This window comes from Megascapheus bottae, chromosome 22 (genome assembly GCF_031878675.1).
Source record: "Megascapheus bottae isolate mThoBot1 chromosome 22, mThoBot2.hap1, whole genome shotgun sequence".
Taxonomy (NCBI): domain Eukaryota; kingdom Metazoa; phylum Chordata; class Mammalia; order Rodentia; family Geomyidae; genus Megascapheus; species Megascapheus bottae.
The window spans coordinates 29869198-30157555 of NC_143530.1; the positions used below are offsets into that span (position 1 = coordinate 29869198).

The 288358-nt window shown below is 43.5% G+C and overlaps 2 protein-coding genes, 2 long non-coding RNA genes and 2 other non-coding genes across 8 annotated transcripts; 3 read left to right on the forward strand and 3 right to left on the reverse strand.

Annotated features, from left to right (window-relative positions):
- The first annotated feature begins 89677 nt into the window (after positions 1–89677).
- LOC150048450 (uncharacterized) lies at positions 89678–167976 on the forward strand. 2 transcript variants are annotated; one of them, XR_016539337.1, is made up of 4 exons: positions 89678–89983; positions 161824–161931; positions 164082–164190; positions 167843–167976. It is a non-coding gene; the product is annotated as an uncharacterized LOC150048450 (long non-coding RNA). The 2 variants fall into 2 exon arrangements; XR_016539338.1 differs by lacking the exon at positions 89678–89983 and adding an exon at positions 90605–90660.
- On the reverse strand, positions 162467–171453 carry LOC150048451 (uncharacterized). Its single transcript, XR_016539339.1, has 3 exons — positions 171206–171453; positions 169694–169968; positions 162467–162684 (listed from the first exon to the last, which is right to left on the reverse strand). It is a non-coding gene; the product is annotated as an uncharacterized LOC150048451 (long non-coding RNA).
- Positions 165186–165290, reverse strand: LOC150048452 (U6 spliceosomal RNA). Its single transcript, XR_016539358.1, has one exon. It is a non-coding gene; the product is annotated as a U6 spliceosomal RNA (small nuclear RNA).
- Positions 168050–168130, forward strand: LOC150048453 (small nucleolar RNA SNORD121A). Its single transcript, XR_016539364.1, has one exon. It is a non-coding gene; the product is annotated as a small nucleolar RNA SNORD121A (small nucleolar RNA).
- Positions 169125–242706, forward strand: Rreb1 (ras responsive element binding protein 1). 2 transcript variants are annotated; one of them, XM_090356425.1, is made up of 10 exons: positions 169125–169469; positions 172989–173078; positions 174678–174841; positions 199238–199382; positions 199836–199972; positions 212924–213113; positions 215008–217933; positions 233568–233729; positions 239473–240294; positions 241320–242706. In XM_090356425.1, exons 1-10 carry the CDS (start codon positions 169299–169301, stop codon positions 241808–241810), a joined length of 5298 nt encoding a protein of 1765 aa, XP_090212551.1. In that variant the 5' UTR covers positions 169125–169298; the 3' UTR covers positions 241811–242706. The 2 variants fall into 2 exon arrangements, with proteins under 2 accessions (XP_090212551.1, XP_090212552.1); XM_090356426.1 differs by lacking the exon at positions 233568–233729.
- A 25381-nt stretch (positions 242707–268087) lies between these two features.
- Ssr1 (signal sequence receptor subunit 1) lies at positions 268088–286836 on the reverse strand. Its single transcript, XM_090356427.1, has 8 exons — positions 286754–286836; positions 284064–284176; positions 281670–281757; positions 279388–279650; positions 277079–277155; positions 276195–276273; positions 273536–273629; positions 268088–270382 (listed from the first exon to the last, which is right to left on the reverse strand). The coding sequence occupies exons 1-8, from the start codon at positions 286830–286832 to the stop codon at positions 270315–270317; spliced, it is 861 nt and encodes a 286-aa protein (XP_090212553.1). The 5' UTR covers positions 286833–286836; the 3' UTR covers positions 268088–270314.
- Positions 286837–288358: the final 1522 nt, after the last annotated feature.

The window sequence follows — 288358 nt, forward strand, 5'->3', positions numbered from 1 at the left end:
CTCTCCTCACCAACACTCATTAACTTTGTTTTCCTTTTCCCATTCCCATAATTGTAGCTAAATACGGTGGCACAAGCCTGTAATCCCTGTACTCAGCAAGCTGAGGCAGGAGGATCATGAGTTTGAGGATAGCCTCGGCTACATAGTGAGACTTTCCCTCCAAATAAAATTACATTAAGGCCAGGAGTGTGGCCTAGTGGTAGAGTGCATGCCCAGAATGCACGAAGCCCTGGGTCCAATTCCTCAGTGCCACATACACAGAGAGAGCCAGAGTAGTAGAATGCTAGCCTTGAGGAAGCTTAAGGACAGTGCTCAGGCCCTGAGTTCAAGCCCCAGCACTGGAAGAAAAAAGAAGATACATTAAACACATTATCTTGATTTTTTAAAAAAAAGTTTAAGTCCTCTTTTCTTAGAGGGCCATTTGTCCCATTTTTTTTCTTTTTTTCAATCTTTTTTTTTTCTTTTACTGTTATAAAGGTATTGTACAGAAGGGTTACAGTTGCATAAGTCAGGTAAAGAGTACATTTCTTTTTGGATAATGCCACTTTTTCCCTTGCTGTCTCCTAGGTTTTCCCTTCCATCCCCACCTACAAGTTGTATAGTTCATTGTGTCCAGTGAGTAACCTCCCTAGATTTCTACACCCTTCTCCTTCCATTTCTGTGCCTCCCCTGACTGTCGCAAACAGAACAAAAAGAAAAAGGGAAAGAAAGAAAAAAAAAACTCTTGTTTTCATTTCTTGGAGTTTATTTTAATAAACATTATTTTGTATAATCAGATCCACATAGGTATTTTGCCTTTGTGTTCCTTTTCTAGGAGTATTTTTTCTCTCACTATGTGAGAATGTCTACTGCCCTGTATAATTTACTATGTTCTAGTGTATATTAGATCTAGCTTCCGCATATGAGAAAAAGCATGCACTATATGTGTCTCTGAGTTTGGCTTACCTCATCTAACATAATTTTTTTCTAGGTCCATCTATTTCCCTGAAAATGACATAATATTATTCTTTTCAATTGCTGTGTAAAATATATTTTTATTTTAAAAGACTGAGGAAGCAGGTATGTGTGCATATAGTCCCTGGTACTGGAAAATGTAAGGCAGAATTGAGGAGTTCAAGGTCAGCTTGGACACTATAGCCAGGTGCCATCTTGAAAAAAAATTGAGGGATGCATAGAATATTCTTCTTCTTATTTTATTTTATTTTATTGCCCATCCTGGTGCTTGAACTCAGGGCCTGGGCACTGTCCCTGAGCTTCTTTGTCCTCAAGGCTAGCACTCTACCACTTGAGCCACAGCACCACTTCCAACGTTTTCTGTTTATATGGTACTGAGGAATCAAACCCAGGGCTTCATGCATGCTAGCTAAGCACTCTACCACTAAGCCACCTCCCCAGACCCTTAGAATATCCTTTATATAAGTATAGCAATATGCTTCCACCTGTTCTAAGCATTTGCATACATGTCTTAAACAGATGGTTCACTTTAACTGTTGGACTTTTTCAATTGTTCAGTGGTACAAAAACATTCCCATACAACCATTCTGTTTTTCACATTTAGTACAGTGCTCCGTAAGTTATATAAGACATTTAATACTTGACTATAAAATAGGCCTTATGAGCCATTTGGGCACCTGTGGCTCACATCTGCAATCCTAACTACACAGGAAACTGAGATCTGAGAATTAAAGTTCAAACCTAACCTAGGCAGAAAAGTCCAAGATAGTTGTATTTCCAATTAACCACCAAAAAGCTGTGAATGTTGTTGTGGCTCAAATGATAGAGCACCACTCTTGATTGAAAAAGCCAAGTAGAACCATAATGCCCTCAGTTCAAGCTTGAGCACTGTTACCAAAACGACAACAACAATAATAATGTCAATTTAAATAGGCCTGGAATTGGGTAAATTTTGTCCAATTGAAGGATAAGTTAAAGTTCTAAGGCTGAGCTGGTGTGGGCAATACTTTGGATCTATTCAGTATTTTCAGCTTTCAATGGATTTTTTGTTGGTGGTGGTGGTGATGGGGCTTGAACTCTGGGCCTAGGTGTTGTCCCTGAGCTCTTCAGCTCAAGTCTAGTACTGTACCATTTGAGCCACCGCTCTACCTCTAGTTTTCTGGTGGTTAATTGGAGATAAGAGTTGCATATTGTTTACTGCTGGGTCTGGCTTTGAACTACAATCCTCAGATCTCAGCCTCCTGAGTAACTAGGATTACTAGTGTGAGCCACCAGTGCCATTTTTCAATACACTTATCAGGCTATAACTCCATTCAAATCAAGACAAATCCATAAATTGTTTTGCAACAAGTGCTTCTTCTTTAGTAATTAATACAATCATGCAGGAGAGTGAGGGAAGATAGCTGGAAGAAAGAATCCACAGGCAGGACCTGGCCCAGCAGGCTCTAGCAGGGACAACAATAGGATGTACTATGTTGTGACCCACCACATGACCCACCACAGGGAGAAGATGATGCAACTACAGGCCAGATGGATTGGTGGGATGGCGAACTTTTCCTCTGTTTTCTTTCTATGCTCAGATGCAATTTCTTCATCAAGGAAAGAGTTGTTTGTGTTCTCTAAGCACACTCTCCTCCTTCCTCTGCCTTTGCTTAGGTTGCCATCCTTGCTTGGATTTTCTCAACCTCTCCCCCTGGGTGTGATAACCCCGTGTCACTCTGTAGGGAATTTAGAGAGGATTTCAGCTTTGGAAAAATAACCAGTTCCATCATTCCTTCCCACATTAGGGTGTGCTACACTCACGGTCCTAATAGTAGAGACCCTGAGTCACCTAAGGGGCACACAGGCTTCAAATGCAGTGAAGCAAATCACAGATGCTGAAAGTATCTAGCAATGACCAGATAAGCAAAGAGTGCAATCTGCCCAGATGCCCCATTACCCTGGGCTAGAGAAAGGACAAGTAAATCAGACAGGAAAGATGGAAAAAAAGACAGAAATAGGAAATTCTGGGCTTTCATGGACAGCCTTTACAAAAATGCAGGTGGAGTTTATAACTAATTAAAGAACAGAAATCGCAAGTTCAGGGATATTGGAAACTACATAAAAATATCTAGAAACACCAGTCTCCTTTATTTATTTATTTACTTACTTACTTACTTATTTATTTTGCCAGTCCTACGCCTTGAGCTCAGGGCTTGAGCACTGTTCTTGGACTTTCTCAAGTCTAGAGCTCTACCACTTGAGCCACAGTACCACTTCCAGCTTTTTTCTATGTATGTGGTACCAAGGAATCAAACCTAGGTCTTGGGCATGGTAGGCAAGCACTCTACCACTAGGCCAAACTCCCAGCCCCACCTTTTTATTTTTTTTTTAACAATTGCCTGCTTTTGTAATTATTTCTCTAAAAGAACTATAGGTAATATAAGGCTTATCTTTTCTTTTCTTTTCTCTTCTTTTTTAAGGCAAGGGAGGTAAGTTTGAACTTAGGTCCTTGTGCTTGTTAGTCAGGCATTATACCATTTGAGCCATACCCCCTACTTCTCTCCAGGTTGATTGAGACTGTATTTTATTGTCTCTTACTAATTTAAAAATTCCCATTGTTGTTGGTAGTGGTGATGCTTTCACTTGTAGGGGAGAAGGATGAACAAATGAATTCATGGCATACAGTATGCAATATGTGGAAAATGAACTCTGCAACTCGTGAGCAGCAACAGGAAGGGAAAATTGGAGGAAAGCAAAAGTAGTGACATTGTCCAAAAAAGAAATTACTCATTGCCTGACATGAAATTGTAATCCTAATAATAACAATGAAATTATATTTTTAGAAGTCTTCGCTTTTTTTAATTTACTTTATTGTCAGAGTGATGTATAGATTATAATTACATTGACAATGTAGTAGGTACATTACTTCTTGAACATTGTCTTCCCTTCTTTGTATCCGTGCACACACACACACACACACTTTGGAATTTTACCCTACATATGTGAGCTGAATACTAAATATGCTGATTTATAACCTGTTGTGTTTTACTGTCCAAGACAGAAAGGAAAGATTTCCATGTATATGTGAAAGTTTTTCCAACTAAATTAAATCTGGAAAACAGATCAAAATCCCAACTCCTATGTGAGATGCTGGTAACGAGGAAACTACCTTAAACAAAGTGCCACCAGGTAATGAAAAGTAAAATGAAGCCTGATACCAGTGGTCACACCTATAATCCTAGCTACTCAGGAGGCTGCGATCTGAGGATCACAGTTCAAAGCCATCCCAGGCAGGAAAGTCCATGGGACTCATCTCACCAGAAAACTAGAAGTGGTACTATATCTCAAAGTGGTACAGCACTAGCCTTGAGCACAAAGAAGCTCAGGGACAGCACCCAGACCCTAAGTTCAAGACCTAGGCAGGAAAAAAAAAATACAAATTGTTCTAAAAAGTCAATAGATGAACATCATAGCAACAATGTCCTTTCTACTGCCTGTACTGTGGAAGTCCATTTAAGGAACAAGAGACTAAAAAAAGGGCCCTCCTGTGGTTTCACAGTACATGGGCCTCCGGACAGTCTCCCCAGAGTCACTCTCAGCACTTCTGCAAAGATTATAGTGGGAGAGCTTGTCATGTGCCAGGTCAGTGTCTCTGGACAGTGGAGGGGGCTCTGCACCAAATTATAGCCAGTATCCCTTGGTATCTAAGGAGACTTGGTTCTAGAGCCATGGATGCCAAAATTCATGGATGCTTGAAACTCTTACATACAATGGCATGGCATTTTCATAAAATCTCCATGCATCCTCTTAGATGTGGTCATCTCTAATACAGTGGGCGGTGGACAAAAAAAAAAAAAGAGTTGGAGAGACTTTTTTTTTTCTTTTTGTGGGTCATGGGGCTTGAAATTGGCCTGGGCACTATCCCTGAGCTCTTCAGCTCAAGGCTACCACCCTACCCTTGAGCCAAGCCCCACTTCCCATTTTCTCGTGATTAATTGGAGATAAGAGTCTCAGGTCCTAACCTTGAGCAGAAACCTAAGGAACAGTGTCCAGGACCTGAGTTCAAGACCTAATGCTGGCTCGTACACACACAAACACACACACACACACACACACACACACACACACACACACACACACACACCCATATACACATAATAAGCAATCTGTAAAGCAAAACTATTTTTGTTAACGTACTTTAATAATAGGAAGGTTCATTATGATAATTAGATGTGTAGAGGACACTTCAAACTATTTCACCCTAGCAACATGAATTCTTTTTTTTTTGCCAGTCCTGGGGCTTGAACTCAGGGCCTGAGCACTGTTGTTGGGCTTTTTCCTCAAAGGTAGCACTAAGCCACTTGAGCCACAACACCACATCTGCCTTTTTCTTTGTATGTGGTACCGAGGAATCGAACCCAGCTTTTTGTGCATGCTAGGCAAGCACTCTACCACTAGGCCAAATTCCCAGCCCCTAGCATCATGAATTCTTAATGTGTTTGGCACTTAAGTGAAAGCGTCTGATTTTTCAAGGTTTCATAATTGAGTGAAAATCTGGTTTGATCCACATCGGCTTCCCAGCCAGCGATTGTTGAACAACTGTATTGTTTTGTTTCACACTGTACAATTTCACTGAACGGCAGAGTGATAAAAATCAGCCAGGCCAGTTTCTGGATGTTACCCTCCCTCCCAAAGGGCAAGCTTCCAGGGCACTCTGTGCCTGCCTGCCTGTCCTTCAGGGGCACAGCAGATGAGCTGGCTCTCCTGAGGAGTCTGCAGCATGCAAACCCAACACACATTCAAGCAAGAGGCTGCCAGGACTGCAGCCTGGGGGTGGGGGAGGGCTTTGCTTTGGAAAAATGGCTGTTTCTTACTTCTGCCAGTTGGAGGGGTCAAGGAGACCTGCAGGAGGGGTCAAGGAGACCTGCAGGTTTTCCTGGGATTCTAGGAGAAGGACTCTTTTCTCTTGGTCACCAGAGTCTTCCCCCATCCTCACCATCATTCACTTTATAGCCAACAAACTTTGGATAAGGATTGTCCTGGGCAAAGAGCTTGGCCACTATACAGATATCTAGGTGAGTTGTCCTAGACCTCAAGACTCATGCTGTAACCAGAAGGTGGGCAGTGATTCAAGGAAAAGATTATAAGCTCTCAGAGCACAGTGAAGGGAGACTGAGTGGAAGAGGTGACTGTAGCATACACACTATGTCCATTCAACTGACATTAACCAAGCAATTACCATACCTGGCAGAGCTAGGAGAAAGTAATGAACTAGACTGCAAGGTTCTCCTCACTATATGCTTATATTTCAAGGGCAGGGGGGGGTGGGGGGGGAAGCCCAGCGATGGGCAGATGAACGTGATGGAATGATCAGGTTATGTTTAAGCTGAGATGATAATAAAGATGGGGAGGCAGAGGTTCTACCTAGAAGAAATGACCTGAGCCTGGGGTGAGCTTGATTTGCTACTGGAAGAGACTAGGGGAGAAGACTACTGTCGGAGAATTTAAGTCAACTGGGGCAGAAACAAGGGGCCAAAGTCAGAGACAGGACCAAATCAAGCAAGGCTTTAGAGATCATAGTTACAATTTTGGATTCTATTATCTGTATTTTGAAAACTCATCTAAGGGTTTGAAGCCAGATGGTGACAAGGTCAGATTCCTGTGTTAAAGATATCACCCCAACTGCTTCCTCAGACTAGGGTGTGAGGGTGAAGGGACAAAGCTTGAAGGAAGTAGCAAAAACACAAGGCTGTTTGTTCTTTGTGGAATGGTGCAGAGCACCTGATGTGCTAAGAGAGAGGTAAGGTTGGAGAAGCAAGCAGAAGAAGTCCAGAACAAGGAGATTCTCACATGTCATGCCAAGCACAGGTGACTGAGGGCTACACGCAGAATTAATGAGACTGTCATTGTCTACTCGGTCCCTGGCTTTTGGCTTGTGGGTAGAATTGAGACAATAGATTCTCTAGATAACAAGACCTAGTGGATGGAACATATGAGAGCTTCAAAGACTTGAAACCCCACACTGTGTTTCAGAGTCACTAAAACTGGATTGACATTTTTCACATTCTGATATGTGAAATGATGATATCCTCATTCTCCAAAGGAGGGAAGTTGGAAGTTGGTTATTCCAGAGTAGGACATACAAACTGACATCAGAAAGAAGAAAGAAAACATCTTCAGAAACAAAAATATTGTCTCTGGAATTCGCTCCTGGGCCAATGTGATGACATACCCAGCAGCTATATGAGGAGGGTCTTGTGCTTTGTCGTCATTATTTTGCTTCTGTAAAATTCAGGACAATATAGTACCTTCCTCAGAGGGTTGTAACATGGCTTAAATGAATTAATACAAAGAGAATGTCTACCCCAGAGTCATCAATTTAGGGCTGCGGTCTGTGTTTCTCCTGACTACTGTTGGCTCGCTTCCTTCTTTAAAATTCTCCTTCCTTTGGCTTTTGTGACTTAGGACTCCGCTGGCCTTCCTTTTCTTTTGGACTGTGTGACTACTTCCTCTTCATCTTCCCACCCACCAGTTCCTCAAAGTCCCGTCTTCCATCTGTTCCTCAGCGTCCCTCCCCAGATAGACGGCACCAGCTGGTTTTTCTCTGTGGACAAGTTCCCATTTCTAAGGTCTTGAGCATCCTGCCCACATTTCCCATTATATCACATGGGTATCTCAGACCAGGTGGGGTCCCCAATCTGTTTCTGTCCACGGAAGATCTCTGGTGGTACAGGCTCCCATTTACCAAGACTAAAGTCCTCAGTCATTCTCAATTCTTCTCCATACCTGGTTGGTCAATGAGTGCAGTCTGTTCCTTTTTTTGAGGTCTCCAGCACCTGTAATTCCTTCCTTCCCTATCCCTCCACCGCCATCCTGTATGTGCACCTTAGCTGGTGCAGCTGGCTCTCCATACTCTCACCAGCCTCTTGTAATTATATATCTCTTCTTTCTCTCAAGAGTCTCAATGGGCCTCTATGTTCAGTTCAAACATGTCCTGTCTGGGATGGGGATACTACTGGGAGGGGTGAGTGAATGGAGAGGGAGGAGGGTGAATATGCTCAAAATAACTTATGTACATATATGAAAATGCAACAAAAACAGCTTGCTGACCTTGGTTTGGGACATGGGAAGGAAGGAAACGGGTGAATGTGTGTGTGTGTGTGTGTGTGTGTGTGTGTGTGTGTGTGTGTCTGTGTGTGTGTCTGTGTGTCTGTGTGTAAATGGACCTACTAGAGAGAGACAGAAGGAAGGAAGGAGGGAAGGAGAGGGCAAAAAAGAGCACATAAGCATTAGGTATGTATTTTTGCCATTTCCCACCCCTACCAAGCCTACTCCCTTCTTTCCAAACCCACAGTCCTTCTCAATTCTTCTCGGGCCCACTGAAACCCTTCTTCTGAACCCCACATTATGGCCATTTCATCTCTAGCCCAGATACTATTTCATCAGCACTTCCCTCCTTCCCTGCATACTGAAAATGTTCGATTCCCATGACTAAGAGCCAGTTTTAATGCCTGTAGCAAAGGGTTCCTCAGTAGGGCTGAGAAAATATACACCAGCTACCAATACCAATCTCCATGCCTTCATTTGGCACATAAAGGATGATCCAGGATCACTACACCTTAGACAGAGCGAGAAGACAAATGACAAACACTAAACGTGATGCACTGAAGAAATCAGAGCCTGGGGAAATAAGAGCTTTAAATTAAGTATAATCAGTGTCCCAAGGGAGATGTGCAAGGATGCTAAATCCACAAATGACTGGCTTCTAAAAAAAAAGCCATGAGAGTTCTTAGAAATTGGAGACATAAGCCAGACAGCAGTGACTCATATCTGTAATCCCAGCTACTTAAGAGGCTGAGATGTGTAGACCAAGGTTTGAAGCCAGCCTGGGAAACTCTACCTCCAATTAACCAGAAAAATGCTGAGCTGAAAGTCTGGCTCAAGTGGTAGAACACCAGCCATGAACAAGAAAGCACAAGAGCAAAAGCACATTAGCAAAAGCAGAAGGTCTTGGGTTCAAGTTCCAAAAGAATGCAAGGAAGGAAGGAGAGAGGGAGGGAGGGAAAGAGAGAATGAAGGGAGATGGGAGGGAGGGAAAGAGGAAGGGAGGGAAGAAGGGAGAGAAGGAGGGAAGGAGGGAGGGAAGAAGGGAGGGAGGGGGAGATAATTGCTAAATGAAAATTCAGCTGATGGAACAAATCATAGAAAGTCATCCATCAGTGAAGAATCCAAGTAAGGACATAATGGTCTGCGTTCAAATCCCAGAACTAATACACACACAGTCACCTGTGAGAAAGGATTCATTAGTGGAAGACTGGGCTAATCCCTCCTTCCAACTAAAGTTCAAGAGATCAAAAGAAGGCGGTTGAGTGTGCTGACCGAACTGAGTTAGCAAATTCCTACCTACAAATAGCTAAAGCTAAAAAAGTGTGGCTCAAGTGGTAGAGAGCTTGCCTGGCAAGAAGGAGCTCTGAGTTCGAACCTCACTGCCACAAAAGAATAAGAGATGTAAATGTGAACTAAAAATTAAGACACAAAGCACATGATGTATGAGTTATATCCGCAACCTTGTAGGAATTCCAGGACACAGTAATAAGAAACCAAGAAATTCCAGGACCTGAAAGAAAAAATAAGTTATATGAAAGTATTTTCCAGAAAGATTCAAGTCTTGAAAAAGGTTAGTAAAACCAGACACTGGTGGTTCACACTTGTAACACTAGCTACTCAGGAAGATAAGTTCTGAGAATCACTGTTCTGAATCAGCCAGGGTAGAAAAATCGAGACTCTTGTCTCTAATTAACTATCTAAAAACCAGAAGTGCAGATGTAGCTTAAATGATAGAATGCCAGCCATAAGCAAAAAAGCCGAGAGAGGTGAGGTGCTGAATTCAAGCCTCAGTTCTACCCCAAAAAAACAAAATAGAGATTAGTAAATAATGTGCAAAAGTAATGGAGATACCATAAATAGCTATCATTTTCATCCTTGGAAAAGAGTTAACTAATGTATTTGCATCTTTCAATAAGCAAAATTTGATTTGTAACTAAGACATAAATTCATTTGCCAATCTTGACTAGTCTGCTCCCATCTGACATCTCCTCTTGCAGGCCTATGTGCAAGTCTCCTAGTGTTCAGCATCCTTTGCTGTCTGCTCCTAGCCCAGACTCCCTCCCACCCACCACGCTGGAGTTCTTCAATGGAAAGAGCCAGAATGTACTCAGAGAAGAGCTGGGAGAAAAGTGACCAGACCCGCCTGCCTCTCTCCCACACACCCCCCCATCCCATCTCTCCCACATCACCGCCCATCCCCCCCCCACTCCCCCGCTTCCTGTGTGTGTCCTGTTTGAGGGTGGAGGATGGCCCTGGGCTGGCCTCAGCCCAGCATGGAGGAGCAGAGCTGTGCAGTGGCAGGAGGGAGGGAGGGAAGGAGTCCCTCTTGGGAGGAAGTAGGGGTAAGTGGCAAGTGTGGCCTCAGAGGACAGGAAGCCAAGCATCACAAGTCAGCATCACAGAGGCCCAGTGCAGGGAACAGGGTGTCTCACCAGGAAGGAGGAGCCCCAAAGGGCCCTTGGGGCCCCTCCCAGCTCTAGTGAAAGAGCAGAGGGGAAGGGGGTTTCTCAGAATCTGAGAGCAATGCCCAACTGGGCCACAAGCCACATCCCAATTCCACTATATGGAACTCCTAAAATATCTCCAGTGCACAATCAAAATGGGGGGCCTTGAGGGATGAGTTGGGGGGTGGTCAAGTCTAAGCAGGACCTTTGTTTTCCAGAGATAATACGGGGGAGAAGCCAGAGCTGGCTGGAGTGAAGGTCGAGGTCAGTGCCACACAGGCGGAGCGTCCTGTCCCCACCATTAAGTGGCAATGCTCAATGTTCACAGAAAGAAAAGGGGCGGAGCCAGACTTGGCACAACAAACAGCTCAGAGAGTAGGCCCAAAACACTAGAGAGTACTGGGGATCACACACTTGGCACCCACCTCGAGGCCTGCCACACTGAGCAGCCAACCCTCCAGCAGGCCTTTGATGCCCTGCTAAGTGTCCAACTCCTGCCTCCTGCCACCAAGCTGAACTGTATAAAACCGTCAACAGTCTTTGTCCTACAAAACTGGCAATGTCGTGGGGCTTAATCTAATAGCCTCAGAAAATTTCAAGGATATAGTCTTTGTTTCCTTTACCCTTTTCTCTGCAGGTTTTGTCTTGTAATAGATAAAATTTGTATGGACCACAGAAATGAGTGGGTCTGAGAATTCATTTTCACTTTGCCAAATAACTCATCAGTAACTTCTTAGAACTTTTCACTAAAGTCCTTACATTAAAAAAAAAAAAAAATCAGGCTGGGCACCGATGCCTCATGCCTGTAATCCTAGCTATGCAGGAGACTGAGATCTCAGAATAGCAGTTTGAAGCCAGCCAGTGCAGAAAAGTCCCTATGAGACTCTTTTCTTCAATAAACCATTCAAAAAAGAAAGAAAGAAGGAAAGAAAGAAAGAAAGAAAGAAAGCAAGCAAGCAGCAGAAGTGGAACCTTGAGCAAAAGAGCTCAGGGATACAGCCCAAACCCTGAATCCAAGCCCCAGTGCAGCCAGGAAAAAAAAAAATGGTACATGTCTATAATCTTAACTATTCAGGAGGCTGAGCTCTGAAGATCATGATTCAAAGACATCCCAGGCAGGAAAGTCCATGACACTCTTATCTCTAATTAACAAACCAAAAAGCTGGAAGTGGCTCAAGTGGTAGAGCACCAATCCTGAGCAAAAAAAAAAAAAAAAGCTTAATCACAGTGACCAGTCTCCAGCCACAATATCAAAAAAAAAAAAGTTTGTGAACATTTTATTATTAAAACAAGACCTACCTTCAGTCTAGACATAAGAAATAAAGGGAACTGCTTAAGGCTAAGAATTTACTGGTTGCCACTCATCATATTTGTATTCACTCTTGATTCATCGTGCTGATTGCTAAAAAAGTATATGCTTGAAGCAGTTTCAAAAATCAGATAAGTCTACTAATAGACAAATGTTAAGTGCAATAAATCACACATTTAGGATTTTTTTTCATTAGAGACTTGAGACTCCCAGAAGTCAAGAAATATATTCAATATCATATAGCTGTGCATAGGAGAGGCTCAATTCAGGTCTATATGGTTCTAAGGCCAAAGACAGCTCAGCTCTACCACTAAGGAGATATTTTTGTAAAGCATTTTATTCATATCTAAAGAGGGAGGACTCCTGGGGGAAGAGGGGAGGAAGGGGAGAGAAGCATAGATACAAATGTAGAAAGAAGAAATTGACAAGTAGGCCAGGAACACTAGTATATGCCTCTGATCCCAGTTAATCAGGAGACAGAAGAAGGAAGATCTCAAATTTGAAGCCAATCCAGGCAAAGTTATTGAACCTACCACAAAACACAGATAAAAGGGCTAGGAGTATGGCTCAAGTGGTAGAACATTTTGTTTAGCATGCTCAAAGCCCTGGGTTTTAATCCCCAGTATCACAAAAATAAAATTGAGCTCTAAGTGTGGCTTAAGTGGTAGAGCACCTAGCTAGCAAGTACAATAGGCCCTGAGTTCAAATCCCAGTATTGCCAAGATGAAAATAAAAACAAATCAATTTTCCTGTATTGGAAGAGAGAGAAAGCAGGGGGGGGGGGAAAGGAAAAATAATAGATATATCTTCTTAAAGATCCTGATAATGGTGTAGTGCCTTTGCTTTTAAGAAATATCCCATTCTAGTATAAAATGACTCAGATGGCCTGGGTCAAGGACGCATTGCTCCATATTAGTTCTGGTTGCCATTCATTTTGTATAATTTTCCTTATCATTTTTTGGTCCTTGAGAAAGGCAGATATATTGAGCATTTCGTCTCTCTCTCCTTGCTCCCTCCCTGTCTTCTTTCCTTCCTTCTCTTTTTTCTTTTTTTAATTCCAGTATAAGGGTTTGAATTCAGGGTGCTCTTGCTAGCCTTTCTTGCTTATGAGCCATGCCTGCAGTCATACTTTTTTTTTTCTTTTGTGTCTTTTGTGAGGTCTGAATTCAGGCCTGAGTGCTGTTTCTGAGCTCTTTGAAGAAAGCTAGTACTCTACCACTTTAAGTCACACTGCCACTTCCAGTTTCCTTGTAGTTAATTGGAGACAAGTCTCATGGACTTCCCTTTCTGGGCTGGCTTTGAACCATGATCCTCAGACCTCAGCCTCTTGAGTAGCTAGGATTACAGGTGTGACCCACCAGTATTCATCCAGGCAGAGGTGTGTTGAACTAGGTAAATGAACCTCCCTATCAGGGCTCATGCATATGCGCAGTTCACACTTCTGTACCTAGTGACAGCAAATATTCCTGCTGCAGAGCCTTGCTGTTGCCTGTCAGTGGCAGACAGAAGTGGTACGATGACCCTGAATGCTAAGTGCTGCAGCCAATGTTTCCTGAGCTGTTTCCCCTACTCCCTTTGCCTATGGGCTTCTTCCTCTACAGCCAAGTTTGCAAACAGAAGCTGCAGCAGCAAAACAGGCAGGAAGTAAAAGAGGAGCTGCAATCAGGAATAGAGCAGGGAAGTCAACAAGTAAGACCCTTTTGAGGGGTGCAAGCTGAAGACATGCTTTGTAAACCATTGACGCTGGTGCCTTTGGATTAGGAGTGGGAAGTCACGGGCAAATATCCAAGCTGGTGTTTAGGAATACCTTTTCAGTCAAGTCACTTCCTGTATTTCTCGGACAAGACACTGAGGTCCTGTAGTTCAAGTGCAAGGCACCATTACACAGTGAGGGCTTAACATCCATTAGCTGCTGACACAGACCTGCCTTCTGGAATACAGATCCAGAATTTACAAAAATGAAAAGAAGACAAAACCTCAGAGCCCACAATGAAAGTGATAATCCAATAGAACTGTTCAAAGTAAACTCTCTTCTGGTGGTTCATATCTATAATCTCAGCACCAGGAAGGCAGGAGAATCACAAGTTCAAGTCCGGCCTTTAATACATATTGAGAGCTTGTCACAAACGAACAAAACAACAACAACAACAATGAAAAGTGTACCACTTTCAAACCGTATATTTAGGTTTAGGTTGTCAAAAATATCATCCTCTGACCAGGTGCTGTAGCTCGTGGCTGTAATCCTAGCTACTCAGGAGGCTGAGACCTGAGAATCACGTTTCAAAACCATCCCGGGCACTAAAGATCATGAGACTCTTATCTCCAATTAACCAGTGGAAAAGCAGAAGTGGTGCTGTGACTCAAGGGGTAAGGGGGTAGCCTTGAGCTGAAGAGCTCTCTGCCTTTACTGAGAGACATTCTCTGGACAGAAAAAAAAAATGTACAGTGCATCTGAACCATAATAGATAGTCCAAGGACATTCCAGTTTGCAAATTAAGAGTCATTGCCAAGTGATAAAGGGGAAGGAGCAGAAAAGAGCATCTCAGCATTTTAAAAGCAGAAACAAGCCAGGCATGGTAGCACACACACTTACATCCAGCTACTTGAAAGATAGAGCATGGGAATAATCACAATTTGGTCACAGCCTGCATTCTTGCAGCTAGCAAGAATCCATGTCCATGAACTAGCTTTACAGTACACACTTGTAACTATATGCAGGAGATACTCCCTGCACAAGTAGGAGGATCAATATCTTCCAACAGCCAAGGGAAAAACTTGAAAACCTATTTAAAAATAACTAAATAAAGCAAAAAGAAAGGGGGAGGGACAAGGCCGGTGTCTACAGCTCAAATAGCAGAGCAGCTACCTAACAAGAACAGGTCCTTATGGCAAATCCCAGCACTGCCAGAAAAAAAGAGGCAGAAATGAAAACAAGTTATAACACTTCTTATCTGGTTGATGCTGGGCGTCTGTCGAAGGAAAAGAGAAATTTAAAGAAAACTTTACGTCAGAAAGGTAGACCTTATTATTGCCAAATAAAGCAGCTACCAGGGTTTGTCTCAGGGAAAAGAGTCCCACTGAAAGAAGCTGAAGATTAAAAAAAAAAGTATCAATGCTTTCGGAAATGTATAGAAAATGATAATGTATAGAAAAAACATTAGGAAGGAGGGTCACCTCCAGAGAGAGACTTAGCAAAGTCATTCAGCAATTATTGGTCCTACACTAAATAAACCCATAACTTGCCTGCAATTCCAGCAATCTGAAGACTAAGGCCAAAGGATGAGAGGATGAAGCCAGCCTGGACTACTACTATCTCAAATAAACAAATAAAAACCATGATTTCAATCATCACCTTAGGGAACTGGGTTGCAGTTACATTCTTAAATAAAATAATTCCTGTTTTACTTTTTTATCTATGCCAGGGGTCAATATGGAGGCCTGATGCATGCTAAACAAATTCTTTACCACTGAGCTACACATCCCAATCCTAAAATTATTCTTAATTTTAGGATTCTTAATTGGTTTTCATTTAAAAATAATAATAATAGTAGCACCCTGGAGTTTGACCTAGAAGTAGAGTGCTTGCCTAGCATGCACGAAGGCCCAGGTTTGATTCCTCAGTACCACATACACAGAAAAAGCTGTGACTCAAGTGGTAGAGCTCTAGCCTTGAGAAAGCCCAAGGACAGTGCTCAGGCCCTGAGTTTAAGCCCCAGGACTCGCAAACAAGAAAAAAATAGTCAAGGTGGGAAGATATCAAGATCAACACGAAAAAGAAATGTCAAAAACATTGGGAGATGCCTGAAATTCTAGCTACTCTGGAGCCTGAGATCTGAGGATTGTGATTGGCCATCAGTCTAGACAATCTGAAATAGCCATGAGACTCTTATCTCCAATTAACTAGCAAAAAGCTGGAAATGGAGGTATGGATCAAGTGGTAGAATGCCATCCTTAAGTGAAAAAGCTCAGGGAGAGTGTCCAAGCCCACAATTCAAGCTCCACTATCAGCAGCAACAAGTCAGCAGCAAATGATGCTGAGAATGGAATGAAAGAGCTTCAATGTGCCTTTTAAAGATAGCAACAAGGACTTTGCTCAAGACCACAAAAGCACAGCAGTTTCAGGGATACTCACTTAGTGCCTGCAAGGCAATTTATTATTTTATTGTGTTTATTTTATTTTCCTTCCCTTTGTATCATTCTTTTTCTTTCAAGACAAAGTCTTGCTATATAGCACAGGCTATCTTCAGACTCACCATCCTTCTACCTCAGACTCTTAAGTGCTGGGATTACAGACATATATTATCATACCTGGTTATAAGATACTCTTAATCATTTTTGTTAGTTTTGCTTGAATTCAGGGCCTAGGCATTATCCTTGGGTTTTCTCAAGGCTAGCACTCTACCACTTGAGCCATAGCACCATGCCCACCTTTTTCTGTGTATGTGGTACCAAGGAATCAAACCCAGGGTTTCATGCGTGCTAGGCAAGCACTCTTTCACTAGGTCACACTCCTGACACCTCTTATTCAATTTTGGTGTATTAGAAAGATTTCTTTATAAATAGATGAAGAGAGAACTATTGAGCCACTGCTTAATCCCAAATCTCTTTCTAAATAAGATTCCCTTGTATCAACACAATGGTCCAAAGCTTTCCCTAAGAGTTATCAAAGAGTTCCCTAAAACAGTCCAGAGACAGAGTCACACTGACAGCCTGGCACTGAAGGCTCAAGAGCCAAAAGAGACACATCCAAGATGCTTCCAAACACAGCCAACTCCACCCAGCGTCCTTCTAGAACACATGAAACGTGTGTGTGTGTGTGTGTGTGTGTGTGTGTGTGTGTGTGTGTGTGTGCCCACGTTTACCAAACCTCTGCCCTCCTTGTTTTGTCTACAATTCTGCTTGTACACAGTAGGAACTGAGAATCCCCGTTTCTTAGAATGGTAGCTGCTAGGGGATGAGTTAATGGAGTCACCAAAGAGATACCAAAATGTACTTCTAGGAATTCAGAAAGTGACCTGGGAGCAGCCCAGGAACTGCGCAGCCCAGAGGTGAGGATCCTATTCTGGAAGAGAAGAACGGAGAGAGACTCTCCCTGGGTGACAAGAAGTTTGGCCAGATAACCCAGCCCAGCAACAGAGCAGCCAGACTTCGCAGCAGGAAGAAGAGATAACAGCCCTGTGGCTTTTGTTGGCCTTTGCGTCTTTGAAGGGGAATTCCCTGGCAGACAACAGAAACAAACGAGCAGTTAAAAAAAAAAAAGAACTGAACTCCTATCACTGTGGTCTCATAATAATCACTAAAGATGCCAAGTTTTTACCGTTCAGGAGAGTAGATATGGTAAGGGTCCTGGTGACCAGTGATGATTTGGGTACAACGAAAAACAACAACAAAAACAAACAACCCCTCCAAAGTAATCCAGCAAAAGACAACAAATTACAAGACATTTCAAACCCAGCAGGAGACAAAACACAGAGCCCCCCCCCCCCCAAAGAGGATGTGATGTTCACCCCAGCCAAACAAAGAAGTTGACACTTTGAAGGGAGCAGTGTCGGGGGAGCACAAAAGAGAGAGACAACCTACATTCTTTCAAAGAACACAGAATTGTGTTCTATCATTTAATCAGTCTTGTGACCAAGATTTATGGGATACCAGGTCATGGAAAGAGAGAACTAAAGGCTTCTCTCCCCTCAAGAAACAAAACGTTATGCAAATAACCTAACTTAAAGTCTTTGTGGAAAAGAAGAAAAGGAGAGGGAAGAGGCCTAGAGTTGATAAGAAAGATGCTATCTTGCAAGTAATGAAGCTTTGTAGGCATCCAAGGAACATAAATGTGAATTAGGAGCTCGTGGTACCTTCAAGGGAATTCCACGTTCCTCCTCCATTCTACTGAGAAACTGAGGTATGCAGAGAGGAAGGGAATGGCTGGGCTGCCTCCTTCTTCCTGATTTCCTCTCTAAATATTCAAGCTCATCCCCTTCCTTTCACACTGGGATTTGTGCCAGCAGTTCTGGAGCTTGAAGAGGTCGCTTTCCTGAAGAGATTTGGGTCACGCTAGTGAAGGACCAGGCACCAGATTTGTGTGACATCAGGCACACAAATCAACAGAAACTGAAATGTGTGCTGAGATTTCCCCTTCCTTCTGGAAAGCCCTTTTGCCTCTCCTTAAAGGAACATCCTCTCCCTTTCTCAGTCATAGGCCCTGGCTGCCTGACTTAGCAGCACTCGGTCCCTGAAGTGCCAAATCTCAATTGTGCTCCACCCAATAGTTCCCAAAAGATACCATGCATGATAAAAACAAACAAATAAAAAGAACATCCCCATCAAAGAGCACTGGATAGCTGATGCCTGTAATATTATCCTAGCTACAGAGGAAGCTGAGATCTGAGGGTTGTCATACAAAGCCAGCTTGGGAAGGAATGTCTGAGTTGCTCATCTCCAATTAACCACCAAAAAGCCAGAAGTGGCACTGTTCAAGTGATAAAGCATTAAGCAAAAAAGCTCAGGGATAGCACCCAGGTCCTGCTTTTAAGGGCCTGGACCCATGTGTGTAAACACACACACACACACACACACACACACACACACACACACACACACACACCAAGCATGTACTCTGAAAAGATAAATAAAAACAAATCATTCTGCTTAATGGTCACCGGAACATTTATTGGGTCATCATCCCTCTAAAGAAAAAAGAAAGGAGGATGAGAAGGAGGACAGAGAAGAAAGAAAGAAAGACTGCAAACTAATTATTCAATTATCCCAAAGCCAAGTAGAAATTTAACCAACTTCAAGGAGTCGGCACAGTCAACGTTTTATTATTTAGCGAACTTCTCCTTTTTCCTTTTCTTTCCTTCCTTCTTTCCCTGCTCTCCTCTTTCTTTCTCTCTTTCCCTTTCTTTCTTTCTTTCTTTCTCTTTCTTTCTTTCTTTCTTTCTTTCTTTCTTTCTTTCTTTCTTTCTTTCTTTCTTTCTTTCTTTCTTTCTTTCTTTTTGCCAGTGCTGTGGCTTGAACTCAGCTTAGCACGATTCCTGAGCCTCTTTGTGCTCAAGGCTAGTGCTCTACCATTTAAGTCAAAGTGCCACTTCTGGCCTTTTCTGTTTATGTGGTACTGAGGAATTTAACCCAGGGCTTCATGTATGCTAGGCAAGCACTTACCACTTAGCCACATTCCCAGCCCCCCCTTTCTTTCTTTCTTTCTTCCTTTCTTTCTTTCTTCCTTTCTTGTGTGTGTGCTATGTATTTCTGTGTGCCTGTGTTAGTGCCGGGGCTTGAGTTTGAGGCCTGGGTATTGGCTGAGCTTTTTCAGTCAAGGCTGGTACTCCACTACTTGAATCACAGCTCCAGGTTTCACTTCTTGACAGTTAACTGGAGATAACTACTTCATTAGACTATCCTGCTTTTGCTAGTTTCAAACCATGGGAGTTAGGATTTACAGGTGTGAGCCTTAGTGCCCAGCTTGACCTTCTGCTTTTTAATACACAGGTTCCAGATTCTGGAGGGAAGGACGCAACAATCATTCTAGAGGTTATATTGTAGATGGTGTAATGTTATCTTCTGCCTACTGGGCTCTTATCAGTTCTTTGTTCCTGGTCTATTTTGAGACCCATCCCAGCCCACTACCTGGGACCTGGGTAATATTAACAAATCAACAGTGTGGCTGACAAGCACTGAACCCTCCTCATCTGGGGAAGAGAATAGGCAGTTACCAACAGATGAGCCAAAATAGTGCTTCTTCTCTGGCATTAACTTTAAGGGTATAATGTAAATTTTGCCACTTGTGACCAAAATGAGCCAAGGGGAAGAAGGTGAGGAGAAGACAGGCAAAATTCCTTTGTTATTTAGGCTAACAGGACAGGTTTTAAAAGTCCAGTTCTTTCCAGGAGACAGAACTGTGAGCAAAAAGTTCATTAAGGCAGAGTGTGCAAAGTTCTCAGAGGCTCATATTGGCCCAGCCCCAGTGGCCCAAGCTTGGGAAAGGAAGGGAAGAGGAGGGGAGGGGAGGGGAGGGGAGGGAAGGGAGGGAAAAAAGAAAATCCAGAAGTAGAGCTGGCCCTACTGCCTAGACTTAGTTTTCATCTCCTAATAGGAGGGAGGAGGGGTTTGTTCTAAGCAGACAGTCCTTTGGATTTAATGTGGCTGTGAGTGGTTAGCTAGCCATCATCTTCATCTGACTCAAAATGAGAGGTAAAGGGAGGGGACATAGCTCAGTGGCAGAATACCTGCCCAGATATCTAAGATCCTGGATTCAATCCCTAGCACCCCAAAAAAGGAGGGGGAAGGAAGAGAGAAGCACATGGAAGAAAACAACCAGTTGAGGATATTTTCAGATGGTGAAATGTATCAAGACCACGAAAGCAGGCAAGAGGGGCTGGGATTTTGTCCTAGTGGTAGAGCACTTGCCTAGCATTCACAAAGACTAGGGTTTGATTCCTCGGTACCACACATAGAAAAGCCGGAAGTAGTGCTGTGGCTCCAGTGGAAGAGCACTAGCCTTGAGGAAAGCCCAAGGACAGTTCTCAGGCCCTGAGTTTGAGCCCCAGGACTTGCAAAAGAAAAAGAAAAGAAAAGCAAGCAAGCAAGCAAGCAGGCAGGCAAGATAATGGAGGTAGGAGACAGTCAAATAAAAAACTAAGTGAAAAGCTCCACATTTTAGCCACCATATGTGTCAGATAGTGGCAAATAATAGGTTCTTTCAGCTTCCACAGAGCGTTTATTGACCTAATAGTTACTTCCCACAATATCGTCATGATTGGTTTCTCCTTAAAGTTATATCTCTTTCCACAGGAAGGCAGGGACTTGCTCTAAAATGCTTTTTTGTTTTTTCTCCTCAGACCTGGGGCTTGAACTCAGGGTCTAGACACTGTCCTTGGACTTTTTCTAGCACTCTGCCATTTGAGCCATGGAGCCACTTCTGGCTTTTTCTGTGTATGTGGTACTGAGGAATCGAACCTAGTGCTTCATGCATGCTAGGCGAGCACTCTACCACTAAGCCATGTTGTTGCTGGTCCTGGAGCTTGAACTCAGAGTTGGGGCTCTTTTGCTCAAGGCTATAGCTTTAACCACGTTGAGCCACAGAATTACTTTTGGTTTTCTAGTGGATAATTGGAAATAAGAGTCATGGACGGCCGGGAGTTTGGCCTAGTAGTTAAAGTGCTTGCCTAGCATGCATGAAGACCCGGGTTCGATTCCTCAGTACCACATACATAGAAAAAAGCCGGAAGTGGTGCTGAGGCTCAAGTGGTAGAGCTCTAGCCTTGAGAAAGTCCAAGGACACTGCTCAGGCCCTGAGCTCAAGCTCAGGACTGGCAATAAATAAATAAATAAATAATAAACAAAAATTTCAATGGGTCCCATTGTTAAAAAAAAAAAAAAAAAAAGAGTCATGGACTTTTCTGCCCAGGCTGGCTTGGCTTCAAATCGCCATCCTCAGATCTCAGCCTCTTGAGTAGCTAGGATTATAGATATGAGTCACTGGCACCCAGCTGTTCTTCTTTTTTAAGACTCTAAAACCTAATTAAGACTTTCAACATCTCCCCCTTTTTGATAACAATTCCTAGAAGTAAAAAGGCAGAATAATTAGGGTAAGTCACTCAGCACCATCTGTGCACCAAACAGTGGATGATCTTACTAATGACTGCTCTCTGGAAGTGTTAGCAAAAAGCGACTAATGACAGTGAACTAAGGCAACAGCTGTTAGTATTTGGGGTCAGTTTTCAATTCTTGCCTTTCCAAAGATAAAAGTGAGCAAGTGATGAAGGTGTTAGATCTAAGAAATCTTTCTGCTGGAGAGGGGCTGGAGTAATTGTCCTGGGTTCAAGTTCTAATTCTGTCGTTTACTGGCTGGATGATTTTAGAAAAACCACTTAATCTGATGGGTCAAATATACCATCTATAAAATGGAAGAATACATTTGTAGGGTTGTTGGGAAGATGAACATAAAATGTCAAGTACATTGGAGGTGCTTAGTAAGTGGCAAAAAATTATTAGGGAGCAAATAAAATGAAAATTTGCTGCTAGACAAGTAATAGGCAAATGTCTTCCAACTAATCTTTTCTCCAATTGTAATCAATTGGGGATGTTTTGGTTTGTTTTTATATTGTTTGTTGTTGTTTTATTTTCTGGTTTTGGTAGTTAGAGGTGAGAGTTTCTTGAACTTTCCTCCCAGGCCAGCTTCAAACCTCAGTCCTCAGATCTCAATCTCTTGAGTAGCTAGGATTACAGGCTTGAGCCACTTACATTTCCTTCCCAATTGTGATTGATGAGCTCAGTGTAGCATATCCTTCCTATGGAAACTTGCTTAGCAACAATGCCATCGGTTTGCTTGTTTGTTATAATAATCCACGATTAATGTTTTCTTGAAAATAAAATGCCTAGCTGATAAATAACCATAAAGAATAAGAGGAAATTTATTAAATAAACATTTATTCATCCATTTTTTTTTTGCCAGTCCTAGGGCTTGAACTCAGTGCCTTGGGCTTTCTCAAGGCTAGCGCTCTACCACTTGAGCCACCGCACCACTTTTGGCTTTTTCTATGTATGTGGTACCAAGGAATCAGAGTGCTAGGCAAGCACTCTAGCACTAAGCCAAATTCCCAGCCCCAAATAAACATTTATTCTTAAATAAGTATCTTGAACAACACTTTGAAAAATATTTGATTTTAGCCAGGAGTTTGGCCTAGTGGTTAAAATGCTTGCCTAGCATGCATGAAGACCCGGGTTCGATTCCTTGGTACCACATACATAGAAAAAAGCCAGAAGTGGTGCTGAGGCTCAAGTGGTAGAGCTCTAGCCTTGAGAAAGTCCAAGGACATTGCTCAGGCCCTGAGCTCAAGCCCAGGACTGGCAAAAAAGAAAAATATTTGATTTTGTCAAGAACCACCCAACTTTTTTCTTTTACAGTAGCAAAGTCTAGCCCAGATCTTAAAGTATTTCAGGTCTGATAGTGTGAGACTATCTCTTAGTTTAGGGTCCTAGAGTACTGGTGTCTAGTTGTCTAGGGAGATTGGTTCTAGAACTTCCTATAAATACCAAAACCCTCAAATGTTCACCTTCTGTCTATTAAATGGTGTAGAATTTGCATATATCCTGTGCACATTAGTCATATGCTTTAAATCTCCACCAGATTACTTTTAACACCTAATACAGTATAAACACTATATGCACAATTCTAATACTGTGCCCTTTAGGAAATTATAACAAGAAAAATACATGCTCAATAAAGGTTTAGTTAATTATTTATTTTTGGTGCAGGTCCTAGGGCTTGAACTGAGGTCCTAGATGCTATCTCTGAGCATTTTTGCCCAACGTTGGCATTCTTCCACTCCATCCACAGCCTTACTTCCAGCTTTTTTTGAATAGTTAATTACAGGTAAGAGTCTTGCCAACCTTCCTGTCAAGGCTGGCTTCAAACCATGGTCCTCAGATCTCAGCCACTTAAATAGCTAGGATTGCAGGCACGCACCACTGGCACCTGATCATATATATATATATATATATATATATATTTTTTTTTTTTTTTTTTCCTAAGTCAAGTGCCGGTGGCTCACCCTTATAATCCTGGCTAGTCAGTCTGAGGATCCTAGTTTGAAGTCAGTCCTAGCAAGAAAGACTGTGAAATTCTTTTTTGTTTGTTTGTTTGTTTGTTTTCCTTTCCAGTTTTATTGAGTAGCTTAATACAATAGGATTTTGTTCTGCTGGGTAAATGTGCAATGTTTCTCAAACAGTTTTTTTTTCATATTTTTTATTGTAATTAATAGAAGGGTTACATGATATTTGCCAGATAAGAGGAGCATTCATTCACATACATTGATACCCTTTCACATGTCTTGATCCCCATTTCCCTCCCCCCCACCCCCAGACTGTGAAATTCTTATCTCCAACAAACTACTCAGAAAAAGCTGGAAGTGGAGCTGTGGCTCAAGTGGTAGGGTGCTAGCCTTGAACATAGAGAGGCTCAAGGGCAGAGCCTAGGCCTTAGGTTCAAGCTCCAGGACTAGAAAAAAATTTTTTTTTCTAAATATGTATAGAAAATAGTGGTGACTCATACCTGTAATCCTAGCAACTCAGCGGGCAGAGATCTGAGGACTGCAGTTTGAAGCCAAACTGGGTAGGAGAGTCCATAAGTTAGAGATATGCTGCTGAGCAATAGCCTTGAGTAAAAAAGCTAAAGTACAGTGCCCAGGCCCTGAGTTTAAGCCCAGGTACTAGCAGACTGTATATTACATAAGAAGAAAGAAGTGGCTAAGACAGATGCCTAGAGCTTCCAGTTTTGATGGCTGAATTCTAATATAACACTTACATAGAGAATTCTAAAATAATACCGTACATAGAATTGTGCTTTTGGAAGATGTTGGAGTTTTCAGCATGTGAGGCCTAGAGAGTGTCACTGTAGGGGTCGGGAGGGGGGAGTTTAATATCCTTAAAGAGGATATTTGGACCTCAGCCACTTTCTCTTTCTTTGCTTCCCAACCTCCACTTGGTGACCAAGTCTCCCTTGCCACACACTTCTGCCATGCTGTCCAACCTTACCACAGACCCAAAACAATAGGGCCGTGCAGCTATGAACTAAAGCCTCCAAATCTGTCAAACGAACCTCTTGTGCTTTCAAGTTGATTATCCCAGGCATTTTGTCCCAGTGAAGGAAAACTGATAAAAGTAATGAAATATCACACGCACACACATATATACACACGCACATATATACAAACACCATATATATGTGTACATTATATATAGTATATATACACACACATACACACAGGCATACATGGTATTTCATGCAATAAGGCTACAGAGAAAGGATTATCTCACCCAGAGAGCTGTTCCTCTTTTGTTGCTCTTCTTCTATAAAAATAGTTGTGCTGAGGGCTGGGAATGTGGCTTAGTGAGTGCTTGCCTCACATACATGAAGCTCTGGGTTCAATTCCTCAGTATCACATAAACAGAAAAAGCTTGAAGTGGCACTGTGGCTCAAGTGGTAAAGTGCTAGCCTTGAGCAAAAGAAGCTCAGAGACAGTTCCTAGGCCCTGAGTTCAAGCCCCAGGATTGGAAAAAAGAAATTTGTGCTGAGCAACAGTGACTTACTTTTATAATCTTAGCTATTCAGGAGCTGAAATCTGAGGATAACAATTCAAAGCCAATCTGGGCAAAAAAAAAGTCACCTATCTCCAATTAACCATTAAAAAAAAAAAAAAGCTGGCAGTAGTACTGTGACTTAAGTGGTAAACTCGAGTATAAAAGCTAAGAGACAGCACCCAGGCACAGTTTAAGCCGCATTACTGTTACAAAATAAAAATAGTGAATAAATAAAAAATAGTATCTATACTTTAGCATGTGTTGATCCTAATGATACACAATAACAGAAGTGTAGTATACATTTGGAAAAAGGATTAAATAATTTTGTAGTTTATTAATCAGTGACAAAGGTATGTGTGCTGGAGTGTTTTCTAAGTCAGTGCTGTCACTGTTTAGTGTAGAGGAGGTGCTGGATGTGCATTTGAAAGCACTGCCAACCCTTTGCCATAGCTCAGTGCCCCTGAGATAGTATTTAGCATCGTCTGGGGATCACTGACTTAGAGAAGAAGCATGGTGTGAAAGCAGGAAAAGGTGTACCACATCATTTAAGCAAGATGATGGTACTAGCCTGTCATCTCACTTACTCAGAAGGCGGAGACAGAAGACCTCCAATTCAAAGTCAACTTGAGCTACAACAGCAAGTGCCTGGTCTCAAAACAAAACAGAACAAAATCCCAAAACATTATTTTCCCCTATATAAATGAGTTAGTCTCATCTTGAATTCAGCTTCTTTTCTGTTTGTGTGGAAATCCTATTCCTGTCCTTGTTTTCTAGACTCTTATCAACCTGAAGCATTAGCAATCAAATATTTATAGAATGATGGCAACTTTGCTTATAATCTCAGTGGTGTCTAACCTTTAAATTAAGCACATTCATCATGCCGTCTTTGTGATATTTTGATGGTTTCCAGATGCAGATGTACCTTATATGAAGAGAAATGGAGGGGGAATCCAAAGTCCCTCAAAAATAGAATCAGAAATATAGCTACCACATGTGTTTTAAATATATTGCTCATACAATTAAGAATACAGCTTTATAAACCAGCTGTATAAATCTTAGAATAAGGAACAATAGTAGACCAGCTTTTCTAGGCCACACCGAGGCCTTTAGTAAGTCATACTATAGATTTGACAATAACAGGCCTTTGGAATCAACTTCAGAGCCAACAGGAAGAACACTAGCTTTCTGAAATAAACTCATCCCTTTCTTTCATGGAGACAAAAATAAAACTCCTTTAATTTTAGACTTATTTAAAGATACACAGAAGTAGAATACTACTACTCTAACTGGACCTTTAACTAATGCCAGAATATGACATCGCTTTTCATCTATCTTATTTTTCTATATCCATCAAAAAGAAAGAAAAGACACCCCACCTTGTCAGTGCAGATTTTACTATATATGTCAAAGACTAAGAATTCTCTTTTAAAATAGTGTAGTAGGGGCCAGGAGTTTGGCCTAGAGGTAGAGTGCTTGCCTAGCATGGAATACCCAGGTTCGATTCCTCGGTACCACATACATAGGAAAAAGCCGGAAGTGGTGCTGAGGCTCAAGTGGTAGAGCTCTAGCCTTGAGAAAGTCCAAGGACAGCGCTCAGGCCCTGAGCTCAAGCCCAGGACTGGCAAAAAAAAAAAAAAAAAAAAAAAAAGTGTAGTAACTTGTTACTTAAGCCAGTAATAATAACTCTTGATATGGTCTAATATGTAGTCAGTACTCAAACTTCCCCAAATGTCTTTCTTTTTTAAATCAAATACATTGTTTACTTCCTAAGGATAGTGGCTGGATTATTTCTGTTTGTGTGGGTACTAGAGCTTAAACTCAGGGTCTCATGCTCTCTCTCTTGGCTCTACCAGTGAAGCCACACTTCCCCTTCCAGCTTTTTGCTGGTTAATTGTAGGTAAGAGTCTCACAGACTTTCTTACCTCAGCTGCTTTAGAACCACAATCCTTAGATTATCTAGGATTACAAGCATGAGCTACCAGCACCCAGTAACAGTGGCTGTTTTTAAGGAACTAATGTAGCTGAAGCCCCCTTGTTTCTCTGTGAAATATTTCTTTAAATAATAAGTATTTAGTTACAGGGCACTTTTTCACAAATTTAACAATCACCCGGACCTTTACTAAGATAGGCCCACAGTGCCAGCAGTAGAAACAAATCTGGCAGAGGCTTTTTCTCACTACCTTTTACCATAGGGTAGCTCTCTATTGAGCACTGAGCATAGAGCTGGGAGCAGGGAAAGTGTGATTCTTATCTTGATCATTATATCACTCTACAATGTCAGTCCTATTTCTCAGTGCTCAGGCCTGTAAACTGAGTGGTTAGCACAGGTAATCTCTAAATTTCTTTCTGGCGTTTAAGATTCAACACGCTTCGTTTTACTCTTAATTCATTTCAAATACAGTCAGCCCTCTGTATCCAAGCGTTCCACATCAGCAGATTTAACTGACTTTGGATGGAAACTATCCAAGAACAATTCCATCTGTACTGAACATGTAGAGACCATTTTTCTTTTCACGAACAATACAGGATAACAAGTATTCACACAGCCTTTATATTGTGTCAGGTATTATAAGTCATCTAGAGATAATCAAAAGTATATGGTCAGGTGTACTTAGGCTTTATGCAAATACAATGCCATACAACATATGGTATTCGAGCATCTGTGGATTTGATGTGCAAGGAGTGGTCCTGGCACCAATCCCCTTCGAATATTGAGGGATATAGTGTTATTTGCAAAGATGAAAGCATATCTATTGTAGAAGACAGCTGGGCATATTGAAATCATAAGACCACTTGAATTCTGACTTTCTCTTAGACAAGTCCAAGCTTCAATATCACAATGTATTACAATTATTTATTTAACATATCATCTCTCCTATTGAACATAAACATCTACACAGCTTTGCTTATATTTGTCATTCTATCATCAAAGCCCAAGCCATGTCTGGAGTCTAGCAGGAGTCAGTGTGTGTTACATGAATGAATGGGTGAACATGCAATCTAAGGGGAAAATTGACTGCTTCATCTTTCATGCAGGATTACTGTGTTTTGATATGAGTTAACATATGTAAATGTGCATTATATTTTATAATAAAAGCATAGAATGTTGTCATTTGTATTTGAAATATTCCTAATGAATATTTATTTCTTTATTTTAGTGCTAATACTGGGGCTTGAAAACAGGATTTCCCATTCAAAGCTGGTGAGCTAGCACTTGAGCCACACCTCCCCCTTTTTTTTAAATGGTAATTGCAAATAAGGGTCTCACTGAGTTTTCTGCCCCTACTGGCTTGCAATTGCAATCCTCAGATATCAGCCTCCTGAGTAGTTAAGATCACAGGTTTGAGCCACCAGCCCCCAATTCCCAGTGAATATTTTATTCACTTATTAGTACTCTACTTCGATTCTAACCTTTGGCAAAATACAACAGGCATTTTTTTCTGTCCTATACCCAAGTTTCATTCTCTATGCACTATTACGTACAGCTCTCTCTTCCATGAACTCAAGACCATTTTAAAAGTTTTCTCTAACAACCTTTGGGTGGAATTTTTTTTTACTATAGTTTGACTTATGGTATTTTAATGGTGGGATGGAAGTAATACAAGGAAGTATATAGTAGGAACTGGGCCTTTTTCAAGGCTTGCCATAGTTTGTATGGTCCTCTCTTGTTTTTCTTTTTCTTGTTTGTTTTGTTTTTCCAAGGTCAGGACTTGAACTCGGCATCTGATGCTTTTGTTCATTGGCTGGTGTTCTATCACCTGAGCCTTACTTTAAACCTTGGTCCTCTTGTGATGTCCAGCTCCAGAATGAACAGAATTTCCCAGTCAATCTGGCAATCACCGGGGGAGGGAGAACACACTGTCAACTCTGTACAATGTCTACCAGTGAGAATTCATCAAATACTGAACACTATAAAATAGGCTTTGTGTTAGATGATTTTGCCCTACTCTCGGCTAATGTAAGGTTCTGAGCACATTTAAGGTATGTGAACCTAAGCTTTGATATTTGGCAGCTTTGTTATAAAGCATTGTTGAGGGTATAGGAAACGCTCAAGGTTAGGTAGGGTCTTTGCCCAGCACGAGTGAGGCCCTAGGTGTCAATATCCAGCTCTTTTGATTGATTGATTGATTGATTGATTTTTACTTTGAACAAAGTTGCAGAACCAGCTCAGGTCAATGTGTTATATACAGAATGGGTTTATTGGGAACTAAATGCATGTAATTATTTCTAATTTGTAATGAGTTAGGTGAATTTGTAATTAGTTAGTAGACTAGTGCCAGCTAAACTTTGGCTTTGATTTCCCCCCAATGTTAGAGATGGAACCCACAGCCTATACCTGCTAAGCAGCACTGTGATACTGAGATACATCCTTAAAAAGCCAGTCTAATTCAAATAAAGCTTTTTATTTTGGGTAGTATTTGGGTTTGAACCCAGAGCCTCACACTTACTAGACTTACCACTCAAACCACATCACCAGCCATCAAATAAAACATTTGAATTCCCTTTTGCAAATCACAATAATGAAGGTAGTATAACATTAAAATTAATGAATGTAAATATTCTAATTCACCTGTAGGTGAGCCATTCTTCCTTTGAATATTTCCCCAAAAGATCCCTTCTTTCCTTTGTAATGGCAATAAGTGTATTGCTTAATAATTCCTAATTAAAGCATTAGAAATGTGAATATTTCCCTTCACTTCCAATCTTGTGTATGCCCTAGAGTATTCCTGAAAGGTATAGCAGCCCTAAACAATGCTCTTTAACGGAAAGCGATGACATTTCTTATATGGAAAAAAGCATAGCACCTCTGCTTGGCGATTCACAGGCCCATAGCACACTGAAGACGGAAAGGCTTTAAGCTGTTGTGTTTATTGTACAACAAATCAACTTGCTTTAACTTGCTTAACTCGAGATTTCTCAAACTTCCTTATTTTCTGGACCACTAAGAAAGGAAACCATTGTCAGTAAAACTAGGACTCCATGCTAAGAGGTCATAAAATAGAACACTGCCAGTGATGTTACGATTCAAAACTACAGTGCATCTGGAGGGAGCCCTGAGAAATGATTGCTTCAGACTTTTTTTTAAAATATAGCCTATAGCCAGCCATACTGGGGATTCAGTTCTTTGGAACAACACTGGAAAACTCTGGCCTACAACTTTCGCAATTGTTGCAGGGAGAAAGGGTAAAAGGTTATAATTCCACTTATTGGGAACTAAATCTTACTACTATTATTATTTTGAATAGAGATGGTTTGCCTCTTTATTGTGACCTTGTCCAGTTTAAAAGTAATTCCCAGGCACACATCAGAACAAACTGCCACCTGTCCTCGGTGATCATACAAGTGTCTTTAAATAAAGATGGCATGTCTTTAACGCCCCCCCCCACTTGCCCCCAGCAGGTGCTCAGGCCTCTTCCCCACGCAGGCAGTCTACTTTCATTCGAAATGACCCCCTTTTTTGACAGATCTCCACACCCTAAGGTGACTCAACTTCAGAAAACCACCATTAAAATCTCAAGGTTTGCAGGAAACAGGCTGCAGTCGGTGTAAAGCCCCAGTAACAGACACAGTGAGTCGGATGAAGTATGCCAGCCCAGGGGAGAAGGGTGCAGGCTATGTTTGCTTCCAGGGCATGGGTGAGGCTTGGACTTCACAGCCTCCTCGTTCCAGTGCAAGAACCTCCAGTGCAAGCCCGGGGTGGGGGGGGGCTGACTTCAGGGTACCCTTCCTGCCCCTCTCCCGTACCCACAACTCCAGGGTTTAAACCCTTCAGGCTCCATCTTCCAGGACGCGCCCCTGGTCCCCTCCTCCCTCGCTCATGCTCTCCGGGTTGGTAGGATCAGCCAGGGCTCCGCGCTGTCCTCCGAACCCCGGAACAAACATCCGATGACCCTGGGGTCGCCTTGACGCTCGCCCCTGCCCCCCACACGTCGCGGCGCCGACGGACTCGGGCCTCGCCTCGGTAGGAGCCAGGCCTCCCGCAGCTCGGCAAGAACAACTGGTGTGAGTTGAGCCGCGCCTTCCCCGGGGCGCAGCATCCGCCGCGGGATGCAGGCGGCCGGGGGACGGGCCCCGCGCGGCCCTCTCCTTGTTATCCACCCTGCACGGTTTCCATGGCTCCGCCGCCAGCCTCCCGCGCGCGGAGCGCAGCTGCAGTGGCCCAGCTGGCCAGTGGGGGGCCGTGGGGGGCCCCGTGCGCGGCGCGGGGCCCCGGTGCTCTCTCCAAGGCCTCCCGGAGCAGGGGGTGCGACCCCCTCCCCAACTCCACCCCGCTCCCGGCAGCTGAGCCACGTTCCCCCACCCCTTCCCCACTCGCCCGCACCCGCGATCGGCGCCCCGCCACGCGCACACCCCCGTCGGAAGCCCCCCCCCCCGCCCCGCTCCCGCCCCGCCCGCCGTGCGCAGCCCCCGGCCCGGCGGGGGAGGGGCGCGCGGCGCAGGCAAAGTTGCTGACTTGCTGGGCGCGGGCTCCGAAGTTGCAGCTGCGACGGCCGCTGCCCGCCCCCTTCCCGGTCCCCGGGGCGGCTCGCCCAGCACACCCCACCGCCACCACCCGCTACCTGCCTCGCCCGGGCAGCCCCCGCCGGGACTCGGCAGCCTTCCCCACCCCGCGAGGCCCGCCAGGAACCCAGGTTTCCAGCGGGGGCGGGCGGCGGGCTCACCCCACCTCCCCGCGGCACCTCGGGTGGGAGGGCCGGAGGAAGGGCGGGAGGGAGGGACGGAGGGCTGGGGAACCCAACTGCCCCGACGCCGGGCGGCCAAGGTGGGGTTTGGTTTTTTTTTTTGTTTGCACTTTGCAAAACTGAGCCGCCGAGGGAGGCACGCGGGGAGGGGGTGGTTTGCTAGGACCCGGCCCCGCCGGGGCTCCCGTTCCCTTCCGCAAGGGGCTTTGCAAAGTGTGGGGGGGGGGGCAGGAGGGGCCGGCTGGGGGCGAAGTCGTCAACAGGTGCTCGGCAGCCCACGTGACCGGAAGGGCCCATGCGCAGGTGGTGGGGGCGGGGGCAGGCTGTCCGAGGGGTCCCCGGCTGTGCCAGACGCTGGGCGTGTACCCCGGGGGCGGGGGGTGGTGAGGTGGGGGGGGGCGCGGCCCGGGGAGCGATCGCTGGGTGGCTTCGGCGCCCCGAGCCGGGGGAGGAGGGGGAGGGGGAGAGGGAGGAGGGAGGGGATGCGAAAGTGGGTCAGGAATGTAACTGGACGCTACCCCCCCACGCCCCCCCTCCCACCCTGCGGCGCCCGCCCCTGCCTTGGAAAGCGAGTCCTTTGCTGTGGTGGTTCCCCGGGGTTCTCGGTGGACGGTTACCAGGGCATCCCCGAGGATGTGTTTCCCGGTGACCCTTTAGGAAGAAAAACTTTAGTTGCCTCCGTAACCGGGTTTGGCCGGGATGCAACGATCGCGGTGAATTCTAGGTGAGGGCTGGCGGCTGGAGGCCATGGCCAGTTACACCGGGGAGGGGGGAGGGGGAGGGGTGGCTTAACTTAAATTCGTGTGCATCTGAACCGAGAGGAGAAAGGAGAGCTGGGGAGGCGGCTCCTCGTTTTGTGTTTGCTTTACTGTCTCAGGATATAAATAAAAACTTTTTTTGTTGTTGTTTTTCCATTAGGATTTGAGTCTTCTAAATGCAGGCCCAAGCAGCCCTAAATGTACTAAAGTCCTTAACAGTTGCTGACTTAGTTGACACAGTGGTTAGAAGAAATAAGGGGAAAGCCTGAGAAACAAACATGAAAAGGCCCTTCTTAAAAGAAGATAAAAAGAACCCAGACTTCTCAAAGCAGAAGAAGCAGGAGTTTCTTTCCTGGACCCAGTAGCAGCTCACACCCAGGGCATATGATGCCAAGAAGGGAAGATCTGAGATTTTAAAGGGGTCAGGCACCATGGCTGAGGCCTGTTATCCTGGCTACTCAGGAGGCTGAGATCTGAGGATTGTGGTTCGAGACTGGCCCTGAGACAGGAACATCCATGAGGTTCTTCTCTCCAATTAATCACAGCCCCACAGTGGGGCTGTGGCTTAAGTGATAGAGCAAAAGGAGTTCAGGGACAGCACCCAGACACAGAGTTCAAGCCCCAGGACCAGAAAAAAAAAAATGAGAGGGCCCCAACATGGATAAGCTCATGCACTAGGTATGCCAGGGTACCCTGGATTCCAGAGGCTAAGATACAAGAATCAAGGTTCAAAGTTAGCCCATACAAATCTACCAGTTAACCACCCAAAAGCCAAAAGGGGAGCTGTGTCACATGGTGGAGCACTAGCCTTCAGGGGGAAAAAAAAAAAAGCTAAGGATAGTTAGTGTCTTACTGTGAGTTTAAGCCCCAATACTGGGGATGGGGGAGGGGGATGGTGGTGGGCTTTGAGTTTGGATGCTGGTGAGACAAGCAGAGAGGGGGAGAGGGGGTGTTGGTTTTGGGGACTGGAGGCCTGGCTCAGGTAGTAGGACACTGCCAGTGAGCCGAAAACATGTTCCAGTTAGTCTCATCTCAGACCACAAAGAAAAAAAAGGTTGGTTGATTGTTTTACATGATGAGATATGAAAAGAAAGTATTGTAGAGTTTGCAGTTCAAAGCAGGCACCTCCACATTTCCATCATCCTCTCCTAGGGGACCCCACTCACCAGGTATGGGGTAGAGTAGCCACAGCTAAGGCCCATGGTACAAAGAAGCTGCACCTCAGAAGAAAAGTTCCTTGCTGGAGGTTTCAGTCAGATGCCAAGAGGGTATACTATCTTGGAGCTTCTTAGGAGACTGACTAAAACGGAAATAGAATTTTGGTAAACTGAATTACATTCAAAATAAGTAAAAGGAGGTTATTTTGTTGTGAACATTTTGTAGAGATGTAGACAACAAAAATAATTATTATTAGCCAGATAGGGTTGGCTCATGACTGTATCTTAGGTACTTAGATGTTGAGATCTGATGATTTTTTATTGGAAGCTAGCCCAGGAAGACAAATCTGAGACTCCTTTCTCCAATTAGCCACTAAAAAAGCCGGAAGTAGAGGTGTGGCTGAAGTAATAGAGCACTAATGGAAAAGGCCAGAGAGCACATGAGGCTGTAAGTTCAAGCCTTAGAACTGGCACATAAAAAATAATTATTTTTATTATGTTATTGTAATTATTATTTTTATGCTACAAAAGCCTAGTCCTTGTACATCCTAAATATGTACACTCAGCCATGCCTCCAGTCCTAATAAAAGTAACAATTATTATTACTATTATTATTTATTAATGTTACTTAGATGACATTTGCTGGCTTGTCTCCCTAGTAGAATGAGGGTAAACCAAATTGTAATTATTGGGATAATTGTTCGTCTTTGGAGGTGTTTTGTGTGTGTGTGTGTGTGTGTGTGTGTGTGTGTGTGTTCAGACTAACTGACCAGGGTTGTTCTTTTCACCTGAGAATTTGCCTAACCTGTGGAAACACTATAGTTAGAAGATGATAAGCTCCATACATTGAATGCTCTTTCATTCTGAGTGAAAACAACAGTTACACAAAATTTTTCAGGAAAATTGGAAATAACACGAGGGTGACTTCCTTCCCTGTGAGGTAATTATCCTTTAGAATCTTGGTTCAACTTACAATTGTTGACATAGAAATGCACTGAAAATATAAGTACACCTGAGTGGCAAACTTCCTTTCTTTCCCATCCTTTCTCCAAAGTTCAGCTCTGAATTCATGAAATACTTATATAAATCACATTTAGAAAGCAAATTAGATTAAGGAATAAACATCTGTCAAAAAAGCATTAGCAACAGAGCTCTCCATATTGCATAATGCTCCTATATGTTTAAAATGCTTGATAGAAAATTCATCTACCAAGAAGAATAGGAGGAAGAAGAGGAGAAAGAAGGAGGAGCAGAAGGAGGAGCAGGAGGAGGTCATCCTGTGCATAATAGGCCTTCACATAGATTACTGTAGACAATGCATTTGGATCCATTTGCTCACAGACACCTCCAAAATATCTTTTGAATGAGCATATGTTTGAAGCATCTGAGCCACCTACACTGTGTACAGAACTATGTCAAGCATTGTGGGAATTGTTGAGAAGCTATGCACAGTTCTAAAATAGTCAAGTCAAATAAGGTGGCAGCTAGGTAACACAGGAAATTCAACTATTGAGATAAATAAAAACACCTCTTAAAATATGTACATAGATGATGCATTCATAAATAATACATTCATATATTAAAGTCACAGTTGAGAAAAAAAAATGAGAGATTTATTTTTCCCCCCCTCTCCTGATTCTATCTATTCTCTAAAATGTGGACAGCACCTTGACATTGTTTCTGTACACCAAGCAGTGTCTGAATGACTGTTCACGGGGATCCAACAGAGGAACTTCCGGAAGGGGCAGAGAGCTAAGTGGGCTAGACTAGGAGGGCTCGGAGAGGTACCAAGAACCAGGTTCAGCTCTGCGGGAGGTAGAATTTGGAAGGCACTGGGAAAGGAGAAGGATAAAAGAGAAACCCTTGCTTAGGACAGGTGTAGGGGTCAGACGCTACTGGGCCATCTTCCAGGATGACAGCCATCAGGAAGCGCTTTAGGGGGACTTCATAGGACTTGAACTCAGGCCTTAAAGGCTGGATTTGAATTTCTTAGCTAGAAAGGGAAAGCTATTCGCAGGATAATAGACCTAGTGACATAAGCTAAGAGGACCAAAAGTGGCAGAGCATGTTTGAGGACTTTCCATAGACCAGATTTGCTACTAGAAGGATAAAATTTATCATTTGAACTATGGGTTAGAGCCAGGCTAATTAGGAGACCAGAAATGCCTGGTCAAGCTTGGTGTTAGAACTTTATCTGCAGGTAATGGGGATAGAGAGATTTTTTCAGATGAGAACATAGGCATGCTTCCTTTGTCCTTTGCTTAAAATGATTTACTGGTGGTGCCTTGTTGCAAAGTTAAGGTCAGGAATGAGTGTAAGGTACCATTTTTCCAAGTGCTTAGGATGTTGCTAGCATTGTTAGCAGTAAAATATTTTTAATTAAGGTATGTACCTTAGACATGGTGCTATTACACACTTAAACTGTAGATATAACTTTGTTATACACTCTGAAGCCAAAAACATTTGTGTGATTCACTTGATTACAGTATATGTTATCTTATTGTAGTCTGGAATATCCCTGTGGTGGGCTGGATGGGGTCAAAGTTGGGTGTGGGAAAGGTCAAACCTGTAGTTTAGTTGCGATGGGAATTTAAGGACCCTGAATGGCTACTGAAAAAAACCTTAGGGAAAAGGGTGGGGGCCCTCTGGGCACTGATGACTCAAGTCTGTGCTGGAGACAGATAACTGAGGGTGAAAGCTACTAACAGAGGAAGTAGAGGTATGGCTCAAGTGGTAGAGTGGCAGCCTTGAGCAGAACAAGCTTGAGGCTCTGAGTTAAAGCTCTAGTATTGGCGCACGTGTTTATGTCCACAGACCCACAGAATCAGTCCACAAGGGCCTGGATAAGTGTCATGTCAATGGGATTTGTTTGGAAGACAGTGCTTTATGAGCTTGTATAAAAGAAAAGGACAGTTTGTGTTGTGTTGTTTTGTCTTCATAGCATTTGGATGGGGAGGGTAGTGGCCTTCAGTCAGAGATGACAGGATTTACAGATTCCTTTAGAGGTGTGACTCTCCAAGGAATCAGGAACAGGAAGCCAATGTCCAAGGGCAATTGAATGATTGATTTGAGAAACCAGAGTTGAGGCCAAGATGGAAGCCGACTTTAAGTAATTCATCCATCAGCAACGGACAGGTCAAAGATTGAGAGGCTCGTCCTCTACTCAAGGTGATGGCAGGTCACGGTATGAGAAGCTGAATTCAAATCTGTTGGAAAAGGACTTGTCTAGTGAGCATTCCCAGCTAGAATGCACCTCCAAATGCTTCACCAAAATGCTTTAACCCAGCAGCTGGTCCCCTAGCCTGGCATTGAAAATCTCTCAGACCAGCTGTCTATACTTTTACTCCCTTCCCTCCACCACTCTGATACAAATGAAGCAGTGGCCTTTGCCAGTTTGTGGTCTAGGCTGACATCTCCCCCAGGCTTCCTGTGTCTGTCCTAGGAAGAGCAAAAGAGTTCAAGCTTTTCATACATTCCTTTCTCCCCTGTTTTTTGCTTTGGGGTCTGATGGATAGCTCAAAGTTGTTTTTATCCCCATGACCTGATGCTTTCCAAATTTAGCCCTGGTCTGGAAGAGTGGATGGATGTGTCAAATGCTCTGCCTTGTTGGGCTGCAAGTGGGGGTGGGGGTTCAGAGCTCTGAGTAGTGGCCAGTGACTCAGACTGTGTACAGGGAAGCCTGCTGGACGATGCAGTAACCTGACTTTGGGCAGACCACTTCCTGTACCTTTGGTCACTCGGACCTAGGGTGTGGTATTTGGCAGGATTCTCAGGAGTGAACTGTTTGGCTGATCCTCTTCAAGGGAGTTAAGTTGCCCAAGATGAGTTGGGCAAGCTACAGATGGGTCTTCAAGTTTAAAGATACATCGTGTGTGTGTGTGTGTGTGTGTGTGTACAAGGGCTTGAACTCGGAAGCTGGCCATTATTCCTTAGCTTTTTTCCTGGAGCCTTACCACTTGAGGCACAGTTCCACTTCCAGCTCTTTGCTAGTTAATTGTAGGAAAGAGTCTCACAGACATACTTGTCCTGGCTAGCTCTGAACAGCCATTCTCAGAGTTCAGCCCCCTGAGTAGCTAGGATTACAGGTGTAAGCCACTTAGGGTTGTATTTCTTAAAGGTGATGATCATGAACATTTATGTTTATTTTTGCTTATTTGTTTTGTGTCATCCTATGGCTTGAATTCAGGGCCTGGGCACTGGCCTTTAGTGCTTTCATATTCTCTTTCTCTCTCTCTAGCTAGAATTCTACCATTTGAGGTATAGCTCTACTTTTGGCTTCTTGGTGGTTTGTTGAAGGTAAGAAACTCAAAGGGACTGGCTTTGAACTCAGATCTTCATATTTCAGCCCACTGAGTAGCTAGGATTATAGTTGTAAGCCACTGGCACTCAGCTTCTTTATTTCTTTATTGTCAGAAAAGAAATGTCTGTCCTGTTAAGTAGTAATCAGACATTTTGTCACAGCCTACTTTCAATTTGCCTGATGCTAATTATCCAGCTTCAAACTGAGCCCTGGTTCTTCCTTTTTGTATATAGGCTAGAGAAAGACAGATTCATGGGTCTGTATTGTTATTTGCTTGGTAAATGAGCCAGATCTAATGTTTACGATTGATCTGAAAGGCTGTATGGGAAGATTCTCACCCTCCACTCCATCCTTCCCTCCCACTGGGCTACCTCCCACACGGAACTTAAACTATCCATTAGACTAATCTCTGAAGCCCAGAGTGGGTTTCAACAATCTTTTTCCTCTATTTAGGAAGTGTGGAGGGCCCAAAGTTTGGCCTAGTGGTAAGAGTGTTTGCCTAGCATGCACGAAGACCAGGGTTCAATTCCTCATTACCACATATACAGAAAAGGCCTGAAATGGTACTGTGGCTCAAGTGGTAGAACACTAGCCTTGAGGAAATTCTGAGGACAGTGCTCAGGCCCTGAGTTCAGTTCCCAGGGCTGGCACAAAAAGTAGAAGAAGAAGGAGGAGGAGGAGAGGGAAGAGAAGGAGGAGGAGGAGGAGGAGGAGGAAGAGGAGGAGGAGGAAAGGAGGGAGGGAGGGAGGAAGAAAGGAAGGAAGGAAGGAAGGAAGGAAGGAAGGAAGGAAGGAAGGAAGGAAGGAAGGAAGGAAGGACAGACAGGAAAAAGGAGAAGGAGAATAATATAGAAAAGCCAGGTGCTGGTAGCTCATACCTGTAATCCTAGCTATTCAGGAATCTGAGATCTAAAGATCCTAGTTTGATGCCAGCCAGGATTGGAAAGACTGTGAGACGTATCTCTAACTAACTACTAGAAAACCAGAATGGTTCTGTGGCTCAAAGTGGTGGAGCACTAGCCTTGAGCTAAAAGAGCTTAGGGACAGCACCTAGGACTGGAGTTCAAGCCCCACAACTGACTAAAAAAAAAAAGTGACTCTGGGAGTTTGGCCTAGTGGTAGAGTGCTTGCCTAGAATGCACGAAGACCCGGGTTCGATGCCTCAGTACCACATATATAGAAAAAAGAATTGATGCTGAGGCTCAAGTGGTAGAGCTCTAGCCTTGAGAAAGTTCAAGGACAGTGTTCAGGCCCTGAGCTCAAGCCCAGGACTGGCAAAAAAGACTCATCATTTAAGGGTTCATTTTAAATTGTGATAAGATTTACATAATGTAAAACTTATCATTTAAACTTCTCCCACAGGACTGAGGATCAAACTTGAGTGTATTCTCTTATTATTCATTCAGTTATTAAAAAAAAAAAAGCCTTAAAGCTACAATTCTTTTTCTGTTACTTTATGTGTGTGTGTGTGTGTGTGTGTGTGTGTGTGTGTGTGTGTGTGTGTGTGTGTGTGTGTACGTGTACGTGCATGTGCCATTACTGGGACTTGAACTCAGGCCTAGTAAGTGCTGTGTCCTCAACTACACCCAGTCCATACTAGCCATTTTTTAAGTATATAGCTCAGGTGTGTATGTACATTCTTCATATTCACTAACAATATAAGGTGGTGTTCTTAAAAAAACAGTGTCAGAAAATAAAATCCAGGTTGTTCCAAAAATGACAACAAAAAAAGGAAAGAAAACGAATTGAATTATTGTAGGTGCACTCACGACATTCATAATCTCCTAAGAGAAGGTAAAAAGGTCGCTTTTTAATGGTCTTACCCTTGTATGATATCCTGGTACCCTAGCTACTGATATAGTCAGTCAGTCCAAAGGAAAAAGACAGTCTCTTTCTTCAAGATGCCAGAATAGCCCAGTACCAGTGGCTTATGCTGTAATCCCAATTCCTTGGGAGTCTGACATCTGAGGATCAAGGTTCAAGGCTAACCCAGGAAGGAAAGTCTATGACACACTTATCTTCAGTTAACCATCAAAAAGCTGAAAGTGGAGCTGTGGCTTATATGGTAGGGTATTAGCCTTGAGTGAAAAGCTAAGGAACTGCATCTAGGCCTTGAGTTCAAGTTCCAATACTGGCACACACACATACAGAGATAAAAGAAAAAGAATCATAGAACTTCAAGGTTTTCGGAAGTCCTGAGTATACAAGAAAAGAATGCACTCAAATGTGAATGTATATGTATATGTATATGTACATATAGTGGCACAGGATTTGAACTCAGGTCCTTGAATTTGCTTAAATGTGAATTTATAAAATTGACACACTTTCTTGAGTTTCCAGTATGCTTTTTTCTGAAAGCCATGATAGTGTTTTCTTAACTTCTGAAACAGTTTTTGCCATTATAACCCTGCTTTGCCTGGTAAAATGCTGCTTTTTATTATTTGTGATTGCATGAATAGCACAGTACAAAACCTGAAGGAGGGGGGACTCGAATTAATTATCATGCAAATGGCCCATTATGTGAAATGACTTATTTCTGTGTGTGTGTGTGTGTGTGTGTGTGTGTGTGTGTGTGTGTGTGTGTGTGTGTGTTGGACAGGATTGAATCCAGTTATTACATATTGAAACAGTTCTTTTTTTTTCTAATTGTATTTTATTGTGGGGATGATATATAGAAGGGTTACAGTAACATTCATCGGGTAGTGGGTACATTAATTCTTGAACATTGATACCTCTAGAAATAGTTCTTAAAGTAACACAAATCTCACTTAAAAAAAAAAAAAAAAAAGAGGGTCCAGGAGTTTGCCCTAGTGGTAGAGTGCTTGTCTAGCATGCACAGACCCGAAGTGGTGCTGTGGCTCAAGTGGTAGAGCTCTAGCCTTGAGCAGGCCCAGTGACAGTGCTCAGGCCCTGAGTTCAAGCCCCAGGACTGGCAAAAATAAATTAAAAAAAAAAAAAGATTGGAAACACCGTTGCTGGTTAACAAAGATTTTAGTCCACTCAAATATATTAACAGTACCTTTTTTTTTTAATGTTGTTTTTCCACTAGAAATTACTTTCACAACCACCCACTGTTTATAGGCCATGTTTCATAGTACATACAGAACAAGTTTGAAGGTAGTTAGTCCCATCAGAATATCAGCTTCCCAAACAAGTTGTGGGTTCGTGTTTTACCAAAGGAGAAATGCCTTTGCATAGTTTTTGTGACTCTGGATGTTGCTAGCGTATTCCATGACCCTTCCTCTAAATGTGCTACTGCATTTGTGAAAATGTTCCCACTCAAAACTGCATTTAAACTTTTGCTTATCAGGCTTGAAAAGATGTGTTAAAACCAGTTTGGCAACTTTTTTTTTAATATAACATGCTAAAAGGCCTTGGCAAGAGAGTTTTGAAACAAATACCAGTGTTGGAACTGAAACAGAACACTTTTTTTTTTTTAAGCAAAAATATTTGCTTGTGATACACATTTCCCTGTATTGAGGAAAACTTGTCTTTATTTATTTTTTTTTCACCTGTCTGTCATGGGGCTTGAACTCTGGGCCTGCGTGCTATCCCTGACCTCTTCAGCTCAAGACTAAGTACTCTACCACTTTGAGCCACAGCTCTACTTCCCATTCTCTGGTGGTTAATTGGAGATAAGAGTCTCACAGACTTCCAAGCCCAGTCTGGAAGTGGAATTGGAATTTTCAGATGTCAGCTTCCTAAGTAACTAGGATTATAGGTGTTAGCTACTTGCATCTGGCTGGAAAAGTCATCTTTTAAAAGCCAAGATTTCATAGTAGGATTTCATTACCAATGGAAGATTTGGCAGTGGCAGATCCACACCAGTCACACGTCATTGAGGGTTTCACCAAGATCATCCGATGACTGGTTTGGTGTACGTACTCATAATCCTTCCTCACCCCCATTTATTGGGATCTGTGTAGAAGCAGAATATTCCTTACATTTCTAAACACTTGGAAGTGGAATAGCATAGAAATACAATGTTGCAGGGGACCACTCTCTTAAAAGATCAATTTGGGAGTCCCAGTAATCTTTTACTTTTACTTGTTGCCTTTTCAGTTCTGGGATCTAACTCAGGGCCTCACATACTAGGTGTGTGTTGTACCACTGAGCTACATTCCCTAGCCCCAGTTGATTTTTTTAATAGGATATAGTTACTCTACCACTTTGAAAGGTAAACTAGCTTTTCCATACTTCAGAATGTGTCTTTCTTAATGTAAAACATTTCTGAGTTGGAATAAGATTGCTAAAGGAAAGGGGCAGTTAGCTCATATTGTCACTTTACAGACCTCTGGAAAGGCGAAAGAGATGGTCCTAGCTTTTTTTTTTTTTTCTTTTTTGATGCTAGCATTTTTACTCAAGGCTGGTGCTCTGCCATTTGAGCCACATTTCCTGCTTTTTGCCGGTTAATTGAATGACCCTGAGATCTCAGCCTCCTGAGTAGTTAAGAGTACAGGAGTGAGCCACCAATCCTCAGCATCACATTGTAACTTCTTTTTCTTTATAAGTGTTTCTTTTAATATGATTTCCTTTCCTGATCTGTTTTTACAATAGCTCTAGGAAATAAAAATTTAATCTTTTCTATTTTGGAGTGTAAGTAGAGCTAAAATCATTATATACCCATCCCTCCCCAAATAGTCTTTTAAAATTGTTGAATAAATGTGATATTAATCTTGCTTAGCAATTTAATGCAAATGCCTAAATACAAAAATATTGTTTAGTAAGTACTACACAGCAAAAAAAAAAGCCTAGTTTTTTTTACATAGTTTCTTGAAAATAAAACATTAGTAGCATTTGTTTGCACCTCCAAATATTTGCAAGCAAGACATTCTTAAGCAATGCTGTTGCACATACTCTACAATTAAATCAGAGCTTTACAAACATTTCTGCACAGTGTATATAACAATTTGTATTTTTGAAGCTGCCTTCTTTCATTTGGCTAGAAAAAAGAAAAACACTCCAGCATTTAACACCAAATTGCAGAAGTACCAATGTATCTATTTGCACAGAAAAGATTGGTGAGTAAAGACCACAGCAATACCAGGCTCGGTTGTGTGCCTCTTCCGTCTGCCCTCCTGTGTCTCATGGACAGGCTACTTCCTGAAATGTCAGCTCAGCCCTCAAGCTCCTGGGTGTTTTACTTTTAATTATGTTGGTCCTCAGCCAGCCTCAGAGTTGACACTCATAGCTTGGGCTGTGCAGGTGCTTCTTGATGTGGAACTGCTCATCTTTTTACCATTTCCCCCATGATTGATGCTGTTGACCTTGAGAGGTGGAGAGAGTGAGGAAAGTGACTTTGAGAATGACTTTGAAAGTTTGAGGCCAGGAGTTTGGTCTAGTGATAGAGTGCTTGCCTAGCATGCATGAAGACCCGGGTTCGATTCCTTGGAACCACATACATAGAAAAGTCGGAAATGGTGCTGCTGCTCAAGTGGTAGAGCACTAGCCTTGAGGAAAGCCGAGGACAGTGCTCAGGCCCTGAGTTCAAGACCTAGGACTCACAAAAAAATAAAAATGTTGAGAATGACTTTGAAAGTTTGAGGGGGTTTTGTTGTTGTTTTGCAGCTATAGGGGCTTGAACTTAGGGCCTAAGCACTGTCCCTTAGCTTTCTTGCTCAAGGAAAACATTTGACCACTTAAATTATAGCTCCACATTCAGCTTTTGCTGGGTAATTGGAGTTAATGACTCTCAAACTTTCCTTGCTGGGCTGGCTTCAAACCACAGTACCTAGCCTCCTCTGTACTTGGGTTACATGTATGAGCTACTGGTGCTCCTCTGTAAAAGGTGAAGGCGGGGGAAGGGGGGGCATAGCCTAGTGGTAGAGTGCTTGCCTAGCATTGGGTTCAAGTGCTTGCCTAGCACTTGCTTCAAGCCCTGGATTCAATTACTTGATACCACATACACAGAAAGGCCAAAGTGATTCTGTGGTTCAAGTGGTAGCATAATAACCTTGAGAAAGCCCAAAGATAGTGTTCAGGCCTTGAAATGAAGGTCTAGGACTGGCCAAAAAAAAAAATGTGTGGGTTATTGTTGTTGTTTTTTTGCCAGTCGTGGGGCTTGAACTCAGGACCTGAGCACTGTCCTTGGACTTCGTGCATGCTAGGCAAGCACTCCACCACTAGGCCAAATTCCCAGTCCTGTTGTTGTTTTAAGATAGAAAAATATACTTTGTAAAGGTTAAGAAATCATTACTGTTATTACTTAGCAGTAGTTTTGTTTGCTTGCTTTTTGTACCAGTGGTGGGGCTTGAACTAAGGGCCTCCAGCTTTCACTCAGTGTTCTTACAGCTGGCATCAGTATCATCTGAGTCTCTCTCTCTCTCTCTCTCTCTCTCTCTCTCTCTCTCTCTCTCTCTCTCTCTCTCTCTCTCTCTCTCTCTCTCTCTCGTCCCCCACCTCCTTTTCTGAGCTAGCACTGCGGCCTGAGCTCAGGGCTTGGGTAGAATTCCTAAGCTTCTTTTGTTCAAAGCTGGCACTCTACCACTTGAGCCATAGCTCCACTTCTGGCTTCTTTGCTAGTTAATTGGAGATAAGAGTCTCATGAACTTTCTTGCCCCAAATAGCTTCAAACCTCAGCTCTCAGCCTTGTAAATAGCTAGGAGCACAGGTATGAGCCACAGGTGCCCAGTGAGACTCATGCCCAGTGAGACACACTTTATAATCAACTTTTTTTCTGGGGAATTGGCAATGGAATATCTCAGACTTTCCTGCCTGGGTTGCTTCAAACTGCAGTTCCCTAGCCCTCAGTCTTCTGAGTAAGTGGGGTTACAGGGTGAGCCATTGGTACCCAGCTTGAGGAAAATTCAAGAAACTTTTCAGAGGGATCTTATTTGGCCAAATACTATGTGTTTACTGAAGCCTCCATATGCATTACCTTAGGACCCTGCTGTTCCTGGGAGATGTTTCCTTTTTAGTACAGAAGAATGTGAATCTGGTAGGCACTGGAAGCTCTTGCCTGTCATCCGAACAACTGGGGAGCCTGAGGCAGGAAGATCATGGATCCACATCAGCCCTGCACCAAGTCCCAGAGACTCCATCTCCAGGAAAGAAGCTAAATGTAATGGCACCTCTCTGTCATCCTAGCTCCTACAAGAACCCTAAAACAGACAAATCAAAGTCCAGGTATATTCCCAGGCAAGACACGAGACCCTATCTCAAAAACTAATTAGTGTAAAAAAAGCTGAGGGCATGGCTCACTGGTAGAGTACCTACCCAGTAAACATGAGAACCTAGTACTGCTAGGGAAAAGAAGAAAAAGCAGAAGAAGAAGGAGGAGGAGGAGGAGGAGGAAGAAAAAGAAGAAGAAGGAGGAGGAGGAAGAGGAGAAGGAGGAAGAGGAAGGGAAGGGGAAGGGGAAGAGGGAGAGAGAGAAGAAAGAGAAGAGGAGGAGATGAGGAAAAGGAGGAAGAGAAGGAGGAGGAGGGAAAGAAAGAATGGAAAATAGAAAACCTCATGCTTTTAGTTCCAGCACTTAGGAGGTTGAGGCAAGACAGCAGCCTATGCTTCACGGTGAGACCTTATCTCCTAAAAAAAAAAAAAAAAAGGAAAGAAAAAGATAGTAAATGTGTCTTCAGTTAGACTTGCCGTAACTTCAGTGTCACTGTTTAGGGAAGAGTAGACTATCTGACTGCTAATATATCCTATGAAGAGATAGAATGTGGGTTGGAGGTGTGGCTCTAAAATTCTTACTATTTGGTGATGTCATTTATAAAAGTCATATGACTTTATCCCCAGCTTGGGCTGGGGATAAAGTTGGTGTGTTTGAGAACCTAGTAAGAGCATTTTAGGCCTTAAGGGTTGGTTTGTAACACTTGGCTTTCTCCTTGTTGATCTGTCCTATGAAAGAAAACTTGGTGAGGTTGCCCTAAAATGCCAGCTTCTGTCGAGGGCGTGATATCATCACCCTGGGACATCCGGGTGTGTTTCTTGGAAAGAATCCACGTAGGCAGGCGTTTTCCAAATAAAACATTTGTTTCAGTACACAAGTGTTTTATTCAGCAGCCCAAGTGGAGAATTTTAAAACCAGTGTTTGTTTTGCCAGCAAACATTTTGTTTCAATCCTTGCAGCTAACCAAGTGGGTACGATTTAAGTGGCCTCCTCATACAAACAATGCTGAACCATTTTCAGAAAGCAGTGGCTGAGCAGAGATCTGTCAGAAAGTGAGTTCAGATAGACAGGCCTAGAACTGACTGGGCTTTCTGCATAGTTCCATACTTGTCTGCAGTCAGAGTGGAAGGTCTTAGGTTGAAGGAAGAGCTTTTCATTCTTCTTTTTTTTTAAGTCAGAAGATGAAAACACAGGAAAGAATTATTAAATTAAAAGTATTTTTATGATTGAGGTTGTAGTTCAGTGGTAGAAAGCTTACCTGGCATGCTTGAGAGCTTAGGTTTTTTTCCCTGTACTAACAAAACAAAAAAAGACCTTGGTGTATTACTATATTTAACTTCTGTAGATTTAATATCTAAATAAATAAATAAATAAAAGAGAACCTGGGCACAGTGCTACATGCCTATAATCCCAGCTACTTGTAAAATTGAATAAGAAGGTTTTCAAGTTGGAGGCCAGATTGGGCACCATAATTAGAATGTGTCTTACATAAACACACAAACAAATAAATGAAACACTTAAAACTTAAACTTCAATGTCTTCAGCTGTCTTTTCTGAATTAATTTATTTGTTTTGTGGTATTAGGGTTTGAAGTAAAGACCTTGCGCTTGCCAGACAGGGACATTTGGGCTACTCTACCAGTCACCTGCTCTTCATTTTTCTTACTTTGTATGGTCAGTGCTCTGATGTGTCATATTGGCTGCTATCTGTGTCCCCTGCTGATAGTCATCTTCTTTTGTAGAGATGGGTGAGATCACATGGTGACAAAAAAAAAAAAAAAAAAAAAAAAAAAAGCTGCTGTTAATCTTAAGATTCCTTGAGATTGAATATGGTTTAGTGGAGTGTCCTTTAACATTGACCTATGATGTGTGTGTCGGGGGTGGGGGTGGAATCCTTCTTTATCCCTGAAGAAACTCATAAAATTATCCCCTGTATTTCCTTATAGCTTTCTCTGTCACATCTTACTTTATTGTAGCTCACTCATTTGGAGCTGAGTGTGTGAGTGGGGTCCATTTTCAGTGCTTGTCTTGGTGGATGTTGGGTGCTCTCCATTCTGTCCCCTGCTGGCTCCATTAGCCCTGATCCTTCACTGCAGAGGTGTGGGGGAGGGGGTCTCTTGATCATTGCAGCTTTCCAGTGAGTCCTGCCTCCCAGAGATCATGTTCTTGCCCTAGTTGTTTCCCAGCGATGTCATGGTCTTCTCAGCATGGTGTCCTTCCACAGAAATTTTACAATGACTTTAATTCCCTAGCAGAACTGGTTAGAGTTCTTGAATTCAGGACCACCCTGCATCTGTAGGCCAATTTAGGAGAACTGGCATGTTTGCAGTAGGGTCTGCCACATCCAGGTGTATACCTGTCATTCCATCTTCCCAGGTGCTGGTGTCAGCCACCTGTAATCCTAAACTACTCCAGAGGCTGACATCTGAGGATCACAGTTCAAAGCTAGCCCATAACCCCCTTACCTCTGATTAACCACAAAAAGCTGAAGTGAAAGCTGTGGCTCAGGTGGTAGAGCCCTAGCTTGGAGCACAAAAGCCAGAGACAGTGCCCAGTCCTAGGACCACCAAAAAATATTTCAAAGAAGATTGGGAGGTTTGAGGTCAGCCCAATGAAAAAATTCAAGAGACCCTCCTCATTTAACAGAGAAGCTGGGTGTAGTATTGTATGTTTGTTATACAAATGATGGCAAGAAGTTTGAGTAAGAGGATCATACCCCAGGTTGGCCTTGACAGCAAGAAGACTATCTTAAAAATAATTAGAGCACATTGGGCACTGGTGACTCATGCCTGTAATCCTAGCTACACAGGAGGCTAAGATCAGAAGGATTGTAGTTCAGGGAAACCTGGATAGAGAAGTTCATTATACTCCATTTTCAAGAGAACCAGCAAAAGCAGACTAGATACATGGTTCACATGGCAGAGCTCCAGGAAAGGAAATGAAGAATCCTGATATAGCCAAAAAAGAAAATTCTCAAATTGTTGGTATATTACTATTTTATAGTATTTTAATGTTCACAGCAGTGTTATTAATTTAATTTATGAGTTGATTATAATCACCTTTGGTTAATACTTTGTCAAGTGTGTGTCACATGAGATGGTGCTTGAAACAAATGAGTTACACTCATCCAGTTACTACTCTCTTCTGAGGAGGTTGAACATTTTATTCATTTTGCATGATTGTATCCCATTGAGTTCTATTGTTAAAACTTGCCTGAAATTCTTGGCAACCTGGTCTCTCAGGTGGCTTTCAGTTCACTATTTGTCTTTGATTGATAAGATCATGACATTCCAGTATTTACTTATGGCCCAAAATGAGCTTGGGGCTCTTCTAAGGTTTTATTTCAGAGGCAATTGTGTCTCCCTGAATTTACTCCCACAAATATCACAATTAGAGTCACAACTCCATATGCTAACTAGCATCTGGCATAAGTGCACTCTCTCTAGATGAAAACATATGACATTCCTATGCTGTATGCCTATGTCATGAATACTACTTGGCAATAAGAAGGGATGGGGCACTGACTCCAGATACAGCATAGAAACATCATGCTAAGTGAAATATGCCAGACCAGAGGATAACGTGTTTATAGCTTTGTCTTAACCAATTAGAACATCATTATAAAATGGAAGAATTCATGGGGGGGGACAAATGGAGGAAGGAAAGGAAATCATATACAAGTCCCCCTTGTGCCTTGTGTCTTCCTCTGGCTCTAGTTCTTCAGCACCTGGGCTCTGCCCCATAGCTGTGCCTCACGTGGGAGAACAAGACCAAAGCTGTGAGGCTGTATATGATTTCACTTCGTGCTGCAGAAAACAGAAACTCAAACTGAAACCAATGCAGAAACCAATGTGTTCTTAATGGTTTTTACCCAAACCATAAATCCCTCTCTAGGAAGAAGAGGGGAATTACCCAATAATTGGGCCCTGTTCCTTCGGTATGTTCTGGATCAGTAATTTTTCCTCTCTCTCTCTCTCTCTCTCTCTCTCTCTCTCTCTCTCTCTCTCTCTTCCCCTCCTTCTCCCTCTTTTTTCCTCCTTCCCTCCCTCTCTCCCTCTCCCTCTCCCTCTTTCTCTTTTGATCTTCCTCCCTCCCTCTCTCCTTTCCTCTCCTCTCTTTCTTTCTCTCCTTCCCCCTCCCTGTCTCTGTCTCTTTCTCTCTTCCTCCTTCTCTCCCTTGTCTCCTTTACTACTCTCCTCTGTCCAACTCATTCACTGAAATTCCTTAAAATGCAGATTCCTGTGCCTGACCTAGACCCAGAGAATAAGATGGGGTGGGAGGAGAGGAGTCGGAGGCAGAGATTTGGGTTTTTATGGAAGAGTCTCTGCTGGGCATGCTGCCCATCACACAAGACTTGTTAAGGACAAGGAAGGTGTCCTGGACTTGCTTTCATTTTTATTAATGACCATATTGTTACCTAATGGGAACTTTCATTAGGTTTGACAATCCAGAACTGGTTTTGGAAGGACTGCGTAGTTTGACCCATATGTACTACATGTGTGTAGCAGTAGCATGGCTCCTGTACTTAGCTCTTTTATTTTCACAAGAGGATGTTCCACATTTTGAAAATTCAAATTCAGTAGGGTGATGATGATGATGTTGATAATGCAGAGAGAGAGAGAGAGAGAGACAGAGAGAGACAGAGAGAGAGAGAGACAGACAGAGAGAGAGACAGAGACAGACACAGAGAGAGAGAGAGAGAGAGAGAGAGAGAGAGAGAGAGAGAGAGAGAGAGAGAGAGAGAGAGAGAGAGAGAGAGAAAGAAAGTATGTATGCATGCACTGATCCTGAGGCTTGAACCTGGGACCTGATTGCTGTCCCTTAGCTTTTTTTCCTAAGGCTGGCACTCTGTCATTTGAGCCACACCTCCATTTTCTGCTTTTTGCTTCCAACCTCAGTCCTCAGATCTTGTCCTCCTGTGTAGTTAGGATTACAGACGTAAGCTACCAGTGCCTAGCTAGTAGGATAAGATTTGATAGATGGTTGTATGTATTAAAGATTGTGATGAAATCAGAAACATCATCTACCTGAACTTCTTCATTCTTCCCAGAAGGGAAATAAAAACCTATGTTTCAATGTCTTGTTCAAGGTGTCAGGAGTGGGCCTAGAACTCAATCAATGTCTAGAACCAGGCTGAGTTGTGATGTGAAGCAATGAGATTTTCTTCCTTTACTTTCCTTGTTCCTTTTTTTTTTTTTTTGATGGTACTGAAGTTTGAACTCGGGATTTCACACTTGCTAGGTAGGCACTATCCTGCCTCCAGCCCTGTTTTTCACTGGTTAGTTTTAGAGTCTTACTTCCTACCTGAGCCTCTGCCTGCTTTTTAGGTTTTCTATCGTTAGTGAACTGAGCCCAGCTTGCCCCTGTGACGATAATCTCTGTACTTTCCAGTCTCAAACCACCAGCCTCCCAACCTCGCCTCCCATGTAGCTTGGAATAACAGGCGTGCACCTTGTGCACAGCTATGGACTGAGAAAGGATCTTGTGAACTTCTCTTCCTGGGACTCTTCCTATCCTGAGCCTCCCAAGTAGCTAGGATTACAAGCATGACTGACAGAAACCATGCGAATTTTAACCTCAAAATTATTCCCATGGTAGGACTTCCTTTTTGGAAACAGTTTTGTCTTTCCAGTTGTGTTGCTCTTAAGATAATAATAAAATCACTTCACATTTCTGATATATTCTATAGCAGATAACACCAGAAGCTCTTCTAAAATATTACCGAGCCTACTGAAGAGTTGAACATCTAGTAAAATGTTAAGCCCACTTTTAGCTGTGCCCTTTGCTTTTCTGTATTTGTAACAGAGAAGAAATTCTAGCAAAAAAAAAGTTTATAAGAAGCACATACTGATACTACTACTATTATTATTACACTAATAGTGGGTTTGAACTCAGGGTCCATTATTCTTGCTTTGCTTTCTTACTCATGGCTGGTTCTCTACCACTTGAGCCATGCCTCTGAGCCTGCTTTTTGCTGGTGAATTGGAGATAGTCTCATGAACTTTCCTGCATAAGCTGGCTTCTAACCGTGATCTTCCAGGTCTGAGCCTCTTGCATAGCTAAGATTACAGGTATGAGACATTGGTTCCCTACCTGGTTATTATTTTTAAATCTAATCTTGTCAAGATGTTGAACACATAGCTATCCCTTCAACCTAGTGCCTTGGAGAAGGGCCTGTGAGTGGAGGAGATATAATTTCTTTTTTTAAAATCCATTCATTGGGTTGGGAACATGGCCTAGTGGTAGAGTGTTAGCCTAGCATGCACAAAGACCAGAGGTCCATTTCTTGGTATCATATACATAGAAAAAGCCAGAAGTCGTGCTGAGGCTCAACTGGTAGAGCTCTAGCCTTGAGAAAGCCCAAGGAAAAGTGCTCAGGTCCTGAGTTCAAGCCCCAGGACTGGCAAAAAAAAAAATCCATTCATTGCTAGGCACTAGTTGCTCACACCTGTAATCTTAGTTACTCAGGAGGCTGACATCTGAGGATTGCAGTTCAAGGCCAACCTGAGCACTAAAGTCTGTGAGATGCTTATCTCCAATGAACCACTAGAAAACCAGAAGAGGAAATGTGGCTCAACTGGTAGAATAATAGCTTTGAGCTGAAGAGCTTAGGGACAGCACCCAGGCCCAGAGGTCATGTCCCACAACCACCACCAACAACCAAAATCCATTCATTAAATTTACTATTTCATTCATTAAAACAATTCTGTCAGTATGAAAACTTAAGAGAGTAGCACCAGGTCCCTTGCCTCCAATTAATTACTTTGATCTTTTGTTCTAACTATGTTCTTTTTTGTTTCAGTACTGGGGTTTGAACTGAGGGACTGAGTACTGTCTCTGGGCTTTTTTTGATGGTTAATTGGAGATAAGAGTTTTACAGACTTTCCTGCCTAGGCTGGCTTCAAACTTTGGTCCTCAGATCTCAGCCTTTCGAGTAGCTAGGATTACAGATATGAGCCACTGGCCCCCAGCCCTATGTCCCCCCCCCTCTTTTTTTTTCTTTAAATTGTTATTATAAAGTTGATAAGGAGGGGTTACAGTTACATAGTCAGGAAATGAGTACATTTCTTTTTGAACAGTGTGACCTCTTCCCTTGTTTCTCCCATTTGTACCCCTCCCGATCTCCCTCCCCCACAAGTTGTATAGTTCATTTTCAACATAGTATCTACTCAGTATCACTGCTGCATTTGTTGGTCCTTTATCCCACCATTTCTATGCTTCCCTTCCCCTCCCTCAGACAGATAAACTTATATACAAGACAAAAGGTACATAAATCAAAAACAGCAACAAAGGAGGTGGGGAGGGGGAAACAAGAAGCAAAATAACGAAAATGAAACCTCTTGTTTCCATCTCTTGGAGTCCGTTTTGATAAACATAGTTTTGTATGATCATATACCCATAGTTATTGAACTTTTGTAAGTCTAAGTATCCTCCTTTGGTCTCCCTATGTAGATGGTAAAAGACAGAAAAATACACTTGGACATGATAAATTATACAAGACTCTACACATCCTGTGTTCTTAATTGTGTCATATTGACTAGTAGAAAAATCTTGTAGGATTATACCTCTTCCTTCATTGCTCCTCCTCTCTCTCCTCTTCCTTATTCCCTCCCTTCTCCTTCTCTTCTCCATTCTCTTCTCTTCTCTCTCTCTTTCCTTTCTTCACTTCCTTTCACTGGAATAGTCATCTAGAAAAGCGCATGTATCTGTTCCTTGAATTTTCACAAAGTGAACATATCCCTGTGAGCTTTTGCGTGCCCCACACAATGTCAAATTCTAGCTTCACATTTCTCATCTATTAAATAGCCTTGGGAAAATTATTTCACCTTTTTGGGCTTTAGTTTTCTTCCCTGTCTAATCAGGGATAAATAATGTCTTTTCACAGTATTTGTGAGATGTGAAAGGCAATACATATCATTTACCCAGCATTCTTCTTTCCTCTAATTCCAGGTGAGCTTTTGCAAACAGACACCTTCATGGTGTTTTGTGTGTGTGGCTGAATGCTTGTAATGTTAAGTAACACCTCATTTGTATCTAGAAACATTAATAACATAGGTTATATATAGTTAGTCACATTAATTATACTATGATGATATTTAATAACAGAATATACACAGCAAAAGGAGTCCCTACTTCTATTTTGATTTTTCACCCATTCATCTCTGGGGTATGCACGAGATGTCTTAAAGATCAGATTCACTTTGCCTAGAGTATTTCCATATACCTTGCTTTATAGCAAAAAGGAATGACAGCTATACCAGGTGAAACAATATTTAAAATAAATATGTGTACACCAGGAAGAGGTGGCTTGCACCTATCTTCCTAGCTGTTCAGGAGGCTAAGAGCTGAAGATTTGGGTTTGAAACCAGCCTCAGAAAAAAACAAAAAAGTCTATGACACTGTTATCTCCAGTTAATCAGCAAAAATCTGCAAGTAGAGATATGGCTCAAGATGCAGATCACCAGACTTGGGGGTGGGGGGCCTGGGGGGATGCCAAGGGAGAGCTTGTGGCCCCAGTTTAAAGCCCATACCAGCACCAAAAATAAATAAACAGATTGATAGATAAAATAAATGAATGTCTTGGATGGGGCTTTAGCTCAGAGGTAGATTGTACTTAACATGCGTGAGGCTCTCTCTGGGTACCATCTCTACCCTCCCCCTCCTCCTCCCCCTCCCCCCAAAAGGAAAAAGAACAAGTAAACACAAACTTCCGAGCTGGCTTTGAGCTTCCCTGTTCAAAGTCAGTAGGGGAAGCAATTAGTCGATTAGTCATACAATTCCAAGGACCCTTATGATGTGAAAACAAAGCAGATGTGCAGGACAAACGCAGCTTGCTTGGTCCCAAGGTTTTCCTTCCATACATTCTCACAAAGTGGACTTAATGATAAATAAGTGATCCTCTGTAATCACTAGGAGACCTTGATTATGTTGTGTCTCAGTGCAGACAAACAACTATACTTTCCCTAGTAAGGATAGTTTTGTTGTTGTTGTTGTTTTGCCAGTCGAGCCTGGACACTGTCCCTGAGCTTCTTTTTCCTAGCACTCTACCACTCAAGCCACAGCACCACTTCCAGTTTTTTCTGTGTATGTGGGACTGAGGAATCCAACCCAGGGCTTCATGCATGCTAGGCAAGCACTCTACCACTAAGCCACATTGCCAGCTTATAAGGACAGGTTTTCTTCTTCTTTTTTTTTTTTTTTTTTTTTTTTTTTTTTGCCAGTCCTGGACTTGAGCTCAGGGCCTGAGCACTGTCCTTGGACTTTCTCAAGGCTAGAGCTCTACCACTTGAGCCTCAGCATCACTTCCGGCTTTTTTTTCCTACATGTGGTACCAAGGAATCGAACCCGGGTCTTCATGCATGCTAGGCAAGCACTTTAACCACTAGGCCAAACTCCCGGCCCAGGACAGGTTTTCTTTTCTTTTTTTTTTTTAAATGATAGATTATTTTTCTCCCCTTGGGTACTACAGTGATAGAAAGAAAATGAATATAGACTAGTTAGGTGAACTTGTGATAAATTTATGAAATTCTAATCCTGCTAAGCAGAGGCATGGCAAATGGGAATTCTGGGTCTTGGCCAAATAGGGAAAGAAGAATTTTGGTACAACTTTTCCCACAGATACCTTAAGGGGAGCAAACAAGTGCTCAGGAGATTGCTTTGAGATACGGACTCCTAGCTGTAAACTAGTTTAAAATACTAGAGCCATGAAAGAACACTACACATGACCTAAGGAGGAGATTTTTTTTTTTTTAATTTAACACATTCCAATAGTTCTATTACTGGAGAACAACTTTAGGGCTAGGAAAAGGAGGAGATCAGTTTTAGACTTTTGGATTTCTAAGACCCTTTGGCATATATACATACACACACACACACACACACACACACACACAAATATACCTTGTATTCAATGATGTTAACGTAGCTGAAATACCTGGGAACTTCTAGAGTCAAATTAATTTAAAAAGTAGGGTTCCGTTTTTACAATTTTAAATCAAAGCATTTGAAAAATAAAGCCCACCTGAGTATTCAGAACCAATGTTATTTTTATTGTCATTCTTGGTAAAGCAGCTATTCTTGAAGTCTGGTTTAAGGATCCTGAGAATCTCTGAGATTTTTTTTTTTTTCAGCAGGTACATGGGGTCAAGACTGTTTTTATTGCAATGTTATATATTGTTTGCTTTTACTCTCTCTTTCTCTCTTGTCTCTCTCAGAGGATACCTAGTCTGTGATATTGCAACAATCTGAACACAGAGAAAGGATCCAGTGACCTATAGATTTGTGGGGGGGGTGGAAATCATACATACACATTCAGACATGTACACATACATACATATATACACACACATACATTATGCTACTCTTATTTTGGGAAACTTTTTTTTTTTGTTTTTTGTTTGTTTGTTTTGTCTGTTGTTGGGCTTGGACTCTGGACCTGGGCACTCTCCCTGAGCTCTTCAGCTCAAGGCTACTGCTCTACCCCTTGAGCCACAGTGCCACTTCCGGCTTCCTAGGGGTTAATTGGAGATAAGAGTCTCACAGTCTTTAGTGCCAGGGCTGGCTTTGAACCAAGATTCTTAGAGCTCAGCCTCCTGAGTAGTTAGGATTACAGGCATGAGCCATTGGCTCCCAGCAGGGAAAGTTATTTTAAATAAAAATGCAATGAACATCAATATAAGATAAGTTTTTTATTGTTGTTTTTGTTTTTGCCAGTCCTGGGGCTTGAACTTAGAGCCTGGGCACTGTCCCTGAGCTCCTTTTGCTTACCACTCTACCACTTGAGCCAAAAGGCTATTCCTGGCTTTTTCTGCTTATTTGGAACTGAGGAATTGAGCCCAGGGCTTCATGCATGCTAGGCAAGCACTCACTCTACCACTAAGCCACATTCCCTGCCCAAGACAGGTTTATATTGTTACTTGAGATGCTCTTAGTTTTTTTCTCTTAAAGCTGATGCTCTAGGGGCCGAGAGTTTGGCCTAGTGGTAGAGTGCTTGCCTAGCATGCACAAAGACCGGGGTTCCATTTCTCGGTACCACATACATAGAAAAAAGCCAGAAATGGTGCTGAGGCTCAAGTGGTAGAGCTCTAACCTTGAGAAAGTCCAAGGACAGTGCTCAGGCCCTGAGCTCAAGCCCATGACTGGCAAAAAAAAAAAAAGCTGATGTTCCACTGCTTGAGCCACAGCTCCACTCCCAGCTCTTTGGGGAAGTGATTAATTGGCAATAAGGCTTTTTTGCCCTGGCTAGCTTTGAGCAAAAATCCTCAGATCTCAGCCTCCTGGGTAGCTAGGATTACAGTCTTGAGTCACCAGTGCCCAGCAAAAAATATTTTTTAATATAAGAAATTTATTAAAATCTGAGGGTACAACATGATTTCAAAAGGTTTAGACCTATGTTAGGAGTGATAAAAAAAAATGGATGCCTTCTTTTTTTTTTTTGCCAGTCAGTCCTGGGCTTGAGCTCAGGGCCTGAGCACTGTCCTTGGACTTTCTCAAGGTTAGAGCTCTACCACTTGCGCCTCAGCACTATTTCCGGCTTTTTTCTATGTATGTGGTACCGAGGAATCGAACCCGGGTCTTCGTGCATGCTAGGCAAGCACTCTACCACTAGGCCAAACTCCCAGCCCGAAAGTGGATGCCTTCTTCAAGTTCGAAATCATATCTAAGAGTATCACTTTCAGAATGTAATTCCTCAACTTTTCTTTTTTTCTTTTTATTTTTTGTCAGTCATGGGGCTTGAACTCAGGGCTTGGGTGCCATCCCTGAGCTCTTTTGTTCAAGGCTAGCACTTTATCACTTTGAGCCATAGTACCACTTCCTTAATATTACTTTTTAATATGCCAAGTACTTTAGATATGACCTACAAAAAATGAAAGCTTTGGGGATAATACTTTTAAGTGTATAAAGGAGTCTTGAGCTCTGAATGTTTGAGAAAACATGCATTAAGCATATTAATTTTGTTGGTTTGTTAATTCTAATGCACCAGCTGTCTATGACTCCTAGATTATATGCCAAAGGTGATGGCTACTGAAGGAACCCAAAGTTGCAGAAAAGTGTGCAGAATTATTTCTAACTGCTCACACCATTGTGCTATCTACTATTATATTCATATAACAGGCATTTATTTATTTCTGGAATTACCTACAGCAATGAATTAAACAGACAAGGACTCTGCCCTCGTGGAGTTTATTTCAAAGTAAAGCTGGTTGAGAAATCAGAGTTGTCAAGCATTTCCGGTGTTAAAGGATCAATACATCCAGTTGGAATTGACTCCAATTGACAGAGCAGCTCTGAGCAACTCACCATGGAGCGGCTATCAAGAGACTACTCATGGATATTATTCAATTGGCATAGCAAGCCTAGGTGTCAGAAAGGACTGCATGTGTTTCTCCATGAAGAGATGGACACTAGAGCAGTTGGGTCATTTGAGTTGTCAGCTAATTGATAAAACCAAGGCTGGGGGGTATAGAGCTTGATGTTAGGGCACTTGCCTAGTATTCTTGTGGCCTTCAGTTCTACCCAGCAACAGAGAGGGGGGAGGGGAAGAGGAGAAGGGGTGGAAGAGAAAGAGAGAGAGAGAGAAAGAGAGAGAGAGAGAAAGAGAGAGAAACAGAAACAGAAGCAAAGGGCATTTTTATAACATCTTTGCCTTAAGTAGTCTATTACACTTCTCTCTCTCCTTCTCTCTCTCTCTATCTCTCTTTATCTCTCTCTCTGTCTCTCTGTCTCTCTGGCCAGTCCTGGGCTTGAGCTCAGAGCCTGAGCACTGTCCTTGGACTTTCTCAAGGCTAGAGCTCTACCACTTGAGCCTCGGCACCACTTCCGGCTTTTTTTCTATGTATGTGGTACCGAGGAATGGAACCAGGGTCTTCGGGCATGCTAGGCAAGCACTTTAACCACTAGGCCAAACTCCCGGTCCACTATTACACTTCTCTTTCAACAATACCCACATACATTTTAGAGAAAGCAGAGAGCCATGCCAGGTTCATCTATTGCGATGTATATTTTGGACCATCTTCCCACACAGACAGAGAACGATAATGAAGAAACCTCAGCCACAACCAGGTTGGGAATCTTCCAGAGCAAAAGCAGACTGGTGAATCTGAGTAACGTTATCTAGAAAAGAGTTGCCCAGAGTGAGTGCAGGAAAGGACTGGGAACCCTGAGGAAGTTGGCTAACCAGAAGAGATCCCAACAGAGGTGTTGAATGCAAGATACTAGACTCCCTCCAGGGGAATCCACCCCCCCCCACACCACCCCAAAACAAGGTCTGCATCTTGCACCATCTTTTCTGCCACAGCCAGTTCAGATTTCAAATCATGGCTTTCTTTGCCAAGACTATCATTGTGAAGTGCCCGTGAGAGGTGACCTTTCTGGATTGGTGACTGAGTTTTATTTGGACACAACTTTAGGAGTGCCATGGGATTCAAAGCTAGTAGGTTTGGGTGACTCTATTTTGCGGCACCTGTCACTACAGATATTTCTGATGCCGTAGGAGCTTCCTTTGACCTTTTTCTATATTACTTCCCCCCGCCCTCCCTCCTGGAGAACTTTGTCAGTCATGGAAAGATTCACTGACTTATCCTCATGCTTCAGAACAGTGACTGCTTTGTGTATTAACTCCTAGCTACTCAGGAGGATTGTAGTTCAAAACCAGCTAAGGGGGAAAAAAATTATATGAGATTTATTTCCAATTAACTACCAAAAGCTGGAAGAAGGGTGGGCTTAAGTGGTAGAGAACCAGCCTTGAGTGAAAAAGCTAAGAACAATGCCCAGGAACTGAGTTTAAGCCCCAGTATGCAGGCAAAAAAAAAAAAAAAGCTTCTTTCTCATCCTAGTTAGTTTGCCAACTAAACTTTCACCATGGACATGAAATGCTCAGCTCATCTTTTTTTCCTAAGGCTTCTCTTCAGGGCACTAAGTAGCTTCACCTTCCCTCTCCCTTGGAGTCTGTGGGCCTGCTTATCAGCTTCTCCCTGACTTTTATCCAGTTAGCTTGATGAAGTTTAGGTGTGTTGAAGGAGAAGGCAGGAAAACAATAATACCTCCTTGCTCAGGGCCTTCCTCCCTCATTTTTTCCATTTTGCTCCTTACCACTTTGTCTAGCCCAGTTTATGCAAAGGACCACTGTTTCTGAATCTGGTGTCCTGTTGTGCTGTTGCAAATAAAAGAAATGGAAATCCCAGCCAGGTACTGATAGCTAAATGTGTTTTCTGCTGGCAAGAGGTCACCAGGAACTGATCTCTTTCTACCCTCTCAGCAAAGTCTGCTGGCCTCTCTCTTTCAGCCTTGAATTTCAACAGCCTTCTTCCTTCCCATCTTCAAAATAAAGCACTCAGGCAAGGGAGGGTGGCATTCACCTGGCCTGTGTGGTTCAAGATTGTCTGAATTAAAGGAAAGTTAGATTTGGTAGCTTGTTTTCATGACAACCCCCTGTAAGGGGGTCAGGAATCACTATTTAAATAGGGGCCACATTGAGGACAGGACTCCCTTACTGGTGTAATTTCTGGACATCCGTGCTGTGTCATTGCACAGTCTACAATAGCATGATAAGAGCAGGGACTTTGGAGTGACACAGGCTCACACTGTGACCTTGGTGATTTCGCCTCCCTAATCTTCTCTTTCATAAGTGGGGCACGCTGTCCTCGAAGGCCAGTGGCAAGTGCTAAATGAGATCATGCAGACTAGCTAGAGCTCTGGATGCACATGACCTTCCCGAGCTACATGGGTTAATGGTGTCAAATTTTGTTTCGCTGACACCTCCAGCAGTGAGCCTTGGGCTGGGTGTGGCTGCGTAGCTGAGTGTTGGCCTTGCTTGCAGTTGGTTCTGAGTTCTAGCCCCTAGAGTGTGGAGAAAGAAAAAATAAAAGCAGTGCCTCTAGAAACCGGAGAACTCGCAGGCCTGAGGCTGAAGAAAAGAAATGCAAGCTGGAAGGCCATCTGTGTGCTTTGTACTTAGTCTGTTGGTGACCCTGATGGGGCTGTGCCCCATTCTTTTTCTGTTTCTTTTAATTGCTGAACTGTAAAGAGTGAGGCCCAGGGCAGACTTCCGGGAATCTGTCCCAAGCCACACCTCCTGATGACAGGGAAGGCCCTTGATGCTAGCACACAGCCACGTGGCCTTGTCAAGTCACTTTCTGACCCAGGCTAATGCCAGTGGATGCTTTCAGATTCCATTTAGTGAAGGGACTTAACTCTTCCCTCTCAGGTCAAGGATTTCTCCATCCCAGTCTCAGCTTTTTTAAATAAGTTTATTGTTTTAGTTGTTTCTTTTCTTTTTTTTTTTTTGCCAGTCCTGGGCTTGAGCTCAGGATTTGAGCACTGTCCTTGGACTTTCTCAAGGCTAGCACTCTACCACTTGAGCCTCAGCACCACTTCCAGCTTTTTGCTATGTATGTGGGATACCGAGGAATCAAACCGGGGTCTTCGTGCATGCTAGGCAAGCACTCTACCACTAGGCCAAACTCCCGGCCCCTGTTTCTTTTCTTTTTAAAACAATTATCCTTTAAGTAATTAGACGAAAGGGTCACTTTGTGAATATGATGCATCCTAGTTCTCCCCCATTTCTCCCAAACCCTACCCATTCCCTCAATTTTATCTGTTTTTGCATATGTACGTACTATACTATGCTGAGTCCCAGCTTCAGCCAGCACTAAGAGACCCGGTTCCTACATTATTCCACACTGGCACACCTAGGTGTGACATTACCTCTGCAAGCCTCCTTCTTTGGGGGAGAAGTGCTGGGGATGCAAGCTAGGGCCTCAAGCAGTCTAGGCAAGGGCTTACTCAGCCCCTTTCCAAGCCTCACATCTTTTGTTGTGAGGTCCAGTACTGGAGACCAGCACTTCTCAGACCATGGATCCATTTTTGAAAGATGATAATCTTGGGGTCCTGTTATGCGCAGCCATGTTGCTCAACCATCCACCTGTAGGTTCCTGAATATGGTTTCCATTCCAGCTGCAGCTACCCCTAGTCTGACCTTCCCAGATGTTATCCTTGCCTCTCTTCCCAGTTTCAGGATAAGAAACTGATCATGCTTTCTGCTCTTCTATTTTTCTCCCTAACCCCTCTTTCTCATCTCAAGGGCCACAAACAACTTTGGTTTAAAATACCTTACTCAGAACTCATTTGGAAGACTGGAGCTATTCATTAGAAAGAGAAAGTAGCTGCTAATCCTTTTTTATGTATGAAAGAGGGGAGGGGGTGGCAAAAAAACAGCCGTAGAAAACCTTAGCTAGACATTTAAACTCTTTTTTTTTCCCCTGGCAACTTAGGCCAAATATGCAAAGGTACTTCATGGTGTTACCTTTTCTTTTTCCTTCTCCTTTCCTCTGCCAGGATAAAGATGTCATAGAAGCTTTGACTCTTGCTAAACTCCTTAGGTCGAAGAAATAATTGGCTTTCTTTTTGAAGGAAGAGTAGTCACCGAGTGAGTCTGAGCTATTCTCTTGCAAATCCCCAGGGTACTGAATAATAAAGTCTGTCTAGCTCGAGTCTGCAACTCTTCTCACTTTCCTTTGAACAAGGGCAGTTAAGTTGCTCTTTTCCTGCCCAGCTCTGGCTCTGAAAAAATCCAGTAGGTGGCCAAAGAGCCTTTAAAGGACTAAAAAGGAGCTTCGGAGAGCCTTTGGATCAAGTTTTCAAAAGAAAAATGTGCCTGTCTCTTTGTATGGTAAACAATGCTGGACAAGTTGAATGGGTGCTTCAAGATGCCGGCTTAGGGACAGGTGACTTCTTCAGGCACCTTTCAAATGGACATGTTTGGCTATTGCTAAATTAAGTCCTCAAAATAATCCCTGCAAGTGGGGCTGTGACTATTGAAACGAATACTCAAGTCAGACCTCAGTGCCATACTTCATTTTAACCTTTTATTTATAACGTGGTGTCATCCTTTACAGCCCAGCAGAAAGCCCCTGAGCCTGTGCTCTGCACTGAGCACTGAGAACTTTGCCCTTTGTGAATGACTATGGTAAAGAAGTCTTAAGTTGAGGAGCTGGCGATAAGGAAATTGCTTCTGCTTTATTTTATAGTTCCTCATTGGGTTTCTTCTGTGTCCTGTGTTCTTTGATTTGTGTCATAGAGGAAACCTAAACCCTGCTCCAGTGGCTCAGGCCTGTAATCCTAGCTACTCTGAGGATGAGATCTGAGGATCACAGTTCATAGTCACCGGGTTAGGAGTCTGTGAGACTCTCAGAATGTCTGAGAGCGAAGGATTTCAGTTTGAAGCCAGCCTGAGCAGAAAAATTCACGAGTCTTATCTCTACTTACACACACACACACACACACACACCCTTAAGAAGCAAGTAAGACCATCTACTTTGTGAATGGAATGGATGTTCCCAAGAAACAGATCTCCAACTTTGAGTAAAAGACGCATTGGATCTGCTTTTAACATTCACATGAAAATGGTCTTATTTGGATTTTTATGATGATAAGAGATAAATTATCTAAATGTAACATGTTAGCTATTTCTAAGCCTATAGTGATACAGTGGCAGACACTCACACTGTTGTGAACTCATTCCTGTCATCCAGAGCCCTTTGTTCTTGTCCCCAGTCATCAAATATGGGTATTCTTCCCCCTTTCCCAGCCTGGAAGCCTGGCTCCACTTTCTCGCTGATGACATTGGCTGCACTAGGAATCTTAGTAATGAAAGCAGACAGTATCTATCCTTTAATGGTTGGCATAGTTCACTTAGCCAAAAGTCCTCTAGGTTTGTCTACATGTATGCGCATGTGTGAGAATACCTTTCCTTTGGAAAGCTGAATTTTCATCCATCCTTCTATGGCTGAACTCTTGAGTTCTTCCTATCTTTGCGTTGTTGTGACTGTACTGTTGTGAACACAGGTGTCCAGATGTCTTTTAAGGACTCTGCTCTCAATTCTTTAGGATTACTATCCAGTAGCATTACTAGAACACATGACAACTCTATTTTTTAATTATCAAGAAGTGCCATTCTGTTTTTCATAGAGTCTGTACCATTTTACATTCCAGCTAGCAATGTGCAGGGGTACTGTGTCTTCACTTTCTCTCCATCACTTGTTATGTTCTGGGTTTGGGGTTTTTTTTTTTTGAGAGTGGGGGGGTTAGTCTTAGAGCTTGAACTCTGGGCCTGAGTGCTGTCCCTGAGCTCTTCAGCTCAAAGCTAGGGCTTTACCACTTTGAGCCACAGTGCTTCTTCTGGTTTTCTGGTGGTTAATTGGAGATAAGAGTCTCAGGGACTTTGGTGCCCTGCGTGTGTGTGTGTGTGTGTGTGTGTGTGTGTGTGTGTGTGTGTTTAAATATAATAAGTATTATAGTAGGTAATAACTGGTATATCTTTTTTTGTGTGATTTTCTTTTTTTAAAAAATTATAGATTTAACCACTTTTACTATCTACCTCCTTTTATTCCCATAATTCTTTTATTTTGATATAGAGCCTGAAGATATAGCCTCTATCGTGGAGGATCACCTCTAATTTCCCATCATCCTGAGCCTCTCAGCAGCTGGGATAGCGGGGGCCCCACCTTGCTTGATGACTCATCACAATTTTTTGTTTATTTATTTATTTTGTGGATCATGGAGCTTAAACTCAGCCTGGCGCTGTCCCCAAGTTCTTCAGTTCAAGGCTACTGCCCTACCCTTGAGCCAAGCCCCACTTCCCATTTTCTAGAGGTTAATTGGAGATAAGAGTTTCAGGTCCTTTTGTGCCCAGGCTGGCTTTGTACCATGGTCCTCAGATCTCAGCCTCCTGAGTAGCTAGAATTACAGGTGTGAGCCAGTGGGCCTGGCCATAATTTTATTTATTATTTGCAGTTGTTTGTTTCTTTCAGGTACATTTGGAAATTATTTTGTTTCATTCTTCCTTATTAAACAGTTTATCCCATTGGTGTTTTGATTAGAGTTGTATTTAACATACAAATTAATTTAGAATGTACATTAGAAAAATAATCTGGGCAGGCTCATGCTGTCATACACAGCTTCTTCCATTGAGTTGGAGTCTCAAGGAATTTTCTACTCAAGCTGTCCTGGAATTCCATTTCCTGCACAGCTCCATTGCACCCAGCTATCAGTTAAGAAGGGGTCTTACAAACTTTTCTACCCAGGCTGGAATCCAACCAGGAAGTGGGGCTGTGAATCTTGGGGTAGGCTGGTAGCCTTGAGCTGAAGAGCTCAGGACAGCATCTAGGTCCAGAGTTCAAGCCCCAAGACTAACAAAACAAAAACAAACCCTCAAAGACAGTGACCAGGCTCTGAGTTCAATCTCCAGCTGATGGAGGTTTGGTAGAGTGTTTGCCCCTAGGCTCCATACTCACCACTGGGGGCAGGGGGAGGGTAGGAAAAGAAAGAAAGAAAGAAAGAAAGAAAGAAAGAAAGAAAGAAAGAAAGAAAGAAAGAAAGAAAGAAAGAAAGGCAAGATAACATAAGGAATCTCACTGAAAGCCTTTGGACAATAGGGGGGGTTGATGGAGATGAGGAAAGAGAGAGCAGTGGGTGAGATTAATCTGATTAAATTACAATATAGATACATATCAATTTTTTTTTTTGCCAGTACTGGAGCTTGAACTCAGGGCCTGAGCACTGTCCATGGACTTCCTCAAAGCTTACCATTTGAGGAGCATCACCACTTGCAGCTTTATCTATGTAAGTGGTACCAAGGAATCTAACCCAGGTCTTTGCATGCTAGGCAATCACTTTATCAGTAGGTCCCATACATATCAATTATCATGGTGAAAATCCTTCAATTAATTAACACCAATGAAAGAGAAAATTTGAGTTAATTGTGTCTCCCTTATAGAGCTATGATAAAATTTTGTATACAAAGTGCTTAGCATATTTTAAACCCAGTAAGGACTCAATAAAATGTAGTGTTTACCACAGTGAGGATCTTAACAAACCCTATTTCCATATGTACATTTTTCCTAGCATGTAGTTTTCATTTCAATTTAGCCTAAAGTGTATTTTTTTGCCAGTCCTGGGGCTTGAACATAGCACTGTCCTTGGGCTTTCTCAAGGCTAGAACCCTACCTTTTGAGCCACAGCACCACTTCTGGATTGTTCTTTTTTCTTTTTTTTTTTTTTTTTTGGTTGGTCTTGAGACTTGAACTCTGGGCCTGAGCACTGTCCCTGAGCTCTTCAGCTCAAGGCTACTGCCCTACCCCTTGAGCCACCGTACCACTTCTGGTTTTCTGGTGGTTAAGTGGAGATAAAAGTCACATGGACTGTAGTGCCTGCACTGGCTTTGAACCAAGATCCTCAGATCTCAGCCTCTTGAACAGCTAGGATTACTGGCATGAGCCACCGTGTCTGGCTACTTCTGGCTTTTCTATGTATGAGGTACCGAGGAATTGAACCCCCTTCTTTGTGCATGCTAGGCAAGCACTCTACCGCTAATCCAAACTCCCAGCCCTAGAGAGTATTTTTTCATTGATATATAGTGATATATTTTATGGAGCACAATTTTATAGAGATATGTATGTAATGTGTAATTGTAGAAGAGTTCTTTTTTTTTTTTCCAGTAATGGTGTTTGAACTCAGGACCTGTATTCACTAGGCAATCACTCTACCCTTGAGCCACACCTCAGCCCTTTTGCCCTAGTTATTTTTGAGTTAGAGTCTGGCTTCCTACTTCAGCTCAAACCTGTAGCAAAGTACACCTATCTTAGGTTTCCTGTTGTAGTTGAGATGACAAGTGTATACCACCACACCTAACTTCATGCACTAAGAAGGAATGTCACTAACTTTTCTATCCTGGCTTGTCAGGAACCATCATCCTCTCCATCTCACCTTCCCACAGAGCTGGGGTAACGAGCGAACAGCATGTAAGTCACCTATTGGTTGGAAGGGAGTCTCTTGTTTAGATTGGCCTCAAACTGTGCCCTTCTTAATCTCAGCCTCCAAAGTGCCTAGGGTTACAGACATGGCCCATCAGTACTCACCTTGAATGTGATTTTTAACCAATGAATGGACTCTAACTATACCATAATGTGTATATAGTTTATGTACCATATCCATTCTAGCTTTATTGCATGGCTAGTATCTAGAAAGATGCATCCTTCCTACCCCCAACCCATATTTTGCTTTCAAACTACAGGTTTGTTTCTGCATGATACTACATATTTAGATTACAGCCAGAGCAAGATGCAAATCCCTCTGTTCTTCTACACCGTCCAGTAGAAGGACCTTCGATTGTTGGCTTAGGTGCTCATCTTGCCTTTACTCTGTAGTTATATAACTTGATCCTTGAGTTCTCCATTGAAATAATCATGGAAAAATATCAACTTACCCCAAATTCGCTTACTGTTCCTATAAAATAATTAGCCATTGGCTCGATCATGGTGTTACCCTCTCTCTCTCTCTCTCTCTCTCTCTCTCTCTCTCTCTCTCTCTCTCTCTGTCTCTCTCTGTCTCTCTCTGTCTCTCTCGCCAGTCCTGGGCTTGAGCTCAGGGCCTGAGCACTGTCCTCAGACTTTCTCAAGGCTAAAGCTCCACCACTTGAGCCTCAGTACCACTTCTGGCTTTTTTGTCTGTATGTGGTACTGAGGAATTCAACCCAGGTCTTCGTGCATGCTAGGCAAGCACTCTACCACTGGGCCAAACTCCCGGCCCCTATGGTGTTATATCTGTTAATCCCAGCTACATGAGACATAAAGGTAGGGAGATTATAAATCATGGCTGGCCCTGGGCCAAAAAAGAAAACCACATGAGATCTTATCTAAAAAGTAAGGAGAATAAAAAATGGCTGGGGTGGTGATGGTGGTGGAATGGTAGAATGAATGCCTAGCAAGTGTGAGCCCTTAGTTCAAACCCCAGGACCACTACAGAAGTGAAAAGAAAATAATTCATGGGTTCAGTCAAAACAAAACAAAACAAAAATCAAAGTCAGCCAGGCACTGATGGTTCATGCCTGAAATCCTGACTACTCAGGAGACTGAGATCTGAGGATCATCATTCAAAGCCAGCCCAGGAAGAAAGCCCATGAGACTCCAATTAACCACTGGAAAACTGAAAGTAGAGCCATGGCTCAGAGTGGTAGAGCACTATGTTCAGGCTCTAAGTTTAAGTCCCACAACCAACAAAAAGAAAAAAAAAACCATAACCAGTATTTTCATTATAACTTTGTTGTCTGATTATGAGCAACTTTATTCTATAGGTAGCTTATTTGCATACTTATATGCCTGCCTATAAACCAAGCTATATAGAAATACTCATAAATGAAAAATTATTATGAGGCAATTTAGAAATATAATGGCTTTGATGTGGCACTATTCAGGTTTTTTGGGGGTTTTTTTGTTTTTTTGCTTGAGCTCAGGATCTGAGCACTGTCCCTGGACTTTCTCAAGGCTAGAGCTCTACCACTTGAGCCTCAACACCATTTCTAGCTTTTTTCTATGTATGTGGTACTGAGGAATCAAACCCAGGTCTTTGTGCATGCTAGGCAAGCACTCTACCACTAGGCCAAACTCCCGGCCCACTATTCAGTTTTTTAAGAAAAGATTACATAAGGCATTTGATATAATTGTAATGCTTTTATTAGATTAAGCTATACGTGTTTGATTGTGAAGTGTAACTGTTAAGTATTTAATCTAAGAATGTATAAGAACTATTGTTTAGCTGTCGGTGGCTTGGGTCTGTAATCCTAGCTACTCAGGAGGCTGAGATCTGAGGATCAAGGTTCAAAGCCAGCTCAGCACAAAAGAACCTGAGACTCTTCTCTCCAGTTAACCTCTAGAAAAACAGGAAGTGGGGCTTGGCTCAAGGGTAGGGTGGTAGCCTTGAGCTGAAGAGCTCAGGGACAGTGCCCAGGCCAAATTCAAGCCCCATGACCCACAAAAAAAAAAAGAAAAAGAAAAAAAGAACTACTGTTTAGCCAGATGCTGGTGGCTCCCCGGAAGTAGCCCTGTGGCTCAAGGAGCACTAGCCTTGTGCTCAAGAGATTAGGGACAAAGTCCAGGCCCAGAATTCATGGCCCAGTATGGAGGGGGAAAAAAAAGGAACTAATATTTGTTGAGCACCTATTATAGGCCAGCATGCTCTCTGCATGTGCAGGCAGGCTTTTTTTTTTTTTTTTTGTGAGTCCTGGGCTTGAGCTCAGGGCCTGAGCACTGTCCTTGGACTTTCTCAAGGCTAGAGTTCTACCATTTGAGCCTCAGCACCACTTCCAGCTTTCTTCTATGTATGTGGTACCGAGGAATTGAACCCAGGTCTTCATGCATGCTAGGCAAGCACTTTAACCACTAGGCCAAACTCCCGGCCCCATGTGCAGGCTTTTAATCCCTGTGATGATGCTGAGTTCTTTACTGTGACTGGAGTCCGATGCCCAGGCTGGCAAGGCAGGGCCAAGGCTGTGTACATGGCTGTTTCTGCCCCTGCTGCTGCTGCCAAGTGTCTCTCTGCTTTTGTTTTGTACAACACTATTTCTAAGGAATTGGAGAGGGAAAAACTTAGCTGAACCCTAAAAATAGAATTCCAATGCTAGAAGAAAATGCAACCTAACATATGAGATTCCATGCCCAAAATGGGAAGAGCTGATAAATAATAATAATAATGATAATAATAACAACAATAATAAAACCATAGTCCAAGGCCAAGGCAGTGGCTCTGATGGCAAGCTAGAAGCCCCAGGTTCAATCCTCATTGTCAACAACAAAGGAATTAAAAAGTGAAGGTAATCCGAGGGGATAGGGAAGGATTTGCATGTTAGATAGTTTGTATGAGCAATGTTGTCTGTCCTATTCACATAACATCCTTGACTTGGATAAAGACAATCTCTGACTTTAAGATAGTCACTGGGTGTAGCTCAAGTGGTAGAGTGATTGCCTAATAAGTCATCAGAAGAGAATAAAAAGATAGTCACTTCAGACTGCAAGTATGGACGAGTGGTAGAGAATGGGGTAGGTAGTAGGCTGCAGGTTTTGTGTTCAATCTCTGCACAAGAAGAGGCAGTAAGAGAAACACAATTACTTCATGAAAAAAAAAAGCTGAATGAACTTTCTCCTTAGAGCACATTTTTGAATGTTTGTTGTAGAAGAATCAGAAAATAGAGATAAGCAAAATGACAGAATGTACAGCCCTTTATAATCCCATTACTCAGAAATAAACACTGTTAAACAATGTGATGTTCACTCCTCTGTCTTCTTACATGTATATGTTAAAGTAACTTTATTTGTTGGTTTACAAAAACAGGGTTATGTAACTGTGGGCTCCACCCCTACCCCTAACCATTATGAACACACACACACACACACACACACACACACACACACACACACACACACTATATTGGATTAAAGTTGACTCATATATGCACATTTTTCCTTAGTTGCTATTTTCAAGGCCCTATATTCAAATAGAGCCACATTCAGAAAATGAGGATTATAACATCAACATGTAAGTTGGGCCAGGGTCTGAGATAACAGCCACATGCCAGCTTTACCTATTTATGTGTATGTGTCAATGTGTTTAGCCTGTACTGGAGTTTGAACCCAGTGGCTCTGCACTGCTTCTTCTGCTTGCTTGTTTGGCTGGCCCTCTACTACTTGAGACACATTTTCAAGCCCTGCTTGTTGTGAGATAGTTACTTTAGAGGTGGAGCCTCACAGACTTTTCTGCCTGAGCTGACATTGAACCATAGTCTTCCAGATTTCAGTCTCCTAAGGAGCTAGGATTGATTACAAGTATGAGTCACTGGTATCTGGCTCTGGCTTTATTTTTAAGATATTTTACTTTATTTTCTTTCTCTGTCCTTCCTTACCTCTCTCCCTCTCTCTCATCCTTCTTCTTTTTTTTCCATTCTGAAATTGAAATTAAGGGGTGTTTACATGTTTAAGCAAGTTTTCTACCACTAAGCTCTACCCTTAGGCCCTTCCCCCTTTTTATTTTGGTGCTGAGGGTGGAACACAAGGCCTTGTAGGTACTCACCAATATACACTTCTGCTTCTTGGCTTTACTGAGAAAGAGCTATGGAGGAGGCAACTGGCTATATGGTTTGGGGAGTTTTCATGATATTCATTGTTTAAAATAGATAAGCCTTGAGCCTTTAAAAATCTCTGGCACCCCTGGGCCCTAAGTTTCCTGTCCTATGCAGAGACCAGAAGAGCATCCATGCCCATTAATTGCTGGTTTAGTGAATGAACAAATGGACTTAGAATTTCTTTAATTTTTGTTGGTCATAGGGCTTGAACTCAGGGCCTGGGCACTGACCTTGAGCTTTTCAAATCAAGGCTAATATGCTACCACTCTGAGCTATAGCACCACATCTAGTTTTCTGGGAGTTAATTAGAGATTGAGTCTTCTGGACTTTCCTTCCCCGGGCTGGCTTCAAACTCAGACCGTAGCCTCCTGAGTAGCTAACATTACATACCTGAGCCAGGCACTCAGCTCTGAATTTCTTTAGTAATGTGAAACTTTATTTTCAGTTTGTGGCACTTGCCAGAGTTTAGTTTATTGAGCCAGTTGCTCAGAAAGCTAAGATCTGAGGATGGTTGTTTGGAAAGCCTATGAGGCTGTTATCTCCATTTAACCATCCAAAAGCCAGAAATGAAGTTGTGGCTCAAATTTTAGAACACTAGCTTTGAGCACAAAAGCTCAGGAATAGCACCCAGTCTCTGAGTTTAAGTCCCAAAACAGTCCCATGAGCACGTGCACGCGCGCACACATGTGCACGCACACACACACACACACACACACACATCCCATTAAGACACCATTATTCCCTGAGATGGGCAGAGAGCAAGCCCTATCTAGGAGAAGTGAGAGGTTGTAAGTGACACCTTTTTAACTCTCTGATATTTCATGTGACATGACACGGAGCCTCTAGCTGTCTAATACTGTGATTTCCTGCATCTTGTCCAGTATTTCTTTGAATTAAAACTTTGATTTGATCTTTTGACTTGGGAATATGATGAGCTGTTCTGTGACCAGTGGCCATGTAAGAGGGACAGAGATACTATATAGTAAAGTGCTACCTGTAATAATAAAGTAGTCTTATTTGCTGGGCGCTGTGGCTCACACCTGCAATCCTAGCTACTCAGGAGGATGAGATTCAAGGATCGTGGTTCAAGGCCAGCCCAGGCATTAACGAACATGAGCCTCTTATTTCCAATTAATCACTAGAAAACAGGAAGTGGGGCTGTAGCTCCAAGGGTAGCCAGGTAGCCTTGAGGTGAAGAGCTCAAGGACAGTGCCCAGGCCCAGAGTTCAAGCCCCATGACCGACAAAGAAAAAAAATCATCTTAGTTACAGGCTCCAGAAGCTGGGGGTCTACTTAACCAAAGCTGCAGAAACTTCAATTTGGTCCTGCATATCTTTTGCATGAACACAAAATGATAAATATGTACACTGCTCAGTGGGAGATACTGGCCAGACTTGCCTTCTAAGGCTGCGGGTTTGCTCCCAAACAACAACAAAAAAGATACACATGCATGCTGTTTATTGAAGAAGTTGTTTATTTTATTTATCTGTTTGCTGGCTTCTGAATGAGGAGCTATAACCCTACAACTAAATACACTTCTAAGTGCAAGTCCTTTAGGCAATGAAATCATCTTCATTTGAAATGTACTTACTACAGGGCTGGGAGTTCGGCCTAGAGGTAGAGTGTTTGCCTAGCATACATGAAGACCCGGGTTCGATTCCTCAGTACCACATACATAGAATAAAAAAAGCTGGAAGTGGTACTGTGGCTCAAGTGGTAGAGCTCTAGCCTTGAGAAAGCCCAACAACAGTGCTCAGGCCCTGAGTTCAAGGCCCAGGACTGGCAAAAAGAAAAAAAAAAGAAATATAATCACTACATTGCATATGTAAATAAAATCCCTCTGTATATCACCCTGATAATAAAATTAAATAAAAAAAAATCTTCCTCCAACAAGAGTAGGGTAAGGTTTTTTTTCTTATTTCTTTCATATTGTCAGAAAAGAAGTGTGACCTTTTCTATATTCCCTGAAGTAATATAATTAACCAATGAATATTTTTTTCTTTTTTTTGGTTGGCCATAGGGCTTGAATTTAGGGCCTAGGCATTATCCCTGAGCTTATTCTATCACTTTTAACCACAGTGGCATGTCCAGTTTTTTTGTTTTGTTTTTATTTTTGTTTTCAGGTCCTGAGGACTGAACTCAGGGCCTTGCACTTGCCCTGAGCTAAATCCCCAATCTTCCACTTTCAGTTTTCTAGTGGTTAACTGGAAATAAGAGTCTCATGGGCTTTGAACTACAATCCTCCGATCTCAGCTTCTTGAGTAGCTAGGATTATGCAAGTGAACCATCAGAGCTGGGGCTAAAACAAACATTTTCTAATGAACAGTGAACTTGGATTATGGAAGGAGAGTTGACTTAGATGAGCTACAGATTAGATAGATAGATTACATAGATATCATATAGATATATATGTATCAGAAACACCACTTGTAGTTTAGAAGTATGCTAGCAACTCATCTAAACCCCTCTGGGAGGCTGTGGGTAGCACATAATAGGAAAGCACTTGGTTGCTGTCTTGAGTTCTATACCTAGAACTGCAAAATAAAATAAAATAAAATAAAAGCCAGGCCCTGGTGGTTCACATCTTTAATCCTAGGTACTCAGGAGGCTGAGATCTGAGGACTGAGCTTTGAAGCCAACTAGAGCAGGAAAGTCCATGAGATTCTGATCTCTAATTAAGTAGCAAAAAGCTGAAAGTAGAGCTCTAGTTCAAGTACTAGGGAGATATCCTTGAGAGAAAAAAGTCAAAGAATAATGCCCAGGCCCTGAATTCAAACCCTAGTAGGTAACAGCACTAAAATAAACATAAAATCAACCAGGCATCAGTGGCTCACACCTCCAAGTCTAGTTATTTGGGAGGCTGAAATCTGAGAATCACTGTGTGTAGCCAGCCTAAACAGGAGAGTCTGTGAGAATCTTCTCTCCAATTAACCTCTCACAAGGCTCCAGCTCCAGCTCAAGTGGTAGAGTGCTAGTTTTGAGTGAAAAAAGCTAAAGGTCCACACATAGCCCTGAGTTCAAGCCCCACGAACAGAAACAAACAAACAACTAAATCAAACCCAATTTGGAAAGAAATGAGCAGAGCTTGGCTCTTGGGCAGCAAAGGGGATGCATGTCTTCCAGCTCACTTTTGACACATTTCTAACCTTAGTTATCCCATTTCCTAACGTTGGAGATTAGAACGGATCAATTTGAAGGGGAAGAGCAGGTTGCTATTGGCAAATACACAGAGTTCAGAAAGAAGTGACAAGGGTCAGCCAGATAATGAGAGAGGAGAAAACAGAATCAGACAAACACACTCCAGTTGAAACTTACTGTGGAATCAGTCTTAGGCAATGCTTGTAGATAGTCCTAGGCACCCCAAAATGAACTGTTTCTTGAAGATGTGACCATCTGTTGCCTGGTATAAATACTGTTTCTAAAAGTTAGTTCTGAGAGTTGGCTCCATGGCTCATACTTGAATCCCAGTAGGTTAGGTCGGATGATAGTGGGCCAGTTCCAGTCTGGACCAGAGAGAGAGAGAGAGAGAGAGAGAGAGAGAGAGAGAGAGAGAGAGAGAGAGAGAGAGAGAGAGAGAGAGAGAGAGAGAGAGAGAGAGAATTGACTCCAAAAGAAAGGTGTGGGGGAGGGGGAGGGTGGGAGGAACTGGAGTATTGCTCAAGTAGTAGGATGTAAAAAATAAAAAGATAAATTGGGCCAAGAGGTACAGCGTGTGCCTTGCACACACAAACCACTGGGCTCAATCCTGGCATCAAAACCAAGCGACCAAACAAACAAAACCCAATGAAAGTTTATGATCATAGCATTTTGCTCACATATTAACTGCCTGATTTTATGTCATCCAGGTAGCTGGAGTACTCACATTGTGAGGATGTGGGAAGCAGTCTGTGTGCTCTCTAGCCTATCCCTCAGAGACGGCAGTTTCATTGGCTACACTACTAAGGAGATTCTGAAATTCGAAACAACACCTGTTCACCTGCCTCTCAGCTTTCTGCTACACTTGTCACTCCTAAGCAAACCTCTCCTCCTGCTACCCACTCCGTGTCCCTATCCCTTTCCATGTCATTCCTACCTTACTTCCTGGCCCATTCCACCTCCTCACACTTAGCAAAATGTGTTTAGTAAGAGTTGCAATAGGCCATATTCTCCAGCCCTATGCTAGAAGAGTCGTTAGCTGAGATGAATTCCTGCTTTTAAGAGAAATCTCATTCATGGATGCGGGTAGAACCTCTTGTCAGAGGACCTTAATTTTTAGCTTTGTCCACTTCCATTTCCCCTACAGAAAACTTACGTGGCTCCTGTTTAGAGAGTTCACTGTGCTTTCAACGCCTTTCCTCAAGAAGACTGGTTCTTCCAGGTCACAAGAAGAACACTGCGTCTGTGAATGTCATTCCTTTCTGTTGCTTCCTTCCGTATGGAGCTTCATCATTCTCCTGCAACACTCCCTTTCCTCAGAGCTATGGCTGCTGAAACAAATACCACATACCGAGTAGCTGAAGTAACAAATGTACTGTCACTCGGTTCTGGAAAGTAGAAATTCAAGACCAAGGTATTGCAGGTTTGGTCTCTCCTCTGGTGGCTAGCTTAGTCTGTTTACTGTTGCTGTAACTGAGTACCACAAATGTGGTGATGAGTAAGGAAAAGAGGTTTACTTATCTCACATGTGGCAGTCCAAGGGCACGGCGCAGGCATAGGGAGAGCCTTTGTGATGGATCATAACATGGCGAGGCACTATACAGAGCACCCGTGTTAGTTCAAATCTTGCTGCCACTGCTGCTGATGCTTTTATTTTGATGCTGGTTCTGGGCTTGAACTCAGGGCCTGAGTGCTGTCCTTGAGCTATTGTGCTGTAGGTAAGCCCTCTACCACTAGAGCTGCAGCTCCTCTGCCAGCTTTGTGTTGATTATTTGGAGATAAGAGTTTCATGAACTTCCCTGCCTTAGCCTCTTGAGGAACTAGGATTACAGGTGTGAATTTCTCCTCCTCCTTTCTTCTGTCTTCCTCCTTCTCTTTCTTCTCCCGCTCCCTTTTCTCATGCTCCTCCTCCTTTTCTTCCACTAACCCATTATGATGGCCTCACCTTGTGGTTTGTCTAATCCTAATTATCTCCCAGAGGTTCCACTTGTGATTCCTAACAACATATGACTCTGAGGATGGATGTTAGCCTGAGTTTGGAAGGTTACAAATGCCTAGATCATAGCAGCTTCTCCCAGTCTTTTCTGTGTGTCCCTGTGTCTTGATCTCTTCCTGTAAGGTAAGGACACCAGCCAGATTGAGTTAGAACTTGCCCTAAGTACTTCATTTTACTTTAGTTCTACTTTTCATTATCTGGTCACTGATAATGTCACATTCTGAGTACTAGTAGTTTAGGCTTCAACATGTAAATATTGGGGGACACCGTGAAGCCCACTGCGCTTTCTCTGAAGTTGGCACCATCTGTCTGTCTTTGCTTCCTCTCATCTGATTTCAATGGCACACTGTCTTCCAGATTAGCCTAAGCCACCACTTTATACTGTTCCTCTCAGCCCCACCCCCTTCCTCATGTTGGATGACAGGGCAGTGCCTGTGAGGCGCCATGCTTGATTCTTTTTTCAGATTTGCTCCAGTTCCTCAGTGTATTGGTGAAGATTTCTGCCTCATCTCACCAGCAACCTTGAGGTCTCCTCCTCTGTGCCTTTGACCCTTGGTTTCCTGCTTTCCCTAGCACAGTAAGCCTGACCTTAACCCCTCCCTCATCTCTCCCAACATGCCTCATGTCAGCCCCTTCTCCCAGAATTCTTGTATGTTTGGATCTGGGCATGTTGAATCAACAACCAATCGAATCCACAGCCCCAGAAGTTTCTGGACCCTATCATTACTTCTTTGTTTGCCTTGCTCTTTTGAATGTCCCTGTGCTGGCCAGCTCCCCGCTCAGTTTTCTCTTCCCCTGAGGTTCTGTGGCATTGAAGGAAAGCTAAGAAGTTCCCTACCTACCACCCAGGCTTGCCTTTCCTGCCTGAGCATCTCCCCTGCTCTTCTGCACCATTGCTTTACATGTTCAGGGCCAAAAGGTATCAACTCCCACATCTTGCCTTTTTCACACTAACATTTCTCAGTATGTTCCTACAATTTTCCCCTCTTCGCTCCCTTAGAATAGGAAGAGTTCTTTTCCTTCAAAGGGTGATATCTCTCCCTCCCTCCCTCCTTCTCTCTTTTTTTTCTCTCCTTCCCTCCCTCCCTCACACCTTCTTTCTGCTTTATATACCTGGTATATCTACGTCTATGTTCGCTCTCTGTGTATCTCTGTCCCTTTTCTGTCGACGTAAATTATTTGGACGGGCTTATCCATTCTACAAGCTTTCCACTTGTCTCTGATGCTCCTGGAAGTAATTTGTGAGGGATTATTGAGCAGAGCTCAACTACCTCAGCACTCTCCACATTTGAGGCCAGATAATCCTTTGCAGAGAGGCCTGTGCTATGCAGTGTACTGTGTGAAGCACATCCCTGGTGTCTACTCACTACATGCCAGGAATACCTCTTCCTAACTGTAACAGTCCGAAACATCCCCATGCCTTCTGCAGATCACAATTGCCCCATGAAAATGCACTGGCGCAGGCATATAAGAATGTGCATCCTCAACACCAGCAACCACTGATGCTTTTGCCTATAACCCTAGGGACAAGAGGCTGAAATCTGAGAGTGTGGTTCAAAGCCAACCTGCTCAGGAAAAGTCCTTGACTCTTTTTTTTTTTTTTTTTTTTGCCAGTCCTGGGCTTGAGCTCAGGGCCTGAGCACTGTCCTTGGACTTTCTCAAGGCTAGAGCTCTACCACTTGAGCCTCAGCACCACTTCCGGCTTTTTTCTATGTATGTGGTACTGAGGAATCGAACCCGGGTCCTCATGCATGCTAGGCAAGCACTTTAACCACTAGGCCAAACTCCCAGCCAGTCCTTGACTCTTATCTCTAATTAATCACAGAAAAGGCTGGAATACTCATCCTGAGCATACACAAAACAAAAGCTCATACACAGTGACCAGGTCCTGAGTTCAAGTTCCAGTATCAGAACCAAAGTTATTAGTATCAATAATAAGAACAAAAACAATAATGAGTGTGCATTCTGTCCATTCACTATCTAAAATCTTGTTGTGCTAGATGTATTTGAATTTACAAATTATCCCACTAAGGGTTTAGCATTTTTTCTGTACACTTAAAACACCAGGCTTGGGTAACATAGAGAAATTGGTACCTATGTTTATTTGAAACAGGGATGATTATAAACCAACTTGACAATATTTAAAAATGTGCATTTACTTCCTAGTTAAATCCTGTTAAACAACACTATGTTAAACATACAATAATGTCTCTTCTGAGATGGACACTGGTGGCTCAAACTTGTAATCCTAGCTACTCAGGAGGCTGAGATCAAAACCAGGCTGGTCAGAAAATTATTTGAGACTTTTATGTCCAATTAACTAGCTGAAGCTGGAATTGGAGCTGTGACTCAAGGGTAAAGTTCCATATGTGAGTGAAAAAGCTAAGGGATAGAGACCAGGTCCCTGAATTCAAGTCTCAGTACTGGCATTAACAAAAAAAAAAAAAAAAAAAGGCATGGGGAGGTGCTTTTCTGCAAAACTCCACTTAACAGCATTTTTTTTTTTTTTGCCAGTCCTAGGCTTGAGCTCAGGGCCTGAGCACTGTCCTTGGACTTTCAGAAGGCTAGAGCTCTACCATTTGAGCCTTAGCACCACTTCCGACTTTTTTTTTTTTTTCTGTGAATGTAGTACTGAGGAATCGAACCCGGATCTTTGTGTATGCTAGGCAAGCACTCTACCACTAGGCCAAACTCCCAGCCCCACTCAACAGCATTTTATTGAGATTAGTCAAGCCAAGCAAGGAGACTTGTTTAAAAAAAAAATGAGTAAGCTATTCAATTCACTCAGTTAAGAAGAATGATAGAGCAACAATCAAGAGTGGGAGTCCATGTGGTCCAATGCCTGGTTTACATCCTGCCCTTAACATTTACCTGTTGGGTAATGTTGAGAGGTTGAGAGACTTCTCTGCCTCAGGCTGGTCATGTGACCAGCGGGTAAAAGAAATGAAGCAAGATCTTACCCAGGATTCTCTTATTGCCCTCCCTGGCACATAGCAAATGACAGCTGCTATTATCATTGCCATTGATACTTTCCTTTCGCTCCCCTTTCCACAAAGCACTCTCCTTTCACTTCCTTTTCTAGACACTCTTCAATCCCTGGATCATTGGGCCTTGCCTTTCATTCTCACTCTTTTTCTTTCTTTCTTTCTTTCTTTCTTTCTTTCTTTCTTTCTTTCTTTCTTTCTTTCTTTCTTTCTGCTACTTGCCTTCATTCCTGTGTTTTTACCATGCTCAACCACTTTTTGGCCTTCACTTCCTTGGCTGACCTGCTTCTTTAGAGGAAACAGAGAGAACTCTTGACACTCCCTCTTCCTTATCCACCTAGTTGGCAGGCATTTCCTTGGACTCAGCCTGCTGGTTTTCATTGTTCACTGTCTCTCTAGTCACCCTCCCCCTTCTTCAGTCCTTCCCAGGGATTCATACCAGGCATCTAGGGAGTGGATCCACCATCTACCAGTTACTTCAGGCTATGGTGATGGAATCGCCCTTCTTTCTTCCTAGCGTGTGTATGTGAGTGTGCACACGTGTAAGTAATGGAGCTTGAACTTATGTTTTCACACTCTTGCTTGGCTTTTCTGCTCAAGGCTGGCTCTCTACCACTTGAACCACAGCTCCATTTCTGGTTGTTTGTTAACTATTTAGAGGTAAGTGTCTTTTGGGTTTGTCTGCTTAGGCAGCCTTTAAATCAGAATCCTCAGATCCTAACCTCCTGAGTAGCTAGTATTACAGGTGTTGGCTACCAGAATTATTATTATTATTATTATTATTATTATTATTATTATTTCCCAGTTCTGGGGCTTGAACTCAGGGCCTGGGTGCTGTCCCTGGGCCTCTTTGTGCTCCAGGCTGGTACTTTCTTTTTTTTCTTTGTGCATCATGGGACTTGAATTCTGGGCCTGGGCACTGTCCCTGAGCTCTTCAGCTCAAGGTTACCACCCTACCCCTTGAGCCACAACATCACTTCCAGTTTTCTACTGATTAATTGGTGATAAGAGTCTCATGGACTTCCGGATAGGGAAGGGAGGAAAACAAGATGAGGGGCGGGGTGTGTGGAGGGAAATGACCAACACATGAGAAAGGGTATCAATGTATGTGAAATAATTCACCTTCTATCTGGTGAATATAATGTAAGCCTTCTATTAATTACAATAAAAATATGTGAAAAAAAAAGAGTCTCATGGACTTTATAGTGCTTGGGCTGGCTTTGAACCTTGATCCTCAGATCTTAGCCTCCTGTGTAGCTGGGATTATAGGCATAAGCCACCACGCCTGGCTCTCTAGGCTAGTACTTTACCCCTTGACCCACAACACCACTTCCAGCCTTTTCTGAATAGATTATTAGAGATAAGAGTCATTGTCTTTTCTGCCTGGGAGGGCAATAAGAGAATCAGCCTCTTGAGTAGCTAGGATTTTAGGTATGAGCCACCACAGGTGCCCAGCTAGAACCACCCTTCTTAACCCCCCTATCTGTTTACTCCACAGGACTAGGCCTGGTGGACTCCATCTTCTCTTCTCTCATCCTTCAGGTCTCTTCTTTTTAGTGTCCTGCTGTTTCTGTGACATCCTTGTACTGCCATCCGTCACTCTAATGCGTGACTATGGAATATGGCTTGCCATCCTTCTGTGCCACATCCCTTGGCCCATGCTCTATGGAAACTTGTTCCCCTTTCTCCCATATGTAGTCCGTCAAGTTCTGTAGATACTCTGACCTAAGTAATGTCTGGAATCGATTAGTCCCTTTCATCTTTACAGTCAGTACCTACTTGGGTTTTTCCTCTTAGGTGAACTGTTCTATTCATTCCTGATGATATCTTGTCATCTTCCAGACCATTCTCTACCATACCACAAGGGAGGTCATTTATCTTCTTCCTCCTCCCTATAAGCTCTTCCTTGGGTATAGTACAATTTCACTTTAAGGTTTGCAGAGTTCTTTGCTGCCATCTCTTTCTGCTTTCTTTCCTCCTCTTGCTGCTGTCTTTGGATGAGGTATTTGAAGTTCAGGAACTGACCTTGTCTTTGAACTCTATGCCCTATCTCCCCAGGGATACCTATTCATCCTTTTCTGGGGGCCAGTCCTGAGGCCTTAACTTAAGGCCTGAGCACTGTCCCAGAGCCTCTCTTTGCTCAAGGCTAGGACTCTATCACTTGAACCAAGGCACCATTTTTGGCTTTTTTGTGTATGTAGTACTGAATTGAACCCAGGGCTTTTTGCATGCTAAGCAAGTACTCTACCACTAAGCTACATTCCCAGCCCTGGTCTTGTCACCTGACTCAGAAAGAGGTGTCATTGTAGCCCTGACCTCTGTTTTTTTTTTTTTTAGGGGCCAGGAGGGTGGCCTAGTCATAGAGTGCTTGCCTAGCATGCATGAAACCCTGGGTTTGATTCCTTGGTACCACATACACAGAAAAAGCTGGAAGTGGTGCTATAGCTCAAGTGGCAGAATGCTAGCCTTGAGAAAACTCAAGGATACAGCCCAGGCCCTGAGTTCAAGACCCACAACTGGAGAAAAAAATTTTGAATTGTTATTTTAAAGGTGATGGGCAAGGGGTTACAATCACATAAGTCAAGTAATGAGAACATTTCTTTTTGGACAGTGTCACCCTTTCCCTCACTCTCTCCCAGTTTTTACCTCCCATTCCCCTACCCACAGTGATATAGTTCATTTTCAACAGACCCTGACCTCTTTATCCCTCCCTACTCCTGGTCTACCAGTTGCCTTCTTTAAAAGTTCTTTCTTTATGGGGCCAGGAGTTTGGCCTAGTGGTAGAGTGCTTGCCTAGCATGAATGAAGACCTAGGTTCGATTCCTCGGTACCACATACATAGGAAAGAAAAAAAAAAAAGCTGGAAGTGGTGCTGAGGCTCAAGTGGTAGAGCTCTAGCCTTGAGAAAGTCCAAGGACAGTGCGCAGGCCCTGAGCCCAAGCCCAGAACTGGCAAAAAAAAAAAAAAAAAAAATGTTCTTTCTTTAAAGTGGTTCTTTGTCTTTCCTTCTCCATTCTCTCTTCCTCTAAATACATTGATTTTCCATGGCTAGTGTTAAAAAAATTGACTGTGGTATAGTCCAGTTCATTTACATTGCAGTATCACCACCTGTATGTTATAATCCAACCATGCAAAAATATCCTTTTTTAATTTACTTTATTGTCATTATAAAGATGATATATAGAGGGATTATAATTACCTGACTCAAGTAATGAGTATATTTCCTTTCATATGGTGACATCGGTTACCTTATTCACTTGCAATCCATCTTTTTATTTTTAAAAATTACACATAAACCAGGCACGGTGGCTCACACGTATAATCCTAGCTACTCAGGAGGCTGAGATCTGAGGATCAAGGTTCAAAGCCAGGCCCAGGCACAAAAGAACCTGAGACTCTTATCTCCAATTAACTTCTAGAAAATGGGAAGTGGGGCATGGCTCAAGGGTAGGGCAGTAGCTGAGCTGAAGAGCTCAAGGACAGCCACCAGGCCTAGCTCAAGCCCCTTGATCCACACACAAAAAAAGTTACACAAAATAGGCTGGAATGTGACTTAGTGTTAGAGTGCTTGCCTGGGTTTGATTCCTCTGTGCCACATAAGCAGAAAAGCTGGAAGTAGGGCTCAGGTTCAAGTGGTAGAGCTCTAGCCTTGAGCACAAAGAAGCTCAGAAACAGCACCCAGCCCCTGAGTTTAAGCCTTGGAACTTGCAAAAAAAAAAAAATACATATAGACTGGATGCAGATGGCTCAAGCCTATAATCCTAGCTACTAAGAGCCTGAGAATCATGGTTTGAAGAGGAAAGTTTATGAGACTTTTATAAGAAGTTCAACACCAAAAGCCAGAAATGGAGCTACTGCTCACGTAGTAGGGTATTAGCCTTGAGCACTAGTCTTGAGAGCCCAGGCCCTGAGTTCAAGCCCTAGGACTGGTGCATACACATAGAGAGAAAAAAAAATTTTTTTTTGACAGTCCTAGGTCTTGAACTCAGGGGCTAAGCACTGTCCTGGGGCTTTCCTCAAAATTAGAGGTCTACTACTTGAGCCACAGAACCACTTGCAGCTTTTTTCATGTATGTGGTACCAAAGAATCGAACCTGGGTCTTCCTGCATGCACTCTACCACTGGGCCAAACTCTTGACCCAAAAGATCTTTTATTAATATCAATGACTTGTAGCAGGAGACAAGTTCATGTGACATTTCCATACATCTATCCAATATATGATGAAAGTCACCCCTTCTATCTCTGTCTTGTTCCTTCTTTCTCCCTCTTAAACCTCTATCAACCGATTTTGTTTTTATACATATAAAAATTAGTTTGGTCATATTCAACCTCATTTACCCTCTCCGTTGGCCCTCCCTGATTGCAGGGGTGCTCTCCCCAACATAGCTTGTTTTCCTTTCCTGTGATTTAGTTTTTATGATATATTAATTGTACGGAGGAGTCTCACCATGGTAACATGTACATATAATGTATACATATGAATATGTATAATATAATATGAACACACATATTTAGTAAGATCAACCTTATCTATTATTTTCTTTCCCTGTTTCCCCTATTCCTTATTGTCCAATAGCTTTTAGTAAATTCTCTTATGCTATCTTTACACATAGACACAATTTATATATGTATTGCAATATTGTCCTCTCTCCACTTTCCCTCTCCCTCATCCTCCCTCCCCAATGATATTAGAATATTCGCTGATCACAGAACAGGACCTGTCTTTTGCTATTATCCAACGTTTGCATCAGCTGTTTTAAAAACATATATATATATATATATATATATGTATGTATGTATGTATGTATATTGCCAGTCCTGGGCCTTGAACTCAGGGCCTGAGTCCTTAGGATTTCTGAGGGCTAGAGCTCTACCAGTTGAACTACAGCACCACTTCTGGCTTTTTTCTATGTATATGGTACCGAGGAATTGAACCCAGGACCCAGGTCTTTGTGCATGCTAGGCAAGCACTCTCCCAACTAGGCCAAACTCCGGGCCCCAAAACATATTTATTTTTATCTTTTTTTTTTGCCAGTCATGGGGCTTGAACTCAGGACCAGAGCACTGTCCTTGGGCTTTCTCAAGGTTAGAGCTCTGCCACTTGAGCCACAGCACCACTTCCAGCTTTTTTGGTGTGTGTGTGTGGGGGGGGGGTTCCATGGAGTTTGAACTCTGGGCCTTGGCATTGTCCCTGAGCTCTTCAGCTCAAGGCTACCGCCCTACCCCCTTGAGTCACAGCCCCACTTCCTGTTTTCTAGAGGTCAATTGAAGATAAGAGTCTCATGTTCTTTAGTGCCCTGGCTGGCTTTGAACCACGATTCTCAGATCTCAGCCTCCTGAGTAGCTAGGATTACAGGCATGAGCCGGCATCCTTCCAGCTTTTTATATGTATGTGGTACCAAGGAATCGAACCCAGGTCTTCAAGCATGCTAGGCAAGCACTCTACCACTAGGCCAAACTCCCAGTCCCATATTTATTTTTATAAAGTAGGTATATGAAGTCAGGTTAAGGTCACCTCTTCCATCGGTCTCCCCCATCTTTACCCGATCCTATTCCTAACCTCAAATTAAAGGGATTACTGTGTAGTATACATTGACTATAATGACTGCAGCTGCTTATCCTTCCTCCCTTCCTCCCTGTGCCACCCTCCCATTTCATTTCCTCCACCCCAGAATGTGTTTGCTCTTCCTAGTGTTCATTTTGTTAAGTGGTTTGTTAGTTGTTTAAAGGAGTTAAACCCTTGGCCTCCTCCCCTAAATGTACCATTCATCTCTTTAATGGTGCAAATCACTTTCAGCAACCATGCCCTTCTTGTCTACACCTTTAAACTTTCTTCTAGCTGGTCAGATTATGTTTTTCCAATTTTTCTCCCCCACTCTACTTTTTGCTCCTTATTCTCACTAGGAAAATAAGAACAGCATACAGTAACCGTGCCTGAATGCTAGATTGCTTTATTATTCATGCACTAAATTAATCAATTGATTATTATTATGGCTATTATCATTACTATCACTATTATTTTGTTGTTGTTGTACTGAGGCTTAAACTTACAGCTTGCATTTGTTTGTTTGCTTGGCTGATGCCTTACTACTTGAAGTAAGCCTCCAGCCCAGCTTTTAAAAAATTATGATTAAGCTGGATATTGGTGGCTCATGCCTGTAGTCCTAGTTACTCAAAAGGCTAGAATCTAACTGAGGATTGAGATTCAAAGCCAGCCCAGGCAGAAAATTCCATGAGACTTTTATTTTTCTAATTAATCACAAAGACAGAAGCTGGAAGGCTCAAGTGGTAGAGCACTAGCCTTGAGCAAAAGCAGCCTAGGGGCAATACACACACACACACACACACACACACACACACACACACACACACACACACGGGTGCTTTAATTGTCTCTGCCATTTTAAATTCCAGTTTGTAGCTCCTAAATTGCTAGCTGTTCTTGCTATTTTCTATCACCCAATACAATTTCCTTCTCAACACCCCCTCACATATTTTTTAGTAGTAGTCTGGGATTAAACTCAGGGCCTCAAACTTAATAGGCAAGTAATTGAAAGCATATCAGTCCTTTAGCTGTTTTTCTAGATAATTTCATCTAGACTAACGCCAGACTATGATCCTCCTACCTCTGTCTCTTGATTAGCTAGGACACCAAGTGTGGACCACCACAATGGGTGTGTTTTTGAGATAGGATTTTGTTAGCTTCTGTTCAGGCTGGCTTGAATTGCCGGCTTTCTATATCTGCCTTGTTCTCAAATAGCAGGGATAACAGGTATGTACCACCATGGCTGGCTCTTTGACAGCTTTTTCCCCCTTAGTCCTGGGGCTTGAATTCAGGGCCTGTCCTTGGGCTTTCTCAAGGCTAGAGCTCAACCACTTGAGCCATAACACCACTTTCAGCTTTGTCTATGTATGTGGTACTGAGGGATTTGTGCATGCTACGCAAGCACTCTTACCACTCTGTCAAATTCCCTGCCCTTGAAGAGATCATTTTTAAAAAGTTGTCAGAGAGGGCTGGGAGTTTGGTCTAGTGGTAGAGTGCATGCGCGAAGACCTGCGTTCAGTTCTTTGGTACCACAAACGTAGAAAAAGCTGGAAGTGGTACTGTGGCTCAAGCAGTGGACCTCTAGCCTTGAGGAAAGCCCAAGGACAATGCTCAGGCCCTGAATTCAACCCTTAGGACTGGCCAAACAAAACAAAACAAAACAAAACAAAAACAACTCTCTTCATTCAATAGAAATTCATTCTTTTCATTTTTCTTCTTTCCCTTCTCTTTCTTTCTTTTTCTTTTGATGTAGTGTCTTCCTTTGTAGAACAGTCAGCCTTCAATTCACAATTCTGTTTCAGCTTTTAGGTGCTACAATTACAGGCATATACCATCATGCTTGACATTAAACTCCAGAATTTCATACCTGTTTAATGCTAAGTGATTTGCATTCCTTGATTACTTCATGTGGATGCAGAATTTCAATTAATTTTTCCTTCCTTCTTTCATTCTTTCCTTCCTTCTTTCCTTCCTCCCACCCTTTCTCTCTCTCTCTCTCTTTTTCTGTGTGTGTCAGTGCTGAGGCTGGAATCCAGGGCTTCAGGCTCTCGTTTTTTTGCCCAAGGTTGGCACTCTGTTACTTCAGCCAGAGCCCCACTTTCAGCTGTCTGCTGGTTTACTGGAGACCAAACTCTTTCAGATTATGTGCTTATGCTAGTTTTAAACCATAATCCACAAATATCAACCTCCCGAGTGTCTAGGATTACAGAAGTAACCCACTGGTGCCTGGCCCAATTATTAATTAATTAATTTTTATTTATTTACTTTTTTTGTTGGTTGTGGGTCTTGAACTTAGGGCCTGGGCACTGTCCCTGAGCTTTTTCACTCAAAGCTAGTGCTCTACACTTTGAGCCACAGCTGTACTTCTGGTTTTCTGGTCGTCAGTTGGAGATAAGAATCTCAGGACTTTGCTACAGTGGCTGGGCACAGTGGCTCACGCCTGTAATCCTAGCTACTCAGGAGGCTGAGACCTGATGATTGAGGTTTGAAACCAGCATCACCAGGAAGGTCTGTGAGACTGAAGTGGTGGAGTCTTGTGAAGAAGAATTGCAGAGGCAATGCCCAGGCCCTGAGTTCAAGCACCAGGAACAGCACCAAAAAAAAAAAAAAAAAAGTTATCATTTGTTTTACCGTTCCACTCTAGAAGCTAGCATATGTTTATATATGCACATACATGTCAATTGCATTTATTGATTCATGCATCTTATAATTTACCCATTTAAACCATATACAATTCAGTTTTCAGTATTTTTAAGTTTGTACAACCATAACCACAATTTTATTTTATTTTTTTGTGGGGCATGGGGCTTGAACTTAGCCTGGGCATTGTCCCTGAGCTCTTCAAGGCTACCACCCTTCCCTTGTGCCAAGCCACATTTCCCATTTTCTATAGGTTAAGTGGAGGTAAGAGTCTCAGGTCCTTTTGTGCTTGGGCTAGCTTTGAACCATGATCCTCAGATCTCAGCCTCCTGAGTAGTTAGGATTACAGGCATGAGCCACCGCGCCCGGCTTTAAAATGTTTTTATCACCCCTTCAAAGTACCTATCCTGTGCATTTGCAGTTGATACTCTTCACACTTTTGGCTCTAGGTAACCATGAACCAATATCTGTCTTTATAGATTTGCCTGCTGTGAGCATAGAACACTTTGTTTCTTTCTGCTAATGGATATTAGTTGTTTCTACTTTTTAGTTCTTATGAATGCTGCTGCTAGGTACATCTATGTATAAATTTTTGGGGTGAAAATATATTTATTTTTCCTTCCTGTGTATGTACCTAGGGGTAGAATTGCTGGGACATAGAGTAGAACCTTTTAATGAACTGCCAAACTATTTTTCAAAATAGTTTCACCAATTTACACTCTCACCAGGAGTGCAGCAGGGCTCTCACGTCTCCACATCCTTGCTAATACTGTTGTCCAGCTTTCTGACTTACATTTTAATGGGTTTGAAATTGCCATCTCACCATTGGTTTTATACTGGGATTCTTTTTACCTACTAGGTGTTCAGTAAATATTTGTTGGATTTATATGAAATACAAACAAACCTTTGTATAGATGTTTGATTTCCACATTTAATAATTCACTATCAATGGAGAATAAACAGCCCCAGTATAATTACAATCAAATTTTTAATGACATTTAATAAAACTGCTTTCTTTCCTTTGTGTGTGTGTGTGTGTGAGAGAGAGAGAGAGAAAGAGAGAGACAGAGTGAAAGAGTAAGTGTGAGAGAGAGCACACTAGTCTTGGGGTTTGAACTCATGACTGAGTGCTGTTCTTTTAAGTTTTTTCCACTCAAAGCTGGCCCTCTACCACTTAAGCCACAGCTCCCTTTTGACTTTTTGATGGTAAATTGGAGATAAGAGTCTCACAAGCTTTTCCTGCCTGGGCTAGCTTTGAACCACAATCCTCAGATCTCAGCCTTCTGAGTAGCTAGGATGATAGGAACTTGGCCATTTTCTCTCCCTTTAAATGCTACTATTACCTAGTTTCAGAGATGAAGATTTGTCATGAGAATTCATGTCATTTTGTAGGTGTGATCCTCTAAGTAAAATTTCAACTCTAATATTATTCCTGTTACTGGCCAGGTGTGGTAGTCCATGCTAGTTATCCAGCATTTGAGAGGTGGAGCCAGAAGTACAGTAAGTGTCTAAAAAAAAAAAAAAGAGACAAAGAAAAGTCAAAACAAAACAAAGAAAACCCAGGAAAGTATCACTGAACTCCTAAATCAGTAAAGTAGTATTGCATTCATAACCTGTGCCCTCCCATCCGAACACACCAGAGAAGCACAAGACACCAGTGGAGCGGCTACGATGACTGTGTGAACTAGGGCTTCTGTTTAAAGACCTTCCAGTTTCCTCCACAGATGGCCACTCTTCCAAAAAGCATGTGATAATAATACTTGGGGACAGAGGTTTGGTGGAAGCTTGGGGTGGGAGAGCGAGGTGGATAACAAATACAACTGCCAATTTTTTTTTTTTTTCCAGATAGAGTTTTCCTCAATCAACATTACACCCTGGGAAACACAACAGGTTCTGAAAACTTAATTTTAATGACTGGAAGTCAGAGAAACAGCCAGCTGAATCCGTTCCTTCTTGAAGTGTGGTTTTTATCTGAAGATAGGAGTAATGATCCAACTGCTTTTCTTTAGTTCTAGAGAGTTCTGTCTTGGCTAGCGCCCATCCATTCAGTCCATCCGTAGACAGACAGTCCATTCCCTGTCTGCAGCCCTGAAAATGAAGCGTTCTTTTGAAGGAAAGCTCCAAATTAAGGTCCACCATAGGGCTTACAGGTTTGAAGGGTATTCAGGGGTTTTTCAGAGGAGTCCTTGAGGTGGAGCCAGGGGCAAAAGTCATAGTAAATGGTGACTAACCAGCTTTCTTGCATGTGTAACTTCAGGTTGCTTAAGTAATCTCAAACGCATAATTCTAGTCTAATCCTCTGCACTTTTTCCTCTTCAAATTTTGGGGGGTCGATTTTTCAACTAAGCTGACTCTTATCTATGGGATGATGTATCTATCCCCAAGCTTCCTTGGGAACCGAGGTAGGGATAGAATCCCCGGTTGAAAGCATGTCAGCTGCTTTATGGAGGAAGCTCAGCTCGGGCCTGGTGCGTCTGGGCTGGGTGATAACTGGGGCCGAGCCAGCCTGGGCGAAGTGCAGCGCGTGGTGGTGGCAGGAGCCTGCAGGGGATGGAGGGCCTCGGAGGAGGGCCTCTGTTTTGCAGAGTTGAAACAGGAGCCCTCTGAGAGAAAGAGATATTGCATGCGGCTTCCCTGACGCCTCAGAGGGAGACGTGGATGACACAGCATCAGCCGTTCCGTGGCGGGGTGGGGACACCGTGGCAGTAGGCGCCATCCTGGGGGGGGGGGCGACTGGCAGGCAGGCAGGCGGGCGGGCAGGCCGGCCGGCGGGCATCGTTATCGGTGTGGCGTGGGGAAGGGACGGGGACCCGAGGTGTTAGACGGCGGGGGGCCCCCCGGGGGGGCGGCCCGGGGGCCCAGGCGCGAGGGAGGCGGCGCGGAGCCGGGGGCGGGGTGCCGCGCCGGCCGCTCCGTCTCCAGCCCCATCCTCGACTCGCCGCACCTGGATGCCGGGCGAGGACCGCGTGCGGAGCGAGCGGCGCGGGTGGGGCGCCCACGCCGACGCCGAGAGGGGCGGCGCAGGGCCGGGGATCCCCAACTGCCACGCTAGTCCCCCCCCACCCCCGCCTCCGAGGCGCCCCTCTTGGCTCCTCCCTGGCATCGCAGTCTCACCCCCTTTCCTCCTTTTAAAAGAGTGAAACAAACCGTGCGGTGAAGTGATGGAAACCCGGAGGCCCGGGGGGAGCGGAGGGGAGGGGGCGCGGCGGCTCCCGGGGGGTCGGGACGGCGCGTCGCCGCCGTCGCCCAGCCCCTTCCCCTGAGGCTGTCTCCCCCCCACCACCCCCGCGCTGGGCGCCGCCGGAGGGCGTAGGAGGGGGGGCAACCTGGGCTTGCGGTGGGGGGGGGGTCGAGGGGCGGACGCCACCTCCATCCATCCCGGGATCGCGGCAGCTGCGGTCACCCCACTAAAATCGGGGCTGAGGTGGTGGAGACGAGCGGGTACCCCCCCCCCCGCCCGTCCGCGCCGCCGCCGCCGCCGCCGCCGCCGCTGCCGCTCAGTAACACGTCCCAGGAGACTCGCAGGAGCAACACGTGATGTGTCTACTTATCAGGGTGAGAGGGGGAGAGCGAGGCTCCGAGCGTGCGGCCGAGGAAGCGGGGCGGGGGGCCGAGGCGGGGGCCCGGAGCGCGCGGCTGGGGCGTCGGGGTCGCCAGCTCCTCGCCCACCTCCCTCCCTGTGGGAGAAGAGGAGGAGGGGAAGTGACTGCGAAGTTGATGAACTTTGCACATCCAGAAACGCCATTTTGATTCCTTTTCCGGAACAAGTTTGCATCTCTGCTCCTTCTCTCTCCCCGAAGCCCACCGGTCCCCACCCGCATCATGCCGAGGAGTCCAGCGCCCCGGCGGGCCGTAAGTACCGCGCCCGGGGGCTCCGGCCGGCCGCTCCTCGGGTGGCAAGTGAGATGTCTTGGGGGAGGGGGGGCGCCGCCGGAGCGACCTTCTAAAGAACTGCTTTTTGGGGATGGGGAGGGCGAACTCTGCAGAGCGCGTTGTACTTTGGAAACTTGGGCAAATGGCTCGAGCCCGGGGACCCGCGGCGCCCCCCCACGTCGCGCGGCGTGCGCTCGGGGCGGTGGGGCCGAGCCTGCTGGGGATGAGCGGGACAGCCCTCTCCCCTCGGGCTGCGTGCCGCTGCTCCTCCTCCTCCCCCCCCCCTTCCTCCGTTCCTTTCCCCTTCCCGAGCTGCCGGCTCTGCCAAGCAGCTCCCGGCGGCTCGCGCCGCAGCGCCCCGCCAGCAGGACCTGATGCGCATCCATATTAGCCGTCCGAGCGCAGGAATCCGGCCCGACCCGCGCCGCCGAGTTTATTTTTAACCAAGCACCGCGGGGACTCGGATGGTGCGCGCACCACCAGCCAGAAACATCTTCCCAGCGCTGCTCTCCATCTTCCGCCCTCTCTCCCCCGACATCCTCCCCCACCCCACCCCCCCATGTGGGAGGGGAAACTTTTCTCGTACATACTTTCGAGTCCCTCTCCGACTGGGAAGCACGGAGATGACGGCCCCCGCCCGCCGCCGCCGCCGCAAGGTACCCGGGATTGGTGTGTGTGTGGGGGGGGAGAGGGGGGTGCCCGTCTGGGGGGGAGGGGGTGCCAGCCTGGGGCTGGCTGCTCGCGCCGGGGGCGGCTCGTTCGGGGTTTGCTCGGTGGGAGCATCCGCCGCGCCCTACTCTGCGGACTTTGATCCTCCCGGGCGGACGGCGCCGGCCAGGAGGGGCCGCGAGCAGCCCCGAGCCCTCGCGAGTTCCTGGCTCGTGTGTGTGTGTGTGTGGTGGTGTGTAGGGGGGGGGATCGCGCAGACCACCGCCCCGGAGACGCCGGGGGCGCGCGGGGGGCCGAGCCGGCGCGTATTGTGTCTCGGAGTGGGGTTGCGGGGTACGTGTTTCCGTGGGAGCCCCCGGTGCGGAGCAGGGCTGCATCGCGGCGGGGTGGGGGGGTCGGCGCCGGGCGCCGTCACGAGCACAGGAAGGAGGCCGGGAGCATCCGAGGCGGGGCCGGCCCGCTCCGCCGCCCAGCTGTGGAGTGCGCTCGGAAACTTTTGTCCGCCGCCCGCTGGACCAATTTTTTTTTTTTTTCGCGAGTTCTGGGGCTTCACTTCCTCCTCCCATCCTGGCTCGCAGTGCTGGGGGGGGGGGAGTGCGGGGAAGGCTGGGATGGCCGACGGTGGACGGGGGGGGGTGACGAGGAACCCAGTGCGTCCCCCCCCCAACCCCCCAGCTCCGGTTCGGGCCCAGCTCCCCGCGCCCCCTCCGCGCTCGCGGTCTCTTAGGAAACTGCGACCTTAATGGTTGCTAAGGAGCAGGGGAGGTCCTTCCCGTCGCCGGCCCCCCCCTCCCTGGGAGGCGGCGTGTTTTCTGTTCGGGGGGCCAGGGTCGCGTCGGGGATGTGACCCGCTCCTCCTCGGCCGTGGGTGAGTTGCGAGGCGTGGCGGATCTCGACGGAGAGGGCAGGGGTGTTGTGCTGTGTGTGTGTGTGTTGGGGGTGGGGGGGATTGCGGGAGACCCCCCCCTCCCTCCCCGCGCTGGGGAAGGGGGGAGCCCGCCGGACGGCTTGACAGGCGCCGCGTGCAGCTCGCGTCCCCGGGTCCGCGGTGCAGCCCCTGGGTGATGGGTTCTGGAGGAGGAGGAGGAGGAGAAGTGTTTTCTCCTGGCTCAGCAGATCGGCCCTCCCTCGCCGCTGCCTGGAGAGGAGATAGAACGTGAGCCCGGATCCGGACGGGCCGTGCGCATTCCATTACGAAACTCTACACGGCTTCAGAGCCGGCGGCGGCACGCACCGGGCACCGGCCAGGCCAGCCTGCTTCTTGGGCGATTTTTTGTGTGTGTTTTCGGCTTCTTTGGGGGATGCTGAGTGGTGGTGGCCGAGCGTCGCGTGCGTTCAACAAGACGTAGAAACACTTTTTTTTTTTTTTGGTATGCTGAAAAACCTGTCCGGAGGTTTTCATCGGAACAGCTCACTCTCCCGTGCTTGTTCTAAGAGTTTAGATTGTGCTCAGCCCTTCGAAAGCCAAGGGAAAGAACTTTTTTTTTTGTTTTTTTTGCCTGTTGAATAGGGATGTTGGAAACGCCAAGTGTAATTCCTGCCTTGAGGAGACCTGAAAGGGCTTTCTGCAAAGGCTGAGGGATGTGCATCTCTTCCTTCTGAGACCTTAACCATATATATATTCATATATATTCATATATATATATATGAATGATACAACGTAGTGGCCTGTGCTTGTGTGTGCGCTTATTCTTCAAGTTAATTGAAGTGGAAGGTGTGGAAATGAAAACGGCCAAGGGGGGGTGGGGTGGGGAAAATTTTAGTTTTACTTCCCACCCTCCCCCCAACACCTGTGGAAAGCATCTTTTTAGACCTGATGCTTTTTCAAATAGGCAGGTAAGATTCCTAAGACATTATTGAACCCGGAAGTCTTTTTTTTTTTTTTAAATCCCATGCTTCCTTAAAGAATCAGCACAACTTTTGAAGGAACAGGTTCAAAATACTCCTCAAATAATATATGCAAGAGGTAACCACTGGTTTTACACTCTTAATTATTTTTGGCTTTTTTTTTTTTTAACCTCTGCCCTTTGGAGAGGGGCTTCTGGATACCCACTGATGGTTCCTACTTTTGATGTGTTTTGGGTTTTGGTTACAGGGATGAATTGAACATTTGAATACTTTTGTTAAAGTGTGTGTGTGTAAAAAAACTCCTTCACCTCCTCCCTCCCCTTTTTCTTTTTTTTTTAAACAGAAAGGGAGAGAAGAGTTCTTTGATTTAGTTGCTTCCTTTTCTCCACTTTAGGTTAATGAACTTGCACTGTCTTAGGATTCTTAAAATTTTGATACACTGGTTGTCTTTTTAAAGAAAGCTTGCGGAGTAGGTGATATTGTTGAGCAATGCTGCTAATGCTTACTGGTAGATGGAATACCATCTTTGTGTTTCACTACATCATTTCTCATCACAAACTCAAGGCTGTTTGTCCTTATAGCGGACAAGTGTGTGCTGTATGATGAGGTACATTTATCTGACTCAGCTGGTACAGGTGGTGCATCCATTCCTCTTTGCATCATCCAACACATGACCTTTGGATTGAAGGGGCTTTTATTTTAGATTGCTTCAGGTAAGCTGTTGAGGTCTTCACTATTCCACACAAATACAGAATGTTGAAGGAGGTAAATGAACCTATTGGCCCTGCAGCTGATCCACAGCTGTGTCTTGGTTATCTGCTGTAAGCCAGGCATTAACTAGCTGCTGTCACAATAACACTTCTACTTTTTGCTTTTCAATATTGAACTGCTGTGTTGGTCCCCTTCCTAGGTCAGCTTAAGAGCATTTGCTATCTAGCGTGTGCCTGCTTGCTTCCGTATATCAGCTTCAGCTAAGAAACTTTCCTGATTAATAAAGTGGAAAGAGTCTACCCTCCTAGTCTTTTGCATGGTATAATTGATATAGATTTCACTTCTACCAAAAAAGAAATGGTTAAGCAGGGCTTCTAAAAGCAACAGAAGTGGATTCTCTTGATGTTTCTATTCATTATCCTTCTCAAAAGTAGGTGGTGCTTAGAAGGTCATAGGATAAGCGTTGCTAGGCAGCTAAACAGAAGGATGCTAAAATTAACTGAAGCATTTTTGAAAGGGAGTCCTCTGTTTTGCATTATTTATTAGATTTAATTAATTTCTGAGTCCTCCATGCTCTTTGACCTAAGAAGGTGGGTTGTTAAAGTTGTTTTGTTTCTGTTATTTTTTTAAAATAATTTCTCTTGTAAGTGTGTTTAATTGAAGTTCAATATTCTCTGACCTAGCCCTTGTGGTGTCAAATGGCAGCTTGTCTGAGATGACTTCTTGTCTCCTACCCATGTACTCAGGTTAATCCATTCCCGGGGTTATATGTATATATACTTCACCTTCTTTCATATATCAATAATTATTTTTGGAAATTCTACATCATCCAAAAAGAGATGGTTTGCCATTGTTTAGTAAAGAGATTTCTTTAAATAGATAGAAGTGCAATATATTGATAGAAATGATGCAATATAATCTTATCTCTCCTGATGGAGGCAACATAGCTTTTCTCCCCTTAGATTAGGTTTCAGTATGACTCTTTGCTCCCTGTCAGTACACATCTCTCTGGTCGACTTCATAGATACTTTTTGTAAAAGAAGTATATGCAGTTCAAAGTGTCTTTGGAAAGATTGAATAAATGTTGTAAAGCAAAAAGAATTGTGATTTGCGTTACATTTCTTCCGTAAGTGTGTTGTAAGGATCTTGACGGTTTTGCTTTGAAGTGTGGTTGAAGCCATGGCTGGATCATCTAGACAGAATGGCAGGCTACTGCAGAGCCAGAAGCTTCATAGCCTCAAGTTTATTTGTGTACATCTGGCTTATGGAACGGCCACGGTTGTCATAGCTTTTATATCCAAATATAATGAAGAAATTGGTAAATAGAATTTCTCTCCCCACTCTTCCTTGAGTTAGAAAGTGATTCCTGGGTAGAAATACCTAGGGCCTTCTTTAAAAAAAAAAAAAAAAGCATGGGTTAGAGAGTTACGACCCCATAAATCAGAGGTAAAAGGTGTACCATCCGAGGCCCAGAGGGAGGCATACGATGTGCTTTCTGAAATGCATCACTTGCTTTAGATTTCCCCCACTCCCACATGGAAGGCAGACTACAGAAAGGAAACCCATCTGCTGGCCGGTGTTTTCTTCACTGCCGAGGTAGAAGAATGAGGAAGGTGGGGAGGAGCTTTTTCCTGGTCAGCGGTTAGTCTTGTTAGGCAGTGTCATCCACTCTTCAGCTTTTCTTGTCTCTTGTCACATTCCCTGGGTGTTCATTGTTGCCCTAGCGGGCCAGTGAGCCAGGCTGGAGATTGCACCTTGCTTGGAGATGGGAGGTGGGGGGAGGAGAGATAGGGCTTCATTAGCCCACTCCTGCACATCTTGCTTCTGACTTCACTGCAGGTTAGGGTAGCCAGTATGCCCATCAGAAAAGGTGGTTGCCAGTGAATAGGTACTTCAGACAAAGCTGTGCGAGAGGGTGGAGACTGTTCTGTGTGATTCAAGCAAGTAATGCTAAGAGAATTTGAAAATGTCTGTGAAGTCCCAGGAGTGGGGTCTGGCTTCTGGTGCTGGGATTCACCTGAGGCCTAGACTCCTTGAGGGCTGGTGGAACTGGAAGGGTGGAGAAAGAATGAAAAAAACCTCCATTGGCTTTGTCAGACAGCCAGACTGAAGAGAAAAAGTCTCAGTGGGGATAATTAGATAAAGCTTTTAAATGCTCTATTTGTTTTTCCCCTGAGCTTGCTCGGTATTTCACACACCCCCACCTCCTTTTTCTGAGAGAGACTGGTGGGATAGAATTGTTAAACAACAATGTTTGATACATCTGGTGGCTGAATTACTTTTAAGACTCCCCTTTTCATTTTGGACTGTTAGCTTCTGTCTGCTTTGCTAAGTAGGCCTCTGTAGAGAGTCTAAGTGTATGCTCACTGCTGTAGTGTTTGATAGGTATGAAATGGTCCAGGCTGAGCATGGGAAGAAATCAACCCTGTCTCAAACTTCTAACTTCAGCCTAGTTCTGTAGAACAATGGCTTTATAGAACCATTTTGGCTTTAGAGGATTTATTTAGCATTTACTCTGTGTTGATCTGTGTTGTTGTTTCAAAGTGAGACCAGATCATTTTGAAATTAAGTCTGTGGTTGAATTTGATGGTGTAAAGGAATTAAAGCAACTCTAGCCTTTGGCAGCTGTGATGAATGGAGTTGTAGGTATCTCTTCAGTAGCTTTTCTACCTCCTGGGATTGTTGGAAGGGTAAAATTAATGTTCCAGAAAGTTAAAATCTATATATGGAAGAAAGTGGTATATTTTGAGCTCAGGAAGCTTTGTGGGTATCCACTCTGGATTTCCTTTCCAGAACTTTGCACAACTCTATTCCCGTAGGCAGAGTTTGCCTAGGATTTTCTCCCAGTAGGGGAAATGCAGCACTAGCAAATTCTTCTTAATGAGGTTTACTTAGGGATGGGCTTTAAGGAAAAGGCAGCAGCAAGCACAGGACTCCCTCTTCAAAGGAGTAGTTGTCAAAGGTGGCTTTGCCCCCAGGAGACATTTAGCAGTGTCTGGAGACATTTCAAAGTGTCTTGCTCTCAGGAAAGGGGTACTCTTGCCTCCTGCCAGCAAAGCCCAGAGATACTGGTACACTTCCTGCAGTGCACAGGGCAGCCCTCGTAACGAAAGTCAGCTCTTTAGGCCCAGATGCCGTATTGGGGAAGCTTATTTTGAAAGTACAGTAGCTGGTCCCAGGGTGTAGGTCAGTAGTAGAATGCATACATAGGCACAAGACCCTGGGTTTGATTTAGCACTGGGGCGGGTGGGGCGGGAGCAGTGTCAGTGGCCTCTTGTATCTTCAGGTAGACTGGATGTGCTTCCTGTGTTGTTGGCCTTCTATCTGAGATATGAAATTCCATAAAGCAAGGAAGCTCTTATTACATGCCTGTGAGGTACCTTGGTTGGCAAGTTCCAGGTTTCACAGAAAATTTGGGTGCGGGGAAAACATTAAGTAGTGTTGGATGTATCTGAAAACCCCGATGGTAAATAAAACTTTGGGAACACATCTGCTTCTAAAATGAACCAGATTCATTGGCACTGCAAAATGGCTCTGGTAGGCCACCCAGCTGCCCAAGCCTCTTCTTCAGCTGTTTAAGAAAGTGCTCTGGTCTGGTTACCTGCCATCTCCTTCATGCTTTTAGTATTTGAACTAGCCCTTCTCACTTGATGCTTTTGCACTCTAGTCTTTATTTTCTCAAGTTCTTGCAAAATTCATACGTAACTGTGTGTGTGACCTCCGTACAGGGCAGTTTTTTTTTTTTTTTCTTGAGAAGGTGGATGGACAGTTGTTCTGTAGCTCTGAGGATGAGATGACCCTGAGGGCAAAGGGAAGATGGTTGTGATTATTTATATGGTCTTGGGATCCTGTTTAGCAGAGTGACAGTGGCACACAGGTGCCATTTGTTTGATCTTTGTGTTAGGATTCTCCTGCTACCTCTTCAGGCCTTAGACAAGCAGGAGGAAGGAAGAAACTGTGACACTGCGGGGAAAGGAAGGGTGGCCTGTGGTGGGCTGGCAGCTCCCTCCACAGTGGCCTGGCCTCCCCACTTACAGATAGCTCTGGATCAGAGCTGTTTTTCCCCCTCCCCTCTAAGGACAGACTGTCTATACCATAGCTCAGCAGCTACCTCTGGAGGGGCTCAGAATGAATCCTTCTGCTCTCTAATGCTTTTCTGCTCTCTCACTCTTTGCTTATAAACTGGCAACTCCCAACTTTCTCTCCTTTTACATCTTCTCTCAGGCTAGAACCCTTAGGCACCTCACCCTACAGGTATTTGTAAAAATGAAAGTTGTTTCCCTCCCTCCTGGAGAGCACTTTGTATTGTGCCATCCACCCAATCTGCTATGCTGGGAACCTCAGCGCCTTTTTTTTTTTTTTTTTTTACATTTTTTTGGCTTCTCTCTTGGGCTCCCAGAAACCTGCATCATTTCACAAAGGCTCCTAAGTTAATTTCCTGCCACTAGTTCCTCCCCACTGTAGCTCATCCTGCATGCTGTTGCCAGAGTCCTCATCCTCAAGAACTCGAGCTGAGCATGTTGTTTGCCTGCTTCAAAACATCTCCTGGCTCCCTGTTGTCTACAGGAAGAAATCCAAGCTCCTTCCCTTGGCATACCAGGACCTTCATCTCCTGCTTCCAGACTGGATTTCCAGCCTCAGCTTTCTCCCTACCTCCACCACTGTAACAGCTTCTCTGCTTTTCACATGGCCTGTCCGGACTGCTGTGTTCCATCCTCTTCCCTAGCAAAGGGCATTTCTTAATCTTCTTGCAAGACCTGGCTCAAATTCTACTGCTTCCACAAGAGTGTGTGGTCTTCTTCCTTCAGACACATTTACTCTCCTCTATCACATCTTTTCGGAGGTTCTTCTCCCTCTTGAACATGGTCCCATCCCCTGCACCTATGCTTGCTTGATACTATGCCGATGTGGCTCTTTTGCCAAATAGTTTGGTGTTCCATATTACCACATAGCCTGAGACATTCTGCAAAGGGAAGGGATGTGGAGGAACATTTTTGGCAAACACACTCATCATACAGCAGTTTGGTGCTTGGTGCAAGCGGCTGGGAAACCATGAAATAAAAGTTGGCTCATCAGGAGGCAAGGGGAAACTTGGTTAAAGCCCTGTTGCACTAAGACCTATCACTTTTCTTTTCTTTTTCCTTTTTTGGCTAGTCCTGGGACTTAAACTCAGTGCCTGGGCACTGTCATTGGACATTTTTTGCTTAAGGCTAGCGCTCTGTCACTTGAGCCATGGCACCACTTCTGGCTTTTTCTGAGTATGTGGTACCAAGGAATCGAAATCAGGGCTTCATGCATCCTAGGTGAGCACTCTACCACTAGGCTGCGTTCCGGGCCCAGACCCAGACCCCTCACTTTGCATGGCTTTTGGATTGAAGTTTACACAAAATAAGGGAGTGGAGCAACTAGATCAAAAACCAAAGCCCTTTCAGTGGGCTCATGTGTGGGCCTATTTTCTCTGCTTAGTTTGAGTCCTGTTCTATTAGTGGTATGAGTTAATAAGACTGTTGGTTTGTGTGTGTGTGTAATTTAGCTTCTGTTTTGTTTTTCTGGATTTAAAACAAAATGCCAAACTAGGAACCTATAAGGTCCCTCATTTGCATTGTAAGTAGGACTGTGTGCTATGTACATACTTGATAAAAGTAATGCATAAAAAAAATACCATTTTCCTTGTGTTGTAAAACAAACCACATCTCTGAATACACAGAATCTTCGCAGTCTTTTTTCATTGTTCCTTTGGAAGAGATGCTTGTGTTCTCAGGCATAGGGAAGGTACCAGAAGATGGAGTAGGAGTTTCAAAGTACTGTATGCACCACACCAATGCTTTCCTTTCTAAATAATGACTTAGAAAAGAAAAGGAGGGGGGAAGATACCAGTAACCCCATGTGTTGGGAATTCATGGTAGCCTTTAAATACAGGGTGAATCTTAGTTGATTAATGTGTGTGTGAAACAACCCCCCTCCAACCTTAACTCCAAGTATTCTTTAATAAGTACTTGCCTGATAGGTTAAGTGTTAGACCCAGCAGATATTTGTGTGTATGTGTGTGTGCTGGTCATGGGACTTGAATTCAGGGCCTGGGCACTGTCCCTGACCTATTTATTTATTTATTGTTGATCAGTCTTGGGACTTGCATACTCCAGGCCTGTGCTCTTCAGCTCAAGGCTAGTGCTCTACCACTTTGAGCCACAGTGCCATTTCTGGTTTTCTGGTGATTAATTGGAGATGAGTCTCACAGACTTTCATGTCTGGGATGGCTTTGAACTGAGATCCTCCACTCACAACCTTCTGAGTAACTAGGATTACAGGCGTGAGCCACTGGTGGTGCTCAGCTCCCTGAGCCTTTTTGCTCAAGGCTAGCAGCCTGCCACTTGAGCCACAGCTTTACTTCTGGCTTTTTTTGGAAGTTAGAGGAGTCTCATGAACTTTCCTGCCCTGGCTGACTTTGAACTGCTATCCTTCAAACTTAGCCTCCTAAGTAACTGGAATTACAGGTATGAGCCACCAGTAACTGGCTCTGACTTGGTTATTTTTGAAATAAGGTCTTACTTTTATTTGGGGTTGGCCTGGATCATGTGATCCTCCTGTTTGTGCTTGCTTTGTAACTGGGATGAGAGTTGTATATTACCATTCCCAGTTTGTTGTTGTTGTCGTTGTTATTGAAATGAGGTCTTACTAGTTTTTTGCCCAGGCTGGCTTCAAATGGAATTCCTCCTGATACCTGCCTCACTGGTAGCTGGCTAGTATTATAGACATGAGCCATCATGACTTGCTCATTTGAGGTCTTTTAGTTGTTATTTGAGGATGATTTTATGAAACTTTTCAGTGAACAACTCAAATAGCTTTCCTATGTCTTACTTAATTTACTTAAAAACTTAAATCAAATATAATTTACTCTGTGTATGTGTGTTGCGCTTTTGATCTAACGCAGGCTAGTACACATGCTGGTCAAGTCGGTTCTCTCTTAATTGTGTGTGTGTGTGTGTGTGTGTGTGTGTATGTATATATGTATACATATGTATTTTTGAGATAGTCATACTATGTAGCCCAACAAGATGGCTTTGAAGTCTTGATCTTGCCTCAGTCTCCAAATTCCTGGGATTACAGGTTTGTAACATGATGTCTGGCTCCAAGTATAATTTAAAGGAGGTTTAATTTTATGTCTCTATTTTTTTTTTAATTTTCTTAATTTTCTGGGGATGGAACTCAAGTGTTTTGCACATGGTAGGCAAGTGTGCTGCCATTGAACTATCCCCCAGCCATATAAATGTTCATGAAATTTTTGAGAGCCATTGGTTGGTTAGGAACATAGGCTTCATATTCTCTTAAATAATTTTATCAGAGGTGATTCAGTATTAGATTTACTCTACTTTTGGAAAGCAGGTGGTTACTTGTTTTAACATGTACAGGTTTTTATTTATTTAATAAATATTTGAATATGTACTTCAGGGAGACACTATGATAAGCACCAAGGCCATTTGTAAGGGAAGAAAAATGGTTGCTACTCTCGAAGAGGATAATATTGCATACACAGTGATGAGTCCAACAATTCATACTGCTGAAAATTAACATAAGAATTTAGGAATTGAAGTTTGTGTGTGGGAGGAGTGGAGGATGCTGGGAAGCAGGTCTAGGAAGGCATCTTAGGAGGCATAGGTGGCTCACACCAGCAATCCTGATTACTCAAGGGGCTGAAATCTGAGGATCAGGGTCAAAGTCAGGGCAAGAAAGTCCATGAGGCTCTCATCTCCAGTTAACTACCAAAAAACCCAAAGTGGCTCAAAGTGGTAGGATGGTAGCCTGGAGCAGAAGAGCTCAGGGTCAGTGCCCTGGCCCAGAGTTCAATCCCCACGACAGACACACAACCAAAAACTCAAAACATTGCTGCAGAGGATTGTGGGTGGCAGCTCAGAGAGCACCCGATGGGAATAATATCTGAGCTAATATCTAAAGGATGATGAGAGGAAGGAGAATGTTTCAAAGAATAGCTTGTACAAAGGCCTCATGGTTGGAAGAAGAAATGTGTTCATAGGGAGGAGAGACAAGAAGGCAAGAATGCATAGGTGGCAAACTGCAAGACAGGTAGCTTGGAGGTCTGAAGCACTCTTAGGAAACTATAAAATGTATTAGGCCAAGGAGTATAGTGTGCTGAGTTTTATATTTTTAAGCCTTTCCTACCTATAAAGGGGAATACCTAAGAGGAAGAAACTACTTCTGTTTTCCGGAAATTAAAAAACAGGTGACCTGGACCTGGGTGACAGGAGAAAAAGTCTGATGAGATTTCTGGGGGATAGAATGGATTTGAAGACTAGGTGGAGTAGGGTGGAAAAAAGGAAGAGATGCCTCCCAGGATCTAGCCTTTTATACTTACTGAGGTTGCAATGTAAGATTAGGTAAGTTTGTTCCTTAAAAGAGTTTTATATTTGTTTCCTTCCCTTCTTCCCTCTCCTTTTGTTTTGTTTTTAATGCTAGGGAATTGGAAGCAAGGCTTAGTCACTTAAGCCACTTGCGTAGTCCTTTGTTTATATTTTGTTTTTGAGATAGTGTCTCTCAAACTTTGCCTGGGGTATCTTTGAACTTAACTACTGTCCTACCTCTAAGCCTCCTGAGTAGCTGGGTCAGAGGCTTGTGTGCCCACTATTCAGTTGCTGCTGCTTCTTTTTCTTTTTCTACTGTGTTTGATTAGGTTAAAAATAATGTTTACCTGGCATGATTGGAGCATGGAAAATATGTCTATAGTAAGTAATAGAAGTTAATTCTTAGCCATGTAGCAAATGGTCCCTTTCCATCCTTTCCTTTAGTTTCTATCCTGTTAATTTCATGATGTTAAAGGGACCAGGAATGATTTCTGGAGGATGGGCTGAGCTATTTAATAGTTTTCACATGAGCCAGGCACCTAAGAGTTACGGAGCATTTAAGTTCCTGAACATTTTGATGACACTTTGTTTTTTGACTTGTGAGTGGGAAAACTCTCAGAAAGCGTCTTCAGGTGGGAACCAAACGGGAATGCACAATTGCTTGAGTCCTCTTACTTACTATCAAGACCTGATTTTCCAATGTACTTCTTTGCTGGAATTACGTAAAGGAGCTCAGTGGTCCTCTAATGCCCTTCATGACTTAAAGTTACACGCGTATTGTGCTTGACGAGTAATCTGTGTGAAAACAAAAGTTCATTCAGTAAAACAGTTGTATATCTTATGGTTTAGTGGGCTCTACCCTGCATCTGTGGATGCCAAAGACACAGGCTTAACTCCTTCAATGAGGGAAGGAACTTGTCCTCATGAGCATGGAGTGATTGCTTGTCCTATAATTTGACACCTCTGGTGATGGCAGACTTGTTCCTTACCCAGGCAGCCCTCAGACTTCCGTTGTATTAACTTTTCTTAGCAGACAGAATCATTTTGGAAGCCGATAGTAGCGTTTTCCACTGAATTTGTCTTCTGGGAAGTTGGAATGCAGGCCTGCGGTCCTGTGTGTTGGGCTCTGAGGAAGGATGTATGCAATCTGACCTTCCCATCAGGCTGTGCAGCCAGTGGCCTACTCTTAGTTAGGGGTTCTGCTTCCTAGAGAGGGGCCAGCTGCCTGATTTGCGTGCACTGCCACCCCTTCCTTTAAGATGGTTTCACAGGAAAATCTAACTAGAGCTCCTGGATTTGGGCAAAGCTTTTCTCTTGACGTCACTCAAATGATTCATCAAAACCTCAGGTAAGCTACAGCAGGCCCTAAAGACGTATCTTTGGTACCAATCATGATGGATGTAATGTGAGCTTCCCATAGGGCCCCAGGTAGCACACCGGGCCTTTTCCATTTCTTGTTTTGGAGCATGTGTGTTTTTACAACCTTAGGACCATAAATCTCATTAGAACTGACCACACAGTTTTATATTTGATAGGAAAACCAAAAACCTTACCTCTGCTTGCTTTTAAAAATCAACCTCCGTTGGTGAGGTGATGCTGGGAAGAAAACGTCTCTAATACTAGGTTATAGATCTTAAATTTTGGAATTTAGATTTTGAAAAAAAATGCATCTTATGGTACTCTGCAGCTCAGTACTCTGAGCAGATGCATGGATTTGGATGTCTATTAAGAAGTTTGTTGTGTTTCTTAGTGGATAATTGCTCAGTAATGAATAACCACAATTGCTGTCTGTAGTCCATTAGTGACAGACATCTGGAAGCTCACTTTTGGACAACTTGTTCCTAGTTGCTTATTTCAGAGGCTGTTGGATGGCAGGGACTACACTGTACGCTGTGATGTGTGTGGGTACCACTGTGCTGTTGCTTAACGACTGGGTGGATTAAATTCTCTGGGCCTTGAGACCTTGGCATATCTTGTGACTGTCTTCTTGACATGTTAAGCCATCTCTTGCCTTAAGAGGAAATGAATAAAGGTCGAGTTTATTTTATGTAGATCACCTGAGGGGGTGATCAAGCTAAACAAGAAGTAGATGCTGTAGAATTTTACCGAGCTTTCCTCAGGGAAGTTCTTAGTGCTATGTCCTGAGGGTGTCTGGAAACCCAAAGCCATTCTTATCTTGGGGGAATGTGGCACTGAGATACATTTTCTCTGGAAAGTGGTTAGGCTAGTACTGTGTGTTAGTCCTGTTGTAGCATTAAGGACTCACAATGGCATGGATACTCTCTTCTCAGTTTTGTTGTTTTCTTGTTTTTGTTTTTGGTACCAGGAATCAAACCCAGCAAAGTCTTTGCCTATGCTAGGCATTGAGCTACACTTATCCTTTAAAAAAAAATATTTTCATTTTTGCTAGTCCTAGGGCTTGAAGTAGGCCTGGGCACTGTGCCTGAGCATCTTTTTGCTCAAGACTAGGTAGCACTCTACCACTAGAGCCACAGCACCACTTCTGGCTTTTTCTGGTAGTTAATTGTAGATAAGAGAGTCTCACAGCCTTTCTTACCTGGACTGGCTTCCAGTCTTCACATCTCAGCCTCCTGAGTCGCTGTGATGACAGGCATGAGCCACCAGTGCCTGGCTTTTTCTTTTTTCTTTTTTTCTTTCAGAGTGCATAAAAAGCAAATTTATTTTTAGCACATATGCCCCAAGCACATTTGAAATACATAATGTGTCTGTGGTTCAGCACAGAGAGAAGCCCAGCTTGAATGTTAATACAGCCTTGACTTTAGTCCACCTCATACTGTGCCTCATAGTTTGTCTTAAAAGAAGAAAATTACAAATAATCAATGTATATTTTTGTTTTTTAAAGCATCTCATAAATGTGGGTGAAGAATGGTGACCTGTGTTTGTGCAGCTTGCTTTGTCTCTGTCACTCCATTACAAGCAAGTACTCTACCACTAGGCCAAACTCCCGGCCTCTATCACTCCGTTCTGTACTGGCAAATAGTTGGTATGTGATCTTCGGTTCATTTTGTACTATGCTGAAGAAAAAAAGGAAGGAGGATTACGTGTTGAGGCAGTAGTTAACACTGGCCATATTCTGGTTTAAGGCTGTGACTTACTCCATTGTTATGTTTACAGTAATTAGAATTTTGAATGGGCTATGGATCAACTCTCTGCAAAGTCTGATAGGAGCTAATTTGACATCTTGTTTCTTAGGAGAAAACACAGAAACTCAGACCTTCTTCCCCTCCACTCCTTGGTGTTTGAACTCAGAGTCTCAAGCTTTTAAGTAGTGACACTAACACAGCCTTTTTACTTTGGTGATTTCCCCCCCCCTTTTTTTCTTCCTTTTTTTTAAAAAAAAAAATTAGTTTAATTGTAAAAATTAGCTGTACAGAGAGGGATTTTACAGCTTCATTTCTACATGCTTTCATGAATTTTGAGATGAGGGTCTTACATATTTGTCCTGCCAGCCAGGACGGCAGTCCTACTTTAGAGCCCTGCAGAGGCCGGGAGTTTGGCCTAGTGGTTAAAGTGCTTGCCTAGCATGCATGAAGACCTGGGTTCGATTCCTCGGTACCACATACATAGAAAAGCCGGAAGTGGTGCTGAGGCTCAAGTGGTAGAGCTCTAGCCTTGAGAAAGTCCAAGGACAGGGCTCAGGCCCTGAGCTCAAGCCCAGGACTGGCAAAAAAAAAAAAAAAGAGCCCTGCAGAGATAGCTAGAATCACAAAATCAAAAGCATATGCCATTACCCCTCCTTTTTTTGTTGTTGTTGTTGTGTTGAGATGGGCTCTTGCTTACTTTTTGTGTGAACTCAAACTGTCATCCTGATGTATATCCCCTGACTAGCTGGGATTGTAACTTTGAGCCACTATGCCTGTCCTATTTTTCTTTTGGGGTGGGGGAGTTGTCAGTAGTCTTGCTGTGGCACCCAGGCTGCCCTCAAACTTTTTTGTATGTGTGCCAGTATCAAGGCTTGAACTCAGTGCCTGGGTGTATCTTTTCGCTTTTTCATTCAAGACTGGTGCTCTACCACTTGATCCACAACTCTACTTTTAGTGTTTACTTGGATATAAGAGTATCATGGAGGGCCGGGAGTTTGGCCTAGTGGTTAAAGTGCTTGCCTAGCAAGCATGAAGACCCGGGTTTGATTCCTCGGTACCACATACATAGAAAAAGGCCGGAAGTGGTGCTGAGGCTCAAGTGGTAGAGCTCTAGCCTTGAGAAAGTTCAAGGATAGTGCTCAGGCCATGAGCTCAAGCCCAGGACTGGCAAAAAAAAAAAAAAGAGTATCATGGAAGGCTGGTAGCATAGCCTAGTGGTAGCGTGCTCACCTAGCATGTATGAAGCCTTGGGTTGAATACCTCAGTACCACATACTTGGAAAAAGCCAGAAGTGTTGCTGTGGCAGAGCCCTAGCCTTGAGCAAACTGTGTCCAAGGATAGTGCCCAGGGCTTGAGTTCCAGCCGCAGGTCTGACAAAAAAAAAAAAAGTCTCATGGACTTTGCTGTCCATGCCAGCTTTGGACTGTGGTCTTCAAATCTCAGCCTCTTGAGTAGGTTGGATTACAGGCATGGCCACTAATGCCCAGCGGGATTAAGGGCATGTGCCACTATACATGGCTAGAAGTTCAGTGTAAAAAGGATGTATTACATGTGGTTATTGATACTGTACCCAAATCTGTCTAGAACGTATTCACACAAAGATGAGCAAACTGCATTTTAGTTCTTGGACCACCCTTGATGGAAACCATCACTGGGCAAGGCCCACTGTATTTCTCTTCATATCTGATAACGCAGAAGTCAAATAGTCCAGTTTCTCCTCTGTACTTACCACTGTGGCTCTACTCTGCCAAGTCAGCAATCTAAAGTTATTATACTTCACTTTTCACGTTACTTTATATTTATGGAGAAATAGCCCATCTTGGTAGTAGTATGGGCACAAGTACCATTACAATTTACTGAGCAGGTACTAGTTACCACTGCTTGCATGCTTTTTACATAAATCATTTCATTGATGCTTCAGGGCCATTTTTTGACCCAGTGATGTGGGTACAATTAGTATCCCCATGATTCAGAAATTTGAGACCCGGAGAGGCAGTCCCATAGCAGAATTCAAACTTCTGTCTGACTCTAGAACCTGTTTTTAAACCCTTCTGAACTAGCTGTCATACTCCCACAGCCTACTCACTGAAAGCTTTTCTTATTGGAGCCCTCCCTGTGATACATATCAAGGAGAAAGATGGACAAGGGCAAGTGTGTTGTGGCAGGCTTTCTGGCTCCTGGAAATAGATTAAAGCTGAGCCACATAACCGCTCACTCATTCCATCTGGCCTTGGGCACAGGGAGGCCATCTTTGCCGTGGTTGGGGGAGCCCAGTGTTCCCTGAGTGGCCAGTTTGCACAGGTGATGTCAGTACCAACCAGCTGGCTGGGACTTGGGTGTCCCTAGGAGGGGAGATCAGGGAGAGATGCTAAAGCAGAGAGGGAGAGACCCTGAGCAAAGCTCATTGTGAAGGGCATTTTTATTTTTGTTTATTTGCGTTAGATCTTGAGCTCAGGGCCTGAGCACTGCCCTTGTGCTTTCTCAAGGCTAGAGCTCTACAACTTGAGCCACATCAGTATTTCCGGCTTTTTTCCCCCTATATATATATATAGTACTGAGGAATCGAATCCGGGTCTTTGTGTATGCTAGGTGAGCACTCTACCACTAGGCCACACTCCAGGCACCGTGAAGGGCATTTTTACAAGTTCCCATGGGAAAAGTGAGCTAGTAGGGTGGAGACTCTTTTGGATGGGGTAGGAGATTCCTAGGAAGTAGAAGTTAGTTCTGTGTGGCAAGTGGTGGTAGGGTGCTCTCTCTTTTGTATGGACACTCATTTTAAACCCACCAAAAGTGCCAGAGCACTGCCCCTGGAAGAAGCTGCCTGTTCTGTGTTAGGGGAGTTTAGTTTTGCTTTGGGTTTCTTCTGGGGTAATGCCTTGAGAAACAGGTCCGTTGATTTATGTTGTAATAGGTTATTAGAGGTTTGCCCAGGAACCGGTATTGGAGTGATTCTGAGAGGCTTCTTGTCTGTGGTGCTAACAAAGTAAGGGCAGCAGTTGATCTAATTACCAGCTGTATCTTAAGATATGTCCAGATTCAAGTGAGATAGCTTCAAGGTGTTGTTACTTTGTGGTTTTTGCTCTTTAAGCAGGAGGAACCCTGGGGCTGGAAGACAGTGAGGGGTGAGCGGGCTGGAGGGGGGGGGACTCTCCTCACTCTTACTGTTTGGGGCTGAGAGGTCACCAGCATGCCTTGTTCCATTATAGGGGTGCCTGAGCTGAGTTACAGAACTGGCAGATCCTGAATTGTGATGAACACATGGTCTGTTTCCTGTTTCTGGTGGGTCTGTGGAGAAGGATTGTTTTGAAACTCCTAACTAATAGAAAATTTAAGCTGCAGGTGCTGCCAGCTTAATTAGACCAGACCTGTTTTCTCTGTTTACTGCTGTTATTATCACTGTTGCTTTGCTTGTGGCATTTTGGACATTTCAGCAAAATGTCTAGGAGTAATTTGAATTAGAAGAAATTCTGTGCTTCCCCATTCACCCTCCCCCCCTCAACACCTGTGAGCAACAACTATCACTCTGCCTTAACAGGTACTGGGCACAGTCCTACACGCTGGGAAAATTACATAAGCAAAATGTGGTCCTGTCTTGAAACTCAGCAAGACCTCACAACTGGCAAAGCCACACAGAGGAGCTGCAGTGGAAAGTGGCTGGCGAAAGAGGAAGTGAGGTCCTCAGTGGTGCTGGGGTTGCCACGTGGAGAAGGGTGTGGGGGAGAGACACAAAGAGGACTTCTAGGTGAAAAGAAGAGTTTGGGCAAGGCTTGGAGCAGGAAAATAGGGGACTTGTTTTGGGACAGGCTAGCCCAAGAAGTAGAGTCTCCTTGGGTTTGGAGGGGTTGTGTGGAGTTGGTAGGTAGAAGGTATTGACCCCAGGAGAACTGAGTAGATGGCTGTGTCCAGCCAATCCTTAGTGGGCAAGCAGTTCTGTGCTTCAGGGAGAGAACGCTGCTAATTCTCCCTGCAGGAGAAGAGAGGAGATACTATGTTCAGTAGAGGGCAACATAAATGGGAAATTTTGATGCTCTCTTCTCCTGCCCACTCACCCTTTCCCCCTCCCCCCAGCTTTTTTTTAAATTTTTTCTAGGAGATTTTCCAGCCCAGGGCTGTGGACTACCTTTTGAAGTGTTATTAGATGATAATTGAAGGGTTTTGAGGTGTAGTTCAATGGCAGAGTCCTTGCTTGCTGTGGTTCGTTTTCTAGCTGAAGAAGGAAGAAGAGTATAGGAGAGGCAGGGAGGGAAGAAGGAAAGATAATTGGAAGGTGGGGAGCATTTATTTGCAGCAAATAGAATTCAATTAGACAGTGTTTAAACTTCCTTAATTTTATTTTGCCAATTGGCACTTACTTAGGCTTATCAGAGAGCAGAAGTCTTTAAAGGAGGCTAATTTCTTTCCCCTCAAAAAACATGGTTAGGTGGACACCAAGAGTGGGATGAGAACATACTGTTCAGTGTAATCTTAACAGGCAGTTAAGCAGGAGGAGCAGGAAGGAGCTGAAGGTAGCTAATTTGCAGTCTTCCTGAACAAGAGAGGAAAAGGCCTAGCAGCCGAGGTCCAAGGAACCTGGTGAAAACAGTGTGTTTGTAAGAGGGAGTGACCTTGTTCAGAACACTTGTCAGCTCCCTGCTCACCTGCTTAATGGATGTCCTTGCTTCTATAACAGCTCTGCACCTCAGGTCCTTCCTTCTCTGCTTCACTGTACAGATTGAGGCAGCCAGGAAAAGGGAGCAGTGTGTACCCAAGGCTCAACAAATTGGGTTGGCTGTGAAAGGAGTCAGATAGCAAGCCTCATAGACAGTGAGTGGTTTAGTGGTTCTTTCTTTAAAAAAAAAATGTTGTTATTATAAAGGTGATGTACAGAGGGGTTATGGTTATATAAGCCAGGTGAAGGGTATGTTCCTTTTCAGGTATAACACCCCTTGAGTTTAGTGTATAGTCCAGACACAGTATTTTTCTGTATTCAGGTTTGTCCTCTACCCTCTAGGGAAGAAATGCTTTGTTCCCCCCCCCCCCCCGCCTCCCCCAAGGCCTGGGCTTGAGTTCAGGGCCTGAGCACTGTCCTTGGACTTTCTCAAGGCTAGAGCTCTACCACTTGAGCCTCAATAACCACTTCTAGCTTTTTTTTCTTCTTCTATGTATATGGTACCAAGGATCGAACCCAGGTCTTTGTGCATGCTAGGCAAGCACTCTACCATTAGGCCATACTCCCTGCCCAAGAACTGTGATTCATTTTATTTATTTCTTTTGTCATTGGATATGGGAATTGAACTCTGGGCCTGGGTGCTATCTCTGAGCTCTTCGGCTCAAGGCTACCGCCCTATCCCTTGGGCCACAGTGCCACTTTTGGTTTTCTAGTGGTTAATTGGAAATAAGAGTCTGCAGTTTTAGTGCTGGGCTGGTTTTGAACCACAATCCTCAGATCTCAGCCTCCTGAGCAGCTAGACTTATAGGTGTGAGCCACCGTGCCTAGCTAAGAAATGCTATGTAAAAATATTTTTTAAAAAATAGATGTCACTTTGTACATTTGAAAGCCCATACTCAGGGGCCAAAGGAGCCTGTTGAGAGGGCTGTGGAAAATGGCATAGGCCAACTAGATAGTCAAGGACTTTGACGGAATACAGACCTTAAAGTTAGCCATTGTCATCACCTGATACTGGTTGATATGTTTTATGATTTAATACATTGTTGCTTAGTTTTGTTTTTAGCGTATTCTTACATTTGAGCTGAAACTGTACAGGAGGAAGTGAGGTGTCTGGTAAGGTGGAGTGGTGTTTGGGGGAGCCAGTTGGGAAAGCATGGGCATCTGAAAGTGTTGTGGAGAAGGGATGTTCTTTCTTTTGTGTCACCAGCCAGGGCATATTGCTTAGGGGAAGTGAACCCCATCAATGTCCATATGTTATGGGCTCAGCTACCTGATGAGGTCAGATGTAGCTTGTTCTTAAAGTCAGGAAAGGGAGGCATGAAGTGTATTCCTATTCTGAGATCATGTATCTCTTTTAAGACAAGCCCTGTTTAATCTTTTCCCCTTCTTCCCCCCTGCCCCCCACCTTTTTTTGGTACCTTTCTTTTTTGCGATCAGACCCAGGGCCTTATATCTGCTAGGCAAGCTCTGTACTAGTAAATTCATCAGCTGTCCAAGTATCTTCCTTTTGGTTTTTGATTTATTATCAAACTCCACTTTGGTGTCTTGCTGCTTGACTTGATTCATTTGTCTTGATTTTTCTCCAACAGATTGAACATCACAACCAACAGATTACCTCCAACTTCATTTGAAATATCCTTAATTGAGCAATTGCTGTATTTAGGACACCGGTTTAGGCTTTGGCATGGTGGAACCTGGTGGTTCTTGCCTGTGGGCAGTTTATGTTGTGAAAGGAACTCTTCTTAGTGGGAGTGGACCCTGAGCCAAGTTCCCGTGAGAAGGTCAGGACTCATGGAAGCTCCCTGGGTTTGTGCTTCCAGGAAAAGCATAAGCAGGGGTTCTGAGGTTCCAGCAGAAAGGGCAGGTTGGTTTGGAGTTTAGGGTGTAATTTGTGTTGAAGATGATATACTAGAAGATGATAGGAATGAGGGTGATATGGCACCGGGCAAAGGCCAGCCTTTTCTTCTGTGAGTTGAGGCTCAACAGAGAAGAGACAGATCGGTCTGCCGAGGCCTTGGCAATATCTTCCAAAGGTAGAACATGGGTTGGGCATCTACACCTTGGTGGCTGCCCTGGCCCACTTCAGTTTGCTCTTGTTACGAGGCAGGGATGCATCTTATCGCAGGTACCAGATGCACTGAATTGCAGCACTCAGACTCTGTGACCTTGCCCAGAGCTTCTGCACTGATGTATATACACAAGGAAACTTCATTTCTTTATAACCATGGCTTTGTTGGCAAGCTGAATCACATCCTGTGGCTTAATATTTGACTTTGTGTCTGCTCCCCTCCAGGTGAGCCACTGTTGAGAAGTGATATCCTGTTGTAGCAAAAGTGTGGCTTAGGTACCATAGCACCTGGGTTCCAGTTTGGCCCAACTTGAAAAGTTTGGATTCAGATCCTCAAGGCCTAGGAGGCACTTTTGAGGTGCTTGTTTACTGGAGTGATGTGATATTTATAATGTGGGTTTGTATATTAGAACTTCTTAAGCAATAGGAGAACTTTTACTTCTTAAGCAATAGGAGAACTTTTACTAGGACCCAAAGTTTTTCTGCAAGTCTGTGTCCCTAAAGTGGGGTGTTGCTGATCAGTCAGGACACCAAACCTGAGCATTACTAACCTGCTCCAGGGGAGGTGGTCCTGGCCCATGAGCCCATCTGTGCCTCTCTAATCCAGTTTTGGAGATCTGCTTAGTCTTGGGCTGCTGCTGTTTCTCTATCTCCACCCAAGGAGAGTAGGATCCTTTGCCTTGTTCTATCTGGGTCAAGGTAAGACTGGATGTAAATTTTAAAGTTTTTTTTTTAATGGTTATTATAAAGGTGATACACAGAGGGGCTACATTTATGTAAGTCAGATAAAGAGTACATTTCTTTTCTTTTCTTTTTTTTTGCCAGTCCTGGGCTTGAGCTTAGGCTTGAGCACTGTCCTTGGATTTTCTCAAGGCTAGAGCTCTATCACTTGAGCCTCAGCACCACTTCTGGCTTTTTTCTATGTATGTGGTGCCAAGGAATCGAACCCGGGTCTTCATGCATGCTAGGCAAGCACTTTAACCAGTAGGCCAAACTCCCGGCCCAAGAGTACATTTCTTTTTTTTTTTTTTTTTTGCCAGTCCTGGGCTTGAGCTCAGGGCCTGAGCACTGTCCTTGGACTTTCTCAAGGCTAGAGCTCTACCACTTGAGCCTCAGCACCACTTCCGGCTTTTTTCTATGTATGTGGTACCGAGGAATCGAACCCGGGTATTCATGCATGCTAGGCAAGCACTTTAACCACTAGGCCAAACTCCCGGTCCCCAAGAGTACATTTCTTTTGGGACAGTGTCACCCCTTCCCTTGCTCTCTCCCAGTTTTTCCCCTCTCACCCCTACCCACAAGTTGTATAGTTCACTTTGAAAATAGTATTTAGTGAGTACCACTGCTGTACTTGTCCACCCGTTATCCCTTCCCCACCTTTGCATTCCCCAAAGTAGGTAAACAGACAAGGGAGAGGAAGGAAAAATAGCAACGAAGAAACCCTGTTTCCATTTCCTAGAATTCATTTCAATGAACATCTTCTATGATCAGATGCTTATGGGCATTGCGCCTTTTTTGTGCCTTTGTGTTCTAAGAGTATCCTCCTTTGGGGGGGGGGGGCAGAATGTCTCACATGGATGTCAGCTTTTACTGATGTTTCTCCCCTCTGCTGCCAACATGCCTTCCTCTGGAAACCTGCAAAGTAGTAGTAAATCCCTCTCCACTGTGTTCACTTTGCTTTCTCCGCCCTCTGATAAAGCTGGAAGTGCTTGAAACAGAGGCAGCCAGAGCGAGGGCCCACATAATCCACCGGCTCTGGAAGTCACCCCGGGTGACTCAGATTCCCTTGCTCTTGCCCTTTCACAGCCGCCTGCATCTGATCCCCCTCTGGGCAAACTGTTGCCTGGCCTGGTGCTGAGAGCACAGTGCTCTTCCGGAGATGGGAGTTTCCCAGTCCTTCTCTTCTGAGCTCTGGTGTGGGGACAGCTGGGGAAGGCTGATGGAGCTTGCTTACCTCTCCATCCACGATGATTAATAGACATTTTGTAGAAGCAAAGCAGATCAGTCTAGTTAGTCAAGTTGAGTATATTCTGTGCATTTTCTCTGCCACCCTCCCACCTCCCTGTCAGGTCACTGTACCCATGCTCATTTTGCAGGTATGGAAGGTGGGATTTGAAGAGATCACCTTAAGCATTCTATGGCTGCTTGATGTATAGGAGGCACTGAAAACCCCACTTCAGTACATCAGCACACTTCATCTTTACCTTTGCCTTATGAGGTTACTGTTACTTCTGCCTTACAGATGAGGAATCTGGAGCTTGGAAAGTTTACTTGTCCAAGGTCTTGCCAGTAAGTGAGTGTGGCTAAATTCAAACCCAGGCTCAGTATATTCCCACGCAAGCAGTCTTAATTTTGTTCTGCATTTATTTAGAAAGTAACAACCTTCCTCTTTTTGAGAATGACAAAACTAATTGCTTCTATTGTATTTTTTTTTAAGTATCCACCCTGATGATTTGGTGATAATTATTTAGTTATTTTTGCCAGCCCTAGGCTTGAGCTCAGGGCCTGGGCACTGTCCTTGGCTTTTTCTCAAGGCTAGAACCCTGCCATTTGAGCTACAGCACCACTTCAGGCTTTTTCTGTGTATGTGGTACCAAGGAATTGAACCTGGGACTTCATACATGCTAGGCAAGCACTCTACCACTAGGCTAAGCTCCTGGCCTTCTATTGGATTTTTAAAAAATATTTTTCCTTTTTGTTGAAAGGAAAGAAAGATAGTAGGTGTGTGTGTGTGTGTGTGTGTGTGTGTGTGTGTGTGTGTGTGTGTGTATGTGTGTATGTGTGTGTACACACACTCCTACTGGTATTGAAGTTTGAACTTGGGGCCTCAGTCTCTTGAATAGTTAGGATTATAGGCATGAACCACCAGTGTCCTACTGGTGTGCTTTTTATTTTTATTTTGTTGCCTTAAAATCCAGTGGAAACTATTTTATTTTCTTCTTCTTAGAGTGTAAGCTTCGTGCAGGCTTTTGGTCTTTTTAAGCATCGTGTATTCACTGGCACATACTGAGCCCCTGCTGTAGTTAGTACCTTGTACCTTGCACATGACTAACTGCTCGGTCAGTGTTCACTGAATGAGGTAGAGTTATTTTACCTGTTTGGCAGGTAGAAACATTGAGACAGAGCAGTTGGGTGACTTTGTAGGCACACAGCATGGTCTCAAACAGTTTTTGCTGTTCACACTGCTGGTCTTTTTCAAAAACAGATTTTTTTTTTTTAACTCTTGTGAAAGGGAGTAATCAGATCTATATCCTGGGATTAGAGAGTATGATATAGGACACTGTAAATACACAGCCAGTTTCCAGTTGGTATAAACATTCAACAGCAGCATCATATTTGTTGTATTTGGAGTCTTTTAAAGCATGCCATCTTCATTTGGGGGCCAGATCGCTCATGAATTAATATAGCTGGAAATATGTTAGCCACTGAAACTTTTAAAAGCATGTTCAAATTATCTGATGTCCTTGTTTTTGCTTTACTATCTCTATGAAGCAAAATGAGTAGTGAAATTGGTGGAATCAATTTAGATCTACTCTGCACAGCAGATGATGGCTAGTGAGATTTGATTCAACTCTGTTTTCATCTGTGTTTATAGTTGTGCTGGAATGGGCCCCAGAGATATAGCTGGTTCGTTTATTCTCCTTATATTTTCTTAATTTACAGGTAAGAAAAGTGAGGCCTATAAAGATGCAGGGTAGAGCTGGGTGTGGACTGTTGGGTGCTAAATTCTCTTCCGTGTCAGCATGCCCTGCCAAGTGCAAGAACCTGAGTCGTGTCCTCAGTGGGCTTGTCCAGACACTGGTGTGGTGAAGCCACAATTATCCTGTTTCCATGTTAGCAAGCAGATTGTATCAATAACCCACCTCAAGCTGGGAAATCAAAATCAGACTCTTTAAACATCCACAATATAAAATACTTGTATTTACTGTAAGCAGTAGGAAGGCGAACAAAAAGAGAAAATAAAACAACTTAGCATCTCAGTACTGAGAGATTGCAAAGGAAGTAGCTCTAAGAGTAAAACTTATCTTTTCCATTGGGTGTTTAAAATCAGTTGTGTTGTACATAGGATTTATTCACTGAAGAGAGAAACCTAAGTGAACTAAAAGATAAGGCCTTAATAATGCGAAATAGGCAACATTTTACTTTCTCATGAATTGAGGTGATGATTGCTGATACTTTATATCTCCTCTTAGGTGGCTTTCAATGGATATAGTCCCATTTGATAACAGATTTACTTGTTGATAATTAAAAGAAACATACATGTGTTAGACTTTATGTTTCCAAAAGTTAATGATATGACAAGTCTTTTCTTGTGTATTTAGATATTCTTGGACATGAAAGCCACTTTATTTGATGTGACACAGTTGTGTGTGGGGGGGTCATAGGTGAATATTTTACATTTCCTGAACAGTGAGGGGAGGAAAGGTTTTCTTAGATTAAATGAAACCAGCATGGTTTTTTCTTCCCTGTAAATTATGACTACATACATAGATAAGTATATTTATTTTAAATAAGACATTCTGAGCTAAAAATTGTATTTTGCTTTTTTTTTTTTTTTCCTTTTTGGCTAGCTTATGATCTGTCATCTTAGTATCCCAAACAAATGAGAGTCAACAGCGAAAAACAAACTGAGCAGTTCAAAAAGTCCTTCTGAAGGGTCAAACTTGGGGTCAGGGTGTCATGAGGCCCTGAGTTTGTGCTCTAGCATTGTAACAATTTTAAAAATGACCAAAAGAGTCAGACTCTTGAGAAAAGTGCTCTTTGTCTTACAAAAGGCATCATACTGTGGTTATGCTATGACATGTTCTTTACCTGAGGTGGTGTTTTTGTGGGATAATTAGCTTTTAGCAATGTCGTCAATTCTAGAGCAGCTAGTCCCAATATTTTCAATTGTAAGGACCTCTTTTATTTATTTATCCTTGCTTTTTTTTAAACCTACGCTGTGCTCTACCACTGAATTGTACCCTCAGCCCTAAGGACCTCTTTCAGTGTTTAAAAAGAAAAGAGAGAAAGGAGTGGAGGCATGGCTGAAGTGATAGAGCACCGACACAGGAAGCATGAGGCCCTGAGTTCACTTCCCAGCATCACCAAAACAAAGTTCAAGACTAAGTATGATTTTAATCATTTGTAGAATCTTTTGGGAAGCTGTAATGCCACAAAGCTCTCTATAGTAGCATTTGAGCAGAATTTGTCTTAATTATGGAACAGCATTTTCATATGCTTGCAAAAGGAGAGAACACATGTGTAAATTTGCTTGATTTGTAAATGCTTGCTGAACAGATTGGGGAGGGGGAGGTGATTCCCTTGAAATACTCCCTGGGGCCCCTGCCCTGGAGGAAGATCCTGCATGTCTAAGATCCTGCATTCTTTGAAGATCTAATGTCAGAAAAATTACAGTCAGCTCTGCAGTGCAAGTGGGATTCACTAACTCACTCAAAGAATAACCACAAGTCCTGGAGAAGCTAAGGGCCATATATGACAGATTAGGAAGATGTATTTTGTTTCTAGGCCATCAAGTTTCCAGTGCAGCCCTTGATGCTCCTGAAGTCTCCTGGTTTTAGAGGGAAGAATCGAATTGGAAAAGGGAATTGAATCAGTCAGCTTGTCAGAAACATTTCAACATACTTCATAACGTGTCTCCTTTTGTGCTTTTAATTATGTGCTATGATCTATTAGAGAGGGAGCTGGATATGTTGGTTAGGAGCCTAAGGTCCCAACCTTCATGACAGCTAGTGAAATGGTGTTGGTTGTTTTTCCATCTCTAAAATGGCCCGAACGCATTTCTTGAATTATGTTCTTAGGAGATGACATAATGGTGTCCCTAGGCAGTAGTTGTACAAGCAGATAGAAAGTAACCCTTTGTGAAGATAGAAGTTATTGTCCTTTCACATAAAGGACAAGTACTGGACATCTACAGAAACTTGAAGCATCCTGAGAACTGCCTTAAGGCAGGACAGCCATTGGAAGACTATCCAGTGGACTGAGACCTTCCTCAAAAACCTCATCCCCTTCTCCTGAGGGTGTGTTTTCTTCCTCTAAAGTGGGAGGCTAGTTGCATAGCTATGGATAGTCACCAGTAGAGCCTCTTGTATTGCTGCTCTTGGTTTCTGAGGACAACGTTGCACTGTGTGGCTTTTCCTAAAATGTAGGTAGTGGAGGCAGCCATCTCTTTCATTTCTGGTGACTTTGTGTTATCTGTAGGCAACGCTTCCAGTGTTCCACCTTTTTCTAAGAGTCTGCTAGGGGCAGGCATTGTGTTTACATTTTAGGTGTACCTGCATGTTTTCTAAAAGTATTCAGTGTAAACTGTGCATTGGTGCCTCTGTCTATAATCCTAGCTAAATTCGGAGGCTGAGATTTGAGGATCACATTTAAAAGTTAGAAGCCAGTGCAGGCAGGAAAGTCCCTGAGACTTTTATCTCCAAGTAAATACCAAAAAGTGGACCTGGACAATGGTTCAAGTAGTAGAGTTCTAGTCTTGAGCCATAGCTCAGAGACAGTGTCCAGGTTCTCAGTTCAAGCTCTAGTATGTGTGTGTGTGTGTATACACAAGTTAGTCTTTATTTCCCTTTTTATAGCTGTTCCAAATTGCTGTAGGGAAGCTACAGTAGTTCCTTAGCTCATGAGTGAAATGGGGAAAGTACAAGTTTAGGGAAGCGAGCTTTCCTAAAGGATTATTTGGTTGAAAATATTCTGCTAATAGTTAAGCTGGATTTTACAAGATAGGCAGAGAGAATTGCTGTCATGAAGTGAATCTAGTAAAAGAGGTGGCTGGGCTAGAGGCTTAGTTTGCCTTAGTTAAAAGTTGTAGTTATCTGTCTAATGGGACCAATACATCCTCTGCCAGACACACAAAGCTATGTGAAAGTTCCACTGTCCAGACAAGAGGCAGTGATTGCTCTTGATGGGCACAGACTTCACACAGGTCATGGGTTGGGAAAAATCCTCCACAACACAGTAGCCAGTGTAAAAAGAGCTGGCACAGTGGCTTCTGTGGTAGAGCACCTGTCTAGTAAATTCAAGGCCTTTAGTTCAAGACACCCAGTACTAGGTGGGGGAAAAAAAGTTCCTCTAGTAGAGGTTTGAGTTGAAAGGGACCAGAAAATGAACTATAAATGCTATCTTAAGGATGTTAGTTTCTTTTTTTTTTTTTTTTTTGCCAGTCCTGGGCTTGAGCTCAGGGCCTGAGCACTGACCTTGGACTTTCTCAAGGCTAGAGCTCTACCACTTGAGCCTCAGCACCATTTCCGGCTTTTTTTCTATGTATGTGGTACCAAGGAATCGAACCCGGGTCTTTGTGCATGCTAGGCAAGTACTTTAACCACTAGGCCAAACTCTTAGCCCCAGGATGTTAGTTTCTTTTGAAGTAATGTGTAATTGGCTAGGATTTTTGACCAGGAGGTAATGGGAAGTAAATAAGCTCTTTGTAAAATAGGTTATTTGAGGAAGGGGCTCAGACTATCAAGTTCAGGAATACATAAATAAAGTTATCTTTGAAGCTATCAACTTCCTTGAACCAGGAGAAAAATGCTTTTCAGGTATTGTAGTGCCAAATGTATTGAATTAATAGTCTTTAAAGACATTTAAGTCTACAAACAAAACATAGTGGTTCTTTTTGTTGTTGTTTTCCAAAGTAGATTTTCTGAAGCTTACTGCTTTCAAGAATGTAGCATGAAAAGGCCCGTCCTTAAACACTTGTTGCCCTCCGATTTTTATTAAGAAGGTATGCATGGGTTCACATCCTCCTTAAGTAAGAGGTCAGTGAAACAGAAACTGGATAGAAGTATTGACACCAAGGGAAGCATCGGCACACCTGGCCTCCTCCTTTCACTTCCTTTCCTAACTCTGTGCCTTTGCGACGTTCTTCCAGAAGATGGAGGAAGCTCTGCCTTTGGGGAACGGGAATGACCCAACATTCAGAGTTCCTTCCCCAAAGCCCTGAGCTGACTCTGCATATTTGGCCTGTCAGAGATGGGCAGTCCTGTGCTTAGCTTTTTGGAGAAAGTCTGGGACAACATGGAGGAGCAGAAAAGTGTCATCCTGTGGCTGCCTTCTCCGCCCCTGGGATACAGGAAGCTGATCTGGAGGTTTCCAGAGAGAGGGGTTAGGGGGCAGAGGGTTGTAGCTGTCATTGTCTGTACCGAAGCTGTGGTTCTTTCATAAGTTGTTGTTCTTTCATAAGTTGTTGTTCGGCTGTTGGCTTTCTCTCTTCAGATTTTGGTATTCAGGGAATGCATTTGATCAGTTTACAGTATGCTATCATGAAGAGATATGCATGCACATTTTTGTTACTGAATCTATAGACCCGACTAAAACCAATTGTTAAAATAGTTGATGTACTGACAAATTGAAACTAGCCTAACTGGTCCAACAGTTGGTGTGATTTGCTCAAAGTACTCCAGAACAGTAATTTTTGTTTGAAAATTTAGAAAAAAAGACTTAGAAAGGTACAGTATTACATTAAGCCATGGAGACCTTCACTTGAGCTTTCTTCTCCGTGGTACTGGAGGAGGAATTTGAAACAGAAGCAAGGCAGGAGCCTTTGGGTCTTGGCCTGCCTCCACTTCTTTCTCTCCTGCCCTGGAGCTACAGCCTCAGGGATTCACAGTGGCTGCCTAGGGCTTGGTGTAGCAGCTAGATTTTAAAGTATTTCTCAGTAGTTTTCAGTATCATCAGCCATCACTTCCAGGGTTCATTTTCATTTTCAAGGGTATCCAGTGTAACTGTGTAGCTTGTTTTCAATAGCTCTCCTCACTCGCTTATGCCCAGTCAGGAAGATTAATAATGTTAACTGATTTACTGTTGCAGCAAAAAAGCATTAGTTAATTGGACTTTTACACCTCAGTCAGATGGCATGAGACACCCTTTGTGCATTTTAGCTCAAGGATGTTAAAGACCTAAATCTTTGAGAAAAAAAGAAAAGAAAGAAAAAGGACAGGCACTTTTCCAGTTTAAGCTGCATGTTGGTCCATGTTAATTAGGCATTTGTCCCCCAGACTGGAGGTGATAGAAATTGCCAGTTACTGTGGTATTTAACTGCCATCAAACTCCTGTCCAAATAACTCAGTTGGGCTCAGCCTTCTCTTAATTGGTGGGAAGGAAAACCCTAACACCCAGAAAAAGAAGGAAACTTACTTTAGTAGGACATTTAAAAAATTTATTTTGTAGGGTTTGAAGAAAGAGATGAGAGAGTTAACTACCCATTTGAGCTGTGAAAACAATAACAGCTGAAATTTTTCCTAAAACTTGAGTTCCTCAAAATGATGAGCTTCTAAAATATTTCAGTAAATGAAAGTTATTCAAGGTCAAAAATTAGTTATTGGCTACTCAGGGTCCATCCATATAGATTTGCACATGTTGAAAAATTGAAGCTTAATTTTTTAGGTTACAGTCAATTTTTTTGGTCAGTATCAGAAATTCTAAAGTGGATTAAGGCATGAAGCAGTATATCTATATATCTATCTACAGGCATACAAGTAGACATTTTAAGCCATATGTTTATTTATGTGTATTTAAAAAATCATGTGGTTTGCTAGGAGTTATTAGATGAAACACACTTAAAAAAAAACTTAATGGAACGTCTTCCTAGAGTTGCTGGAGTTGACAGTAGTATAGTATACTTTATTCCTGATGTATTTAAAGCAGTTCCAAAAACCAAGTTATTTTTTTTGTTGTTGTTGTTGTTGTTGTTTAAATAATTTGGAGTAGCCTTATTTGACTTTAAACTTCACTATATGCTTGGTGTTTAGCCAGAGGCTCACATGTTAGAAAGCCCTTCATTTTTTTTTTTAAGCACTGGACTACTTTTTAATGCACTGAATGAATTTAATAATGTTAACACTCCTGTACAGCCCAGAATTGCTTGGCTGCCCCTTGCCCTGCCTGCCTGGTACTGGCTGAAAAGGTACCATTGTTTGTTCTGCAAACACTGGGTGATGTTTGTTTCCAAGGTGACTGATTCTATTGCTGCTCTTTAGTCAGGGGGGATGGGGAGGAGAGAAAGTTGGCTTTAAACACCTGAGAGCATCCCATGTTGGATATAGTCTGTATGTTTATGTATGTAAGCTGAAATTTTATTTTAACCAAGGTTAGTGGAGAGAAAGGGATAGTGTGGAAATAGGAGAATAAGGATCACTTAATGTCTGTAAGTTCAGACACTTCAGTTTGCTTAGAAGAAGGGTAATGGTAAGAAATGTTAGAATTTAAAATGTAATTAGACTGAAGTATCTCCATTTAGAAAACTGAAGAGCTAAGGGGAACTCTTCAGATGGTAACTGTGTAAACGTTAGGCTTCTTTTTTTTTTGTCATGAAATAGTTCTTCAGCTGTCACTGTTCAGATAAATACATGTTTGAGAGTAAAATTAAGCTGGGGTATTGATCAGGTTAGTGAACTTTGCAAACCTAATGTGGCACACACATAAGATGGAAAACATTTGTTTCACTTTTAAGTTCTGTAAGAAAATATTGGCAAAAGATCTGTGAAATTATTGAAGTCTATTTCTATCAAAAACATTCCAAAGATAATAAAAGATCTTTCCATAGGTGATGAAAATTAATAAAAGGTTGAGTATCTGTATTTTTATCACTGAGAAATTTTAGATTCAAACTAGGGAAAATGCCTTCTTGATTCCTCCTCCCTCCCTTTTTATAGTACATGGATGCTGGTAACAGAACTTTGCCTTTCAGTCCTATCAGGTTTAGTATAGTTCATGAGCAGGTTTCAGTAAACATTAACTACTTTTATCAGGACTTACAGGGTTCTGAATGCTTAGCAAAGTGAGTGTACTGCAACAGACAGATGAAAATGAGAGTCCAAGGTCACATGGATGTTGAACTTTATTTTTCTTAAATTTTTGAGAATTTCTGAGCAGTGCATGGCTTTCACACCGTAAATGTCTTTTTGTGTGGGCCTACCACAGTGCTATTTAGCCTAGTGTTTCTATATATTGACACAAACACAGATTTGATTGCATGCTGCTTCTGAGTGGCAAGACAAAGTGAGATTTTAAGATTGCCTTTCCTTCCTTGTTATTTAAAAAACATCTCCAATAAGAGAAAACAAACAAACAAAATTATTCAGGAAAGCAAAGCCTTTGGGATGAAAGGTTCTTAAAACGCCCTTGAATCAGTACCATGACCATTCTCAAGATCTCTTTTAGGGCTAAAGGGATTTCTTTTTTCCTTCCTCAGAGATAATTGTTTGGCCTTCTAATTATTTTTGCTTCTGCAGCAATTTGGAAGCTGGGTGACATAGAGAATAAGTAAGTTTTAGATGCCACGTGATGCACTCCAGAACTTTCACCTATCTTCAAAAACTAGGAACGTGATTTGTGATGTTTTAGTGAAAAGGACGTGTGAGTGTTGACGTATTAGGGACAGTGAGATGCCCTCCCATCCCTCCTGACCAAGTAGGTATTGGAGCACTGAACAGGGAGCAGCTGGCCACAACGTATACTTTTTAATCTGTGCCTCTGGGTGCCGGGTTCTGGGTTCCAGATCAGTGCCACGACGCTGGCCTCCAGGGGTGAAACTGGAAGAGAGCCAGCCCTTTCTTTTTGAAGGGTAGCCTCTAAACCCGAGGCTTCCTAAGTCCTGTGCCCTGGGGCCCGGGTGTGCCCGCATCTGGGACGGGTGTTGAGGACCACATTCGCGCGTGGCCCCCCGCAGCTCCAAGCCCTTGACCTGCGGGCGAGTCCTGACAATGATGGAGATGGCCCCAGCCTTCCCTCAGAGCCGGGCAGCCATTGTGCCCCGGGAGGCAGCCTGAGCAAATGCGTGAGCACAGTGGAAGGAGTCCAAGCAGAGCCTCCGTGCCCAGCCCTCAAGGGTCTGTCATTAGCTTCTGGACAGAGGGGCACCCCGCCGGGGAGCCTGAGGCCGCTGCTCCCCGAGCTGATTAGCTGGACTGGTCTCTTCTGCCGCCAGATCTGCTCTGCTTCTCCGTGGTACCTCGCCTCCTGCGGTGGACGCTCTGCGAGTGGGCCACGGAGACCGTCCGTCAAAGTAGCTGTCGCCGATTGGCCGGCTCTCCATTGAGGGCGGGGCGGAGGCGGGGCTTCTTTGCATGCTGTCTCTTCCCTGTCCTCAGCCCACAGCCGCGCTGCAGCCTCTGCCGGGGCAGCTGAATAACGACAAAGGGTGTCAGGATCCCGTTCTGCCAGGGCGCCTTAGATTAGAAAAAGTGTTTGTGTTGTCCGTCTTTTTTTTTTCAATTCTCAGTTGAGGACTCTTAGCTCGTCACCATTTTTAAGTTTTCATTACTTTTGCCCAGTGAGCTTGCCCTCTGGAATTTGGAATTTACTCACCACCACGAATCCCTGGGAGGACGTTTGCTTTCCTCGCGGTCCCCTTTTGCAATGAAACCAGCACGCTGCGCGCCACGCCAGCGACTGGCCGACCGACCAGGCCGAGCGCGGGCGGGAGCGGCTTCCGCGGGCAGGCCCGGCGGCGGCTGCAGCAGCAGCAGCTGCAGCCAGGTGGCTGGGCCTGCAGCTGGAGCCCGGCCGGTAGCCGCTCGCTCGCGCCTTCCGCACTTGACCCGCTTGCTGAGAATGGAGGCTGCGATCGGTCGTGGGGAAGCAGCCCCAGGGGCTCGACCGGCTGGTGTCCGCCGCCTGGCCCGAGCGCTCTGTTTCAAGTCTCCTTCTTGGGTCACTTAATTGTATATATATGAGCCCATCCGGCTGGAATGCCCCCCCATTGTATGCCAGTGTCTGTCTAAGGGGCTTGAACCACAGCTTCACTTTTGTCCCCCCCCCCCTTTTTTTTTTTTGCTGGTTAATTGGAGATAAAGAGTCTCAGGGATTTTCCTGCCAGGACTGGCTTCAAACCAGGATCCTCAGATCTTATCCTTCTTAATAGCTAGGATTACAGATGTGTGAGCCAACAGCACTTGTGTTGGGACGCAGTTATTTAATGTTCTCTACTTGAAGGCCAGTGCCGGTGGGGACACGTCAGCCCTTGTTCCCGTGGCCAAAGCTGACTGCTGTGAAGCCTCCTCGTTTTTCTTGAACTCAGGGCCTTGATTTGCTAGGCTAGCACTTGACCACTCTAGACGTATGCACTTCTAGCTGGAGGCACCTTGTTCACTTTGCTGGGCTATCTTTCCGGAGTCCGTTTCATGCGATTGGCCTTGGTCCTCCTGGTAGGTGCTTTTGAGGTGCCACCTCTCCACTCCTGTGACTTGAATCCAGGGATGCTGGCACCTGGGGCTCTGCCACTGTCCCCGAAGAAATCCCTTTTATTAGCAAGCCACCCACCCTTTCAGTGGCTTACATGATGCCTGACTTTTGTTTTGAAATATGGCTCCTTTGTGCTGTGATCAGTTTTCCCTAAATGAGAACTTTTCACTCCCCAAGGCAAAATTCTGTTCCAGGAAATTATAATTGAGCCTATGCAGATGAGGGCTAGGCTAAAAACAGGTAACTTACACCTTGCAAACCAAATGAGACAGATGAGCCCATTTAGTCATCAGGGTTTGGGGGACCAGTACTATTGTGAGAAGAGATTAGAAGAGGATCATAACTTCTGCATTATCCTATCTAATTTTGCAAACCTGTTTCCTAATAACTTGGTATTACAGTGCTGTGCTAGACCCAGGATGGGCCTGTAGCACTGGCAGGTGTAACTGCCGTGATGAATTTTTTAAGAAGTTGGAGCTGTGGCAGAATTATCAGGGTTGCTGAGTAGCTGGTTCCAGATGTTTCTTTTGTTAAAGGCTAGGCAGTGCCACAGGCTACAGACACTTAATCCCATGTTCTGAGGTTATGGTCTTTTTTTTTGGTTGAGGAGCCGTGGTTTGAGTATTTCCTCAGAGAAATAGAGGTTGTCCATTCTGGTTTTCTCCTGCCTTTAGTCTCTTTCAGGCTCTTGCAATATTATCTAAAATGGAGATGTTGACTCGATTATCATTGGGTCCAGCTCCTGGTAGAAAAAGGTAAATAGTACTCCTGGGCCTCTTTATCTGGTCTGTTTTGCATTGCAGCCTGTGCTTCTAACTGAATCTGTTCTTTTTTACCCAGTCACTATGTATCAACAGGAAAGTCAGCCGCTCCTCATGTCAGATGCAGACTTTACAACTCGGAACAGCCTTTGCTCTTGAGTTTATGAATGTACCATTTGTTATTTTGAGAACAACTGTTAGATACAACTGGCTTCAGCAGCCTGCTCTGCCTGGGATCAGTGAGCATCCATGTGGCCTTTTCTTCTTTTCTTTCCTCTTCTTATTTATTTATTTATTTTGCATAGGCTGTTTTTTTTTGCTTTTAATTCTACCATTTTGTCCACATTGGAATGTAACCCAGTTTACATTTTCCAAATGTTCAGAAATAATACTTTAATTTGCTCAACGTGTTGATCTAATGATATTGAATATCTGGAAATATTGTGGCTTATTAGAGGGAGAGCCTTTTATGGCTTACTTTTGCATACCCCCTTAAAAAAAATTTCAGAACAGAATGACTTTGAAATTTATATCTTAAAATTTCCTGAGGTTAGAAAGTTACTATCTCTAAGGTCATTGTATCTCTTTTGACCTTTACAAATCATTTCTTTTGTCAAACACTTGTCTTCAGTTTTGAATTTTAAGATATTGTGTGTGTGTGTGTGTGTGTGTGTGTGTGTGCGTTTATGTATGTTTGCAGTTGCACGCGTGTGCGCCAGTGTTGGGACTTGAACTCAGCCTGCACTTCTTTTGCTCAAGGCTAGTGCTTTACCACTTGAGCAACAGCTCCACTTTCAGCTTTTTTGTTACTTTCCTGGAGATAGTCTCATGGACTTTTCTGCCCAAGGTAGCTTACAACCACTATCCTCAGACCTCAGCCTCCTGATAGTTAGGATTATAGGCAGAAGCACTGGCATCCAGTCATAGTACAAAGTGAGGCGATACGAAAGCATCTTATGTATACTGTAAATATAGTATTCTGTTTTTCTTTGTTTCTTTTTCTGTGCAAGGATTGACTTTAGAGTCTCAAGAATGCTACTCAGTGGCTTTTCTACCACTGACGTATATATTTAGCCTAACAAGTTTGTTAACTATACCATAGTAAAACAATTACTAATTTTAAAATTATTGCCAGCACCAATGGCTCATGCCTATAATTTTATCCACTCTGGGCTGAGATCTGAGGATCCATGCCAGCTTAGGCAGGAAAGTTCATTTCACTTTATTTCCAATTAACCATCAGAAAGCCAAAAGTAGAGCTGTAGCTCAGGTAATAGAATGCTAGCTTTGGTGGGGATGGGGGGAGGAGCTAAGGGACAGCACCCACGCCCCCGAGTCCAGCCTTAGTACTAGCATTGGGTAAAAAAAATTTTTTTAAGAGGAGCTGTCAAAAAACCAAACTGCAGTGCAGTATTTGCATTTCTAGATAACTTTATCATTCATTTTTCTCTTGAAACAGGATCTCTCCTCCAAAAATGATGCCATAAATGTTAAAATGTTCATTTCTGGGGTTTTGTTTTTTGTTTTTGTTTTTGCTTTTTTGGTCGGTTGTGGGCCTTGAACTTTGGGTCTGAGCATTGTCCCCGAGCTCTTCAGCTCAAGTATACTGCTCTACCACTTGAGCCACAGCGCCACTTCCAATAATGTCCACTTCTGTAATGTTTCTCTCACATGTATATTTGACCTTTTGCAGTTATAATCGGCATTGTGTTCCGTAGTTGCATATATTGACATTATTGCTTTGTAATTTATTTTACAACGATTTGGTTAAAAGAACATCAACATCTTTTTCTTTCGGGCTTTGCAAACTCAACTGGGCTAAATACAAGTGCTACCGGGTCTTGATTTGTCTGAGGAGGTGAATTTTTGTTAAGAATTCAGTAAATATCCCATAGCAAGCAGTTTTCATGTGTCTTTATTACCTGAAACTTCCAAAAATGAAATAATCATTTCTGAAAATGAAGAAGCTTTTTGTAGTTAAAGTTGATATATTTATCATCTTTTAGAGGGTCTGCGTTAGAGGTGTGCTAGTTGACACATACTGATAATGTTTTAGGGGCGTGGGTCACTGTCAGTCACTGTATAGCGGAAGGTCTGTCTTTTTGTGAAGTTAAGTATCCCAGTACCTAAGGAATTTGTAAGGTTAATGTGAAGACTGTGCATCCATCACTAGCAAGTTAAGGGGAATGTCAGTTCCTGATTTAGTGCCTATGGCAGTTTTGTTCTACAGGAGCCCGAAGTTAGTTACTTGCATTTAGACAGGTTTTGTAATAGGTCCTGTCTGCTTTTTGATGCTTGGTTTTCATCTGTGCCTTTAAATTGCATAATGTGCAATTGGATTTTTTTTTTCTCTTTACCAGTTTCTTGAGTGATTATATATGTCTCTTAGAATGGCAACTGAAACCTCACCAGGTAGAAACTGCTTTTCCTGTGTCAGAACAACCAGTATGCTTAGTTGATGCTTGTGTTGCTAAGCAGGTACAATTCTGGTCTGGAGGCCATCCATTAACCCTATACATGCCTAGTGGCAAACAGAAAAGAAGAAGCAAAAGAAAAGAGTGTCATGCTTCTTTGTTACCTAGTGCTTTGTTCCAGGGCGTGAAAAGTGGATCTAGCTTTGCCTAACCCCGAATTACTCATTTCAGAAGGGAAGGAGGAGAACAGGGAGAAGGAAAGGGTTTGGGGGTTGGCACTTTCCACTGGAATGATGGCTCCAGTAGCTCATAATGAACGTCTCTGCGATACGATCAAAATTACAGGGAATGAGTTCAGTCTTTTTTCTTTTGAGACTTTTCTCTGTACTGCCTTTAATTGCCCACATGGTTATGGGGAAAGGAAGAGGGAAGAAAGGGGTTGCTGTTTGCATCCATTTGCCAGAAAGGAGTTAACAGAACATACCGCAGAACAGGTTGGACAAGACTGTTAAAGGCAGTGATGAAGCCTCCCCTTTTTCCCCCAGGACTTTAAAACATCTTTAGGCTATTCCTCTCCTCCCCAACTCCCCCCTCCCCCTTCCACTTCAGTATGCAGCTTCTCAGTCCTAGGCAGAACATTTGATGTGAATTAAATACTTTGTGCAGATGAGGAGCTTGTGGGAGAGATGCAGGCAGGCAAGCAGGCAGGCAGGCACGCAGCCTGGCCAGCTGTTTGTTGAGCCGTCGCTGGTGCCCTCTGTCATGTAACATAGGCCCCATTCAGCAGCGGCAGCAGCATTCTTGAGTGTGCATTTATGCCTCTGTGGGACTGCAGAGTGGATTGCCTGAGACTGGGAAAGTGGAGGCGGTAACAGAGAGGGAAGTGTGTAAATGCAGACAGACATGGAAGGCAGTGAGATGGAGTCATTGCCACTGGAGTTCCAGTAAGTCAGGAGACATTACTACTTGATGCTTTTTCATTTAGCTCTGACTTTTGGGACTTCCTGGGGCCCCGAATATGGAGTAACTGAGCTTTTTAAAAGCCACTTTGGGCCTCATATAAGTACTACCTAGGGTGTTTGCATCCATTTGCTCCATAAACATACCATATATAGTCATACTTGAGCTCACTGTAACATACTGCAAGGGAACCACTACTAATGCACACTCATTTGGCACTTAGAACCAGGCTCTCAAAGACCATTTCTGGTGTGTCCTAGCTGGCTTTCTTCTTTTTTTGCAGGGGGTAGGGGAGAGGAAAGGGGGCTCTTTCCATCGTCACACTGCTTAGAACATGTTTCAGATCCTAGTTTGCCTGGCACTCTGAAAAGAGAAGAACTGTAGTCATGGGACAAGAAACCAAATTCCCTTGGTTCATCTGTTTTAGGATAAAGGCCTTGTTTTTCTTAGTATTTTTAACATCACATGCATTTCGTATTTTATGGTCCCTGGTCTCCTACTGTCTGTTTTTAGAGTATCTTCTTTTTCACTTTGTGAGTGTGAGCTGTTCTCTGTAACATGTATTATTTATTGGTGGCTGTGAAGTTGCCTTTGTGTACCTTCTGTTTCCTCTTCCTGACCCTCCTTAAGCTGTTCCTAGGGTGTTTACCATGCATCACCTTCAGACGGCCAGGGCAGGGCAAACAGTTTTCTGTAAAACTGATGGTGGCTGTTTTCCACTTGACAGAGTGGAGTCATTAATGAGGGAAAAAAAATTGCAGCTTTTCACCCCCACTCCCACCCCAATACCTAGGGTATGTGTTTTAGTTCAGACTAAGCAAGGAGGCCTTCCTGATTCAGATAAGAGTCCCTCCCCCTTCTCTCCTTCTCTCCCTCCTCTCCCCCTCCCTCCTCTTTCCCCTGCCCCTCCTCCCCCTCCATCTTCACCCCACCCTCCCTTTCCTCCTACTGAGTGAGTTACTTGAGAAAAAGATGGTTCTGGTACTTATGGGTACTATGTAAGAAGACAAGAGACAAAATAGTCACTTTTCTTTGCCTTTTTTGTTTTGTTTTTGGCATCATCGGAGTGAATTGTATCTGACTGTGTGACAGTTAATTGTCCTTCCTCTTTCCTAAGCTGATAAGCCCCACTCTTGTCTGCTTCCACCAAGACTCTTTGTTTGAGAAGTTCCTAATGCAGCAGCAGAAAAGAGTGACACTTTTCTTATTTATTGAACCCTCTAGAGCACATTCATAATGCTCCTTGTCATAGTTTTATAGCTTTATTTCTTCAAGTTTTGTAATTGAATTTTTTCTAGTAGTGCAAGTGACTGATAACATTACTGAAAACCATAAGCTGAGATTTTCAGAATCTCTTACTAAACTGTGTACATTTATTTCTGAGTGGTTGCCAGCACTTGGTGGATACCAGACATCCTGCCAGATGACCAGTTACCAGTATGGATTGGTTGAATAGCTAATCAACCAATTGATTACCTAGTCAGTGGTTGACTCAAAAGTAGTACATTACATACTGTGGAGGTCACTTTAGTTCTTCTGGGGGAGGGGCGGGGAGGGGCAGAGGGTTGGTTGTGGGGCTTGAACTCTGGGCCTGGGCCCTGCCCTGTTCCTGGGCTCTTTGGCTCAAGGCTAGGGCTCTACCATCTGAGCCAAAGTGCCATTTGCAGTTTTCTGGTGTTTAGTTAGAGATAAGAGTCTCATGGCCTTTTGTTCCCCTGGTTGGCTTTGAACCATGATCCTCAATCTTAGCCTCCTGAGCAGCTAGGGTTACAGGCATAAGCCAGCAGCATCCAGCTTAGTTGAGATTTTTAAGACTAAAACATTCAGCTGATGTTCTTGTGAGAGCTAGCAAGGTAAATGTGGAGGTGGGTATTTAAAACAAAGCTTTCACAAGCCATAAAGATAATAAGAAAAGTCCTGATACTAACATGCCTAATCTTGATTTATATTAATGGGCTATCACTATTCTCACTGTAGATATCCCCCTGACTACCTTGTATTCCACATTTGCTATTCAAATCAAATCGAGACACCAGGCTTAGAGGTTGAGAATAGAGGAGAACCACCAAAATATACACCAGCCACAACCAGGGAGGATGTTGGGATGAAACAAGAATGGAGCAAACTTAACAAACTTAACAAAACTTGACAGAGGTGCCCTAGGTATTTCTTACAACTATATAAAAATTACACATGAAAATAAAATAATGGCTAATTAAGGTCATGGGGTATAGGGGCAAAACTGAAGTAGGAAAGATATTTGACTTTCCAAAGGCAGCCTGTGGAAGAAGAGTTGTTCATTGTGATGATTTTGAGTCATTCCCCCAAAGGTTAAATTAATCATACATTGATTCACTGTGCTCTGCTTAAGAGAACTGGGAAGTTTTGAAAGATACTTTAGAATGGTTTATACTCAAATGTTTTATGTGGAAAATTAATTTCTGAATAGTCTCCCTCACATACCTGCCTGTTGCTGTATGAGTTATCAGGAAGTCAATTGAATTAACCTTAAAGTATAATTACATTTACTAAAATACTTTTTGAATTTTTTTGCTAAAGAATTTATTAACATTGATTTTTATATCATATTTCAAATATCGTGTTTAGCAAACAAGTATTCAAGAAGGGAATCTCTATACAATCATTGGCACTTAAGTTTTAGAACATAATTAAAATACTAAAATATTTTTATTTTTTCCCAGACTTGAGTCTCCATCATTTGAAGAAACTCAAATGATATCTAAGTTTATCATTAGGTTATTTGCTTATATTCCTAATGTGAATTACATTTTGTATTTATAGCTAAAACAATATATTAGGTAACATGGTTTCCCCTTAGGAATCCATGGGGCTTGAACTCAGGATCTGAGCACTATCCTTGGGCTTTCTTTTTTATTTTTATTTTTTGCCAATTGTGGGTACTGTCTTGGACTTTTCTCAGGGCTAGAGCTCTACCACTAGAGCCACAGCACCACTTCTAGCTTTTTTCTATATATGTGGTACTGAGGAATCGAACCCGGGTCTTCATGCATGCTAGGCAAGCACTCAACCAGCAGGCCCAACTCCCAGCCTGTCCTTGGGCTTTCCCAAGGCTGCAGCTCTACCCCTTGAGCAACAGCACCACGACTGGCCTTTTCTGTGTATGTGCTACTAAGGAATGGAACCTGGGTCTTCATGCATGCTAGACAAGCTCTCTACCACCAGGCCAAACTGGTCAGTGACATGAATTTTTTTAAAAGTCAAATGATATAGAAAAAAGTTATCTAGGTACCTGAGAGCTCAAGTACCCAGGAAGACATTCTCTGTAGAAAAGAGATCCTGAATTAGTTTACTATGTATTTACATATTTGTATATTAGTATATTCTTATTTGTTAATAAACAGGATCTCACAATTTAGCTCAGAGTGGCTCTGAATTCTCAACCTCCTGCCTCACTCACCTGAGGGCTGGGATGGAATGGGCCAACATCAAGCCCAGTAGCATCTAAGTTTTAATAATCTTAATAATAATTTTAAAATTAAATAATTTAATAATTAAAATTTAATAATATTAAATTTCTTTAAGTTTTCTGGACATTTAGATTGGCTGCAAGACATTGCTAGCATGTGTACATTTGGTATAAATGTTTGTCTGCCTGATTCCAGTACCTATTTGATTTTCATAAGAGAAATTGCTTCTTTGAAAGTTTTATTCTATTTGAGATTTGGTCCATGGAAACAAATTTCTGATTTCTGTGCTGATGAGGAAAAGCATTGTTATAGTGCAGATATTTCAGATGAGCATAGGAAATGCATAGGAATTGTGTATAATAGGAATTAATTATTTGCTCAGAGCAGATGGAAAAGTAATAAAAACTAGGACTTCCCAAGAAGTAAGGAGCAGGATTTCAAGGTGACTATAATGGGAATAGCACATAGGGGACTTCCTCAAAGAATGTGGCCAAGAAAAGAAGAGCTTATTTTTTACACGTGATAGCCTGTACAAGTGACCTGCAGCTAGATGTGACAGTTAACCTCAGTTTGAGATGATGTATTTGTCCCACTGGCTGGATAGGTAAGCCTAAGGACCACTGGTAGGGGTAGATTGGTAAATGTAGTTGGTAGAGGGACCAACAGGGAAAAACAGCAGGAAGGTGCTTGTACCCAGTTAATACTTTTGATGCCCTGGAGCACTTTTAAAAGACAACACAGACAGAAATGTGTTGGGTAGTTATTAGCACCTCAGCACATCTGTTATTTATTTTAAAGTTTTTTTTCTCCTTCACTATATATATATATATTTTTTTAATTTAAAATAAATGCTATTGGTCTGCTTTCAGAGTTGACTAAAATTGCTTAGCCATGTTACTTATAAGAAAGGGGATGGAGACCCAAAGAGAAGAAATGGATCAATTGCTTTAAGATTTTGAAGTACAGAAATGTTTCTTGATTGCTGTTTTTTATTCAGTGTTTTGAAATTCCAAGGAAAAGTAGAAAATGCCTATTTTTATCTAAAGGATTTCAGTAGTCATGTGATGTACAAACCAGCCCAGGCAAAGAAAGGACTGATAGACTGTGCTCAGAGTCTACTTAGCAGAGGAACTTCAAAGTGGATGGGAATCATTTAGCCAAGAACTGGTTTGGGTCATGGGCTTAGCATTTGCATTAACGTTGCACATATCAAAACATGTCATGTGAATGGCCTGCGATTTGTTTGGATGCCAGTTGGTGGAGCCCAAGGAGGAGATGAAGAGAAGAAGGCCAATAGAGGGTACCGGCATCCTGATCCACCTTGGAGAAGCTGGCCCCAGAAGGATGGGTTAGGAATCATCTAAATGCTCAGAATTACTGATGTGGACAATGTGTAGAGATCTCTGAAAGCACAAACCTCTAGTTCTAAGTAAATGGAAAGAGAATAGAAAGGGTGCAATTAATAAATTCTTTAAAATTAACTTAAAGCTTGATTTTTTTTTCTCCTGTGAAGAAATGAAGTGAGCAAAGAACCACATGACAACACTTGATACGCCTTTCAGTTTTTGTGTACTGATGGTTCCAACTGTTTTTCTTGAAGATACATATACAAGGACTCTGATCTGAGGAGGCACAATGAGTGCTATTAAACCAGGTAGCTGCATAACAGGGAGCCTATGGGAGAGTACCAGCCAGATGAGACATTGACTTTCCTTCAGTTAGGTATTTAACAAAGTGCTTACCTAATTGTATATTCCTGTTATCACTGGTTTATTAAGAGGTTCACTCCTTTTGAAAAGAATAATCCTGTTTTAAGGTATATATATGGGAGTTTTACTGCTCTTCCTATAAGTGGAACGTTATGTGAAATTTTTTTTTTGAGTAGGCTCTCAAGACTAGAATTACATAACTCGCTGATAGAGTGCTTGCTCAGCAATTTGAGTCTCTGTGTCTTCACTCCAGCACAGGAATAGACATCCAAGAAATGTTATTTTCTCTCTCCCACTTCCTCCCTCCCCTCTGTTATTACTGTTATTTATTATTATTATTATTATTATTACTTGTGCAGGTCCTGGGGCTTAAACTCAAGGTGTGGGCACTGTCCCTGAGCTATTTTGCTCAAGGTAAGTGCTCTATCACTTGAACCAAAGCAACATTTCTAGCTTCTTGCTGGTTAATTGGAGATAAGAGTCTCATGGACTTTCCTTCCTTCGAATATTGGCCTGCCTTTGAATATTGATTTTCATATCCCAGTTTTCTGAGTAGCTGGGATTTCAGGCATAAGACGCTGGCACCCAGCTACTTTACAAAAATCCACTGTCTCACTTGTTATCCAGTCTTAAATACCCTGGACTTGGGTAATTCTCCTGCCTCTGCCTCACAATTTGCTGTATCCAGTTAAAGTTGGGGTTTTTGTTTGAAGAGATGATTTTAAGTGACTTTTTCATAGCTTCTGAAAGATACTTAATAAGAAAATACAGGGAAGTAGCTTAGCTCAGAGGCACAAAGTGGTAGAACACTACTTTGGAGCCGAGGAGCTCAGGGATCGCACCCAAGTCCAGAGTTCAAGCCCCAGGACCCACCAAAAACAAAGAAAATACAGCTGGGTACTAGTGGCTAGTCAGGATGTTGAAATCTAGAGGATAACGGTTTGAAGCCATCTTGGGCAGAAAACTCCATGAGACTCCTTCTCTAAAATCTGGCAAAAAGCAGTGCTGAAGGTGTCAAGTGCCAGAGTGTCAGTGAGCATGCAAGCTGAGTTAGAATGAGGCCCTGAATTTAAAGCCTAGTGGTAGAGTGCTTGCCTAGAATACATGAAGATCTGGGTTCAGTTCCTCGGTACCACATACATAGAAAGTGCCGGAAGTGATGCTGTGGCTCAAGTGGTAGAGCTCTAGCCTTGAGAAAGCTCAAGGACAGTACTCAGGCCCTAAGTTCAAGCCCCAGGACCAGGGCGAGGCAGGGGGAAGGGCAGGGGGGGGGTTGGAGGAAAAGAAAATACAAATAAACTTGGCAAAAATAATCCACTCAGTCTCTGAAAAACTATTAAAAATATTAGAGATCCTGCTTTTGCATTAGAGCCTTTTTATTTTCAACTTTGATTTTAAAACTGAGTTATAATATGTGACTATTTGCATCACATGAGTGTTGACCTTCCTAGGGGGAGCCAAATGGAAGTGCCTAAAGAGATGGAATGTAACACTCCCAGAGAATGAGTTGTTCAAGAGGCCTTGAGAAGTCCAGGCACAACAAGATCCCTTCATCCTGGGGCTTAGTGGGAAGCAGGCAGCCACCGAGCTCCTTAGTAAGAGTTCTTAATGTGTGTATGTGTGCGCGCACACACACATGCATACACACACACACACACACAGGAGTTGTTCTACTTGTGTAGAAGGAGCTAGGGAGGATTGTAGTAGGAAATTCTCACTATTTTAAGATAGTACATCCCAGTCGAAGTCTTCATGGATGACTCTGCAGAGAATTGCTTCTAGCTCAATAGACTGAAAGGTTTTATTGATCTTAAATATTCTCTAGTTATTTAAATTTTGTGTGTTAACTAAAATTTTCAGTTTTAAGATGGCTTTGTGTAGTACACATCTTTAATCCTAGAGTCTGAAGGCAGGAAGATGGAGAGTTCAAGGCCATTCTAGCCCCCCTCTAGAATGCCTGGGAAGGTGGTAGGGCATCACCTTCCGCAGTTTGGGCGATAATCCATGTATAAACAAAATAGACCTTGTACTCTTTGCCCTGCAGAAACTGAAAGTCAAAGGATTCTATTAGTAGGATATTGATTATTTTGTTATCCCTTTGTATCCACTGGGAATGGGTGACAGAACCTTTTGCTGTGGACACCAAACACATCTGAGTCTCATGGTTAAACTGGTATAGTAGTCACATAAACAGTATATATCTTCCTGGAGCTGCTAAATGGTCTCCAGATCACTGATTACAGGACTGATAAAATGTCACTTCATTCACGTGAATTTGGTATAATAGCATTGCACACATCCAGGTTCAAATTTGGCTTTTTTTTTTTTTTTAGAAGTTTCTGGAGTTCCTTGTTGTTGAATTCATGTATATGAAATCTGAAGATGAAGTAAACCCATTGTCTATGTTTTGTTTCCTAGGGCTCTTGTTCCAAATCCTTCAGTGCATTTATTTACTTTTAAACTTTTTTTTTTTTTTTTCCGGTCCTGAGGCTTAAACTCAGGGTCTGGGCACTGTCCTTGGACACTTTGTTCAAGGCTAGTGTTCTGCCACTTGAGCCACAGTGCCACTTCTAGCTTTTTCTGTGTATGTGGTACCAAGGAATTGAATCCAGGGCTTCATGCATGCTAGGCAAGCTCTCTACCACTAGGCCACACTCCTGGCCCACATTTAAAAAGTTTTAAGCATATTTATGTTTCTAAATTATTAGCAGTCATTGCAATGAGAAATGTAAATTTCTCATCAAATTTACATCTGGTGAGAAAGAGACCAAAAATGGTAACTGTAAAAAACTGTACACATAATCTATACTTATATGTCTATATTTTATATATGCAGATATATAGGGTAGAAATCTTGGCTGATTTTATAAAATACCCCCCCATGTATATTTGGAATTAATAAGACATAGTATAAGAATACTCACATTATCATATGTGCTAAATCAGGTTAAATTAAGCTATACTGAGGCATCCGATTTTGAAATCTAAGAGGCTCAGCCTGTAAAACCTCACTACTTGAATGTATGGTATCTTCAAGGGGAGTGCAGCTCTTTCCTTCCTGTTACTACTGCCAAGCATGCCATCACATGTGCTTTCAGGTGGCTCCAGTAAGGAGAGAACTAACAGAATATACATTCAGCTTTTATAAGCTTAGCACAGGTACAGTGTGTCACTTGAGCTCCATAGCCTGCTGGCCAGAATTAGTATTACCTGTTTGATTAATATGATAAAAGGACACGGGGAAATATGGAAAAACACAAGGATACTTATTGTCTGGGCAGAGAACCACTGCTTCACTCTCCTCATTTCATATTTCATAAATAAGCCAGGGAAGATGTAGGCCTAAAGCCTAGAATGTAATAGGTTAACAGTATCGTGGATCAAAGTGTGGCTTCTCCCAGATAAGGACATCAGCATCACTTGGAAAACAAAGCAACAACAACACCCCCCCCCCAAAAAAAAAAAAAAAAAAAAAACTGGAGATAGGGTCCAGAAATCTGTTATACAGGTTCTATATGTATATGCTAAAGTTGGAAAATGACTTCCTTAAGTGAATTAAATAAATGCTTGTTACCTGTTGGGTTCATGATTAGTGAATTAAGCATAAAATACTGAAAGGCATTTAAAATCACTAGGCATATATAGGGAAAAACGTGCTTGTGAAGACAAATTAGATAATAGCAAAGCACTTGTGGTGGGGGGGGGTGTTGTACCATATGTCTGAATGTCTACGTACCTTATAGATGTAACTTATCTATTTCTCACAACATATGAAATGGATATTGTTACTATCTATCCTATAGCTAAGGAAATGGAGGAACAGAGGTATTTCATGTTTAAAGACAGTACTGCCACAGCTGGCAAGAGGTTGAAGCAGGATTTGAGCCTGTGATTGGCTTCAGAGTTTACTCCATAACCATTATGTGATCCAGCTTGTTGATTTTCGAGTGGTAATTTGTTTGTTTTGTATTGTTTTTGCAGTGCTGGATGTGGGACTCAGCCTCCAGCCCCTCTTCTTATTAAAAAAATTAAACAGAAAACATGTTCTTTGGCTCACAGCTTTGGAAGCTAGAAGTCCAAAGTCAACCCCCACAGGGTGGTTCTTACTGAGGGCTCCAAGGAAGAATGCATTCCCTTCCCTCCTTCAGCTTCTAGTTATGCCTTGGCAATCTTGGTATTTTTGGCTGGTAGACACGCCATTGGAATCTCTGCTTCCCCTTCTTCATGGGTTTTCACTGACTCTGGATGGTAAATTTTCACTTTTTCTTGAATGAAAAGTCTGCAAGAATTAATGGAAAGTGTGGTGGTACCAGTGACTACATTTTAAGTTAAGCTCCTTCACCATGAGCTTCATTCGTTGGTGGTTAACTTGTGTGCTGGGCTAGTGACAGTGTTGGCCAATCATGAAGGTACATGTCCAGGCAACAGTTGCTCAGTCATTCAGAACTGAACAATAAGTACAACAAGTTGTTAGAAGTAGAACCAGAGAGCTGGTGGGAAGTGGTTTCTCAGGGAGGCAGGTCATACTTCAAGAACATTTTCTTCAGTTAACCTATGTGCAATCTTCCCACTGAGGAAAGAGGCCCAGTTCTCATAACCTCTTTTGATTCTTCTCTGGTCTTTCATTTTCCTCCATCTGTCTTCCCTCCCTGAGACCATCATCAGTGGCCAGGTTTCATCTTTAGATTTCTATAAACTCTTTATGAGCCAGACTTCAGTTGATAGGCAAGGTGTTTCTCCTTCCAAGAAACTGAAGAAATAGTTCTTAGCCACAGGAAGAATCCAGAAAAATTACAGTGGAGGTCATCTTATCATTGAAAATTTGAATTATTATTATTTTTGCCAGTCCTGGGCACTGACCTTCAGTTCACTCAAGGCTAGTGCTCTACCACTGGAGCCATAGTACCACTTCCAGCCTTTTCTGTGTATGTGGTACCAAGAAATCAAACCCAGGGCTTTATGCATGCTAGGCAAACACTCTACCAGTAGGCCACACTCCCAGCTCTGAAATGATTCTTAAAAGTTCCAAATATCATTGAAAACTGCTGTTTCTTACATTAAAAAAAACTTTATAGTATTTTAACTACATTTTCTTTCTTTACTAGTTGTTGTTGATTGGGAGTCTTACTGTGCATTTTCTTACCCACTTTGTCTGTCTCCTGTTCACCAGAATAGAGCTGAAACAGCTCCTTGTCAGTTCTGCCAGGGACAGTACCAGCTTTGACTCTAGGTGAAAGATAAAGATAGCATCTCCCCTTCGGGGTTTCATGTTGGCTGGGAACAGCTGCTGTGCTTCATATAGCCCTGTATATAATATTTCATTTTTAGGTTTCTACAAGCTAGGACTTAACTAGGGGTTTTAACATTCAGGATGCAGAATTATCCTTTCATACAGTTTTCCTGAGACAGTTGTCAGTCTTGGCATTTAGTAATTGAGAACAAAGATGATAGTGAACTGAAGGGGGCTGGGAGAAGAGTCTGTTTGCATATGTTGTTTTAAAGCATGATCCACCTCTTTTTCCTTCATCACTTTAAATAGCTAATATCTATCTCTCTGTCTGTCTGTCTGTCTGTCTGTCTGTCTGTCTATCTGTCTTAAAGAAAACCAAGTGACAAGTGAGAAAGTTTTGAGTTCAAGCCCTAGGACTGTTAGAAAAAATTAAGTTACTGTACTCATAATTAAATCAGGTTGGCCCAGACCAGACAAACCTGAAAGAACTGAGGAGATGGTGCTGTCGGTGGGCTTTATACCTCTTGGGAATGAACCTAGCTATTTCTTTGGAGGCCTCTAGGCTTCATCCTACACAGAACCACATCTGGGTTAGAGTTGTGAAGTTCAGCCCAAAAAGGAAATAGAAAGCCATTTTGAGTTGGACATTTGGAAAGCATTTTCTGTCTTGGGAAACCTAGTGCCTTTGGTATTTGTATATGGAATTCACTTGTTTATATTTAGGAAAATAGCTGCATGTGTGAATTGGGCATCAGCTGGAAGTAACAGTCTGCCTTCTACTAGCTGCACTGTAAGATGTAGGCAGTCATCTGGAGTAGAAAGCAGGGTGCCATAGATGCATTGAGGAGGACTGGCATCCATGATGCCACTTAACTGCTCTCTGGACCCTTGTTTCAGGGAGAGCACCTTGAAGTTACATGCATAAATACCCTGAGGGCTTCCCTGTGGTTCTTTTCATCTTTCCTGGGTCTTGCTGGTAGGGATTCTTTATATCTGAATGCCATTGAGCCCTTGCTGCCTGAGTCTTTTGGTTCTAAAAACATCAAACTCTTTGCCCCATTTCCTTATTACAAATACAACACAGGCAACTGCCTATGTTTTAGAGATTACTAATTAGTTTTTCCAGATTAAGACCATCTTGCAAAGGAACTTCCTTGGGCTCACTAGAGTTCCTTTTTGTGCTTCTAGACTCAGGCAACTCCCCACTAATGTAATTCTCACTCATCGGGACACTGCCTTCTCCTCCCTGTTGGGTCTCAAAATGTCAACCCTTTTTCATATCCTTGTAGTTTAATAGGGGTGTTCTTTGTGTCCTGTTCTTGATTCAGGGTCCATCTCAAAACATTCTTCAACTGATTCCACACTGCCATAACTTTCTAGGCCCCTCCTCATTTTTGTCACATACAGAATCTCTAGGAAGGAATTTAGTCCAACTTCCTTAGCCATGGTAACTTGTTTCCAGTCACCCTAATAGTGCTCCAAAGCCGCTTGCCTATGGCAAGAGAGACTTTTGTCCTTTTTTCCTTCTGTTTTCTTCCAAGCTTGCTCCCAGGATCCTGCATCACTTTGAAAGCTGGTTTGGTTTACCTTTACCTCTCCATTCCCTTTGTTCCCATTTCCAGCCAGGGCTCCTTTCTCTACACTACTAAATCCATGCCCAAACAAGTTCTCTGAGAACTCCTACGTCATCTTTCACAGCCTACACCAAGCCCACAACCGCCATTGTCCCAGACCCAAATCCAGCTTTCTCAGCTCCCGGTAATTTTCCCCCACACACCCTCTGTAATCATTCCTGCCCTTCAGCAGCACCTAGTTCTTTCTAGGTATTAGCTCCTGCTTTCCTATCTCCACACCCCTCCACACCCACCATGTGAGTCCATTCAGCTTCTGCTGGACCCATATTTGTTCTGTGGGCAACGCATAATTCTCTCCTCAGGCTTTGGTTGGTTGGTTGGTTTTGGTTTTCACCTTTCTGCTAGTTAGTGAGCTCATGAGTGGCCCCTCTGACCCCAATCTAGTAGTAGATCACTAATGAAATAAAACAGGCATTTTTACCATTAAAAAAGAAAAGAAAAAGAGAGAAATTGAGGACCTTAGAGTATCCCTAAGTTATTGGAAGGACATAGCAGGTCCCATTTATTTCTTCAAGCAGGTTTTGTTTGTTTTGTTTTTTGTTTTATTTTTTAAACCTCTTGACAGCTTGAAGGCAAGAAAAAAAATGTTTATTTTATTTATTTATTTTTGTCTGTCATGGAGTTTGAACTCAGCCTGGGTGCTGTCCCTGAGCTCTTCAGCTCAAGGCTAGCGCTCTACCACTTTAACCACAGTGCCACTTCCAATTTCCTGGTAGTTAATTGAAGATAAGAGTTTCACCGATTTTCATGCCTGGGCTGACATTGAACCATGATCCTCAGATCTCGGCCTCCTGAGTAGTTAGGATTAGAGGCATGAGCCACCAGCGCCCAGCTAACAGTTGTTTAGTTTCTATCTTAAAAGGATGCATGAGAAAACAAGGATCAAGTCAGCTCAACCCCCCCAGCACCTTTTAATCACAGTCCCTCCCCGTACCTCCTACCTCGATACCGTTGAATTTTATGGTGGATATATTTCCTCCTGTTCCAGACTCTGTATGCATTGCAGTTTAAGTAAAAAGAATTATTCTTAGTTTAAGGAAACACAGTTTTAATTCTTGGCTTCCATTTAAAAGACTCTCTTAAGCCCCATTACCTCTTGTTAATTGCAAAACAAACATCTTCCTGGAGAGTACCCTGTGACCTCTTTGAGATTATAAAAATCAACAGTGTAGGGACCATATTTACACCTATGCAATCCCATAGAGAAACCGTCTGCATTGCTAATGGTCTAGAGAAAGTTTTAATCTAATAATCCTCATTAAGAGCCAATGAGAAGTTTGAAATAATTGGAGTAAAGTCAAGACTACATACACAAAGGCAGTGACAGAGCTGAAACTTACTGTAATCTCTCACTTTTCATTTATGTTTTTTCCTTTCCTTTCCATGAAGATGTTCTGTTTTAAACTTAACTATATTTATGCCTCTCTTGCTGGGGGGTGGGGTGTTTGGAAACTGAATGGACTAGCATATATTAAATTATTAGTGTGTTTATTGTGTATTCCTAAGTTAATTCTATGGTTTGTTTCATATTATGTTCACAAGAAAAGGAAAGGTTAGGTTTGGTGCTGGTAGTATTGGCATTGATTGTTGGGGCCTTCCTGACACTAGAGATAATAGTAAAAAAGCCTTTGGAGGCTGGTTGTAGCTCAGTGGTAGAGCTCCCACTTAGCACTGTCCCTGAATTCCATATCCAGCACCAGAAAAAGCAGAGAACAAAACAAAAAGCCTTTGTGTCACCTTAGCTTTCTGAAGGTGGAATCCAATCTTGATGAGGCCAAGACTACGCTTGTCAATCTGACCTTTCTTGAAAATCACACACTTCTGGAAAATAAGATACAATTTATGACTTTTCCCCAACAAATGAATCTTTGTAAAACCATATAAAGCCTACAGGTTATGACACTTGTACTGTATTTTGACACATGTCTATATATCAATGATTATCAAGCTGAGAGTGTCAATTTACTTAGAAGGGGTTAAATACATGTAGAATAAGATAAAAACCAAGGTCTACTGTGTGTGTGTAGTGGTAGAGTGCCCGCCTAGCATGCACGAAGCCTTGGGTTTGATTCCTTAGTATCACATGTACAGAAAAAGCCAGAGATGGTACTGTGGCTCAAGTGGTAGAGTACTAGACTAGTCTTGAGAAATCTCAGGAACAGTGCTCAGGCCCTGAGTTCAAGTCCAGAAGGCAAAAAGAAAAGGCTTATTTTTTATTTATTTCTACAATACTTGGGATCAAGCCCAAGGCCTAGAGTTTCTAGGCAAGTGTGTGCTGTCATTGAACTACACCCTCAGACCCTTGTACATATGACCTAGCTTTATAAACATGTTTCCATGTTTTCACACACTAACCTTTATGTTTGATGTGAGGCCAGCTTTAAGAAAACTGAGCTTAGATGGGGCAGGGTAGGGAAGACTCATCTGGCAGAGGTCTGCCTGCTTAGCTGTCCTCCTCTACTTGATTACATGGGCTGTTTTCTTCTACATACTGAACCTCTTATGATAAGTATGGAGCAAAGTAAGACATTCCTAGGAACTACTAACTTCTCCTTCTCTGACTGCAGGTAAAACCATACTAGACTTTTTTTTCCTACCTCAGGGTTTTAAAAACCTTAGAGCATACAAGTTAAGAGATACAGTATAGTAATTTACTAAACAGAAAAGCATTATAGAATGTCTTATCCTGAGCTACAGATAATATTCATGTTTAGCTGTTTTAGATTTAAGTACACATACAAGGTTTTTAAAAAATTATTTTTCATTGTTATTATTAAGGTGTTTTACACAGGGCTTACCATTTCACAATTCCAGTATTGTGTACATTTCTGGATAGTGTCACCCATTCCTTTGGTCTTCTCTTGTTTCCCACTTCCATCCCTGCCCACAAGTTGCATACTTCATTTTCTACATAGTATATACTGAACACCATGGCCACATAAAAGTTTTAATTCCTAAACTGGGTGGTGGCACATGCCTGCAATCCCAGCACTCTGAAGTCTAGGGCAGGCGGATTGTGAGTGATGAAATTACTAGCAGGTAATAAACTTAATTCCTTAGTCACATTACCCACAGTTCACATGTGAATACCACAGCTAGAGGAGAGCATCTGTTCATCCACTGAACAATGCCATTGAGAGCATATCACTTTTATAAACTTTAATCTAGGAGTATAACCTGTTTATTGATGTGATAGGCTCTGAAAAAGAGAATGGGATTGGTTTTGTTTTTCTCCTAAGTTTCTAAAATTTTTAGTTACTTTCCTAGGTGATATAAAAACTGTGATTTGTTCACAAAATGAATTTTAAAAGACTTCAACCACAATGCTAATAAGCTGTGCTGTGATACTTTGTTGATTGTTGGAGAGCTATTGGGGAGAGCTTAGAGCTAGTGTGCTCTGGCTTTGTATGGGTTATTTTGTTGTAGTAAGTTTGTTTGTATAGAAAAGGTCTCTCTGAGTAGCCCAGGTTGGCCTTGAGCTTCCTAAGTTTATTGTATTTGGTGATGTTTTGGGTGGGCTTGTGACCTTGAGTAAGTTAAGTCTTTTTAGACATTCCCCAATGCCCACACATCAGTCACTCATGACAGTTTCTGTGGTTTTGTTTTGTTTTTGCCAGTCCTGGGGCTTGAACTTGGGGCCTAGGTACTGTACTGTCTCTGAGCTTCTTTAGCTGAAGGCTAACACTCTACCACTAGAGCCACAACACCACTTGAGGAATCGAATCCAGGGCTTCATGCATGCTAGGCGAGCACTCTGCCGCTAAACCACATTCCCAGCTTGCCTGTCATGTCTTGCAGTAGAGGGGAACAAGCCTAGGGCCTTGTTCATGGTAGGTAGGTAAGTTTTTACCATTGAGTTGCATCTCCAGCCCTCATAACATGTTTATATGACTTGTGTAAGTTTTGTGTTTTATATTTATTTGTTTGTTTATTTATTGCTGGTCCTGAGCTTGAACTCTGGGTCTGGATACTGTCCCAAAGCTTCTTTTGCTCAAGGGGAGCAGGGAGCACTCTACCACTTGAACCACAGTGCCACTTCTGTTTTTTTCTTTTTCTTTTTTCTTCCTTTTTTTTTTTTTTTTTGGAGTATTTTATTGGAGATAAGAGTCTCATGAAGTTTCCTGCCTGGGCTGGCTTCAAACTGCGAATAGCTAGGGTTACAGGTGTGAGCTACCAGTACCAGGCTTGCATATTAAATTTAACACCAACATTTTATCTTTCTGTAGTCCAGAGCCTGCTTGCCCTCTTTACCTACCTCCTCCCATCCCTGCTTTTCCCATCTGCTCTTTTCTCACTATGAATATTTATTTGTAGGTTTTCTTCAGAACAAAACTCATAATCATCCTACTCCAGAACAAATATCATTCTACCTTCTGGTCCACATTTACAGGGTGAGGAATCATTCCCACCTCCTTTAACTGTCTTAAGGCATCTGTATTGCCTAATGCAGACAGCCCAAGGTCATGGAGCTCACTGCTGGTTGTGAGGCACTCCTCTCTCCATCATGTTCCTCTCCTTCATGTCCCTCCCTTAAACTGTCTAGGTTATGTGTCTCTAAATGTCCAGTTTTTATACTGCCACTCAAAACTTTTTAAAATGTGGATATGGTTCTTTTGTTCAGGACTCAGATTTGAAAACAAAAGCTCTTCCATGGGTTTCTACAGTGGCAGGTAAAGTTTGTCCCTCTGAGGAACCTTGACCTTGGCGTCCTTCTGCCAGCCCTAGGTTTGCCATTTCCCCCATTCCCCTCTCACTCCTCTCTTATAGTGTGCTCGTATACTCTTACTGGCTCCCAGAGGGCTTGTTTTCATGGGCCAAAAACAAAGCAAAGCGTTTTCAGTTGTCATTTTCTTTCTTTTGCCAATAAAAGCATGAAGAAACAATTTCAGCCATCCTACTATCTTTATCACCTCATTTTAAAGAGGTCTTTTTAACCTAAACAAATTTATGAGAAACTCAGCAAATATCTGATGTTTCTCATTCTCTAGGAAAGGGTGAACGTGGAAGTGTTCAGGAATGCATGCTTTCTTTACGCTGTGTTCTCTGTGTGAGTATCTGGCTGTAAGTTAGCTGGGTCCTTTTTTCAAGCTCTGGCTTGCCTTTGCCCTACTGCCCTCATGTTCGATGACTCTTACCTCTGGTGAGCCTTACAGCTTTAAAGTGTTTGGCTCATGCTCCACTTTCCTTTGGATTGGAATTTCGCTCTTTGTGTCTACTCTCTCTTGCCCATCCTGTGAGCCAGGGGCTCTCTTACATCACTTGGTGGTTCTCACATCTGGAAGCTTTGTGGATTCTAGTGCCCGAGAATGACTGGCACCATATCTCAGTTTCCACACCCATACCCGATTGTGCCCTCCATCTATGGCACAAAACAGTAAAGGACATTTTAAGCAACTAATTTTATTTATTTATTATCTTATTTAACTTGTGATATCAGGGTTTGGACTTAGCATTAGCTTCATGCTTGTTAGTCACATGGTCTACTGCCTGAGCTGTGCTGCTAGCCCCTTTTGTTCTGGTTATATTTGAGATGTGGTCCTATTTTGTGCCTTGGCCAGATGGACTGAGCTTCTCCTATTTATGCTGCCTGTTATACCTAGATGATAGGTATTCCACTGCTACATACAGCCTTTTCTGTTGAGATGAGAGTTTTGTGAACTTTTTGCCTGGGCCAGATTAGAACTTTGATCTTCCCAGTTTCAGCCTCCAGTATAGCTGGAACAACAGGCACATGCTACCTTGTATAGCTGTTGGTTGAGTTGTGGGTGTCTCGTGAACTTTTTGCCCAAACTGGCCTTAGACCATATCCTTCTGATTTCTGTCCCCCAACTAGTTAGGATTATGGTTATAAACCCCTAATGCCCAGCCATTAAGCAACTAACTTCAGCACCTTGCATAGAAGGAACACTTTTCTGGTTCCCTCCCTTAGGCTTTGGATTGGACCAACTTCAAAAGCAGCAACAATAGGCCTGAAGCTCCAACTGCAGGAAACAGAAAAGATATCTACCCCTTTTTTTCTTTTCTAAAAATGAAATAAATGCTTGGTGTCTTAGACCATAAAGTCATGAGTGCAAAGAAACTGGAAGTTTAAAGGCCAGTGTTCCTTTGTTGTTGTTGTTTTTCTTAATAAAACAAATTAAGGAACCTTTGCCTAATGTGATAATATTAATAAGATTTGATTATAAATTTGGGGTGTGTAATTTGAATTCATGATTTAAATCAAAGATGCAGTACTTTTATAACTTCCACATGAGACAAGGATACAAAAAAAATCATGGCCACAACTAGTTGTTTTTTGTGGGGAGTCAAGAAAGGATTATTTGTGCTTTGGCCAGATCACAGAAGTAAAGATTAATTATAAGGAACAATAAACAAGATGATGATGTGTGTATGTTGTTGGTTTTAAATAGTCCTGCCATCCCCACAAATAACATTTTTACTGTGACTAGGGAGCTAATTATATAAGCTGTCAGACCTTTTGTTTTGTTTTTATTTATTTTGGTTAGATTTTCTTTTTGGAAACAGTTTCCCTGTGTTTCCTAGGATAGTCTTTAAATTGAAACTCTTGGTCCTCCTGTCTCAGCTTCCAGCTATAATGCACACCTGGCTTTGTTGGTCCACACCTGTCTGCACTCCTACACCTGGCTTTGATTGTGTCTTTGTGTGTGTGTTGTTTTCTTTTTCCCCTTAGGAAAACAAAATTCTCTTTTAAGATTTTGAACATGCTAGGAGGTCACTGGCTTCTTACATACTTTGTGGAAATGTAGTTACAATTCTACATCATTTAAATAATTTGAAGCCGTTCTCTTGAGAGATTTTGACTTATACGTTTCAGTTGTAGAGCAGGCAGAGCATGAAGTTGAGTTTGTGTGAGCATGGGTGCACCCAGGTGTAGTAGACTGTTTTCTTTCCAGAATTGTAATGAAGCATCTTCAAGGGTTTTGAAAAAGTTTTCCTCAGGCATATTCAGCAAGCATGGTAGATGCCATTGTTTCGCAAGTTTTCTATTTTCTTTGTCTGTACAGGTTGTTCCTGACTTCATGGCTGGGAGGAAATTAAGGATGCCGAAAAATGTGTGCTCTTGACTGGTGGCCTGAACTGGTTAGCTGATTCCCGATCTCCCACAGCCTCTGACTGCAGAAGAGGGCACGTAGTCAGTGTTCTAAGTTGGGGATGGAATGACATGTCTCCACTGCTGGCATTCTATCTTTCTATTTTTAGTCTGATATAAAAGAGACAGACCTACAGATTAGTATTGCATTTAGGAGTACAATAGAAACTGGGATTGTGGACCCAACCAGGAAGAAGCCTTGTTGGACACTTGTTCCCCACACTATGTCCTCACCAACTGTCCCTGCTGCCTTCAACCTCTCTTTTACCCAGTCTTCTCATCTATGAGCAGTTAAAGAGGCATTTGGGCAAAAATGATCCTCTTGTCCTTTAATTGATGTTAGAAGGAGTCCTTTTACCTTTGGAAAGAACTCTTACCTGGAGGAGCCATTCCAAACAATTAATTTTTTCCAATATTATCATCTTTCAAATGTATTAGCCCCGCTGAGCAGCAAGGAGCTGGAGGCTTAGGCCTGGAATCCCAGCTACTCAGGAGACTGAGACTTGAGGATCCCAGTTGGAAGCCAGCCTGGGCAGGAAAATCTACGAGACTCTTACCTTGATAAAGTGCTCAGAAAATGCCAGTGATGATGCTGTGGTTCAAGTGGTAGAGCATTAGCCTTGAGCCCAAGAGGCTCAGGGACAGGGCCCAGGCCCTGAGTTCAAGCCCCAGAAGCAGGGAAAAGGAAAGGAAAAAGGAAGAAAGTGTAACTCTTACCTTGTATGGCAATGAATTAGGGGCTTCTGATCCACTGATTGACCCATACACCCTAAGTGACATATACAACTTCAGACTACTTTCATTGGTATGTAAGAACTGGGTTTTGCTGTTATTCAGAATCTTGGATATTCACCAGAAAGTGATTAGCTGTAAGTAAATAGAAGTACTTTTGAGACTGGTACATAGAAAACCCTGGCACTCCAGCAGTCTTAGGTTCAGAGTGAGGGGAACGGACATCAATAGTCCCATCTGTGGCTCACACCTGCAATTCTAGATACTCAGGAGGCTGAGACATGGAAGATCATGATTCTAGTCCAGGCTAGCAGAAAAGTTTGCTAGTCTCTATGTCCACAATTACCAGAAAAAGCAAGGCTGGATGCATGGCTCAATGGTAGAAACCTGCTTAGCCCAGAGTAAGGCTGTGAGTTCAAAACACAGTACCACCATCAAAACAGACAGACAAAGGTCAGTCTGATCTCATGTGACAATCCAGAAGACCAGTGTATTCTGGGCTAATTGAATGTGCAAACAAGCGTATGGCAAGAATTATAATCTAGCCAGACATGAAAATGTTAGTTCAAACTGTATTCCCAATATTTTGGGAGGCTGAGTAAGAAGGATTGCAGGTTCAAAGCCATTCTGGACTGCATAGTGAAACCCTATGGGGGGGGGGAAAGAATAGCATTGTATTCTATACTTGACTTTAGCTACATGACTACTCGTGTTTCTGGACTTTGATGAGGATAACTCTTGTGTTTGCTATAAACAAAGAACAAATACATGAGTGAGCCTGGAAAGCAAGCTCTTTTCTTTGAAGTGTCATGCCGCTCTTTCATACACTGGAGCACAGGGAATGCTGGTTCATTTGACTGTGAGGCTGTTGGAGTTGAAGTGCATGCTGGGTAGTTGCTGCTCAGTCACTGTGTCATAGTTCTGGAGGCAAGCATTTGAAACAAGTCAAACAGCCCCTTGGATGAGCTACAGGAAGTCCAGCCCTTGGCTTCAAGTGGTCAGTGGGAGATAAAAGTGGACTGTTGGAGCTAGGCCTCTCCTATCACTGGATAGCAAACTGTTAAGGAACGATAAAAAGAAGGAGTAGGCATGTTCTTTCTGAACAACATGAGAATTCCTTTATCACAAGCATCCAAGTAAATTAAAGGGGGGTGAGCAAGAGATGGCGTGGCTTTATGATTGTGTCTTTGTCTTGTTTAGAAACTGTTATAAAAGAAAGATGATGTACAGAAGAATTACAGATACATAAGTCAGGTAGAGAGTACATTTTGAACAATTTCACCCCTTCTCTTGTGATTGTCTTTGAAGAACTCCACTTGAGAAGGAATATTTGGACTGAATTCCACAAATATGCTAAAGCATTTTCTTGCCGTGGAAATATCGGCAGAGGTCAGTTTCCTTCAGTTTTTTGTTTGTTTAATTAGAAATGCTCTCGGGTTGGGTATCCTAATCTATGTACCACAAAGATTGTGTGCTGTATGGCCTTTGGGGACCACTGTGTTAGTCACTCATGACACTCCTTGACCTGGGCAAATGAGCAGGCAGGTCTCAGGTGGTTAGGACTCCTGTGGCTCTCCTAGCAGTGGGAGGCCCTTCTTTTCTCTCAGATGTATTTTTGTTGCTTGCGCAGTCACTACTCCAGTATAAGAAGAGTCTTGAGATCTGGGCCACTGGGGTTGTCTTTCCTTTCTGTTTTATTCTTCTTATTCTTCATAACATTTGGGGGGAAGTTGAGGAGTCTGCAAAGTGGTTTGGGTGTCTGCTTTTGGCGAGCCCTATAAGATGTGAATCCACATTTAAGAGCCTGGGCATCCGAGGTGCTTGATGGGAGCCCATCCTAATGCAGATGAACCAGTGTGCTGCGAGAACTTGGAGTTGCTTTCAGACCTGGCTAGGGGAAGGGTCAACCTTCCCAGCAACGTGACTGGACCCCTGGCCCCAGGCAGTGCAGTTGTCCTGAACTAATCATCTTCCCCTCTTGTCAGGGCCTGAGCTTTGGACTTCCTCCAGGAAGTCTGGGCCTATACTAGTCCAGCTTGTTAGTACTCAAAACAAGCCACCCATTCCCCAGTCTGACACACAGCTGTCAGGAAGGTCCATCCTGCCTTAGTTGTCACGTTTACTTTGCTCAGTTTTAAGAAAAAACCTTTTTCTTGCTGGTGTTTTTGGTTTTGATTGGCTTGAGATACACACGTTAACACCCACCTCCATCTACCTCTACCTCAGAGTGTTTGTTTGCCTTCACAGCAACAGTGATGAGGAGTGCTTTTCTTAGAAGCAGAATCCCAGTGGCGGGCGAAGGAAAGACCATGAGTTCCATGCACAGAAGGTGGCCCATTAGGCCCTTGGGAGCTGGGCACGATGGTTCCTCAGCTCAGTCATTCTCAGCTGACAGTTGGTAATGTCTGATTACCCACTGTGAATATTTGACCACAGCCAACCACTTTTCCAATGGGTGAGGAAAGATGTTCTTTGCCTTTCTAAGCCGTCAAGGGAAGGGCACTGCATCCAACAGTTTTATCTTCCACAAAGTCATTTTGGTTTTCCAAGGAGTGTCATGCTGCAAATGCTTTGAATTCTGGGAATGTGCTGGCCCCCGTCTGATGAGAGGTTAACCACCTGGCCTGAGGTTGCTTAGCTTGCATTCAGCTTTCTCCTCGGGGAAGATTATAGAGATTCCGGCTTCAGCTGCACCCTTTCTCCAGCCTGTCAGAAAGGCCAGCCCTTGACCTTGAGGCCTATGAAAGAGTTGCAGGGTATTGCCCAAAACACTACAAACAGCTATTGAACTTTACCCCAGCTGCTTCCTAAAAACTATAAATGTGACACAAGATAACTTAGTGCTGCTTCTGATAGAATCTTCCAGAACAACCCAATGACTAGAATCTGGTTGCCTGAGAGTGCCAGGAAGGCAAAACCTTAGATCTTGTACTGCTGCTGAGAGAGTGGAACACAAGGAAGAGAGAGCCCTGCCCTTCTGGGAGCCAGTAGTGTGTACTTCCTTGATTAGGCAAATATGGAACTGACCAGGATTTGTTTCACCCCTACACCAAAGCCGGATGGGTTTTATTTCCTGCTCACACCAATGCAGCATGGCAAGTGTCAGCAGCTGCCTGCTCTTTACTGCCAGGGGTATTGCATCTGTGATAAACCAACTTTTATTTATTTTTAACTGCCGTATGGGCTCGGGTTTTATTTTTATTTTTACAAATATCATCTAGCTAGACTTACCCTTAAAGGTCTGGTATTCTAACAGAGGAAACTCCTAGGCGAGTCAAACACTTGGGGGGATTCATTATGGAGAGGAAATAGGATAACATCAATAGCTAGAAGGTACTATATATCCTATTTGCTAAGTATTTGAACTGAAGCCGAGGGGCATCAGTGGTGGTAAGCCATGCTTCTAGGCCAGGATTTAAGATTCCATGTCATGCTGGGCACAGATGGTTCATTGCCTGGAATTCTAGTTCCTCTGGAGGCTGATATCTAAGCATCCCGGTTGAAAGCTCAAGCAGGAGAGTTCATGAGATTTTGATCTCCATAATCACCAAAAGTCAGTAATAGAAGTGTGGCTCAAGTGTTGGAGCAAACAGCCTTGAGTGAAAAAAGTTGAAGGAAGGGCCTAGGTCCTGAGTTCAAGGCCTTCTACCAGCACGAGCGCACACACACACACACCTCCCCCCCCCCCCCTCTCTCTCTCTCTCTCTCTCTCTCTCTCTCTCTCTCTCTCTCTCTCTCCCTCTCTCCCTCTCTCCCTCTCTCTCCCTCTCTCTCCCCCCTCTCTCTCTCTCCCTCTCCATCTCTCCCTTTCTCCCTCTCCTTCTCTCCTTCTCCCTCTTTCCCTCTCCCTCTCTCTCTCTCCCTCCCTCCCTCCCTCTCTCCCTCTCCCTCTCCCTACCACCCTTGCCCTCTCTCCCTTTCCCTCCCCTCCTCGCTCTCCCCTCCCTTCCCTCTCACACACACAAAGCTTCTATACATTGGTTTATTCTCAAGCATGCTTATGAATTCGACAGTTTTATGGGAATGGCTTCGTCCTTTCAAGAGTATACAGCACAGCAGAAGAGTCATCTCACCTGGTTTCCACCTACTGAGAGAATGACTTTGTTGTTGTTTTTACATAACATGTGGCTAGTGGTTATCCCTTCTTTGTTAAATACACCCAGCGGCATAAGCTCATATCTTACTGGGCCTCATTTCACCTGAGGGCTGTACTTCAAACTCCTGGTTTAATGTTAGTCCATGGTCCCACCTATATGTCCTGTCTGCCTAGTGCATCCATGGGCTGAGTGTGCCCCTCTTCTACACCTGCAGCTTTTGTACCCACCTCTTATGTGTCTCCAGTTATTTCTCTTAGAGCATCTTTCATTTCTTCACCCATTTTTGCCCTCCACCCTTAGCTTAGTTTCTCAATCCTCTAACTTGCTTATTATCTTCCTTCTCTGAATGGTTTCTCATAAAACATTTTTGTGATGCAGCAGAAAGTACAAGAATTTTGAAATAGAATCCTGGCCATGCCAGGATCTGTAGTGTCCCACAGATAACATAGATATTACTTAAATATGTGTAAAGTGCCCAATACATTACTGGCAGAGTTTCTGTTCCATAGCTAATGCCCTCTTGTTATTTTTATGGAAGAAACAATTAGATTCACACTAGACTTCTGATGAAGTCTGACTTGTATCATGTTGGCCATTACAGCAATATCCTTATGTTGTGAAGCCCTCCTCCCCACATCTTGTACTTGTTATAAACCTAACAGACCAGCAAAGCAGATCTTAGGTAGGATGGGGCAGTAGCTTTAGATGTAACCCCTAGCCTAGGACTTTTCTGTGCTAGAGGAAGGTGAAGGCACCCTCCCCTGTCTCCCTCTGCTGCTTTTGTTCAGCATTGTCACTCCCCTGACAAGACAGAGACCACTTTAGCTGCTACTACAATGTCCCCTTTCCTTCCAGCTTTCTTGGGCATAGTGGAGCGTGATATAGGTCTCTGCTAAATTAGGCAAGAAAGTGATGAAAGAGCAGGTCCCCATGGCCAAGCAGAAAAAGCAATGTTTAAGAAACGTATGCCCTGCCTAGGGAAAGGGCCAGGGACTTAGTCTTCCCACAGCTGGACGTCAAGGGCAGCCTGCGTCTCCCTCCCAGGAGAGGAGGGCCCTGTGTGACAAATGGCTGCCAGGTGGCAGCTGCATGTTGGCCTCCCAAGTCTGGCAATAGTTAGATCCACTCCCTAGAGAAGGGATGCAAGCAGTGGAGTCAGCCCTTCCCATGTACCCTCAGAAAGGCTTGTGAGCAGGGCTTTGCCCCTCTGTCTCTGAAAAGGCAGGAGCTCTACAGAGAGGCGGCTGTTTGTGATGGTTGGGCCTAGCATATACCAGGAAAGCTCTCCACCTTTCCAGTATTCCCATTTTATCTTTGCTGTGATGAGGAGTTAAACCCAGTGCCTTGTGCTGCATACTTAGTAGACACGGTGTTACTGTTGTTGTTGTTGTTTTTTGGCCAGTTCTGAGCCTTGAGCTCAGGGTCTAAGCACTGTTCTTGGGCTTTCTCAAGGCTACAGGTCTACCACTTGAGCCATAGCACCATTTCTAGCTTTTTTTTTCTACATATGTGCTACTGAGGAATTGAACCCGGGTGCTTGTGCATGCCAGGCAAGCACTCTACCACTAGGCCAAACTCCCAGCCCTCAGCAAAATGTTTTGTAGTCCCTATCTTCCTAGCCAGAACCTTGCTAAAACTGAATTACGCGTAGCAGTTAAAATGACTGTACAGCCAGAAGCTAATGGCTCAAACCTGCAATCCTAGCTACTCAGGAGGCTGAGATCTAAGGATTGTTGTTTAAAGCTAGCTGGATCAGGAAAGTCCATGAAACTCTTACTTCCAGTGAACTTCTAAAAAAGCTGAAAGTGGAGCTTCGTGGCTCAAGTGGTAGAGCACTGGCCTTGAGCAAAAAGGAGCTCAGGCACAACACCCAAATCCCAGGACCATGTAGTTTTCACTTATTTGTGTTTATTTCAATGTGCTTTTTATTTTAAAAAGAATCTGTATTTAACTGTTCCTTTACCTAAGGACTATATACCCCCATTAGTATTATTCCTTTTCAAATACTTTGTCTGGGTCTAGACTGCTGGGTACTTTGAATGTAATGACCTTTATAAGTTACTCCAGAGGGTATGGTTGGTTTCCCTTCATACATTCTCCCTCTTTCCTTCCGTCCTTCCTCTTTAGGACCCATGAAGAGGCACTGCAGTACAGCTGAGGCTTTTTTTTGTTGTTTTTTTGCTAGTTGTGGGGTTTGAACTCAGGGTCTAAGCACTGTCCCTGGGCTTTTCTTAAGGCTAGAGCTCTACCACTTGAGCCATATCACCACTTCCAGCTTTTTCTATGTATGTGGTACCAAGGAATCGAACCTGGGTCTTTATGCATGCTAGGCAAGCACTCTACCACTAGGCCAAACTCCCGGCCACATTTTAATTATTTATTCTTCGGTGCCAGTTACTGGGGCTTGAGCTTTAGGACCAGGGCACTGTCTCTGAACTTACTTTATTCAAGGTCAGCACTCTGCCACTTGAGCCACAACGCCACTTCCAACATTTTTTGGACAGTTAGAGATAAAAACCTCATGGGTTTTCTGACCTGGGCAAGCTTTGGACCACAGTCCTCATCATTCAGTCACTAGAATTATTGGAGTGAGTTACCACCATCTGGCTAATGCCTTCCCTAAATCTCTCTTCTCTCTACCTGTGGTTGTACATTTCTTACTGTCTAGTAACAGCAAAAGAGAGACTCCATCAGAAATCCCACCAAAGAACTTTTCAGAGCTGGGAATGTGGTTGTGACTGGCAAAAAACAAATCAATCAATAAGAAAGAACTTTTAGCGGGGTATCATAGTCAATGCCATTTGCTGGAGAGATACCTTTTAGGATGCAAGGCTGCATGAAGGAACAGACCAAGAGAGTTCACTGCCTATGTTCACACTGATCCTATCCTGCCTGAAGCTCATATCCAACATACACTTACTCATGAAGAACCTAGAAATAGGCCTTCGTAGTTACTTATTTTGTAAATAAAGCCAAAGCTGGATTGAGATCTGAGTCTTCGCACTGTTGCCTTGGTTTTTGAACTTCCTTATAACCTTTTATAAGGAAACTTTTCAGGAACATTCTGGGGTTTTTGTTTTGTTTTTTGCCCTTCTCCATCAACTGGTTTTTAGGACTGGAGAGTCATGACTACAGATTGTTGAGCCTACCCTTAGAGGAGTTTCTGATTGTGTCGATTTTGGGGATAGGGGTTAAGAATCGGTATTTTTAATGATGGAGTTTGATGTTAATCCAGATGGTCCTCCTGTTCTAGTTCTCTCTGTTCTAGTTCAATTGTGATTTTTAAAAAAAAATGTTCTTGAACATGATACATTCAGTAGAAACCATATGTGTAATTTTGAATTTGGATCCTCTTCTTCACTAGCCATATGTGATCCTCTGGTCCTTTGGTGAGTGCAGGTCACAGTCAGCCCTGTGATCAGGAGAGGAAATAACTAATGCCCTAGTGTACTGTGCTCTTAACTTTGGCTATGCACTAGGTTTGGTACATTAGCTGCATTTTTGACTTACAGTGAGTTTGTTGGAGTGCCATCTCACATCGAAGGCACCTGTGCTGTGTGTGTTGGCTGTGTTTACAGGCCAGCTGCAATTACCTTTATCTGCTGACTAGCTAGGACTGTTGGTAAGATTCCTTCAGTTTGATTTTGCCTAGCTTTTCATCTATGCAGTCTAGCCACTTACCCTCTCTTCCTGTCCCATGCTTCTTCTGACACACACAGCTCATAGACTTGTCAGGCTTTGTTGCAACCCTCCATCCCCATACTCTGAGACCTGAAGTGCAGACACCTCTTGTTCAAAGTCTGCACATAATTTCCGTGGGGGCAGAAGTGACCAGGAGAGCTTGTCATGTTAGTGGATCAATTGGATGAATCACTGGAATGAATTGAGCTGCTAGAAATTTCAACACGAGCCCCCAGCCTGCCTCTTCTTTTGCCTACCTGCTTCTAAAATCTGAGGAAGTAGAATGTGAAGGCCCTCATCCTTTTGCACAGCAAAGGGAATGTTTTCCAACCTTTCCCAGCTGCAGTGAACCTTTTCCCCAATCGTGTAAGTCTGGGCCTCTTTCCAGAGCGATGGGTAGTGGGGAGGGGAAATGGAGTGGAGTGCTCGTTTGTCCATGGCCCTCTCCAGCCCAGGCGGCATGAGAGGGGAAACACTGAATATCTGGAAGAGCAGAAATGATTCAGGCCCAGATTGTGAGAAGTTAGAGAACGTGACTAAGAAAGCACATCTGTGCTCTCAAGCCCTGTGCCAGGAGTCACACATGTTGTCCAAAAGAATCTTAATGGAGTCCAGAAACAGGATTCACTCTGTGCTCCCGCATAATAGTCCTGAGATTTCATAGGCAAATGACTCGACCCCTCTAAACTTTAATTTTCTCATCTCTACAGTGACATGAATACTCAAATGGTTATTATCATGAAGATTAATTAAGATGGTACACTCGGTGTGTGGTACATAGTATTCAGAAATTGTTCACTGTGATTGTTAGCTCTAATGGAGGAATGAGAGGTATCTTGGGGATCAAAGTCAAAAGCCCTTGGTCTGTGGAATTACGTACACGTACACTTTGGCCGAGAGAACTGCGGTTGGGAGGTGAGAGAACAGCAGAGAGGTAATCATGGGAACTGGCGGGTGATGCGGATAGAAGTGAAATAGGGAACATAGGAGATAAACCAGAGGTTAACGGAGGCTTCTTACATTCCTGAGGTTCTCACCTACTTTCACTCTAGACTGCTCTTTTGAACATGGTCTGTGCCATCCTCAGCAGAGAAAGAAAAATGCAGAGCTGACTGGAGGAGTTTGTAGTGCCCAATTTTGCAGGCTCTGCTCAGATGCTAAAAGGTGCAACACACACTCTAGACCTCATTTTACCAAAGTCTGTGCCAGTTATGGGCAGAATGGGGTGGGTGGGTTACCACCCTATCCAAGGCATAGCCTGCACCTGAAGCCAAGAAACACATCAACTTCCTGGAACTCAGAGCTGTCATCCTAGCTGTCCCAGCCTTCTGAGCACGTGAAAGGCCATCTTGGTTAGAAAGGACAGCTTTTCCTACGGTATTTTTCAGGCAGAAGGAGACTAGGTCCAGGCTAGCCTTACTTTTGCTGCTTGTCAAGCATCCTAGCTCCACATATGCTAATATTGGAATTCCTCTTACCTTGCAGCTTGTTCTTGGTTCTGAACCTGGCAGTTGTGCTCTTACTTACAGCCAATGAACTAACCCAAGTATGGGAACATCACTGAGCCTCAGCATTCGTTGCAGTCACCCAGTAAAGTACTCTAAAGCCTAGGGCCTCTGCGGTCATCTCAAGCATCTCTGCTTACTCCATTTTTCCTAGGGGCCTACCAGAAGATTTTTAGATTTCACTTCAAAAACCCTGAGGTTTTGTTTTGTTTTGTTTTAGAAGCTGGGATACACCCTGGACTTCTAAACCATCTTCCTTTTATCTTTCATCTTTTCATTGCTATCTCACTGGACCTAGAGAATGCCTTCTTAATCTCTTTCTGGCTTTGTGTAGCTTTGTCCCTTATCTCCTCCTTGGCTGGGGGCTGGGCTTTCCCTACCCTATCTGCTCCTGGAGGGACCTCTGCTGCCCTCTCAAGACATCTTAACCCAGAAATTCATTATCTTAGACCCTTCCCAACTATCCCAGCCAGTCTTCAGCATGTTTCACCTACAGAAGTCATCTTCTGTGGCATAACAACCCCGCCCACCCCACCCCTTTCTAAGGTGCTTATGCTGTGGTAAGGGGTATCTTTTCTTTCAGAAACTGTTTTGTACTTTGAACCCTCCAAGTTCTATGTGTCCCTAAGGGAATCCAAAACAAACAAGATAGCTGTGACTTGTTACTTAACTTGCAGGACGTTTAGGATATTCAAATTATTTATACCTAAGGTCAGATGGTAAAATTTCAAGGTCAAGTCTCTGCCTGGCCCTTTTGCTTTAAAAGAATCCTTTTCCCCTTGATTCTCTGTGTTTTGGAGGAAGCTATTTGAACTTTTTTTAGTTAGATTCTGAAAACTTTAATCTCAGATATTTATGTGTTAAACATTATTTTTGTTGCTGTTATTTTCAATTATATGTAGAATTATAGTTCACTCTATTTATTCAGACCTTGACAGTTTCCAGACACATAAAAGTGATGGTTCTAGACACTTTCTTACTTACAAAATTGAGTAAAAGAATAAATTTTTAATTGTTTCTTAGAGGTTTTTTTTGTTTTGTTTTGTTTTGCTGATCATAGCGCTTGAACTCTGGGCCTGGGCGTTGTCCCTGAACTCTAAAGCTCAAGGCTAGAACTAGCTCTTGAGCCATAGCACCAGCCACTTCTGTTTTTCTGGTGGCTAATTGGAGATAAGAGTCTCAAGGACTTTACTGCCCAGCCCTCCATCCTCAGATCTCAGCCTTCTGAGTAGCTAGGATTATAGGCATGAGCCACCAGTGCCCAGCCACTTTTTTTTTTTTTTTGTCTTCTACCCCTCGTGATGGAAATTAAACCGAGGGTCTCAAGCATATTGGAAAAACACTTTAGATGGAGTCAGGGAAAACAACTTTAAATGGAGCCAGGGACAACATCCCCCCATACTTCCTATTTTAAAATGAATAACAACAAGGAAAGCTTGACTGTTGTATATTTCCCTCTTCCTATACTGGAGATAGATCTCAGGGTTGAGCATGTTAGGTAAGTAGTCAACCATGAGCTAGCTATATCCCAGCCCTCACACCTTGCATGTGCAAAGCCCCAAGTTCCATTCCCTGGTGCCAAATACACAGAAAAAGCCAGTACGTTGGCTCAAGTGGTAGAGCGCTAGTCTCAAGAAAGCTCAAGGACAGTGTCCAGGCCCTGAATTCAAGCCCCAGGACTGCTCAACAACAACAACAACAACAACAACAACAACAACAACAACAAAACCTTGCTTTCCTTGTATTTCCGTGCTTTAAAATAGTGGTAGATGATCTAATAAGGGATATTTTGTTTGAAGGGCAATTTCATTTCTGAAAATACGCGGGAATGTTCACCAGGTGGCTTGATGAATAGTTTAAAGGAAGGAGGGTCATGAATATCAAGGATACTTTAACCACTATCTCCTGGGTTTCTTGGAACCTTGATTCTCCTGATAACAAACTGTACGTAGTATGGAATGTGTGCATTTTTCTGTGGGATAAACTATAATTATTCTTAGGGATAGTCCCTCCCCAGGAAACATGGAGAAATACCAGGGTAGTATCAGCATACCTCTAGGTTTAGGGTCTCAGTGTCCTATTGACCATCTTTCCCTGTGGATTGCTCGCCACTCCTCCCCTCTCCTCCCTTCCCCTCCCCTTCACTTCCTTTTGCTCCTTCCTACCTTCCTCCCTCCCTTCTTGCCTCCTTTCCTTTCCTCCCTTCCTAGCTTCCTCCCTCCCTTCTTCCCTCCTTCCCTTCATTCCTTTCCTCTTTCTTTTCCTCATTCTTTCCTCCCCTCCCTCCCTTCCTCCCTCCCTCTCCCCTTCTTCCCTCCCTCCTTCTCTCCCTGCCTCCCTCTCTCCTTCCCTCCCTCCCTTTTTTGCTTCTTTCTTTCCTTCTTTCTGTGATGCTAGGGTTTGAACTTAGGATGTCTTGCTTGTTTAGCAGTCCTGCTTTCTTGCTATTTTTAAATCCAGAGAACCTTTCAGGAAAGAATCACCAAGGGAAAATATGGAGAATTGAAGCAGTGACGTAGGAAGAGAGGACGACTTCTGGGAGCATCATGGTGTCACTTGTGATAGAAAAGCCGGTCGAGCTCTTCCCCCAACAGTCCAGTCTAGCCAGGGGGTTTGCTGCCCAAGGTGCTAATAAACTCTGTGTGGAAAACTCAAGTAAGATGCAAGATGATAGTGGTATGACACACTTAGGCAGATTGTCTCTAGACCCTTCGAAAGAGCGTAAAAGTGAGAAAATAAGCCAGGTAATTGCTTCTTGATAAGTGTTACTCTCGTGGACTTGATTCTGCTTTTTTCTTCCTTTGTGGTTCTGAAGATGGACTGTAGAGTGTCATGGATGTAAGGTAGCTACTCTCCTGCCGGTCTTTACCATCAGCTTGCTTCTGAGTCTGCTCCCATTTTAAGCAGAGACATTGTATTCAGATCCAGAGACAAATATTGGGTGCTGTAGCACACACACACACACACACATACGCACACACACACGCACACACACACGGACTATGTTGAGGACCAGACTAAGTATTCTCCCAGACTGAACCTTGAAATCTTAGAACATAATTTCTCAGTTTCCTGAATGGCATATGTAATGAGAGATGCTTTCTGTGTCTCCCAATAGAAAGGGGAGAATATGTATTTGATCCCATTTGACGAGTGTTATAGATGCTCCAGATAAGATGTGACAATCTCTATTTTAAGGCACTGTTCATCTATTTTTCTCTTCCCTGTAAGAAAGACCATTAATATTTTCTGTTTAATTATATGTAATAAAATATATTTTTATATATTTATGATATGTGTGTATATATATGTGTGTGTGTATATATGTATATGTATATTGCCAGTCCTGGGGCTTGAACTCAGGGCCTGGGCACTCTCCTTAGGCTTTCTCAAGGCTAGTGTTCTACCACTTTAGCCACTGCCAGCCTTCTGTGTATGTGGTACTGGCGAACTGAACCCAGGGCTTCATGCATTGCTAGGCAGGCACTCTACCACTAGGCCATGCTCCAGGCCCTGAACTATGTTTTTGTTTTGGGGTTTTGCAAGTGCCCAGGTTTGAACCCTGGGCCCTGTGGGTGCTAAACAGATGCTCTACCATTGAACTATCCTCTTGCCTAGGTGAGCCCATGCTGTTTACATGTCGGTGGAGTGATTCAAGCTCACCTGGAACCAGTGGTCTGTGCCGTTCTTATGTGTCATTGCCGTTAGTGTTGATGGAACATACTTTGGTGGTAGTAGTGGTTGGGTTCATGTTTCTTCAGTCATATTCAGCTCAGCTACTCTCGCTTGGGCACTAAAGGGATACTTTGAGTGAAATCAATCTACACCCTGCTTATAATTAACAAACAGGGCACAGGGAGTGTCCTGGTGATATTGAGTAGAGAGAAAGTATTCAGAAGCAGGGATCAGTCTTACTCCTCTTTAATGTCACCTTCTCTCGATTTTTCAGGTTGTTCCAAATCTGTCCCAGAAGTGAAGTGTGACCCTTCCCACATTTGGAACTAGACGTTGTTAACTCCTCAGTAAGGAGGGAAGCTTGATAAGGCAAGGAAAACAGGTCAGTTAACCTTCGGAGACTTAACTTGAGTCACAATAATGCTGACTATTGAGACTTCCTGTACTCTCCTTCTCCTATCCTCCTCCCCTTCAATTGTCCTCCCTCTTTTCCAGGACCCTGTGTGGTATGGGCAAAATCAGCTTAAAATAGTAACTGTCTTGCTATTCTTCTTGATTTGATGAGCTTATGGCCTGAAATGAGAGGGGTTTGCCTCTCAACTAGCAACACCTTAAACATCTCTTCCTGACTTCTCCCTCTTCCCACTCCCACATCTCAACTGTGAATTCTGAATTGGAACAATACACTTGGTGATGTTGATTATATCTGTGAACTTCATAAGAGGTCCCAGAACTCTGATTGTATTAAATTGGGGCTAGCAACTTTTTTTTTTCAATTTTCAATTAGTTAACTAATTTATTTGCAGTATATGGGATGGTATCAGGAAGAAGAAATGGCAAAAGGAGAGAGTAAAATCTAGGGCTGTATCCTAAGGGAGAATATTGAGCAGTGAAGTGGTTTTCTTCCCCCCCCCACCCACCTTGTATCCTATCCTGTGCTTTCCAATGTGAGAGCAAGAACCAATATGAACAAGTCCATTATGATACCCAAGAACAAACTGCGGTGACATCTTGTCCCATTCCAAGGGAGAAGTTGTTGGTTGCTTTCAGATCAGAAATAGGGAAAAATAGTACCAGGGATACAGCTTAGTAGTGAGCACAAGGTTCCAAGTTCAAGTAGCAGGACCTTCTCCCTCTAAAAAAAGAACAAAAAAAGTATTGCTATTAGCATGCACAAAGACTTAGGTTCAATTCCTTGGTAGCACATACATAGAAAAAGCTGGAAGTGGTGCTGAGGCTCAAGTGGTAGAGCTCTAGCCTTGAGAAAGCCCAGGGACAGTGTTCAGGCCCTGAGTTCAAGCCCCAGGACTGGCAAAAAAAAAACCCAAAACCCTATATATGCACATATATACATATATATGTATATGTACACACACACATATATCTTGCTATTCACTTACATTTAAAATAGGAAAAGGAGGTCATGTGGAGAATCTTGGGTGGAGAGCATGCATGTTACACCTTATCCCAAGGAAGAAATAAATGTTGCCAATTTTTTCCTGTCCTAACACAGTAGGAAACATGTTAGTATGACTTTTCAAGTAGGATATTCTTTGAAACTTTCAGTCCATTTGCTAGTGGTGTTTACTTTTGCTAGGCATTCTTTATTTTAGATTCCTAGTCATAATGACTGAAAAAAATTCTTCCTGGCAGTTTGGTTATATTTCATAAACATTGTGTCTGTTGGGGGATGCACGAGGGGGCAAGTTCCAGGGATTGGACCCAAGTCTTAAGCACTGCCTCTGAGCTTTTGACTCTACCACTGGAGACCCAGAACCACTTGTGGCTTTTCTTCTTGCTTGCACTCACTCTCTCTCTCCCCCCCCTCCCTCTGTCCCTCCCTCCCTCTCTCTCTCCCTCTCCCTCCCTCTTTCCCTCTCTTTCTCTTTCTCTCCATCTCTTTCTTCCTCCCCTTTCTTCCTCCCTCCCTCTCTCTTTCTCTCTCCCTCGCCTTCCACCTCTTTTCCTTCCTTCCTCTTTCTCCTCTCTCTCTCTCCTTCTCATCTTTTTCTTTTCTTTTCTTTTCTTTTTCTTTTTGGCCTGGGCACTGTCCCTGTGCTCTTCAGCTCAAGACTAGGACTCTACCACTTTGAGCCACAGCACCACTTCCAGTTTTCTGGTGGTTTATTGAAAATAAAAATCCCACGGACTTTCCTGCCTGGACTAGCTTTGAACTGTGATCCTCAGATCCCAGCCGCCTGAGTAGCTAGGATTACAAGTGTGAGACACTGGTGCCATGCTCACTTCTGGCTTTTCAGTGGTTACTTAGAGATATGAGTCACATTGACTTTTCTGCCCAGGCTGGCTTCAAACCATGATCCTCAGATCTTAGTCTCCTGAGTAGCTAGGATTACCGGCATGAATCGTGCACAGGATCATGCCTAGTGAACGTATTTTTGTCAGTTTTTATATTGAAAGGAGCACTGTGGTATATATCTGTAATCCTGGCATACTAGATGCTAAGGCAGGAAGATCAAGAGTTTGAAACCAACCTGGTCCTGAGTAATAAGGCCTTCTTTTTTTTTTCAACAGAAAGAAAGGAGGAAGCAGAGGACAGACAAAACCAACAAACAACAACAACAACAACAAAAACATTCAAATATAGTAATAGAACACCAAGCAGGATCATTATAAACTTCTGGTAGGAAGGCTCGTTTTCTTTTGCTATCATAAAATAATTTTCAATAAATACAGATGTCTTGTCAAGTTGTTACAACTTTTTTTTTCTGTTAGGGTATCTGAGTCAAAGGATGATCCAAGTGTTTAAGATCCAACGATTTGTTTGAAAACAGAATGTGAATGCAAAAAGCAAGCAACAAACATAGCAACCTCAGGCAGAAAACCGCATTGGAAGGCCACTCAAAATTGATCAGAAGCCTACGTTTGAATATCAAAATCAAGTCCGAAAAATTCTCTATACCTCATTTTAGTGACTTGTTTACAAAATACATTCATTATATACAAATTAAATTTCCCTTGCAAACACAGAAATATCACCACCATGTTTTTGGTGTAGATTTCTCCATTATTACCCTGTAATTCCATTTTTTCAGTCCCTAAAACCAAATCAAATTTTCTGCTTGCCTGTGACCTAATATACACCTGTAGATATGTCAGCTCTTGAGCTGTAGTCAGTTATTTTATGCTTCGCTGTACATTAAATTTATAAGGAGATGCATTTAAAAGAATGAGAGAATTTAGTACTGAAGATTTCCATTTATGAGCCAAATACATAATTGTATTGAGTAGTTACAAAGATTCTGGAAACTGTTGATATTTCTGCCAGCAATCGATTAAGCAGGAAAAGCTGTATATGTGGACATTCTTCAAAATGCCTATTTTTTTTTTCCTTGAGAAATTGCCATTTCCCAAAATGATGGTTAAAAAAGAAATACCACCAGCCCCCGCCCCAGTCTTTGGGCTTGAGTATATAGCCTGAGCTTCTTTTGCTCAAAGCTAGCATTCTACCACTTAAACCATGGCTCTCCTTTTGGCTTTTTGGTAGTTTATTGGAGATCAAGTCTAATGGACTTCCTGCTCAGGCTGGCTTTGAACTGCGATCCTCAGATCTTAGCCTCTTGAATATCTAAGATTATAGGTGTGAATCACCAGCACCCGATAGGAAACACATTTTTTAAAACTGTGGAATTCTTCTTGAATTTGTATGTGAGCCTTGTATGGGAGTCATGCTAATCCTCTCTGTATTGTTGCAGTTTTAATATGTGTTGCAAAAGCAAGCACAATTTAAATAAATGTAAATGGTCCATTAGGATGAAGAAACCTCATAGAAAGACAATAAGTGATGATGGTGATAGTACATGCCTGCTGTTCTAGCATTTGGCAGTCTGGAGCAATAGGATCATGAGGTTATAGCCAGCCTGAGCTACTGAGTGTCTCAAAAAGAGAGAAGGAAAGGGGAAGTTTGGGTTTTCTCAATTTTACCTAAGCTTTTTTCCTCTTTATGAAGAAAGATGTGAGAGATGAAGCAGAATTAGAAGGCCTAAATTGTATTTGTGTGTGTGTGTGTGTGTGTGTGTGTGTGTGTGTGTGTGTGTGTGTGTGTGTGATGGTGCTTGAACTGGGCACTGCCTGGGCAATGTCCCTGAGCTCTTCAACCCAGAGCTACCACCCTACCCCTGGGCCTGGGCATTGTCCCTGTGCTCTTCAGCTCAAGGCTACCACCTTTGAGCCGAGCCCCTCTTTCTATTTTCTAGAGGCTAATTAGAGATGAGTCTCAGGTCTTTTTGTGCCTGTGCTGGCTTTGAGCCTTGATCCTCAGATCTCAGCCTCCTGACCAGCTAGGATTACAGGCATGAGCCACGCTTCTCTAAATTGTATTCTTATATACTTGTTCCTTTGTACTATTCACTAATGTTGCTATGGGGACCCCACTTTTCTCTACACAGCGTGATCCTAATTACTTTCTGAAGGCCCCACCCAAATATCATTAACCTATCAACTTTAGGGTTACATTTCCAACACATTAATTTTGGGGACACATTCAAAGTATTAAGAGTACAGCATATTTTATCCTTGGGGAGGGGGGGGAATGCTGGAAATTGAAACCAGAGCCTAGTGAACACTAGACACTGTTCTACCACTAAGCTATATCTCAGCCTCCAACATTTTAGTCTCTTGAGAAAGAAAATTCTGTTAAGATTCTCTTTGGCTCTTTTGGTGGGATTTATCTTCATGCTGCTTAGCTTGTTTAGAAGTGTCATTTACTAAAGTTCTAGTCCCAGCCTTTCTTTCCTTGCTTCTGTATCTACTCTAGGTAGAACTATTTGTTATGTCACATCCCCTATAAAGTTGGCAAAGGAAACCTTACCAAATCTTGTTTAAAAAAAAAATCCTCTTTAAAAAATGAGCTTGAAGGGCTGGGAGTGTGGCCTAGTGGTAGAGTGCTTGCCTAGCATGCAAAAAGCCCTGGGTTTGATACCTCAGTACCACATACACAGAAAAAGCTAGACGTGGTACTGTGGCTCAAGTGGTAGAGCACTAGCCTTGAGAAAGCTCAAGGACAGTGCCCAGGCCTTGAGTTCAAGCCCCAGGACTGACTGACCAAAAACTAGAGCTTGAAGATGGGCACTTGTGGCTTATTCCTATAATCCTAGCTGCTGGGGATGCTGAGGTCTAAGAATCTCTGAATGTCTGTGAGACTCTTACCTCCAACTAAATCACAGAATAGCCAGAAGTGGCACTGTGTTTGCAGTGGTAGAGTGCTATCCTTGAGCAAAAGGAACTTAGAGACAGCGCCCAGGACCCGAGTTCAAGCCTCAGGATTGGTTAAAAAAAAAAGTTTGATCTTGTGCTGCTTTTGTCGACTTTGGTTGGAGAATAGGACATTAATGTGATAATGCTTGTAGGGATTCAACTATAGAATATCTCCCCAGATAAAATAAGGGAATAAGAGAAATACTATTATCTATGTCCATGCCTGTAACCATAGACTTTCTAAGAAGTTTAAGGGGAATATAGGAAGGCCTGAAGTAAATTATGACATGAGTTATATATAGTTTGCACATGTTACCAGTTTCTTTTAGGTATAATCTAATTCCATCTGAACTTTGAGCCTTCAATGAATTTCTTAACTGTTTTGTCTTTATTCAGTTTTAGGGAGAGGCCTAGGGTGGGTCAAGTGGAGGAGTCTGATAGGAAATGGAGCATAGTAAGAAAATGTGGTTAAATTGAGAAAGTCAAGTGGTGCAGGTTTTCCTGGCTGTTAGGAGGGAGGGTGGCAGCTCTGTAGGGAACATTTGATAAGGTTGAAAAAAGAACAAACATACACAGATTATGGTTTTGGGGGGAAAAAAAGGAAAGAAAACACTTCAAATTGGGCTCACATTTGTGTTCCTTGGATTTTCATGAAAATATAGTAGTCTGACATTACAACAAGTAAGTGGTTTTCATTTCCTTCAAGTCTTTTTTTTTTTTTTTTTTTTTTTTTTGCGCCAGTGCTGGGGTTTGAACTCAGGGCCTGAGTACTGTCCTTGGGCTTTTTCAAGGCTAGAACTCTACCACTTGAGCCACAGAACCATTTCCAGCTTTTTTTTTTCCTGTGTATGTGGTACTGAGAAATCGAACCTGCATCTTCATGCATGCTAGGCAAGCACTCTACCACTAGGCCAAACTCCCAGCCCTTCAAGTCTTGCTATATGGCTCAGGTTGGCTTCAAACTCATAGTTTTCTTCTCTGCCTCTCCACTGCTACCACACCATACACCCAGCTACTGAATCTCTTGTTTTTCTACCTTGGTCAGTTCACTGAACCCGTTGACCCTGTTTCTCTTCCAGTATCAACAAGTGATAACAAGAGAAGGAAGTAAACAGCATCATCTCTTCTTCCATGTGGATGAGAGCCCTCAGACAGGGGAATTTCACAGTTAATCACCTGACACAGAAAATGGAGGTAATTAACAATGGTCGAAGACAAAATATTACCTGCTTACAATGTTAAGAAAAAAACTTTAAAAAAAAATTTAATTTCTGCAACAGGTCTCAGTCCAGAAAACAATGATGTGATAATTACCAAGCACATATCTGATGCTCTCATGTGGAATTTAACTACTGAGTTTCCTGGACCAAAGTAGAAATATTTCTTTATGATAAGTTGAATTCTTTTCAACTAGTTGTCATCCAGCTTGAAAACATCTTCCTTATTAATGATTGGTTTGAAAGTCTGGCTCTCTAAACTTAATATGTGACATTTTTATATTTAATATGATTAAGTTATCCCAAATGTGAATGTTCATCCATATTGACTTATGCAAAACCATACTGACTTATGCAAAACCAGAGTAATAGGCATTTTTTAAAATGTTGATTTGAAATTTGGTTGTAAGTTTGGCAGGATTGGCTTCTCTGTTATAGAATTTGGATTCCCTGTTAAAATCATAATAGCCAGGCGGAGGTAGGTGGCTTAGGCCTATTGTTTTAGCTATTAAAGAGGTTGAGATGTGAAGGTGGCAGTTTGAAGCCAGCTCAAGCACACAAATCTGTGGGACTTATCTCCAATTAGCAAACAAAAAACCAGAAGTGAATGTGTGGCAACAGAATACCAGCCCTGAGCAAAAAAAGCAATGGCTCATGCCTGTAATCCTAACCACTCGGGAGGCTGAGATCTGAGGATTGTAGTTCAAAGCCAGCCTGGGCACTAAAGAACAGAACGTGAGACTCTTATCTCCAATTAACCACTAGAAACCAGGAAGTGGGATCATGGCTCAAGGGGTAGAGCAGTAGCATTGAGCTTAAGATAACTCAGGGACAACACCCAGGCCCAGAGTTCAAGCCCCACAACCTCCTCCCCCCAACCCCCCCACACATACACACACAAAAAGCCTAGAGACCCAAGTTCAAGCCCAGTACTGACATAATAAAATAGAATCATTACATTGTAGCAGTGGAGTTAAGTGACACCTGAAGTTTCTTTCTTTTGTTCTTCTCTTCTTCCTACTCTTTTCCCCCACTCGCCCCCTCCCCAATCGCTCCTTCTTGACAAACAAAAAGGGAATAAAGTTAGTGGTTAGCCTTTGATATGCCAAGAGTTATTAGATGAAAGCTTTTGGTCACCATGCAGGCATGTGGGCTTAGACTAAAAGGAGAGTGATGGTCATTTTCTACTTTATTATAACAGCCATGGCCAACAATACCTGGCTATGACAGAAGTCTTCATTTCCCCATAATCGTATCAGCAATTTCTGGTTTTCAGTTTTATGGCAGAGGCTTCGTAGAAGCATAAACTCCTGTCCCAATGACGTCCAGTTCACCCATTGGCTTGGAAGGCTCAGACCTGTCTTCCATCAATACCATGATGTCAGCGGTAATGAGTCTAGGGAACGTAACTGAGAACGGTGGAAGCCCCCAGGGCATCAAGTCCCCCATGAAGCCTCCAGGACCAAATCGGATTGGCAGAAGGAACCAGGTAAGTATCTGTGTGCTGGATAGTAGAAGCACACTAGTGGGGTCTATAACAGAGAGCCTTCCTCATCCCTACCTCTCTAAAATAAAACCTTGAATGCACTCTGAATTAAACAGACCAGACCTATCCAGAAGCCTTAATCATTTTTTCAGGAAAAATTCCTTTCATGTAGGGAAAAAAAAAAAATCGGGGGTGGGGGATGGCCTGGGTTTTAATGTCTTTCTTACCTTTATTCTTTGTCCTGTGATTTGGTTTAAACAAACTTTTTCACATGGTGGTCAAGGTAGTGAGCTTGAAGAATCCTCTACTATGATGTGGTTTCTTCATTTTTAAAAGTGTCTTCAAATTCATTAACAAATAATTCTTCTTTGTATAGGAGCTATTGCTCAGATTTCCAGTTTGAAAGACACACAGAATTTGGTTCCAGAGAATTTCCTTTATTGTTTGTAGTTGTCTTGAATTTTCAGTGAGCATGGGATCAGACATGGGAAAGAAGAAGTGGCTAGGAAGAGAATGGGAGAGATTCGTAGTGTAAAGAAAGTCCCTGTGTCCTCCAGTGGCCTCCACTGGGAAATTAAGATATTAATTTTTTAAATTAATAAGCACATAGAACACTTTTGCAACGTTATTTCTGTTAGGATAGTAACATGTTGTTGATTATGAAGTAGATCAAGGAGGCAGACAGAGGATAGATATCACTCTTAAGTTTTGACTTCATTTAGACTTTTAGACACAAGACAGTCTTGAGCAGGTATAGCAACCAGTGATGAACAAAAAAGCAAACCTGTCAGGTTTAGGGGTTTTTTTTTTTTGTTTGTTTGGTTGGTTTTTTGGGGGGGTCAATAATCCTGCTGCAGTTGTCCTTATATGGAATTCCGTGAACACATATATGATCTTTTGTTGTTATTGTTCTCAAAACAATAATTAAGGCTTTCGCTTTCCCTCCAGGAAAAGTGGTTCAAGCCCCAAATCCCCGCAACAACGTGTAGAACTATACATTTCTCCACATCTTCCTCAAGACTGAATACTCAAAAGAACTCAGTGTTATTTTAGGGCTGGAGCAATGATACTTCTCTCTTTTTTTCTCCCTTGCCTCCGTGAGCCTCTCTTCCTATGGGTACCTGAGAAAATACTCAGTCTGTATGGCTGTGGCCTGAGTCAAGAAGGAGCCCTAGCTCTGGGAAGAAAAGGTTTATTTATACTTTCTTGTGCCTTTCCATCTATCTGTCCACATCTCTGTCCATCAATCCATTTATCAATTTTTATTTAGCCTCTACTTCTAGCTCGTGCCAAGAATCAAGCATTTGGGAACGAATAAAACAAAGTCATTGTACTCTTCATCCTTTTCTGGACTGCTAAAAAATGAGTAGAGTGTAGGGAAGTGCATTTCCTTAAATAGCACAGCATTGCCCCAGCACAAAGCAGAGCTGGCCTCAGTCCAGGCTCTATTTCTTTCCCAGTCATTCTGAGATAGTGGTTAAGGCCAGAAGACACCCTAGGCACCTCCCATCCCTGCATGCTAAGTGAAGGTTGAGCCCCTGGAGTAAGGAAGCAAGTGTGTGGGTGTAACTGGGCCACTTGTCATCTACCTCTTTTCTCCTCCTGGGATCTGGTTCACTCACTTTGTTTCTGAAAAGGAGATCTGGGCCAAAGGTAGCCTGTTAAATACAGCACCTCATTTGAGAAAGCAGAACTCAAGGAGAAAAGAGAGATGGTGAAGAATAAAGTGTCCTCCTTACCTGGGAACTGGATGGGGAGGGTGGACAGAGGGAGTCTAGGAAAAGGTCCAACCATCTGAGCACAGAGTTCCAGAACAGATTAACCCCGGTGTGATGCTGACAAGGGTGCCAGATTGTTTCATTATGGAATGGTTATCACTTGAGCTGCTAATTTTATCTTTCAGCTCTGGAAGCGTGCAGTTTCCCCCAGTACTGCTGCAATAACTGGGCTTACAATTCTCCGGTCCACCTCTTACAGCATCACATGTTCTCTCCTCTTAGTTTACTTTGAAAATTAGATCTGAATCCAGAAACTGCCTTTTCCCCACCACCATGGATTTTATGGACCTATCCTATGGTCTGCCAGGTACCAGTCTCAGCTTCAGGTTTGGCTACAGTTAATGATCAACCCTAGAGTCAATATCAGCCAGCCCTGTGAGCCTCTCTGCTCTGTGTATCTGGTGTCTCACTTCAAGGTGAACTCAAGCCTTTTCAAGAGCCTGACCACTTGAAGGCCTGGAACTTTTGCTGAGATGTAGTCTCTTATGTTGCCCAGGCTTTTGTAAACTCTGTGTTCAAGGGATCCTCTGGCATTAGCTTCCAAGTTTCTGGGGCTATGAGTATGAGCCACTATGCCCGCTGACTGTGGTTGGCTGGCTGGCTTGCTTGCTTTCTTCCTTCCTTCCTTCCTTCCTTCCTTTCTTTTCTTTTCTTTTCTTTTCTTTCTTTCTTTCTTTCTTTCTTTCTTTCTTTCTTTCTTTCTTTCTTTCTTTTTCTTTCTTTCTTTTCTTGTGTGTATTGAACTCTAATGAGTTGACAAAAATGCTCTAGAGATTGAACTTGACCTTAAGTTTTGTCCCAGCTGTGAAATATTCCTTATTATTATGGGAAGTACTCTTTCATTGCTTTTTGCTTTTCTTTGTGGGGGTTCTTGGCAAGCTTCATTCTGATTCACTGTAGATTTGAACTGAGAAAGTGTTAGTCCCCATTCCCTCCCACTCACCAAACACCAGCCACCACTTCTATAACTCTGAGAGAAGTAAAGAATTAATATATATATGTATATATATATAATTATAAAGATAATGTACAAAGGCCCTTTAAAAAATGTTTCTGGGAAGTGGTGCTGTGGCTCAAGTAGTAATGTGCTAGTCTTGAGCTGAAGAGCTCAGGACAATGCCCAGGCCCAGAGTTCCAGCCCCACGATCAACCAAAAAAAATGTTTCTAGGGTATTTAACCTCTTTAATATTTGAGAGTGAGAAAATATATGGCTGGCTAGCATTCTCAGACCCACTTCTACAGGTTAGAAAGAAAAATGGTTTATAGTGGTTAGAATGAGGACTTGTTAGTCTTGGGAGAGGAATGACAAAGATGGCAGCTGAGAGCTAGACATCACTGCACAATTTACTTCACCTGTTTGGTTTATATAGTACCATTTGTTTTTATAGTCTTTAATGTGACTTTTATTTTCACCATCTCTCATGAGCAACCACAAGGGTGTTTCCTTTCTGTGCCTTGGGGCTAATCCTTCCTTTGGTCAAATTTTATATAGTATCATCATTTAGGGCATGGGCTAGGAGTAGCTGGCCTGTGTTAACCCAGTTTTGTTTTGTTTTTCTTTTGGCTTTTTTTTTCTTTCTTTTTTTATGGTTTGAGACAAATTACTTGTCCCTCTGTACTTTGAGTTTTCTTACCCAGAAAATAGGATCCATAATGAGTTGCTGTATTAAATGCTTATGGAAAAATAAAATCCTGGTGTTGTATATTTTAGTACATACTCATCCATTTTAATTTTTCTTTTAGGAAATGAAAGAAGAAAAGTCTTCCTACAACTGCCCCCTATGTGAAAAGATTTGCACTACCCAGCACCAGTTGACCATGCACATTCGTCAGGTTGGCTGCTGCTTTTGTGTTTTGGCTTTAAATGCTTTTCATTAACAGAAGATAAGGTGATTTCATTTAAAGGGTGAATTGTGAGCTGTGTTTAACATGTAACATTTTATCAATCTTAGCATGTAGTTAGGACGCAATTTTTGTGTATTCATGTAACTCTAACTGAGCCAGATCAGCACAGAATACCTTTTCAGAATTTAGTAAACATCTCGTTAACTATTTATGGTACCAGAAGACATTTTATTATATGTTACCTGTTAGTATGAACTGAATCTTTATACTATAATGAGGTGGTAGATATTAATCCCCCTCTCCCTTCTTATTGTACTAAGAAGACACTGTCTCTCAATATACTTGAGTGGCCTCAAACCTGCGACCCTCCTGCCTCAGATGTGTACCAACATGCTTGGCCTTCCTATTCTTTTTTTTTTTTTTTTTAAGTAGATACATTAGTAGTTCAAGGAGCTTTCATCATGATGATTCTGTGAATGTGCATAGTACACTCTGAACAAGTTCAGCCCGTCTATTATATTCCTATAACTCACTTCCTCTTCCCCTACTCCATTTTGGTGGGCATTTTATGAGGCTTATTATTCTATTTCATATATATAGATATGTAAATATACAATGTACATCCCATATTACCTATAGATGTGTGTATATATATATGTGTATATATATACATATATATATATATGTTAAATCAGTCTTCTTCACTCCCCAATATCTTTTCCTCCCTCCCCTTCAACTGGGCCCCTCCAGACTGTCTTCCTTGTATACTCACCTCCCATTGTTATGAAATGCCCCCAAACACATAATATTTTGTGTGTTTTGAGTTTGGCTGGCTCAAATCCTGTCTCTCCCATTCTTCAAATATATTTAGATCACGTAGTAGAGAATTTCCTTGATTTGGTGTCTTTTTTTCCTTTAACATAAGATTTAGGAGCTGGGGGTTTGGCTTAATGGTAGAGTGCTTGCCTAGCATGCACAAAGACCAACGTACCACATACACAGAAAAAGCCAGAAGTGGTGCTGTGGCTCAGGTGGTAGGCTCTAGCCTTAAGAAAGCCCAAGGACAGTGCTCAGGCCCTGAGTTCAAGCTCCAGGAATGACCAAAAAAAATTTATCCTTCTACCATAGCTAATTAATGACAAACTATTGAATATAGAATAGTAGGGGATTAACAACCTGTTAAAGCCATAACATCAATTATAATAGCATATATAATTTAAAACATCAAATTACCAAAATAACTTGGGTTTGGAAAGAAATACCTCTTTTACTTTAGAAGCCAACACTACTCTGTACTCGCAGTATGAAAATAAAGTTTCAACTATTTGCCTTGTAGTTGAGTCCTTGTCCTTGTAGGAATACAAGTATTTAAGTGGTCAGCTAATCCACATTGTTTCTAATAAACAACTAACTTTCCAAGCTGGAATATGGAATGGAAGATCATACAGAACAGTGAATTGCCTGTGTTCCTGACACCTTTAACACTTTGGGAATATACTTTAAAAAACCAAATAGCCAAGAAACTTCACTGGTATTTATGAAGATCTAATCCTCTTAAGTGACGAGTGCACTGATTGCTTTCTGCAGCACAACACGGACACTGGAGGAGCTGACCACTCATGCAGCATCTGCGGGAAGTCGCTGAGCTCGGCCAGCTCCCTGGATCGCCACATGCTAGTGCATTCTGGCGAGAGGCCTTACAAGTGTACTGTGTGTGGCCAGTCTTTCACCACCAATGGGAACATGCACAGGTGGGTGAGGCACTTTTTCCTTGATCAGCTGATTCCTCTGAGCCATTGGACAATGTTCTTTCCCAGTAGAGAAAAACTTAGTGTGGTTTTGTTTGCCTATCCATAACCATCTCAAGAGCATCTGGTGGTGTGAAACGCATATTCTAGCCTAGGTCTGTGGCTCTGTAGAATAAACCAGTGTCAACCCTCTGCTGAGCCAGTTGGAGTTTCTGTAAGTGCAACTGGTGAGTGGGCAGCTTTATAACATAGAAAGGGACTTTCTGAAAGAATATCACAAAATCATGTATTTATTTTGTGTTATCCCTTAGCTGATTAGCTCAAGATTCTACCTTTTGAGCCAAACCTTTATTTCCAACTCTTCCCTTTAAATTACTTTCGTATACCTGTTACATTTTCTTCAAAGACCTTTTTCTTGCACAAAAAAATTTTTGCAACTTAAAAAATTAACATCTGAGTTTTATTTCCATGCACACATATTATATCCCAATCAAAGTTGCCAGCTGCTCATGCCTATAAACTAGCTACTCATGAGGCTGAGATCTGAGGGTCTCAGTTCAAAGTCAGTCTAGGCAGGACAGTCCTTGAGAATCTTATCTCCAGTTAACCACCAGAAAACCAGAAGTAGTACTGTGTCTCAAAGAGGGAGTGTGCTAGCCCTGAGCATAAGAGCTCTGGGACCACTCTACACCACTATTGTTCAAAAACTTCCAGTGATTTTTTTTTTTTCATATAAGACACCGTACATTTCAACATTACTTGTCTTCCATTTGGGACCTTTAAGTAGTTATGTGACCTAATTTGAAGCTTTAAGAAGATAGGGTGAAAAGAAAAAGAAAATCTATCAAGTGTCAGGAAATTACTTACTGAGCAGGACCAATGAGTACTTATTGGTGGGGCAAAGCTCCGTGATGGCATATTTACATAGAACAGAAAAAAAAAATCATTCTTTTTTTTTATTACATATAAGATTTTATTTTTTTTCTATTTTTTATTGTAATTAGTAAAAGGGTTATACGAAATTTGCCAGATAGAAGGTGCATTAATTTGCATACATTGATACCCTTTCACATGTCTTGGTACCCATTTCCCTCCCCCCCCCACACCCCCCAAATCATTCTTTTTTTATACACGCATTTTAGGACACCCTAGGAAAAAAATATAACTTTACCTCCCAACATCAAATTAAATTTTTCTATATTTCTTTCTAGTCAGCCTTCTTTAACGTTTTAGGGTTTGTGGTGGTTAGAGTACTTGGCATTGAATAATGCTGCAGTGATTATAAACCTGTAGATTTCTTCATCTGAATACGTACAAGTGAGATATTATTTGACTTCATAAAAAGAGTAAATAATTTAAATAGAGTTTTTTGTTGTTGTTGTTGTTGTTGTTTTTGCCAATCCTATGGCTTGAGCTCAGGGCCTGAGCACTGTCCTTGGACTTTCTCAAGGCTAGAGCTCTACCACTTAAGCCACAGCACCTCTTCTGGCTTTTTTCTATGTATGTGGTACCAAGGAATCCAACCTGGCCTTTGTGCATGCTAAGCAAGCACTCTTCTACTAGGCCAAACTGCTGTCCAGTTTAAATAATTTTTACCATGTATTTTTGCCTTTCTAAAATTTGGTTTCCTCTTAGCAATTTCTGGTTGGTCATATCTTTACCTCTTTTCTTTTGGGAAGAGGAGTGAAAACTGTCACCATTTCTTTAATATGCTATTTTACATTTTAAGTTTTTGCTATCTTACCACTCTTCACCATTGGAATTATTGTGTCCTCTGTTCCATTCAACCTCTTCCATTTGCCCTTTCTCCTCTCCCCACTCCAGTGTCTTTAGCCTACTTCATATTTTCCCTTCTCAGTCTGTTCCCAGAGGTATTAAGGGAGCTTTCTCCATTTGCTCTTACTGAGTGGAGCTTTCCAGGGGCATCTTTAAATTGACAGAGGGCAGTGGGTGCAGTGATGAAAAGGACCCCTCTGGTCCCGGTGACTGACTGCTTGTGATTCTCCGTGGGGCATCTTTGGCTCATCACTCTTGATTTGAAAAATTGCCCATTTTGAGATAATGTTTGTATTGGTTCTGGGTGCTGTCCTTGAGCTTTTGTGCCCAAGGTTAGCACTCTATCTACCACTTGAGCCACAATTGCACTTCAGACTTTTTAGTGTTTAATTGGAGGTTTAGTGTTTAATTGAAGGTAAGAGTCTCATAGACTTTTCTGCCCAGGCTGGCTTCAAATCACAGTCCTCAACTGACAGCCTCCTGAGTAGTTAAGATTACAAGTGGGAACTACCAACATCCTTTTTCTCTTCTTTCTTTCTTTTGACTTTTTATTATTGTTATTATTTTATTTTATTTTTTTGCCAGTCCTGGGGCTTGAACTGAGGGCCTGGGCACTGTTCTTGGGATTTCTCAAGGCTTGCACTCTACCACTTGAGCCACAGCCCCACTTCTGGCTTTTTCTCTGTATGTGGTACCTAGGAATTGAACCCAGGGTTTCGTGCATGTTAGGCAAGCACTCTATGACTAGGCCACACTCGCAGCCCTCTTTTATGAAACTTTTTTTTTTTATTCTTTGTGGTGATTATTATAAGTGAAATCATTTTTAATTTGATTTTTTATTGCTGTACGTAAAAACAGTTCAAATTTATAGGTTGGTATTATTTCTTGCAACTTTACAGCCCTCAATTCTTCATTCCTATAATTATTTAATGGGTTTATGCAGATTGTGGCATTTGTGAATACAGTTTTATACTTCCTTTCTAATCTGGAATTGTCCTGTTTTTTTTCTCTTTCTTTGCCTGAATTGTCTTCAGTGTAATATTAAATAGAAATGAAGAGTGTGATCATCTTTATGTTATTTCTGATTCCAGGAAGAAAGCATTTATGTCTTTCCTGGTTAAATGTTATGTTATTTGTGAGTTTTTCAAATGCTTTTTACCAGTTGAAAACAATCCTCTTTGTTTCATTTCAGACTATTCCCAAAATTTTGTATTCTCACTTGGACTTTACAATCAGTCATTTTACTACTTAACTGTGCCTCCATTTTTGGCCTTTTTGTGGCTTAATTAGAGATAAGAGTTTCTGGCATTTGTCTGCCCTGCTTCTTTCTCTCTTTCTCCCTCTCTCCCTCCCTCCCTTCCCCCCCTTTTTGTAGTTGAGAGGTTACAGTTACATGAGTCAGGTACAATCAGTACAATTCTTTTTGAAACCCAGGCTGCTTTTGAACTGTGATTCTCAGATCTGTTTCCTGAGGAGCTAGGACTGCAGGCAAGAGTCATCACCCAGCATTTCATTTCTCCTGAAACATTTATCTGTAGCCCATTCTATTTGGTACATATGCTTCTAATGATTGCAATCCTAGCATATGGTCTTTCTGGCTTGTTTTATTCTTTAGCTATTGTCTGTCCAGGGGAATGTTCTACACCTATCGAAGCCTGTGTTCTTGGATGGAGTATATAAGTGTTCTTTAAGAACAAGTGGGTTTATAGCACTGTTAAACTTGCATTTCCTTGTTGATCCCCATTTTCTCTTAAAAATTTGTATCATTACCACCATTTTACAGATGAAGAAAGAATGGAAGTAACATATAGTACAAAGATATGCATGTATGGGGCTGTGAGTTTGGCCTAGTGCAAGCATGAATACCTGGGTTCAATTCCTTGGTACTGCATACATAGAAAAAGCCAGAAATGGTGCTGTGACTCAAGTAGAGCTCTAGCCTTGAGAAAGTCCAAGGACAGCACTCAGGCCCTGAGCTCAGGCTCTAGGACTGGCGGGGGGGAGGGAGGGAAGCTAATGCATGTATGCTGTCTGCCTTAGAGACCAGTATGAGAAATAATTGGAGGGGGGAAAAGCAATGTCTCCCTTATTTTTAACACAATTCCATGTTTCATGATGTTATTTTCAACGTTAAACCGTCTTTTATTTTCATGGTAGCATAAATAGTTCCAGGTAGCAACTATTTGTGTGTATGAATGTGTATTTGTATGCACAGTACTAGACTAAACTCTGAGTCTCCATTTTTGGGGCTCATGACTAGGTACTCTTTATAATTCAGCTATACCTCCAAATCTGGCTTTTGCTGGCTATTTGGAGGAAAGAGTCTCAAGGTTTTGTCTTTGGGCTTCAAGCTTCTATCTTTAGAGCTCGCATCTTTAAATCATAGCTGCTCAAGAGCCTGAGATCTGAGGATTATGGTTCAAAGATGGTCTAGACAGAAAGTCCAGGAGACTCATCTCCAAATCTCCAAATAACTACCATAAACTTGGAAGTAAAACTGAATACACTGAAATGGTAGATCACTAGCCTGGAGCAAGAAAGCTTAGGTACAGCATCCAGTCCCCGAGTTCAAGCCCTAGAATGGGGGTAGGGGAACAGGAGAGATCCTATCTTTAAATGTCCTGAGTAGCTAGAATTTATAGGTTTGAGCCACCTATTAGGTGTTGCAGGGGGGCATGCCTGAACTAGATAGACTTTGAAATGGTTATGAGTCTTTAGGTATAGTTCTTCTGTATGAATATTGTTTATTAGAGTTGCTTGTGCTTATACATACATAGACATTTTGTTTGTTTTTCTTTGGTAGTTTTTGTTTGTTTTGTATTCAGAGCCTCACATTTACTAGACTGGCACTTTACCACTTCAGCCATACCCTGAACCCAAATAGGCCTTAGGGATGTTTTTATTTATTTTTTTGGTGTTACTGGTGTTTGAATTCACATCCTTGTGCTTGCTAAGAAGATGCTATATCGTGCCTTCCTCCCAACCCAAGGGAGTGTGTAATAATTTTGATGCTTATATTGATTTTATTACAAAGCATTTTAATTGGGAGAAGAGAACTAAATTATTGGGGGCCGAGTCCTAGTCCTAATTCTGCAGAATTTTTGAAAGATCTTGAATTTTTCAACAGTTTGACAGAATGGCTTAGTTATGTCCCATTTAGAACTTGAGGTCAAGTGAAAAAAAAAATGTTGGGAAAAGAGTTCTAAAGGCTTAAAGTATCAGATTGGATAGAAGTTGTTAGAACTCAAAACTCCATGTTGACAGTCTTCGTAAAAAAATGTTCCATTACTAACCCTTAAACATTTTGGTCATATGTTTTTCTATAAGTGGTAGTATTATTTGTACCTACTGCATGGACATGTTGTGATAATTAATAAATGTCATGCAAAGCACTTAGCATAATGCTTATTAAATAGTACATATAAATAACTGGCTGTTAATATTTCTGTTGAGTGAACATTATGTAATGTTGGAAAATGTTTTTGCTATACTAAATTTTTGACAATTTGAAGTTATCACACTACATTTATTTTGTCTTCTGCAGAAAATTGCTAGTTCTGGGTTAAAAGAACATTTGACTTTAGTTGATCACAATAAAGTCGTTACCTCCTTCCTTTGTTGGCAAAGCTGTACTTTTAAAAAAATATATAGAAATATGAAAACATGAGCTGGGAGTGTGGCCTAGTGGTAGAGTGCTTGCCTAGCATGCATGAAGCCCTGGGTTTGATTCCTTGGTACTACATACACAGAAAAGGCTGGAAGTGGTCTTCTGGCTTAAGTGGTAGAGTGCTAGCCTTGAACAAAAAGTGCCCAGGCCCTAAGTTCAAGCCCTAAGACTGGCAAAAAATAAAAATAAAAAAATAAGAAAACACTAAAAGAATGTACCACAGAGGGTAGAGTTAGATTTATTTGCTCTGGTGGATTGGTTCCAGTAGTGAGCTATAGTCTCTGGTAACCACTTACGTATGTTACATTAACTGGGAGCAAAACTGCCCTGTGTGTAGGAATTAAAGAGTTGAGAAAACCCAGGTTTTAAGGATTGTGGAAGGAAATCAGTCGACTGAGGATTTGATGCTCAAAACTGAAGTTCTTTTTTCTATCTCCCTTCTTCCCATGGTCCATCCACACCTGCTGGGGTTGCCTAGCAGCACCTTCTGCTCCCCTGCGGAGCTTCAGAGCTGCACTGAGCTGAGCAACTAGAAAACTTCTGCCTCAGCTTCCCTGGGCACCCAGGAGCCCAGACACAGGCATCTCCATTCCATTTTGTTTGTGACCTGTTGCAGACCTTCCCTTAATTGTATTAGCTTCTCTGTGACACTGCTCTCCTACCTTGCCTAGAACCTCTGCTGATTTCTCTGTGGTATAGATTTCTCATCTCTTAAACTTATGGTATATCTCAGTGGTAATTAATGTATGTCTTCAGCATTCTCCAGGGCCCCAAGTAACATTTTCTCTATTCTCTCCTGTCTGTCTGTCTGTCTGTCTGTCTCTCTCTCTCTCTGTCCCCCTCTCTCCCTCCTCTCCCCCTCCCCCCTCTCTCCCTCCTTTCCCTTTCCCTCTCCCCCTCCCCCTCTGCCTCTCCCTCCCCCCCTCTCTCTCTCCCTCCCCCCCCCCCCCCCCCCCCCGGCACACACACAGTGGATGTCTTTTTCTCTGGAGATTTGATTCCACAAAACTGGTCTGGACAGTGTCCTTAAGGACCACACAGCTTACCCTTCCCTTGAGTTCCCTTCAGTGGGGACATAATGATTCACACCTCCTGTCCTCCTGTGTGCACTTATTCATTGCTTACTAATTGTTCTTGGGTATAGTTTTTTGGTGGTTTGTATATTTGGAGGGGTTGTTTGTTTAAGCAGGGTGTACTGTGTAGCCCAGGATGTCCTTGAATTAATGGTGCTCTTGTGTCACCCATCTGATTGTTGGGACTAGAGGCATGAACCACCATACCCAGCTCTTTGCACTTGTTCTTTCAGACGAACTGGGCCCTCCAGTGGTTGCTGTGAGAGGTAGATCCAGGTTCTACCCCAGAATTTCTGTTGTAGAGATGGACACAGAAGGCCTAATAATGCATCTTGTAACCTAGGCTCCAAGTGCTACATCCTCTTCAGATTTCAGGGTCTACTTAGCTGACACTGAAGAGTTCAGAATAAAGTGCCTCAGTGTGTTTCCTTTGGACATTTGTCATTTTATGAATGAGTGAATGTTAGTTAACCATGTTCTTCCCCCCGCCCCTCCAGTACTTTATAGCCCAGGCTGGACTTCAGCTTCTATGTAGTGAAGGACCTCAGATTTGAGACGTTCCTTCTCAGTTTCCTGAGTACTAAGATTTACAGATGAATACAACCTTAACTAGGTAGTTATCCTTGTTTCTAAAGCTAGTTAATCTTTTGGTATAATTTCCTTTATCTTAGTTGGTTTTTTGTTTTTTGATTGGTTGGTTTTGAGTTGGGATCTTACTACATGGTTCAAGCTGGCCTTAAACTCACAAAATATACAGTCTGGCCTAGAAATTGTGATCGTTCTGCTTCATCCTTCCAAATGCAGAATTTACAGGTATTTGTTACCACATCTGTCTTCCTTTATTTTAGTTTTATAAGTGACTCCTCTGTAGAATTGTTTATAGGGGTAAAATAAAACAAATGTCACAATAGGATAGTATATATTATTTGGTAAATAGTCTTATCAACAGATACTTTGCAGCACTGATAAAGCTCATTAGCTTCTTATACTTTATAGTAAGTAAATGTACAGGACATTTTATGTGTCTCCATCTATTTGTCTATCTACATATCTCTCTGTCTGTCTGTCTGTCTGTCTGTCTGTCTTTCTGAGGCGTGGTCTTATTGGGTCCCAGACTAACTCCTCATCTTTCTTTCAGTGCTTACACAGTCATCCAGCTCAGCTTCCCACGTGCTAGAACTACAGGCATGTTATTGAACCACTTATGACATTGTTGTTTTAAATAAGAATATTTTGGTAAATAAGAGATAAGAATAATGTTAATTTTAATTTGTTTTGTGAACATTTGGGCCAGTGACCTTTTTTTAATGTGTTGTCTATCTGGTAGTTACCTACCAATCTATTACCATATCTGGTAGTTTTTCAAGTGGCTACTTTCCTGTTGGGATTCTCAGGTTTTTGAGGTTTGAAAATCCCTTATCCCAAGTCTTTTTACACACAATTAAGTTTCTAAGCAGAAAGAATTGGTTACCATCAGGTACAAAGCATGTTTTATAGAAACATCAGTGTGGCTACTGCTTCTAACTTCCCCAAAATCTCTTTATCAGCTGCTTCCACATTGAAAATTTGGATTGAGCAGTGCTTATCTTCCAAAACAAACTTGGGAAACTGAGCCAGAGAACACCCTGCATAGGAACTTGGTGTAGGAGAAAGGGCATTGAGGTTTATGGTTTTCAAACTTGTTCCAGAGTGCTGGGTTGCACAACTAACTATACAGAAAGAGATCTATGAAAAAAAAAAAAGAATGTAAACAAACTTCTTTAAAATGGGTTTGGATGGGATTTTTTTCCCCCCAGTGGTACTGAGGTTTGAGTTCAGGGTATCATGCATGGTGAGGCAGAAGCTCTACTACTGAGCCATCCCTCAAGCCTAAAATGGGTATTTTTTTAGAAGTTTATTTTGTAGACCATGAGTGCCTTGGACAATAGACAGTTACATTATACTTTGCTCCTCATTTTGTAGCATGTAGACATTAAGTTATAGAGAGAATTGTGAATGCCTGTTAGGCTTAAGGGTATGCTGAAGACTTAGCCGGGAAAAAGCCTTCATTGACAAACATTCCTTGTCAATTCATTCTGAAAGGAAAGGGACATGTTCTCATTTCAGCTGTCATTAGAAATGTGAAGATGAGGAAGGGAAATCCCTGGAACATCAACTAGTTGCTTTGTCACGAGCTTTGCTTCCTAATGCAATGGGCACAGTTTTTACTGTTACTAAGTATAGACGGCATCGGCCCTGCAGATGCCACTGGACTGCAGACCGTCTTCAGGAACAGAGGCTTATGTGTTCCTGTTATTCTTGAAGAAGATCTTAGTGAACAGTGACCTACTCCATGACAAACGAGACCACAGAGACTCTGAATTTAGCATGCTACTCTCAGATGCTTAGGCCAAGCCAACCCTTGGCATATACAACTGAACTTGGGTATCTGGAACAGGTGGCTAGCATTAAACGAGAGGGAGCAGAGGTAGGACAGTGTCTCCAAGAACAGGGGCAAGTCACTTCTTTACTCTCAGTGCCCAGCAAGAGGAAGAGCCCTGTGCACTTCTCTCTTGGTCATATTGAGTTTCTGAGGACACCCTGTGACTTGTTCTGGTACTTCCTACCTCTCAAGTGTAGAGGTCACCACTTAAAAGTTCAGCCAGTCCCATCTTGAAATGAGTCTCTTAATCACCTGGTTCAGCTCACTACCCTATTCCTCTGTGGGAGGGAAGGTAGTCCAGCTCACATGCAAGGAATCAATGATAAGATAAATCTACAGGTTAACCTGCCACACACTTCCTTTTGTTTGTTTGTTTCTCCCAGTCCCAAGACTTCAACTCAGGGCCTGGGCACTGCCCTTGGGCTTTCTCAAGGATAGTGCTCTACCATGTGAGCCACAGCACCACTTCCAGATTTTTCTGTGTTAGTACCAAGGAGTTGAACCCAGGATTTCATACATGCTAGGCCATACTGCCAGGCTATGATTTCCCTTTAAATATTTCTCTCCCCTCTTTTTAGTAACAGAGGTTTGTTATCTTGCCCAGGCAGACCTGGGACTCCTAAATTTAAGTGATCCTCTTGCCTCAACCTCCCAAGTAGCTATGACTATAAATTTATTGTTATTTGAAATTGTTCTTTGAAAACAGAGGTAAAAAAAATAAGTTATCATCTACAATAAAGGAATCTTACTATGAGGGGAAAAGGCCAGTCAGAAGCAAAAAGGCATCCAGGAGCATTTGGAGATCCTAACACATTTTATTTAGATCACAGGCGCACACCTGTAATCCTAGCTACACAGGAGGCTGAGATCTGAGGATCAAGGCTCAAAGCCAGCCCAGGCACAAAAGGACCTGAGACTCTTATCTCCAGTTAACCTCTAGAAAATGGGAAGTGGGGCTGGGGCTCAAGGGTAGGGCAGTAGCTTTGAGCTGAAGAGCTCAAGGACAGTGTCCAGGCCCAGGGGTAGGGTGGTAGCCTTGAGCTGAGGAGCTCAGGGACAGTGCCCAGGCTGAGTTCAAGCCCCATGACTCCCGTCCCCCCCCCCAAAAAAAAAAGTTCTATGGCTTCTTATATAGCTCTCTGTTAAGATTACTGAGGGGTAGCTGGGTGATGGGGCTCATGCCTGTAATCCTAGCTACTTAGGAGGCTGAGATCTGAGGATCATGGTTCAAAGCCAGCCTGAACACTAAAGACCATGAAACTCCAGTTAATTTCCAATTAATCACCAGTAAACCAGAAGGGACTGCTGTGGCTCATGTGGTAGGGTGGTAGCCTTGAGCTGAGGAGCACAGGGACAATGCCCAGGCCCCAAGGGTAGGGTAGTAGCCTTGAGCTGAAAAGCTCATGGACAGCCCCAGAGTTTATGCCCCATGACCTACCTCCCCCCCCCAAAAAAAAGAAACCCAAATTACTGAGGAGCATGTGTAAATAAGTTTAAGTAGTATATACACAGCAGGCATATAACTAGTGTATAACTAGTATGTGTATGTGTATACACACATATATATGTATATATTATACATGTTAGGTAAATGTTCTTGGTAGCTTGATGAAGATAGTACTTCAGTGTTCAGCAATTTTCAGCTTCTTTAGTACTCTATTTCTAAAATAAACATGCTTCTAGGGTGGTTTAGAAGGCTTTTCTTAAATAAACGTTGAAACTTTCCTTTTTAAACTGTAATAACCTATTCTTCAGTCATTCAGTTTGATATACTCTCCACCTTTTTTTTTTTTTTTTTTTTTTTTGGCCAGTCTTGGGGTTTGAGCTCAGGGTCTGAGCACTGTCCTTGGGCTTTCCTCAAGGCTATCACTCTAGCCACAGCACCACTTCTGGCTTTCTCTGTGTATGTGGTACTGAGGAATCGAACCAAGGGCTTCATGCATGTTAGGCAAGCCCTCTACCACTAGGCCACCCTCCCAGCACACTTTCCACTCTCTTGAGAGTCTTCATTACTGAATGACCATCAATGTCCTTGAAGAATGAACACATTTATTACAGTCATCTCCTTGCCTAATCTTTGCCTAGTAGCATTTTCAAGAAGTTTTTAACAAGTTTCTTATTTTACTATATTTAAACATAGTTTTTATTGACCCAATACCTATGTGCTTTTATTTTCATTTCAGTAATGGTTTAAATAAAGACGATGTTTTCTGTGATACTTTAGGGACCTTTGATCCTTTTCCTTTCTGTCTTTATCTGATGGAGTCCACCACAGAATAGTCAAAAGAGTCTCCTTCATATCTAGTCTGTCAGGAAAATTAAATATTAAGCTCCAAGCCCAAGAAATTGTTTTTCTAATTTTCCTTAAGGGACCTGACAGTCACTTCTACATGTTAGCTTGGTATGTAGATTTACAGAAACTATTTAACATGGGGATAACATAGACTGTTTTCTAAAAAATTGCATCTGACAATAGTGCTTTGTGGAATAGCTATGTGTCATATGCCTGGATTTCCATTTCTGAATTGTGCAAATCCTCATTATTATCTGAATATTCCTCCTGCTTTTTATTTTTTGATTGCTTGCTCTGTGACATTTAAAACTTTGGGTGTGGATTTGCATTAATACTATTCAGTGACATTCTCTGATCCTCTTCAGGATTATTGCTTTGCAATTTATAAAACTGCCTCTAAGAGAAAAAGTAGGCAAAAGTGACTGGCCACATATTTTTGTTATTCAAGTAACATTAAAAGCATAAGAAAGCTGGGTACCATTGGCTAACTCCTCTAATCCTAGCTAATCAGGAGGCTGAGATTTAAAGATTGCAGCTTAAAGTCAGCGTGGGCAGGAAAGTTTGAGACCTTTATCTTTAATCACCAAAAAGCCAGAATTAGAGGTGTGGCTCGAGTGGTAGAGTATCAGCCTTGAGTGAAAAAAACTAAGGGATAGCACTCAGGTTCTGAGTTCAAGCTTGAGTACTCATACCAAAAAACAAAGCAAAACAAAAAAATGCAGAAATATATAAGTACTTTGGTCAAATTCACTACCCCCATTACTACCTCTACCCCATTATTCTTCTTTATCTCCCCCCACCTTTTTTTTTGGTCAGTTGGGAGCTTGAACTCTGGGCCTGGGTGCTATCCCTAAGCTCTTTAGCTTTTGTGTTTTTAATTTGACCTTCTTTAATCTCCTGAAGAATCAGCTTTATTGTATAAGTTTCATTGCTATTTCCATACAAGCATGTAATGTACTTTATCATATTTATTCCTCATCACCTTCTCCTTTCCCCTGCCACAATCCTTGCTTTCTCCCAAACAGTCCCTTTCTTATGTTCCTTTCACATATACATGTATGTGCATGTGAACATGTAATATATATGTGAGAAAATACGTAAATCACATGTACATTCACATGAGGAGAAACATGATACTTGTCTTTCTGAGCCTACCTTATTTCACTTAATATGATCTCCCGTTTCATCCAGTGCCCTACAAATAACATAATTCATTTTTCTTAATGGCTGGATAATATTAGATAGATAGATAGATAGATAGATAGATAGATAGATAGATAGATAAAAGATATCTGGGTGCATGTAATCCAGATCCTAGCTACTTAGGAGGCTGAGATCTGAGGATCATAGTTCAAGGCTAGCCCAGCAGGAAAGTCTGTGAGACTCTTATGTTCAATTAACTACCAGAAAACCTGAAGTGGCACTGTGGCTCAAAGTAGTAGATTAGCAGCCTTGAGGAAAAAAGCTCAGAGATGGCACCCAGGCCCTAAGTTTAAACTCCATGACTGAGGGTGGGAAGAGACAGACAGAGAGCAAGCGAGTGAGGGAAGGAGGACGGGAGAGAGGTGATAGATCTCACTTTTTCTTTGTCCACTAACCAGTCGATGAGCACCTAGGCCAGCTCATTGCTTAGCTATAAATAAATTAAAGGCAATTATAGTAAATAAATTAATCAGCACAATGTATTTCATTTCATTTTGAAAGAATAGTTGAAAAATGTATTTGTGGCTAGCTCTTCTTTCCAAAAGACCTTAGTTATGTCAAAGTGCTCCCTCATAAAACTATTTATGCACAGGGACATGTTAAACAGCAACCAGGCTTTTCAGATTTATGATCTGGCTCATAATTAGTCTTCTATCATTTGGCTGACTGAATGCTCGTTTTGGTAACATAGGCTTTCTTCTGTTTTGGCAAAGGCAGTGTTTGTCTTTTTAGAAGCAAATACAAAAGAAAATTTTTTCTTGATTGCAAGCAGTGCAGTGGTTTTGACATATTTTGTTGAAATGTTTCAAAAGCTCAGTCTTCCCAAGTTAAAGGTAGTACCAGAATCTGGATCATCGTGCCTGCCCACACTTGAACAGCTGGGCAGTATGGGAGCTGGGAATTAGGTCACCGCAGGCTAGGGATAGGTATGCTGGAGGCAGAATGAGAGGAGAGCTTACAGCATATCTAGGTTCCTCTCCATCGTGCTATTTCCCCATGTCCCAGAACTTTGAACGGATCTTGGATAGGTGTCCAGTTTTGTTTAATAACACAAAAGTAGCAAAGTCAAGAGGAGGAGGAGGAGGAGCCTGGTTTCCAGCATTAGATCACACACTTGCGATCAGCAGCATGCTGGCTGCGTTTCTAGGGCAGTACTTTCTTGGGCTTTATACCTTGCATTTTTCCGCCTTTGTTTAATATCCAACCTGTCTAACTTGTTTGAGCTGAGCAAGCTGGTGCTAGCAAACACTGAAATCATGCCCACTCTTCCACATTTTTCTGATTTGCTAAGGAAGATGATTAGCAGCCTTCCACCCCTCCTTCCCTCCTGAGACGAGAACAGGAAGCACAGAAACTGTGTTTTTGATCTGGGGTCTCCATCTCCCCCTTTGAGGTGTGTGAGGAGTATCTATGTGTGTATGCGTATAGGCATATGTGTATGCCTGTGGTATAAGCTATGCTTTAGGGCTCTAGGGTCCTTCTTGGAGAGGTTAGTTGTCTTTATTAGAGAGATTTTGCATTTTCTTAACTCAACGATTCCTTTGCATAATAGGCTCCCTGGTATGTGATATCAGCACTTCATTATTTTTCATGCTTATAAAAGCCAGCTCACTGGGGCACAGGTAGTTCAGGCCTGTAATCCTAGCTCCTCTGGAGGCAGAGATCTGAGGATCACAGTTCCAAGCCAGCCTGGGCAGGAAAGTTCATGATTCTCTTACCTCCAGTTAAAAAAAACATAAGTCAAAGTGAAGAGCTCTAGCCTTGAGTGAAGAGCTAAGGGACAATGCCCCGGCTCTGAGTTTAAGCCTCACAACAACAGTAACAACAGAGACAGCACACACAGAAGGACTACTGTTCTAATTTCTCCTGGAAGAAAACTGAGGTCCACAATTTCCTCCCTTCCTGAGTTGCTGGTGGTAGAACAGAATGCTGCTCCTCCCTTGGCACCCATCATTTGATCTTGTCACCTCTGGAAGCAGAGGTGGCCTTGTCTGTCCCATTTGAGATAAAAGGTTGATATAAACGGCTACATTCTTAAAATGCAATCTGTCGCCTTGCTGATTTTGGCAGATGACCATTCTCTTTGGACTTACTTGTGAGACCTCTCCCTCTGATTCTCCATTGCCTTTCAGTTGTTTCTCACTGACTCCTAAACGTATGACAAGATGTTCCCAAATGGAGGTGACTGTCTTTTTATCACCCTGTTCCCTCCCTGCACCACTTTCCTGTTAGGCATGAGATCCTCTCTCAAAGGACCTGGCATAGGGTCTTGGAAAAAGCTCAAGAGTAGCAAACAGTGGCTTAGCATTGCCTTCCTCTAAGTATAGGCATCCCTTCCCTCATTGCAAAAAGAAACCTGATGCAGGCAGGGTGCCTGTGGCTCAAGACCGATCCTAGCTACTCTGGTGGCTGAGATCTAGGGATCTGTTAGAACCCAGCCCAGGCAGGAAAGTCTGTGAGACCCTCATCTCTAATAAACCACTCAGCAAAAGATGGAAAAGTGGATCCATGTGGCAGAGGACTAGCTTTGAGCACAAAGAGGCTCAGGGATAGCACTTAGGCCCTGAATTCAAGCCCCAGTCCCAGCAAACAAAAGAAAAGAAGAAAGAAAAAGAAACCTAAACCTTATCCTTCTCCCTCCTCCCAGGCTACAGAGAGAGATTTGTATCAATGATTATTTCCATTCCCTTACAAAATGTACGCTTGGGTTTGGTTTGACACTGTTATTTTAGCCTTGTCACAAGGGTGGGGATGATGATTTCACGCAGAAGTAATGGCTCTCAGCCAATAAGGCAACTGTGGAGGTGGTGGCTTCAGTTGAGGCCCTATCACCTGAAACAGTTGGTACAAGAGCCACTTACTTCCTGGACAGTACTGACTGTGAGTGTAAGATTTGAATCTGTTTATAATGGAGAGATAAAGAAATTGAGAGAGTTCAGCATGGGGAAGAAAGAGTCCATTTTACCATGGCAGCACCTAAAATAGTTAGGGACTGTCTAGTGGGGAATAGTAGCTTCCTCTAAGTTTCTCTGGGTTCACAAAGGGAAGATCCAGGCTAACTGATTGCAGCTCTGCATGAATGTTGTGAATGTGAGAGAAGCAACTCAACCATTCTCTGAAGTCTTTATGTGTGGAAGGAGGAGGAGGGTCCTGTGACTTGAACTCAGAGCCCAGGCGCCATCCCTGAGCTGCTTTTGCTCAAAGCTAGTATTGAACCACAACACTTGAGCCATAACTCTACTGTCCAGATTTTCTTTTTTCTTTTTTTGGTAGTTTATTGATAAGAGTCTCACAAACTTTTCCTTTCTTACAAACTTTCCTGGGGCTGGTCCTCAGATCTCAGTATTCTGAATATAAGCCACCAGCGCTGTAGCAAGTCTTTGGATTTTTTAAGAACCTGCCATTTTTGGCTTGGTGATTTGTTTGTTTGTTTGTTTAGAGATAAATCTCATTGTTTTTTCTCAAGCTGACCTTGAACTCCTAGGCGTAAATGATCCTCTAGCCTCAGCCTCCCTATTATCTAGGATGACAAGCCATACCCAGCTATTTTATAAACAGATGTGAGAGGCACAGACAGTGTAGAGTGGAACAACTGAAATTTAACAAAACAAGGAAATGGGGGGAGTAGACTATAAGATGTCCTGATTCAAAGGTCTGGCAGTTAGGAAGAGCCTTTAGAATAAAAGGTTGTTATTGAGGGCCGGGAATTTGGCCTAGCGGTTAAAGTGCTTGCCTAGCATGCATGAAGACTCGGGTTCGATTCCTCGGTACCACATACATAGAAAAAAGCCGGAAGTGGTGCCGAGGCTCAAGTGGTAGAGCTCTAGCCTTGAGAAAGCCCAAGGACAGTGCTCAGGCCCTGAGCTCAAGCCCAGGACTGGCAAGAAAAAAAAAAAGTTGTTATTGATAGATCTGGGCTGCCTGGAAGACATCAGAATTTCAGCTCAATCCATCAATGAGGAAGTGTCTGTACTAGAATCCAGAGGGGTTTTATCTAGGACCAAGATAGAAAAGGAATTGCCAAAAAAGAAAAGAGGAAGAACTGCCTTCTCCGAAGGAGCAGAGATAGTGGTCCAGGCCGAAGTTATACACAGTGGAAAGGAGAATGTCCAAAAGTGTGTTAATGAGAAGTATGAAATTCCTGGCTCACCTTTACTTTGAATTAAGATCACTTGAATATAATTGACCTTTGTCCTTACACTAAAAGTGCCTGCCAGTCAGTAAGGTGAAAGAATTCATCTGTTCTATAGACATACTTCCCAAGTATTGTGGGAAAAGTGGGGCTTGTGGAGAAAGCTTGCAGTGGAGGCTGTGTTCTAATCCAGATGCCTCCCTGATCAGGACCAAGACTGAGGTACAAGTCTTCCCTTTGGTCACATCATCTTCGTGAGAAGATGAGGAGTCTGGCTGGCCAATGATGGTGGGTGAAGGCACTACCAGAGCAGTCAATTCAAGCATACTGAGAGCCCTGGGAGCTGCCTGGCCCAGGCATTCCCACAGCAAGCTAACAGATAGTAGGTTTATGCCTCACGCCCTGCTGACTTCTAGACTTTTCTGAGAGTGCTGTTGGGTCAGCACCACTGTTTATGCATCATCAAACCTTCTTCCATGCCCTGGCACAGCTGGTGTGACCTGCCTCTGGACAAGCATGACTGAATGTGAACAACACCCAAGTTACTAGAAGGTGCCTTCGTGTTGACAGGTTGATGATGCCTTGCCTTCCCTCTCCCCCACATCTCTTTTACTCTTGGTGCTCCATCCCCCACTCGCTTGCACACTTTTAATTGATATTATAAGCATTATTCAGGTCTCTTAACCCCTCTCCTAGGCATTTGTTCTGAAAACATAAACACAGATCTTTTAGGAGACAGAATTTTCTTCTACCAGAAATGGAGATTGTGGAATGTTCTCAATCTTATTCCTTCCCCGTTTTGGGTTATCACAAGGCATGGCTGGACAAGAAAAGCTAGCACCAGGTACAGATGGGGTTGAATCTATAACCAGGCTACCAGAACCTGTTAGGACCAGTTGCCTTCAGGAGGCATTATGGGCTCTCTGTTTAGAATCCTGTGCACTGACAGTGACCTTCCTTGTAATACCAGTTGCTCTGAGTATCAAATAGTTCAGTTCCTCCATTAATATACCCATCAGGAAGTTAAGACTGGAAAGTTAGCAAATACTGGCAATGTCTAGATCTCTCCTGAATTCTAACCTTCAAACATAAGTTAGGAACAGAGGGCTTAAAGGCTGCCACTTCAACTAGATAAATCTTTATGGTTTGGGTCACATTTAAACTTAAGAGTTTCCCAGAGGATTTCGCATCAAAAAATATTTATTTATTTATTTATTTAGCCAGTCCTGGGCTTGAACTCAGGGCCTGGGCACTGTCCTTGAACACTTTTTGCTCAAGGCTAGCACGCTGCCACTTGAGTCACAGCACCACGTCTGGCTTTTTTTTTTTTTTCTTTGCCAGTCTTGGGCTTGGGCTCAGGGCCTGAGCTTTGTCCTTGGATTTTCTCAAGGCTAGAACTCTACTACTGGAGCCACAGCACCACTTTTGGCATTTTTTCTATGTATGTGGTACCGAGGAATCAAACCTAAGTCTTCGTGCATGCTAGTCAAGCACTCTACCACTAGGCCAAACTCCCGGCCCCACTTCTGGCTTTTTAAGAATGTTAAATTTCCCTGTTTTGTTAGGTACTTAGGATTAGTAAACTTAGGCATAGATGGCTGAAATATTGGAAGATGGATCTAAGAGAAGTTTGATTCATGTATCCCCAGACTGTTGATATTCTAGTCAAATACTTAGTCAAATCTGCAGGCAATACAGTGGACTAAAGAATTTCACTAGGATCGCAAGGTTATCACAATGTTACCTTCAGTGTTACCTGCAGGTAGAAACCCTGATCACTGGGCTCTGCCTCCAGTTTTAGGTTCAGATCCCCAAGGATTTATATTTACAAGTTCCAGGTGATGATGATGATAGTATGAGGCCCATGGTTTGAAAAATAATGCTCTAGGAGAATAGCTATGTTATTGCCATTTTAAGGGTAGGCAAACTGAGGTAGCCTAAAGAACTGTAGAGTTGCTGTGGCTACTAGATGGCAGAACCAGGATTTAACATCCCAAATGCATAATGGCTCAAAGACCGTCAAGTAACTTCATAGGGCCTCTTCCTATCCAAACTATTGCTTCATCTACTGACATTCCTACTTGCTGTTAAGTCCAAGCTGGTGCTTAATGTCTAAGAGTTTATATTATCACAAAATTTGATGATTTAGGAGCCTACGAAAGGTCACCTAAAATTTTTTGCTGTTGGAAACAGAGAGGAAGATGTTCAAAGATGAAGGGAAAGAGGTGTATTTTAGGGATTGCTCTGTCTCCCAGAGTTACTTGATGGGCATTCAGCTCTTATGTAAGTTTTTATTTGGTTTAGCTTCGATCTCTTGAGTATTCTTATGGCTAGGCCACCAGACTGAGGCTCTTCTTGGGGCTAATGGTATAGATAAGGCATTGAGTTCAATCACTAGTACTGCAGTCAGTCAGCTAATCTTTTAAGTTTAAAATCAGTAGCCACCTCTCAGATGTAAAACAGGTATCTAATGTTGAAAAGTACTCCAACTTAGATTTCTTAGTTTTTAAAAAATCGGCAGTATTTGTTTCTGTTCATCATTATAAAAGCCCCTTCAAAGATAATGAATGACAAACCAGACTAAGCAAAGTTTGATGTATATATCAAAAGGAAGTTGACATCTTAGTCTGGTAGTTAACCAGCTAAAGAATTTTACTAGGATCCTGTGATGAAAACTTTCCTTGATTCTAAATGTGCCAAATAAAATTTCATTCTTAAACCATTGTGTGTCAGGATGAAGGATGGTGCCTCTAATGGAATATGGTAGAATTTGATGCAAAAGCAGGAAAATAATTTCACATTCACTCTGCCTTTCTACTAGGAGCACAGGTTGGCTTTGAACGAGGGAAAAATTAATCTTAATAAGAGAAGAAAAATCCGGTTCCTCAGCATTTGTCGTTGGGAGTGTTTTCCATTAAAGTCCTGTGAGACCCTAAGGAAAGTAGATTGCATGATTTCCCTCATTTGTAAGAACTAGAATATGTTCACCATATTCTTAACAATGGATCTCAGTAGCCCAATTGCTTAGTGCATAGAACCATATAGAATGAAGCGTGCCAACATGAATGCCAAGATATGGAAACAAGAGGTTCTTATTATGTCCTATGTGTAGTATTTTTTCCATCTCTCTTAGTTCTCTGTACTTTGTGTCTTGAACATAGATTAATCAATATGTGGAATGGAAAGGGAATCACAGAAACTGCAGGACAAAGGATGAACCACTGACACTCACTTGACTATATGGAGATAAACCTTACAACTTGGGGAGGGTAGGGGAACAGAGAGAGGATAAGCGGGAAAAAATGAGGCATGGGGTAGATTAAAAACATATGTACTCATTATGTAACTATAACCCACCCACCTACTCATCGCCTTTGAAACAAAAATAAAAATATGGGGAAAAAAAGTCCCTGTGAGATGACAGTGTCACCCCTATGATGCAATATCAGATTTGTTCAGGGTGTATGTTATAGGAATACTCTACCTGTGTTTCATTCTCTTTCATTTGTCCATTCCATTCCATGATCAAAAAAATATATATAATTTCTGGTGGTCAATTGGAGATAAGAGTCTCACGGTCAGTCTTTTATGCCGAGGCTGTCTTTGAACAATGATTGTCAGATCTCAACCTCGGGATTATAGGCGCCCCACCAAACTCCTGGCTACTTATTTATATTTACCCATCCAGCTGTTTGGTGGATATTTCTTAGCCACTTATATATGTGCTACTAGAGACTGGTGCAGAGAACAAGAGACATCACATTCTTACAACTTGCAGATAGTAATGGTGATAAACTACAAGGGATCAAGCAAGTAAGTACATGATAGTCTAAATATGTGAGAGAGAAAAGGGAGTTAAAGAATAATATAGATGGGATAATTTGATCAAAATAGATTACATGCGTTCATGTAAATATCACAGTGAAATCTCTTGGTACAATTTTGTGTGTATGCTGGCAGTACATACTAAGATTTTAACTCAGGGTCTGGGCATTATCCCTTAGCTTTCTGGGTGTGTGGCCTAGTGGTAGAGTGCTTGCCTAGCATACATGAAGCCCTGGGTTCAATTCCTTGGTACCACAAACACAGGAAAAGGCAGGAAATGATACTATGGTTCAAATGGTAGAGTGCTAGCCTTGAGCATGTCCAAGGACAGTGCCCAGGCCCTGAGTTCAAGCTCCAGGATTGGCAAGGAGAAAAAAAAAAAAAGAGGAAAAAGACTGATACTGTACCACTTGAGCCACAGCTCTACTTGCGACTTTTTTTGTGTGGGTAATTGGAGATAAGAGTCTTGGGACTTTCCCTGTCCACGCTGGCTTCGAATTGCAGTCCCCAGATCTCAACCTCGTAAGTATCTAGGATTACAGGTGTGAACTACTGCTGCCCAGCTGTATAATTTAGGCCAATTATAATTAGGGAAGCGGACTTGAGTATTTGCATAAGTAGGATGTGATGTGAGTCTCAGGGAAGGCCTCATGGGAGGGATTGTATGACAAGAAGCCTGGATGACCTGGGTCAAGCCTGGGAAGACCTGAGGCCCCGCTTCCCAGGTTGGAGGAGCAGCAAGTGCCTGAGCCTCCAGGGCAGGAGCTCATTTGGATGTGGTTTTAGGCACCTTAATGAAGGGTATCTGCAAATCAGAAAGTATTCTGAGGTTAGTTGAACTAAGATGATTCATTAGACTTGCAGCAGTGCTTGGCAAGGAGAGAAAAACTGGAGTGATTTCATTTTGAAAAGAAACTTGAGAGAAATGAAATAGTCCTCTTGCTTGCACTGTTGAAAGAGCTGCCATGTGGTAGACAGTGTAGCTCAATGCCATGTTGCCCCTGAGGACAGACAGACACTTAACTCAAGGTTTTCTGATTCCATGTGCAGAAAACAAGGTTTTCCAGTGGAAAGGAGTATTTGAGTAGAACTAAGTAGGGACTTTGTGTGCCAAGTAGGTAGCTAGATACTATCTCAACTCCTTTCCAGCTCAGGCTCATTGTCATTCCCTAATGTGGGCTTGATGGAAAGTAGACAGATTATGCCTTAAAATAAAGGTTCAGAAGTGGGATGTGGTGGGTCACACCTATAATCTCAGCTACTCAGGAGACTGAGATCTGAGGATCAAGGTTCAAAGCCAGCCCAGGCACTAAAGTCCCTGAAACTCTTTATCTCCAGTTAACCACTAGAAAACCAGAAGTGGTGCTGTAGCCCTAGCGGTAGGGTGGTAGCCTTGAGCTGAAGAGCTCAGGGACAGCACCCAGACCCAGAGTTCAAGTCCCATGACCAACTGCCCCCCCCCCCCAAAAAAAAAAAAAACTTCAGAGGAAAACAGAAGTACTATCCTTGGGCTTTCCTCTCAAGGCCAACACTCTACCACTTGAGCCACATTACCACTTCCAGCTTATTTCAGTGTATGCGGTGCCAAGGAACCGAACCTAGAGCGTCATGCATGCTAGGCAATCACTCTACCATAGGCCATGTTCCCAGCCCCCGTTCTCATAACCTCCATCCTCTCCCAGCCCTCCATCTCATAACCCTACCCATCCTCTCAGTTTGGTACTAATTTACATTCCTTTAAATTGTGCTTTCTTAAATCCTAGATGCTTTTTTCCTTTAATAAAAAAGGGGGGGGGCATATAGCATTGTATGACCTGTACAAGAAATGTCAAAAATAAACTCTCCTAACTTCCTTTACCTCTAAACGTTGATACTATTAGATGGCTTTCTCATAATGCAATCGCTTTGATACTTAGAGCAGGGCTGTTTGTATCAGCTCTTCAGGTGTTGGATGGCAAAGAATTAAGAAATAGACAGTCCTTCCCTAGTAATCTGACTGTGGCATCATGATGGTGATTCCTATCCATTTTCTCCTGCTAGATCTTGCTCTTCACCACATTAATTCCCTAGGAAAGAACAAAGGTTTGACCTAGACATCCTTCCTACGTCTTTTATCCTCGAAGATCAGGCCGCATCCTCAGCAGTTATTTTCAGCTGGAGGATAGTTAGGGAATGCTGCTGTTTTGTCAGAGGCAGCATTCTGTAGCACTGTAATCCACACATATCTAGGAAGAGGATTCCATTGTCTAGCCCACATCACAAAAAGACAGCAAAAAAAAAAAAAAAAGTGAGCTGAGCTGCTTTTCAGAAGTGTGACAGGAAGTTGCATTAAAACTTCACTCTTCTTTCCTATTCTTAAGTACCTCAGGTTCTAGGAGGAAGAGAGGGAAGAATAGAAGAAAAGGAAGGGAGGGAAAGCAAGCAAGCAGAATGGTGGTAATGGTGGTTGGTGGAAATACTTTAAAATAGTTATTGCATCTGGTATAGTTTAACCCCATTCTAGCATAATTTAGCCACATGATGATGATGATGATGATGATGAAGATGATGATGATGAAATATTTTTTTGAGTTTCAAAATAAAGAGATTGAAGCCAGGCATGGTGGCACACACCTATAACCCTAGCTACTCAGGAGGCTGAGATCTGAGGATAGAGGTTCAAAGCCAGCCCAGGCACTAAAGTCTATGAGACTGTTATCTCCAATTGTAGTTAATTGTAGAAAACAGGAAATGGGGCTGTGGGCTGTGGGTTGCGGCTTAAGGAGTAGGGCAGTAGCCTTAAACTGAAGAGCTCAGGGATGATGCCCAGAGTTCAAGCCCCACAACTGGGCCCCCCCAACCTTCCCCCAAAAAAGACATTGAGACTATTTGTTAATGCTTTTTTTCTTTATATTTTGGGATCTTGTTTGGTACTTGTTTTAGAACTTGGTAAAACAAGGCTACGTACATCAGGTCACCCGTAAGACCCTTTTGGGGACAAACACATATTTAATGACACTTTTTCAGGGAAAGGGCAATATTAGGATTTGAGCTGAAGCTCTTTTACTAGGCAGGTATTCTACCACGTGAGCTGTGCCCCCAGCCAACTCTTTCTCAGCGTGCGTGTGTGTGTATGTCTAGGTCTGGGTCTATAGATTAAAAATCAGTTGCAACATGTGACTTACTGCCCAGATGCTCTCACGAGCTATAAAGTTCCATAGTATGAAGAACAACATAGAAAAGCTTTCAGGCCTTAAGTACTCGGGACATCTGCTCTGTCAGCATGTCTCTAATTTGATCCTCAGAATGCTTCCAGAGGCTAGTAGATGAAGGGTGCCTTCTGCAGGTCAGTGCAGAGTTACTGGCATATGAATTAATAGTATCATATAGGAAATTGATAATTCTTTATTGTTTAGAATTATGTGTCCTAAAATAGTACTTTCTGTCCAAGTTAGTAGATAGTTTATTTCGGTGTCAGTAATGCTAGTTAAATTCGGGAATGTCTTCTAATAAACAGTGAGATGTTGAGCAACTCTTCTGCATAACACAAAAACTTGAAGAGAGATTCAAGGAGATTATGAAGTTCTAAAAAGATAAAAGCTACTGGGCAAATCAGACTCCAGCAGTATAGCTTGCCTACTGTGTGTAAAGCAGTGGTTCTGCCTCCAGCATTGCAAACACTAATAATAAATAAAAATTCAAATACCAGTACCTATGTATAAAATCTTAAAAAGTAAATAAATAGAAGCTGGGTACTAGTAGCTCACACACTTAGCAAGCTTGGCTCTAAGGGTTGTAGTTCAAAGCTAGACCACACAAAAGTCTGAGAGACCCCATTTCTAATTAAACACACAAAAAAAAGTTGGACTAGAGGTGTTGCTCAAATGGTACAGCATCAACAGGAAAGCTGAGTATGAGGCCCTGAGTTCAAACCCCTATGTGCACGTGCATGTGCACACATACCCCACAATTTTTAGAAGAAATGAAACGGATGGTTAATTCACTGTCTGTGTGTGTCTGTTCCTGTAGGCATATGAAGATTCATGAGAAGGACCCTAACAGTACTACAACTACAGCCCCTCCTTCCCCTCTGAAGCGCCGGCGGCTATCCTCCAAGAGGAAACTGAGTCATGATGCAGAGTCAGAGAGAGAAGACCCAGCACCAGCTAAAAAGGTTCTCTGAGCTCCTGTAGCTCTCATTACAATGCTTTTGACACTCAAAATCATTATTTTCATAGTGTAGGGTCTTGGTACATACCAATTCTGGGTTTAAAAGAAAAAAATCCTGCAGTTTCTACATTTTTTGTAAAAAAAAAAAAAAAGTAAAAGAGTAAAAAAGAATTAACTTTGTTTCTTTTCCTAAGCCTAGAGATGAAATGTAAACTTTTACATTCACTCTCTAGCTACTCTAGAGGCTTCTTTTGTGTTAAGGACTCATGAGTGTTATGTTGAGATACTGAAGAAGGACTGAGAGAGTAGATAGGTAGATGTGCATGTTCAGTGAGTATTTGTGGTATGAAGAACAAATTGTTTATCAGTCATACCTTAAGACTTAGATAAGGAGCACATTCCTTTTAGTAGAAGTCTCTAGATTGTTACTGGGTTTTTTTGTTTTCTTTTTCCTAAGATGGTAGAAGATGGGCAGTCAGGTGACCTGGAGAAGATGCCAGATGAAGTATTTCATTGCCCGGTATGTTTCAAGGAGTTTGTTTGCAAGTATGGTCTGGAGAGCCATATGGAGACTCACTCGGATAACCCACTAAGGTAGGAAAAAGGGTGAACTGTACCAGGGTCTACTAAGTTCCTGTTTTTCTGGTATATGGCATTTTTTTTGTTGTTGGTGGTGGTGGAGTTTTGGTTTTGTTTTGCTTTTTGCTTTTGGTTTTGTTTTGTTTTGTTTGTGGGTCATGGGGCTTGAACTGGGCCTGGGCATTGTCCCTGAGCTCTTCGGCTCAAGGCTACAACCCTACCCTTAGCCAAGCCCCACTTCCCATTTTCTAGAGGTCCTTTGGGTCCTTTTGTGCCCAAGCTAGCTTTGAATGTTGATCCTCAGATCTCAGCCTCCTGAGTAGCTAGAATTACAGGCGTGAGCCACCGAGCCCAGCTTTGTTGTTGTTTTATTACTCCACACTAAAGTTCAGTGATTTACCTTGTATATAAGGACATTCTTTGTAAAGCAGTTAAGACACATGAAGGGCCGGGAGTTTGGCCTAGTGGTTAAAGTGCTTGCCTAGCATGCATGAAGACCCGGGTTCGATTCCTCTGTACCACATACATAGAAAAAAGCCGGAAGTGGTGCTGAGGCTCAAGTGGTAGAGCTCTAGCCTTGAGAAAGTCCAAGGACAGTGCTCAGACCCTGAGCTCAAGCCCAGGACTGGCCAAAAAAAAAAAAAAAAAAGAAAGAAAAGAAACACATGAAGTGTAAAGAGTTACAGGGTCGACTGTAGCCTCCAATTGTGTGGACTCTGTTCCTTTGCTCCCTGGTCTCAAGACATTAACTGATGGGCTAGAGCAGGAATGAATAGCACCACTTTGGGCTTTTTTCTATGTATGTGGTACCGAGGAATCAAACCTGGGTCTTCGTGCATGTTAGGCAAGCACTCTACCACTAGGCCAAACTCCCAGCCCATAGTGAGGGTTTAGACGAAGACATTTTATAGCCTCTCAGATCCCCGCAATCCATCTTCCATGTCACTAGCCCTATAACATATGACATAGATGGCTAGTAGGAGATAGCATCATGTCTCTTGTATAGAGGAACCAAGCTAGCCCTGTGGAGTGGCTTTGTCTAGTAACTATTGCAAGTTGGGGTGGGGCTGGTGTCTGGAAACCAAAAGGAGTTGATTATAGAACATAGTTAATTCCCCTTTTCTCCTTGGAGCTCTGCTTCCACATAATAGCCTGCTATCAGAGGAGGCCTTAGGGGCAGGCATGGGCCAGAATGAGCCTAGGCCTAGCTAGTGGTAAACTGTGTCCTTAGCTAGTGGGATAGACTGCTTGTTAACCCAGAACTAAAATAGACACTAACTTCATTTTCAAACCCCAAAGGCAGCAGAGCCTCAGTGAGATGCTACCAGTTTAGACAGAAAGTCTATAACTCAAAACAGCTGTTGGCTTCTTTCCCCTGCCCTCACCCTCCCTCCCCCCTCCACCAAAGCTGGCGAGGTGCCCATTGTTCCTTAATAAAGTGTTGGAAACCCAAACTCCTATAAATGCTGAGTCCATTTTCCTCTGCTCTGCTGGTGTTTCAAATTAATGAAGTGTTGGCATCTAACAAAAGGAAGACACAAAGCCACTGGTAGAGATTCTAACTCTCAGGATCGGGTGTTGCTTGTGACCCTTTCTCTACAATTCCCCAGACTAGGAAAAGAAAGCAAAGAGAAGGGAGCAGTATTGAGCTGATTGGGCTCTGGCGTTTGGAGTCCAAGGGGAAGGACGGCATGTGAGAGAACAGGTGGATGGGAAAGGGAATTCCTTACGTGAAGATGTTGCTGGGCATAGGATGTCTTGCTTTGTCATCAGAATAGAGCAGAGCAGCAGGCTGTCCACTATAGGAATGGAGTCATCTGGAAGTGTCCAGGTTAGTGCTGTTTGCAGAAGTAGAGTATGAACAGCATGTGTCCTTTGAAGTTTTCTAGTAGCCACACATAACTGGGCCTAGCTAGTATAGCTTAGTGCTAGAGCATGTTAGCATGTGTGAAGTTCTAAATTTTGTCCTTGCACCAAGAAAGTAAAAGAGACAGCCCAGGCGCCAGTGGCTATACTTCTAACCCTAGCTACTTAACAGGCAGAGATTGTTGGGATCCCAGTTTGATAGACCACAACTCTTCCTCCTCCCTCTCTTCCTCCCCTTCTTCCTCCTCCCGCCTCCTCCTCCCTCCTCCCTCCTCCTTTTTTTTTTTAAACTCAAGACTAGTGCTCTACCACTTTGAGCCCTGGTCCCACTTTTGGTCTTCTGGCAATTAGAGAGAAGAGTCTCATGGATTTTTCTTGCCTGGGCTGGCTTAGAACCATGACCCTTAGATCTCAGCCTCCTGAGTAGCTAGGATTACAGATGTGAACCCCCAGCACCTACTAGACAACTTTTTTTTTTTTTTTTGGCCAATCCTGGGGCTTGAACTCAAGGCCTGAGCACTGTCCTTGGGCTTTCTCAAGGCTAGAGTTTTACCATTTTGAGCCACAGCACCACTTCCGGCTTTTTCTATGTATGTGGTACCGAGGAACCCAGGTCTTCGTGCATGCTAGGCAAGCACTCTGCCACTAGGCTAACTCCTGGCTCTGATAGACAACTTTTTAAGGAAGAGCTAGACATAGTGTCTTGTGCCCATTATCCTAACTACTGCCCCCCACCCCAAGAAAAAAAAAAGAAAGGACGGAGGGAAAGAGAAAGAAAGAAAAACAATAAATAGATGAAACTAATAATGCTTTCATTGGTTATATAATCAAAATAGCATGTTTACCTCCTGTCAGTATAAAAGTGGTTAGTGTTTTTTTACTTTCTTATTATCATGTACTAAGTATTTGAAATCAAGTGCAAACCAACCACATATCAAGGGCCACAGAGCAGATTGCAGACAAGCCAGGAATCAGTGAAACCCCTGGATGTCTTGAAGTGACATTGATGAGGATCCTGCCAAAGGTAAAACTTGGCCTCAGTTATTGTATAACCTTGTGTGACTTCTTGATTAAAGGAAATCAGGTAATAAGTAATTTAAACATTAGTTTAGTTAAAATGTGTCTAACAAATGACTGAGTCCTCATTATAATAGTGCCAGACATTTAGACAGGCTTGAAGAAAGCAGTAATGTTTGAGATAGTGATCTGTGGACAAGTAAGAAAATAAGGCTGTAAATTCAAGGCCAAGAAGGACACACGTGTGGCTGGTAACTCAGCAGAGGAATCTGGTTGATAAGAGCTTTGGATTTGACATTGGGATGTTAGGATGCATTGTTGTGCTCTTTCTAGGTCAAGGCCCTCCTCCGGTCAGTTATTGAGGTAATGCTTAGGTATAAGGTAGTCCCCTCAAATCTGGTGCCCAGGGCTCTTCTCCCTAGTGGAATGGTGTGAATTCTGACTCTAGGACCACTTAGAGAGAGATAACTGAAACTTCTTTCTTCTGCATTCTCGATGGTTCTAAAGAACATTCAGATCCCTTTGCTGAACACCTACCACCTGCAAGACTTCTTCACATATGTTGTTAAATTTAATTCTAAATAGGGCAGAGAGATGCCAATATCTGTCAAGAGTTCTGAACTTATGAGTCCAAAGATGTGAAGTTCAGCCAGGTGAAAACACATTTAAGATAATACTTAAGCCTGAGGATACAGTGAGTATACCACCCCATGGTCTACGCCCTTGCCTGGCAAAGAGGCCTGGCTCAGCTGTCCCACCATCCCTTCTAGCTGACAACTGAATGAGGACTAGGCTTGCCTGGCTTTTCTGTGCCCACCTCACCCATTCCTGTTATGAAGCCCTTCAGATTCTGCTTCATGCGTCATACCATGCTGGTTGATTTAGATAAGCTGAACTGGGTACTGGGTGAGTTCCTGGGGCACGGAGAAGGAAGGCTGCTTGGTCAGGGCCCTGTCACAGGGCTGTCACTGCTTCTCACAACAACTGGCAGAGATTAGTGCAGCTGTGGGTGTCAGTTCTCTGCCCAGGAATGGGCCTGGGAGGGTGGGCTGAGGAGAGTGGAATGTCTGAGCGGGGTGTCTGAGGAGAGATTGTTTGCACTTACTCCTTCTGGTCTCTGGAGAACGACCGGGAAAAATGAAGCATGAAATCCCTTGTTAAAAGAAATGCCATTCTCTCCATTAAAACTCTTAATGAGCAAAGAATTCAGTATCTCAGGCATACTGCCCATTTGAGGGGCAGCCCCCCAGCAGCTATTTCTTGGGTTCCTACTAACCACCATTGAAGGAGCAGGGCGTGTCAGTGTTAGGAAATGCACTCAGGCATTGAGGACGTGTAAGTCACTGGGGTGTCTGCAAATATCTGTCCTCTGAGCAAACAGCCTAGCAGATGGCTCTGTCCCAGCCTGCTTCCTAGCATGTCTGACCTCAACGAGTGGAAGCTCAGTTTCCCCATCTGGAAAATAGATTTAAGTACTTGGGAAGATAAGTTTTTCTTCTCATGCTGTTATTTAGAATATATGTCTCTCCCTCCCTTCCCCCACCTCCCTGCTTTCTCTTTTACTTTTTTTTTTTTTTTTTTTTGCCAGTCCTGGGCTTGAGCTCAGGGCCTGAGCACTGTCCTTGGACTTTCTCAAGGCTAGCACTCTACCACCTGAGCCTCAGCACCACTTCCAGCTTTTTGCTATGTATGTGGTACCGAGGAATCGAACCCAGGTCTTCGTGCAAGCTAGGCAAGCACTCTACCACTAGGCCAAACTCCTGGCCTTCTCTTTTACTTTTAAACCTTCCAGCATTAGTGATTTGTAGTGGCCTTTCTTGGTTATTCCATTCCAGTGAAATTGAGGAGCCAAATTGGAGGGCTCCTTTGTCCAAGTACTGTTATTTGACAGAGAACATGAAAGCAATTTGTACTTTTACTCTTTATTCTCATAAAGATCCACGTTCATCTAGTTGTACTTTTATAAAGATTGGAAAATTGAGTAGCTGTTTAATTTGGGTTGAGGCCTACTTCCCAAGTTTTGTAATCCTTATAAGCTATGTTGAAAGGGAGAGATGCCTTCAAATCATTTTTCTTAGATTGTTGGAGAAATCAGAGATTCTAAAGAAATTTAATTTCCTCAGGTATGAAATTTTGCCAATTGTCCATAAATATTACTATAGCAGGCACTGGATGATGTGATTCCACAATTTAGTTACAGGTAAAGTTTTTTTTAGAAAAAATATTATTATTAAATATTTATGTGGTACTGAGGAATCAAACCCAAGGCCTTAGGAATGCTAGACAGGCACTCTACTACTAAGAAACATTCCCTGCTCCAGGATTAAATTCTTAAAAATTAGATTTTATTTTTAACTAAAAAAAAAGATGTGGGCATCCTTGTTTTGCACATGCATAAATCATATTGTTGATAAGCTGACTAGGCTTGACTTTTTAAGGTTTTTCTTTTGTTGTTTTTTGTTTTTTTTGGGGGGGGGTTGCCAGGGCTTGAACTCACTGCCTGGGCACTGTCCTTTGGCTTTCTCAAGGCTAGAGGTTTGCTTGCTTGCTTGCTTTTTGTGTCAGTCATGGGGCTTGAACTCTGGGCCTGGGTGTGGTCCTTGAGCTCTCTAGCTCAAGGCTAGGGCTTTACTATTTTGAGTCACAGCACCACTTCTGGTTTTCTGGTGGTTAATTGGAGATAAGGGTATTTTGTGTCAAGGTGGCTTGGAATCTTGATCCTCAGATCTCTGCTTCCAAGTAGGATTATAGTACATGTGCCACCAGCACCAGGCCTCATTTTTGTTTTTTTACGTTTTAATTTTTTTATTTATTTTGCCAGTTCTGGGGCTTGAACTCAGAGCCTGAGCCCTGTCCTTGGGCTTTCTACCACTTGAGCCACAGCACCATTTCTGGCTTTTTCTATGTATGTTGTACCAAGGAATGAAACCCAGGTCTTTGTGTGTGCTAAGGAAGCACTCTACCACTACGCCAAACTCCCAGCCCTCATTTTTATCTTCCAGGAAAATAAACTTAATAAAATCCCAACTTAACCCAACTTAAATAAAATCCAAAATTTAATCAATTGATCAAAATGACTCAGCTAGCTGTATACAGAAATTCAAGTAAGATGCTGTCATTGAGCTGGGAGTTAGTTTCTCACACATTTAATCCTAGCTATTCAGCAGGCTGAGATCTGAGGATTAACAGTTCAGGTCTACCCTGGGCAAGAAAGTCCATGATATATTTATCTTCAATCAGCCACTTTAAATAAATAAAATAAAACTGGGGGAGAAAAAAAAATACAAGGCAGAAGTGAAGCTGTGGTTCAAGGGATCAGCATTATCATGTCAGTGTGTACTATCACATGCCATGAGCATAGATTACGCCTTAGGAAGTCAAGTTTGTATATTTCAGAAGACATAATTCTTACTATTTTAAAGACAGGGTCTCCTCTTAACTTGTTGGAGAGCCTCCTGACTCAGCCTTCTGAATTCAAGGAGTGCAGTCTGCCACCAAATGCCTGGCTCATTGTTAAATTTTTGAATAATTGGAACTTATGCCATTCTTCTATCATTGCTCCTTACAATAAATGTCTACACCATAGTTGCCCATTTATTACATTTCATTTCTACTGTGGCTTAGCATTATTAAACCACAAGCCTTTTAAGACTGAGTGGATCTTATGGTGAACAAGAACAGTACTTGTGCTGAAGTCCTTTTTGAGAGTTGAAAGGAGACAGTTTTAGCTGAAAAATGAGTATTTCTCTGATCTAGGGAAGCTGGCTGGTCCACCCCTGCCTACCTGAGGAGCCTGGTGAAATAGTGGCTGTTATGTTTGGGTTTCTATGACTTCATGGCATGGGGTCAAACTAGAGGACTGGTTACTGTAAATTTAAGCCTTTCACTTTAAACACACTCTTGATGAAAGTCCCATGGGAAGATTCTGCCTCTTTGATTTTTGAAAGGAAAAGGGTGGGTTGTGGACACACAAATGGAATAATCTTGTTTTTAAGGTGCTGAGGCCAAAGCTCAGGATGGCATGCCTGTTAGGCAACTGATGTACATTGAGCCCTTAACCCACAGGAGTGATCCTGCTGTTCCTGACAAGTGTAAGGCGCTTCTTTCTATAAGCACCCTCTACAGGCTGCCTGTGATAGAGTTTCTCCCCCGTCCCTCGGACTGGGCAAACCTCCGTTGGGTTTCTGACTTGACATACCAACCGCCACAATCAGCAGTGGACTCACCTACCCATCCAGCTGCTGGGAAGCCTTTCCCAAGGGAGGCCACCCCAGAACCTTCTATCTGTGCTTCACACTTTACTAGTACCCTCAGTGACATGACAAGTGGTGCTAAGGGAGGCTGGGAGAGGAGAGATAAGCTGCAGGCAGCTACTTCCCCTCTGCTCTTCCAGAGAAACAGGACTTGAATTTCTGACATCACAACCCTTCCTAATCCCTATGAACTGCTAGAGCCCCACCTCACACCTGCGGTCAGGATCTACCACAGTACATCAGGTCTGCTAAAGACTGGACACCAGTGTGAGGTGGGCATACATGGAAGTGGGAAACGGTCAACTCTGCCTGCATTCTAAATTTGAATTTTGTATCATCATGTGGAAGCATTGGCTAACTTGGGTGTACTCTGAGTAAACAAGCAACAGTGTCTGGCCTTGGGGTACAGAAACACTGTTTCTGTGAGGACAGGGCTTTGAGGTCCACTGTACTGAGAAAGCTTTCTAGAAACAGATCAAGCTACAGTCTGTCTTTATATTCACTGCTATGCTTCTATGTTATGTAATCTAACCGTTCTTTTTTTTACCTGAGAGCAATCTACTTTAATATAATTTGGGAGGAGGGGGAGGGAGTTGTGGTTTTAGAAGGTCAGTGAGTACTGATGGTTTCCCTGGGTCCTACAAAGAGATAAACTTTCCCTAAGAATACATTATTTTACGGACAGCTGAATTGGTTTCTGTTTGTGATTGTTGTGCTAAGCTAGGCACAGTGGTTCAGACCTGTAATGCCAACACTTAGGATACAGCTTCCAACACAGCGCCATCTCTGTTGCCCAAAAATCAAGGGACAACCTGATTTGTAAAAGTTCTCTCTGACAAGGCCCGAAGTTTGACCTAGTGGTAGAGTATTTGCCTAGCATGCACGAAGACCCAGGTTTGATTCCTTGGTCTCACATGCACAGAAAAAGCCAGAAATGGTGCTGTGGCTCAAGTGGCAGAGTGCTAGCTTTGAGGAAAAAGCCCAAGGACAGTGCTCAAGCCCTGAGTTCAAGCCTCAGGACTGGCAAAAAAAAAAAAATTCTCTCTGACACTGTCAAATTTCTTGCAAAATAAAATTGATTCCCTACAGTACTGTAATTTTTTCTTTTCTTTTCTGTTGGGTCATGGGGCTTGTACTCAGCTTGTACTCCTGGATACTGTCCCTGAGCTCTTCACCTCAAGGCTACCACCCTACCCTTGAGCCAAGCCCCACTTCCCATTTTCTAGAGGTTAATTGGAGATAAGAGTCTCAGGTCTTTTGTGTCCCAGCTGGCTTTGAACCTTGATCCTGTGATCTCAGCCTCCTGAGTAGCTAGGATTAAAGGCGTGAGCCACAACTCAGGGATGTAATTCTTTTTTTTTTAAATTAATTTATTTCAATTTATTATTATAAAGATGATGTACACAGCCGGTACGGTAGTGGTGGTTCACGCCTGTAATCCCAGCTACTCAGGAGGCTGAGATCTGAGGAGATCTGAGGATCAGGGTTCAAAGTCAGCCCAAGACTTATCTCCAGTTAACCTCTAGAAAAAGTGGGTCTTGGCTGAAGGGTAGGGCGGTAGTCAAGCTGAAGAGCTCAGGGACCGCGCCCAGTCTGAGTTCAAGCCCCATGATGCACCAGAAAAAAAGATGATGTACACAGGAGTTACTGTGTCATAAGTCAGGTAATGAGCACATTTGTTTTGGACAATGTCACCCCTTTCTTTGCTCTTTCCCAGTTTTTCCCTCCTGCCCTGGCCCACAAGTTATATAGATCATTTCCAACATAGTCACTACGGAGGTGCTATAATTCCCTTTAAGTGACTTCTTCTACCTTGTGAATATTTTGCAATTGTTATTTCTCTGAGTTTTTGATAGCGTTGAAGTAACACACACACACCAGAAGTGAGGGCAGAGTCCTGGGGACCACCCACGCAATGGCTGTGGCCTTAATGAAGATTGACAAGCTGTTTGCAAATACTCTGAGAGCGGCACCTGCTGCCAGTTCTGCATCCTGCAAGCATAGTCCACAGATTTACAATGACCTCCATTGTCCTTGGAGTGCTTCTTAGAAAAGAGGCTGCAAAGCCTTCTGGGGAGGAGCAGGAGGAAGGCTGTTGTGCCTGAGTGTCTCTACCTGATAAAGACCTATCTACCCTGCTTGTATTTAAGGTCTATCAACAGGTGAGAAGTGTGAAACACGAAGGCCAGTGTTTTCTGCTGGTGTTTCTTCTAACTAATCTCACAATGCACTTCTGGTTTCAATGAAAGCAATTTTTCTTCCCTGCTATTTTCAAGCAGCTTGGTTGTGAGATGATATTCTAAATGTTTGCCAGAAAAGAAATAGAAACTGGGTGTGGTAACACACTGTGACTGCAGGGTTGACTAAGTCCAGGAGTTTGAAGCCAGCCTGGGTGACATAATGAGACCTTGACTCAAAAAGATGGAATAGGAATGCCTAGGTGGAAATCCTCCCTGTGTCACCCAGGCTGGTTTCAGACTCATCTCAGGACACTGAGGTCCAGAAGGTTGAAGTCAATGAGAGCAGAAATGATTACTCTATCTCCAAAATGACCCCAACAGAAAGCTAGGCTGGGGGTGTGACTCAATTGGCATAGAGAGACTAACCCGAGCAAACCTGAGGCCCAGAGTTCAAACCCTGATATTGTCACCAAAATAAAAAAAATAAAAACCATCACTACCATAGGTGGCCAAAAGATCAGCTCACTCTCGTTACTATATGTTGTATTAAGATAAGTCCCCCACCCCCACATATGCAGTGAGAAACATTCAAGGCATATATAAAAGTAGAGAAAACGTGTCTTGAACTCACATTTGCCCTTGCCCAGTTTGAGAAGTGATTGGCTCTCACTGTGTCTGTGACATCTCATCTCAACCCTGGATGGTGCACTCCATTTATAACTATTTCAGTATGTCTCTTACTTAAAAAAAAAAAAGACCAAGAAAAGATTATAGCCAAAATATTACTAGAACTAAGAGATTGCTATTAATTTCTTAATGTCATCAACATTTCTCTCATCCTTGTAGACCAGCAGTTGAGTTGGATTGGTAACCATGTACAGTTGAGCTTGCACCTGGGAGAGCTGAAGTACAGGAGCTCTATTTCCAGGGCAAGACCACTGTCCGGTGCATGCACCTCAGAAGCAGACCCTAGCCCAAAGAAACCTTACCCACATTGCTTCTTTGCTGAATTCTGTCTCTTAACCTATAACTTAGACCTCTGAGCACTTTGGCAAGTAATGGTGCTTGTGGTTTGGAGTCTTCCCAGGACTATGCCCTTTTAGGGAGGTATATACAGGCTATACCAGCTAAGCTCACAATGTGAGCTGTTTTGATCCTTCAAGGTGTTCTGGGTTATCTAAGTCCAGTCCTTTCCTGGGGCCTTAACTGAAGCTGGGGAGCTTAGCAGTCTCCCCTCAAAAGGCACATAGTTTTTTATATACCTTGTGGACACCAAGTAGTCTAAATGTATTTGAACAATGACAGGAATCTTGCTAGGGAGACGTCATCCTCAAATTGGACCACGTTGGGCCATAGTGATAAAACAAATGGCTGCACATACTTGGCATTTTGTGTTTCAATGCTTCACCAAAAGGAGCTCAGCTGTTTCTTCGGTGATTTCATTGTCTGTGTTTCTTTTTTTCCAGAGAAGAATTTCATAATAAAAAAAGAATTTCATAACATTAAAATGTGTGTGGTAGCCAGGCACTTGTATCTCACACCTGTAATCCTAGCTACTCAGGAGGCTGAAATCTGAGGATCCCAGTTCAGAGTCAGCCAGGGCATGAAAGCCCATGAATCTCTTATCTCAAATTAACCAACGGAAAACCAGAAGTAGTGCTGTGGCTCAGGAGGTAGAGGGACAGCCTTGAGCTGAAGAGCTCAGGAACAACGCCCAGGCCAAGTTCAAGCCCCACATCCAACAACAACAAAATGTATGTGGTAGAGACTGGCCATTGATGGCTCATACCTTATAATCCTAGCTACCCACGAAGCTGAGATCTAAGGATCAGGGTTCAAAGTAGCCTGGGCAGGGAAATCCTTGTCCAAATGACACTTAACCAGTTAACCACCAAAACACTAGAAATGGAGGTCTGGCTCAAGTGGTAGGGTACTAGCTTTTATTTAGTCTCTCAGGAAAGAGAGACAGATAGCCTTGTTATAGATAGGAACTTGGCCTTACAGTTTTGTCTTTGCTTCTTCCTGGCTTTTTGGCCAAGTTCACATTGATGAACATTTTTAAGCTTCATTATTTTTATATGTAAGGTGAGTGTTGTTATATCGGCCTGCTGGCTCGGCAACTGCTCGGGCAAGAGCTTGTAATTAATGTAAACTTAGTATGTAGAAACCATGGTTATTTATTATTCAGATAATGATGGTGATATTAGAATTTAATATGCAATCACTGTTACTTACTGCCAATCTACCAATTCAGTTAGAGAATATAATAATTTTATCTCCATTAGGTAATAAGGATTCTGATATACAAGTTGCATAAATATATGCTTTGTCTTTTGTGCCAACACTGGAGCTTGTACTCAGGGCCCCAAATCTAGCTTGGCTTTGCTCACAACTGGCACTCTCTCCAATTTTAGCCATGCCTTCACTTCTGGCATTTTTTTAAATGGCTAATTGGTAAAGAGTCTCTAAGATTTATCTGAGTGGGCTAGCTTCAAACTTTGATCCTCAAATCTCAGCCTCCTGAGTAGCTAGAATATAGGCATGAGCCATGATCACCTGGCTAAATGTACGTTAAACATTTATAATAAGAAGAATCCATTGAGCTGATTGAGGGTAAACTCTGAAATAATTTCTTTGCATTTTACAATTCAAATGACAGGTCTTCAAGAATGACTCCAGGATCCCCAGCTGTTTTTTGATTGATTGGTGTGTGTGTGTGTGTGTGTGTGTGTGTGTGTGTGTGTGTGTGTGTGTGCGCGCGCGCGCGCGCGCATGTGCATGTGTATGTATGGTGGGGGGCAGTTGTGGGGCTTGAACTTAGGGCCTGGACACTGAACCTCTTTGTGCTCTAGGCCAGCACTGTACCCCTTCAGCCACAGCACTACTTCTGATTTTTGGAGGTAGGTGTCTCATGGGGACTTGCCTGCCATCTAGCTGCCATCCTCAGATCTCAGCCTCTTGATTAGCTAGGATTGTAAGCGTGAGCTACACCAGTGCCCACCTCCAAGCAGTCTTTTTGTTGTCTATAGACTTTGGATGTCTGAGTCATGTGTATATTTTGTACTTCCTATAAAGATTGGTGTCTAGGGCCGGGAGTTTGGCCTAGTGGTAGAGTGCCTGCCTAGCATGCACGAAGACCCAGGTTCGATTCCTCGGTACCACATACATAGAAAAAGCCAAAAGTGGTGCGGTGGGTCAGGATAGAACACTAGCCTTGAGGAAAGTCCAAGGACAGTGCTCAGGCCCTGAACTCAAGCCCAGGACTGGCAAAAAAAAAAAGATTGGTGTCTAGACTTGGTAGGAAGGCTGGGCACTGATGGTTCACACCTATAAACCTACTTACTCAGAAGCCTGAGATCTGAGGATCACAGTTCAAAGCCAGTCTGGGCAGGAAAGTTTATGAGATTCTTATCTCCAATTAAGCACCAAAAAAAAAAAAGCTAGAAATGGGGCTATAGCTCAAGTGGTAGACCACTAGCCTTGAGCAAAAAAAGCTCATTCATGCAAAGAAATTTTTGGTGCTAAGCATTAGTAGATTGTCTTCTTTTTTATTTTGCCCAATTGAAATGAAGCCATTAAAAAAAAAAAAATCAGACCAGTGGAAAGTGACTGGATTGCTTCCTTGTGTCTTCGTTTCTCCCTTCTCCCAGATGTGACATTTGCTGCATCACTTTTCGAACACACAGAGGACTGCTACGTCACAATGCACTTGTCCACAAACAGCTTCCCAGAGATGCTATGGGAAGACCTTTTATCCAGAACAACCCTTCAATTCCTGCTGGCTTCCATGACTTAGGATTCACTGACTTCTCCTGTAGGAAGTTTCCTCGAATTTCTCAGGTATTGTTTTGAAGCACTTGAGCTTGCAGCTCCATTCAGGATCATTAAACTTAGCAACTAATCTGGTCCTCCTGAAGTTCCCTTTCTTTAAAATGGTATTGTTTGGATTCCATCTTTTTGCCCATCTTGGGGCTTCAACTCTGGGCCTGAGTGCTGTCTCTGAGCTGCTTTGTGCACAAGGCTAGCGCTCTACCACTGGCTTTGAACTCCAATCCTCAGATCTTAGCCTCCTGAGTAACTATTATTAAAGATGTGAGCCACTAGTACCCATGAATTTTGTCTTTTTTTTTTTTTTTTTTTGCCAGTCTTGGGCTTGAGCTCAGGGCTTGAGCACTGTACTTGGACTTTCTCAAGGCCAGAGCTCTATCAACTTGAGCCTCAGCACCACTTCCAGCTTTTTCTAAGTATGTGGTACTGAGGAATCGAACCTAGGTCTTTGTGCATGCTAGGAAAGCACTCTACCACTAGGCCAAACTCCTAGCCTGCTGAATTTTGTTTTTTTATAAAGCCTTTTCCCTTAAAATTCAATTTGGCCCTTTCTGTCTCCCTTGGGTTTATTGGGCTGTAAATCCAGCTTTCCACTAACTGCCTTTTACCCATTCTTGGGACTTCATAATGCAGCATGGAAAATGGTTGCACAACCTTTACTCAAGCCCTACTTGAAATTTCAATCTATATGTTTTAACCTTTCTTTAATATCTACATCACAGCTAGATTTTTTGGGGGGATTATAAAAGCATAGAAATCCTGTTCAAAATGCTATGTATTATTGACTTGAATAAGAGCCTGCTAAATCTACTTGGAAGTTATTTTTTCCCTATTCTTATACATTTGAGATAGGAAATATCAACATTGAAGTTCTTCAGGTGCACATCCTCAAGTTCAGTGGACTGTTCCACACATAAACCAAAGAACAGACCCCTGACTGGTACTCTTCCCTCTTGTCCCTCCCAAGGCAATGTCCCCTCACAGAGGTGGCCACCCCCCCTCCCCCCGGCACTACTATAGTTTTATGAGCCATCCATTTTCCAAAAGAAAGAATTCTACCTTCATGATGGTGTTACCTTCCCTGTATCTTCCTGATGAGGATGCTCTTGATTAATCAAAGCATCTTTTGATACTTTGCCATATTTTTCTTTGGTACTCAAAGGTGAGTAATCATTTTTTGTTATTTTGTATTATTATTATTTAAAAGTAGTTGAACAAAGGGGTTTCAATTTGACATGTCAGTTTGAATACAGTGCATCTTGACTTTTTTTCTTTCGCCAGTCCTGGGGCTTGAACTCAGGGTCCAAGCACTGTCCTTGGCCTTTCTTAAGGCTAGTATTCTACCACTTGAGCCATAGTACCACTTCCGGCTTTTTCTGTGTATGTGGTACCAAGGAATGGAGCATAGGGCTTCATGCATGCTAGGCAAGCACTCTACCACTAAGCCACAATCCCAACCCTGTTTTGTTTTGTTTTTAACATTTTGTATTAGCTTACTCTAATTATACAGAGAGGGATTTTACTGTTATATTCTGATGCAAGAGCTTGAATTCAGGGCCCTTGTATTCTCACTTAGCTGTTACACTCAAGGCTGGTTGGTGCTCTACCACTTGAGCCATACCTGCACACCTAGCGTTTTTTGCTGGTTCATTGAAGATAAATCTTGGATTTGACTGTCCAAGCTGGCTAGGAACTCTGATCCTCAGTTCTCAGCTTCCTAAGTAGCTAGGATTTGCAGCACTTTGTAATGTTCATAATTCAGACCCTGACTAACAGTCAGGGAAAGGGTAGTTCCTTATATATTAATAGAGAAAGGCTGCAAACTAAGGCAGTTGTACAGCAAATACTTCTTGCATCTCCAATCTTCACCTTTGTTTCTTTGCTTTTTCTGGTGGGTTAAACACAGGCCTGGTGTGAAACAAACCTGAGAAGGTGCATCAGCGAACAGCACCATTTTGTCTGCGACACCTGTGACAAGGCATTCCCCATGTTTTCTTCACTCACCCTACATAAGCAGACACACAGCGCTGTGGACCAGGGACGGGAAAAGCTGCAGGCCAAGACCCTGGCTGGTGATGCCGTGGACCAGAAGGTTTTCTTGGCCTTGCTGGGCCTGCAGCACACCAAAGATGTCAGGCCTGTGCCCATAGAGGAACCCCTGCCGGATGACAACCAAGCAATACAGCTCCAGACACTCAAGTGTCAGCTACCTCAGGACCCTGGCTGCACCAGCATGCTGAGTCTGTCTCCTTTTGAAGCTGCTTCTCTAGGCGGTTCTCTCACGGTCCTCCCAGCTACTAAGGAGAGCATGAAGCATCTGTCCCTACAGCCCTTCCAGAAGGGCTTCATCATCCAGCCAGATAGTAGTATTGTGGTCAAGCCCATCTCTGGGGAGTCAGCCATCGAGCTGGCAGACATCCAGCAGATTCTGAAGATGGCAGCCTCAGCTCCCCCACAAATCAGTCTTCCGCCTCTGTCCAAGGCCCCTGCAACCCCCCTGCAGGCCATCTTCAAGCACATGCCTCCTCTGAAGCCAAAGCCCTTGGTCACACCCCGGACAGTAGTGGCTACCTCCACGCCCCCACCTCTGGTCAATGCCCAGCAGGCCTCCCCGGGCTGCATCAGCCCCAGCCTCCCTCCACCTCCCTTGAAGCCTCTCAAAGGGTCAGTGGAGGCAGCCAACAATGCCCACCTGCTACAGTCCAAGTCTGGGGCCCCGCCAAACATAGCCCCACAGCTCTTCCTCCAGCAGCCCAGGTTGGAGCTGTCAGGCCAGCCTGAGATGAAAACACAGCTGGAGCAGGACAGCATCATTGAGGCCCTGCTACCCCTGAGCATGGAGGCCAAGATCAAACAGGAGATTACAGAGGGAGACCTGAAGGCCATTATGACCGGGCCGGGAGGCAAGAAGACACCGGCTATGCGTAAGGTGCTCTACCCCTGCCGCTTCTGCAACCAGGTGTTTGCCTTCTCAGGGGTCCTGCGTGCACACGTGCGCTCCCACCTGGGCATCTCACCCTACCAGTGCAACATCTGCGACTACATCGCCGCAGACAAGGCTGCGCTCATCCGCCACCTGCGCACGCACAGCGGGGAGCGACCGTACATCTGCAAGATCTGCCACTACCCTTTCACCGTCAAGGCCAACTGCGAGCGGCACCTGCGCAAAAAACATCTCAAGGCCACGCGCAAAGATATCGAGAAGAACATCGAGTACGTGAGCAGCAGTGCGTCGGAGCTGGTGGACGCCTTCTGCGCGCCGGACACGGTGTGCAGGATGTGCGGCGAGGACCTGAAGCACTACCGCGCCCTGCGCATCCACATGCGCACGCACTGTGGCCGCGGCCTGGGCGGCTGCCACAAAGGCCGCAAGCCCTTCGAGTGTAAGGAGTGCAGCGCCGCCTTCACGGCCAAGCGCAACTGCATCCATCACATCCTCAAGCAGCACCTGCACGTGCCCGAGCACGACATCGAGAGCTACGTGCTGGCCGTCGACGACGACAACAACGGCAGCCTGGGCCCTGCAGAGACTCCTGCCGAGGCCTCCGCCAGGGGTGAGGAGAGCAGCTGTGTTGCCTTTGGTGACTGCAAGCCCCTTGCCACCTTCCTGGAGCCTCAAAATGGCTTTCTTCATGTGGGCCCCACCCAGCCCCTGCCTCCCCATGTCTCGGTAAAGTTGGAGCCCACCAGCACCTTCCCGGTGGACTTCAATGAGCCCCTGGACTTTTCTCAGAAGGGCCTGGCCTTGGTCCAAGTAAAGCAGGAAAATGTGCCCTCTTTCCTGGGCCCTTCTCCCTTGACTGCCCCCTATGACTGCTCCATGGAGCCCATCGACCTGTCCATCCCCAAGAACTTGAGGAAAGAAGACAAGGACACGCTTCCTCCCACTGAAGCCAGGAAGCCGGAGCTGGAAACGGGGAGTGCAGAGCAGCCCTCTCCCTGCCCAGCACCCTGCGCTACCTTACCAGTGACTTTGGCACCTACTGGGATCCTGGAAAACCCCATGGGCACGGGGGTGGCTGCCACCACAGCTGCCACCACACAACCCCTCCAGGGCTCCGTACAGCTGGCGGTCCCCATCTACTCCTCAGCTCTCATCAGCAGCCCTCCCCTCTTGGGTAGCTCTGCCCTCCTAAACAACTCTACCCTCCTAAGCAGCCCAGCCTTGCTGCGCCCACTGCGGCCGAAACCCCCACTCCTCTTGCCAAAGCCCCCCGTGACGGAAGAGCTACCCCCACTGGCCTCCATTGCTCAGATCATCTCATCTGTGTCATCAGCCCCCACTTTGCTGAAGACCACAGTGGCCGATCCGGGGCCATCAAGCTCTGCTGCCTCTACAGACAACTCGGGAAGCTCCATCCCCAAAGCCACCATCTCCCCCATAGCTACCACAAGCCCCACTGCATGCAGTGACCCCAGAACCAGCAGCCCAGAGGCGACTTCACCTACTGAGCCAGGGCCAGCTAGCCTATCCAAAAGGAGGGGCCGAAAAAGGGGGATGAGGAGCCGGCCCCGTGCCAACAGTGGCAGTGTGGACCTGGACTCCAGTGGGGAGTTTGCCAGCATTGAGAAGATGCTGGCCACCACAGACACTAACAAGTTCAGTCCATTTCTGCAGACTGCAGAGGACGATGCTCAGGACGAGGTAGCTGGAGCTGCTGCCGACCACCACGGGCCCAGCGATGAGGAGCAGGCAAGTCCTGCAGAAGACAGGCTGCTAAGAGCAAAGCGCAACTCCTACGCCAACTGTCTACAGAAGATCAACTGTCCCCACTGCCCCCGGGTGTTCCCTTGGGCCAGCTCCCTCCAGAGGCACATGCTCACACACACTGGTAAGGGGATCCCCAGGGCTCACTGGGTGGTGAGTCCTCCTTCTTGGCAGGAAGGCCATGTCAGGAAAAGGGATGAGCAAGGGCCATGAGATTGAGTGTCTGGGACTTTTTTCCTATACTCCTCCTAATTTCTGTTCTTACTCTGAGAAGCCAGTCTTTGCCTGGGGTGGTGGTCTTAGTTACCACATGACCTGACCCGTCATTGAGCCACTAAGGGTGGCTATTGACAGGAGGGTGTTTTCCTATTTAAGTAGTCATAGGCCTGTAGCTATGATTCTCATCTCCTGGTTTAAGCATGGAGGTGGGACTTTGTATTAAAGTATTGGAGCATAATGTGCTCAGTCCTTTGCCATGACAAATTCCATCCTGGTATCCTCAGTACATACACCTTTTCAAATTCTGAACACTCATTGGAGTTCTTTTGCCCACCATGTATTTGTAAAGGGAAACTACTACAAATGTGACCTGGCTGTTTTCTTTCCACTCACTGAGGTGGCTACATCTCCTGTTTATTTTGATTTTTTGTCTTCCGTTTAGTTTGAAAATTGGTAATGGGTGGTAATGGAATGTTTCAAAATTGTATTTATACTAAGAAGTCTACTGTTCCATAGAATATGACTGTTGTTCCTTCCCCCCCAAATATGACTAACATTCTAAATAGCATACTGAAATTACCAAAATGGTAGAATTTTCTGAATAGTCTTTCAGGATTTACATCATTGAAATAAGGATGAATTGTGTGAGATCCTTAGTCCTTTGGAGTTGAAAGTTCAAATAGGCAGAGCCAAAAGCCAAACAGTGGTTCCTATATGTATGTGGTGAATCCAGGAACCCTGCATAAATTAACAGCAGTTCAATTTAATTTCAGACCAAGAAAAATATCTCTTAGTAGGGAATTTGAGATACACCAATGTATTCTTTGTTGTTGACCTGAAGCTAGAATTTAACAGCAGTCTGTATTTTGTGAAGTCCAGCAAACTGTACAGCAATATGACGGGTGAGTCAGACAGGGAAGTTGACCCCACTGTGTTCTCAAATGCAGTGTCTTCTAGCTGAGGGTAGGCAGCATTGTGTGGAGAGACTGGAAAGGGAAGGGAAACGGTGGAGACGTAGCTAGGTCGTTGAGGGTCTCTCCCAGCTGCCGTTCACCTGCGATTGCCACGTAGCTAGCTATGGTATTGTTTCCTGGTGCTGTGGGGCCTCTGGTCAAGGAAGTCAGCAGTGCCCATCCAGGGAGCACTCAGCAAGGAAACTAGAATGTCTAGATTCATAAAGCACATGCTGCCTTTCCAGGCTGTCTTTTTTTTCTTTTTTTCCCCCTTTGAAGTAATATAAACCTAACAAAGTCAAATAACGGTTCTTAGGACGACCATGATTCAGAGAAGGTGCCGCTCTTGGGAGTATCTTTTGATGTCCCTTTTGGATGACACTTGTTTGTAACCTGCAGAGTTTTTGAGAAGCTAAATTTCTGTTACTGTTTCTGCAAGCAGATGGTCTGAATGTTTTGTGACTGGCTTTACTCCCCTCTTCCATCTCTCCTTGCCATCTCCCAGTCTGGCACATGTTCCTCCAGATAGGAGGGGGTCTATGCTTGGAAAAAACTGCACATTTTCTTCAAATGAGGCATCTATCCTCATATATGTCTATTCCTAGTAAACTGACAGTCTCTCAAAGAAGCTGGAGTAGCCAGAATTTCAAGAACAGACACCTGAGATGTCAGTAAGAGTCCTTGTGAACAAGGAAGAAAGGAAGATCATCGTTGGTTTAAAATTGGGAGCATATGAACTTGAACAGGGAACATGGAAGACTTATTCAAGATAGAGTTGATCTTCATAATAATCCTATGAAGTCAGTGCTGCCGTGAGGAAATTAAAGTACAGGAAGGCTGAGTAACAAATGGTCAAGTGCAGGCAAAAGTCCAGGCCAGAGCCAGGACTTGCTCCAAGGTATATGTGCCCAGCTAATCCTCTGTTGAAGTCTTCCTATGCCTTCCTAATTGGGAAGTATTTTTAGATAAGTGAGAATATACCTGTGATTCAGAATTACGTTGTGCACCATAAAAAAAAAATTGGTATCCATTGGCCTCTATTAAGGAGCTTTGCTGGGGTTTACTGTTAAGATTTGTGGGACAATCTCAGTTTTACCTCATGGCATGTTACATTCTGTTATGTCCAATACTACATAAGAATGTTTTCTCTTCATTGACTGCTAAGGCTGTAAGGAACCAAAAAGTCACCTGCCCACAGACCTGAGATTTTCCTGCAGGGAAGCACTGCTATCATGTCAGAGCCACATGACTTCTGTGAGATGCTATCCAAAACACAGTGGGGGTGGGGAAGGGGGAAAGACTTAAAGAATATACACTTTAAAAATATGGAAGTTAAACGTTTAACTTAGCAGCAACCCTGAGAACAAAAGTCGTATACAGGAAAGACATTTTGTAGAGTTTGGGTTTTGGGGTTTTTTTTTTAAGTACTAAAATATAGCTGGCAGTTACCCTGGAGGCTGGAATTCAGCCACCATCATTGAACAGTATCGTTTCAACTGTAGTTAAGTAAACTGCCTATGTCCTGAAATTCAGCCTCTTCCTGCCTTCTTGGTGAATTCAGGTAACTACCACACCTAGTGTCAATACTTGGTATTATTCTCAGCCTATCCACTCCCCTCAGGGCAGCTGCAGGATGTCCATCCAGCTTGGGGCCCACCTGCTAGCAGTCCTTAGCCCCTCTCTTTCCAGCTCAGATCCCAGGAACTGTGCTGCGAGCTTTGGTCTTTCTTGTCCCCAGGTATAACCTACACACACACCTGCATTCCTCCTTCTCTCTTTTCCAGCTGTCTTCCCACCTTGGAGCTTCCTGTGGATGATCTCAGTTCCTGGCTCCTTGCCCGTCTCTTCTTGAACCATGTCACCACCTCAGGAGACAACAGTGCACTGTTCCGCCTGTTCCTCTCTTGACTGTCTTGTCCTGTATCTTTAGGCCACAGGTATAGGACAGTATGCCAAGAAACACAGTCCCATCCCTTTCAGCCTTTGTTCTTGTTTCTTCCTCTCCCCACCATGACAGGGTTTGGCAGGCTACTCCCCTCCAGCTCTGACGTTCTAGGATTCCCTTGCTGCACTGTTGCTCCCTTCCTCGTGGGTGTTTTGAGCTCTTTCGACAGTTCTACGCGCTTCCTACAAACCCTCCTTCTGCCAGTGGGCAAAAGTCTTGAAGTTTAAGTTAGTAAGATGTCCTTGCCTGAGTGAGGGAAGGACCTGAGATACCCATTATATTCGGCTTCTTTTAACTTGAAATGTCAGCTTTGCTACTTTTAACCCAACCCTCTGTATACCTCTGCCAAATTCAGAGAAAAAAAAAATACCGAAAGAAAGATGCCTTTGCCTCAAAAGTGGAGGAGTGCTGGCAGGATGTGTCTGGGGGCTTGCTTGAGCTCTGCCATACAAAAGAAAAGGCAGCTTTCCATCTTCCTATCCCCAGTTTTCTTTGAAAAATTGACAGAATATTTTAATTCGTGGTCTTGAGGGACAAGATCCCAATGTCCTCTGCTTTCATTGTGTATTCTGTTCTTGCTCCTGTCCCAGAGCTTTTCCTGAAAATGTACCCTGTCTTTTTTTTTTTTTCCTCTTTTGTGCTGGCACTGAAACTTCAATGTAGGTCCCCAAGCTCTCACTTGACTTTTTATTGTTCAAGGCCAGTGCTTTCCCACTTGAACCACACCCTTGCTTCCAGCTTTTTGCTGGTTAACTGGGGACACAGGCCTCATGGACTTTGCTGCCCAGGCTGGCTTTGAACTTTTTATTTTCAGAATTCAGCCTCTTGAGTAGTAGGATTACAGGCATAAGCCACCAACATCTGATGTCTTTTTTTCCAGACTAGTTGCTGAATGAATGAATGCTGACTGGCTGGCAGTTTAAGCACTCTCATTGGTATTAGAGATGCATAGATCTTGGGTACAAAAGCAATTCCATGGTTACAGGTAGTCTTACAAACCTCCCTTTTAAAGAATAATTGAGGCAGTTACCATGGTAATAAAACCATGTGATACTTTCCATATAGATAACCAGTGCTTTTGAAACCCATCCAGTTATGAAATGCCAAAAGGGCTCATAGTTTCTATGCTTCTACAAGGCAGAAGGCACATTGTTGCTTGGGAAGGAACACTTTCTCATTGAAAATGAGTTTTTAATGTAGCGGCTGTCCCTTTGAGGAGCCTTCCCGTGATAGAATGATTTGGCATCATTAAACTGTCTAAATTTAGAATTCATGTGAGTTTTTCTCCTGGACTGTCAGCCTGGCTGACAGATCAACCCTTGCCGGGGCCTCCCGGCAGCAAATTGGGGTTCCTGAAATAAGGGGCAGGGACTGGAAAAATTAGAAGAGAGACAAACACATCGGGTCCAGGAGGTCTGCAGCCCAAGCACAAACTGCCCTCGTTTATTCTTAACACAAAGTTTTTATCCCCTCCGGAGACCAGGGCCCTCCCAGGTGTTACATCCAGATCGTTAATCAGGGAGCTGTTGAGGGTTACATTCATATGGTAAAAATCTCAGATCAATTGAACAGAAGGCCAAAAAACAATGAGACAATCAAGCAATTATCTGATGCAAATCAAAATACAGTTTGTTTCCACTCTTGCTCCCGACATATCCCCCGCCTTTATTTTAAAAGAAACACAAGTGCAATTTCTATTCTTTTCACTATCTCTAATATCTCATTATCCTGTCTCACTTTCCAAAAATGACTGGTCCCTTCATCTAAAGGGGATAGATGGGCGGAGATTCGGCTTCTGTGACTTCTTCAAGCTGACTCAGGGGCGTTGTCTCTGTGCTTGACCAGGGACCTTAAAAAGCCTAGCCTGTTTATTAGGGATTGCAAGGATTGGATATCAGGAATAATAATTTACTCCAAACTAGAGATCATATTTGACATTAAACAACTGCACAAACCATCTTTGGCTACAATAGTGTAGTTACATAGCACCCATTTGCAAAAGCCTTTTCTTGATTGTCTGGGGAACTAAATTTCTGCAACCTTAACAATGCTTCAGTTGTCAGATCTAAACAGATTAATAGAGACACAAGTCTCAGATCCACAAACTTTTCCTGAATTTGTGGCTGGTGTCAAAAATAAATAGATAAATAAATAAATAAAAATTTTGCTCAATTAGGGCTTTAAACTATCCACTATCACAGAAGATTGACGAGTTCCTGCCCAGTTATGAAAGGCACGGGCATTAGTAAGGCATGCTTACAAACTATTCTATGACCTCCCGGCTCTGATTAATTTGATCGGCCAAGCACAAGTGACTAAGATCTGACACCATCTCTGCCATCCAAGCAGAGGATTTCTGCGTCGAGTCCCAGTAGAGTTTCCCCACACAGGGATAAATGTCCCATTGGCAATTCACTTGCTTAGTTGCTGGACTTGAACTCAGGGCTTGGGCACTGTCCCTCAGCTCTCCAGCTCAAGGCTAGCACCCTGCCACTGTGAGTCCTGAGCTTGGTGCTTGAGTGCTGTCCCCCAGCTGTTCAGCTCAGAGCTAGCACTCTGCGGCTTCAAGCTCCAAAGCAACTCTGCCTTAATAGCACTCTGCTGCCAGATTAGACACCACAATCTCACAGGGACTTTGCTTTGCCCGGGGTTGGCTCAAAACTGCAGTTTTCAGATCAGTGAGTCCTACGAACGGCCATGTATCTCCAATAGAGCAACAAGGTGGTAGACACAGAAATAGTCTCTAAGCATGAGCTTACCTAGAACCTGGAAAAGGCCAAAGTTACATCTGAATAAGGATTGCTGTTCTTCTCCAATGGGCTAGCTGGAAGTTACAAGAGCAAGCTGAAATAGCAATTAAGCAATTACTTTGGTAGTCCTGATTTTCCTTTTCTCTCTTTCTTTAAACATATAAGACAACTTCACTTTCAAATATTGTTTAGAAACCCATTTCCAATGTTCTTAATAACTTTTACTGATACTGGCTTAAACAATTAACACCTTAGCCTTTATTTGCAATTGAAAAACCTTTAAGGGCACAAAGAGCTCCTGCCCTCAGGCCCCCTAGGGCCCAAGGCACTCCTCTTGCCTTTTAGAAAAAAGGGGCTCTTATGCAGTTTAGATTACTGTCTAAAACTCCAACGACAGTTTAAACTCAAATAACAGTTTTTCCCTAATGCAAGAACTATAGACATCAGTGCACCAAAAGTCCAAGTCTGGACTTAGTTTTCTTCCTTTTTTTTTTTTTTTTTTTTTTTAACATTCCTTTAAAATACTAATCACATTATCCACATTTTACCATCAGATTTCTAGTGTCAGTTTGCAAGAAAGGACAGGCAAAGTTTCTGACGTTAATGAACAATTTTACATTTAAATCTCTGATACATGTTTCCAAACTTTAACTTAAAGTAATAAATCCCAAATTCCCTAACACCTCTGAGCTGAACAGGATACAATGTTTACAATGTAAACAGCTGTATGCCCTGCAATAAAGTGCAGATTTCAGGATCTAGAAAAATATTTACCAGTTTTTCTTTAAGACAGCACAATAATTCTTTGAGACATTGTAAAACATCCAAACCTAATATTTTTCTTGAAGTTTTAAGCTTAGATTTACCCAATTGTCTTTGTGTTTAAGTATAAATTTATCCTTTTTTTTTTTTTTTTTTTTTTTTTTTTTTTTTTTTTTTTTTTTTTTTTTTTTTTTTTTTTTTTCAGCATGCTGACAATTTAACCTTGAACATGTTCACTCACTCATTCACACACATTCATACTCAAAGATCATAAAGCGCGCAAAATTAATATCGGCCGTTCAATTTCCGGAAGTTTGTGTCAAGAGAGTTTTGCCAAGTTTACTCTTACAGGTGAGAACCAGGTTCGAAACAAAACTTTTTGCAAGGCAGCTTAGCTGGAATTTATTTTTCCAGGGCTTGTTACAACTGCAGACATGGGGGAGCGGCCATGCTAGGCCCAGAAATGTTCAAATAAATAACAAGGATGTGTGCTTGAGTACGCACAGAAAAACCATAAGGACCCACACTTAGAAATGGTACCAATTTTAAAGACAAAAACTGGACAAAGAAAAATATGTAACATGAACAAGACAGAGAAGCGGAGACTTTTAAATAATCAGACATTGACATATAACAAGAAAATTGGACTCAATCAGATACACTTAACAGCTAATTTTAGATTTAGACATGTCTTGCAGGTGGGACTCTCTGGTATGCCTTGATATTGACAAGAAACTCAGAAGGGGAAGGGGGGTCAAGGCGTCCCTTGACCACCCAGGCCTCTATTTTAGGCCCACAGTGCACCCTTTTTTTTTTTTTTTTTTTTTTTTTTTTTTTTTTTTTTTTTTTTTTTTTTTAAATAAAATAAAATAAAATGGAATAAGAAAAAATAAAACAAAACACAGACATACAGGGGGTCGGCCGACTTCTACTTACCTCTGGAGGCCTTTGCTTTTCACCTGGGCATCTTTTACAAAAAAGGTTATTAAGAAGAGGGCTGGTAAAGACAAAATAATGTCACATATTAAATTGTGTAGAGTCAATAAATATGTTAAAAGGTCCCTACATAATAGTAAAAGGAGGAGAAACACAGCTCATATGAATGTGTGGAACAAGTGGATCAGTAGCAGTCCCAATAGACATGCACGAATAACTCAGGTCCTTTCCACGTCGCAGGATGCACCACTGGAGGGTTGGGGGTGTAGGCCCAGTGAGTCGCTGCTTGGATGGCCACTGTCACTCTCCACGATCCGAACGCAGCGTTCAGGCAGCCAGCGGGCGTCATTTTCTCCTTGTGAAAAAACACATACATGCCCTCGACCCCAGGTTAGAACAGGATCGGGTCCATGCCAAGCACCAGTTAGGGGATCCTTCCACTTCACTAAGGCAAAAGGACGCTGCTCTCTTTTTTCCCAGAATCGCTGAGCAGCAGATAAATTATTTGAATCCAAATTCAAAAAATTTAAAACAAATAAAGCATGATTAAGTATATTCACAGGGGTAGCAGGATACGACTCCCCTTTCTGTATTTTAGCAATTTGGTGTTTTAATAATCCATTAGCTCTCTCCACGATGCCTTGACCTTGAGGATTGTAAGGAATGCCTGTAATATGAGTGATATTATAGGAACGGCAGAAGGATTGAAATGCTTGGCTTGCATAGCCAGGGCCATTATCTGTTTTTATTTGCGAGGGAATCCCCATCACAGCAAAGCATCGAATGCAGTGAGAAATACAATGTTTAGTGGCTTCCCCAGCAAGGGGGGTGGCCAAGATAAAATTAGAATAAGTATCTACAGTAACATGAACATATTTTAATCGGCCAAATGATGGAACATGCGTGACATCCATCTGCCAAATGTGATTAGAAAGCAGTCCTCGTGGATTTATACCTAAATGGGGGGCTGGTGAAAAAGGGACACAGTTAGAGCAAGTCTTGACTATTTGCCTTGCTGTTTCCCTAGATAATTTGAACTGTTGGCGCAAGGCTCGACTGTTTTGGTGGTGGATGGCATGTGACTGCTTAGCAAGTTCAACCTGAGTTAAGTAAACTCTGGTGGCAGAGTCAGTGACCGCATTGCCTTCACTTAAAGGGCCAGGAAGATTAGTGTGAGCTCGAACAAAGCCAAAAAAACAGGGGTGGTTGCGAGAACAAAGCAAAGTTTGTATTTGGCGAAATTGGGTCTGAATATTGGAGTTAGTAGTTCCAATAAAGGGAACAGTTTCTATGACTTGAAGAGCACGAATTACATATTGACTGTCTGAGTATAAGTTAAAGGGCTCGTCTTGTAACAGGACGAGTGCCTGTAAAACAGCCTCTAACTCCACCTCTTGGGCGGAGGAAAAACCTGTAACCCAAGATTGAGTTTTCCCATTAATGGTCAAAGCAGCCGTTCCATTTGAGGATCCATCTGTAAATACCAAAGCGGCAGAAGATAAAGGCGAGGCCTGTACTATGGAAGGAAATAGAAACGTATGACACGCAGCAAATTGGAGAAGTTTGTTAGACGGGTAGTGATGCAAAATTTTTCCCGTATAATTGGCCCAAGCAATGGCCCAAGGATCGCAATGGGCGAATAGCCAATCTTGTTGTTGTAAATTATATGGGACACAGATAAAATGAGGTTCCTGACCTAAATATTTACGGGAATCCACTCGGCACATGTGTATCAGATTAGCTACCAATTCGTAGTAGGGGGTCAGCACTTTGCCGGGTGTTGATGGTAGATAAAGCCATAAAAGTGGGCCATCCTGCCACAATACAGCAGTTGGGGAGTGAGAAGTAGCTAAAATGTAAACTCCCCAGGGTTTAGAATAGTCACAATAGGTCATTTGTTGCTGGGAAATTGCCTTTTCTACAATTTGGATGGCCCTCCTGGCGTCAGGATTTAATTCGCGCAAGGATGTAGGGTTGGTATCTCCTTTTAAGAGATCAAAGAGGGGTTTTAACTCTCCTGTGGAGAGCTTTAGATAAGGCCGAAGCCAATTTATATCTCCTAAGAATTGCTGAAAATCATGAAGAGTTCTTAAGTGTGAAGTTTTTAATTGTATTTTTTGGCTTTTAAAATAGTGTGGGCCTAATATATGGCCCAGATATGTAAAAGGCGGGTGTTCCTGAACCTTTTCAGCTGCTATTACAAGGCCAAAGAGGCTCAGATCCTGCTTTAGTTGTCCAAAGGCTTGTCGTACGACGATAGGGTCAGAACAAGCCAACAAGATGTCATCCATATAATGAACAATATAAACAGAAGAAAATTTTTCACGAGTGGAAGAAATGGCTCTAGCCACAAAACTTTGACATAAAGTTGGGCTATTTGCCATGCCCTGTGGGAGCACAAGCCAGTGATATCGCTTCATGGGTTCTTTAAAATTAACAGAGGGGACACTGAAGGCAAAGCGCTTACAGTCTTGAGGCGCCAGGGGTATAGTATAGAAACAATCCTTCAAATCTATAATAATCTTATAAGTATCCTTTGGGATTGCCATGGGTGAAGGCAAGCCAGGCTGTAGGGCCCCCATCAGTTCCATTGTGGCATTTATTTTTCTCAAATCCTGTAACAGCCTCCATTTACCTGACTTTTTCTTTATAACAAAAATTGGAGAATTCCATGGAGAGTTAGAAGGGGCCACATGCCCCAAATCCAGCTGCTCCTGTACCAGCTGCTGTACTGCAATGATCTTTTCTAGTGAAAGAGGCCACTGTTCAACCCATACCGGTCGTTCAGAGAGCCAATTTATGGGATCAGCATGAGGGGGAGGGCAAACGACAGCTCCCGTCAAGGGATACCCCAATCCTTGTCTCGTAGGGTGAGACTGGGGTTGGAGTGGCTCTAGCTCCCCCTGTGCTGCTCGGCCTAGTCCCCTAAAGGGGAGGAGGCCTTGATCAAGTAACTGCTTAGTGACCGCAGCACTAGGACTAAACATATACACTCCCATTTTTTCCATGATATCACGACCCCATAAATTAACTGGCAGATGATCCAAGACAAATGGCTGAAAATGACCAGAGTGCCCTTCCTCATCTCTCCAAACAAGGATCGCACTGCTCTGCTGTGGGTCAGTTGCTTGCCCAACCCCCTGTAGGGAAGTCATAGAGGTTGTCAGGGGCCATTGGGCTGGCCAATGTTTTTTAGATATCACAGACACATCTGCTCCAGTGTCTAATATTCCTTTAAAGGGCTTTTCTTGTATAAATATAGTCATCTCAGGCCTCTCTTGTTTTATGCTTTGTACCCAATAGATATCAGAAGATCTAAATCCTCTCTGTCCACATGGGGGATTAGCAGTCTCCCCGGGAGGTAAAGGCACAAGTATTAATTGTGCTAATTTTTGACCGGCTGGGATCGATACCACGTGTTTCGGGGCAGAGGCCATAACTTTGATTTCTCCAGTAAAATCCTGGTCAATTTTGCCAGGTGTAATCTGTATCCCTTTAAGGGCTGAGCTACTTCGCCCTAACAGCAATCCAGCCACTCCCGGGGGAAGGGGGCCGAAGACCCCCGTGGGGAGAGCTTGTGTCCCCATCTCTGGGGTCAATACTGAGCAGGTGGAGGAACAGAGGTCCAATCCTGCACTTCCTGGGGTGGCACGGAGGAGGCCGGAGACTGATCTTGGGGGGTTGTTAGAAGATGCACTTGTGGCCGAGAAGAGGGAGGGACTGCCCCATGGTTTTGCGGGGCCAGGGGCTGGCCCCTCCTCCAGTTTCCCGAAAGCGGGCGGCCATTGCGATCTGTTCTTGACCTGCAATCTTTAGCCCAGTGCTTCCCTTTACCACAGCGTGGACATGTGCCAGGTGATTTTTCTCTCTTTTGCCTGGCCTGGCGTGGGCATTGCGTCATCCAATGTCCTATTTGTCCACAAGAAAAGCAACGCCCTGGGGGTCTAGCATCCCGAGAATGCCGCTGACCTCTATATTTTAGAGACTCAGTAACAGTCTTTCCTTGAGGAGCGGCGGCTAAAGTAAGGCCTTGTACATGGGAGGGTCCAATATCAGCACACAGTGAAATAAAGTCCGTGATTCCTCCCTTATTCCTATGGGGTCTGATAGCCGCCTGACAGGCGGCGTTGGCATTTTCATAGGCTATGTGTCTAACTATATTCTCCCTTGCATTCTCATCTTGTACTAGGCAGTCTGCAGTCTCCATTAATCGAGACACAAATTCTAGATAAGGTTCATTCGGTCCCTGTTTAACTTCTACTAGATTTTTTGTACGATTGGAATTGCGTAACTTTTTCCAAGCCTCTCTCGCCGCAGCATTTATTTGTAAATAGGCCTCCTTTGCATAACCCAATTGATCTTTGGTGTTTTTATAGGTTCCCTCTCCTAACAACTGATCAACAGTGTAAGGCAGGTTCTTAGAGCTATTTGTTTCAATTTTAGCCCGACACTGTGCAGTGAACTCTGTCTCCCATAATAAGTACTCTCCTGCACTAAGGCATGCTCTGGCAAGCCGCTTCCAGTCATTTGGGCATGCAATACCAGCACACGCGGCCTCCAATATTACTTGAGTAAAAGGGGCAGTTGGCCCATATTGGGAGCAGGCATTTTTTAAATCCTGTAATAGTTTAACAGGAACAGGCTGATGGTGTACTTGTTCATCATGATCAACTGAACTAGGGAAGCATCGAGGCCCTGAAATACCTTCCCTCTCTCTAGCAGCCTGAGTCAGGTTTAATTGCGATGCACTGTGCCTGGTTGTAGTGCCTGTTAAAAGGGACTTGTTGCTAGGGCCTTTAGGCTTGCCTAAAGGTTGAGAAAGGGATTGAGGCCGTAAGGCTGCAGCCGGAGGCGGTGGGTGTGAGGGGTAAGGTTTAGAATCAGACACCATAGTGGCCTGAGGGTCATATTTCTTTCCTACTTCTGAGGGGGCTCTCTGCTCTGTCCCCATTTTCGATAGAAAATGTAGGATTTCTTCTAACTTCTTCTCCATCGTAGCCATTCGGCCCTCCATTGACTCATCATAACTTTCCTCCTCGGTATTCAAACCTGAATTCTGATACTCAATATCTACTGGTTGTTGTTCCGTTTGCAAGATCTCACTTAGACTCTCTTGGGCTGCGGCATATGGCTCAGCCTCAGGTTCTTCAGAAGGGTCCTTTAACTCATAAAGTTCCCTTAATTCAAGATTAAATTCAGCATCTTCATGTAGAGGATCTATGTATTTACTTACTAAATTCCATACAGTAGTAGCCTCTATTGGGGTCTTTTCGGGGCCATATACCTCATAATAATCTTTAATTCTTTTTCCTATCCGCTGCCAGGCTTTTTGGAATGCCTCCTCTACAGACCTCGGGCATGCTTCCTCGAGAAACTGTAGGAAGCTCTGAAGCACCCCCTCTTCCACCCACGTTCCGTGGGCTTCAAATAGGCCTGTTAAGATCGGTAGAAATAACTCATGGCTATTAGCTTGACCCATAATTATTACTCCTGACTATACTCTCTTAATAATCCTACGATGTGTTACTTACCACAGGGAGGGGTCCTTCACCTTCGTCCCAGATTTTCAGGGTCCCTGTTCGGGCGCCAGATGCCGGGGCCTCCCGGCAGCAAATTGGGGTTCCTGAAATAAGGGGCAGGGACTGGAAAAATTAGAAGAGAGACAAACACATCGGGTCCAGGAGGTCTGCAGCCCAAGCACAAACTGCCCTCGTTTATTCTTAACACAAAGTTTTTATCCCCTCCGGAGACCAGGGCCCTCCCAGGTGTTACATCCAGATCGTTAATCAGGGAGCTGTTGAGGGTTACATTCATATGGTAAAAATCTCAGATCAATTGAACAGAAGGCCAAAAAACAATGAGACAATCAAGCAATTATCTGATGCAAATCAAAATACAGTTTGTTTCCACTCTTGCTCCCGACAAACCCTAAAGGCAATGCATTGACCAGTTTGAAAGCTGTTAGCTTCCATGGTTTTCTTTGAAGTCAGGAATCATAGCACAGTAGCTCTGGCTGGCTTCTGCCTCTTTTTCTTTGGCTTTTTTGTGGAGTGATAGAAATGCCGAATCAACATATGATCTACAGAACCTATACCCCATATTCTTGTCTTATAGTAGTCTGAATCTCTTCCTCAAAGTCTAGCAAGACTCGGAGATGATACCATGTTGCTTTTCGGAAGCACCATATTAAAGGAAAAAATATGTTATTTATTATTTAATTTTGTGTTTAATTCTTAGTGATAAGCACGAGGCTGTTTGGAAGATGTTTTACAGACACTGAAAAACAATTCATCTAACATTAAAGAAAAAAATAGGGTCTTGTTTGTTTTGGGGTTTGGTACAGGGGTTTAAACTTAGTGTCTGGGGCTTGCTACACAGGCACTGGAGCCACTTGCCAGTGGTTTTGTTTTGTAGGTATTTTTTTTCTCTCTCTCTCTCTCTCTTTAAATGTGGATGTTTTCTATATATTTAGCAGAAAACACCGCAGACCTGTAGGGCTTCCCAGAATGTGCATATGACAGAATTCTGAGTTCCTGATCTGACCCTTCCAAGTTTTTAATTCTGTAGACTTTGTGTTCCTTTTTTCTCTTCCTTTGTTTACAGTGCTGTGGTTCAAACCCAGCAGTTCATGTCCTAGGCAAGCAATGTACCACTGAGCTGCCTCCCAGCCCATCTGTGTTCTTACAAAGCTCCAAAGGAGATTTGGAAGTGTAATCTTCAAGTGTCTCTGAGCCAAGGAGGGAAGAAATGTCCCTTGTGTGATTATTCCTGCTACACAAATCTGATTGCTTTGTCTCTTTGGCAGTACTGGACCCACCTTTGTGTCCTACAAACAGCTGGGCAGTGACCATGACTCTTCCCTGGGAAACCAGCAGCCTTCTGGCTTACTAGTGCTAGGTCCTGCCAGTCCTCTAGAAGCACCTGGCTTTGAACACCACGTTAGCCCAGGCTTTGACTGATATTGCAAGATTAAAGGGAAATATGAAGGCCCTGTGTGGCTTGTGGCCCCAGGAAGCTGCGCCAGGGACCTTCCCTGTCAGTTCTTGACTCTGTTGTTGGGCTGTGGCAAGCCTATAGTTCACAGATAGCAGTACTGGGTGGCAGCTCCAAAGTCTAGTCTATTAGATCATGGCACTTTCCCCTATGAAATCAGGAACGGGGATGTAGAATCTGCTGATTGGAGGGAAGGGAAAAAATCAGTGATGCAGAAAATGACCCATCATCCTCTCTCTCCTGAAACCTACCAATCCCTTCCCGCCTCATCTTTCTCCTTCCTCCTCTTTCTCTTCCATCTTTCCTTCTCTTTCTCCTCTCTCTTCCTCATCCCTCTCCCCTTCCGTCTCCCCTTCCTTCTTTCACTTCTCTCTCTTTCCTGCCTCCCTTCACTTCTTTTCATTTCTTTCCCTTTTCTTTCTCCTACCCTCTCTTCTCTTCTTCCCCCTCTCGCCCCACTCCTCCCCTACCTTCTCTATTCCTCTCCTCTTTTCTCATCTACATCTTCACACTTGGCCCTCATCCTTTTCCCGCTGCCATCCATTTCCACAAACCTATGACACACACTGGAGAGGAGCTTCCAGTGCATTTTGAAACATTGGAAGGAGTCCTAGGAAATCTGCTGCTGCACTGCTTCTGTATCCTGGGGGAGGAGGCCACAGCCTCTTCATCAGAGAAGGGAACCTGCGACACTGCGCTAGGGCTCTCTCTGACTTGTCTGCATTCACCCCCAAGTGTATCTACTTGCCTGAGTCTCCTGGAGGGCCTGGATTTGCTTCCCCAGCCTCCTTATCACATACCAGGCTTGTAACTAGTCTCTTTTTATTATGGTCAAATATAGGTGTTGCCTTGCTGTGTTTCAAAATGTCTCCATTCACTTTGTTGCTGCTGTTGTTGTTTAATATTTTGAATTGTAACTTCCTTTTGCTTTACCTTAAACACATATTTTGGTCTTATTGTTACAACTTTGTTATGGTATTTTGATGACAAAACTTCATCCCATTCCACATAGATGGAGGGAAAATGTTCCTTTTTTAGCCAATGGTGTTTCTCAGTTTTATGGTGTTTTTTTTTTAAAGGGAGGGGTGGAGGAGGGGGATAAAACAAATGACACTAATCCCAGGAGAATGACTCAAACGACTTTTTTTTTTTTTTTGCATTAGGAAGCCAGATAAATATATATTTTTTTTCCTGCTTCAGGTCAGAAACCCTTTCCTTGTCAAAAATGCGATGCCTTCTTTTCTACCAAATCTAACTGTGAACGCCACCAGTTGCGCAAACACGGAGTTACCACCTGCTCCCTGAGAAGAAACGGGCTTATCCCCCCAAAAGAGGGGGGTGTTGGATCCCATGATAGCACAGGTAGAGCCTCCGGGTGATGGCAAACAGAAAGGAGGGCAGGGTTCAGTTAAGGGCGATAGGAGCCCGGGGACCCGAGGTAGAGCTCCACGGCCCTGTCTGCCTCTGCACAGGACTTGAAATCCACAGCACAGAAGAAAGGGCTCTGCCTAGATGGGAAGCCTGACTCCTGGGTGAGATCACCCTAGATGTACACATGGCAGACTGCCCTGGCCAGGATCCCGGGGCCTTGGGGAAGCTATGGCAGTTGGAGAGAGGTCCATCCATCACCCCTTAGCAGAAGACTCCTTTGTTCCTGGTGTTGGGGGTGGGACATGCATGAGGTATGAGCTCTGAGCTCCTGGTGTGCACAGTTCCTAAGGACTGCAAAACCTTCCAGGTTTGGGGAACCTGGGGGCCTCCTCAGTATTGCAGCAGCCAAGAGGTATCAAATCCTTGATTAAGGAGGGTCATGGAAGACCAAGACAGGGTGATTATCATCTCAGTAACTCTTCTCCCCGTGTAAAGCTATCCTTGTTTGAAAAAGCACTCTGCATGTCCTTTCTTTAATCACATCTCTGCTTGACCTGAATCCGGGTATTATTCTCCTGTGCTGATGTGTTTCCTTGCTCCGGCTCCCTACAGAGCAATTAACGCTGTTCTGACACTTTTTTTTTCCACTACAGCTTCTGTATTTACTCATGTTCTCTATTCAGTACACTCCATCACCTCCTGTCCCTAAAACAAACTGAACAAAACTCGGGTGCCACAGGTGGCTTAGACAAGTGGCCCTCACAGAGAGGGCATTACAGGTGAAAGCTGAACCTCCCTCCCCCAGTGTGTGAAAGCCAAGGACTTTCCCCCCACTTTTTCCCGTGTTTCTCTAGGATTGCAGTTGTGTCCCATAGCTTCTCTTCTGTGTGGGAGTGGGCGCACAGAGTGCAGGGGTGCTCTAGCACTCAGTGTGGGTGGGCAGAAGACTCTTGGTCCTCACCTTAGCAACGGGGAAATAGGGCACACCGGAGTGGGCAGTATTCCTAAGACAGGTGCTCCTCAGTGGTAAAGCCACTGTACTCTTCCCTGCACCTCCCACCAAGCCCACGTGAAACATCTCCAGTGAATGCCCTTGACCTGCGGAGGGGAAGGCAGGTCAGCTGGTTTGCTGGCTGCTTCCCTTGGCTTCCATTTCCACACACTCCACCAGGATCTTTGAGTAAAGAAAGGTCTTGGAATCCTGTGAGCCAAGAGTGAGCTCCTGCCCAAACTGCCAGGCTTGAGTTTGCCTCAAACAGTCCATTAATGTTTAACTGTCGCTGCCCTGGTACCTATTGGGCCAGAACGCTTTTTTTTTAAACCTGATTTATAAAATGGCCGTGTGATTCTTTCCAAGCCAGTTACAAAGAAGGGAAGGTAGCTGGTATTGAGGGTGTTGGAAGTGTTGGGAGCTGAAGTGCCCCCATGTACGGATAAGTCTTAGAGTAATGTGCTGGGTATGCACATATGTACACACACACACACACACACACACACACACACACACACACATACACACATACACACCAAGCTCTGCTGACTTCAGAGGGGCCATTGTAGATACTGCAGACTCAGGGTTAAGGAGAATTTACAGTCTGAGACTCACCTTAGCATGAGATGTTAGCCTGTGGGTATATTCATTTTTTAAATTGCAGGCTTTTGTTTTTCCAAGGCCCTACCCTGGAAGTTGTGTAGATTTTCTTGTGAGCTTCTCCTCCCCCACCTTCCCCCAGTCCTGGAGTCTGGGCGCTGTCCTTGGGCTTTCTTAAAGCTAGCGCTCAACCACTTGAGCCACAGTACCACTTCAGCTTTTTATGTGTATGTGGTACTGAGGAATTGAACCCAGGGCTTCATGCATGCTAGTCAAGCACTCTACCACTGGGCCACACTCCTGGCCTAGATTTTCTTAAAGGGGTAAAAACCTCTTGGAAAAGCAGAGTCATTGAAAGTTATAATATGACGCCAGCAAAGGGAAGCTAGATGTTTGGTTTAATTGTGGTTACAGTCCACACTGAGAAAGAGGGCTGACAGGAAAGAGAGAAGAGATATCAAGGATTTCAAGGGAAAGTTTATAAACCAGACAAGCATGGCAGGGCTGGGTGGAAGTTTCTCAGAGTCCCCTCCCATAAAGTTAAAAGTAGCACTTCAGAGTAAACTTTTTTTTTCTTTTTTTACATGCAGGAAATGGTGAGGTTTTATAGTCTCTTAGAATCTCTAAACTTGTACCTCAGACTTCTCCTCAACATAATGTTTCAGATCCAACAGTGGGAGACAGTTCTCTCTTAAAGGGACCATATTGAATATTAAAATTCTAACCGACACCCTGCGCTTTGCTGGGCAGATGGGACTGTTCCCTTAAGGGATGCACATAAGGTGTTTGCATGATGGTGCCTGGAGGAGTCAGCATTCTGGTAGACACCTACACAAGGCTGATTTTGATCAGTGAAAGCTTTGAAATGTTCCCCTTAGTTACCTGTCACTAACCACCAATCCATGTGCCCGAGGAAAAGCAGCAGGTGAAGGGTAGGCAGAGCAGCTTTCTTCTCAGGGCTCCCCGTGCATGAGTTTAGGTAAGTTTGTCACACTTGTTGCATCAGTTGAATAGCATTGCATTTCTAGGGAACAAGAAATCCTTCGCTGGCAAGCTGGCAGGGAATGTGGGACTCTGCAGAAGGAGCTGTGGGTTTGTTACTTGCTAGGGTTCCTCAGCTTCCTCCAACGATTTTCTCAGGTATTACTGATAGAAATATGGGAACAGAAGCAGTGCATGTTTTGAAGAAGGCAGCATTGCTTGAAAAGAGCCATGTCTCCGCTACCTACCTACATTTGGATGTGCCAAAAGTATACTGATCTTACAAGTGGAATATTGTTGGTTGGTGAAAAAATTTAGTCTGTTATTCCCAAGAATCAAGAATAAAATCATTGGAGCCAGGTGCTTGTGGCTCACACCTAGTCATCCCAGCTCCTCTGATCCAGAAATTCCAGATTTGAAGCCATCCTGGGCGGAAAAATGTGTGAGTCTCCATCTCCAAACTATTGAAAAGGTTAGCTGGAAGTGTGGCTCAAGTAAGTAGAGTACCAGCTGAGCACACAAGTCCAGCAAACATGGGCCCTGAGTTCAAACCTCAGGAACCCCCATCTCCACAACTCCCCCCCCCCAATAAAATCCATTGGAGTTGTCCTCAAACTCTTCTAAAATGCTCCCTCTAGTGGAAGTTTGGGGCACAGCACAGCCCCCTTTGTTCAATAAGGAAGCAGGCCTGTTAGTGTACTTGGAGAGAACTCTCCATTGTCAACTCTTAAGAAACAGTCCAGGTTTGGGATGGTTTGGTTTCAACTTTGTTTTTGGTTTTTTCCCCCACCTATGTTTAATATCTTGAACAACCTGTGTGTCAGGTGTGGTAATGCATACCTAGAGTCCCAGTTAACTGAAAAGGATAAGGCAGGAAGACCACTTGAGCTCTCGGGTTTGAGGCCACGCTGGTCATGCACATTATTCCATAATCCCTGCACTTGAGAAGCCAGTCTATGAAGATCAAGAGTTCTAAGCCAAGCAAGTCTGCAGGGGCTTACACCTATAGTCCTAGGGAATCATGAGGTTGAAATTTGGAGGATCATAGCATGAGGCCAGCCCAGGCAGAAAAGGTGGTGAGTTCAAAATAATCATCAAAAGACTGGACTAGGGGCAACCCAAGTGTTAAGAGCAGCAGCCCAGCACACAAGCAAATCCCAGTACCACAAAAAAAAAAAAAAAAAGAAAAAAATCCCTTTTTTTCTGGGGGAAAAAAATGGAAAAGCAATAGAAACACAATTAGTGTTGTAGAGGTTATACCAAAATCATCTTTACCCTGTAATTATTCAATTCCTTCTGAAATCTCTTTAAATATATAAATAGTAGCTACCACCACTTACACTTATAATCAGAAAAAATAAAATATAAAATACAAGTGTCATACAGAGAGACCCTCCCAGCTACTTACCCAGCCCAAGATTGCCTTGCTGGCAAATTGTGGAGCATGTGACACTAAGAAGAGATAAGTACAGATTAGCGTGGTTTGTAGCCATAGCAAGTGCAAGTTAGGTGTCAATTTCTTCCTAGCTCTAGTCAGGTGCTGGTGGCTCACTACCTGCGATCCTCAAATCTCAGCCTCCCAGTTCAAAGCCAGCCCAGGCAAAAAGGTTTCTGAAACTTGTATCTGCAGTTAATCAGCAAAAAGCTAGAAGTGAAGATTTGGCTGAAGTGGTAGCTTGCATGGTAGATTGCCAGCCTTGAGCAGAAAAGGTTAAGGTGCAGCACCCAGGCTCTGAATTCAAGCCCCAGTACTGGTGCGTGCGCGCGCGCGCGCACACACACACACACACACACACACACACATAAGCATTTACATATGTGTGCATATATGTGTATGTGTATTATATTTGCTGGCTCCACTGCTCTAATCAGAGATGTGCCAGAATGAGGAGGACATCTCAAGTGCCCCAAAACAGTTTTGTGTGACTTAGCAGAAGTCCCAGATGTACGGAGTAATAGAATAAACATTGCTGTTAGAGCCCATCACTTCAAAGCTTTTAAGTACTAACTTAACCTGAATAAAAAGGTGGCCCTTTCAACTTTCCTCAGCGTCGGTTAACATTGCCACATGCCCTCTTAATAGAGTGGCTGGAAGCCAGTAGACAGCCTGTGTCTTTTCACTGTACGTAGTACACAGACGGGCTAGTCAAACAACAGGAAGCTGAGGTCTGTCAGACCCCTGTACCCCAGTACTCCCACACGGCAACTCAACCCTTATGGCAAGAGGGGCCATTCCTTTTGATTGTCACCACCCGTGCAGTATATTAGATGTATATGTGTCTCCTGTGGCCTCTAACCTCTGCCTGGAAATGTTGAAGTGTGTCTAATATACTTGGGCTCATTTTCTTTTTTCTTTTTTTTTTTTCCTGATGGAGACGATACTAGGGCTTACGCTTGTTGGGCAGGTACCCTACTGCATGAACCATGCTTCCAACCTTTTTTGCTTTCATTATTTTTGAACAAGGGTCTCACTGTTTCCCCAAACTGGCTTGGACTGCAGTCTTCCTGTTCATACTCCATAACTGCCCCTTCCCCACCCGTAGTTAAGATGGCACGCATGTCGCCAAACCCAACTTTGCCTGTTGAGATTGGGGAGAGAGGTAATCTAGTGAACTCTTCACCCAGGCTGGCTTTGAATGGTGATCTTCTTGATCTCATCTTGAGTAGATAGAATTACTGGGCTCAGGGCCATTTTTTTTTATGAAGTTCATCAGCAATCATAGTGTTGTTACAAGGTTTGGAAAGTGGTCCTGTATATGTTGCATGTTTGTAATAATCTCTTTGCACTGGAAAAACTTACAAACTCAGCTTCCTCAACCTCCCTAAGTACTACAAGTCTCTGGAATGCAGCCCTCTCCTATCTTGCAGCCCTCTACCTGCACTGCCTGAGTCTCTCATGCCCTCTTGGGGGCAGAGGCCTCCTTGGGTGTGGCATTGACGCAGCCTCGGAAGCCCCGTGCCCACCTGCAGGGATATGGAGGCCAGGTCCGCCCTTCTTGAGTCTCCAGACTCACCTTGGCCCTCCTCGGAGGTCGGGTGGTGATGATTAGGTTGGAGAAGGCCTTCCAGGCTTTGGGGGTGGAGGTTCCAGGCTGTCAGTTCAACCGAGTCTGATTCTGGCACCCCATCTGATCCCCTTCCCCGCTCTGCTTGCTCACACAGACAGCCAGTCCGACTCAGAGGCATTAGCCGGGGCAGGTGAGGTTCTCGACCTCACAGCCCGGGACAAAGAGCAGCTGCCATCAAAGGAAGCCACGGAGCCCAGCCCAGCCACAGTGGATCCTCCCGTGGAAGAGGCCAAAGCAGAAATGGCCTCCTCCTGGAATGAGGAAGAGAAGGGACCAGAGGAGAACCCAGAGCCCAAGGAAGAGCATGCCCTTGAGGAGAACCCGGGGGAGGCGGACGGCCCAGAGGAAGACACAGCCAGCAACCAGAGCCTGGACCTCGACTTTGCCAGCAAGCTGATGGACTTCAAGCTGGCGGAGGGTGAGGCAGGCGCCATGGGCAGCCGGGGGGAAGCAGTCCCGCAGGAACTGAAGCACACCTGCGACTCCTGCGGGAAGAGCTTCAAGTTCCTCAGCACTCTGAGTCGCCATAGGAAAGCACACAGCCACCAGGAGCCCACGGAGGAGCAGGAGCTGCCCCCGGAGGCGGAGGCTGTGCCTGCGCCAGCCCAGGAGCCTGCCCTGGCCCCTGCCTTGGAGCCTGAGGAGAAGCCCGAGGAGTCCCCCGCAGCAGAGTCGGCCCCGGGCACTCGAGAGGCCTCGGTGGAGAAGCAGAGTGAAGAGACGGAGGGCCTGTCTGATGGGGAAGGCATGGCAGAGAAGAAGTCCTCGGAGAGAAGTGATGACGACAAGAAACCAAAGACGGACTCCCCCAAAAGCGTGGCCAGCAAGGCGGACAAGAGGAAGAAGGTGTGCAGCGTGTGCAACAAGCGTTTCTGGTCCCTGCAGGACCTCACCCGGCACATGAGATCTCACACAGGTAGGAGCGAGCGCCACCCGCCCAGGGCCACCCGCTGCAGGAGCCTCCTCCCTCCAGCAGCCCCGGGGCTTAGAGCAGCGTTCCTCTTCATCTTGGGAGTGGCCCCGGCCTCCCCCGACATGAGGGGTGGGTGGTTGAGTTGTCTGTACTGGTATCCAGGACAGATAGTCTGGTCCTGAGCCTGACCCTGGGTGTGCCAGGGTCCGAGGATCCCACATGCCCTCCATAGCAAGCAGACAGGACTGTGCCTTCAGCTCGGTCCTCAGCGCCAATTGATGGGACCAGGACAGGGTCCTTGTCTGGCTGTCACCTGAGCATTTCAGTTCCAATTCACTACCTGTAGCATGGAAGCCACAAACCTGCGGAGCAGAAGCTGTTGCTCTGGCAGGAGGGGAGAGATTTAAAAAAAAAAAAAAAAAACCATGATGCCAAAAGATATAAATAAATACCTTCTCTCCTCTCTCACCACCCCCCCTCCACAAAAAAGCCCCAGCCCCTCTCCCCGTCTGCACCAGCCTTGGACACTCCTATGCTGAGATGGCAGGCTCCCAGTAGAGACGTGGTCTAGAACTGCGAACCAGGGCTGCTGTCAGGTGGAGAAAAAGCCCAGTCAAGCCAGGCGCCGTGGCTCAGGAGGCTGAGATCTGAGGATTGCAGTCAAAGCCAGACTAGGCACTAAAGAACAAGACTCTTTAATTAGTAGAAAATGGGAAGTGAGGCTGAGGCTCAAGGGGTAGGATGATAGCCTTGAGCTGAAGAGCTCAGGGACAGCACCCAGACCCAGAGTTCAAGCCCCAAGAAAGAAAAAGCCCAGCTGTGCTGTGCCTGAGGCCCCTCATACCTCAGAGGGCACCAGCCTCACTCTTTCCAAGGTTGTGATCTTCTGGTTTCTCGATAGAGAGGAACAAGAGAGAATGGGCCCCCTGCCACTTGTGTGCCCTGTTGCCAGCTCAGCAGGCGAGCACCCTGAGCCTGGGTGCAGCCTCTGGTTAACAGCTGTGTCTTGTCTTTCTCTGGCCACTCAGGGGAAAGGCCGTACAAGTGTCAGACCTGTGAGCGAACCTTCACTTTGAAGCACAGCCTGGTTCGGCACCAGCGGATTCACCAGAAAACCAGGCATGGCAAGCATCAGGGGAAGGACAGCGACAAGGAAGAGCGAGCCGAGGAGGACAGCGAGGCCGAGTCCTCCCACAGTGGCAACAACCCCATCTCGGAGAACGAAGCGGAGGCTTCCAGTGCCAGCAACCATGTGGCTGTCACCCGGAGCCGGAAAGAGGGCTTAGCCAATGCTGGGAAGGACTGCGGCCTCCAGGAGGAGAAGGCAGTGGCAGGGCCGGCTGCCGAGCCCAGCCAAGGCACTCCAGAGGAGGAGGCAGCACCAGGTGACCAGGACCCAGAGAGCCCGGCTGCCCTCGTGCAAGATCTGCTGGACCTGTGCAGCAAAAGGCCCGCCCACCCCATGCTGGCCGCCACCGCCACCACCGACAGTGCCGCACAGCTCCTGGGAATGGAATGATGACGCCCCTGCCCCCCATCAGCACACACACAGCCAGCAGAGCGAAGAACGCATCCCGAACTGAGGGTTCCTCAGTTTCCCTCAGCTGTCAGGGAGTGAGAGAGCGAGCGAGCGAGTGAGCAAGGGAAAGTAATAACAGAGACAAGCAAGTATGTGGCCAACCAGCCCGTGCCATAGCCTTACCATGCATGTGCCCGTGCGCCAGGCAGCAGCACGTCAATTCCAGTGCCTTAACTACTTTCAGATCTTCCCATGTCATCATGGGGGGGTGTTGTTTTTCCCAAATGACTTTATAACAAAACAAATACTTTAATGAATTTAAGCATTAACATTACCTTTTGTATTGATGTGTGTGTGAGCTTGTTTTTGTGAATCTGTGATATTACTGTTTGTTCTGTGAGCTAGAAACAGAAGAAAGAAAGAGAAAGAAAAGAAAAAAAACGGTGGATACCCATAGCCAATAACTGGAAGAAAATGATGTGAATTTCATATATATGACCAGAGGGAAGATGGGTTCAAGGCTCATTTCTCAAATAGACCTTTTGTTCTCTCTCTCCTTTTTTGCCTTTCCCTTCTTGATCCATAGAGGATCTGATCTAGGTGTTACAGGATATGGTTGACGAAGGTTTCTAGTAAGGGTCAAGCCAAAAACCAGGGGTGATTTCTGGCTTCTGCCATGTTTCTTACTCTTTCCACGTCAGAAATGGTTACCGGTCACGCGTCAAGGCATTCATTCTGAATTTACAAAGAAGAGTTACCTCCCCAACCGCCTGACCTATGGAATACATGCCTGGATGTGCCCTCTTCCCCATGTGGTGTATGTTGTTCTTAATATTGTTGTTATTATTTTTAGTGCATCAGTTTGCTGGGCTCTGCAGTCAGCAGAAACAAATGGGCAATATGGAATACATGCCTGGATGTGCCCTCTTCCCCATGTGGTGTATGTTGTTCTTAATATTGTTGTTATTATTTTTAGTGCATCAGTTTGCTGGGCTCTGCAGTCAGCAGAAACAAATGGGCAATATTTGTCCCCAAGAGACCCGGACGCAGCGCGGGTTTGTTCGGGTCTCCCTGCACCACGTGCCTGGAGCTTTTGTCGACAGCGCTCTGGCGACAGCTCTAATGTACTCAGACAAACCTTCCTTGTGAGACTGCAGGCGCCAGCTGGGGCCAGCAGTGGTCAGTGGCCCCCTGGATGTAACCAAGGAGCAGCTCAAATGGAGAGCCAGGATGCGGGTATAGTGGGAAAAGGTATCCAGAGGCCAGGGCCGCGCCTGGGGGCGCCTCAGAAATCCGTTTGAAGGAAGAAGGCAGCGACAGGCATGTTACACGATGGAGAGTGAGATATCCCAGTCTTCCTGCTAAGCCCAGTCTAAAGCCTTAACACCCCACCCCGGTTCCCCAGCCATGCTACTGTCATTTGAAAAGCAAGGAAATACTACTACTGGTAATAAAACTACACATGCAGAGGTTAAAGATAAAGGGTTTGTATTTATCTTCCTGACTTGGGTTAGGGCTTGATGATAGATACGCTATCATTATTCCTTAACTGACCAGAGGTTCTTCTCTGCGAGCAATAGACATCCCCCATTGTGGCTGACCTGTGTCCAGCCCCCCGTCCTTCACCTGAGTCCCTGAGACACTCAGGCCTCTGTGCTTGCTGTGTCCTTGTGGGGGCTCTTGCCTTCCCTCTGCCTGTTTCACCCCCTTCCCCCCCCCAACCCGCTTGCACCATCCATGCAGGCATGTGTGCATACACCTTTGCATACTTTCACCAGGTTTTTTATTTTGTTTTTACCAATTTCTGGTGGCTAAAATCTAACCACCCTGACTTCAAAGGAAGATAGATATTCTAGAGGTAATGAAAAGTGATCATTTTGCATATGCAAGGGAAATTAAAGCAAGTGAGGTATATATGATTTTTTTAACTGTATTAGGGATGTATGAATACATTTTTCAGTGAGGTTTATTATTTACTGTCGTGGAGAATGCGAATCAGAACCAGCAATGATCCCTTGCTCTTCTAAGTTAAAACTAGTTCATGCATCCCTTAATTGTGTTCTTTTTTAATTATTATTATTACGATTGTTTTTGTTATTTTTGTTGTTATTTGGGGTTTTCTTTGTGTTTTTTGTTTTTTTGTTTTGATTTTTTTTTTTTTTTTTTTTTTTTTGCAGCTCTCCACACTAAACTGGCAATATTGTGGAGAGAAGCCGTGGCTGAACTCTCCACTGCGGGAGGTAGCAGGGATGGTCCCCCAGCCTCGGAGCCGGGGCTGCGGCTCGCAATAATCGCTATTGATTTAAAGCTTTATTTAGCCTTGATCTGTACCCTCGTAGTGAATAAGGTCTTGCCACATTTTATTAGTGAGGTTGAGAAATGTATGATTTGTTTGTTGTTCTGCCTGCTTCCCCCAATATTAAACTGTGAAATTTGTGATTTGTTGAAACGCTGGGTTAATCATAGCTTAGTTTGCATGTCCAGCTAATTTGTTTCTATACATTTTGTTTGATTCTCTTTCTCCTTCTCTCAGGGCTTTTACAAGAAAAAAAATGCATATGTATGTGTGTGTATGTGTGTATATATATATATGCGTACATACATATATATGTATATATATGTGGATCTTCTGAGAAGTTTTTTTTTGAGGTGCAAGTTTTTCTGTTGTTTTTTTTTCCCTCTCTCTCTCTTTGATTAATGGACACAGTGCTGAGATTCAATCACTACATGAAACACCTGGCTGTGAAAACAAAAACAACCCCTTTCCCAAAGGGGGCTGTTTTCCAAACAGTGTCAGATTCATCTTGCGTCAGTCTCTTTCCTTTCCTCTCTTTCTTCAAGAAGGAAGTTGATCTAGTGATTTCAGCCCATGCATTAAACAGGAAACAATAATAAATGTGTAGAATTCATACTTTTTTCTAAAGGGAACTTAAAACACTGCTGCTACATGTTATGTACAAAACTGGTTTATGCCACATGAACAGAGAATCACAAGTTTGGTTTTGGTACTTTTTGTTCCTCTTTGTACTCAGTTGTATAGAACTTCCAAATTCAGAATGAAAAGAAAGCTGTTCTGTATCAAACCATCTAAGCAATAAATGTTATATTTAAAAAAAAAAGGAACACATGGCAGAATGCCAGTCGCGCAGCTGTGCTGTGATTTTCTGTAATCCTGTCTCCATACCTGCCACCGCTGCTCATACGGGAAGGCATGTGTTCCAGGCCCCCTCACAGGCTGCCCTGTGGTACCCTGGGAAGCCAAGCCCTATCTGAACATGGGGTTGCTCTGAGAGAGAGTTCACAGATGGGAAAGGACTGCTATGGTCAGAAATGGGATGCCTGCTGTTCACTCTTGACTATTGTTTAGCCACAGCCAAGCCAGTGAGTGTATTCTGTACTGCCATAACTCCTAAGGTGCCAGGTGCTAGTGGCTCACACCTGTAATCCTTGCTTCGCAGAAAGCTAAGATCTGAAGATCTGCAGTTCAGAGCCAGCCGGGCAGAAATATCTGTGAAATTCTTATTTCTCCTAAAACCACAACCAAAAAAAAAAATATCTAGAAGTAGAGCTGTGGCTCACATGGTAGAACACTACCCTCGAGTAGAAAAGAAGCTCTAGAACAGTGCCCTGGCCCTGGGTTCAAGCCCCAAGACTGGCACACAAAAAATTAAATTAAAAAAAAAAAAAACTAAAGTATCTGCTTGGCCTTTTCCCTCTTGCCTAACCAGAGCTCTGCACTGGGTGGAGAAGAGTTGGTGCAGTGAGCTTTAGTGAGCAGGGCAGGGAGAGCCAACCCAGGGCTGGGGGATGGGGGTTAAGGCACCTTATGGCTCCCAGAAGGCAACCCAGAGGAGACCAGGTTTGAGCACTCTAGCCGTGGATAATGCTGCAAATGCATTGGCCATCCTTTCTGTCCCTGAAGAATGAGCTGCCCTGTGACCCCTGACACTTCCCCAGCCCTCAAGTGCCCTCATCAGCCCCAGAGACTGAAGAATCCCAGAGAACGTGTCCTCAGTAAACCAGTGTGGAGCCGGCAGTGACCAGGCAGGGCAGAGAGCTGCCAGCCACTGCCAAGTTCAAGGGGACTAGATGGCCAGAGAGAAGTGGACCAAGAACCAAGTGCCAGTGGCTCACACTTGTAATCCTACCTACTCAGGATGCTGACATCTGAGGATCAGGATTCAAAGCCAGCCCAGGTAGGAAAGTTCTAATTAACCACCAAAAAAAAAAAGCTGCAAGTGGAGGTAAAGTGCCAGCCTCAATGTATGGCTCAAGTGGTAGAGACAAGAGCTTCAGCCAGGCACTGGTAGCTCATTCTGTAATCCTAGACTCATCTCCAAAACCGGACGTGGAACTGTGTGACTCAAAGGTAAACTAGCCAGAGCTCAGAGATAGTACCCCAGCCCTGAGTTCAAGCTCCACAACCACCAAAAAGAAAAGTTTCTGCTATGCGCAAAAAAAAAGTTGAAGGCCCTGCGTTAAAGTTCTGATACCAGCACGCACGTGCATGCCCACATACAACACACACTCCCAGCCACTGAAATCTGAAGCACAGTCCCAAGAATGGGGTGACACTGGGAGAAGGTGTAGAAGAAGGGAAAAGATTGACTTTCATCCGGCATGAGTTCCTCATGGCTAGCACAGAACTGTGGCTGAGTCTACAACCATACCACCCTGAATGCACCCGATCTCGGAAGCTAAGCAGGGTCGGGCCTGGTTAGTACTTGGATGGGAGACAGAACTGTGGCTGGGTTTCAGGCTGGCTGGGGGCATCCAGGAAGGATCTTCCCCTCCAACACCTCAAGGCTGACTACAGAGAGATCTTTCTCCACTGCCTGGCTCTTCTCCACGAGCCATCCTCAACCAGGCCTGCCCTCATCCACACTGGCACAGGCACCCTGCTAGCAGCTAGGCGAGTGGACAGAAGGCAGGAAGCTGGTGCGTGGCAGGCTTGGGCCTTGCACAATGTGAACACCTGGTGGCCAGGCTTGTGTGGGAGTCTTGGGTGACCATCCTTCAGAGAAGGAAGTTGGGGCTAGTTTTCTACAACTGGGCGGGGGAGGGGGGCTCTGCTGGTGATTTGTAGAGCCTCTTCATTAAGCCTTACCCCTACTTCATGGTAGGCATTTGCCAAGGCTCTCTAATGCTGCTTCTTCAAGGGGATCCCATGAAGTGCCAGAAGCTTTCTGCTTCCTTTCCACTCTTCCCCATATTTACACTTACTACCGGCAGGCAGAGAAGATGCAGGGAGGGGCTTCCGTCGAAAATGTGACTTCCTTTTTCAGTTGTTCACATGTGGTAACGGGGCCAGGCGCCCGTGGCTTACCCCTATAATTCTCGCTGCACAGGAGGCTGAGAGATCTGAGGATTCAGCCTCAAAGGCCAGCCCTGGCAGAAAAGTCCCTGAGACTATCTCCAGTTAACCACCTAGAAGCTGGATAGGAATGTGGCTCAAGTAATCGAGTGCCTGCCTTGAGTAAGATGGTCCCGTGAGAGAGTGAGGCACTTGAATTCCAGCTCCAGTACTGACTGGCACCAAAAAGAAAGAAAAGAAATAAGGTTTCTCATTCAATTTAGATTCTCACGGTGGGAAACAGAACTAGACATGATAACAAAGATGCTTTGGTGAATTCAAGGGGAAGAGGAAGCCAGAACTCAATGGAACACAGAAGGGAGGGCAAGGACAGGAATGACCAGGTGAGTCTCAGTGTCAGCCAGCAGTGAGGAAGTCACACACACACACACACGCCAGGTGTGTAGGGAGACCACCAGAGAGCACGGTCCCCTGGGTGCCTGCCTAGCGCTACAGGAGGATGACAGGGTGTGGCAATGTCTGCCCAGAGGTCCGAGGGGCACTGGATTCATAGTGACAGCAGGGTAATTGAGGCAGAGTGGGACTTCCAAGAAGCAGTCATGGTAATACAAGCGAACATGGCTGTGGCTCAGAGCACAGAGCTGAGTGAGGGGAGCCCAAGTTGGTTGTTCTTCAAGGACAGCTTGCAGGATTGGGTTGCAAATCAGATGTGCATGAGCCACAAAGCAGTCACGTCTGTGAGCAGCCCCCCTCTCCCCCCCCGTCCCTGAACAGATCTGTGTTAGCCACAACTTCCTCTAAATGCTGGGAAATAGCTTTAAAAAAATAAATAAAGATTGTCCTCACAACCTGTGGCCAAAGTAAAGAATCTGTCCCGCCTGTCTGCCCCCAGATAGGGCCTTGCTTCCGGCCTCCTCACCAGCCGTGATTCCTAGGCCTCCTTCCCTACCACCCCTTCTCCAGGCTTTTGTGGGGGGACCAGCTGCCTACCAGCTGCAGAGACTCAGCACACTGCCATGCTTGCAGTTGGCAGGGCAGCTCCCAGAGAGCACAGGTGGAGAACCCGAGAGACAGCGCGCAAGCCTGATGGGGGTCCCTCAGTTCAGAGGTCCTGACTTCAGCCCTCTCCCAGGCACAGATGAATCCATGAGAGGAGCTGACGGGAGCAGCAAGCCTCAGTTTGTGCAGACCATTTGTACTCAGCCCTCAAGGGAGCTTGAAGTAACGGTTCTCAATCCCAGCTGGACGGATTCAAAATGCAGTTGGAATGAGGAATCGTGCACTGACCATGATCAGTGATAGGTGGGCCCGAGCCCAGCCTCGTCTTGCTGGACCCAAGGCCAATACTGCATTGTCAGCTTTGTAACACTGTCACAAAATAAGCCAGGTGTGGAGCTGCAGCTGGAGTGGTAGAGTGCGAGCCTGGAGTGGGAAAGCTCAGGGACACTGCTCAGGCTCTGCGAGTTTAAAAAAAAAGAGAGAGCTTTGTGCCAGTGATTCACACCTGTAATCTTGGCTACTCAGGAGTCTGAGATCTAAGGATTGTGGTTCAAAGCCAGCCTGGGCAATTAAGTCCGTTATCTCCAGTTAACCACCACAGAAAACTGGAACTGGCACTGTGAGTCAGAGTGGTAGAGCACTAGTCTTGAGCTGAAAAGCTCAGAACAGCGCCCAGGCCCGGAGTTCAAGCCTGACCAAAAACAAAAACTAAAGATAGGCATAGCATGTCCACGTGTCCTCACAGCTCCACAACACCCACAGCCATGCTAGCCCATGCATACATGCAAGGCCGTACTGGGAAAATGGCTCCAGTGATAGAACACCTCAAAGTGCAAGTGAACCCAGAGTCCACAACCCTGGTATCCCCTCCCCCCACACACACACTGTTCATAAATCTAACATTTACCATTAAAACTCCTAACTGCAAAGGTGAGTGGCGCTGAGAACATCACACTGTCACATATCCCCCAAGTGAAACTCAACCCCCTTTAAATGCTAGCTCTGCACTCCTCTCTACCCACCCCCTCAGCCACCCCATCTACTTTCTGTGTCTGTTGGATGTAACTTTTTGTTGTTGTTGTTGCCAGTCCTGGGTCTTGGACTCAAGGCCTGAGCACTGTCCTTGAGCTTTCTCTGGGATTTCTCAAAGCTAGAGCTCTGCCACTTGAGCCACAGCACCACTTCCGGCTTTTTTAATGTATGTGGTACCAAGGAATCGAACCCAGGTCTTCATGCATGCTAGGCAAGCACTCTACCATTAAGCTAAATTTGCAGCCCCTGGATGTGATTCCTTTAATGACCTTATGTATGTGGAAAGAGCATCACATTTGAAAGACAGAACTCGATGGTTATTTAGGACCTGATTTGTGGGAGCTCCGGAGAGGGCCGTGCACCCATGTGGCAGGTAGGTAAAGGAACCTCAAACCGTGGGTTCCCCCTGCTTGAAGACACAGAGGTGGGTAGAAAAATGGCCATGAACTGGGTTTGTGTCTGGCAGACAGAGCTCTGCCCCTAGGCTGGTGACTGGTCTTATGCCTTGAATTCTCCATTACTAAGAATGCACAGCAATAATGTTCTCCTTGTGCTATAGCCATGAGGCCAGTGTTCACAGCTCTCGACACTGTCTTTGCCTGTCTGGTACTGGGGCTTGAACTCAAGGCCTGGGTGCTGTCCTTTAGCTTTTTCATTTAAAGCTGGTGCTGTACCACTTGAGCCAAGGCACTCACAGACCTTCCTGCCCCAGCTGGCTTTTGAGCCACAACCCTCCAATCTGTCTCCTGGGCAGCTAGCATTATAAGGTACGAGCCACTGGCAACCAGCTTTCTTACTAACATTTGAACGTTTCTGTACTGTGAAGTAAATGGCCAGGGCCCCTATGCAGATGTGGAGGAAGAGCCTGTGTCGGGTAGCTCAGGCCCTGCCTCTGAGGCTAGGAGGCAGGCGCCATCTCAGCTTCTCCACACCACACACTACTCAGAAAGAGACTCATCAGAGTCTCTCCTCCCCTGGCGGGAGCTGGCCTCTGCACACCTGGCACCCAGGACAAGGCCTTAGCCCTTGTTACCGCCATACTCAGGAGGCAACCTGAGAGCCCACAACGTCGGTTCCCCTGGGTCTGGGTAGAGGTGAGCATCTCCAGGCCATGCAGGCCTACTGGATGAGAATCACTGTTTAAACAAGAGCCCCATCAGATTCATTAAACACTCAGGAACGCATTGACGTTCAGAGTCTCTGCCAAACTTGGCAGAGGATGGGCCCCTTACCCAGCTCTTGGACTCTGTTTGGCAGCTTCTTATTACCAAAACAAAATGCCTAAGATAATCGACTTATAAAGGGGAAATGTTTAGCTGGGTGTGGTGGAACAAACTTATAATCTCTGCACTCAGGGGGCTGAGGCAGGAGTCTAGTGAGTTCAAGGCTAGCCTAGAATACACAGTGAGTTTGAGGCCAGCTTCAGCTATAAAGCAAAAGCTACCTAGATGGATGCTGCATGCATGTGTCAGCTAAACTACATGAGAAGCTGAATTGGAAGGATAGCAGTTCTAGGTCAGCCTCTACTTTTGTCTTTTTAGACATCACACACTCATCTCAACAGAAAATGCTGGGCATACTGCCCTGTGCCTGTCATCATCTTAGCTGTGCCATGAACAGGAGAGATGTGGGCCAGACTAGCCCAGGCCAAAAATACCAATCTACTAAAAGAAGAGGGAGGAGGAGGAGGAGGAAGTGGTTGAAAAAAGAAGAGTAGCCATGGGCCAGCAATGTGGCTTAGTGCTAGAGTGCTTGCCTAGCATACACAAAGCCTTGGGTTCAATTCCTCAGTACCACATATACAGAAAAGGCCAAATGTGATGCTGTGGCTCAAATGGTAGAGTGCTAAGCCTTGAGCAAGCTCAAGGACAATGCTCAGGCCCTAAGTTCAAGCCTCGGGACTTGCAAAAGAAAAAGAAAATGGAAAAGAAAAGTAGCCAGGCACCCGTGGCTCATGCCTATCATCCTAGCTACCCAGGCTGAGATCTGAGGATCACAGTTGAAAGCCAGCCTGGGCAGAAAAGTCTGGAAGACTCTCATCTCCAGTTAACCACCAGAAAACCAGAAGTGGTGTTCTGGCTCAGAGTGGTAGAACTCTAGCCTTGAGCACAAAAGCTCCAAGACAGAGCCCAACGCCCAAGCCCCAGGACCAATAATAATAATAATAATAAATAGTAAAAATTAAAAAATAACAATAGGGGGGCCAGGAGTTTGGCCTAGTGGCTAAAGTGCTTGCCTAGCATGCACGAAGACCCGGGTTCAATTCCTCGGTACCACATACATAGAAAAAAGCCAGAAGTGGTGCTGAGGCTCAAGTGGTAGAGCTCTACCCTTGAGAAAGTCCAAGGACAGTGCTCAGGCCCTGAGCTCAAGCCCAGGACTGGCAAAAAAGAAAAAGTAACAATAGGGCCAGGAGCATAGCTTAGTGGTAGATTGCTCACCTAGCATGCACAAAGCCCTGGGTTCGATTCCTCGGTGCCATATACACAGAAAAAGCCAGAAATGGCACTGTGGCTCAAGTGGCAGAGTGCTAGCCTTGAGCAAAAAGTGTCCAAGGACAGTGCACAGGGCCCTGAGTTTGAGCCCCAGGACTGGCAAAAATAAAATAAAATAGTAACAATAGCAGGGCTGGAGATGTGGCTTGAGTGGTAGAGTACGCCTTGCAAACACAAAGCCCTAAATTCAGTACCACACACATGCATGAGTCACTGCCCCCTACACACACACACATAAAGATAGATTTAAAACTGAGCACCTATACTTATAGCTGTCCAGGAGGCTGAGCTCTGAGGATCACACTTTGAAGCCAACCAGGGAGGAAAGTCTGTAAGACTCATCTCCAATTAACCACCAAAAAGCTGGAAGTGGAGTTGTGGCTCAAGTGGTAAAGGGCTAGCCTTGAGCAAAAAAAAAAGCTCAGCATCCAGGGATCAGCATACACATAAAATCATTATTTGGCACGGGCTGAGAATATAGCTTAGTAGTAGAGTACTTGCTCTAGCATGCATGAAGCCCTGGGTTTGATGCCTCAGTACCACATACACCAGAGAAGCTGGAAGTAGCGCTGTGGCTCAAGTGGCAGAGTGCTATCTTTGAGCCAAAGAAACTCAGGGACAGTGCCTAGGCCTGAATTCAAGACCCAGGACAGGCTGAAATCTGCTGCTCAAGGTTTAAAGCCAGCTGGGACATAAAAGGACCTGAGACTCTAATCTCCAATTAACCTCTAGAAACGAGAAGTGGGGCTTGGCTCAAGGGTAGGGTGGTAGCCTTAAGCTGAAGAGCTGGGGACAATGTCCAGACCCAGGAGTAGGGCCGTAGCCTTGAGCTGAAGAGCTCAGGGACAGCACCCAGGCCAAGTTCAACCCCATGACCCACATACACACACAAAAACATCAGCACATAATTTCAGGTTTCAGTCATGGTGCTGGGCCTGTGGTAAGGCAGTGCGCGGCTGGCAGTGAAGCATGTGGCTGCAGGAGCTGTTCACCTCACGGCAGCCAGGAAGCAGAGAGCCATCAAGGGGCCCCCAGTACCCCTTTCAAAGGCAACCTTCCCCAGTGACCCAGCCCTTACCACAAAGTCCTCACCACACAGTATCCCCTAGAGCTGGAGGCTCAGCCATGGGCTTTAAGAAACACTCCAGATCTCAATTACAGAAGCATCTCAGAAGCGATGGCTCTGGAAAGGAGAGCAATCCCAGACCTATCCCCCCTATTCCCTCCTTCCCTCTTCTCTTCCCTCCTTCCCAACCCTCCCCCCGGCCCAGCTTCCTCCTTCCCCTACTGGCACACACAACCACAGCCTCTACACAAGCCACTCAAAAGTCGAGCCTAAGGTTCCTGATTTTTTTTTTTTTGGACAGGGGGCTATGTTCCTGGAGGGGCCTCCAACTTTCTGGGGAGGATCAGCTGCCTGCCCACCTCCACCCGGCCCAGCCACAGGCCCCAAGCAGCCAGGGCCTCTCCCTTCCTGTGCCCGATTCCCCAAGGAGACCAGGAACTAGGGAGGATGATGGAGTTTATTTTAAACTTATAATTGAAGGTTGCTTGTTCACAACGACCAAACAGCCCCCTCCAAGTCTAGGCTGCCAAAGTCCCGGATCTTAAATAAGAAACAGGCGGTCACTCTTCTCCCTCTTCACTTTGGGGGAAGAAGCTACAGACAGCGGAGGTGAGAGCTGGCCCTGGGGCTGTACCGGCCTTACCTACCTCAGGGCAAATCTGAAGGAAGGAGGCCTCAGCCATCCTGCCTGGAAATCTGAGGACAAGGGGCATTGTGGTGATTGTCTGCTCAGTGTGTGTGCTCGGCCTGCCCTTCCCTCCTCCTCTGACCCTTCAGAATGGGCACAGGGTTTGCTGTAGGGGTTTGTGTCTTGTCTGCCTCTCTGTGCAGAGAGCTGAGAACATGGAAAGCCAGGCCCCTCCAATCAGGGTGGAGGTGGCGGTCACCCAAGTCTGGCTGACTAGAAGAGGACTTATTATGAAGAGATTGCCCTCCAGAAAAATCCTACTGTACAAGGCCCTGAGCAGCTGCAAAAAGACAACATCCTGCTGGGTGCCTGTGCCTCACGCCTATAAATCCTAGCTACTCAGGAAGCTGAGATCTGAGGATCACAGTTCAAAGCCAGCCCTGGCAGGGAATTCCTGAGACTCTTAGCACCAGAAACCCAGAAGTGGAGCTGTGGCTCAAACTGGAAGAGTGCTAGCCTTGAGAAAATAAATAAATAAAATAACATCCCGAGGAAGCACTCGCCCCACAACCCACATGCAATGTCCCAGTGTGCCCTAAATCCACACCTACCAAGTCTCCACCAAACACCAGGGTGCCTGTGGTCACCATGCAAGGGTAGGTCCAGAGTAACCCAGAACTTTCCCCATGGAAACAGGACACGAGTGAAGCTGAAAGCCTCTGCTCTCATGGCTCCTCAGAGCTGTGAGTGAGCACAGCTCACGCCCCAGGGCAGCGCCAAACTACTTCCCAGCACAGGCCCAAGAAGTCCTCCTGTCCCCCGGCCCTGCGCCCCTTAGTCCTGTGTGTTTCCTGCCACACCTCCATCTTCCTGTCCCCAGGCTCTCTCCAGTCACCTGCCCAAACCCTCACCCTGCCCATACCAAGGCCTGATGGGTGGTCCAGGCCCTGCCTGTGTTTCCAGGCTGCCCACTAACGTCCACTAACTCCGGCTCTTCCCATGACTGCGGTCTATTTACAGTTGCATTTGGGGATCCCCTGGAAAAGCTGGAGAATTTCATAAACAGCTGCCAGGCTCTGGCTGGCTGGAGATCCTGGCTGGCTCTGCTTTTCCTGGAATGTCAGCTCATTCAGTCTGTCCCAGAACTTCCGGGACAGGAGGCAGAGCAGATGCTTTGCCCGCAGCAGTGGCTTTGGGCTCAGCCACCCAGCTTTACCAGGGTTCCTCGCAGCTATAGACTTTGCTCCCCTTTTAGTGGCAAACAGAGCTTCCTAGCACACTACCTTGACATCTGGAAAGTTCCTAGGTCCTGGCCACTCCCAAGTTATATTAGAGTTTGAATTGTGCTGGAAGGAGCTGGGGTGGACTGGGAACCTGAGTATGAGGGCAGGAAGAGTCAGAGGAGACAAGGCAGGGGGACAGAACTAAAATCAGAAAGACATAGGGAGGTAAAATACCCAGTATTGGCGGACTACCAGTGGCTCACAGCTGCAATCTACTTCAGGAGGCTGAGATCTGAGGATTTCGGTTCAAAGCCAGCCCCGGCACAAAAGAAGGTGAGACTCTTATCTCCAGTTAATCACTAAAAAACGGGAAGTGGGGCTGTGGCTCAAGGGTAGGGTGGTAGCCTTGAACTGAAAGAGCTCAGGGACAGTGTCCAGGCCCAGAGTTCAAGTCCCACGACCCACCAAATAAAAAGGTGGGGGACTACATTCAGATCCTGCAATCTGAACACTCTGGAGGCTGGGGTCGTAATATCTCAAGCCCATCCTTTCCCATCAAAGAACCTCAAAAAGCAAAAGAGCTGCGGTAACTAGGTGGTGAGTGTGGGAGCAGCCCTGTGGTCTGGGTGTAACCTGCAGGGTCGACGCTGGGTGTGGCGGCCTCTGCTGGCCTCTCCTGGGATTGCGCCCGCGCGCTCTTTGCCGGTGTCACGGTCCTGGGAGCATTTCCTCGCTTGTCCAGCAGGTGGCGCAGGCACCCTTCTACTTCCACCTTTGACTGTGGGAGGGAGGTAAGTCACCCAGACTGGAGGGTGAGAGGCATATAGGCCTGGGAAAGTGCGTTTGATGTACTAGGGTTCTTGAAGAAGGACATCTTCCCACTTGTTGGGGCCTGAATTCAAGTTGTGAGGTATGTTTCTCAGAGGTGGGTCTTGCTATGTAGCCCAGGCCAAACCACACTCCAGGTGTGGTTTCTGGGTTGTTTCTTACAGATACCACAGAGTATCTCACCTGGGACCAACCTAGAACTCTAAAAATGGAAGGGGTATTAAAGATTTGTAAGAGCATAAAAGATTTAGGAAAAACAGCTTACACTTGAGAGCTGGTATCTCTCAAACTAACCACGTAATATATGTGTATACGTATATGAATATATCCATGTATATGAAACAGTGCTTTTATGGTCTGAATCGTGTTCTGCTCCTGCCTCCATTTGTCTCCACCCTTCAATTCTTCAAAGGTGACTGAATTTGACGTTAGGGTCTTTGAAGAAGTGAGTGTTAAAGTGGCTCACCGGGATGCAGCTCAAGCTGATTCAGTTGATGGCCTTCTAAGAGGAGGAGACTGGGACACAGATGCAGAGGGAGACTGGGGGGGTGGGGAACCCAAGAAGAAAAAAAGAAAATGCTATCTGCAAGCCAGAAATCTTAGAAGCAGCCTGCCCACACCTTGCCCTTGGACTTCAGCCTTCACAACTGGGAGAAAAGAAATGTTTCCTGGTTAAGTCCCCCAGCCAGGGGCTTTGCAATACTAACCCTGACCAATGCCCTGCCCTTGATCTGACCTGTGTGCTGACTATCAGGTTGTTAGGGGATTGGTGAAGAAGGAAGGTTCCCTCATTCTGGAGTTTCCTAGACTGCTGCTTGGCAAAGGCCAGCACCAAGGGGTCAGGTACTCAAAAAGCACTCAATAAATGTGAGCGACCAAAGCCAGCATGGCTGTGGAAATAGTCAACTTGATGTTTTCGAGAGGAGAATGCATGGTGTGAGGTACAAGGTCAAGTTTGCACATTTAAGCAACAGCCGGTGCAGTGGCTCACGCCTGTAATCCTGGCTACTCAGGAGGCTGGGATCTGAGGACCGCGGTTCAAAGTCTAGGAGACTCTAATCTCCAGTTAACCACCAGAAAACCGCAATGGCGCTGTGGCCTTGAACTGAAGAGCTCGGGGACAGCTGTAGGCCTTTGGCTTCCGTTTATTTCAGTCCAGCGCGAGGCAATGCGATTCAGATCCACTCACAACAGCACAAGGGGAAAGTCCCGGAGCTCAGGACGCGGGGCCGGGGCGCCCTGGTGGGGAGGCAGGCTGACCCCCGGCCCTTTCCGAGGTCCCCGGGACTCTGGGGGGACCCGTGCCTCGGATGGCTCCCCCGGGGTGGGAATGGAAGCTGGCGGTCGCCCTGCCATCGGTGGGGCAGGGCGGGGGGGGGGGCAGGAGAGCCAGCGGACCCCCACGGGCCCCGCGACGCGCCTCCCCCCCCCCCCGGGCCTGGCTGGCCAAGGTCCACCCCGAAGTAGTGCGCAGCCGCAGTCCCTCGGCCACGAAGCCCGGGGGCCAGCCGTGCCCAGTGCCTGGGGGACCCAGGCCGGAGATGGGCGGGGAGCTGGGGCGCCCGCACTGGGACGGACCAGAAGCTGGCGGTGTGGCCGCCATCAGCGCAGCTCTCGCCTCCTGCGTCTGGAAAAGCAAAAGAGAGACGGCGGCCTGAGACGCTGCGGGGCCCCGCGCCGCCGCCCGCCATGGAGCAGCCCCGGGAAAGCCATGTGCACCGAGAGATCCCCGCTCGGAAGTTTGGCCCAGCGTGGAGAGGCAGGCGCGCATGCGCTGGGCAGAGCACCAGCCTTGAGCAAAAAAAAAGAAAAGCTCAGTACGCCCAGGCCCTGAGTTCAAGCCCTTGCGCGCGCGCACACACACACACACACACACACACACACACACACACACACACACTCCCCCCAAGGACTGAAGATGGCTCAAGAGAGAAGCATGGTTGGCACTGGGTGTGGGAATGGCCAAGGGGTGCTGAGGGCAGGGGTGGGGGTGGGGGTGGGGGGTGGAGGACATAGAGGGCATCAGCCGTCTTGCCTCAGCTGGGAAGCCTGAGGCTTGCATTTTATGTCTCCATTTCCCCAGCTGGAATATAGTGATCCAGGACCACCTTCAAATAGAAAAGTACATGAGCAAGTGCATTGGGCACTGGTGGCTCACAACTGTCTTCCTAGCTACTTAGGAGGCTGAGATCTGAGGGTGGGGGTCCAAGAGCATGGCCTGGTGGTAGAGTGCTTGCCAAACAGGCACAAAACCCTGGGTTCAATTCCTGGGTACCACATACACAGAAAAAAAAAAAAGCCAGAATTGGTGCTGAGGTTCAAGTGGTAGAGTGCTAGCCTTGAGAAAGCCCAAGGACAGTGCTCAGCTCACACACAACACACCAGCAAGTCCTGTTTAAGAGCAAGAACTGTCGCAGAAATTTCATTTGGAGGAAGAAAACCAAGGATTATTTCCACTTGTATATCAAGCCATCACTTTTTGGAGTTTTTGTATAATCCAATAAAATATGTAAGGATTCCAACATATTAAAGACAGTGTTTCCTTGAAAACCAAAATACTCTATGGGAATACTGCCTGGTATGTGTGTATGTGTGAGCACAAACACACACACACATGCATGCATGCACACACATACATACCTGCTACACTTAGGAACAAAACCAAGGTCTCATGCATTGCTAAGGAAGTACTATACTGTCAACATCCTTAGCTTTTTTTTTTTTTTTTTTTTTTTGGCAAGTCCTGGGCTTTAACTCAGGGCCTGAGCACTGTCCTTGGCAAAAATAAAAGTTGCAACAAAAGAGGATTATTTCCTTTTTTTTTTTTTTTTGCCAGTCCTGGGGCTTGAACTCAGGGCCTACGCACTGTCCTTGAGCTTTCTCAAGGATAGTGCTCTATCACTTGACACACAGCACCACTTCCAGCTTTTTCTGTGTATGTGGTACCCAGGAAATGAACCCAGGCCTTTGTGCATGCTAGGCAATCACTCTACCACTAGATCATGCTCCTGGTCCAGAATTTTTTTTTTTTCCTTAGAAGACCTACAGAGGAGAACTAGGAACCAAGTTGATTTGGGTTCAGGATGAACCAAGAATCATACTATCCAGAAATGGCATATGGCAAGTGACCATGTTCTTGCAGGGTGAGGGGAGGTAAAGAGTCCTGGACACTGGGCAAAATGCTGGACTAGATGACAATTTGAGTCCTTCCTACCTCATAGTTTGAGAAGACCAAACTATGTACACCAATTTCCAAGGGGGTAAAAATGAGGCTGCTGATGGTGGTTTGGGGCCACTACTTTAGTAGTAATAATTAGAAAAACACTGCTAGAAGGTATGGGGATGTTTTTTTCATGATGTAGTTTAAAAAGTGAACACTGAAGGCTTGAGTGCAGCCAATTGGTAGAGTGCTCACCTAGTATGCATGAAGACCCAGGTTCGATTCCTCAGTACCACATATATAGAAAAAGCCAGAAGTGGTGCTGTAGCTCAAGTGGCAAAGTGCTAGTCTTGAGTAAAAAGTGTCTAAGGACAGTGACCAGGCCCTGAGTCAAGCCTAAGACTGGCAAAAAAAAAAGTGAAAACTGAACACGTGGTAAGGGATATATAAATATTCATTAGATAAAGTTACTTTTCATCTCATTTCCTTAACTGAAGGAATAGGCTAAGACAAGTTAGATACTTGCCTAAAGTTGTCCAGCTAGTAAGTGGGTGTGTCTGAACTCAAAGAAGGGAGAACTCCCACGGCTGTGAGCCATTGTATGATCCATCAAGCAACAAGCAAAGCATTCCATCTCCTCATCCAAGGCCAGTATTGTGAGTAAGGGCACAAGGACTTGGCTTTATCTGTGGAGGCTTCTTCCAGAGACAGAGTCTAGAACACATGCTGAATGTAGGCCACGGAGATGGAAAAATACTTAACTTATCCATCTTTCTGTTAACATAAATCATTCCACTACTTAAAAAATCAAGATCGGAAGTGGAGCTGTGGCTCAAGGTGGTAAAATACTAGCCTTGAGCAAAAGAGCTCGGAGACAATGCTCCAGGGAATGTGGCTTGCATGAGTCCCTGGATTCGATTCCTCAGTACCACACACATCAACAAATAATTTAAAAATAAATCTTAGCCAGGCACAGTGGCTCATGCCTCTAATCCTAGCTAGGTACGCAGGAGGCTGAGATCTGAGGATCGACATTCAAAGCCAGCCCGGGCACTAAAGAACCTGATACTCTTATCTCCAGTTAATAAGTAGAAAATGGGAAATGGGGGACTGTGGCCCCAAAGGTGGTAGCCTTGAGCTGCAGAGCTCAGGGACAGCACCCAGGCACAGAGTTCAAGCCCCATGACCCACACACCAAAATCAATCAATCTTAAAATTTTTTTTTTAAAAAAACCACACGTTCATATCATTGATATAGCAATGTAGTATTTTTTGCTTTGGTATTATATATAATGTTGGGATAGAGCACAGCTGACTGGAATAAGTTGTTTAAGGAGAGAAAGGTGTCTAAGTTTTGTCTTCTTCCCAGGTCTTCTCCAGCTTTCTGGCAATGGCCAAACAGGCAGCTGCTGTACCATGCATGGGCAGCAGAGGGCAGCAAAACATAACAAGCAGACATGCATTGGGGAGCCTAAGAGGTCAGTTAAAGCAGTCAAATGTTTTCACATAGTTTGGAGAATTCTTGCAGTGGAGGAATATCACAGATGTGAAGTTATGAAAAGGAAGCAAATAGACACAAGTCACTATGCATTCCCTTATAAGAAACTCTGACATAATGAGTCAGCTAGTGCTTTGAGTCAGAACAAAATACTACAAAAGGCTCGTTTTCCTTCCATTCCTCCTCATGTGCCTGTGGACAACTTTTGTGCATCTGTGAAGGTTGCCATTATGGTTTTATAGTTGTTGTTGTTGCTGCTGCTGGTGCCCATAATGGGGCTTCAATTCCGAGCCTTGTGTTCTTAAGCTTTTCTCTCACAGCTGGAGCTCTGCCACTTGAGTCACACCTCTTCTGACTGTCTCATAAACTTTTCCTGCCTGGGCTAACTTTGAGCCACGATTCTCAGATCCCATCCTCCTGACTAGAATCACAAGTGTGAGCCATTGGTTCCTAGCCTCCTTATGAAATCTCAGTTCAGGGCTGGGAATGTGGCTTAATGGTAGAGTGCTTGCCTAGCATACGTGAAGCCCTGTGTTTGATTCCTCAGTACCACATAAACAGAAAGCTAGATGTGGCACTGTGACTCAAGTTGTAGAGTGCTAGCCTTGGAACAAAAGAAGCTTAGAGACAGTGGTCAGGCCCTGAGTTCAAGCCCCAGGACTGGCAAAACAACAACAACAAAAATCCCAAAACTCAGTTCACTCACAACTTAGGAATGAACTCTAATTTGCAACAATACGGGACTTGAAATCAGGGTTTGAACACTGCCCCTTAGCTATTTTGCTCCAAGTCGGTACTCTACCACTTAGGCCACACCTTCATGTTCAACTTTTTGCTGGCTAAGTAGTGGAGAGGAGTCTCATGGACTTTCCTGCCCGGGCTGGCGTTGAGCCACTGGCACCCTGCAAACTCTCCATTCTGAAATTACAGCTGTCATCTATTTTGTTTGCTTCCATTTATAGCAATCACCCAAGGAAATCTCATGTGAACACAAGCAACTCCTATGTACTTGGCTGCATATCCCCCCTTTTTGTAAATACCCTAGTTGAGTTGCAGTACAACCAAGACTGTTTCAACCCCTTATTTAAAAAAAAGAAAATTACATTCAAGGTGCAGCAGCTGCTCAAGCCCCTGCAAGCTCCTGCCCGAGATTTGTCCATCTGTGAATGCCATGCATGGTCTAGGTTTTTTATGAATGGGATCAGGGGTGACCTGGGAAACCTCTTTACATTAAGGAAGGAAGCATAATCATGGAAGAGCTGTGGGTACAAACTTGTGTTTTAATCTGTTTTGTCATTTTAAACAGGTTAACCTGTGTATTTCATTTCTTTATTTTCATAATGGGAACATACCTACTTCACTATGCTGTCCTGTAATTGTAATTATCCTCTCTTACTGAACATCTATCCATTGATCTAGCTATCAATCATCTATCAATCTGTCCCTCTATCGATCTATTTTACCTACCTACCTACTTACCTAATCTCAGTGTTGGGGAGTGTGGCCAGGACCTTATACATGCTAGGAAAGTGATTCAATAATTAGGTACACTCTCAACATTTAAGGAATTCCTGTCCTAGAGCTCACACTTTCAGGGGGAAGGTAGATAATGAAGAACTGGGTGGTAAGGGGGCAATGGCAACAAAGTGAGCATGAGGCATGAATGTGTTTCCATGTGCTATGTTGGTCAGAGGAGGCCAGTAGAAGGCAAGATGGAGCTGGGATCCTCCAGCAAGGCCAGGGGAGGCTTTGCTGCTGGCACAGTGTGGCGGGCTAGGGAATGGGAACTGGCCAGCCAGGAGGCTGGAGGAACTCCCAGGAGGGGATCAGAGGGGATGAAGCAGGTCATGGAGCACCTGTGAGCCGTGGTGGAGCACATGTTCACATAGGGGCTGGTGGGAAAGCTCTGGCAGGACAGGGTCAGGACTGGAGGGTACTAGACAGCTTGGGCTCTTGCTCCAAGGTGGGTACAGGGGCTGTGACTTGATACAGAGAGGAAGCTGGGTCTGTACTGGAGACATCTTCAAGGGGATTCTATTAGTAATGTCACAATGTTCCCAGTAATAATTCACCCACGTTTTAAAAACTGGCTTTTAGGGAGAACTACAGAAAAACTATCCACAATCATTGTGATTATGATATGATACTCATCACTAGAGACTCAGATAAATTTAATTCACATTTATTGCTTCCATCATAAAATATAAGCACATCACAAACATTTTAAAGAAAAAAAAATCATCTCCCTAACACAAAGACTGTACTTTGGCATATTTCTCTTTCAACTTTGGATTAACCCAAAATTTAATACTGACTGCTTCAAGAATTTGGAGAGACAGTATGAAAATGCAGGTTCTTACTATTCTGATTTTTTTTTAATTCTTTTGAACTTTTTTCAGCAGAAAGATGGAAAACATTACATACTTACAGAGACTAGGTGTCCCAAAGTTTGCTCTCTTACCAAAAGCTTCTTTTTTGTAGGAAAAACACATTAATTACTTTCTATGGCTTAGAAGAAAAGTGTGAAGGAAACCTAGCGACTTACGGGGAATCCAGATGAGAAAAGTAAATGTGTCTCTTCAAAAGTGCCCACTCAGACACCTGTGATCGGTGTTCAGAGAATGCCACCTCGGCACAGGGCTGCAGGAATCCTGTGTGTGCAGATGGAGGATCTTACAGGATCTGCATCTGAGAAGCCCCACAGCTCCACTGCACATGGAAAACTCAGCCTGACTCCGCACTACTTGAGAGGTCAATATTTGTGTGGATACTGTACAAACTTTGAAAATATAACTTTTGGAGGAAAGATCGGAACTGTAGTATTGTATTTGTTTGGGATCAATCAATAATTTGGGCCAGCACTTTAGAAAACACTTCACTTTGCATAGAGATGCTTTTAAGATCTGCTTTAATGACGGGACATGTAAATAATAAGATGCCTTTTACAGAAAAGTGGAACAGTAGGTAAGCAGAAGGCTAGACCACCAATAACCAGGAAAGGAAATTGCTCACTTACATCCTGGTTTATACTTTTAAAACTTGTCATTTCTAGACATTCAAAGAATATCTGTCCAAGAGACACAAGATTTCTACAGATCTATTACTTTACTTTCACATAAACAGACCCTAAAGATAACCAAATAACATTTTCACACATCCTCATCACACAAACTGTACCAAGTTTTATAATAAACACATCTTGGTTGATCTATACTGCCAGAAATCACATTTTATGTGCAAATGCTAGAATTAAAATAGCAAATCTAAAACCTGCAGCTGAGTTAAAAAACAAAGAAAGAACTGTTTTGAACCAGAGGTTAAAAAAAAATCAGATTTCTCCAAAGTTGCTTAAGATATTAGAAGTGGAGAGAACTGAACTCTAATTACAATCCATAGTTGGTGGTCCTCAAGATTTAAGGCTGGATAGATGGGAGTCACATTGCTGTGGGATGGCACAAAGGCCTGGGGAAACTGAGGAAGGAGAGTAACAACTGTGCCTTATTGGTATGAGGCTTAAAGGCTTAGTGAGTCTCAAGCAGTTAAATGACACTAAAGAAAATAATTTAGATCTGGTAGATTTGGAGTGAAGTTCTGAATCCAGGTAATGGATGAGGTGCAGTAGCCAGAGAAATGCCAAACTCTCCAAGGGAGCAAGACTAAGTCTGAGTAGATCACGCAAACAACAGAAGCTGGGATCATGGTCTTAGAAGTTAAAGTGACCTTGGTGACTAGTGATGAGCAAACATCCAAGTATAGGCCAGAGAATGGAGTAAAGAACCAGAAGGAAATTTAAGACTTATGTACCAAGAGGCAGGACACACACAGGAAGCTTTTTACCTAGGTAGACAAAAAGGAATGAAGCTGGAGAAAGCAGAGAGTGGGAGGCTCACATTGGAGATACATGTCAAGAAGCTAGGACAGGAGCTGGTGACAACAGGAGCTGGTGACAATGCAGAGCTCCAGCCACAGGACTCAACAGCCAAGTGTCCATGAATGCAGCCTGAGTACAGACAGGACTGCAGGTGCTAAGGCAAAGAGTGGCCTTGGCTTACAGGGCCTAATGTACTTAGCACTATGTAGGTTTCAGCCACTGAGAGGCTAGATATGAATAGGACCAGGTATTGCATTCATGAGACTTGAATGACTGCTTGGGAGACTCAAGGTGATGAAACCCTGGTTTTGAATGCATGAGGCTGAATGTTTAAAACCTTCTACCATGGTGTTCCTCTTCTCCATGGTGTCAATGTAAAGAATACTGAAAGCCAGGGCTGGGAGTTTTGCCTAGAGTACTTGCCTAGCATTCCTAGGTTTGATTCTTCAGTAGCACAATATATAGAAAAAAGCCAGAAGTGGCATAGTGGTTCAACTAGTACAGCTCTAGCCTTGAGAAAACCCAAGGATAGTGCTCAGGCCCTGAGCCCAAGCCCAGGACTGGCAAAAAAAAAAAAAAAAAAAAAAAAAAAAAAGAAGGAAGAAGGAAGAAGAAGAAGAAATATATATGGAAAGCCTCCGAGGCCTAAGTATCCTCACGTTCTAAGTGCTGCAACTGGTCTACAGGTCCTGACCCTCATTGCACATGCATGCAGCGGAAGCAGAAGTCACTGCCACCATGGCTGGTGGGATTCTCAGGGGAGCCAGGAGGATGGAGGGTGCCAGAGAGAGCGGAGAGCAGGTGCTTGATATTTAGGCCCTAAGTACTTGTTTTAACAAAGGTAAGATGAGCAGCTTGAATAACTTCAGATAGAAGATTGGCAATCTTTGGGTAGTTTGGTTTTATGAGAAAATAATTCTGGGAGATAAGTTCAAGTGTTCTGAACATTGAGTTTCACTAGGTAGTCTCTTCAAATGTTCCAAGACTTGATTACTCTGGTGTGACACATAGAGCTACCCATCTTCCGACTTTTATTCTTTTATTTCCCCTCAGAGTGCCAGGGCCTTGTGCATGCTAGGCAAGTGCTTTACCACTGAACTATACTCCCAATCCCCAACTTTTATTCTTTTGCCAAGAATCACCATACTCTGCACTCCCTCACACATCAGAGGGAAGCACTGCTAGGCAGCGTTCTATAATGGTAAGAACTACCACATGGTTCCCTGGGAAGCAGGTATGTTGTAAGCATTTGACATAAATGCAATTTCCAACAAGCTGAGGAGACAGGCACCAATCACAAAACATGCCAACTAAAAGAAAAGCCGGACAGGAACCCAGTTTTGCTATGCAAACAAGGAAGGATTATTGAATAGCACTGTACTAACTAGGAATTTGTAAATTAACAGAACGAAACAATTAGGAAGGACACTTCAAGTATCTCAATTTACAAAAGGACCCATGAGCTGCATTGGTCAGCAAGCAACACAGATTATGAAGTCCCAGAGATCTCAGTTCCCACACTGGCAGCCAATAATGTAACACCCGTTCAGCCGTACAGACTTGCCCATGACATGCATTATCACAGGGAATATTTATTAACCATACGAGTCACATGGAAGAATGTCAAGCAAAAACAGGCCAACATTTTCTGTTCATTAACACTAATAGGTTTCCACATAACTGAGTCAGAAGCTGGACATTTTTTTTGAAAAATGAACAAAATCATCTAGCACAGAAAAACAGAAATGTCAGTGGGGTAAAGTTTGTACAAGGGACAGAAAGGAAACAAAGTAAGAAACCAATTCTGATTTAGTTCAATAAGAGCTATCTATTACATTTTCCAAGTATACTGGATTCTCTTTCAATGTCCCACTGAACCTAAGGGACACAAGGATGAGCAGAGAGAAGTTTTAACCTGTAAGCCAGACTGAGCACCACCTGGTTGTAGACATATCTAACATGAAGATGAGTATTTCACTCTTTTTGGCTTGAAAAGCCAGTCAACTTTTAAAAGCCTAATGCTTTTTAGGTGTTAGAGCCAGGGTTTTATGCATGTCAAGCTAGCCTCAAACTGACAAACCCACTATGTCAGCCTTTCAAGTGCTGGGATTACAGGCATGGGCCATCATGCCCAGCTTCCACATTACCTTCCACTGACAAACAGAATACTACCACCTCCCTCTGTGAGCTACTGAGGTTTGAGTCACTGAACACAGAAGCCCAACAGAACACAGCTCAGATGTTCAATAAAGGAGCTCCCATCTCCTTAAAAAAAAAAATGCAAATACACTGTAAACACCAGTGCTTATACTTATAATCCTAGCTATTCAGGAGACTGAAACTTGAGAATTGAGGTTTGAAGCCAGCTTGGATAGCTAAATCTGTGAGACCCTTATCTCCAATTAACTAGAAGCAGGGTGGTAGCTCAAGTGTTAGAGTACCAGCCTTGAATGAAAAAGCTACAGAACAAGTGACCAAGTTCTTCAAGACCTAGTACCAGAAGACACACAAAAAAGTAGTAGCTATACTGAGCCCAAACTTAGGTTCTGTATTTTTTTTTTTTTTTTGCCAGTCCTGGGCTTGGGCTCAGGGCCTGAGCACTGTCCTTGGACTTTCTTAAGGCTAGAGCTCTACCACTTGAGCCTCAGCATCATTTCCGGCTTTTTTCTATGCATATGGTACTGAGGAATCGAACCTAGGTCTTCATGCATGCTAGGCAAGCACTCTACCACTAGGCCAAACTCCCAGCCCTTAAGTTCTGTATTCTAACTCCAAGATCTTAAAAACAAAACAAACACACACAAGAAGCCAGAACTTCAGATACTATCATCACCACGAGAGTTCAGGTTTTTATATAGTTAAGGGCAGAGCAAAGAGTGTGGCTCAGTGGTACATGGGGTACTTGCCTCAAGTACAAGGGCTTGGGTCATACAAACAATAACATTTACATAAATATTACAAGTATTTAGATGTTTACAAGTCAGTTCCATTGTTAACTGGTCCAAGGTTCTCATTTGTTAGCTTGCTTTCACTGACTTGAGTTCTAAAACTACAAACAATACCTCCTAAAACTAAAAACACCACAAGTTCATCTGAAAATGCACTTAGATTTATACTAACATCTAGTTCTGGAACTCAGATAGAAAAATCAGACATGCTCTGCACAACTCTTGGATTAAGAACTGTTAACAGTGAGTTAAAATTATTTTGTGTGCAGCACAGTGGCATATTTCTGAGGTCAAGAGATGAGGGACAATGAGCAAGAAGGAACCTAGAAATAGAGTCCTGCCTAGGAGGTGCTGTGAGACTGCTACCTCAAAAAAGTTTAAATATTCACCAAGCGTGGTAGATTACATGCCTGTAATCCTAGCTACTCGGGAGACTGACATCTGTGGATCAAGGTTCAAAGCCAGCCTGGGCACAAAAAGACCTGAGACTCTTATCTCCAATTAACCTCTAGAAAACGGAAGTGGGGCTTGGCTCAAGGGTAGGGCTGAAGAGATGAAGGACAGCACCCAGGCCAAGATCAAGCCCCAGGATCCACGAAAAAAAAAAGGAAAAAAAAGTTTAAATATTATTTAAATGTACCAAACAAGCATATTCTCCTTTCTATCAAGAGCATGGATCCCACTGTACAACAGAGGATGAATGTTCAATACATTCCCCATATAGGATCACATCTAACCAACAGTACCTCCAAATGTCAAATGAAGGTTCCAGAGGTACATGACACACTCTACATTGAAGGCAGAAGCTCTTGTATCTGTTAATTTGAACTCAGAGCCTGGGCACTGTCTACGAGCTTCTTTTGCTCAGAAAGCCACAGCACTACCTCGGGCTTTTCCTGTTTATGTGGTACTAAGGGTATCCAGGTTTCATGAATGCTACATAAGCACTCTAAGCCACATTCCCAGACCTTTTATATCTTCTTAAGTTCTAAATATATCTTTCCACTAAAGCCAAAATTTCTGAAGCTGTTTAAGATTAAAAATCTCACATGCATGTTTGTTTTCTTTCTTCTTAATGTCTGACCTCTACTCCATTCCTTCCCTTAGGCGTCCCCTCTGAGGAAGAACAGGGCAGCAGGGCAATCTTCCCTGCCCCAGCCCACCCCACCCCACAATTTACAGGCATGAGGGAAGACCATGTACAGAATGAAGATATACAACCAAAGCAAGATCCATTCTTTATGAACACATTATGCTCACACATCTGGATAACAGGTCTGTTATACAAGATTCTCAAGTCCATTTTACAGATTCTGAAACCAAGTTGTTTAAAAGCAGAATTCTGAAATCACGGTTGATGTAGCAAACAAATATATTCAAACAAAGAAAAACTTCATCCAAACATTTACATGTTAAAAAGACATTTAAAAATAGACTACTTATTAAGTGTGCTTGAACAAACCATGTGTGGAATTGAATTCCATTCATTATGGAGTTAGATTGCTGCTAAATTCTGACTGATGCTATATAGTACACTCCTGACAGTTGATTTAAGTTTTCAACTGTTCCCATTCTACACTAAAAAATACATTTTCCACTTCTGAGGCACTAATTTAAATGTCAGAAATGGAAGAACTGATATGTAAGGCAAATGATTTGGGGCGGGGGGAAGGGGGTGTTGAGAAGCTGGACCTCAGTGTGGCTTTGCAATTGCCTATGTATGACCAGGTATTCAAGAAGACTTATAGGCCATTTAATATTTTGTAATCACACCTTACTGCATTATGCCCTAGTAGTTTCAAAAACAGAGATTCACAAAAATGTTTTCTGAAAAATGGGAAGGGTCTCTTATATTACATTAAGCCAGAAAACATGCAGTTACTTACATCCCACAGAACTTTTCAAAATAAATGGATCACACAGTCCAATTAAAACTTAGGTTATATTATAGGAATAGAAAGTTCATAGTCCAGCAGTTCATAGATAGATAGATAGATAGACAGACAGACAGATAGATAAATCGATCAATTGATCCTTGGCCCCTTCTTGCAAAGTAATTAACAATTATATAGTAACTTATCATTGGTTTTGGCTCAGATGTTTAAACAAACACATAAACAGCATGGAAAAGGTTTTGCTTGTATCTTGTTTGGTGTAGGTATGAGTGAGTGTGTGGTGGTGGTGGTGGGGCTTGTACCAAAGAAGACCAAAGATGTCAGGAACTGAAGAGCCTTTAAAATTTCACTTACCATTTCCCTAGTACATATATGGATATGGCTTAAAGACAGAGGAGAAGGCCTCTTATTTATGCATACTAAACTTCACCTTTTACCTAGTCTGACAGTAATGCCAAACTTAAATTTACTACCAAGGGAAAGACTAACTCTAAGATGTTTTTTAAGTCCGATTTAATTTGATCCCAAGGTCTTAAGTGCCTAAATTTTTCACAATAACTAAAAATAAGATGAGTCAATAACCAACATCCCTCACACTCCCCCAAAAATCAGATCAGAAACAACTCTGTTTAAAACTTTCCAATTCATGTTTTTGTGGGCAAGAATATATCTCTGCCTTTTCATTTCATCTGCTTGGTAGGTAAAGCAAGACAACTTTTCAGATGGAATACTTTTGAGGAAAAAAACTTCTCCCTTTAAAAAACAAAACAGACCATCAGGTCTCATCATTACAGGCTTGTCCTGGGGTCAGAAGTAGAAAATGATGGAGGACACAACAACTCAGTTTGCACAAATGTACTACTTTTCATAAAAAAAAAAAAAAAAAAAAAAAAGAGGCAGGGTTAAATTTTGTATTCCAAAGTCAACAAAATTTTCATGTTTCACAATTTTGTTGCTAGAATTTCCAAATTCCTTGAGTTGGTTTGGTTAAGTTTTCTCAAGGTGTGCATTATTGCAAACAGCAGCAGAATACCAAAACAATTTATATTGCTAACAAAGCAGCTTCTCCTGTTTGTGCCTTTAGAATACTTCTTGTAGCAAATTGCTAATTTGAGCCTCAATCTAGATGGTTCCAAGGAAGAAATAAAATATTTCCTTAAAATAGTTCAAGGAGAGATTTCATAGTGAGGGCAAATATCCATTGAGTTTGGGGACAAAAATGAGAAAATGTAAAGAAGAGCATTATAGTTAGTATTCTAAAGGCAGATTTCAGGTAGTTCAACAATGATTATGGTAACACCAACTGCTCACATATACACACACGCACATAAATTTTAATGGTTTAAAAAAAAACCAAATTTGTTACGTTTAGAAAAATGAATGCAGTGCATTTTCAGCAATATTATTGCCACAGACTCTGATTGCTCAGTCCACACATAAGTAGTAGTTGCCTTCTATGGTGGTATGACTTCTCTGCACTAATTCTCATCAGACGAGAAGCATTAGGGCATGGTAAGTACAGACTGAATTGTTGCACAAAGGAACATTTACTCATCAGATCCCACTGATCTCTTCTGTGCCCGCTTCCTGGGCAGCCTTCTTGGTGAAGCTTTATCTGGAAGAAAAGAAATGCTTTAAGCACACCTGATTATTCTAACTACAGTAGATATAAAACATTTTTCTTCAACTTCATCACCAAGTTAAAAAAAATATACATATAGGGCTGGGAGTTTGGCATAGTGGTAGAGTGCTTGCCTAGAATGCATGAAGACCTGGGTTCGATTCCTTGGTACCACATACTTAGAAAAAGCCAGAAGTGGTACTGAGGCTCAAGTGGTAGAGTTCTAGCCTTGAGAAAAATCCAAGGACAGTCCTCAGGCCCTGAGCTCAAGCCCAGGACTGGCAACAACAACAACAACATCATCATCATCATCATCATCATCATCATCATCATCATCATATACACACACACACACACACACACACACACACACACACACACACACACACACACACACATACATAAACACCTAAAAGTAAGTGCCTCTTACCTAGCTATAGATCTTTTAAATAATTTTGAAATACCTGGTTAAAGGCAACTGCAATTAAAATGAACCTATTTTGTAACTAGCATAGGAAACCGGTTTGGTTACTGTTCTGCTGCAAACACCATGCAAAATCCTGAATTCTGTAATTCAACCTGTCTATCCATGCATAAATAAGGTCTTTAAAATTTTCAGTTTGCAAAATTTTGGAATTTTATAAATTTACCTGGACTAGCAACTAAAAAAAAAATTAGTATCTCAATGTTAAACCATTCCATACATATAAGCATTATCTTTTTACATCTCCCCCCTTTATGGTCCATGTGAAATTCTTCATAAACTTTACTGAACAGACAGTAGTAAGTGTTTTGTTTTTTGGGTTTTTTTTTTTTTTTGCCAGTCCTGAAGCTTGAACTCAGGGCCTGGGCACTCTCCTTGAGCTTTCCCAAGACTAGCACTCTACCACTGGAGCCATAGCACCACTTTTGGCCTTTTCTGTGTATGTGGTACCCAGGAATTGAATCCAGGGCTTCGTGCATGTTAGGCAAGCACTCTACAACTAGGGCACACACTCTACAAGTGGGGCACATTCCTGCCCCATGTCATATGCTTCTTCTACTTCTATTCCATAGAATAGGCTGTAATCCTACCTATTCAGGAGGCTGATCTGATTATTGAAGTTCAGAAATCCATAGGGCTTTTATCTCCAATAAACTACTAAGAAGCCTAAAGTGGAGCTGTGGTGTATGTGGTATCCTCAAGCAAAAAATGCTCAGGGACAGAACTCAGGTCCTGAATTCAAACCCTAGGACGGGCACCCCCCCCCAAAAAAAAAATTTAAAAAAAGTGAAAAGGATAAACAAACTCTTATTTTCAGCAAACAGTTTATGAATCAGGACTGAGACATAAGCTAATTCTGCAAAAGAAAAAAACACCAGATGCTCTGAACGCTAAAGCAGAAGGACTGCTTGAACTCAGTTTCAAGGCCAAAGTGGGCAATATAAAATCAGATTCTGGGCCGGGAATTTGGCCTAGTGGTTAAAGTGCTTGCCTTGCATGCACGAAGACCCGGGTTCGATTCCTTGGTACCACATATATAGAAAAAAGCCGGAAGTGGTGCTGAGGCTCAAGTGGTAGAGTTCTAGCCTTGAGAAAGCTCAAGGACAGTGGCTCAGGCCCTGAGTTCAAGTTTTTTCAAGGTAGAGCTCCATCCCCACTTCTGTTTGCTTCTTTGTATATGGTACTGAGGAATCGAACCTGGGTCTTCATGCATGCTAGGCAAGCACTGACTGGCAAAAAAAAAAAAAAAAAAAGCCAAATGACAACAAGGGGCACAGTTCAAAAGCACTGGGATCAGCACATGAAGTTCTCTTACAAATTCATTGTGAGAATATTTATTGCTCAACATTTTAATATTTCAAATTTATTAATTCAATAGTTTACTTAATATTTAAATCTATACACAAGAATATTGTAGCATTATCACTTAAAAAGAAAAATCTTGGATTAAAGCACCTTTCATATAGAATAGGCTTAATCTATTATAACACCTTTACATATTTATATAATAAAAGAATATTTTGGGCTGGGAGTTTGGTCTACTGGTAGAGTGCTTGCCTAGCAAACATGGAGACCCAGGTTCAATTCCTTGGTACCACATACAGAGAAAAAAATCACCCAGAGGTGGTGCTGTGGCTCATGTGGTAGAGTTCTAGCCTTGAGAAAGCCCAAGGACAGTTCTCAGGCCCCGAGTTCAAGCCATCAGAGTGGCACCAAAAAAAAAAGAAAGAAAAAGAAAAAGAAAATTTTAACAAGTGATATAAACATATATGCAACTAGCACAGAGATGTCCAATGCATGTAAAGTGAAGGTATGGAACTGTGTGACAGCATCATGCCCTTTGAATTAAACACTCACAAAAATGCATAGGACAGAGCTGGGTGCGGTGGCTCACGCCTGTAATCCCAGATACTCGGGAGGCTGAGAACTGTGGATCACAGTTCAAAGTCCATGTGACTCTATCTGCAATTAACCACTAGAAAACTAGAAGTAGGACTGTGGCTCCAGAGGTAGGGTGGTAGCCTTGAGCTGAAAAGCTCAGGGACAGCACCAATCATCCATGATAATGGGAATTAGTGAAGCCAGGAAGTGACTAGTTTTTCAGTTCTGTATAATTTAATGTTTTGTAAGTTATTGTTTTTAAAATATACCTTTTAAGACCTTTAACAAATGGAGAACAAAACTATGCTCAACAAAAATTTTAACAACCTATGAAAAAGCTAGAAATACATTTCAGGTAAACTATCAGGCAATATTTTAAATATATTTCTCTAAAAAGTAGCAATTAGGGTTTTTGCAGTGAAATATAGTACCTGCAAACTGTCCCATTACAATTCAACTTGCCGTAAAACAATGTGCTATACAAACATCCCCAAAACTATAGCAAACACTGTAAGAAAATTAATTGCCTCACCTCTTCTACTCTGCACTGAAGCAACAGGAAAAAAAGACACAGGAAACAGGTTAGAAACAGAGAACTTAGACATGTGGAAATAACTATGTTTAAAAGCATTTCTAAATTGAAAGTATGAAAAATACCTGTCTTTATAGTTTTCAGGAGCCATATTAGATTTTACAAAGGTAATGGAAAAGATGAATTCAAACTTACAATGCTTAATTTCCATTTCAGAGAAATAGTTCTCATCAACTCTAAGATTACTTACTGATTTGATTCAAAGTTTCCTGAGGAATCCAACTCATGTCAACATCATTTTGACTTGATGTACCCATTTCTACTTTCTGTATGGGTCTCTTGCGCTGAGAGAACATAAAGATGTATTTTAAAGGAGTATCACAGAATTGTTTATTCTACTTTTTAAGCACAGAAGAAATGCATGTTAAGTACCAAAATATACAAATTATGTTACTGTTTTGGTTTTATGTTCCAGTTTTAAAAACATAGTCCTAGTCTAGTCCTAAGCTAGACTAGGTGGCTCTTGCCTGTAATTCTAGCTACTCAGGAGGCTGAAAGTAGAAACCTACAGCCCAAACAGAAAAGTTCACAAGACGCCATCTCCAAAATAACCAGCAATATGCCAACCTGGCAAACAAGCCAAGTAAGCTTGAGGTGCTGAGTATAAACTCTAGTACCCAAAAAACAACAAAAAGAAATTATTCCTGTAGTTAAGTTTCCTATAGCTTAAAAAAATCTTACTTAAAGCCATGCTGCTGGTTCACACTAGTTCTAACTATTCAGGAAACCAACATTTGAGGATGGGCAGGAAAGTCCATTAATTAACCACCAAAAAGCTGGAAATAAAACTGTAACTCAAGTGGTACAGCAATAGCCTTGAGGACAAAAAAACAGGGACAGCACTCAGCATCTGAATTCAAGGCATAGTAGCAGCGCGCGCACACGCACGTACACACACGTACGTACACACACACACACACACACACACACACACACACACACACACACACATTAAAGTAGCATACCATGAAAATGTAATAAATACCTCTCATTTTGAATATCAAAAACTAGCAAAGCTGGGCATGGTGGTTCACACCTGTAATCCTAGCTACTCAGGAGGCTGAGATTTGAGGACCTCAAAGCCAGCTTAGACACTAAAGTCCATGAGACTCTTATCTCCAACTAACCACCAGAAAACTGGAAGTGGTGCTGTGGCTCAAGGGGTAGAGCGATAACCTTGAGCTGAAGCGCTAAGGGACAGAGCCCAGACCCAGAGTTCAAGCCCCACGATCAACAAAACAAAACAAAACAAAAAAAACTTCAGCAAAATTTTGTTGCAATATTCACTTAAAAAGTACAACAAGCAGTCCAGTACCAGTGGCTTAAGCTTGTAATCCTAGCTACTCAGGAGGCTGAGATTTGGGGATCACAGTTCAAAGCTAGCCTGGGCAGAAGTCTGTGAGACTCATCTCTATTAAATTACTTAGAAGGCCATGAGTGTAGCTTAGTGGCAGAGTGCCTGCCCACCAGGTATGAAGCCCTGGTTTCGAGTCCTTGGTACCACATAGACAGAAAAAAACCAGAAGTGGTGCTGTGGCTCAAGTGGTAGAGCACTAGCCTTGAAAAAGTCCAAGGACAGGGCCCAGGCTCTGAGTTCAAGCCCCAAATCTGGCAAAAACAAAACAAAACAGAAATTACTTCAAAAAATCCAGAAGTAGCACTATGGCTCTACTATGGTAGATTGCTAGCCTTGAGCACAAAAAGTGTCAGGGACAATGATGACATTTTTCTAAGTCTAAGCAAAAAAATCTAGTAAAACTGAGTTACAATAAATGGTAAATATCACTCACAGGACACTAACTAGAAGTATAAATTCCAGTAACATATCTAATATCTATTTTTTTTTGGCTTTTTTGATGATGGTACTAGAGCTTTCATGTGTCTTGTCCCTCAGAGTTCTTACTTTTTTTTTTCCAGTCCTGGGCTTGAGCTCAGGGCCTGAGCACTGTCCTTGGACTTTCTCAAGGTTAGAGCTCTATGACTTGAGCCTCAGCACCACTTCCGGCTTTTTTCTAAGTATGTGGTACCAAGGAATCGAACCTGGGCCTTCGTGCATGCTAGGCAAGCACTTTAACCACTAAGCCAAACTCCCGGCCCCCAGAGTTCTTACTTATGACTATACTCTACTATGCCAGCTACATCCCCAGTTGAACATTTTACTGATTAGAGATCTGCGGACTTTTCTACCCAGGCTAGCTCCAAACCCCCATTCCCTAAGCCTTGAGTAGCTAGGATTATAGCTGTGAGCCATCAGTACCCAGCTCTTTGTTGATTGTTTTAAAAAGACAAAGTAAAACTATGAGAATAGCCATTAAGAACTATGATATATTCAGTAGGGTAAGAACTTCAGTCTTTTAACTTCCACTGCCTGTGCAAAAAATTTCTATGTCTCCCTACTTTTACCCTGTTACACTAAAAAGAAAACCTTGCTTAAAAGAAAGTGAGGGGGGGGGAAGAAAGTGAGGGGAGCGGGGAGGGAAATGGAGACAAAAGCATGAGAAGGGGTAGCAATGTTTGTGAAGTAATGCACCTTCTATCTAGCAAATAATGTAACCCTTCTATTAATTATAATATAAAATGTATTAAAAGAAAAAAATGAGCCCAGCACTTATGGATCATACCTGTAATCCTAGCTACTTATGAAGCTGAGATCTGAGAATAATAGTTCAAAGCCAGCCCAGTCACAAAAGTCTATGAGACTCTTATCTCCAACTAACCACCAGAAAACCAGAAGTGGCACTGTGCCTCAAAGTGGTAGAGCACTAGCCTTAATCTGAAGAGCTCTGGGGCAGATTTCAAACCCCATGACCAACAACAACAAAAAGAGTTGTTCATTTACTCATAATTACCTTTCTAGATTCTAGGAGTTGATGAAGGCCAACAACAAGCAGAAGTCCAAGACCAGCGAGGAACATATACATAAAGATTCTGAGTAAAAAAGAGAAAATATAAAACTGGTCACTTGTAGGGAAAAGGAAGAAAATACTTCAACTCAGCTCTAGGGAACAAGCTCTATAAATTTCCTTTAGGTATTTATTTAAGTGCAAGTGTCAATAAAAGAATCTGACAATCTAAAATAAAATTAAATTTTTATGCATACTCAAAGCTCCATTTAAAACAACTGTACTTTTCTGTCTCAATTTTAATTATTTTGCATGACTGAGTCATATTATAGTAACATTTTTCAGTTAAAAATTATTTTTTTGTTGGTCGTGGGGCTTGAACTCTGGACCTGTGCGCTGTCCCTGAATTCTTCAGCTCAAGGCCACCACCCTACCCCTTGAGCCCCAATGCCACTTCTGACTTTCTAATGGTTTAATTGGAGATCAGAAGCTCACAGACTTTAGTGCCCAGGCTGGCTTTGAACTGTGATCCTCAGATCTCAGCCTCCTGAGTAGCAAGGATTATAGGTGTGAGCCACCACACCTGGCTAAAAAAATGTAAGTTCTTTTAATTACTTAAAATTGATATTTTAGAGGAATGTAACTTTTCATGGAGTATAAAAGAATTTAGAAAAGTATGGGAACCCAAATATTACTTTATTATTATTACATTTTTGTCCGTTTCAACTATCTTTCCTGCTTAGTAAAGTACAAAAATCACCAAAGTTTGGACCTCTACAGTAACGATTTCATCACATCTGTACAGACAGGCCCATTTTGTCCACCTAAAAACGTACTTCCATTCCCATCTTGTGAGACATCAAGATCTATGGACTATTACTTTCACTTACGTTTCTCCGTCCAACCCATCCTCTCTTTCAATAACTGTAACTGTTTGATTGAAGACAGCATCTTGGAATACATTGCCCTAATTAAAAAAAAATAAATTTCAAAAGCATGCCATTTGTTAAAAAAATAAAAGCTTGCCAAGATTTCTTAAAATTGTTACTCTAACAGACTTAATGTAGCTTTATCATCACTTAAGTTTTAAGATTCAGCAAAAAGCTAATGGCATTATTCAATTACTGTGTTCAAAATTATAAAGCTAATTTCTCTTACAGGATTAAAAATGTCTCTGGCTTTGCCAAAATGTCCTTCAGTTACAGCGGAGAACACAATAAAAATGATACAAATCATGCAGAAAGAAAGCTAATAGAGCATTCTTACACTAACAGTTCTAGCTTCTGAAGTTTGCAATCCTTGAAAAATATGAGGAAACATGAAAATGTACAATAGTTACAGTAGCAGATGATTTCAAAATCAAATGCATACTATAAACAAGAAATAAGCAGGTAGTAACTTCTTTATAAAAACAGGTAAGTGGGTTTGGTTTTCAGTATCAAACTATTTTTTAAATTTTTTTTTTTTTTGGTCAGTTGTGGGCATGAACTCTGGGTCTGGGCACTGTCCCTGAGATCTTCAGCTCAAGGATACCAACCTACCACTGGAGCCACAGTGCCACTTCCAGTTTTCTAGTGGTTAACTGGAGATAAGTCTCATGGACTTTAGTGGCCTGGCTTGCTCTGAATCAGGATCCTCAGATCTCAGCCTCCCGAGTACCTAGGATTACAGGCGTGAGCCACCGCGCCTGGCCAAACTACTTTTTGGTGTTGTTAGTCTTGAAACACTTTTGTCAATTTAACAGATGTAAAAGATATCAGAATCACTTGGACATACTCAAAAAGCTATTCTTACTATTTGGTGCTCCACATGAAGGTATTACTTCTACAAACCTATCACAAACTGCTAAGTAGTAATTATGTAAGTTGTATTTTAAGGTCTTTCAATGATAATCCCAGGTGCTGGTGGCTCAGAACTATAATCCTAGCTACTCAGGAGGCTAAGATCTGAAGATTGAAATTTAAAATCAGCCAGTGCAGACAAAACCAAGTGACTTTATCTCCAATGAACCAGCAAAAAGCTAGGAGTGGAAGTTTGACACAAGTGGTAGAACACTGGCTTTGAGCAAAAAAAGCAAGCAAAACCCTGAGTTCAAGCCTCAGTATTGCAATAAAAATAAATTAAAATAAGCTTATTTAGTAGAGAGGTATTCTTTTGTCAAAGTAATGCACAGTTATATTACTTAAGAATCTGTCTAGAGCCAGGCGCGGTGGCTCATGCCTATAATCCTAGTTACTCAGGAGGCTGAGATCTGAGGACCAAGGTTCAAAACCAGCCCAGACACAAAAGGACCTGAGATTCTTATCTCCGCTTAATCTCTAAAAAATGAGAAGTGGCGCTTGGTTCAAGGGTAGGGTGGTAGTCTAAAGCTGAAGAGCCCAGGGACAGCTCCCAGGCCCAGTTTAAGCCCCATGACCCCCCTCTAAAAAAAAAAATCTATCTCTGGGCCAGGAGTTTGGCCTAGTGGTAGAGTGCTAGCCTAGAATGCATGAAGACCCACGTTCAATTCCTCAGTACCACATACATAGAAAAGCTGTGAGTGGTGCTGTGGCTGAAATGGCAGCGTTCTAGCCTTGAGAAAGCCCAGGGACAGTGCTCATGCTCTGAGGTCAAGCCCCAGAGCTAACAAAAAAAAGAATAATGTATCTCATATCTTACTGAAGTAAATTAAATTTAATTCAGTCGGCACTGGAATTAAATTAGTATTTATATCCGAAAACAACAGATTTTTATTAGGAAATTTAGATCTCATAAACTAGGACTAAGATAGATACTCTACTGCTAAAACTATCCTCATAAATCTTGCATTTACATGTGTATTATAGAAAAAGTGATAAAAAATCTTTAGCAGTAGTGAAATGAGCAAAAAGCTAATAACAAGGAAGCATAAAACAAATAAAATAGTAATACCTAATTAAGAAGTAGACTTAACTAGTGGCTTACTTCCTTTTACTTTCACACCACACAACAACATCTAATTATAGAACTCCAAAATGTATCACCTATCAGTTTTAGTGCCTTTAAAAAAAAATAATCTATCCCTTTAGATTTCAGACAGAAGTACAATCTATCTTTGCATTTTTGGTACCTCCAAATAGTTTCAACCACAAAATAAGTACTTGAATGGGGTATCTATAAAATTATGTCAACTATCCTACCCAAAACAAAAATCAAATTGCAAAGGCTTAGACGACCTTACATTCATATCCTTGTAGTTCAAATTGATGACCAGGCCAAAGGGCCGTCCACCCATGGGCTCTGCAGGAATGAAGGAATACTCAAAAGTTGCCTGTCTCTGGGGTTGCACTACAGTGTTCAGAGGAAGAGCTGTGAAATTCTGGATGTAAAATTGGTAGTCCTGAGGATAACGGAACGAGGCATCTAAGGATTCAACAATAAAATCTTCTGTACCCTTGTTTGTGAAGCCTACCAGGAACTTCACAATATTATTTGCTGGAAAATCTGAGAAACAAAATACAGACAAGAAATCAGTACACATTTTCGGAGTAACAAAATAGAGGCATTATTAACAGATTCTGGCACATGGAACTGACTTCAGAATCTTTTTTAACTGAGTGCTCTATTCACACATTAACTAGTAATTGATTGAAATAGTGATAAAAGCTCAAATTCTTTTGTCTGTCTGTACTGCAACATTTCAACTGAGGAACTGAACTGAGCATTTCAATTTCAGGCCAAGTAATTTCCAAATTTTTTGGTCTAAGAAAGACTTCTGCAGTTTGGGCAGCATAATCACCAATGTTACCTATGCAGATGAATCGAGAGGAGAATGACAAAGAAAAAGTCAAAGAGTTGCATATGAAAACTGGTTTTTCCTATCCAATTAAGCAATTAAGTCAAATTGAAAACTGAACCTAATGGAAAAGTCACTCAAGTTATACTTTTGTAGGCCTATAGTTGGAATATGTACAATAAAAGAGAATTTGAAAATACCAAGAAAACTAACAATTTCCAATATCAAGTCTTCTGTCACAAACTTGTATTATAATTTCACCCAGTATTATATAGACTAGGTATCAGTTACGTATGAGTTTGAATTCTATCTCTACAATCTACTTACAAACTGGATAGTATTAGGACAACCTCTCAAAACTGCAATCTATAGGGTTTGTTGGGTTTTTTTGGTGGGTTGTGGGGCTTGAACTCTGGGCCTGGACATTGTCCCTGAGCTCTTCAGTTCAAGGTACCATCCTACTCTACACTATTGAGGGGTGCCAGTGGGGTACTATGGTTGCCAGTGGGAGTGAGGAAGGTAATTCATGTACAGTACTTAAGTGTTATGTCTATATACAATACATGCCTTGATAAGGGGAAGAAATGACAGGAAAGCAAAACAGGCTCTACTGGGAAAGTAGATAGCAGTCAGTGGCAGGAGAGAAATCTAACAAAGTAGGTGGATGAGGATGAATATGATCTGAGTAGTTTGTGGAAGGGACTGGAAGTTTGGCTTTCTGGTAAGAGTCTAGCATGCATGAAGACCCAGGTTTGATTCCTCGGTACCACATACATACTAAAAGCCTGAAGTGGTGCTGTGGCTTAAGTGGTAGAGCGTTAGCTTTGAGAAAGCCCAAGGATGCTCAGACCCTGAGTTCAAGCCCCAGGACTGGCAAAAAAAAAAAAAAAAAAAAAAACAACCAAAAAAACAAAACGGGGAAAGTAAGAGTGGATAGAGTTAATGGGGGATTAACACATTATACATGTGTGAAAACTGTTACAATGAAACCTTCCTTATAATATAATGTACATAAATTTTTAAAATGCTCAAATAATAGGAAATATTATGTAACATATAGTATCTCTCTATATATGTACAAAATTCCTCAGCTGAGCCACTTTGAAAAAGAAATTTAAACACAGTATCTGAGTCAGGCACCAGAGGCTCATGCCTATAATCCTAGCTACTCAGGAAGTTGACATCTGAGGACTGCTGTTTGAAGCCAGCTAGGACAGGAAAGTCAGTGAGACTTTTATCTCCAATTAACCACCAAAAATATAGAAGTACAGCTGTGACTCAAGTGGTAGAATGCTCGGGAACAGGGCCCAGATCCTGAGTTCAAGCCTTAGAAACCACATACAAAAATAAATAAAATTTTTAAAATAAGGAAACAATACATTAATTTGGTGGGGGTAGCACTGGGTTTTAAACTTAGGGCCTTGTGCTTGCTAGATGGGCACTTTACCACTTAGCTATGCCTATAGTCCTGAAAATAATATCATTGAAAAGGACATTTAATTCTTAGATAAAACATATAACTTCTGTTTTTCTCTTTAGTTTAAATGCCAGTAACACTACAGATACTAGTATTCATACATGCAAATCTTCCAGTATCAGTGTATGTGTATGTTACTTAAAAGAAGATGAAGATTTTTAGGTATTACTAATGGTTCTCCCCAAAAAGCAAATTCAACATGGGAACATTCCTTCCTATGAATGAATTCAAATCAGTAATTCTTCTTTACCTTCTCCTTTTACAAACAAGATAGTTGTATCTGCACTTGGTGAAGCTTCAGGTTCACCAGACACATCTTCTTCCTCTTTATCTTCTGTCTAAAAAAACCATATTGAACAGACATTAATGTAAGAGTAAAAATACTTTTAAATAAAAAGAGTATCTAATCTAGAACAAAAACAAAATAATGCTTTTTCATAGCTTTTCATGAATTTCATTGTATGGCGTGTTAATAATATAGAACATTCAGAATCTAGCAGATCTGATTCAGATTGAGGGCAAAGCCTGAAAATTCTCTATTTCAAGCATCCACAACCAACTTGTACTACAGGACCATATCTTAAACTACAAGGCCCTAGAGTAGAAGATGGTAAACGTCCTTCTTGAATAGAGTTAAAGGGCAAATATACCTGTGTGGACTTTTTTTTCTTGTGGGTCATAGATAGGGCTTTGTACTGGCCTGGGTATTGTCCCTGAGCTCTTCAACTCAAGGCTACTGCCCTATCCTTGAGCCAAGCCCCACTTCCCATTTTTTAGAGGTTAATTGGAGATAAGAACCTCAGGTTCTATTGTGCTCAGGCTGGCTTTGAACCTTGATTTCCCAGATCTCAGCCTCCAGAGTAGCTAGGATTACAGGCATGAGCCATGCCCAGCTTTTCTTTCTTTCTTTCTTTTTTGTTTGTGCTCGTGGGGCTTGGACTCTGGGCCTGGGTTCAGTTCAAGGTTACTGCCCTACCCCTAGAGCCACAGTCCCACTTCCCATTTTCTAGTGGTTAATTGCAAGTCTCCTCATCTTTAGTGCCCAGGCTGGCTTTGAACTTCGATCGTCAGATCTCAGCCTCCTGAGAAGCTAGGATTACAGGTGAGAGCCACTGGGCCGGGCTTGAACCAAAATACGAAGCAGACTAGGTAGTAGGCATATATCATAAAAATAAAAGAAGAAATATATATAGAATGCTATTTTGATACTGAAGTCAAGACAGGGATGATGGTTTACTCTTGGGAAAAAAGTGACAAAATCTAGAATTATGACAGGCTCTAAGTTAATAGAAACAGAAAGGGAAAAAAAATGAATGGGGGAGAGAGTGGGAGAAAAACATGGGAAGGATTAACAATGTTCGAGAAGAAATGTACTCACTATCTTATCAATATAACTGTATTCCCTCTCTACACACATCACCCTGATGATAAAAAAAAAAAAAAAAAAAAAAGACAAGAAAAAAACCTGGGTGCTGGTGGCTTATACCTGAAATCCTATCTACTCAGGAGCAGAGTTGTGGCTCAAATGGTGTAAGTGCTAGCCTTGAACACAAAAACTCAAAGAGTGTTCTGTCATACTGTAATTACACAGCAAAAACTTCAGAGACACACAACTTCTAGGTGACCTTCTCTAATCCCTGTATACTCTTTCCAAGGATAAATTTTATGTATTATCACCTGCTCCTCATCTCTAACACCAAAACACACACACATATTGTCTCTGAGAACATAAATTCTAGGAGCAAATATCTCACCTATTCATTCCAGTTTCCACAGCAGTGCCTGATTGTCACACAGTCGAAGCACATTGAATAAAGCTCAATGAGTACTTAGTACATGAAAACAAACACACAAAAAAAGCAAAGGGGCTGGGAGTTTGGCCTTGTGGTAGAGTGGCTACCTAGCATAAACAAAGACCCGGGTCTGAATCCTCAGTACCACATACATAAAAAAGCTGGAAGTGGTGCTGTGGCTCAAGTGGTAAAGCTCTAGCCTTGAAAAAGCCCAAGGACAGTGCTCAGGCCCTCAGTTCAAGCCCCAAGACTGGAAAAAAAGAAAAAGCAAAGTTCCAAAAAACAAGCCAGAAAACCAAGCCCCATGCACTCCAAAATCTTACCAACTTAGGGTCCAAGATCAGCCTACTCTGTTAGCCATCTACATTCACATTTATATGATCCTGAATAATTCTTTGAATGCCTCCTGTCTCCTTTCCTATTCCAGAAAATACTTATTCATGCTCCATCTTGATAACTGACTATTCTCCCAACTTCAACCAACTTGGAACATAACTTCTTAAGACCCCATAAAAGAATTTTAATACCAAACTTGTCTATAAGAGTGAACTGTTAGCCAGGTGCAGTGGCTCACACCTGTAATCCTAGCTACTCAAGAGGCTGAGATCTGAGGATCATAGTTCAAAACCAGCCCAGGCACTAAAGAACGTGAAATTTGTATTTCCAATTAATCAAATAGAAAAGGGGAAGTGGGGCTGTGGCTCCAGGGGTAGGGTGGTAGCCTGAAGCTGTAGAGCTCAGGGACAGTGACCAGGCCAAGAGTTCAAGTCCCATGACCAACCAAAAAAAAAAAAGTGAACTGTTAATGCACCGTATCAATCTCGACGTATTAAACAGTATGTAACACTAACCAAATCTGTGGGTTCATCTTCTTCTACCTCAACTTCATCATCTTCAACTTCAATTACTGAATCTTCTACTGTTTCTTCATCTTCTGTAAGATCTTGAGCCACTACTAATGACCCTAACAAAGAAATAAAAAATAAGCAGTTAACTTGTACCTGAATACCAATGTTTTGAAAAATCAAGGATACCCAAGAAAATGTTCCCCCTGAAATATCTGAATCACTTGAAGGATGTCAAACCATAGTGCATGTAAAAATATACTATCTTGTATAGTAGTCTTTACTTTATGTTAATTTTATCAGGAACTGCTATTTAATTTTACAAAGCACTCAACATTGAAAAAATGAACTACAAAAAGAGACTAAGTCCAAAGTAAGAACTTCAAACAATTTTATTATTCAAATTAAGAAACACAAGTATGAGCTGTGTGTGGCACACCTATAGTCATGTCTATCACCACAGCGCGTGGTAAACTAACTTTAAAGGGCAGCCTGGGCCACACAGTGAGCACTTGTCTCAGAAAAACAAAAAGCCTGGTGTAGTGGTTCCAATATACCATTCTCACTCATTGAGAGGTGGAAATCTAAAGATTGCAGTTCAAGACCAGTCTCAGATAAAAGTTGAAGAAGGACTCCATCTTAACCAATGGCTGGGCATGGAGGTGTATGCCTATCATTCAAAGCCATCTCAGGCTACCAGGGAGGCACAACAGGTGAGCAGTGGCACAGGACTGTCATGGTGACAAAGGAAAGCACAAAAAGGAGGATCAGAGTCCAGACTTAAGAATAAAGCAAGACCCTTTCTTGGCAGAGTGACTCAAGTGGTATAGTACTTATTTAGCAAGCATGAAGCCCTGAGTTCTAACTCCAGAACACCCTCCCCCCCCCCACACTCACACACACACACACACACACACACACACACACACACACACACGGGAGGAGGGGTGTTTTTACAAAGTTAAGAAACTCCTAAGATACAAAACAACAACAACAACAAACCTTGTTCTAAAAGTATTCTCAGTATTAGACAAGGAGCACTGATATGAGTTGACTATAGTTGATAACTTACATAAGCCACACTATTTCAGGCAAGAGCCTCAAATATTCATTTCAAAGTTCTAACAAGCCTTTGACAACTTCTCAGAAAGAATGATGATGTGGCAATTCGGTAAAGGAAAAACTGTGGGAAGAGACACATCTGCAAGGCTCAGGCAAAGCAGTGTACATAAGGCCTAGGCAAAGCAGTATATATAAGGACCAGGCAAAGCAGTGTATATGGTAAGGACCAATCTTAAGTCTTTACCTCCTTGAGTCCTTACTGACTGAAGTGGCACATTAACAGCAAATCATTTTCAAAAGCCATTTTAAGCCATTTAAGCTTCTGACATAGTAATTTAAAGTTATACCAGCCACTCAACAGAAACCAGTCACTTCACTTTTCTCTGCCTGCAGCTAGAGAACCATTACCACTAACTCAGCCACAGGGACTGCTCACATTTAAGAGAATGAAATTTAGTAACCACTTCAAATTAGTACTTCACTTAATAAATAAGAGAATCGAAGTTAATAACAATGCCGGGGCAATTAAGTTCCGCTTCCACAGTTTTATTTTCTGCAATATAAATTATTTTTCACCCCAGCTTAACCACTGGAATGAATATAGCTACACTTCAAAAAAGTATAAGCTTTAGCAGGGCTTGGATGGCTCATGCCAGTAATCCCAGCTACTTAGGAAGCTGAAATTTGAGGATGGAGGCTTGAAGCCAGCCCTGACAGAAAAGTCCAGACGACTGTCTCCAATTAACTCACCAGAAAGCCAGAAGTGGAGCTGTGTGGCTCAACCTTGAGGGGAAAAAGCTAAGGGACAGGAACAGGCCCTGAGTTCAAGCCCCAGTAATGTTACAACTTACACACACACACACACACACACACACACACACACACACACACACACAAAATACATCATTTAAAAAAAACAAAAACAAAAACATGTTTCCAACCAACCCAAAGTGATGACCATAAAAAAGATAGACCTGGGGTTGGAAGTGTGGCCTAAGAGTAGAGTGCTTGTCTTAGCAAGTGGTCCTCGGGACCACTTACACAGAAAAAGCTGGAAGGGGTGCTGTGGCTCAAGTGGCAGAGCTCTAGCCTTGAGAAGGCCCAAGGACAGTGCTCAGGCCCTGAGTTCAAGCCCAGGGCTGGCGAAAGAAGGAAGGCAGGCATGAAGGAGGGCCTATCGGTGCACGGGAGGGATGGGGTGGTGGGGAGGCAGGGGTTGACCACTGGGGCTACGCGCACGGGGAGTTTCTGAAGTCCAGCCTCCGGATGTCATGGGGATCCATCCGGGGCTGATAAGCGAACCGGTGGCCGGCGGAAACCCGAGCGAGGGCAAATGAATGGAGAGCTGGCGGGCTCCGCGGAGCCGCTAAGACACGTCAGCGCGGGCGCGGGGGGCGGAGCGGCGCCGGCGGCGGCCTCCCGAGGCCGGGGAGGCGCTCGGCCGCGCGTGCCCGCCGCCCCGGGCCCTCGGGCGGCCGCCCCTGCAGGCCGGAGTCCCGGGGCGCAAGGCGGCTCCCCGGCACCCGCGGGGCGTTGGCGAGGAGGGGGCGTCGACGGAGCCCGCGCGGCTATCACCTCCAACTTCAGACTTGCGGTCTACGGAGTCTTCCCACGGCCCACTCCCCTCGTCTCACCTGTCCGGCTGCCCGGGAGCAACACGGTGGCGGGAAACACTAGCAAGAGCAGCAGAAGCAGGCGTGGGAGGAGTCTCATGGCGCAGCCGGTCCAGTCAGTGTCCAGTCGGGTCCGCGAGTGTTCTCGGCGGCTCCGGCGGCAATGGCGTTACTCTTCATCCGGGCTCCAGCAGGGGCGGGGCGAGGCACGTACCGCGCCAGGGGCTTTGGCCACGCCTCCTATCCGGACTACCGAAGGCGGCCTACGTGGCTGCTCGGCGGAGAACGCCAGCCCCGCCCTCACGGCCACGTGACTGGATGCGGGGTTCTGGAGTTCCCGCGAGAGTCGGTTTCCCGCGGTCGTGCCTGCCGTCGCTGGAATCCTGCGGTTCGATAGTCGCGCGACCATTCCCTTCGCTTCCAGTTAAGTGTCATCTGTGGTCCTCTGAGCGGTGAAGTCTGCATAGTTGTCAGGGTCGGGGTGTGCTCCGGAGTCACGGCGCCGCCCGGCCCGCAGAAAGTGCCTCGGAGTCGGGGACGGACCGTGAACCGCTCCAGGGCTCGGGGTACCGCCGAGTGGCCACTCGTGCGGGGGGGTCTGTGGCGCCAGGTGGTGGCCTCAGCAGCTGTGGACTGAGGCTGAGGCAGAGGGGGTCGTCTAGGGGAGGCCTCCCATTCGGCGACACGAATAGCTGCACCGGTGGCTTTTACTTCGGACTTTCTGTTTAGACTCCCGTCTAGGAAGGCTGCTAATGCGAGTATACAAAGTGAAGTGTTTCGGGAGGGTAAAAACGTGCGTCCTGAGCTCACAAGTTTCAGCATGCCGATGCTCATTTTCTCCCTATTTAAGCAGCTCTCCCTCAGAACTATCTTCCTAATTATGCTGGCCCTGAGTTTATAGAATTAAAAATCCTACCCACTCAGGAGGCTGACATGAGAGGATTGGGTTCAAAGCCAACTGGGGCAAGAAAGGCTGTGAGACTCTCTTATTTTCCAAATAATTACCAAAATCTCAGAAGTGGAGCTATGGCCCTGAGGTCAAGCCCAGACTCACACACAAATGTTTAAATCCTGACTACTAGGTTAGTCTTCCCTAATATTTGACAGCTCCTCCTGTTTTCCAGGAGGTGTTTCTTTCCAGTTTGGGCACACCCACAGTTGATTCTCCTCTTCAGCCATTTTATTCCCAGGACAGGTTTTAGAGCCGAAGGTCATTCCCTTTGATGACTTAAGATTTCCTTCAGTGTTATTAATGAAAGTACTTTTCGGGCCATGGGTCTGTCTCTGTGTTGGGAGGTAGAGGAGGGTAAGAAATGCATGTCCTTCAAATCTTAATTCAGCTGTCACCTCAAGAGAGGCTGAATCTTACTTGCTTTAAAATTATCACTATTTTGCCTCACACTCTCGTAAGAGTTCCTCTTTTACCTAGCCCTTGTTAAATTCCCACATAATACAAACTCACAAGAGTTTCCCATTTGTCTCCAGTGAACACCTTACAGTCAGAGAGGGCTTCTGTCTCTGATTCAAACAGTACCTAACACTCAAGAGGAAATAGTTAAAGACCATACTTTGAGACAGGGTCTGATGTGTGAATTCTCCATCCCCTGATTCAGCTTCCAGAGTGCC

Coding starts and splice junctions, on each gene's coding strand:
- Rreb1 (XM_090356425.1), top strand. CDS start 169,299: ATGACGTCCAGTTCACCCATTGGCTTGGAAGGCTCAGACCTGTCTTCC. Junction 169,470..172,988: donor GGATTGGCAGAAGGAACCAG/GTAAGTATCTGT, acceptor TTTTTCTTTTAG/GAAATGAAAGAAGAAAAGTC. Junction 199,973..212,923: donor CACTCGGATAACCCACTAAG/GTAGGAAAAAGG, acceptor CCCTTCTCCCAG/ATGTGACATTTGCTGCATCA.
- Ssr1 (XM_090356427.1), bottom strand. CDS start 286,832: ATGAGACTCCTCCCACGCCTGCTTCTGCTGCTCTTGCTAGTGTTTCCC. Junction 284,177..286,753: donor GCTCCCGGGCAGCCGGACAG/GTGAGACGAGGG, acceptor TTTCTTTGTTAG/GGTCATTAGTAGTGGCTCAA. Junction 273,630..276,194: donor AACTCCTAGAATCTAGAAAG/GTAATTATGAGT, acceptor ATGTTCTCTCAG/CGCAAGAGACCCATACAGAA.